This window comes from Daucus carota, chromosome 5 (assembly GCF_001625215.2).
Source record: "Daucus carota subsp. sativus chromosome 5, DH1 v3.0, whole genome shotgun sequence".
Classification (NCBI taxonomy): Eukaryota; Viridiplantae; Streptophyta; class Magnoliopsida; order Apiales; family Apiaceae; genus Daucus; species Daucus carota.
In genome coordinates this window covers 41,563,099-41,798,989 of record NC_030385.2, presented here as the reverse complement: position 1 = coordinate 41,798,989, position 235,891 = coordinate 41,563,099, and the positions used below count along the sequence as shown (strand labels likewise).

The following is a 235,891-nucleotide window of genomic DNA, read 5'->3' as shown; positions in this document are numbered from 1 at the left end:
ACACGATGTAGCGTTTTTGTTTTTTTAACAAAAACGCTACACCAGCAGCGTCTCTATTTGTCATTGAGGGCCATTTTTCGGGTATTTTGATATTTGGGGCATTTTCACCCCAAATTTGGTTATTTGGGGCCGAAACCCAGCGCAAGGCCGTATCACATGAATATACTAATCTTTGTCGATTTTTTTTTAAACCAAAATTAAAGCGAATTTCATTAATATTTAGAAATCAATTTAATCGGAACAAACTTCCAATTGATCATGCCAGGTTGAAAAACAAATAAACAAGCTAAATAATTGATCATTTTGTTTCCGAATTACTTAACTAATTGAATACAAATATTCTGAAAATTAAAAATGATAATAATGATTTTCCGAGCAATCTCGTCTACATCTGCCCTGAAAACAGTGAAAAAATTTGCTCATTTTTTTGTATTTTATATAATTAAAAAATATTGAACACCATCAGTGTGGCGCCCTCCAAACCCGGGTCAGAAGTTTGGGGTCCACATCTCAACATAAACCTGTAATTAATGATATAATATATATAGTGACCCTTCACTGTCCTTGGATCGCAACAGGTTAAAGTATAAAACAAGCCACAACACAACTTTAATTATTACAAACCCAATCCCAAAATAAAAACTTAAATCTTACAAGCTTACACGCCATTTGTGTCTCGTTATTCAAACTAGTACATATATGAAAAGCCAGGTGCTGCTGATAGCTCTCTTCATCTCCTAGCCTGGAATCCTGACCTTACTACTAGCCTGAGGGTCATCGTTACCAACTTTCTCTGCCTTCACTGGAAAGAACATAAAATACCGCAAGAGTGAGCTAACCAGCTCAGCAAGTATAACAATATCAATTTAAAATATTAATCATAAGCTGAAGGAAACCAGTGTCTCAAGGAATCAATCTCAATACCAAGATTTGTTTTTAGAACATTGATTAGAATTGGATATTAAATTTATTTTTAAAAATCAAAGGTTAGGCTGCTGATCAGTCAGACACTAACCCCGAGCAGGTCCCACCATGCTCGTTTATTGGATCCAAGGCACACATTGGCCTAAAGTGACCACTCATCTGGTCTGACCATTCATCTGGTCCAAGTTTAGAAAACTATCCAATTCTATCACAATCAAGATGATCAACAATATTATTCAATAAAATAAGAACATCAATATCATAAATGAATTTTGAAGCAGAAGCAACTACTATTCAAAGTGTCTCAAATGGATCTCAAAGGAGAAATGAGAATTATCTTCATGGTTTTAGCAAAGAATCAGATATTGCCTTATAGGATGGCAAAGCACGTCAAAGTTTCGTGTTTACATGAAGAAGGGTTCTAGGTTCACAAAAAGAATCCAAGTATAAATGAATGCTGTTAAGATCAAGAAACTGGAGTTTATGGAAAGAATCAATCAACTGTAAGTTATATGTCATAACAGATGTTATTTGGGGTCGTTCAACTGGTTACGGTCTGAAATAAAAGTGATTGATAACTGGTTGAGGTATCGAGGGTATATTTTTGAAATGAAATTAGGTTCTCATGGTAATCATTTAGAAGTTTTAAAGATGGAAGGTTTACAATTGAAATAAGTTTCGTAGCAGGTATCAAAGAATCGGTCAAAGGTTCAAGAATCAATAAGGTAAGTAATCCATAATATAGTTCAAGAAATCTGGTTAAAGGTTCAAGAATCAATAGGATAAATAATCCATAAAATAGTCCAAGAAATTTGGTTGAAGGTTCAAGAATCAATAGGATAAATAATCCATGCGATAATTCAATAGGTCACAGGACTTCATCAGAAAGTTCACTAAATAATCACAACAGATACAACATATAATTGAAGGAAAGTCTGAGGGAACTTGCCTTATATAGCTGATCTCAAGTTTCAACTACGCTTGCTCGCTATACTACTCTATCACCACTTGCTTTCCCTTCCTACGTCTCGCTTCTTCTGCTAATCACAACAATTCTTTATCAATATATGATCTCATACTATTCTTATCATCCTTTATTCGAAACGAGCTTCTATCTACCCTTCGTTTCACCCAAATCCGATTTACGGATCAAAAGATATGTCAAACACAATTTTATATCAATCACGTAAATACATCACATGTCAATCAGATAGCACATAGCTCATATCACATAAAATATTTAATAAAATATATTTTTCAAAAGAGGTTTGAAGTCAAACAGACTTTTCTGGTATTTATTAAGAATTTTTAAACATTTTTCGGAATTAAAACGGTCAAAGAATCATTTTATAAATAAATAATCCATTTCTGGATACTCGAAATCAAGTCCGAAATCATTTGAAATCAATTAACGAGCTTCAATCATATTTTAGAATAATATTTTAAAGCTCGAAACTATTTTTCGGAATTTTAAAATCATTTAAAAATATTTAAAATAATTAAATCCAATTAATAAATCAATTAAAATCAATTAATAATTAATTAAAACAATTAATCAATTAATAATTAAATTAATTGACTAACTATAATAATTAATTACTAATTAAAATTAATTAATAAATTAAATCAGATTTATTTTTGAATTAATAAATAATTAAAAACAATTTTTGAAATTAAAATAAATGATTTTCGAAATTAAATTTAAATCAAAAATCATTTTTTTTTTTTAAAACTTTTAAAAAAAATCCAGGGTTTGAATTGCAAGTTTTGGAAACTACAGGGTTTGATTTGCAACTTTGGAAACTTCAGGGGTCTAAATGTCAAAAATGAAACTTGGGTGGCTAAACTTCACCACCTCCAAAAGTCCAGGGGCCAAACTGCAATTTTGCAGCCGCCGCCCCTGGCTTCGCCGGAGGTGGCGATTCCGGCCACCAATAGCCTCCAAATGGTGCAGATATGGAGTATCAAGCCTCCCCAACTCATCCATACAATCGATTTCACCAGAAACGGCCGGAATCGACCGTAATCGATCGAAGAAACTCGCCGTCGCCGGCGAGTTTTCTTTGAATCGATTCGTTCGATTCACGAACCTCAGCTAAGATTTGAAGCTATGTACACGTTCCTGAGATCACAACCAACATGATGGTATCATCCAATTTCACTTCTACCTCCTAGATTAAATAACCCTAATTTCCAATTAAAAACATTCATCGCGCACATAAACCCTAATTCCTGATTTCGAAGATTAAACCTTGTTAGATATAATTGATGATTACTGATGTTCTTAAGGTTTGTTTTAGAACAGGAATCATCAGAGTTTAAACTGGAAGCTGATCAGAGTTTAGCAAAGTCTGACAGAGTTTAGCAAAGTCTGACAGAGTTTAATAAAGTCTGATCAGAGTTTACATAGTCAAGACTCGACAGAGTTTACACGTGGAAAGAGCTCAGAAGCGGATATACTTCAAGGAAGGATAGAAGCTGAGGAGTGATTTGCTGACTATGGAAACTAAACAGAAAACTGGAGCAATCTTTGATTGATAGATTTATTAGCTGATTTATAGGATATCAAATCAGAGATTGATTTTGTAACTGTGTCTATATAAACACAGATTAGGGTTACTCTATATGAGTTGAGTTATCGAGTATATTGTTAAGAACCCTAGCAGCTCTTAGTGATACAATATAAATCACTGAGAGAGTTTTTGTAACCATTCAAGCTTTGTGAATATAAGAGTTTACTGCTTTCAATCTCTTATATTGTCTTACTGTGTTACAGATTGTGATAGCTATATCAGATTATATAGTGAATTTATAGGACCTAACAAGTGGTATCAGAGCCAGCTCTGTTAAGAATACTACAGTGAGATCTTAAACACAATCATGTCTGAAAAATCACAAGCTTCATCCTTTAGAGTTCCAATCCTTAAGGCATCTGAATATCCAGTCTGGAAAGAGAGAATGATAATATTCTTAGACTCTGTTGATCCAGAATATCTTGACAGGATCTTTGATGGACCACATATGCCCACCAAGCTCTCTGTTGGGCTTGCTGATGAACCTCAGAAGATGGTCCCAAAAGAAAAGAAAGATTATACCCCTGAGGATATCCTGTCAATTAGTAAAGACTCAAAGGTGAAACACCTTTTGCACAGTGCTCTTGACAATGCAATGTCTAATAGGGTAATTGGGTGCAAAACTGCTAAACAAATCTGGGATGCTCTGGAAACCAGATGTCAAGGAACTCAGGCCATTAAGAAAAACAGAAAAACAATCCTTACACAGGAGTATGAGCACTTTGACTCAAAATCTGGTGAGTCTCTGACAGATCTGTATGACAGATTTGTCAAACTGCTGAATGACTTATCTCTGGTGGACAAGGAATATGATCTTGAAGACTCAAATCTCAAATTCCTTCTGGCTCTTCCAGAAAAATGGGATTTGAAAGTCACCACAATTAGAGACAATCTTGATCTTGGAGAAATGTCCCTTGATGATGTTTATGGAAGATTGAAGACCCATGAACTTGAAATGGAGCAAAGGAGCAAACGTCATGGAGGAAAATCAAAGTCTGTTGCTCTGAAAGTTCAAGAGGAAGCTGCTAAGAGCAAAGGAAAAGCTCATATCACAAAGTCTGACATTGAGTCATCAAACTCTGATGACTCAAACTCTGATGTTCCCTCAGACTCTGAAGAAAGTGATGATGAGATGATGCAGTTAGCAGCATTGATGGTGAAAAGCTTCAAGAAGTTGGCCTACAAAAAGTTCAACAAAGGCAAAAGTTTTTCAAGAAAAGACAGAAACTCTGACAGAGTTTATGACAAGAAGAACTTTAAGAAGAATGAGGGCAAAGAAGGAAAAGCTGGAAAAGCTGACAAGTATACCTGTTTCAACTGTGGTGAAAAGGGACACTTTGCATCTGAATGCAAGAAAGCCAAGAAGGAAAAAGAAAAAGCCTTTATCACCAAGAAAGGAAACTGGACAGATACATCTGATTCAGAAGAAGAAGTCAATTATGCTCTGATGGCAAACACTGACAACAACTCTGAATCTCCTGCTAAGGTACCTCATTCTACTCTTGCCTTTGATACTGAAGATATAACTGAGTTAAGATTGTTTCTTAAAACTTTGCATACCAGCTTTAGAGATCAGACTTTAGAAAATGAAAGATTAAAATCTGAAACTCTAAGTGTAAAGAAAAGAAATGATTATCTTGAAAAAGAATTAGTTCAAATGTTGGAAGTTCAGAAAGAAAGAGATGATGCTGTCATTATCAAAGATGAATTATTAAAGAGGTATGCATCTCTTCAATCAGAACTTGCTAAGGAAAGGGAAATTATTAAAACATGGACTAATTCAGGCAAAACTACTCAGGATATCTTAGGTAGTGGAAACTGGAAGAAAGGACTAGGTTACACTGATAACTCAGAAGCTGAGTCATCAAAAACAGAGTTCGTTAAAACTCAAAAACCTAAGGTTAAACCTGTTAAATTTGTTGTTGAATCCTCTAAGAATAAACAATGTAGACCAAAATCAGAGATTAACAACAATTTAAAATCTGAAAAGCCCAAACAGGTTAACATAGGACTGATGACTCAGAAACAGCTTAAACATAAGCTTAAAGAGGTAAAGTCTGATGACAAAAACAAGGAGCCTAGGAAAAATAGAAATGGCAAAATTGGCATAGACAAGAGTAACAACTACATGCCTGTTCCAAATGCACCTAGGAAGACATGCCATAACTGTGGTAATACTAATCATCTTGCTAATTTTTGCAGGAAGAACAAGGACATTAACTCTTTACCTACAAAGTCTGGAGTTAGAAAAAGTAGTATTAGATATAAACCACAAGATCCATGTTTTCATTGTGGTAGTTTATGGCATTCTATTTATACTTGCAAAGAATATCATAGTTTGTATTATGATTATTATCAATTGAAACCTTCTTTGAAGAAGTTTAATAAAAGCTCTGCAAGTACAAAATCTGTTTCTAGTACAAACTCTGTTGCAAAGTCTGTTAGCTCAAACTCTGATAATAATACCGCTGCAAAAGCTAACAAACTTAATAAGGCCAAGGGATCCAAGCAAGTCTGGGTCCTTAAAACTAACAATTAGTGGTCTTTGTGATTGCAGGGCAACAGGAAGAATATTCTAGTCTTGGACAGTGGATGTTCAGGACACATGACTGGAAATAAGGCCCTGCTGTCAGAGTTTGTGGAGAAGGCTGGCCCAAGTGTTTCTTATGGAGATGGCAACATAGGAAGGACTCTGGGATATGGCAACATCAATCTTGGAAATGTCATCATATCTAATGTAGCTCTTGTTCAAGGGCTAAAACACAATTTACTCTCTGTCAGTCAAATCTGTGACAGAGGATATCATGTTGATTTCTATGAAGAACACAGTGAGATTGTAAGCAAGTCAACAGGCAAAGTGGCAGTGATTGCTCACAGACATGGGAATATTTATGAAATCCACTTGCCTACAAACTCTGAAGGAAAAGCAATTTGCTTGTCTACAAGGATCTCTGCAGAAGAAAGTTGGAAGTGGCACAAGAAGCTTTCACATCTAAATTTCAATTCGATAAATGAGCTTATAAAGAAAAAGCTTGTGAGAGGACTTCCTGAATCACTACTGACATCTGATGGATTGTGTGACTCATGTCAAAAAGCCAAGCAGAGAAAGACATCTTTCAAGAGTAAGACTGAATTCTCAATAAACAAACCATATCATCTTCTACATGTTGATCTATTTGGACCAGTCAATGTACCATCAATTGCAAGGAAGAAATATGCTCTTGTCATTGTTGATGAGTATACTAGATACACTTGGGTATATTTTCTTCACTCTAAAGATGAAACAGCCTTGCATCTGATGGATCATGTGACACAACTGGATCATGGATCTGAAGACAAAGTGAAGATTATTAGAAGTGATAATGGAACAGAGTTTAGAAATTCAACAATGGAAGAGTTCTGCAAGGAAAGAGGTGTAGTGCAACAGTTCTCTGCACCTGGTACACCACAGCAAAATGGTGTAGTTGAAAGGAAAAACAGAACTCTTATAGAAGCTGCCAGAACTATGCTTGATGAGGCTAAATTGCCTACATATTTCTGGGCAGAAGCTGTTCAAACAGCTTGTTTCACTCAAAATGCAACCTTGATTAATAAGCATGGCAAAACCCCATATGAGATGGTGAAGAAAAAGAAGCCAAATCTGAAGTACTTTCACATATTTGGGTGCAAATGCTTTGTATTGAAGACTCATCCAGAACAGCTTACCAAGTTTGATTTAAAAGCTGATGAAGGCATTTTTGTAGGTTATCCTATCATAACAAAGGCCTTCAGAGTCTATAATCTAAGAACCAAGGTGATCATGGAATCCATACATGTGTCATTTGATGACAAAAGAATAATGGGTCTAACAGATATGGATGATCATGAAGAACTGCATTTTGAAAATGAAGAAATATTCTCTGATTCAACAAACTCTGATGAACAGTCAAACTCTGACTGTGAACAAAACACAGCAAACTCTGGTGAAAATTCACAAGCTCATGATGATGAAGCCCTTGCTGAGGGGGAGCATCAGAATGCTTCAGACTCTACTCAAGACTCATCAGAGAATGCTAACTCAACCTCATCAGAGAATACTGATTCAAACTCTGATAGCACAATTGTAGGGGGAGCTACAGAGAATAATCAGCAGAATCAGGAGAGCATGGATCAAGGGGGAGGATCCAATGATGAAAATGGTCAACTTCCACATGCAAGGAAGTGGACAAAATCTCACACACCTGATTTAATAATTGGAAATCCAGAAGCAGGTGTGCAAACAAGGACAGCTACAGCAAATGAATGTTTACATCATTGCTTTCTGTCACAAACAGAACCCAAAAAGGTGGAGGAAGCTCTTCAAGATCCTGATTGGATTCAAGCAATGCAAGAAGAGTTAAATGAATTTGAGAGAAATAAAGTCTGGACCCTAGTACCAAGACCTAAAGACAGATCAATAGTTGGTGCAAAATGGGTGTTCAGAAACAAAACTGACAGTGAGGGTGTCATTACAAGGAATAAAGCAAGGCTTGTGGCAAAAGGGTATTCACAACAGGAAGGTATTGATTATGATGAGACATTTGCTCCAGTTGCAAGATTGGAGGCAATTAGAATCTTTCTGGCCTATGCTGCACACAAGAAATTCAAGGTATTTCAGATGGATGTCAAAAGTGCTTTTCTAAATGGGAAACTGGATGAAGAGGTATATGTTGAACAACCTCCAGGTTTTGTGGATCCAAAACATCCAGACTATGTCTACAGGTTGGACAAAGCACTTTATGGACTAAAGCAGGCTCCAAGGGCATGGTATGAAACTCTAGCTCAATTTCTTCTTGAAAGTGGATTCACTAGAGGTACCATAGATAAAACTCTGTTTTATTTGAATCATGGCAATGATCTGCTTTTAGTTCAAATCTATGTTGATGACATTATTTTTGGCTCCACTAATGCTAAACTCTGTCAAAGATTTGCCAAGCTCATGCAGTCTAGGTACCAAATGAGCATGATGGGGGAACTCAGTTATTTTCTGGGTTTACAAGTTGAACAGACTGAAGATGGGATTTTTATAAATCAAGCCAAGTATACCAGAAATCTTTTAAAGAAATTTGGTATGCAAGACAGTTCTGCTGCAACTACTCCCATGGCAACAGCAACAAAACTAGACAAAGATACTGGTGCATCAGTAGATATCACAAACTACAGAGGAATGATTGGATCATTGCTTTATCTGACTGCAAGTAGACCAGACATTATGTATGCCACATGTCTATGTGCAAGATTTCAGGCAGATCCAAGAGAACCTCATCTGATTGCAGTAAAAAGGATATTCAGATATCTCAAGGGAACCACATCATTGGGACTATGGTACCCTAGAGAATCAGATTTTAGTCTTACTGGATACTCTGATGCAGATTTTGCAGGTTGCAAAATTGACAGGAAAAGCACAAGTGGGAGTTGTCAATTTCTGGGTGGAAGACTAGTTTCTTGGTACAGTAAGAAGCAGAAGTCCATCTCAACATCAACAGCAGAATCAGAGTATATTGCTGCAGGCAGCTGTTGTGCTCAAATTCTTTGGATGAAGAATCAGCTGTTGGACTATGGGTTATCCTTCTCTAAAATTCCTATTTATTGTGATAACCAAAGTGCTATTGCTATGACAGGAAATCCAGTTCAACATTCTCTGACAAAGCACATCAGTATAAGATATCATTTTATAAGGGAGCATGTGGAGGAAGGAACCATTGAACTTCACTTTGTTCCTACTGAACAGCAGCTAGCAGACATCTTCACCAAGCCATTAAGTGAAGCAACTTTTACTAGGCTGGTAAATGAGCTAGGAATGATATCAGGAACTGAGTAAACATATTGGTTAGATCTTTAAAATTTAAATTGTCAAATTTACCATATGTATTACTCACACATCTGCCATGATATACTCTGATTGATAAACTCTGATGATATTCTCTGATGATATACTCTGTTTGCTTTACTCTGATAACATTCTCTGACAATATTCTCTGATGCTTATAAAACTCTGAATCTTGATAAATGATCTCATTTTTATATTCTCTGAGACAAATCACCTATGAAGATACTATGAAGCATGTTCTGAATGAGTAATCATGAATCTCAGCTAAGTTCCTTTATCCTGATCTCAATTTTGTGCTACATTAGTTCACTATGCATGTTGGTATCATTGAGACTCTACTACTTCACATATCTTAATTATAAGTGAGACTGATTAATTTAAATTTTCTCTCATAAACTAGACAGTGATTATAAACTCTGATGTTTTTGTTACCTGAGACAAAACCCCCTGAAAAATAAGCATGGTACTCCTTTGAGATCTTAGATGCTAATATGACAGTGACTGGGAAGAACCAAACATTTGCTGGTATTAAGTAATTGCTAAGATTTTATAATCTATGGTGACCAGTCACAATCTCTGATTACTGGAGAAATACTAATGCAATAGTATATTTAAAGGTCGTGCCTCACTTACACTGAGAAGCGTCCTTTTGAAAAAAAAAAAAAAAAAAAAAAAAAAAAAAAGGGGGTTATATTATTTTATCTGAATCATCAGAGTATGTCTCAGTCTAAATTTTGAGAGTTTGCATAAATTATTTTTGTCTACCTTATAATTACGAAATTGTGAAATTTTATATTCTCTGATTTAACATGACCGCACACACATTTCACAAGCACATTATTGAGCTATGGATTTTAGAACAAACTCTGATTTATTGATGAATATTCTGACAATTATGTCTTTATTCTGAGGTTCACAAAAATTTATTTTCTTTGACTTAAATCTCAGAGTTTAAAATTCGAGAGATCTGATCTTGATTTTTATTTCAAATATTCAGAAAATGTGAAGAGAATATGTTTCAAACGGATGTATTATTAGTGGGTTTACATGCACAACATTTTAATAGGAGAACGTGTAATCAGCTAGATTCAAAAGAAGGGCACATAAGCCAAAGAGAGCCAAGATTCCAGAATCTGAAATTACTGATTTCACTATACAAGAAGAGCAAACACCATCAAGCCCCATTCCTGTTGATCCTTCTCAAGCTCTGATGGTGGAACCTCTTCAAGCTGTTCCTATCACTGATGCCACACCATTATCTCCTACAACATCTCCTAAAGCATCTCCTACAGTATCTGCAGTAGATGAAGAGATCAGGTGTGATGAACCAGTTACTGCTGAAGCTGGAGCAACTCAGTCTGATTGTCAAACTCCACTATCTGATCATGGTCAAATTCCTCAATCTCCAATGAAAATTCCTAAGGATGCCATTGTTCATGATACAGCTCCAGAGAACTACAAGTCTGATGCAGTTGAGGAAAGTGACAAAGTAGCTGTGGAAGCTTTACAAACTCTTGCTCAGACTGGTGAAAAGCCCATCAAGTCACAGTCTGAAGATAAAGGAAAATCTGCTCAGGATAATGTGGAGAAAGTTGCAGATCCTGTTCCTGCAGATGAAAAAGCAAACTCTGATACTGAGGATGATACCAGTTCAGATACTGACAAGGATGACAATGCTGAAATTCCTTTGACACAACAGAAATGGGAGTCTACTAGCCAGTTCAATGCAAGGCTACAAACTCTGAATACAGCCTCTGAGCCACTCCCAAGGGATCTTCAGGTTGATCCACCAAATGAAGTCTGGGATAAACTCTGGTTGAGTCACCAGCACTCCTTGGAAACACCTAAAGCTGAAGAGTTCTTAGCTATGGCAGAGAAGAAAATTACAAACTCTGATGTTATGTCAAGCCTCAAGGGCACAATTCTATATCTGAAGACATTTCATCCTGCTCATGCCCAGACATCTAAATCCATTGATAGTCTAAGAACTGAGGTGGCAAAGGTCAAGGAGACAAATGACCTGGAAAAGAAAAGGACCTTCAATCCTATGAAAGAAAGTGTACAGAAGCTGGTCACTACAAATGAATCTCTTAACCAAAGGATGACCTTGATTGAATCCAATCAAGAAAAGATGTCCAAACAGCTTGAAGCTATCCAAACTTCACTTTCTCTGATCACATCCATTCTGATTCCTGATGAGGATGATGTCAAAAAGGGGGAGAGAGTAGCTCAAGTCAAATGCAAGTCTACTACTCAATCTCTGAAAAGGAAGAAAAAGGATGATGATGATGATGCTGATGATTTTACAAAGCACAAGAGATTTCAAGCAGGGACTGGTGGAAGAGTTTCAAACTCTGACAGTCAGAAATCATCTAAGCAAAGCACAAAGTCTGGTCCAACTCACAACATCACATCTGGATCTAATCAAAGACCAGTGACTGGATCAGACAAACCCATGACTGATGAAGAGCTTGCTAGATTGATTTTTGAACAAGAAAATCCAGAAGCAAATTTGGATTTGGAGTTGATTGCTGCAGAAGAAGAAGAACTAAAGAAAGAACATGCTGAAGCAATAAAGTCAGGAAAAATCCAAAAGCCTGCAAAATCAACTGCCAGACCAAAAGAAAAAGGGATACTGATCAAAGAAGCTACTGTTGCTGATCAGAGTTTACCAATCAAGAAGGTATACTCTGAAGATGAATACACCTCCAAGGGTAAAAGCAAAGTAGATGAACATCTGGAGAGAGGCTGGGAAAAGAAGAAATCTACAACCTCTGACAAGGATCAAGTTGTGAAGGAAAAGAAAACAGAAGCTGCAATCTCTGACAGAGCTCATGTTGCAGAACCTCAAAAAGAAAGATTGACCTCTGACACAGCTCAAGTCAATAAAGAAGCAAAGAAAGACACAGTCTCTGACAAAGCTCAAGCTGTGTTCAAACCAACAACTATACCAATGGCTGGATTTGCAAAACCTACTCTGATGACTGAAATAAGTTTTGAAAAAGGCTCAATTAAACCATTTTCTCATCAAAAGGCAGGAAGAGATAAAGGAGGGCTGGGATCCAAATATGAAAAATTTGATCAGAGTATAGGATCAAGACCAGATGACCCCTCATCTCTCTGTGCTCCCAAGACTGGGGTATTGCAAGACAAAATGGACAAACTTGATTCAGTCCAGTTGGTAAAGAATGACAGAGGAGATAATATCCTTATCTACTTCATGTCTGATGGAACAGTGTTTAGAGTGCTTGAAGCAGATCTATATGCTAAACACTGGGAAGAATTGAGATATGTATCATACATATTTCAAGTAAAGAACAAGTCAGGACAACACATCTCCAACCTGCTGAAAGATCAAATCAGAAGAAAGATGGGGATTACAGGAAATAAAAATGCTGGACCTTTCATTCCTAAATATCTCAATCATAAAGGACAGCTGGTGGAGATGAAGAAAAATTCAGCAAAGATTGAAACGATAGGTGGAATCAGAACTCTTGCATTTAATGAAGAGTCTGATAAAGCTTACAATATTAGGCTGGATAGAGACTTGAAGAAGAACAAGATCTATGATCTCAGAGCTGCAATTTATCAAACTGGAGTTTCAGATCCAGAGTTGAGAGAGATCAAGAGACAAATGATTACAGTACTTGAAGATGCTGAAAAAGAACTCCTCAGAGAGTATCTAAAGACAGCAAATGGTGTCTATGCAGCTAAGGAATAAAGTATCTGTAAGTTTTAAAAGTTTTCTGTTATATAGTTAAACTCTGTTGCATTTGACTTAAATGTTTTGACATCATCAATTATCTGTTAACTTGCACATAATTTATTCATGCACAAGTTGGGGGAGATTGTTAGATATAATTGATGATTACTGATGTTCTTAAGGTTTGTTTTAGAACAGGAATCATCAGAGTTTAAACTGGAAGCTGATCAGAGTTTAGCAAAGTCTGACAGAGTTTAGCAAAGTCTGACAGAGTTTAATAAAGTCTGATCAGAGTTTACATAGTCAAGACTCGACAGAGTTTACACGTGGAAAGAGCTCAGAAGCGGATATACTTCAAGGAAGGATAGAAGCTGAGGAGTGATTTGCTGACTATGGAAACTAAACAGAAAACTGGAGCAATCTTTGATTGATAGATTTATTAGCTGATTTATAGGATATCAAATCAGAGATTGATTTTGTAACTGTGTCTATATAAACACAGATTAGGGTTACTCTATATGAGTTGAGTTATCGAGTATATTGTTAAGAACCCTAGCAGCTCTTAGTGATACAATATAAATCACTGAGAGAGTTTTTGTAACCATTCAAGCTTTGTGAATATAAGAGTTTACTGCTTTCAATCTCTTATATTGTCTTACTGTGTTACAGATTGTGATAGCTATATCAGATTATATAGTGAATTTATAGGACCTAACAAACCTCAAATTGAACACGTTATTGAACTCCAAGTCAAGCATATGATATACCAAAATGATCAGGAGAAGATTATCTACAACATACAATCATCAAAACATATAAACAACTTCAAAATCAAAAATCTCTAATTTAAATTAAATGACTTCGAATTTAAAACCTTAAATCTCTCCTCACCTGCGAATTTCTTGATGTTTTTGATGACCCAATCAGATTCTACTCCTCAAAACCTTCGATTTGAGTACTTGAACGCCAAAATCGGAGTCCGATAACACTTCCAAATCCTTGTTTGAATCTCAAGAACGCGATAAACTCTCTCGGGAATTTCTCGGTTTTAACTGGTTTTATGATTTTCGTAATGAAATAAAGTACGGTTAAGGATATTTATACTTATGAATAATTAGTACCCCTTTGGATCATATATGGCATGAAAATACAATGTTTAATAGCTTTATACTAATAAAACGGGTCCAATCGGTACCGGTTTTCGAGATAATCATCAAAACGGGGCTTTTTAATCCGTCATTAGTATGCGGGTCCCACCGTCATTATGACAAGATAAGGATAAGTATAAAATATCTAGTTTCACGTTTATCGATACAACCGGATAATTATCGAATACCGAAAGATTCCGCCGGACCGGCTCCGGAACAAACCGTACTCCGGATCGAAAAAGTCAAAACATGAAAAGTGTCCGGAATGGTCAAATTAAGCTAAAGGTGAATTTTGTTGAAATTTTCGGGAAGTAAAATCTCGGTACCGTTACAGGTTGACGGTTTTTCGGAAAATCAAAATAATTAGTGATTAATTAAAATATACATAATTAAATCCATAAATCAAATATAAAATCATCTGACAATACATAAATCGATATGAACATATCTAAATAAACTATATTTTGTACTGAACATATAAAAATTGATATTACTCAAATTTAATCAAAAATACTTAACTAAATTAATAGAACAGAAACCAATTAATTCACAGAAATTCATATAAAATTCATATAATATTCATTAATCATCCAGATAATTACACGGATAATCCCAGATGTTACATCCTTCCCCCCTTAAAAGGATTCTGTCCTCAGAATCGCTTAAGTAAACAAATGAGGGTACTTTTCACGCATATCACTTTCTAATTCCCAGGTTGACTCTTCAACCTTCGGGTTTCTCCACAGTACCCTTACTAAGTTAACTACCTTGTTTCTTAACACCTTCTCTCTCCTATCCAAGATTTCCATTGGCCTTTCTACATATGATAAATCTGCCTCGAGTTCTATCGGCTCATACTCTATCACATGTTTCGAATCTGGATTATACTTCTTAAGCATCGATACATGAAAGACGTTATGGATGTGCTCCATGTGCGGGGGTAACGCCAATTCGTACGCTACTTTGCCTACACGTCTCAAGATTTCAAATGGCCCTACGTATCGGGGACTTAGCTTGCCTTTCTTTCCGAATCTGGATAGTCCTTTCCATGGTGACACCTTCAGTAACACTGCTTCTCCGTCTTCAAATTCTACGTCCTTCCGGAATTGATCTGCATAATTTCGTTGACGACTCTGTGCTGCAATTAGTCGTTTCTGAATAATTTCAACGACTTCCTTTGTTTGTTGTACTAATTCCGGTCCCAATACCTTGCGTTCTCCGACTTCATCCCAATATACTGGTGATCGACATTTGCGTCCGTAAAGAGCTTCATAAGGAGGCATCCCAATACTTGCGTGATAACTATTATTGTATGCAAATTCCACCAAAGGTAGATGCTCGTCCCAATTGCCTTTGAAATCGATTGCACAAACACGTAGCATGTCCTCGATCGTCTGAATAGTTCTCTCACTTTGGCCGTCTGTTTGTGGATGATATGCCGTACTCATTTTTAATTTAGTGCCCAAACATTCTTGAAAACTTTTCCAAAATCTCGAATTGAATCGTGGATCTCTATCTGATACAATGGATACGGGGACTCCATGACGAACTACAATCTCTTTCAGGTACATATGGACTAATTTATCCAAAGAGAATCTCTCATTAATTGGAAGAAAATGAGCTGACTTGGTTAGTCTGTCCACTATAACCCAAATGGCATCATGGTTTGCTTTAGTCCTTGGTAATCCTACAATAAAATCCATAGCAATATGTTCCCACTTCCATTCTGGAATCTCTAAAGGTTGCAATAATCCACTTGGTCTTTGGTATTCTGCTTTCACTCTTTGACACGTATAGCATTTACTCACCCATTCTGCAATCTCTCTTTTCATGTCTGGCCACCAATAGTTCTTCTTTAAATCTCTATACATCTTAGTGCTGCCTGGATGAATTGAATATTTAGAATTGTGTGCTTCCTGCAATATGTCATTCTTTAACTCTGTCACCGGGGGAATCCATATCCTGGAAGAAAATCTAAAAATCCCTTGATCATCTTTCTGTGTACATAACTCTTCTCCTACTAACTTGTTTACATCCTGATCCATTACCTCTTCCTGGCACTTCTTAATCTTTTCTAATAGCTCTGGTTGAAAGGTCATGGTATACACCGCTATCTCTGTTGGTTCATGAATTCTTACCTCGATTTCCAACTTCTGAAACTCTTTATATAATTCCTCTGGCACAGTCAATACGTTTAACCTCTCCTTTCTACTTAAAGCATCTGCTACAACATTGGCTTTTCCTGGATGATACTTAATCGTACAATCATAATCCTTAATCAACTCTAGCCATCTCCTTTGTCTCATGTTAAGCTCCTTCTGGGTAAAGATATACTTCAAACTTTTATGATCTGTATAAATCTCACATTTTTCTCCGTACAGATAGTGTCTCCATATTTTCAATGCAAATACAATAGCTGCTAACTCCAAGTCATGAGTAGGGTATTTCTGTTCATGAGGTTTCAGTTGTCTAGACGCATACGCAATAACTTTATCATGTTGCATCAATACACATCCTAATCCCTTATAAGAGGCATCACTATAAATCACAAAATTCCCTTGATCATCTGGAAGGGACAATACTGGTGCTGACACTAATCTCTTCTTCAATTCCTGAAAACTTTCCTCACACTTCTCATTCCATATGAACTTTTCATTCTTTCTAGTTAACTTAGTCAATGGGGTTGCAATTCTCGAGAAATCCTGTACGAACCTTCTATAATAACCTGCTAACCCCAAGAAACTTCTGATCTCTGTGGGGGTCTTTGGTCTTTCCCAATTCATTATAGCTTCAATCTTCGCTGGATCTACCTTGATTCCTTCACGACTCACTATGTGTCCTAGAAATTGAACTTCTTGTAACCAAAATTCACATTTAGAAAACTTTGCATACAGCTTCTCCTTTCTTAATATCTCTAAGGCTGTTCTTAAATGTTCTGCATGCTCCTCAGCTGTCTTAGAATATATCAGAATATCATCTATAAAAACAATCACAACTTGTCCAAATACTTCTTAAAGACTCTATTCATTAAATCCATAAAAGCTGCTGGTGCATTCGTTAATCCAAAAGCCATTACTAAAAATTCATAATGACCGTACCTTGTTCTAAAAGCTGTTTTAGGTATATCTTCAGATTTGATTTTGAGCTGATGGTATCCCGACCTAAGGTCAATCTTAGAAAAATACTCTGCTCCTTTCAACTGGTCAAACAAGTCGTCAATACGAGGTAAAGGATATTTATTCTTGATGGTAAGCTTATTAAGCTCTCTGTAATCTATACATAACCTCATACTTCCATCTTTCTTCTTTACAAACAACACTGGTGCTCCCCATGGGGATACACTAGGTCTAATCACTCCTTTTTCCAATAACTCTTGTAATTGTTTTGCCAATTCTTTCATCTCTACTGGTGCCATCCTATACGGGGCTTTGGATATTGGCTCCGCTCCAGGTGCTAAGTCAATTGCAAATTCTATCTCTCTATCTGGGGGAAGTCCTGGTAACTCATCCGGAAACACGTCTGGAAATTCATTCACTACAGGGATATTTTCAAGTTTTACTGGTTCCTGACTTTTATCAATTACATAAGCAATATAGGCTTCGCATCCTTGTCGTAACATCCTCTTGGCTTGGATCATGGTTAAAAACTTCTTTACTTGCTTTTGTCCTCTAAACGTTATTACCCCATGGTCTGGTGCCATTAGTATTACTTTCTTATTTTTACAATCTATCTGCGCCCTATATTTAGACAACCAATCCATCCCTAAGATTACATCAAACTCCCCCAACTTGAAAGGTATCAAGTCGGCACAAAACTTATTTCCTAAAATCTCAATTTCACAATCAGGGCAAACTCGATTAACGGAGACACGATCCTGATTAGCTAGTTCTACATTCATAACCTCATTCAACAATTCAACCGGACAATTCAACTTATCAACAAAAGCTTGAGAAATAAATGATCTAGTAGCTCCGGAATCAATTAACACCTTGGCATTTATAGAGTTTACATTAAGCGTACCTGTCACCACATCGGCATCCTGAATAGCATCTTTCACTGACATATCAAAGACTCTTGCCCTAGGAGGTTCATTCACTTCTGGAACAGTTCCCATGATTCTAAGTGCATTGCTAACAGGGGCTGGTGTCTTGCAGTCCTTAGCCATATGTCCTGGCTTTCCACATTTAAAACATGTATATCCTATAGCTGGAGTCTTACTTGTTGAGCCTCTATTGGTCTGATCCTTTATTGCTGGCTGGTTCTGACATTCTCTAGAGTAGTGTCCTTTCTGGTTGCATTTAAAACATACCACATTCAGTTTGTTACATACTCCTCCATGTCTCTTGCCACACGTTTGACATTCTGGCATTGAAGACCTTTGCCGATTGGCCTGACTTCCCGTAAGAAAACGTCCTCCTTGTCCACCACTACCTATTTTCTTAAAATTAGGATTTCCTCCTACTTGAAACTTCCCTTTCTTCTGGAACCTCCCTTGATGAGATAATCCTCCTCTATTGTCTGGCTTTCTCTTCTTATCCTCTTTAGACTTCTGAAACAACTCATTCTCAGCCTCCGCAATCATTGCTTTCTCAACCACTGCCGCATACGTCTCTAATTGCAAAATAGCTAACTTGCTTCTAATCCAAGGCTTTAGACCTTGTTGGAACCTTTTTGCTTTCTGCCTATCTGTCTCTACATAAGTTGGCACAAACCTAGCCAATTCCGCAAACTTATTCTCATATTCCACCACAGACATATTTCCTTGTTTCAACTCTAAAAAGTTCAACTCCATTTGATCTTGAAGAAACCTAGGAAAATACTTTTCTAAAAACAATTCCTTAAACCTCTCCCAAGTCATCTCAACTGTACCTTCCATATTCTTCACTGATTCCCACCAATACGTTGCTTCATTCTTTAAGTAATGACTAGCAAACTTTGTTTTCTGGTCCTCACTTGCTGGAACTAATTCAAAACACTTTTCCATTTCTTTTAACCATGTTTGGGCTGCAACAGGATCTGCTGAGCCCTTAAACTCTGGAGGATTAACTGCCTGAAAAGTTTTAAAAGTTACCCTAGGATTCTCTTGATGTTGCTGTTGTCGGGTAAGATGAGCAGTTTGTTGAGCCAAAATTTGAATTAGTTGGGCCACAGCAGGATCTACTGGGCCTATGTTGACATTCTGGTTATCATGGTTATCATTGATGCTGTTGGTGCCTTCAGGATCACTGTTGGCACGAGTATGTCTTGTTGGAGGCATTCTGTAAAGAAGAAACAATTTACTTAGTCGTTTTAAATCAAATTCTCTTTTTATAAAAAGTTTTTAAGAAAACAAAATTATATATTTTTGAAAACATTTTTGAGATTGTTTACTAAATAAATTGCATGCTTCTTTACAGAATGTAAAGCAATAAAAGAAAGATTGTAATACTATCACAAGAGTTTATGATTGGTACTGAAAGTAAAGTAAAGTAAAACAAGTGCGATAAAGTAAAGGACAAGACTGTAAAGTAAAAGATGCTGATATATATAAGTCAGTGCTGGAGATACAAGCGTCAAGCGCTTTATCAAAAGTAAAGTACAACAACAGCAACAGCAAGGCTATCCTCTAGTCCGCTCGGCTAGTCTATATATACATGTCAAAATCTGCCGACAACCACAGCAACATACATATCATCTAGTCAGCTCCGCTAGTCTATATACATGACAAAATCTGCTGACCTGATTCAACTACTCACTACACACTGCATCATACACACTACTCACTACAACACTGACCATCTCCCACACATGATATACTCCAGACCTATGGAAAGTCTGGTCCTCCAATAACCTCTAGCTGCTCCAAGACCCAACGAGCCCAGTCTATAATATCCCCAGGGGTACCAAACTCCGAAGTAGCTCCATGTAGTCTCGCTGCTGCAATCCTCCGGAAGACAAAGATATTCTCTCTCAACTGTCGCTCTCCCCTGTTAGGATCTAGATTCTGCATCGCCTGTGTCAACTCTCCAATCTGGCCCAACAACTCATCTCTCTCCATCAAGAGTGCCTGATAGTAATGATAGGGTACTGAAAGAGGGGAACACGGATAAGAGGGTCCGACACCTGAAAATCCCGAAGACTCATGCTCTGGTGGAGATCCACGGATAGGAGGTCGTATAATGGGAGCAGGTGGGGGCATCTCAGGTGCAGGTGGGGGTATAGCCCTAGGCGGTACAGCTGCAATAGGGGTCTGTCCACTACGAGGGTATCCAGGTGGACGTGAAGGTCCAGCTACAGGTGGGGGTGTAAGTGCCCTGGGTGGGGATATAGGTACAACTCCTGGACGGGGTGGAAGTCCCTCAACCGTCGACTCTGAGTGATCAGAATGAACCGGGGTACTGGGGCCTGACATACCTGATAGTCTGAGAATCAACATAAACAAACACGTATGAGCATCTACATCCACTACCAACATCAACCCTAAATCTATTACGAATAATCCTCAACCCCTCAACGTTCTATCTACCTATCACTCATTTCTAATCCTAAACTTCTACCCAACCTAACAATCTAGGCTTGTTTCATTGACTTAAACCTGTCGCTCTGATACCAACCTGTGGCGCCCTCCAAACCCGGGTCAGAAGTTTGGGGTCCACATCTCAACATAAACCTGTAATTAATGATATAATATATATAGTGACCCTTCACTGTCCTTGGATCGCAACAGGTTAAAGTATAAAACAAGCCACAACACAACTTTAATTATTACAAACCCAATCCCAAAATAAAAACTTAAATCTTACAAGCTTACACGCCATTTGTGTCTCGTTATTCAAACTAGTACATATATGAAAAGCCAGGTGCTGCTGATAGCTCTCTTCATCTCCTAGCCTGGAATCCTGACCTTACTACTAGCCTGAGGGTCATCGTTACCAACTTTCTCTGCCTTCACTGGAAAGAACATAAAATACCGCAAGAGTGAGCTAACCAGCTCAGCAAGTATAACAATATCAATTTAAAATATTAATCATAAGCTGAAGGAAACCAGTGTCTCAAGGAATCAATCTCAATACCAAGATTTGTTTTTAGAACATTGATTAGAATTGGATATTAAATTTATTTTTAAAAATCAAAGGTTAGGCTGCTGATCAGTCAGACACTAACCCCGAGCAGGTCCCACCATGCTCGTTTATTGGATCCAAGGCACACATTGGCCTAAAGTGACCACTCATCTGGTCTGACCATTCATCTGGTCCAAGTTTAGAAAACTATCCAATTCTATCACAATCAAGATGATCAACAATATTATTCAATAAAATAAGAACATCAATATCATAAATGAATTTTGAAGCAGAAGCAACTACTATTCAAAGTGTCTCAAATGGATCTCAAAGGAGAAATGAGAATTATCTTCATGGTTTTAGCAAAGAATCAGATATTGCCTTATAGGATGGCAAAGCACGTCAAAGTTTCGTGTTTACATGAAGAAGGGTTCTAGGTTCACAAAAAGAATCCAAGTATAAATGAATGCTGTTAAGATCAAGAAACTGGAGTTTATGGAAAGAATCAATCAACTGTAAGTTATATGTCATAACAGATGTTATTTGGGGTCGTTCAACTGGTTACGGTCTGAAATAAAAGTGATTGATAACTGGTTGAGGTATCGAGGGTATATTTTTGAAATGAAATTAGGTTCTCATGGTAATCATTTAGAAGTTTTAAAGATGGAAGGTTTACAATTGAAATAAGTTTCGTAGCAGGTATCAAAGAATCGGTCAAAGGTTCAAGAATCAATAAGGTAAGTAATCCATAATATAGTTCAAGAAATCTGGTTAAAGGTTCAAGAATCAATAGGATAAATAATCCATAAAATAGTCCAAGAAATTTGGTTGAAGGTTCAAGAATCAATAGGATAAATAATCCATGCGATAATTCAATAGGTCACAGGACTTCATCAGAAAGTTCACTAAATAATCACAACAGATACAACATATAATTGAAGGAAAGTCTGAGGGAACTTGCCTTATATAGCTGATCTCAAGTTTCAACTACGCTTGCTCGCTATACTACTCTATCACCACTTGCTTTCCCTTCCTACGTCTCGCTTCTTCTGCTAATCACAACAATTCTTTATCAATATATGATCTCATACTATTCTTATCATCCTTTATTCGAAACGAGCTTCTATCTACCCTTCGTTTCACCCAAATCCGATTTACGGATCAAAAGATATGTCAAACACAATTTTATATCAATCACGTAAATACATCACATGTCAATCAGATAGCACATAGCTCATATCACATAAAATATTTAATAAAATATATTTTTCAAAAGAGGTTTGAAGTCAAACAGACTTTTCTGGTATTTATTAAGAATTTTTAAACATTTTTCGGAATTAAAACGGTCAAAGAATCATTTTATAAATAAATAATCCATTTCTGGATACTCGAAATCAAGTCCGAAATCATTTGAAATCAATTAACGAGCTTCAATCATATTTTAGAATAATATTTTAAAGCTCGAAACTATTTTTCGGAATTTTAAAATCATTTAAAAATATTTAAAATAATTAAATCCAATTAATAAATCAATTAAAATCAATTAATAATTAATTAAAACAATTAATCAATTAATAATTAAATTAATTGACTAACTATAATAATTAATTACTAATTAAAATTAATTAATAAATTAAATCAGATTTATTTTTGAATTAATAAATAATTAAAAACAATTTTTGAAATTAAAATAAATGATTTTCGAAATTAAATTTAAATCAAAAATCATTTTTTTTTTTTTTTAAAAACTTTTAAAAAAATCCAGGGTTTGAATTGCAAGTTTTGGAAACTACAGGGTTTGATTTGCAACTTTGGAAACTTCAGGGGTCTAAATGTCAAAAATGAAACTTGGGTGGCTAAACTTCACCACCTCCAAAAGTCCAGGGGCCAAACTGCAATTTTGCAGCCGCCGCCCCTGGCTTCGCCGGAGGTGGCGATTCCGGCCACCAATAGCCTCCAAATGGTGCAGATATGGAGTATCAAGCCTCCCCAACTCATCCATACAATCGATTTCACCAGAAACGGCCGGAATCGACCGTAATCGATCGAAGAAACTCGCCGTCGCCGGCGAGTTTTCTTTGAATCGATTCGTTCGATTCACGAACCTCAGCTAAGATTTGAAGCTATGTACACGTTCCTGAGATCACAACCAACATGATGGTATCATCCAATTTCACTTCTACCTCCTAGATTAAATAACCCTAATTTCCAATTAAAAACATTCATCGCGCACATAAACCCTAATTCCTGATTTCGAAGATTAAACCTCAAATTGAACACGTTATTGAACTCCAAGTCAAGCATATGATATACCAAAATGATCAGGAGAAGATTATCTACAACATACAATCATCAAAACATATAAACAACTTCAAAATCAAAAATCTCTAATTTAAATTAAATGACTTCGAATTTAAAACCTTAAATCTCTCCTCACCTGCGAATTTCTTGATGTTTTTGATGACCCAATCAGATTCTACTCCTCAAAACCTTCGATTTGAGTACTTGAACGCCAAAATCGGAGTCCGATAACACTTCCAAATCCTTGTTTGAATCTCAAGAACGCGATAAACTCTCTCGGGAATTTCTCGGTTTTAACTGGTTTTATGATTTTCGTAATGAAATAAAGTACGGTTAAGGATATTTATACTTATGAATAATTAGTACCCCTTTGGATCATATATGGCATGAAAATACAATGTTTAATAGCTTTATACTAATAAAACGGGTCCAATCGGTACCGGTTTTCGAGATAATCATCAAAACGGGGCTTTTTAATCCGTCATTAGTATGCGGGTCCCACCGTCATTATGACAAGATAAGGATAAGTATAAAATATCTAGTTTCACGTTTATCGATACAACCGGATAATTATCGAATACCGAAAGATTCCGCCGGACCGGCTCCGGAACAAACCGTACTCCGGATCGAAAAAGTCAAAACATGAAAAGTGTCCGGAATGGTCAAATTAAGCTAAAGGTGAATTTTGTTGAAATTTTCGGGAAGTAAAATCTCGGTACCGTTACAGGTTGACGGTTTTTCGGAAAATCAAAATAATTAGTGATTAATTAAAATATACATAATTAAATCCATAAATCAAATATAAAATCATCTGACAATACATAAATCGATATGAACATATCTAAATAAACTATATTTTGTACTGAACATATAAAAATTGATATTACTCAAATTTAATCAAAAATACTTAACTAAATTAATAGAACAGAAACCAATTAATTCACAGAAATTCATATAAAATTCATATAATATTCATTAATCATCCAGATAATTACACGGATAATCCCAGATGTTACAATCAGATAGTCCAAGCGGTGGGTGTGTTGTAATGACCCGGATTTTTTTAAAAATATTTTTATTAGTATTAAAAGTGATTTTTCTTTAAAGAAGGGAATAAGATTTAATATTTTATTCCAGTTTAAGGAGTTTTCAAAATTTTATACTAAACCCCGGGTTATTGTGTTATTGATAAATGATTATATTTTTAAAACTGATTTTCATATATTGTTTCGAAAATTCTAGATGATTATTATGTGAATATATGTGTGATGTGAGTAAGTGGTATTGGTGGAATTGTTGGTTAATTAATTATGGTTAATTATGAGTATTATATGGTTAATATATGAATTTTTGTGAATTTTATATTATCTGGTTTATTGCGTTAACTGCTCATATGTGTTAGTATTTGAGAGATTTCAATTTCTATATGCTCAGGAGAAAATATAGTTTATTTGGATATTTTCATATCGATTTATGGAATGTTAGATGATTTTATAATCGATTTACGGATTTAATTGCGTATATTTATATTTATTTATTAATTATTTGACTTCCGTAAAACCGTTCACTCGTAACGAGGTAGCAAATTTTCTTCCCGGAAGTTTCAACAAAACTGACCTTTAGCCTAATTTGAATATTCCGGACACTTTTCGTGTTTTGACTTTTTCGATCCGGAGTACGGTTTTTCCCGAAGTCGGTCCGGCGGAGTTTTTCGGGTATTTTAATTGTTGATAATTATCCAGTTTGTCTCGATATACGTGAAAGCTAGATATTTTGATTATTATATTCATTCTTATCTTGTAATAATTGCAATGGGACCCGCATACTAATGACTGATTAAAAAGCCCCGTTTTGATGATTATCTTGAAAACCAGTACCGATTGGACCCTGCTTTATTAATATAAAGCTACTAAATACGTATTTTCATGTCATAAACGATTCAAAGGGGTACCAATTATTCGTAAATATAAATAGTCCTTCCTACACTTTATTTTCAACCGAAAATCATTTTCACCAGTTTCTTTCCACGAATACCGAGAGAAACCGAGCGGTGTTCTTCGTGTTCTTCATAATCAAACGAAGATTTGAAGGTGTTATTGGAGTCAGAATCAAGCGTGCAAATAGTCAAATCGAAGATATTGAAGAGTAGAACCCAAATCAATCATCAAAAACAACATGAGATTCACAGGTAGGGAGTAATTGAAGTTTTAAAATTCGAATTATTATGATTTAAATAGTGGATTTTTGTAAACGTGTTTGTTTGATTGTTTGGATGATTCCATGTTGTAGAACGTGTTTTTCTCGTCGTTTTGGTATATTATATGTTGAATTTCGAGTTCGGAAACATATAGAAAAATCCGTTTGATTATTTGGTTGTGTTCTTGAGGTGTTCTTGAATATTTTCACCGGATTTTTTGATTGGATGATTCTGGGCAGTTTTTGATGTTATAAGTAGATAGATATTGCTGAGGGGAGCTTGTAGGTGTCTTCAAAACTAGCAAAGGAGGTCGGAATCAAACGCCGGAATCTGGAGAAGACTCGCCGGCGGCGAGATTTCTCCGAGATTTTCCGGACAAATTACGCATCCTTTGCTAATTCTGATGGTATAGATCGATTCCTGGCAAGGCATACTACTAATCTGCACATTTTGGTGTCTGGGGGTGGTCTGAATCACGGTCGCCGGCGAGCGAGTGGCGGCCGCCGGCCAAATTACAGTTAGGTACCTCAGCTTTTGAGAATGATGAAGCTGAGGTACTGTGGTTTCAAAGTTTGCGTTTCAGCCCCTGAAACTTCTGAAAGTTGCACTTTAAACCCTGGACAAAACTTTCAAAAGTTTACAAAATGAACCTTTTGATTTAATTTTCAAAAATTGTTTTATTTAATTATTTTGATTTTCAAAAATAGTTTTTACTTATTTCTTTATTTAAAAATAAATCTAATTTGATTTATTAATTAATTTTAATTAGTAATTAATTATTTTAATTGGTCAATTAATTTAAATATTAATTGATTAATTATTTTAATTAATTATTAATTGATTTTAATTGATTAATTAATTGGATTTAATTAATCCTTTTTGATTTAAAAATTCCGAAAAATAGTTTCGAGCTTTAAAATATTTTCCAAATTATTTTCAAGGCTCGATAATTGTTTATGAATGATTTCAAGTCCAATTTCAAGTATTTGGGACTTGATTATTTATTTGAAAAGTGATTCTTTTATCGATTTTAATTCCGAAAAATGTCTAAAAATTCCAGAAAATTCCCGAAAAATCATTTTTAACCCAAGACTTGATTTAAGATCAATTGGGATGAGAAACCTTATGTGTTGTGTGTTGTCTGCTATTGGTTGGATGTGTTATGTGCCGATAGGAGAGTGAGAAAACTGTTTTGAGCATAACTTTTGATCCGTAAGTCGGAATCAAATGAAACGAAAGAGAGACAGAAGCTTATAACGTCTATTTTAATATGATGTGATTATATGGCTGAGTCTATAGGGTGAATAATTGTTGATAAGTATGCATAATGTGATAAAATGTGATCTAAGTGCTACCAAGTGATGATTATGTGAAGTACGTGTTAGTTTTGATATTGTGAAGTGATAAATGATTGTACGATTGATATTGGATAAGAATATATGGATTATAGTGATTGGATGTGGTTGGTTGATTGTTGATTGAGATGGGATAACAGGTAGATAGTTTAATAAATAGACGAGACGATGTCGGATTTTCGATAGGATTCATATGATAATTGATTGGTGATATGTTATGTGGAATATGATTGACTATATGTTAGAGTTAAAGCATGCTTATGTGTTACGTGGTATCTGATAAGTTTAAAGGGATATATAAGTGGGTATTGATATACGTGAGATGTATATGCGATCGATTGTTTAGTGATTATAGTGTTATCTTATTCTCGTAAAGGATTTGGACGAGACGTGTATGCCCGAAGACGTTCAGAAAGTCACGTGGTGTTACAAAGCGAATAAGGGATGAATCGAGTAAGCGAAGCGAAGATGTACGGTAGATAGAGTATAGCCAGAGATGGTCTAGAGACTATGAGATGCATAGATTGTGAAAGTGGAAAGATGAGATTGAGATGTGAGACTGGAGTCAGATTTAAGGCAAGTATCCTGCACCCTGCTTTTGGATATATTGCAAATATTCTGATTCATTCTTTTGATGTGTTGCAAGTATCCTAAACCTTTCTCTTGGATATATTGCAAATATTCTGATCCATTCCTTTGGTATATGTTTCAAGTATTCATACCTTTCTTTTCAATGTTCGAAAGTGCGAGTATTCTGACCCATTCTTTCTAATCTTCAAGTTTCTAAAGAATTTCCGTTTTACAAATTAATTCGAAGTTCAGATTGTCATTGAAGCATGTGTTGCTCAGTGATAGTTAGAGCTTTGAATGAATTGGGATCTTCTTGATTATTCAACCCGCCATTGTCATGCTGGTTTAGCAGGCTAAATTCAGTTGCTTAGCCGATAATGGAGGATACTGAATAGTTGAGGATTTCCTGAACTGTGATTTATGAAATGAAGGATCATGATTTATGAATAGATTATTATCAAAGTTTGAATTGGAATTATTCTGTTGTTGATGATATTTATGATGATGTTCTGTTAATTTACATTGGCTTCTTGAATTGAATTAGAGAATTGGATTATTGTTTTTATATAAACCTGTGGACCAGATTCGTGGTCATGTTAGGCCAATGAGTGCCTTGGATCCAGTGATAGAGCATGGCGGGGCCTGCTCGGGGTTAGTGCGGAACTGATCAGCTGCCTAACCTTGGTTTTAATTAAAATGTGATAGTCCAATTCAATAATTCTTTTGGAAAGATTGAATTCCTCAGTATTCAATTGCTGCAAGGTATTGTGATTTTCTTATACAATACCTAAACTCGTGAACTCAGGTTGAATCCTTTTATATCTTGAACTCGTGAACTTTTGTTATATCATTTCAGAATTTTCATTGTTTATTACTACTTGCTGAGCGTTGTTGCTCACCCTTGCTATTCCTTTCTAACCATTTCAGAAAGGCTTAAAGATGAGTGGCTAGACTGTGATGGTGAATAAGGCTAATGCTAGGCGAGGAGACAGAGTTGAGGATCCAGTGATTGAGGAGTGTTCAGGAAAGTTGATGAGGTTGATGCAAGCTAGAGCTGTGCTATAAGGATTCAAGTGTAAGTCATAGCTGGAATAGTTGACAGTGATTCTTCTTATCGAAGATGATCTGATTTGGTAAGAGATGTTGTGTAATAATAGTGGTTGATTCTAATTTCAATACTGTAACCTGGAAGCGATCCTGCTGTTTTAAGGGGGTTAAAGTGTTCTTTTTTAAATCTTTTATTTAACGTCTTTCAAATCCTTTATTAAATGTTTTCAAGTTTTAAATTCTTTTGGATTTTCATTATCTCTTATTATAAAAAAAAAAAAATTACAGGATTTCAAAAGTGTTTAAAAATGGGTTTTATGTGGTGACGTCAGAATCCAGACCCCCGGATTCTCGGGCTGTCACAGTTGGTATCAGAGCAACAGGTTACAAGTTATTGGAATTTGAATATAGATTATAGTTTTAAGTTTTATATAGGTTAGACGTTGTGTGACCTCGTATCGAGGTATTGTGAGACTATTTGGACATAGTCTAGAGATGTGAGTGAAGCATAGAGTCTAGTTAGATGATCAAGTTAAGTGTGGATATTTAAAAAGATTAGGATTCTTAAGTTTAGACATATGATTTCTAGTATGTTGATTAATTGAGATGGTGAATTGTGGAAAAGGTCAAGATTAGACCTAGATTGAAGAGTTTGATAGTGAATGATTGAATTGAGAATGGTGAAAATGCAGAGTTCAGAGTATTCTGACTATACTGCATATTTGAAATTGGATTATTGTATTGATTTGAGGATGATATAAATGCATGGTTCATAGTATGTTGACCATGTCAGATATTTGGAAGATGTATATTGTTTTGAGTGAAGATATGAAGAGTAAGTGTAGAGTATGAGTTGTGTGGGATTAGAAGAAGAGATTTGTAGATAGAGGTTGATAGATGAGAAGTGAATGATAGAGAGTACGTGGAATTGAGTCCAGTTATTAGAGATGATGTCTACGAGTAAGTTAGAACGTTAGTCCTCGACGACAACGCTTCGAGCTAATCGGGATTTCAAATGGCATCAAGGTGGGCCCATAACCCACAGGTTGATGATCCAGACAATCAAAGATACGTTACGTGTTTGTGCTATGGATTTCAAAGGCAACTGGGATAAAGTTGAAGAATGTAAACTACTTGGGCCAGACTTATTATGAACTATAACGTCTACGATGACATCTTACGAGGCTATTACGAGTCAAATCGATTGATTATCAAGAACGTTGAAAAGAAGACATATATCGAACAATGATTTATTGAGGCGGAACGAAAATCTGAGAAGACCTTGGCAATACCTCTCTTCAACTAAGATTCTTTTGTATTGTTTTTCTCATCAGTGAGATATTATCATGATATCTTTTCTACAAAAGTTTTGATAAATGAGATCTTCAATTTCTCAAATTCTAAGATGACATTGATATTGATGATTGATGTGAGTTGGAAAACAAAGATGTGTGATAAAGGATTGTTGTGAAGAGACAGTGATGTTCCTTGATATTGTTTGACATTTCTTGACATTCCTTGATACCCTTTCATCTACCTTGATATCCCTTAGTGTTCTTTGATATTGTTGATATTCCTTGATATTCTCTGGTATTCCTTAACATTTCTTCAACTTGATTGGGATGAACAACCCTATTTATAGGGGACACAAGGTATACCTGTCTGTGTGATAGGAGTTGGATGGGACGCCATCACTTGTGTGTGTTGTGATTACAAGAAGGTTAACAACCTTTAGTAGTGTCTAATGTGGACACGCAACACCAAGTTCGTTGATCATATAGATCTCTCAATCACTCCTTTATTCAAATGTGATCTACCTTGAAAACATTTTGTTCTATTCAAAATTCCAAAAGATTGATTCTTGGGAAATGAATTTTGCAATTGTAAAAGTGTGATTCTCTGATATTTTTAAAGACAAAGGTATGCCAAGATCGATCAAAGGTGTATGATGATACGTTATGACGAAGCGTATAATGGAATCTTATAAATGATACGTTTTAGTTCTCATCGCGGATTCTGAGGACAGAATCCTTATAAGGGGGGTAGAATGTAATATCCCATATTATTAAATTTAGAATTGTTTATTATAAATCTATTTGTCTAAATATTATTGTTGGCTTTAGTTGAAAAGTGAATTGATTATGTGAATAGCTTTATATGATTACACCTGTTTTGTGGATTAATATGGATTTTACAAATATTGCATCCTCCTTCTTTCTCTGATTCCGAGGACGGAATCCCTATAAGGAGGGTAGATTGTAATGACCCGGATTTTTTTAAAAATATTTTTATTAGTATTAAAAGTGATTTTTCTTTAAAGAAGGGAATAAGATTTAATATTTTATTCCAGTTTAAGGAGTTTTCAAAATTTTATACTAAACCCCGGGTTATTGTGTTATTGATAAATGATTATATTTTTAAAACTGATTTTCATATATTGTTTCGAAAATTCTAGATGATTATTATGTGAATATATGTGTGATGTGAGTAAGTGGTATTGGTGGAATTGTTGGTTAATTAATTATGGTTAATTATGAGTATTATATGGTTAATATATGAATTTTTGTGAATTTTATATTATCTGGTTTATTGCGTTAACTGCTCATATGTGTTAGTATTTGAGAGATTTCAATTTCTATATGCTCAGGAGAAAATATAGTTTATTTGGATATTTTCATATCGATTTATGGAATGTTAGATGATTTTATAATCGATTTACGGATTTAATTGCGTATATTTATATTTATTTATTAATTATTTGACTTCCGTAAAACCGTCCACTCGTAACGAGGTAGCAAATTTTCTTCCCGGAAGTTTCAACAAAACTGACCTTTAGCCTAATTTGAATATTCCGGACACTTTTCGTGTTTTGACTTTTTCGATCCGGAGTACGGTTTTTCCCGAAGTCGGTCCGGCGGAGTTTTTCGGGTATTTTAATTGTTGATAATTATCCAGTTTGTCTCGATATACGTGAAAGCTAGATATTTTGATTATTATATTCATTCTTATCTTGTAATAATTGCAATGGGACCCGCATACTAATGACTGATTAAAAAGCCCCGTTTTGATGATTATCTTGAAAACCAGTACCGATTGGACCCTGCTTTATTAATATAAAGCTACTAAATACGTATTTTCATGTCATAAACGATTCAAAGGGGTACCAATTATTCGTAAATATAAATAGTCCTTCCTACACTTTATTTTCAACCGAAAATCATTTTCACCAGTTTCTTTCCACGAATACCGAGAGAAACCGAGCGGTGTTCTTCGTGTTCTTCATAATCAAACGAAGATTTGAAGGTGTTATTGGAGTCAGAATCAAGCGTGCAAATAGTCAAATCGAAGATATTGAAGAGTAGAACCCAAATCAATCATCAAAAACAACATGAGATTCACAGGTAGGGAGTAATTGAAGTTTTAAAATTCGAATTATTATGATTTAAATAGTGGATTTTTGTAAACGTGTTTGTTTGATTGTTTGGATGATTCCATGTTGTAGAACGTGTTTTTCTCGTCGTTTTGGTATATTATATGTTGAATTTCGAGTTCGGAAACATATAGAAAAATCCGTTTGATTATTTGGTTGTGTTCTTGAGGTGTTCTTGAATATTTTCACCGGATTTTTTGATTGGATGATTCTGGGCAGTTTTTGATGTTATAAGTAGATAGATATTGCTGAGGGGAGCTTGTAGGTGTCTTCAAAACTAGCAAAGGAGGTCGGAATCAAACGCCGGAATCTGGAGAAGACTCGCCGGCGGCGAGATTTCTCCGAGATTTTCCGGACAAATTACGCATCCTTTGCTAATTCTGATGGTATAGATCGATTCCTGGCAAGGCATACTACTAATCTGCACATTTTGGTGTCTGGGGGTGGTCTGAATCACGGTCGCCGGCGAGCGAGTGGCGGCCGCCGGCCAAATTACAGTTAGGTACCTCAGCTTTTGAGAATGATGAAGCTGAGGTACTGTGGTTTCAAAGTTTGCGTTTCAGCCCCTGAAACTTCTGAAAGTTGCACTTTAAACCCTGGACAAAACTTTCAAAAGTTTACAAAATGAACCTTTTGATTTAATTTTCAAAAATTGTTTTATTTAATTATTTTGATTTTCAAAAATAGTTTTTACTTATTTCTTTATTTAAAAATAAATCTAATTTGATTTATTAATTAATTTTAATTAGTAATTAATTATTTTAATTGGTCAATTAATTTAAATATTAATTGATTAATTATTTTAATTAATTATTAATTGATTTTAATTGATTAATTAATTGGATTTAATTAATCCTTTTTGATTTAAAAATTCCGAAAAATAGTTTCGAGCTTTAAAATATTTTCCAAATTATTTTCAAGGCTCGATAATTGTTTATGAATGATTTCAAGTCCAATTTCAAGTATTTGGGACTTGATTATTTATTTGAAAAGTGATTCTTTTATCGATTTTAATTCCGAAAAATGTCTAAAAATTCCAGAAAATTCCCGAAAAATCATTTTTAACCCAAGACTTGATTTAAGATCAATTGGGATGAGAAACCTTATGTGTTGTGTGTTGTCTGCTATTGGTTGGATGTGTTATGTGCCGATAGGAGAGTGAGAAAACTGTTTTGAGCATAACTTTTGATCCGTAAGTCGGAATCAAATGAAACGAAAGAGAGACAGAAGCTTATAACGTCTATTTTAATATGATGTGATTATATGGCTGAGTCTATAGGGTGAATAATTGTTGATAAGTATGCATAATGTGATAAAATGTGATCTAAGTGCTACCAAGTGATGATTATGTGAAGTACGTGTTAGTTTTGATATTGTGAAGTGATAAATGATTGTACGATTGATATTGGATAAGAATATATGGATTATAGTGATTGGATGTGGTTGGTTGATTGTTGATTGAGATGGGATAACAGGTAGATAGTTTAATAAATAGACGAGACGATGTCGGATTTTCGATAGGATTCATATGATAATTGATTGGTGATATGTTATGTGGAATATGATTGACTATATGTTAGAGTTAAAGCATGCTTATGTGTTACGTGGTATCTGATAAGTTTAAAGGGATATATAAGTGGGTATTGATATACGTGAGATGTATATGCGATCGATTGTTTAGTGATTATAGTGTTATCTTATTCTCGTAAAGGATTTGGACGAGACGTGTATGCCCGAAGACGTTCAGAAAGTCACGTGGTGTTACAAAGCGAATAAGGGATGAATCGAGTAAGCGAAGCGAAGATGTACGGTAGATAGAGTATAGCCAGAGATGGTCTAGAGACTATGAGATGCATAGATTGTGAAAGTGGAAAGATGAGATTGAGATGTGAGACTGGAGTCAGATTTAAGGCAAGTATCCTGCACCCTGCTTTTGGATATATTGCAAATATTCTGATTCATTCTTTTGATGTGTTGCAAGTATCCTAAACCTTTCTCTTGGATATATTGCAAATATTCTGATCCATTCCTTTGGTATATGTTTCAAGTATTCATACCTTTCTTTTCAATGTTCGAAAGTGCGAGTATTCTGACCCATTCTTTCTAATCTTCAAGTTTCTAAAGAATTTCCGTTTTACAAATTAATTCGAAGTTCAGATTGTCATTGAAGCATGTGTTGCTCAGTGATAGTTAGAGCTTTGAATGAATTGGGATCTTCTTGATTATTCAACCCGCCATTGTCATGCTGGTTTAGCAGGCTAAATTCAGTTGCTTAGCCGATAATGGAGGATACTGAATAGTTGAGGATTTCCTGAACTGTGATTTATGAAATGAAGGATCATGATTTATGAATAGATTATTATCAAAGTTTGAATTGGAATTATTCTGTTGTTGATGATATTTATGATGATGTTCTGTTAATTTACATTGGCTTCTTGAATTGAATTAGAGAATTGGATTATTGTTTTTATATAAACCTGTGGACCAGATTCGTGGTCATGTTAGGCCAATGAGTGCCTTGGATCCAGTGATAGAGCATGGCGGGGCCTGCTCGGGGTTAGTGCGGAACTGATCAGCTGCCTAACCTTGGTTTTAATTAAAATGTGATAGTCCAATTCAATAATTCTTTTGGAAAGATTGAATTCCTCAGTATTCAATTGCTGCAAGGTATTGTGATTTTCTTATACAATACCTAAACTCGTGAACTCAGGTTGAATCCTTTTATATCTTGAACTCGTGAACTTTTGTTATATCATTTCAGAATTTTCATTGTTTATTACTACTTGCTGAGCGTTGTTGCTCACCCTTGCTATTCCTTTCTAACCATTTCAGAAAGGCTTAAAGATGAGTGGCTAGACTGTGATGGTGAATAAGGCTAATGCTAGGCGAGGAGACAGAGTTGAGGATCCAGTGATTGAGGAGTGTTCAGGGAAGTTGATGAGGTTGATGCAAGCTAGAGCTGTGCTATAAGGATTCAAGTGTAAGTCATAGCTGGAATAGTTGACAGTGATTCTTCTTATCGAAGATGATCTGATTTGGTAAGAGATGTTGTGTAATAATAGTGGTTGATTCTAATTTCAATACTGTAACCTGGAAGCGATCCTGCTGTTTTAAGGGGGTTAAAGTGTTCTTTTTTAAATCTTTTATTTAACGTCTTTCAAATCCTTTATTAAATGTTTTCAAGTTTTAAATTCTTTTGGATTTTCATTATCTCTTATTATAAAAAAAAAATAAAATTACAGGATTTCAAAAGTGTTTAAAAATGGGTTTTATGTGGTGACGTCAGAATCCAGACCCCCGGATTCTTGGACCGTCACATGTGTTGTCCCGGAATAGCCGGATTTGACTTTGCCTCGCCTCCACAAGTATGAGAATGGATTCATGCTTACAAATTTGCTCATTTTTTTGTATTTTATATAATTAAAAAATATTGAACACCATCGGATAGTCCAAGCGGTGGGTGTGTTGTCCCGGAATAGTCGGATTTGACTTTGCCTCGCCTCCACAAGTATGAGAATGGATTCATGCTTACAAATTAGAGCATCTCCGGCAGACAAGCAGTTTAGTTAAATGAGGTCCAAAACTATAATTTTGAGAAATATACATAAATATTCATTTCAAACTTTAAGTGGAGCCTCTACTCATTCCTAAATATTATGATCCATTTTTCATTCATCAGAGATAGCAATCTCTGACTCATTCCTCGTTTAGTTCTTAATGATTAAATGATCAACTCTCACCTTTTGCACACTCTTTCTCATATTATTTTTGTTATCCTTTTGTTAAAAAAATTGAATTTAATATTATAATAATAATAAGTAACACATATAGGGATTTTTGTTGGAGTTGTCAATCAACATAAAATCCCTATTTTTTAGAAATTAAATTATTCATCATATATTTAGGAAATCTCCTAAGGACACTGCGGGAGATACTCTTATACACCTAAATCGTCAAATAAATGAAAAATATTAAAAATGATATATTAAATATGAAATATTTTTTCATCTATTCGTGCTTTTAATAGTTTCATAAGATTATTCGTGCTTTTAATAATTTATTTTTAAAAATTCTCATAGATGTTTTAGTTTTTAAAATTGTTCAAGTAAATATATTCATGCAATTTAACATATTTTTGAATATAAAAATCTGAAATTCACAGTTTAAAATTGTAATTTATGTTATAGACTAAACATTACTTCTAAAAAATAAAAATAAGTCCAATTTATGTTTTAGCACTAAAATAAATATCCATTACCGAATATCAATCTCTGAATCAATTCGGACCCATTAACGCAAGAAATGTTAATTTCAAAAACCAACAAGTAAACAACTTGTGTCACGTTCGTGACTGTAAATCTTTATAATGAACTCAAGAAATGTGCATTGATACTGAATATACTGAATGAATTACAAGCACAACGAGTTACTAAATGTGACAAGAATACAGAGATGAGAAGAATACAGAGAGAATTTAGGAAGAAGTAGTGTAACTAATCAGCCAAGACTGCCTACTATTCTAGACACAATCTGTTATATCCGTGTAAGGGAAAAGCTCCGATCCGCGGAAAATTATAGCGGATCGGTAAAAAAAAAAGCTTCAATCTGGACTTTTCAAATAAAAATCCGACGGCCCTGATAGTGTATGTTATATAAACGGTGCCTGACACATGGTTGTCAGGGATCAGGACCCATCTGTTATATAGAATCTGTTTTCCTCTCTTCTCAACCAACTAACAACTCCAACCAACTAACCACTACTAACCCGGTTCATGACAACTTGATCCTCGAGGCCCAAATCATGAAACGGGCCCATTACTAGAATAAGACGACAAACCAACCAGTCATTCAAAAGGAGAAACCGGAGGTCCGGCAGAACAGATCCGACCCGAACTCTCCTCTTTCAACTCTGAGTAATACCCGTATGCTCTACACTACTCTGTATATCTCACTTTTAACCATATATGTACGCATATAATTGTTATAATTGTTGTGTTTAATAGTCTCACTGTTTATATTATACTGTCCTGCAATGTGTAATTGGAGTTTTAAGCATTCAGTTGAGCATTTGCACAATGCATACCAAGTGTTTGATAAAATTCCCCTTAGAATTCCATGCCCATTTTAATTCTGTTGATGTTTTATTTTATTAACTACGGTAAATTGGTGGATATCTTGAGTAATGCATGTAATTTCCCAATCCCGAGGAAGTAGTTCCTCCTTCCGGTGCAGCCTAGAAAGTGACAATTAGTGTATTTATCCCGTGAGATACTGAGATGAATGTTTTGGTTAATGTGTCAAGTATCGTTAAAGTTTTAGATTAGTTGTGAAGAGTGACGACGACTGCACTGGAAATTATTTGCTTATCTTGTATGCGAAGTATTAAAAGGCTGCTTCTCTCATTATGCTCTAATTCTCAGTGAAGTTTTGCTTTTTTAGGTGTTATCTGACGATTTTAAAATCTTCCCATTTGTTTAGGTGGTGCTTTTGTAGTTTTGTTACTTTATGGCTTGTTTGAATAATTTTACAGATGCAAATTCAGCATTGTGCAGCTAGTGACGGTTCTAAACATTTTTTTTTTATGATTAGCTGGAAAAGAATTGACAATGAACAAGAAAGATGAGGTTTCTAAGAAAGACAAGATTCAAGTGGTCAAGCTGGACAAGGCTTTTAAATTGGTAATAATTTACTTATTTAACTTCCACATATTTGAAGCTGATCTCCATGTTTGTGGCCTCATATGACTACCTTAATTCATTTCCAGCGATGAATTTTAATCTCTGCAAATTCACGATTGGGCCTCGTATGACTACCTGAAGACAAATAATCTCTGCAAATTCACGATTGGGCCTCGTATTACTAGAATAAGAAGACAAACCAACCCATCCTTCAAAAGGAAAAACCAATCAAATTCACCATATGCCAAACAGTAAAGTTACTTATGAATACAAGATGTGAACAAATTATATAAATTTAAGTAATAATTGATAAAATTATACTCTATATTATTTTTGAGATTTCACAAAGACAGTTGTTTGTGGATATAGCTTTATAAGGAAGCTAAAGTAGTGTCATTTGTAGACTGTAAGGTAGTTTGTACAAGGAGCACACAGACGATCATTTTGGTAGTGTTCCATACTTCCTGATTTTATCTCTTTTTCATTTGATTTTGATGGATATGCGTCTTTACATGTTTCGTAACTATCCTTCCATTGACCTTATTATATTTTTGTATATAGCAAGAGAGTTTGCTGTACGTCATGAGATTCTATATCATTCCCTTCATGGCTTCATCCATGTATTATCGTATGAAGTGCACGGATCTGTTGTACCTACTAAACTAAATCAGCTCCATAAATTTTTGTACTCTCTTTTAATTGTGTTTTCTCAAGTTAATCATGTATATTTATATTTTTTTCCAGTGCATTTTACTAATTTAATTATTGCAGCTTGCCATTATTAATGAACCTATAAATTTTGTGATCCTAACGTTTTCTTCTTTGTGCAGGCCGAGAAATGGGTCAAAAATATGAGCAAATCTTCAGAGGACCAATCTACCAAAGGACCATTAAAGGCCCGACCTCCTAGGTTGGTCACTACTATACTAGCTCCATGTTAGAATCTATAAAAAGTCATGTAAGCTGGCTTACTATGAAAAACCCTACAACTTCAAATTTTTCCAAAAAGAAGAAAATTCACCTCTTGGAAGAAGCTAAAGAAGTGACCTGTCTTGAAGTTTTTATATTAAATATATTTATTAAAACTTAACTTCTATCCTTGTAGAGTTTGACTTGACCACTAAATCACAATGTTGAGTTAAGATTTTTTATGCCGCTTTTACCCAACCTAAGTTGACGTTCATGTATGCATGTAATTATTAAAAGCTAATAAACTAAAAACACTGTATTATTTAATGTTAAGAGATATCTTCAGGCTTGGGTTAGGTGCAGCAGTTCCGCGCCAAACCCCTGTTGCACCTTCAAGTGACCCAGTCGAAAGAAAGTTACGAGGAAACTTGGATGCTGCAAAAAGGAAAGCTGCCAAAGATGTTTTGGAATCTGTGCCATCTGCAAGAGATGAAAGTGTTGACGAAGATAGTGAAGAGGAGCTAGAGAGCAGGAGCAAAGCAATTTCCAAAAGACCAGCCACTAATTCCAACTCATCTTTACAGGCAAGAAAAAAGCAGAAGTAGATTGACTTTGTATATTTAAAGCTAAGGTTCCTACCTTTTCTATAATGTAAACGTCAATGTTCTGTCAAACAAATTTCAGCATCAATATATAGACAATTATGATGTTCCCTTAAGTTGATTCTCACATATAGAAGATTTAAGTTTTACATATAGATTATTACTCTGATGTATTAGTTACCAGAAACTTTACCTGAATCTTCAATATGATATTGCTGCTGGCCTGCTGCAGTGCAACTTCTCTGAGGACTCTTATCGGTTATAACACTGAATGAGTAGAGAGCATGTGTGGATATTGTACTCCTAAAACTTTGGTCCCTAGTTAGTTTACTCAAGTATTAGCTATCTTTTCATACAATGTTGCTTAATTGATGATCTGATATTTTTGATGATAATAATGTAAAATATATACAACTAAATATATAGAGTTTTAATGGCATTATACAAGTAAGGAGTATATTTTTATAATATTCATGGTTCCTATAATACAGAATTGATATTGAATGCTTTCTGCAAATCAGGAAATAACTTTGTTTAGTAGAACTCTGTTCATCATTAATTTCTATCAAATCTAAATGCATCTTCTTTTTGCATACCAAATATTCCTTTTCTTATTCTTCTCGATGGCGCAGCATGACATTCTATCCGACAACCTAGTGGCTCTTGCTAAATACAGTATATAATTCTTATTTTCTTACTCTCTTTGGTGTGCTATGTATTTAGTAAAGAAGGGTACTTCTTGTTTCTAAAACATACATTATCCATGTCATTCTCTTTTCTTTTGTTGAATGATTTTTGTACTTAAATCAATCTATGGAGACCTGGATGCATGGGTTTCATGTTTAGTAACTGGGAAAAAAATGTTGCAACAACCCCCCTTGTCATCCTTATTTTCTCGTCGAATATGAGGTTTTAGAGAATTTCAGGGAAACCTGATTACTTGATGAAACATCTTTTATACATGACTGATTTTTGGATGAACATATTTATAAAAGCAATCAAGTAAAGTTTGGATTAGTGCATACACTAGCAGTTTTGAGATTAAAAGTTTCAGATATTCCTGCAATAAAGGATTAATCAAAGATTAATGGGGGAATTTCAATAAATCGGGGATTATTATAACAATGGTGTTACCTATTAATAGCAACCTATGCGTACATTTTAAGGAGGAAAATATACATGAAAAGGAATATCATTCCATCAATCTCTCTATAACTGAATGTCTTCCTCTTTCTAGGATTTCTGTCTTAATAACTCATATCTATGTCGAAATCTCTCTTTTATTGTTCATTTCTCTCTGGATCTCTCTATAACCTGTTGCTTTTCTACTGTTTCTTTGCTTATCTTCTGTGTTTCTCTTCTAAAATAATCAAAAACATGCAAAAACACATTGCCAGGACTGGAGTTCCTGACAGCTGGTATGGAAGGTTATTGTAGACAAAAGAATATAATTATATTTTCACTTCTTAAAATTAACTTTCTAATTTATTGTGCATCAAATAAACTTAGATCATGTCTTCCGTCAACCTCTTACCTTACCTACTTCTGTGCTCCTCAACTAGCCATACTCGTCTTCTCATCACAGTGTCATGTTTATTATTTGGTGTTTTGGCGAATAACTTGAAAATTTTGCCGAAACATTGCAGGTACTACCTAACTCTTTGTTTTTAATCCCATCACAAAAACCTAAAACCACACACTTCATTTTGAGTGGGAGATTAGGGGTTTGATTTAGTTTTTGTTTACTTTTGAGTATTGACTCGATTATTAGGAGCTGGTTTGTATTGCTTTGAGTATGAAATTGCAAGTATAGTTCGAATCAAAAGCATGTCGGTGTACCTTAGTTTTTAGATTGCCAAAAGGCTGTTTGTTAATACACGAGTACTTGAGTTATATCTTTCAATCACAGTTGATGAATAATGTGTTCTAACCTTGAAGGTGTTGGATGTTAAATTAGTCGTTATAGTATTAGTTTTGTATTTGTTTAATACCCAGGAACGCAACTGCTAACCAGGTTGTGTTAAGAAGTGTGAATTTGAGTTATTTGTATATATTGATCATGTCATTGTGTTGAGTTTAATGAAAATATATAATTTGAATAACAATCTATTTTTTAGTCTTCCAACAGCTACACAATTCTCTCTATTCTTTCAGTAGTCCTCCACTATTGGTATAAAGGTTCGCCAAGAACTAATTAAAATCAAGCTAGACAACTTGAAGATTTTGGATTGAATGCAAACCGATCAAATGTAAGTAAATATGTATTCTTTTTATTGGATGATTTAGCCTAACCCCTTTTTGTTTGAGAAGAGTGTGAGGGGAGTCTTAACAAGGATATGACTAATGATTGGTTAATTAAGGTAACTCTCACATATCTTTTCAAGAACATTGCTTATAGAAGACACTGATGTGATATTAATTCAAGTGTAGAAGCAACACTGTATGACACCACCCGAACATAAAAAATACCAGCATTTTCCCTATTTACACCACTCATAATTATCTCAATTGGACCCTCCGTCCCTATGCCTCTATATTTTAGTTCCCTTTACATTGCTTCCATTCCAAGCCATATTTTCTTCTGCTAATCATATGAAAGAAAGGGAAGCTCAGTATTACTTGCACATGTTCATCCATTTCAATGGAGAAAACAGTAAAGACCTCCCTTCAACTATTCCTGAAGCTTTTCAACTCTATTGCGGGACTGGCTCCTTATGGTTGATTCGTGTATGGCAGAGTTACATGAAAGGAGCATCTCCTAATGATCAAACTTCTTTTCCATGGTACGAAAGCTCCTACTTAGATTTTTTCTGTTATGTTTCCTATAGTGCTCAGGTGATAATCTTTGTGCAGGTTTGTACATGCTTATATCAGCCTTGGAATCAGCTTCTGTGCCATTACATGCCTAGGCATTTTTGTTGCTCACACTGCTTACTCACATTTCCTCTCCTGTGTACCCTTTTCCATACCAAGTAATAGCAGCTTTCTAATGTTTTTTCAGTTATTGGAAGCTTTGTATATGATATTGACCTTAATACAAGATAGTATATATCTGTTATGTCTATTCTGCTCTTTGTAGAGACTCTCATGATGGCACACCTATTTCTCAGTCTTGAATGGGAGAAGGTATGTTGATTCTTCATTACTTATCTCGAATATATGCAAATTTTGTTCTTGTCAGTCATGAATCTGTGTCATATTCTATATCATGACTTACCAGGGACCCGACAGGGAGATTCGACGATTTCAAAGACTATGTGGAGTTGGATTTTAATGATCGATTTAATGCTTGTTTGGACCTGGGTCTAGATGAACCATTTAGTTTCATATTCTTGCTTGATTCTTTTCATGGAAAAGATCAATATATTTATGTACATTTTTTTTAAACAGATCCAGAGTTGAGGACTGAAGAAAAAGGAAAGTAGCTAAGACTTATGTTCAAGGAGCAGCAAAAAGGCAAACAAGTGAATTTAGGAGTTTCAAAGATTCCTGATACTGTATTGAATAAATTACGGAGGGTTCACTCAGAAATCTCTTTGTCCATCCAAGATTAGTTAGGTTGCTACATGTACCACTTTGTTTTGTCTTTTTTTTTCTCGTATATCTAAATTGGGTCCTGGTCCCACTTTCAGGGCTGTCGGATCTATATTTCAAGGGTCCAGATTAAAACTTCGTTTTTTTAAGTATCCGTTATAATTTTTCGCGGACTTTTCGGAAAGGAAAAGTCCCTGTCCGCGGAAAATTATAGTGGATACTTAAAAAAAAAAGGTTTTCAATCACAACTCTTGAAATACATATCTAAGGGTAATGAAGCTGTGTGTTAGATAAGACCTCCATGAAAATCAGTTGTCATGGACCAAAACCCATCTAAATTTAAGTTGGTCAGGAAGGGTAAAGGAAAGTATCTACAAATCATCCTTTTCAAGCAAGCTTATACAATTTAAATTGTGTTTTTGTCATTATGATCGGTTTAATAATTTTCTTTTGTTGTTTTATACAGACAGGCCCTGTTGTTTATATTGAATTGACTTGAATTTTAATTTATTATGTTTTTTTTCCTTCATTATGATCGGTTTAATAACTTTTTGTTTTTTATGCTGAATAGGGATGTGAAAGATGCTGACCTTTTATATGTGATAAAAGAAGAAGACATGATCAATATTTTTCAACTATTTACATCTTGTGTTAATATGTTCTAAATTTAGGCTTGTCCAATATTTTGATTTGAATGTTAGCTTGCAGTGTAATCGAACAAGTGACTTGGTTATATATAGAAGTATTTTATTAGATTTCCTCTATCTCTTTTTTTTTTCTCGATATTTTCAGATTTCATGTCAAAGCTAAAATGCGGTTTTGATACTAACCGGCGCTCTAGGTAAAAGGTTCTATATCTTTTTTAAAAAAGATTTTCAATAAAAAATATACTTGATTTTATGTGATTCTAAATAATATAGGGTTAAATATCACTTTGGTCACTGAACTCATTCTCATGTATCAATTCTTTCATCAATTCTGTACCATTCTAATAACAAGTAATGACACTCCCGTTAAATTGACTTGTTGACCTGACGGAAAAAATGACGATGCTGACTTGGCACTAAGCTGGCTCTGTACATGGCAATCCACGTGTTTACATACATATTCTGATAATAGGGTTGCTTGCATGTGCTCGGTCACAAAATCGCCGCAAAATCTAAAACAGGAGTAACTCCTGCAAAACAAGCACCATACATGTTCTGATGATAGGGTTGCTTGCAGGTGCTCGGTCACAAAATCGCCGCAAAATCTAAAACAGGAGTAACTCCTGCAAAACAAGCACCATACATGTTTTGATGATAGGGTTGCTTGCAGGTGTTCGGTCACAAAATCGCCGCAAAATCTGAAACAGGAGTAACTCCTGCAAAACAAGCATCATCACCGTATCCAGAACATCCATGTGAAGGCAATTTCTTTTTTTTTAATTATTATAATTAAATACGATCATGAAGATTTAACTGTTCTCAAATACAAATAGCTAAGTGATTATTTTAATTATTAGAAATAAGATAATATTAAATTGAATAAGTATGAATATTAAAATATAAGTTAATTATATTTTTAGACAATATTTATTTTTAAAATAAAAATGCTATACTATTAATAACTTTAAATATAAAATAATATTCTCACAAGTTATTTTAATAAATTTTAAAAATTATCACAAAATCAAAATTAAATTAAAATTTAATATATTAAAAGTTGCCCATACTTTTGCACGTGATATAAGTGAGAACAATTAAAATCGAAAATATATTATAAATCATATGTGCAAAACTAATTATTAAATATGACAAATTTATTTTGATATTTAATACAATATCATTATTTTACATTAATCTTATAGTATTATATTCACTTAGTATTGCAGTTGCAGAAGGATGCCTCTTCACCCATCAGCTGAGCAGCATAGGTTTTGTGCATCAAAGTTTCGTCTTGAACTTCTCCGGCAATGTGTTTATTACCATCTACAAGCTCTGCAACAAGGCCAGTACTGACTTGTGAGAGATTGCCAATTTGGTTGGCACGAATGGACTGTAAAAACAATCTTTAATTTCTGTTGGAGTCCATATCAGCAATACATGACACTGTGTTCAACTGTTAAGTGCCAAGTCATCATTTCCGTCAAGTCAACTTAACGGGAGTGTGATTACTTGTCACTAGAATGATATAGATGAGATCTCGTTCAAACTGATAAAAGAATTGATACATGAGGCTGATTTCAGTGACCAAAGTGATATGTAACCCTATATTTTTACACAAACCACACTTTTTGATTTTAAAGACCAACGAGTCAACAACTTGATCGTCGAGGCCCAAATCGTGAAACGGGCCCATTACTAGAATACGAATACAAGCCAGCCCCATCCTCCAGAAGTAGAAACCGGAGGATACTGTAACACAGATCCGACCCGAACTCTTCTATTTGGACTGAATCGGACTAGAAGCAGTAAACAGTAAACACACAGCGCAATTTGAATACACACAAGCTATACATACACAGTGCGTGTATCTATACATAATCAATCGAGAGATGTCAGGGCTTCCTCGATCTTCGAGCGCGCCGCTAAGGAATTCCGGCCTCCCTCCTCAAGAACTCCTCGACGATCTCTGCAGGTTCCACCTTTTTTTACTCCTTTTACTTCTTTTCGAGATTATTCACTTATCCAGATTAAAAATACACCGCCTGTTATGTTGGACTCGTAGAAGTTAGTTTCTATTTATCGAGATTGAAAATACACCGTCTCTGTTATGCCAGACTCGTAAAAGTTAGTTATAATATATCGAGATTAAAAATACACTCTGTTACGGTGGACTAGTGAAAGTGAGTTTTAATTTATCGAGATTACAAATACACTGTGTCTGTTATACTGGCATTTATCCATGATAGTTAGTTATAATTTATCGAGATTATTTATTTATCGAGGAGGTTATACTGTAACGATCTTATGTTCAGTTACTCGTAATATTAATGAATCCTGTTAGTTATTCGTGTGTTTATTACACTACTGGCTGAGTGTGTGTGTGTGTGTGTGTTGATGTTAGGGATAACTCACAGCAGTGTATTATAGCATTGTAGCCTGGTCGATGAGGACTTTAGCAGAGGTTAGGTTTGAGTGTTTGGATATCGGCAATTTACTGTAACTTGCCCTTATTGCATAAGAAATTGATGCAGGGAAAAAAACGAGGATTATACATATGTAGTTTCTACATATACAAGATAGTGCTCATCCTTTCCCAGTTTTAATATAGTTTGCAATGATGTAATGCTTTCAACAGGGGCTTTCTAGTTCATCATATATCTGTAGTATCGGATTGTTATGGAAATTGATTACGTGCATTATTCCTTTCCAGCCGGTTTGTTTTAAATGTCCCAAAAGAAGATCAACAATCGTTTGAGAGGATACTGTTTCTTGTGGAATATGCACACTGGTTTTATGAGGACAATTCAGTTGAAAGAAATCCTTCACTGAAGTCACTTTCGCTAAAGGAATTCACCTCCCTCAGTATCCTTTAAATCGTTTCCTTATAATCTGTTGCTATTTCATAGTCCTCCATCCTTTTTTAGTTGTCACTATGACTTTTTACACGTTATCTAAGTTGACTAAAAAATGTAATTCCTTCTATTATTTTCAATTTTTTTTCTGAATTGAAGTTTATAATTTATATTTTAATTCCAAAAAAGAAAATTTGAAAAATAACAAACAGAAACACCTTTTTATACACTTAAATTACATGCAAAACGTCAAAGTGATAACTAAAATGGGACGGAGGAAGTAAAAACTATTGGGTTTCGATATCTAATTCACTATTGACTATGTTCCTATTCCTTAATTGATCATAGTGTTTAACAGTTGTGATGTTTTGAAACCCTATGTCGCACACATAGATGACATATTCAAGGATTTCACTTCATACAAGGTTCGGGTTCCTGTAACAGGAGCCATTATTCTGGATGAAACTTATGAGCGGGTATGTTCTCTTTTAATAAATGGACTTCATATATTTCAGCCTTACTGTAATGAATTTTGTATTATCATGTATGGCTGTATTTGAATTACTCCTGGTTTCTTTAGCAATCAACACAGAGAAGCTCAACATGAAATGTGGAAGTTCTTCTAATTCAATTTTTCTGATCAGAAAACTTTTGGAATTTTAGTGTTACAATCTTCGGGTTGGTGATTGTGTGATGCAGTTTGAATAACCATTACATTGATGAAGATATAAGTGAAATAAAATTTAGAATAATAATTTGGTTTGTGTTCTGATGATAAGTTAAGAGTTATTGACTCGTGAATCTGTGATCTGCAGTGTTTACTAGTTAAAGGGTGGAAAGGAACAAGTTGGAGTTTTCCCCGTGGAAAAAAGAACAAAGATGAGGAAGACCATAAGTGTGCTGTTAGGGAGGTAAGTTCTCTGTCTTGATTGTTTTTGACGATTATCATGTTTTATGGATGTCTCCTTTGCCACGTGGCTTCCGTGAGACTTTTGAAATATTGATAAAAAGATATCCACAAAAATGACCGTCATGAACATAATACAATCTTAGTAGTACAAGAAAAATCCCTTTTGGTTTACTATGAAGACACTTTGTTGGTTACAGGTTTTGGAGGAAACAGGTTTTGATTTTTCGAAATTTCTTAACAAAGACGAGTACATTGAAATGATATTTGGTCAGCAGAGGGTGCGGCTCTACATAGTTACTGGCGTGAAAGATGATACAGCATTTGCTCCACTTACCAAAAAGGAAATCAGTGTATGTTTATACTAATGATTTATTCAGGATGGAAATATTTATACTGATTTCATCTTAATTTCTAGTAAACAATAAACACTTTCTGTCCCAGTTAGACTGTCCCCTCCTCTAAAGAAATACTCTACCAAGATGTATATTTACCAGTTTTTGTTTTGAATTGTGTGTTCTATTACAAGGAAAAACTTCCTAATGGCTGATTTCTTTATTAGCCGAAGTATATTCTTTTTAAATTCTTGTTTAACGAGAGATTTCTGTTTCTTATTTTCTCCCCCAAACTAACTAATTATTGTACTTGACACTGTCTTTGGTTAGTCACACCATCGATATTGGTAGAGTTCCATTTTGCTTGCTGTAAAAGAAGTTCACGATTGTCAAATCGATACAGAGAAAGTTAAAAAAAATGTCAGATTTTATTATTAAGACTTGAATATTGGAGTTCCACTTGATAACCAGCAAATATAACTTTTCCTAATATGTAAAATATAGGAGAATTTCTTAGGATTAAAAAGTTTTCAAGAGCCTGGTTTTGGTAGGCAATGCTGAAACTTGCCTGCATAGAACAATTTCCATGACACAGTTTGTTGCAAAAAAAGGTGTATATGTCACAGCGATCACTTATTAAAATTAAAATATAATTGTCTAGGTCAAACAAAAGACTTGGATCCAGATTTAAAATGAAATTCAGGAGTCATTATTTCTTTCAATTGTGGTCTCTGGAGGTCGTATTTGTATTCTCCTTCATAGAAGACGTATACTGTGGATGTCTTGGATGAAATATGTTGGGATTCTTCCCTTGAAGCCTATCAATACCTCTATCATGGTGTAGGTGGGGAAGATGACAGAGATCGATACAGTGATTAGTTGATAAGTTGATAGATCTATTGTGGAGATTGAATTGGCAAGAATTTAATGTTTAGGTGTTCGTATAGTTGTATCAATTAAATAAGTGGCTGATGTGGTGACTCAACGTTTTTGGTGGATATTATTCAATCCACCTTTTGGCAAGATACGTGTGGCTTATGTTTCTCTCTCGCTCTCATTCTTGCCCTCCCCTCCCGCCCCATCCAGCTCCCGCTCCTGCCCTTGTTCCCCCTCTAGATTCATAGTTTATTGAATAGCCGTAAATTTTTATGCTGGGATGTGATTTTTCTTTTCTCACATGCAGGAAATAGCATGGCATCGGCTTGATGATCTTCAACCAGCTAATAATGATGTAATATCCCGCGGGATCACTGGTCTCAAGCTTTACATGGTTTCACCATTCTTGGCGTGAGTATATATGCAACAATACATGTAATCTCCTCCACAGGTTTTGCTTCTTGATTAATGATGCAAGATTTATTACCTTGTAGATCTTTGAAGTCATGGATTTCAGCGCATCAACCCCCTGTAGCACCAAAGCTCAATGCACCCATGAAAGGTTTGGTTCTCATTTTTTCTTTCGGTGACATCTATGGTGATGAATTAATGGATTACATCTTCATTGTTCAAAACACTATATTTTCTGGGTTATTAGGTTAACACGGCCTCATGAATGAGGTTGGTTTTTTGAAAAAGTTTGTGTTTAGGTTTTGGTGGAAAATTACTGAATCAGGAAATTCTATGTAATTTGTGGGAGTGATTATATTATATATTTACGTTTGGCTATTTAACTGTTCTTTTCTAGGAAGCATGAGTGTGGGGGTGTAGTATGGGGATACGGAATTCAGAATATCTAAAATTATGGGGATTCGGTTTGGGGGGGCGGGGGGGTTCGGCATATATTAATATATTAAATTTATATGTATTACATATATATTATATATATGTATCAAGAGTGTTTCTAAATGAAATTTAAATAGTCAACTAAGTCAAGATTATCCTTTAGTGTCTTTATTACTTGATAACACAACTAATGCAATTTAACGGACTTAATTGATTAAGTTTTTAAGTATATACAGTATCTTCCCTCAATTGTGAGTTCTGAGTGAGAGAAGAATCCTTAAGAACCCTCTTGCACCCAAGAATCCCCAAGTATCGGGTGCGCAGTGCGGCAGGTAAGTGACTCTTTTTCTCCTATCCAGGAAAACTCTCGATTTTCATATTAATTCATTCTTGGATACTGAAAATATATAATTATTATATATTCTGCAGTCTCCGAGTAATGAATATTCTGCAGTCTGGATTTCGAGCATTTTGATCATAATTATTTAAATATTCTCTCCTTGACGAGCTCAATCCCACCAGTTTACTGACTTCTGTTTCATTACTTCCATTATAAGTGATTTCTCATTCCTTCCCCGTATACATTTTTCTTCAAGAAAGTTGCACTACTGCCTGTCAACAAAGAATGAATTGTTTGATCATCTCTTAACTTTTCCATTTGTACGAAAAGATGTTATAATAAATATAAAATACTGATGACAAATTATGTTTCTTACCTTGAATTTTGAGTTGGTAAATTTGATAGAAAAATCAAACCTAACCTGTGGGACAGAACGGATGGAGAGAGTATATGAACATTTTACACTGAATTTCTTTTTATGTCATTCTCACATTCATTTTGTTCTAGTCAACCAAATGCATCCTGGGAGTAGCTAAAACGATATGCATAGAACCATCAACCTTATCTCTGCCTTCAGCCCCAATGGAACTACACATATATTGTTAGAAATTTAGCTACTTCCATTTGGTTGTCTCTCCATATGCATGAAAAGAATGAACAAGGCACTGCAGTCTACAAGTGAACCGCTAATGCCAATCAGAGATATTTGGAATAGATTGGTACACTTATAACTAATATAAAGAAGATAGTTCAAAGGTTTTAGCTCAAGTAAATTATTTACTGCAGAGCTGCTTAGAAAGTGCATAGCACACCCTAAACATCTGTGCTATGCTACAAGTCGAGAGTGTGTTTTTTTTTGGCTAAATAAAAATGTTGTGATTGACGGGAGGTGAACCCACACAAATCTCATGAAATAATATATTTTGTGATAGAAGCTAGGATTATCTGTGATTTCCATTTTCAACTAATTCATATGCTGATCAACCAATAATTACTGCTTCTGAAGGAATTAGTGTCTGGAAGGCCAAGACAAGTTCTACAGGAAGCAGCGCAACAATTGCGGAATCTCTAGCTGTTAAGCCCAAGGCAAATACTCAATCTTCTGCTATGGGCCCTGGAAGGAGCTTCAGAAATTTCCGGTTTGATACTGGACTTATCTTTCAAGCGATGGAAACAGCCTTCTCATCCTGACTTGGCATATAAAACTGTAATTATGTATCGTGAAGTGTTCGATTTGCACATAATCTGGTTAGGTTTAGCTCTTGCACCAATTCTGATCAGTATATGTAATCTGTTGTAGTACATTGCAGTTTCACCCTCCTTTTATGGCTTCAACCTTTTGTAGTGACTTAAAAAAGCTTACTGTATTTAGATATGTTTAATATAATACTCCCTCCGTCCCGGTTTACTGTTTACACGTATTTCAATGTGTTCGATAGATGTACTTTTATATAATATTTTTTTCATAATTTTTATTTTGTATAAAAATTTAAAGTTTAAATTTTAATCAAAAAAGAAATCACGAAAGAATATTATTTACAAGTACTTCTTTTACCTATTTAAAAAGGCGTGCAAAAAGTAGTAAGGTCATATAAAATGAGAAGGTCATATTATATGAGACGGGCTGAGTATGCCTCAGTGTTACTTTGTAAGTCCTTTATTAGTGTTCTAATATTTCTTGATTTCTGTTATTTTAGGAATAAATTCCAGTTTTAAATTGTATTACTTCACATCAATTTTCATCAGTTTAAATCATATTAAAATTAGATGACAAAATGCAATTGAGTCATAATTCTTGTTGTTGTTACCGTTCTTCTACCAGTTAGCCACGTCCGTCACCCTTTTTTTTTATTTTATTCTTGATTCTTAGAACTGATTAATTTTAATCTTACAAGTACAAACTTTCATCTACAGGGAAATAAAATTACTACAAACTTAGAAGTTAAAATATACAAACTTACCAGTTCACTCTATCCCCCTAAATAAGCACCCAAAACAACACTTTTGGATAAAAATATGATCCAAGCAGATATACCTAATATTCACTTTACCTAGATGCTAATGACCAGAAGTTCAGGAAAAAGGATGGTGAAACGGCAAACCAACTCATGAAGGCCATAGCAGTGGCTGTTTCAAATCGGGTACAATGATTCTGAGCACAGCTGTCAATATCATTACCAATAAGGATGGTTATACCAGCAGATGCACATGCTGCCGCAAATGTAAGGGTGCATGTAATCTGCAAATGAGTAATGTTTAGGTTTAGGATCTGAAAATGTCCACGCATTCTAAGAAAAAGAACATGAGATAAACAGCATTCTTCATCCCAAATACTTGGACTCTGCCCAATCTGAATCTAATACGCAAGTATAAAAGCTGAAATGCCAGAATTGATCCTCGAAAATGGCAAAAAATAAAATAAACAGGAGACTTAAAAACTGGACTCGATGAACTGTAATTCTGGCTTAATGAACCTAATCCAAATTCATTTTGTACCAAAAAATGCATATATGCAAACAATCATGTCATGTCAAGCATTGAAAAAACAGTAAACAAATGGGTGGGATGGACGGAATACAATTCTAAATGAAACATCAATTAAATTAATATTCAAACGCTTGTTCCTTCATCCATAAAAAGCCATTTCAAGCCAATCTTTTATATATAAAGTCAATGCAATTTATGGTTCCTAGATATCTAAATAATCTTTTTCATGTAAGATTTATACTGTATTCAATTTTTTTACGGACAAATAACACCCCCCCCCCCCCCCCCCAAAAAAAAAAAAAAAAAAAACACACTCACACTTAAAAATCCAATAGTGTGGTGTTAATTGAATCAAAAAAATTGAATTTTAAATATTCATGGTAGGAATTTGTTAATTTAAACAACAACAATTGTAATAATCCTATTTATATACAGAACCAAATACAACATAAAAGCCCAAGTGTTGTCAGCCAGCCTATGAGTAATCCTCCATTTTAATTAATGATTATAATTATTAAATTATTGATTTGCTAAACTGTAATATTATATAGACCTGTCGAGTGTGCAAGGCAGAAGCTCTGTATTTGTAAAGCAAAAGAGTAAACTCCCAAGGTCTGGAGCTGTACAAAAATTTACTAGAATTTTTTTTGCACAGAATCAACAAGAACTTTTATTCGTACAGAGCAATACAGTGGTTAACATTTAACAAATAATTTACAATGAACGGCATGCAAATTTCCAAATAACCAACAATCTAGTTTAAACATAAATTCCATTCTTACCCCATCCCCCATAGTGAACAAGGCGATAACTCTGGAATTCCTCAAGCAGCGCTTTACCAACAAAGCATATATATCAACAACCCCAAGTGATAGACTCCACAAAGTCTGCAAGCTCACAGCAGCAACAAGGTATCTGGGATTGAAGCATTTTAAATATATATTGTGCAAAATAATTCACTTTGTCCAGAGTTGGCTAGATAACATATATTAAGAAAAGACCTAATTTAGATAACACACTATTAGCAGCCATAGTGATAATATATAAAAAAGCCTGATAAGAAGTTTCAGCAAATTCCAGTTAATATATACTTCCAAATAATTATCTAATATGGATAAAGGAAATAACTCCTTCAAAAATCTAGTAATACAAATGTATAATATGTCCAATACTTAGTAACTATAATTAAGCCTTACAATAAATTATAAATATTTCTAAATAACAACATAAAATGAATACGCGCTCGATTATATATCCCTTGTTCAGGGCATTTCCGATCAGTGTTACCTAAAATTTTGCAAGTTAATGAATTTTCGCATAATTGTCAATCAGAATTTAGATCTATTGTATGTAAATTTTATGCATTTGCATAACATTACTTGACTTCTATGAGTGCAAATTTGACATATATAATTCACTCCTAGACCTTGGGGGTCTTGCGCCTTTGTCCACCTAGAAAAAACTTCTTTAAACCAAACTTCTATCATGAAAGAAACTCATTGGCGTAAGAAAACACTATCTGATAGCACAGTTGACAAGAAGACCATTCTCATGCTTATGACTCTTCTTATGCAGTTCTCAAGCTCGACAACTTGTTTCTATAAATATCATTATGAAGTTAAGAATTATGATCAAATATAATTTAATGTGCTTAGCTTGGATGCTGAGTGCTTGCACCAGTGTTTAAGTCTAGATCCATGGTTAAGGTCTATAGATGAGTGTGCAAGCTCCGACAGCTAAATCCATACCAAATCCAACCAACGCCTTCTTGGAGGAACAATTTTGCAGGTCCTCCTGAAAAACTTGGAGACAAAGTACCAGCTGGATACTACAGGTCCAGAGCTCCCAAAATTATACTAATTTCCAAAATTTTCCAACTCACTGTTTCGTATGCTAAAGGTTCACTTGTCAGTTTAGGCACTCCAACAAACTTGGGGTTTCTATAGTTGTGAATCCATCAATTATTTTTCTTCCCCATATTCCCCTTCATTGATAAGCTTAATGTAAACAATACCACTACATCAAAACCCCTTTCTATTAATCTCTCAGCAAAACATAATTAAATAACACAGGCAGTTAAAACCCAAAAAATGAATACTTTAGAGGCCGATAATTTTTTTCATTTATTAACTTGAAGAATAGACCAGCATTTCGAGAGTATATAAAAGTAGAAATAGATGAAGTAAGAGTTTATACCGGAAGGCGGTAACGGAGGGGAAGTCAGAGGTAGTGGCCATGACAGCGAGAGAGACGACGGCGAAAGAGAATTGGAGAGAACGCAAAGCGAGACTAGTTGAAGTACCAGGCATGCCCTGTAGCTCTTTCATACGAATCCTAGTGGGAGGGTTATGTTGAAGATCATTTTCATCCAGAGGGATTGTTGATGGTGAGGGGGGCGCGTTAAAGTTTACTGGGTGCACTGATGGGTGGCTTCGACTCATCTCTTACTTGCCCCCGATTACTCCTCTTCTCTCTCTCTCTCTCCCTCTCTCCTCCTCTCTCCCTCTCTCTCCTTGCTCTCTCTGTCTCTCTCTCACTCCCTCTCGGCTCTCTCTGTATCTCTCTCCCACACTCCCTCACTCTCTGTAGTCTGTAATCTGTATGCGTGTACGGGAACTACTCTAATCTGGTTTCAATTTGATGAATTTGGGAAAGTTCGCAGACTAGTTTTATTTTATTGTTATTCTTTGATTCTTTTGCTAATTTCACACTACCATAAATTGTACAAAGTTTCTTTTTTTGACGTCTCATCAATTATATACATTCTAAAAATAATAATTTTTTATAATATAAAACATCATTAGACCAGCTACTTTTTTCCACTATCTTCATTCTATAATAATATAAGAGCAAGTCCAACAATGTCCTAAATTGATATCCTAAGTTAAAATATACGAGTAAGTCAGTTGGATGAAATATGTGCTCCAACGATGTTTTAGTGGTGTCTTGAACCACTGAGACATCCAACAAGTGCCTCATTTTTGAGGCACTTCTAAACATGTCCTAAACTAATTTTCTCATTAAAATATTAACTTCCCACCATTTCAATGCATCTCTCTCCTCTTACTTTTTCACTTCCCTCCAATTCTAATTCAAATAAATTATTAGTTTAATAATAAGGCACACATATAAGGCATGTTGTTGGAGTTCATGTATCAAAAAAATGTCTTAAATTGCTAGGACACTATTTTTTATTGTATTTATATGGCACTTGCTAGGACACTGTTGGACTTGCTCTAAACACTATTACACCCGCTATTTTTCTTCACTATCTCAAATTTATTATTAAATATAAATAGGTCCCACCATTATATCTACTTCTCATATAATTTTACTCATTTCTTACATAATTTCTTGGTCTCCATGTCCCAACTATTTGTATACAAAAGACTGGGACGGAGGGAGTATCTGTTTAATAAATAACTTTCAATAAATAAATACATGGATAATTCATCATAAAATCTAAAAGCTATCACCTTCCAAATTGTATGACCTTTTCGGAAAAAGATATATGTTTTCATTCATATACTATCGCGAAATCAGGAATGAGATGTGAATGGTGATGAGTAACTTATTAGAGTTTCTCCAACGTCGTTGGCTATAACCGTTGACTAAATAGGACTCGGAAGACATTATGTAAAATTTATTGAATCTGTGAGACATTTTGCTTCAATGTGCTGAACTTGTAAGACATTTTGCTTCAATAGTATTGGTTATATTAGTTGCCTATAATTTAAAATAGTATGTTATTAATATTTTAAATTGTTAAAATAGAATATATGAGTTCAATATGGTAATAAATGATATGCAATCTTCCTACAAATTTCCTACTGGACTTGTAGAGTTTCGACAAATTTAGCCATCCATAATAGGTTGGCTAAAATTATAAATAACAGCTGGATATGGTTGGACTTGAGTTTTTCAAACTCTTGGCTAAAATTTTTAATATGTGAACTCATTTTCTAACTATGAGGTTTCAATGGTTGGGATACTCTTAGTTACTCTAATATCTGTTTTTATAAATGATATTATTATTCATTTTCAATTTACAGATAACGTCACTATATATATATATATATATATATATATATATATATATATATATATATATATATATATATATATATGATATGTCAAAACAATTTCCGACATTCAAACATTAATTAAATTTTAAGTTTTATCTAAATTATTAAAGATATCATTTTGGTTGTTATAATATTACCACCACACCATTTTTTATTAGATATATAAATTTTTATTATTAAATAAATATTTTTATAATAAACAAAAATACAATAAATATGAATTTTTTAATATTTTCAATTCAATAATATAATATATATGTTTCAAATAAAATATTTAATACATCTCGAAATTCATCCCGGTTATTTATAAAATTTCCAAATTTAATAAATTATTTATACATTTATATATAATTGATTAATTTCTCCCACAATATATATAGGATAAAGGGCTTTTTATTATTAATAATCACGTTTTCAATCTTATTTCCAAAAATACTACCTTATCCAATCTTATTTTCAAAAATACTACATTCTCTAAAATATTTTCAATAATACTGTGGTTGCATATGCAACCATATATGTAACTACAAATCCTGATTTCAAGTTTCAGATTTCAAATGTCATTTTCGACCTCATCATTGGAATCGATATATATATATATATATATATATATATATATATATATATATATATATATATATATATATATATAAAACTAGTTATTGAAATCAGGAATTCAGTTGCATATATGGTTGCATATGGGTTGTATTCAGTTGATTCTATTGTAATCTAATGGCCCCGCAGGGGCACCCATACATCAGTTGCAACTTACAGTTTTCCGTTGCATATGAGGTTGCACGCAACCTCATATGCAACTAAATGCAACTGAAAACTGTAAGTTCCAACTGAAGTATGGGTGCCCCTGGCGGGGCCATTAGACTGCAATAGAATCAACTGAATGCAACCTCATATGCAACTAAATGCAACCTCATATGCAACTAAATGCAACTGAAAACTGTAAGTTCGAACTGAAGTATGGGTGCCCATGGCGGGGCCATTAGATTGCAATAGAATCAACTGAATGCAACCTCATAGGCAACTAAATGCAACCTCATATGCAGCTAAATGCAACTGAAAACTGTAAGTTGCAACGGATGTATGGTGTGCCCCTGGCGGGGCCATTAGATTGCAATAGAATCAACTGAATGCAACCATATGCAACTGAATACAACCATATGCAACCATATATGCAACTACAAATCCTGATTTCCAGTTTCAGTTTTCAAATGTCATTTTCGACCTCATCTTTGGAGTCAAAACCTCATCTTTGGACTCCAAAGATGAGGTCGAAAATGACATTTGAAAACTGAAACTGGAAATCAGGATTTGTAGTTGCATATATGGTTGCATATGCAACCACCGTATTTTTGGAAAATATTTTCAAAAAGGTAGTATTTTTGAAAATATTTTAGAGATTTGAAAATAAGATTGGATAAGGTAGTATTTTTGAAAATAAGATTGAAAAAACAATATACAAGATAATTCCCCTAGGATAAAATGTAAGAGCAAGTCCAAGAGTGCCCTAAAATCATGTCCTAAATCAAAATTTAAGGCATTTGAGGTAAAATGGTGCTCCAACAATGTTTTAGTGGTGCCTCAAAACACTAGGACATCTAACAAATGCCTTATTTTTGAGCCACAATCGTGCATGCCCTAAATCATTTCTATCAATAAAATATTAGATTACTCAAATTCCAACACACCTCTCTTCTCTTTCTTTTTTACTTCTCTCCAACAATAATTCAAATATACTATTATTTAAATTATAAGGAACAATAATAAGACATATTGTCGGAGTTGTTATATTAAAATGATATCCTAAATCATTAGGATATTATTTTTTATTATATATATAGGGCACTTGGACTTGCCAAGTATATATAACAAAATGTTACAGGAATGTAAGCCATATCCATACTTGAGTTGCTTGTATTTTCTTCTACCCACAAAATCTGTCTGCCCACTTGAATCATATAAAGACATACAATCATACACTATATTTATATCGAATTTTGGTTGCTTGAGGAGAGAAATGCGGACGGTGGCGCTGGGACTCTCACTCAACAGTCTTTCTGTCAATTTTAACAACACTCCCTCATCCACTCCTCCTTGCAGATTCCCCTCCCATCTCTCCAGATCAGGTCTCTCTCTCTCTCTCCCTCTCTCCCTCTCTCATACACACACCAGTCGGTTGAACACACACTTGAGTACTAATTATGTTTTATTGGGGTTTGAGTTATCTGATTATTAATTATTGTTTTTGTTATGATCAATTAACTGAATAATGGTTTTGTGATCATATCTGATCTGGGTATATGGAGTTATTGATTATTCGAGTGACCCTTTAGTTCTAAGTTTATCATTTGTTTGGCTGAGGGTTTATCTACACGATACAGGAACTTGAACTGATTTGCCATCTTCACTGACTTTCGAGTTATTAATCGGATTCGTTTTTAATACTTGCTGTTGATAAGAAATACTTTGCAGTTAATCTGTAGTTCAATTCACGCGTCAACTACACAGAGACAAGTGTGCAGGTTAAACATGTAAATGTTCTTCACACTTAGAAGTCGATGTTAAGTATAATTTTTTCCCATTTTTAATATGTACCTTTCGATTTGTTTTCTTATTTTTATTGGAAAATGTCTAATGGATGTTTTGCTTCCTGCCTAGGAGCTGATTAGTTGGCCAACTATGTCAAGTTTTAATATATATATTTTAAACAATGATATGTTTGTTCGTGTTCGGCCAGATTCAGTTTTTGTTAACAGTGAACAAATTATCTCTTTATCTGCTAGTAAAGTAACATTTGTTCTCAATATAGATCCTTTGTTTTCCAGGAGTGGATTGTTGGTCGGTAGAACCATAGTTTTTTATGGTAAGTTTGGGGCTGAACTGACAGTTTGGATACTGGTGTGCACACTAAAGTTTTACTTGTAAAAATGTACTATTTAGACTTGAAAAAGATTTGAGTTGTTCAACTAATCAAAGTTTAAGTTTCCAAAGGTCTGATTTTGATTGTTCGAATCCTATTTGTTCACACATGTAAACATCAGGTTCTTAATTGTTATTGAGCTTAGATCTAAACAACTTTTCTCTGATGTGTGTAGTTATATGAACTTAATTGCGAGATCATGAATTTTATGAGTGTACTGTACAACCATCTTATCGGATAGTTTTGTTTATAGGGATATGCAAAGCCAGTCAAGTGGCAGAGTTATTTCCAACTCTATCACCTGAGATTGTTGTACGAGAGGCCAGATTAGAGGATTGCTGGGAAGTGGCAGAGACCCACTGTAGCTCGTTCTTCCCAGAATACTCCTTCCCTTTAGATTTTGTCCTAAGGATTGATAGGTTGTTAGCTATGGTAATGGGATTCTCTGTACCTAATGGTTGTCAGAGAACCTGTTTAGTTGCTGTTACTGGCAGTTCTGATGAAGATGCCTTCTGCATCGGAAGTGAAGACCTCAAAATTGGTGGATTTGATGGGAAATTTAGTCTAAATAAAGGGTATGTTACTGGAATATTAACTGTGGATACGGTCGCTGATTTTCTTCCCAGAAAAGGACCGCTCCGAAATAGAAGGTAAGTATATGCTCTATCCACCCCGTGCATATATTAAATTTTGCAGCTTGTGCATATCAGGGCTCCCTCAAGACCGCAGTACAATAATAAAGCATTTATGTGAACCTGCCACTACTAGTTTATACTCCGTAAGATATATTTAATTCACATGGCAGAGAGTTGACTGAAAATGAAAATTTAACTTATTGGTGTATTGTTAGGACTGGTATGCGATTTATAATGCCTTTCATGTTTGCCGTTGAATCTGACTCCTCTTAATTTACTATTCATCATGCAAACTTCTGCAACCACCATCACGCACACCAAGCAATTACATAGGTCACTAGCATGCTTATGATGAATTCAGAGCTCTATCATTTCGTACATGTAAATCAATTGTCTCTTCAAGATTCAGAATCTTACATTTCCTGCAGTCAAACATTTTTTCATTTGCAGCTTAAGTAGGAATGATGATGCTCTACTTTCAATATACACTTCCAGTTCCTTCACTTCTGTTCTAACAATGTATACCTGCCTTAATAGTAGGAGGCGCTAAACTGGTATTTTATATATATTCGCTGCCTATTATTATTCTTTTTTGCTAAGTTAAAATATATATAAAGCAGTGTGTAGAAAATATGTGAACTCTTTTCATATCAGACACATAAAGTTTTTGTCTTTATAGCTTATAATTGATATGTTACTCTTTGTACCTATTGTATAGCGTATTAAACGATGCCTTGTTCAAGTCCCATAGTGAAGGGTGCATTGCCTGAAAGCACATCAATTAATTATGCAGACCTGCTAATAATTTCCATCTTCAATCTATATAACGAAATTGAGCTGCATTCACATTCTTCACAGAACTGGGATTGCATATGTATCAAATGTTGCAGTTCGAGATAGATATAGACGGAAGGGGATAGCTAAAAAGCTTATAATCAAAGCAGAAGCTCTAGCAAAAAGCTGGGGATGTCGTGCCGTTGCATTGCACTGTGACCTAAACAATCCAGGGGCAGTAGATTTGTACAAAGGTCAAGGTTTTAAAAGCATAAAAGTGCCAGAAGGAGCCAAGTGGCCGCAACCTAAAACCGCACCGGATGTCCAGTTCAACTTCATGATGAAGATTCTAAACACATAAACACTTAGTTAGTCATGATATAATTTGTTATCTGCCCTAAGGACATTACTATGAGAAGTAAGGAGGTAATCAATGGTGTTGCCCCCTGCTTGTATGTGCATATGGGTGTGTAAATATATTATAGTAAAATTTGGACATCTTTTCAACAGAATCTGTAACAAGTCTGTAATCCTGTAATCTGTATGTAGTTGCTCATTTTCCTTGCATTTATAATTATCATCATATCAGACAATCTTGTATTTCCTGTATATGAATTATTGAATTAACATATCGTTTCCATGATTACCATTTATCACTGCCAGTCTTAAAATAAGGGTCGTTGGCATAAAAAAATATTTATACTTTATTATAAATATAATTTATATACACTTTAAAATGCTTGTCGAAAGTTAAAAAAAAACCGTAAAGAGATGAGAGGGATGTACAGGGTAAATCTACTAAATCTCGTTTTAAGTCAATTCAACATAATTTTCACTATCTATTTTTATGAAAATATTTATTTTACGAAAATTAAAGTTTGACTATTTGAATTTTTTTAATATTATCGTTTTTTTCCATCAACAACATAAATATATTGGTCGAAATAAATCTGATCCGACATTAATATAAGTTGAAATGCGAATTCATTGTATGGTGTTTGTTGATTCAATTTATGTTGCTGTACAGCATGCAGAGTTTAAAATATGTAATTGCAGCTTTTGATTTGCTGTGCAGACATTTTGGTGGTCTGCAACGAGAGTGAAACTGATGAGGAAAGATAGTGTGTTTGTGTGACCGATCAGTTTCGCAAAAATATCTCTCATCGATCCTCTCTCAAAACTGGACTGAAAACAACTGCTCTTTCAGTCCCACCACAATTTTTATATTACTTTTTTACATGCATTTTCAGACTCTTATAAACCATAGCTCTATAATATTTTTTAAATTTTTTTTTTCTGAATATAAATTTGACGTTTAAACTTTTACTCAGAAAAAAAATAAAAAAACGTTACTGAACTATACTTTATAAAAATCTCAAAATACGTGCAAATAATGAACATAAACATCCTGAAAGGACGGAGAGAGTAAGAATGAATATGCACAATAAAATATCTGAAAACTCAGTTTATATTTAATACTTTTAATCAAAATTACAGCAGAGAACTTTTGCTTTTAGCTGTCAAGTGTTTACGGTGAGGAAAAACTTAAAACTAAAATCTCAGAACGAATAGGCATTTTGTTGATAAGAGACCTTTTGAGGGCGAAAAAACGTGTCACTTCATTGCTCTTTCAAATTTTACTTTTGAAGTTCTTAGTAATTTATCGAATGATCTCTGAAAGTCATATTCATTTGATATAAATGTTTGAAAAATGGGTGATCGAGGAGATTAACTGTGGCTCTTCTTTCTGATCAGTGTGTGTACATTTCACTACGAAATCAACAAAATTTGGTGACAAGTGGTAAATGATGGGTGCCTATGGTTAGGAGGGGGTAATAGTTGTCTCGCTTCTGCTTTCCCTTCATCTGCCTATTTATTAGTCAACTAAAACCTCATTTGTTTACAGCTGAAGGCTGAATGTTCTTTGTCTGATCGATTTTTTTGAATCAGATCATTTGGGCTTCTCTAGCAGTGGGCTGAGCGATTCTAAAACATGCTGATTCGCTCCTTCCTCAAGTGCTCGCTGTTTGATTCATATTCACATTATTACTCTGTTAACCCTAAATTATAACCAACTGTTTTACACTGCGTCTTTGGCCAATCTAACTTTTTATTTTATTAAACTTTTTAAGAACTGTTTTACAAGTTTTTAAATTTTAAATTTTATTAGATTTGTTTCTATGGCATGATAATTAATTGAACAACTAGAATTTATAATATATTTTTTTGTTACTCTCTCTGTCTCATTTAATTCACGTTTTTTTTCAACTGCTCTACATGCATCTCAATACTCTTATAAAATATACTTCCGTAACTTACTTAAAATATTTTTTGTTTAGAATAAAAATTTAATATCCAAACTTTAATTCAAAGACAGAAAATCTTAAATGTATACTATCCAGGCCCCAGGGGGGACGGATGGAGTAATAACTTTCATTCACATATTATGAAGAAAAAAAAAGTGTCAAATAGTCTCATTTAATCAGATAGATAAAACTGGAAAAATATTTCATTCAGACATTATGAAAAATTGTTATCAAATAATATTATTCATTCAGATTTCAGATTTTTTCAGATCGTTCAGATATATTAATCTTTCAGATATAAATCTTTCAGATTTGCCAAATGACCCCTAAAAGAGCTATATAAATCGATCAGCTATGATATTGTTCTGCTTGTTGAGTTCCACATGCTTAATTCGATTGCAACAACTCCTTAATGCCAAACACCATATTTTGTTTTATAGGCTAAAGGTACGGGTCCTCTTCTCTCCGGACACCGAACTCTACGAGTGATTCTTAAATTTATAGTTAGCCTAGTTTCCTTTTTGCAAAGGACTCCCGTGTCGAAATTAACACTAGATTTTGCTGTATAGGCTTAAGGTACGGGTACTCTTTTTTTTGGACAATAAATCTTAAATTTCTTGTTAGCCTAGTTTTTGCAAAGGACTCCCGTGTCGAAATTAGCTGCTCACGAACTGAGTTTTATGCTTGGAGATGTTTTGGTACTAATTGACTATGTATGAAAAGTATCGAAAGTTCTGTGAAGCTGTCTTTGAAAATGTATGTGCGTGTAAGAACCTATTTTAAAACATAACGAACAGTTTTCTCAGGCATTACTTTGCCCAAATTTTTTTATTGGGATGATGAAAGACACATAGCGGTCAAAATTCCCTTCAAGCACATCGTATTCCCAATCATTAGTATCAATATCGATCACCACTTTCACCATTTTGTGTGATGCTGGGGTCGGCCGACTCTTCGAAATATTATCTTTAATTTATATATTCTCGTATGATTCATATATTTGAATTGATCTTATTAAAATTTTATTTTTACAGCAAATATATATACAAGTATGGACAAAAACATATTAAGAATAAAAATAACTACTGTTACACTACTAGTATTTACATAATGTAGAATAGTAGATTTGAGGAAAAACATAACAGTACTAGTATTTACATAATGTTGTAAAACGGTAGGATAATATTATAAAACGGTAAAAAAAGTTGTGGAACGGTAAAAAATATTATGATCGGTAAAGAATTACATAGTTTGAATATTAAATTTTGATTTTCCGTGTTATCATTTTGATATTTAACATTCTAATCAAAGTAGACATCACTTACTTATTAGTGAACGATTTAGACGTTCAAAAAATATAAAACAACTAGTACTCATGGCAGTAGTACTCATGTAACATCAGATACATGCAAGCAACTAGTATTCTGGGTACATGCAAACACATGTACGTGCTAATGGCCGAGAAGAATGTTATATTTGGGTAGTTTCTTAAGTACTTAAAGAAGTGAAATTTGTGATGTCTTGTGAGAAATGAATTCAAGGCCAATGATAATTACACACATGCAGGCATGCATGAGCGTGCGTTGCAACTGATTAACTACGGTAAACTGAAAGAGAAAGATAAAATGTGTTTTATTATTATTTTTTTTGTTAAGTAGAGCTCTCGTTTCAATTTTTTTGGGGGCTTTTTTTTTTCAATTTTTGTTTGTGGCTCGTCGAAAAGGAAATGTTCATGATACATCAAGAATTTTTATGAATGCTTTTTTAAAATTTATAATATTACATGCTTTATTGATTCGTGAATATATATATATATATATATATAGGCGAGGGTTCTGGTACAAACTTACAAACTTTTTTTGTTCAACACATATATAACTTGAGTTCAACATTTTTTTAACATATTTTGTTGAACATCGATTAAAATAGTGGTGGAGAAGTACATAAACCAATTTTTAAATGTTAGAACTAAGGTAAACTTGTTATATAACTAATATTTATGTTTCTAGACCCTACCCAAACCCGAGAAGTATAGTTTAAACATCTTTTTATATATATTGAACACAATGATAATTAGTGTTCAACAACCGATGTTGAACCCCGGTTATAAATGTGTTGAAAACGCGATTTATTTATGCATTATTTTTAAAAATTGTGATGTTTTTTGAAGAATTTTCAACATGGATACTTTATATAACTAAGGATTAACACGATGGGAGAATAAAAAAAAGTTTGTAAGTTTGTAACTTAAAAAAGTTTTTATTTGATCCTATCCCTATATATATATATATATATATATATATATATATAGAGTTGCACTCCACACAGAACACTTTAAAAAAAGAACAACACAGAACACTATCATAACACTTTTTCTTTCATAAAAAATGATTTGTTATGATTATAATTACATAGTTAAGCACTAACTAAACTTAATATATGAAATCTAACATCCAAATTTATCCAAATTATTAATATGAAATATTATAGAATACAGAACAGAATCCAAAACAGAATCCAGAATAGAATCATGTATATATTCTTTACATGATTAATATCACATAGAATCATGTTAATTTTAATCCATAATTGTTGTTAAACATGCTAGATACTATTATTATTCATAATAAATGGTTAATTAGCTTAAAGTTAGAAATTTAATTGAAGTTTTAGATGAGATTCTATGTTCGATTCCAAAGTGTTCTTCTTTGTTCTTCTTTTAAGGGTGTCCTGTTTTGAGCAATGCCCTATATATATATATATATATATATATATATATATATATATATATATATATATATATATATATATATATATATATATATATATATATGGGGCTGTTAGAGCATCCGCAATGCGGGTGCCTCTTTTCTGACTTTAAAGACTCCACAAGTGTGCCACGTTGGTAAAGTGGTCCTCCAAATTATAACCGGATAACATGCTCCAATGCTCGGGACCGTTTACATAAAAAGTGGGTCCCAGATTATGTCTTATTTGTGTTTAATATAATGCACGCAAACAGTTTTCATAGTTTACAGAATGCCTTAAGTATATAAAAAATTATTTAAGGTACATGTTGGCAGGAAGTGGCCAAGGCCACCATAAAAGTCCTGACCTCTTTTTATCAACCTCCTCCAACGCAAGTTTACGCAATTTTACTGGACCAGGTCTGTTTTACGTGGATCGAGGCACCAAACGGTCCTGCATTGGGGGTGCTCTTAGCCTCTTATACAGCCACCATTGGATAGGGAGCCACCAAATCAGAGCCGTTGGATGATAAAATCTCCCCGCAATGAAACATTGCGGGTACTGAAGTACCCGCAATGAAACATTGCGGGTGCTTAAGTACCCGCAATGTTTCATTTAGACCTGGCAAATCGTTCGTGTCGTGTATAAACGTGTCGTGTACTTTCGTGTTTCGTGTATCTGGTGGGTATACACGAACACGACACAAATTCAATTCGTGTACACGATTGTAAACACGAACACGACACGATTTAGAAATAGGTAAAAACGACACGAACTGTAGTACACGAATTTTTTCATGTACACGAAAACGACACGATACGAAATAGTACACGAAAACACGAAAACACGAAATATACACGAAAAATACACGAAACTGGTGACGAATTAGTACACGAAATATCAATATTTTACAAATGTTGTCCAAATTCAGGCTTAAACATAAGCAAAGTTACATAAAATAAAGGATAATTGGGAAACTTTGAATTTGTCCGCGACCAACTCTTAATCCAGACTTCAGCCAAGAGCCTGCAAGAATGTAAATAAAAAATTATAAATAGACACATAATGTGAAGCTAAATTAAACAAACACACAACTCAGCAACCACCTGTACAATTAAGCTAGTATTCACAAATAAATTTGACCAAAATCCAGAACTAGAGCACTCCTGGAGTCCTGATAATTGATTGAGTAACCACCCAAATTGTTTTCATATTTTATTTGAATAATGAGAGCCTTAAAAGGACATGTACACTATTATTATTGTTCATCATGCTAAAAAATTGATATTATATAAGAGACCAAGAGTTGTTACATTCTTGAAAAGACGACGATAAAATTGGTAAAAGAAATTCGCTCCGAATCAAGTTTTTCTCATACAACTTTAATTCAAAACAATCCCCACAAAACTAAGATAAATTAAAGTCATCCAACAACAAAGAATTATATTAAATTTAGTATATAACGAATATTTTTCGTTTTATTGTATAGCATCAAAATTTTTAATACTCCAAAATACTTGTTCTGTTTTTTAATATATGACATTTGACTTTTTGGCACACACTTTTAAGTATTTTGACTAGATAGTTAAATGTATTATTTTTGATTTTTTTTTGAATAAAAATATACAATCAAAACTTTATTTCACAAAAAAAATCAATTAAAAATAATAATTTTTACTAGCCGGTCAACCCATCTAAAAATACGTGCCCAAGTCAAAAATTACATAAAAAAAATACGAGGAGTACCTCATTAATAAAAAAAATGTAGGCCTAATTTAATATATATTCGACACAAGTCACAACCCAATACAAATATCACAAAGACAAACACATCATGTAAGCCCAGCCCAGCTCTTGTAAACATAATTTCAAAAGACCGGTCAAAAACAAAAAAGCCCGGTCCACCCCTCCGGTCAGTGTTTTCTTGCATATATAAACCCACCCTGCTTTATGTCTACGCTAGCGAGAGAAACAAAACAAACATTCTATCTTGCTATCCACCCTTCTAGAGAGAGAGAGAGATTCTAGAGAGAGACAGAGTCAAGATGATTGAGGTGGTGTTGAACGATCGTCTTGGAAAGAAGGTGCGCGTAAAGTGCAACGATGACGACACAATTGGTGATTTGAAGAAGCTTGTTGCTGCTCAGACTGGGACTCGTGCCGAGAAGATTCGTATTCAGAAGTGGTACAATATTTACAAGGATCATATCACTCTTCGTGATTATGAGATTCATGATGGCATGGGTCTCGAGCTTTACTACAATTAGGCCTGCCCATCTTGTCGATTGGGTATGTTGATGATCTCTGCTTTGTTTTCTTTGTGTTTTAGGGTTTGGATTTGTGTCTTATGAGTTTGTTTGATTTGTGTTTAATGAATTGGGTTTTGGTTTAATTTGAGTTTGATGAATTGGGTTGTGGTTTAATTTGAGTTTGATGAATTCGGTTTTGTTATGGGAATTCAATTGGGCTTAATTTCATCTGAATTTGATGAACTGATATTTGTTTGAATTTTTATAATATGTTTACTGGTATTAATTGCCTTTAATAAATGGTTTATGTAGGTTTATCATACTATACTCGTGGGAGTTTGAGGGTTTGTTTAACTGAAGTCTTACTGTTGAAGACATGTGAGTGTGTTAATTAAGGGGCTTTTGAAGGCTCTGATGCCGTAACAAAAGTGAGACACTTGAATGTCCAACAAACATATGCTGACTAACTTGTTGAATAGTTATTAATAATTTAATATAGAAGTAGACCCCTCCTCCTTGTTTGTAATGGTGATATCTACGTGTACTAATTGTCAATTCCTGTTTAAATTAATATTAATCGACATTTAGTAGTTCTCTTTTCTTTTTCAGGGAGGGGGGTTGTTTATTTTTATGTTTTTGGAAGGGATGCCTTTGTGTTCTATCGTAAGGTTTGGAAACTCCATTAGCTCAAATAATACCCTTTCTTGTTCTAATGTAATTAGTTGATTACTGTGTCTGGATTAATAATAAGGGTAAGAAAAGTTATGGAAGAAGCAATTTATGGATAATGACAATGCTTTAGCTATATGCAATTCTGAAAGTAAAGATGTTGGATAGTGTTGTCAGCATGTGGTAGGCTAACCGGAGTTTTAGTTTGGCATGTTTCTGACTTCTGAGGTTGACCATTTGTCAGTTTTGATGTTTGTGGCTCTTGGTTCCAGCTCCACCTGGGGGTTTAGTGACATGGGGTTTAGTTTTGGGTGGTCTATGGGAGCATCAATTGGGTGGTTAGCATTTTTGGGACAGAGGGAGTTAAGCAGATGTCATGCACTTGAAATTAGGATAGCACTGTACTGCCGCGCCAACTGTTCAATTCACATGAAATTCAATTTAACAAATACTATTGAAGACATTACAGAAAACCAAGGAAGCGAAAATTAATTAGAGTTTCATGTTCATCAGAGATGCAACACATGTGGGATTTGGGAAGTACAGCACAATGAATATCACTAGTAAATATTGTTTGAGCTTTTCTGTTGAAAGAATTCTACTGTTGAAGTCTCGAAAGACGTGGAGTCAAATACTGAATCCCTTTTCCCCAAATTCTTAAAAACCTAATGCATTTGAAAATTGTAAATACCAAGGAAAACTAAAATTTGAAAAGACAGCCGGGTACTCTTTTTCATTTTTTTGTCAGTCAATAATAATCTTCGAGTTGAATAGTAGATCAAGTCAAATTCGAGTTTGATTAGCTAGGATAGGGATTTCGATCTCTAATCAAGGGAAGGCATAATGCCAATCCGAGAATCCTTTATCAGAAGCTGGCATAACAAGCCCTGCCAACCTGTTGACTGGAATCTCAATAGACTCTAGCCAGGAACCGGGTTTGGCTTCAGTTGAGTCAAGTTTTCGAGGTTCTTACACCCGTCCCTTGACTTGAGTAGCGTTGTTTACACCCGCTTTGGAATCAAGGACATGTAGTTCCTTAAGATATGGTGTAAAGCAATTTTGTTTGGTGTCGTAGCTTATTACTGTGGTGGTTTAACAAATAAACATCTTAATTACTCCTTTTAACCAGACTTTAGATAATTCCTTTGCATTACTGTGTTTTGGCATGACTTAAGTTTTTACTGAGTTGCGTTGTTGAAGAGACTGCAAGTAGCTGGGGTTGTATTATATATTTACAGATAATTAAGTGTTGGCTTTTTACTATGTTAATTTCTTCTGTATACTAAATCGTGTTGTCTGTGACATGATATTTCTCGTGTCTGACTTGCAAACTGAACTTCTGAAATGCTTTCTTTTAGGTTTGGAGGTCCAACGCTACATAATGGCAGTCTGTTGACAGGTAAAGGCAGGGTGGCTCTTCTTGGCTATTGATGTGTTACTTGATGATCTCTATGTTATATATGTATTGGTGCAGATAAAAACTTTATTTTACAAGGGCTTGTGATGTTAACGTGGTTATGTATCCTGCTTTAATAAGAATTTGTCTCTTTAAACATAAACTTGTGTTTACATCTGTCTATTTATCAGTAAGCCACTTAATATTTTGTATGTGACTCATCATTATGACATTATCTATGTCTTTATTTCTGCATCTGGTTTTCGGCCATGTTGGTGTGAGCTGTGAAGGGTCAGTTTAGTAATATTATAAATTATAACCAGACTTATGAAAGAAGACATTTACAAATTGTGTATGATCCAGGCATGTTATCTTCCTGGGTTCCAACTGCAGCTTAAAACAAGTTTTTTGGGCAAGTATCGATCAGGCTGAATGTGTCTGTTTCGTTTCTTGCTGTCCTATAAGGTCTTATATTTTTTTAAGGGAACTGTTTGGTTTCTTGCTGTCCTAGAAGGTCTTATAGTTTTTTTAATGGTGATCTTATTGTTAAAAGCTGTCCTTTGAGGTCTTCTGTAGTTTTTAATTGGGTGTTTTTATCCTTTATAGTTGACAAAGGAGTCTGTTAAACCGAATTTTTCATTGCTTTGTGTATGAAACAAAATTGGGGGATTTCTGCTGGACTGGATTGTTTTCTCATTCCGTTTGTATTCTTGTGAATTATTGAAGGAATTTTTGGAATTGTCCGACAGCAAAACAGAAACAAGTTTCCTTTCTTTTGGACAACCCTTGCTTTTTTATGTTGTCTGATAAATTCAAATTTTTATTTTTACATTATTAAAACTAAAATCAAAGTAATATCCCCACAAAAAAATAATTAAAGAATTCATTGGTGAACGGGATAATCTGACTATATTATTTATTGAACTTAAAGATTTATGCCATCTATATTCTAAAATATTATACTTGGCTGGTCATTCCCATTTAGAGACTAATTTTTTTAAAAAAGAGTTAAATTAGATTTTCTAAAATTTATTCATGTTTTATATATAATAAAATAAATACTTTTTTTTGAAAGATAAAATAAATACTTAATACTTTCAAAAAAAAATAAAATAAATACTTAATACTTAAACAATTGACCTTGCAAATGAGAATAAAAAGATTAAATAGTGAGTGCTTTTCATATCTTATCTGATAAATTCAAATTTTTATATCTGTACATTATTAAAACTAAAATGAAAATACTTTCCACAAAAAATCAAAATAAATTATTGGGGACCAGTAATCTGACAAAATTATGTATTGAACTTAAAGATTTATACTATTAAATTTTATATATTTGGCGGGTCATTTATCATTTAAAGACTAAAATAATTTAAAAAGAGTAAAATTAAAAGATTTAAGCTATCTCTGTTGTAAATTTATATATTTGGCTGGTCATTTACCATTTAAAGACTAAAATAATTTAAAAAGAGTAAAACTAGATTTCTAAAATGTATTCATGTTTTTATATAATATAAAATAAAATAATCAATCCTTAAACCATTAACCTTGCACAGCCCACGAGATGCATATATTCAAGATGTTAAAAGCCAAAACTGTACGTAAAAAATAAACTGAAAGCTGAACAAATAAATAAAAATACATAAGAGGAGTAGAATAAAATGATGCAACAGTAAGTGCCGATTAGTCTCATGGATATTTCAGCCTGTAGACTCGGGGATCTCATATTTCGAGGAGAAGTTTTATGTTTACTCCAAACAGAAACCTAACCAAGTCAGCATTACTATCCCTTCTTATCATTTGCTTTCCTTTCCTTACTTATTTTCACTGCATCCTTCTCTTTCTATTCCCTCATGGCATGCATGAAGCTGGGTTCTAAATCTGATGTCTTCTACAGAGATGGACAATCCTGGTCAGTGTTATTGCTTCTTGTCGAGTTCGAATTATTATGTTTATTTAAGTTATGCATGTACGAGGTAGATGTTATTTAGTTGATGTTTTCTTTTACATGTGTGTATCAAATGTGAAACTAAACCTTCAGGTTATGCTCGTCTGGTCTTCCAAGTGATATCGTCATTCAAGTAGAAGAAACTTCCTTTCATCTTCACAAGGTTTGTTTTTCACTCCTCACAAGTGGCTTTTTTCAGAAATACCCGAGTTGGTATCAATTATTTTCAGAAATACGGTGTAACGCAATTTCATTTATAATTTTGGCCGTATTTTTACAAATAATTATGAAATTACGGGTATTTTTGCAGATTTACCTTTTTTTATTTGTGTTTATTATTGTTCGACTTTATTGTCATCGAAAACTTAAGTTGTTAAATTATTGCAATTTACATGAAGGTTGTTAAAATTTTAGTAAATCTTTCATATTTTTTAATTATGTGATCATCTAAAAATTTTACTTTCTGGGCCTGTGTATGTGTTGTAGCTAGATCATTTTTATGTTTCACAAGCTTGAGACAGATTTTTTATGATTATGAATTTATTTGGGAACTTGTGATTAGTAGTACACAATGTGCTATGATATTTCTTGGCAAGTCTTGCAGTTTCCTCTGCTTTCAAGAAGCAGGGCGCTGGAAAATTTGATCGGAGATTCATCGGATGATGAGAGAAAGGGAGTAGATAACAATAGGTGTGTTTTGCAACTCCATGATTTACCCGGGAGAGCTAAAACATTTCTCCTGGTGGCCAAGTTCTGTTATGGTGTTAAAATGGATCTTACCGCGAAGAATGTAGTGAGTCTTAGGTGTGCAGCTGAGTATCTTGAGATGTATGAAGAGAATGGGGAAGGCAACCTTGTTACACAAACAGAAACCTTCCTTAATGCGGTGTTTGCCAACTGGATCGATACGATTAAGGCTCTTGAAACATGTGAAGAAGTTCTTCCCCACGCAGAAGAGCTGCGGGTTGTGTCAAGATGTATTGATTCACTGGCCTTGAGAGCTTGTTCAGATCAGCCTTTGTTCATTTGGCCTGTGTCAGGACGCAATGCTGCTCAGAGCCCAGCAAGCACTCTCGTGTGGAATGGAATACGCACAGCACCAAAGGCGCAGCATATGAGTGAAGATTGGTGGTATGAGGATGTGTCTTTCCTTCGGTTACCTCTGTACAAGAGGCTGATCTTGGCTGTTGGTTCAAGAGGTATGAAACCGGAGAGAATTGCAGGGTCCCTTATCTTCTATGCTAAGAAGTATCTCCCTCTGATGGGAAGGCAATCAAACTCTCAGAACGGAAATCGTGCTGGTCCACAGATAAATCTATCTGCATCAACTGAGGCAGATCAGAGAATTCTCCTGGAAGAGATAGTAGAGCTTCTGCCTGATCAGAAAGGAGTGATATCAACAAAACTGCTACTAAAGCTTCTTCGAACATCCTTGATCTTACATGCTAGTCAATCTTGTCGAGAAAATTTGGAAAAGAGGGTTGGCACTCAACTGGATCAGGCAGTCCTTGTAGACCTACTTATACCAAGTATGGGTTACTCAGTGGAGACTCTCTATGACATAGACTGTGTTCAGCGGATACTCGATCACTTCATGACAGTAGAAAAGGATGCTGCTGATACTCCCTCTAACGGTGTGGTGGATGAGGAGCAGTTTCTTGGAATTTCACAGTCACTTAGCCCTCTGACATTGGTGGCTAACTTAGTCGACAGCTACCTGGCTGAGGTTGCGCCTGATGTCAACTTGAAGTTGCCCAAATTTCAGTCGCTTGCTGCTGTACTACCTCCGTACTCGAGGCAATTAGATGATGGAATTTATCGTGCAATTGACATATACCTTAAGGTAAATTCCTGTAAACTATACCAGATATTCCTCCCCAAGTTTGTCAAACCAGATGCTAAGATTCAAGTTTTAGAAGATGCCTTGAATTCCCGAGTTTATATGTACTTTCATTTGAGACCTAATTCTCTACTCTTATATTAAATTTCAGGCGCATCCCTGGCTTACAGACTCTGAAAGGGAACAACTTTGCAGGCTGATGAATTGCGAGAAGCTGTCTCTGGAAGCAAGCACTCACGCAGCACAAAACGAGAGGCTACCCCTTCGAGTCATTGTCCAAGTTCTGTTCTTCGAACAGCTCCGTCTCCGTACATCTGTATCCAACTGGTTCTTTGTATCAGACAATGATTCGCAAGTTCCAAGCGGGAATCTAGCACTTCCAAGAACTGAAAACACTGTCCAACCAGCATCCGGGGAAAATCAGATTGTCCGTTTTGATGATATGAAAGAACGGGTTTTCGAGCTAGAAAAAGAGTGTATGGGCATGAAAGAAGAAATCGACAGGATTATGAAGACAAAGGGGAGTTGGAACAGCTTCTTCAAATTGTTTGGACTCAAACTAAAGATGAAATCCAGTGAGCCCAAAGCAGCTAAGAAGAAGTGCAGTGCTGAAGTTGTGCCCCCAGCAGCCACCACACCACTTCTGAATGGAAAACCAGATGAAGCCAAGGGTGAGTTGGTACATTGATACAAGTAATCTTCCAAATAATAATAGCATTAGTAGTAGTAGTAGTAATTGAAGTAGTAATAAGAAGAGAAACTACCCTTTCTCTCACTCAATCTCTTAGGCTTAATTAGCTAGTGCTATGGATTTCATTATGCTGTAGTAAGTAATCAGATTGTCTCATTTATGGTATTCTTGGACATTTACATAGTTCTTTTCTTGTGATATGAAAGTTCTGCTGTGAAAGTTATCTCATCAATTTAATTTGTGTATTCTGATTATTTCTCCATGACTAAAAAGAAATCAAATTAAAACCATGATTGAAAAGTTGGAACTATGGTGCAGTTGGCTCCTCCCATATGTAATACTATAGTGGAAGCTTTACAACCAGGGCCACCATGTAACACAAGTCAAATTTGAGCAATAAATATATTACCAGCTTTTATGATCAACTTTCTCCCACTACTGCAAAGGTTAATGTAATCAACTTTTATAAAGTCTAATTTCTAAGTATGATACTGCTTTCTAGTGACATAATTGCATAGAAATGAATGTCAAGTAAGGGATTATCCTACAGGATCCTCCATGCTCTTGAGCCAGCATAGCATGATTTTATGACTTACATTATGTGGTAGGGTAAGAAAATCAGAATGCATACAACTTGTGTATTAACATAGTCATCCCTACAGTTACAAGACTGTCGAATTCTTAGAATAGAAACCATTACCATATGTACATCAATCCGACGACACAGGATTTAGAAACAACAGAAAAACAAAAATGACGTAACGCCTAAATAATGTTCCTTTTTTGTTTACCCCGTCCCCTTTCTATGTATCCTCCATGCATTATTCGGGATTTATTCCATTAAGTAACAATAAAAGAAAAGGAACACTATTGACACCAAAACCGCTCCTCTTATACCCTCCAATTTATATCCAAACAATAGAAAAACAACCATTTAGGTATTTCAAACATTTAAGCCTGAATTAAAGGCATGATACTTCGGACATCACCTTGGCTTTGGTTGAAGAAGCCTATAAGCTAATGGACTCCCCAACAATGTGGCCTGAGAACGAGTAAGCATCTCAGTCATTGACTGTGTTTGATAGGCTTGAACAAGACTTGAACTGTCTATAGAATCACCTCTTGAAGTTGCTCGCTGCCAAGAGTGTGAGCTTAGTCCAGATAATATATATGCCCTTCCAGATGCCTCGTAAACATGTCTGCTTGCCATCCTCTCTTGCATCTCCTTGAGCTCCGCGTCCAGTGCAATACATAGGCGGTCATGAGCCTTGGCCGACACAGTTTGCGACAACGTATTACGACAACTTTCAAGGACTGAAATTGCACCTGCTAGGTCACCCTGTTCTGCTGCAGCACGAGCTTCAGACATTGCCTCAGCTGCTTGCAGCCTGTTCCTTTGCCTGTCAACTTCTACGGACACTATCTCTTGTCCAGCTATTTCAGGTCTCCTAATCTTAACTATCTCACTCTCCAGTGTCACTGTGTGCTTTGTTAGCGGATTGTTATAGACACATCTTACTTTCAGAATCGATGTTTCTTTGTTCACCAACTCTTTGGGAACATTCACTGAAACAAGAAAATCCCTTTCTTCATCTGCATACAAATCACCAACTTCGACATAAGCAGTCTTTAAATCAGGCGTCACATGATTCTGATAGCTACCTGATTTAATAGATCCCAGATGAATCCGAGAGTCAGCACTATCAATAGTCAGACGCAGTTCTTTAACAACTACACTGAGAAGCCCCCCTATGCATTGTGCAAAGGCATCCTGGATTGCACCTTCCTTTTCAATGAAAGAAAAGGTCCCTCCTGAGGTCTCGGAGATCGAGTGAATTAATGAAGCATCATGATCCGTGCCGAACCCAAAAGCATGAACTGGAATTCCAAAGCCAGGGTTCCCTTTTCCGTGAATGGATGTAGGAAGCAACAGCTCATAATTAGGCTCATTTTGGCTGCCATCAGAACCATTTATGGTATATGTGTCCTGTCCATCGGAAAGAAGTATTATACTGGAAACTGGATTTTTTTCCCTTCGATCTTCCATCACCTTTGCACCCTTTCTCAAGCCCTCGGCTATATTCGTTCCACCATTTGCAACTAAAGAGTTAACTGCTTGCAGTGCCTGCTGTCGTCCTGTCTCAGACATACAACAAAGAGGGAAAAGGCGGCGTGCTGTTGATGAGAAGGCTATGACTGCCAACCGATCATTTGGGCCAAGATTCTGTATAACAAACCCCATGCCCCGCTTTAGCAATGCAAGTTTAGTACCTGCCATGCTGCCACTGATGTCAAGAACTGTGACAAGGTCTACAGGAGCACGAGGAGTTTGGGAAACTGGGGACAGGTTAGACTGATCAATATTGTGACTGTGACCCGAAAATGAACCAGGAGCCTTTAAATGGACCAGGACTGTGAAGTTTTTAGAAGCACTGTACTGGGCGACTGCTGGAACTTCTGGGTATGTCTTGATATTTATTGTTGTGCAGGATTTAAAATCAGCACCAGTTTTAACTGTTGAAATTTCCTCAGTTATATCCATTTTGTGATCCAAGGACTCGTCATCATCAAAGACAGCAGGCTCAGGAGACTGCAATATTTGTGTAGCATGTCTATTAGAATTAGGACGGCGAGGCAGTTGACGGACAACTGTCATCATAGCATTGTTGTGCGACCAGACCGCAGAATTAATTCTAGACCTTCCAGAAGGAAGTTCCAGTGTAGGACCTTGACATGGAATTTCTTTCCACTTTGCTCTGCAAACTGGGCAGATTTGATTTCCATGTCTTACATTTGATGCAATACAATGGAAATGAAAGGAATGTGAACACTCTGCAGTGAAAATAGCATTGCCATCCCCACATTTCATAGCAGCCAAACATATGGAGCATGTTTTCTGGAAAATACGGAAAGAACATAATATGTCAGGAGAAGCCTATAAAGAAGATGTATAAAAGAGAGTGAATTTAACAGGATTTGGTATGCAAATATATTGCAGCAACAGAATCTGATCATCACATACAGCAGCGACACAAATTATAGCTTTTGACGCAAGTATCAATCACAGCCCAGCGTTGTTTTTAATTCCATGATAAACAACTCATAATAGTAGCAGTTCAAGTGTACTAGTAGAACTCATAATAATAAGTTAATTTGAACTTCTCATAAATTTGTATCAGTCAAATCATTTAATTAGGATATCCAATTAATTTAGTCATCAAAGCTAATTTAAAGAGATTTACTGAATTTGAACATGTAAGGTGACAGTTATGTCGTGGATAATAATCAATTGGTGTTAATTTGCTACTAGCTATTCCAAATAAATAAAAGGGTGTGTAAGAATTTTCAATATATATATGAATTTTCAATATATATACATTCAACGTTTTAAAATGGCCATACAATAAAATTACTCACACACACTTATACAGAGTAGGCACCAGACCAGACAAACGATCAGTCAGCACTCAACATCCCCATTCATGAACTACTTTTCTCCATATACCATAACTAAACAAAGATAAGGAAGAAAGTAACAAACTGTAGTCCTCCTTTAACTATTATGACAAACCGACAGGACTAAATATACATTAAGTATGAAAACTATCTCAAAGAGTTTATAAACTATATCATGCTATTATTATGGTTTCAAAAGAACACAAACAAAGCAGAACAAACGTAAATTAAAATAATTATTATAGTTCATATTTTTCATGTATCGGTAATTTGGTATGAATTTATCATATATAATAAGCAAAGTGAATCATTGGAGTTGGCCTATCCCTATTGCAAACACCTTTGCTATCGGTAATAAGAGTTTGCGAAAGTATGCTCTATGATTAGAAGAGAAAGGGGATGAGCATTCAAATTTTAGTAATTGATGGTTTTCAATTTATATAAACACGAGCAAATACACAAATGCCCCAAATATATCCACATGGTCTTGAAAAATAAGCAGTGGCAAAATAAAAGGCATCAAGCAATTGGAAGACTTTCTTAAAAAGTGTCAAGCAATTGGAAAAGGTTAATAATTTGTAATCACTCAAGCAAAAAATCGAAACCAGCATAATCATGGTCAATTATCTTTTCTTGAACAATACGTAACAGCATGTCTTGGCAACAAAATCACAAAACATTAGAGACCACAAGATCCATTTCTTTTTAGAAATTAAACAAGAGCACATACACAGAGACAATTCTTTTTTTTGAACAAAGGGCTTAAAAAAGGATTAAGCTTTTCACAGTGAGGCAAGTTTAATTTGGTAAACATAACCAATTCGGGTGCAAACCCTCCTCCTACCATCTCGAGATCACTTGACATAACCAATTTGGGTGCAGAATTACACCATTTTAGACTATAAAATCTGTATGAATGTGAAAAACACACACACACACACACGAAAAAGCAAAAAGGAATAAAAGGGCATAAAAAAAGACCAAACTTTTCAACAGTCATGCAAGTATGATTTGTAAACAAGACACACACACAGAGCAATAATAAGTATCATGGTAGTTAATGAAGTAGAAAAGAAAGAGTTTTGAGAAAACAGTGCAAGACCTTAGATGAAGTGCTGAAGCTTTTGGACAAGCGAGCAGAGCCAAAGCTCCAGTTGGTGGGAGAAAGCAGCGACTTTTCCGGGGAATCATGGGTAGCTCCAGGAGGAACATAAACACAGAGGTTGAAGCCAAGTGCTAGCTTCAGTTTCCTCCATTTGCTGCTCATTTCTACTAAATGGGAACTCCAGTGGGGGTTTAGGAAAGTTGAGTTGGAGGAGATTTGAGAGAGAGAGAGAGATTGTGAGTGAGTTGTTGGGGTTTTTGACTTGGAGTGTTGAGAATTAAAAGCAAGAGAAAATGAGTGAACACATTAATTGTGGAGTGCTGGGAGTGGGGTCCTTTTTGGATTTATTCATTCTAGTGTTGCGTTTACTTTTTGTTTATTTGGATTTTTCTTTCAAAATAGAACAAAAGTTTGTAAGATTTTACCAGCAAATAATTTAATTATTTTATTAGGATAATAATAATAATAAAATATTTTTTTATATAATAATAATAAATTTAAATAATCATTTGAGATTTTTCATTATGTCGTGTCAATTATGAGTTTGCAATAATAAATTTCGCTATCAATAAAAACAAATTGATCCAATTCTCTAAAAAAGCTTAAATTTCTTCAATAGTTTATATTATATATTCTTGTAGTTATAAAAATCAGCCTGGATATGATAGTCGCACAAGTGTTTAACCACACTTTAATTTCTTGTCGGATCATTTATAAATTTATAATGATAAACAAATATAATTAATAGCATTTCGGATCAGATCATCTCAAAATACCTAAATCTATTATATTCTCGTAGATATGATGCAGTTAGCTGTCAAGTCCAGAGTACAAGTTGTGCAAATCAGTTTATTTATATTCACAAATTGTTAAGGTACTCTGGAGATTACTTTTGAGGTATAATTAAACAAGGGGCATCATTTCAATATATTTTTAAAAAATATGAATATTGTTCTATTACAATGGACCATATATTTTGAAATGATTCTGAATGCCACCATTAGTTAACTAGTCAGGGGTTGAAATTGGGTCCAAAATACCAAAATATGCCCCAATAAAATTGAAGAATATTATTTTTTTTATAGGGCACTACAATATTGTTCCATTTTAGCCATACAAATCCATTTCTTACCCTATTTGTGAAAACAACAGTGGGAAAGTAGTGGGGTTGGCACCTTTGAGTTACTATATAAAAATTTAGAGGAAATGGAGGTACCTAATGATTCACTAAAATTTTCAACAAGTGAACTTGATTGAGAAGTTGAGTTTCTTCAGAGCTCATCAACTTAATTTGAATATATATGGTCTATGGAGAAGAATACTGTTTTGAAGGGGGTTGAGCGCAAATCCAGTAGTGATCCAAAGATCCAAATTTTGGGCAGATTATCCCAAATTCTCCTCCCCAAAAAGTGATCCAAATTTGGATCAGTGAATAGTACTGATCCAAATTTGGATCACCACTGTTCACTGATCCAAATTTGGATCACCTACTTTATTATAAAATAATGATTTTGTTATTTCTATATCTTTTGTTTATCGAGTTTAAAATGAATTTATGATTATTAATATTTAATTAATAATACTTTATAATTAATAATTAAGAAAATTAATGTTTTAGTAAAAAATTAGAATAATAGGAGAGAAAATTCCATTGAAATTAAAAAAAGAGTACATTACATGCATAAAATAAAAAGTATATAAAATGCATAAAAAAATTACAATACCGGGAAATGGCTAGAAAACAATACGATAAATATAAAATTTGATTTAGTCGAACCGATTATTTTTGTTTCCTCCGAGATAATCAATTTATTGTCCGTAACTATTCATATCATTTGGAAATCCTTGACCTTCTTCATTTCCTTGATTTTGAGATACTTTGATCGATTTTAAAAAAAATAATTAAATTAATCAATTAAATATAATATGAGTAGTTAATAATAATTAAAAATTAAATTTGAGATTAAATAATTTAATATAAAATTTATGCAATATAATATACAAAAAGTAATTTGGATCAGAATTTGGATCACGCTGTTGGAGTTGGTCAGAAATTTGGATCAGAATTTGGATCAGTTGGTGATTCAAATTTGGATTTTTGGATCACAACTGTTGGAGATGGCATGAGAGTGGAGTTGCCCCCTCCCTTCATATATTACAAATCACTCAAACAAGATGGAGATCCACTAAACTTTAAAAATTATATGTTAATGACGGAGCATTTCCAACATTTCAAAACAATAGTCGTTTTGAAATTTTATATGTATGTGGAAGTAAAGAAAACATACTTCTACAGATTATATTTAAAAAAATTCTGAATAATAATGTAAAATTAATATTTTTGTTAAAAAAAGAAAATTTAAAAAACAAAGGTCATGTTTGGAAGTTAGAGGTTTGAGGCAAAATTAGAGGTTTGACCACTAGAATCCGCTAATACAAGTGTTTGGTAGTTAGCGGATTGAAATAGAGGTTTGTACCAAAAAAGCTAATTTTGAAAAAGCTATTTTGAGGAGCTTTTTGAGTTGGAGGTTTTGGTGTGTGTCAGAAAAAGCTAATCAATCGGCTATTAACCAAACAGTTTTACGAGAAACAGTTAGTTCAATCCGCTAGTCAAAACATCTATTTCAATCCGCTAGTCAAAACATCTAATTCAATCCGCTAACAGCTAATCCCAAACAGGACCAAATATTTTTTTCACTATTACTTTCAAATGGAAGAAGTATTTTTCGATGTTTTCCTGTATAAAAACAAAGAACACAACACACACTTAGATGTGTGTAATTTGAGTGGCCAAATTGTTGAGTAGATTCCATGGAGTCTCCCCTTGCAATAGAATATGAAGAAAGAACCAAATATTGAGAGTCCACCCTCCACTCTGATCTCCTTGATATTCTGTCTTAAAAAAACAAAGAAAGATGAGATGAATGAATACATGCAATGAGTACAGATCCATTAACCAAGGAAAAAGAATCCTTTTGAATAAACAAGCCCCTTTATTGGCAGAAGATGCATGGGAGAGTATAGGATTCCCTAGCTTTAACACACCACCACCTAGAACAAATTTGCCAGACTTTTCAGAGGAAAGGTCAACTACAAAGCTGACCTTTTAACAAATGTTGGTACACATACGTGTGGATGTGTGACAAAAGTCTTTAACCATTGGAGGGTAACCTAGATGGTTGTGCCATGCATGCATAGGTTATTACAGGGATTCTGTCCTTCTTGGAAGTATCATGGTACTCTATAATTATATGTGGAATATGAGCAGTAATATATTTTAATGAGCTTGGGTTTACAAAACAAATACGAGCAGTGCCACAGATTTGTGAGAATCTAGATGCATATACAGAATAATATTGTTGTTTTACATTTCTATGATGTTTAGTTGTTTACTGTGTACAGTATTTTTGGAGAGGGAAAAAAGGGTCAAGTAAGAAACATAAAGTCAGCTTTGCACTTATGATATTCTTTTCAATATTGATTCACATGAATCAATCATCAATATATTTATATAAAGGAGAAGCGAGGAGCGTGTAGGTGGCGACTCTCACATCGCTCCATTCTATTTTTCTAATTTTTTGGAATTTTTGGATGAAAAATATCACAAATTAGAACTACCTTTTTTAGTTTCGGATATATTAGAAGTAAGTTTTAGAATCTGATTTTGTATCAGATTATTTATGGAATATAACAGCTTGACAGTTTTAATCTGATTTTGTTTCTATATAAACGAGAAGCGAGGGGCGTGTAGGTGGCGCCTCTCACATCGTTCCGTTCTATTTTTCTAATTTTCTAATTTTCTGGAATTTTCGGATGAAAAATATCAAAAATTAGAACTACTTTTTTCAGTTTCAGATATATTAGAAGCAAGTTTCGGAATCTGATTTTGTTTCAGATTATTTATGGAATATGACAGCTTGAAAGTTTTAATCTGATTTTGTTTCACATTATTTAATTATGGGAAAGAGTAGCACACAAGTCTCTCTGCACCTATAAATACCCATATAGGTTGTAGGGTTTTGGATCATCTAAACACAGCCTACTCTCTCTCTCTCAATACCATAACCCTACCTCTTTTTGGTGATAGTTCTCTTGCTCGATTTCTAACTCGGTGGTGCCGTTCTTCTGCAACGATAAGTGAATGTTGTTTATACGGTATTAAAAAAAATAAAGGTTGTTGCAAGCAAAGGTAGTTATAGATCGCTATGTGGAAGTCGACAAATCCAAACACGGGAGAAGAATATAGTCTTGACATGGTATTGATGGATGATATCAATAAATTAACTATTAGTGATATATATTTGTTGGTTATTCTTTTATAATATTTGTTTTGTTCATCAAACATGTTTGTTGTTAATTTTTATATAATTTACTTTGTACACATGAAAAAATTATTCATGCATTATCTGTTTGCTCCGTTCAAGCAACTTTTAAGTGAAGACTGCTTATACAGTATTAAAAAATAAAGGTTGTTACAAGGTAGTTATGGATCGCTTTCTCACAAATTTAAGTTAGATATTTTCGTGCACAATCAATCCAAAAAAATTGGAGGAAGGTGACAATGCAAGAACATGATTACTTTTCAAAATATAACACAAATAAAATTAAGATTCGTTGTGTTTTAAATTGTTAATTACGTGTAGAAATTTATTTTCATTTTTTCAACATGAATTATAGTCCAATTTTGCAATTTTATATATTAGTATTGGTATTACATCAAGATTTTTATAATATAAAATTTATTTTATCCTACAAAATTATTGCATTTTACAAATATTAATATTCAATCATTAATATAAATTTTATAGGCCGCCGCAACTCGCGGCTTTTCAACTAGTCAATATATATATATATATAAAGGAGGATGCGGGCGTCTCTAGAATTATTCGATTCAGTCTTCTTATTTTTCTTAAATTTCGGAGAGAAAATATAATTATAATTCAGAAAATTAGATTCGAGAGTTTTAAAGGTAATATGACTCTTTTCTTATTAAATTCTAAAAGTAATACTCTAGAATCTAGAAAAAGAGTTCTAAACGTAATACAATTCTTTTTTTTATTTAGGAATCATAAGGTAATACGATTCTTATTGTTAATTATATATTAATATAGAAATTATTAAAAAATTACAATTCTAAAAAAATCTAGAAACCCTCTATTTAATTTTTCTTAATTTTTTGTTTGTAAATTAATATACAAATTATTAAAGAAGTACCGTTCTTATTATAAGTAATCCACTAAATAGATCATCATACATGTTACAAAAACTCATGTACCTTAATGCTACCGCAATTTTAATAGAGGATGCAGGACGGTGACGTGGCGTCTCTAGAATTATTTGATTCGGTCTTATAATTTTTATAAATTTTGGATAAAAAATAGAATTATAATCTAAAAATCATGTTCAAGTATTGTATAGATAAAAGGATTGCAAAGATAGTACAATTCTTTTAACTATTTAGGAATCATAAAATGGTAGAATTATATTTATTCAAAATAACAATTATTGAACAAATATAATTAAAAAATATAATTCTTATTTTCAAAAATTATAAAATTTATAATCTTATTTTATTAATTTTTTCAAATTATATATCTAAAAAATAAAAACCAGCATCAAATTGTCTAAACATGTTCGTAGCAGTAAACTGACGTGGTTCCATCGTGACTAAGAAAATAGCATCTCTATCATCAAAACATCTTTGAGATCTTAGCAACCTCATTCAAATAGTATGCATGGACTTATGACCGGTCTCAACAATAATTCGATCCAGTTTTATAATTTTATTGAATTTCGAATAATAATATTTTTTCCTTATAATTTCTTAAATTTTGGATTGAAAATAAATTATAATTTAAAAAATCAAGTTCAAGGATTCTAAAAGATAATATAATTTTTTTTTTGGTATCTAAAGATAATACAATTTTTTTCTTATTTAGAAAAATCCTAAAAGGAATAGGATTATATTTATTTAAATTAACAATCATAGATAAAATACAATTTATATTTAATACGATAGTAATACGTACAATTTTTATTTACAATTTAGTCTTATAATTTTCTTAAATTTCGAGTAGAAATAAGGGATTGTAAAGACAGTAATCATTAAAAAACTAATAGCAAAAAATTAGAACCATAAAAAAATAATAAATTTTAACTAATAAATAGAAATCATAAAATAAAAATAATTAATAATATAAAATAGGATATATAAAATAGGAATCATATATTGATTTTATGATAATGTAAATGATTCTTGATTAGTATTGTATTTGACGGGCACGGGAGGCGTCCCAGACTAATTATTATCTAAATAATAATAATTTTTCTATTAGTATTATGTTTGATGTGAAAGTTGCTAAAATAATTTTTTATCTATGTTATAATATTTTTTTGTTATAACTGGACCACGGTTCAAAATAATTTTTATCTAATTATAATATTTTAATTTTTTCATAATTAGAATAATTTTTATATTTATTAAACTAACGATCATAGATAAAATACAATTTATATTTAAGATTTGTAAGGTAATACGTACAATTTTAGTTTCGATTTGATCTTATAATTTTGTTAAATTTCAAATAGAAAATAAAGGATTGTAATGATAATAATCATTAAAAAAAACTAATAGCAAAAAAATTAGAACCATAAAAGAATAATAATTTTTAATTAATAAATAGTGATCATAAAATAAAAATAATGAATAAAATAAAATAGGAATTATATATTGTTTTTATGATAATGTAAATGATTCTTGATTAGTATTGTGTTTGACGGGAACGGGAGGCGGCCCAAACTAATTTTTATCTAAATAATAATAATTTTTCTATTAGTATTTTGTTTGACGGAAAAGTGGCTGAAATAAATTTTTATCTATGTTATAATATTTTTTTTGTTAAAACTGGACCACGATTCAAAATAATTTTTATCCAATTATAATCTTTAATTTTATCATAATTAGAATAAATTTTATTAGTATTGTGTTTGACAGTAACGAGACTCAAACTAATATTCAAATTATAATGTTTTGTTATTAGTATTGTGTTTGACAAGAGAGCGGCTCAAACTAATTTTGATCTAAATTATAATATTTAATTTTATCGTAAAAATATTAGTTATGGATTAATATTGTCTTTGACGGGAGAGCGGTTCGAACTAATTTTGTTATTAGTATTGTGTTTGACTGAATGACCACTTTAATAAATTTTTATACTAATTATAATATTTTTTTTATTTGCGATATGTTTAACCGGAAGATGACTCGAAATAATTTTCATGTTATTATAATATTAATTCATATCAAAATTTATACGAGATTTATAACGCCGCCGCGAAGCGCGGCTTTATTCACTAGTTATTACTAACATGATTTAGCGGAAAAAACGCTTGATGAATAAAGCTTTAAATAACAAAAAAAAATGCTTGAAGAGAAAACCTCTAAATGGATCTGACATATTTTGATTTTTGGTAGATCCTTGTATCAGCAGTTTCGTCTTGCTCCTAGTTAAAAAAATGACTCTGTATTATTATTGGTTATTTTTAATAAATTAAAATTTAGATTAAATATTTTTGTTTAAAAAAATATCTTACTCTATGGTCAGTAAATAATATTAAATGTTACAATGGCATATGTAAAATTATCGAATATCTGATTTATTCAAAAAAATCTTTGATAACTTTTTAATAAATCTTGAATGGGCAACGGTCCGACTTATACGACGATGCCACCGGTTAGTTCACGGATTGCGAAATTTTAGAGTTCGGTTTCTCCGTCTAAGCTAATCCCTCAAGGCTCAAGCCCATAGGCCATAGTCACAAATCGTAGTTGCTAGTAGGCCGGTCTCGACTGCCAGTCCGCTTAAAATATGCAGCCCAAATAAAATACCAGCTTCAGCCCATATACTCATATTGGTCCAACAATTCGCTTTGGCTCCTGGGAATACGGTTCTTTTTATTAATTTTGAGATTCTGATGATAAAATAATAAAAACCCTTGGGCCATGTATGTTTGGAGTATATAACCCCGTGATAACTCCATTATTTTCTGTAAATTTAGGCGATTACAAATTTATGGGATTATATTTCAGTCACTTTCTGATTCATTTTCATGAATTGATTCATTATAATTTCATGAATATGAATAAAAAATGATTGAAATATAATCTCACAGATTTGGAAATAATGTGCTTAGAACTGGAATATATTAATGCATGCAGAAAGAAAAATATATATAGCATTAAAAAAACCAGAGGGAATCATAGTACTAGCTATTCTTCTCTTTTCACAAGTAAATCCTAAAAGCTGCTAAAACACCACCCATAACTCCCAACCCTCAACATTAGAATTTCGAGATCTCTGTACAAAGTCCGCTCATTCCATGGCAGCAGAGGTCTGCCCCTCGCCACCTTAAATCCAAGTTCTCACAACCCTCCTCACTACCAAACGATGGCGATCTTCATTCCTACCTTTGAGTCGATTTATTGTACACTGAACACTCGGTGACTGTTCAAAAAACCAACTTCATTTGGTATTTTCTTCAACAAAGCGCAACCACAAGTCCCCAACATCCTTATAACGCCTTATTTCTGCTCCTACACATTCTTTATCCCCCAAAGCTTACACATACATCACAGCTGACTGGATAGCCACCCTAAATAATTTACATTACAGTTCATGTCAAATCATGTTCTGATTTCTGCCTCTTCCCCAATTCAATCATATGGTAAATACTAATGATGTATGCTTGTACGAAATAAGCTTTGGACGCATGATAAATAACAAACAAAAAATAAATACATTAGGTGCTCATTCATGTTCTTAAATTGTCTTCCATCTTAATTCAACATGTACCATTCCATTCTTAGAATCTATGAGGTGGTATTTGCGGTTAATACGTCCATTATGCACTACATCTGCAAGGTCAATGTCTACGTGTCCCAGTGACTCCTGTGTAAGAATTATAGAGGTTATATAATCCAAGCATGATCATTAACACAGATTGTGGTAAAACGGCTAAAGCTAGGATGGAGAGAAAGAACTGCTTACCTTACGTCGGAAACCTATGCCTCTTCGCTTGCTCATAACTTTAATATGGATCTTGTCATTTACAGGCGGCTCTTCGAGCACAAATTGGAACTCTTCATTCCAGAGTGGGTCACGAGTTCTTTTAATCACCTGAAAAGCATCAAAAGTTTTAGAAGTTAATAAGCTATAGTTATTGTTCAACAGGTGTTGACTGAAAAGCCATTAGTAGCTAGAATGTCTACCATAATATTATAGAAAGAACAATAACCTTAAATAACCACAAGCACATATACAAATTGTTGACTCATTGTTTATTATAAAGTTCTGATTGCATAAAGGAACTTAATCTGATGCTAATACAAAATCAATGAAGCCAATAAAAACATTCGTTTATTTGTAGTATCATTTATCTTTGCTGTTTTTTTTGTGTCCATATATGTGTCAGTGTGTGTGTGTGTAAAATACTTGAACTATAAGATTTTGGAGTTTTTTTAATGTCAATATATAAATTTACTAAAAACAATTCCTGATAATGAAATGAGTTTACTTTCATGCTTACAGTACATAAAATTTTAATGAAAAACTTTATTCATGCTACTTTATCCACACAACTGAGAGTAGATGCATTAACAATTATATGAGTTCAATATCGAGAAACTACAGCTCACCTTTGATTTCTTCGTTTCTCCTTTAAAAATTACTAAGGCATAGGGGTTGTTGTGACGCTCCCCTTCCACATCTTCAGCTCCTTGAACAGTGACCATAAGCACCCCTGCTCCGCTAGAAGTCATACTATTACATGAAGCTTCGTTTTGGCTTTCGATCCTTAAAGATCCGTCAAGAGATCCACTAACAATGTTATTATCTTCACGGAAAGGAGCATATTTCAGCTCTACCACAATTTTACCTCTGGGCTTCTTCTTTTGCGGATCACTTACATTTGTGTTCTTAAGCAAATCAAGTATAAACTCCGTGGATTCTTGGGGTTTTAACAGTTTTAGAGGGACTACTTGTGACCCCAGCTTATCATGTGCCCCTACCTTAAAAAAATTGTAGATGAGTGAGGTACTCTTAATAATATTTATAAAAAAAACAAGTATATGTAGTGACACAGCTAGAAGTTTCGGTTCAGGGGAGCCAATATCTATACTCATTAAAAATTTAAATTTAAAGACTCTGAGAATTAATTATATAAGCACAACAAATTTCAAGCACAAATAATAGAAAACACAAAAACCCTTTAAATCCTGAATAATTAAATAATCCAAGATAAGACGACGCTGTAATACAAAAGAAGTAATGAAATTGAAAAAGAGTCAGTAAATAAGTAATATAAACATTGACAAATATTAGAGAAAACACAAGAAATAAAATACTACAAATTTGAATATATAATAACATGATAACAAGACAAGGTAAAATTAATATAACTTCAACATGCTGGGAAATGAGCATAAATAGGTTATAGGTACATATCTCTATTAATTGTACATAATTCTAATTCTTTTGGAACTTGTTTTATAATCAGTTGAATGAATTGATAATAAATGGTTTACAGTTCTAATGTTAATGCATGTACAGATTTGTCAGATGTGAGTAGAAGCACAGGGGTTGTTTATATAGAATCCAAAAACTAAGTATTATCAAAAATTCGAAGGAAGAAACAACTTTAAATCCAGTGGACGCCACCTCTCAGTCCTAAGTGGCTACTCTACGAGTACGTAATATGACCAAAATAGTTTTCCTTTATCTTAAAGAGAGATTATGTTTGAATGCCAAAATCAAAATTCAAAAAGCAAAAGCAAAAGCTAATTGAAAAACCTTGTCCCAATCGAAGACATTTATATTGAGAATTTGGGATTGTGGATCCTTCACAAGCAGCTTAAAATTCTCATTCCATTCTGGGTTCAAATTCCGTTTCTTGATAGTAGTTTTCTTTGATGGCAACCTCTCTCCACTCAGGCTGAGCTTAACATAAGGATCTGATGTTCCCAAAATGTCCATTTTCAGAAGTTTGATTGCTCGTACAACTTTCACGTGCAGTATTCCAACAGGTTTCTTGATCGCCACTCTGTTTAAACAAATAAGAATGCACAGTGACACATTATATCTTCCGATAATGATAGCTCATTACATTAAAAAAAACAGAGATTCATGAAGTTATACATTAAACCACAAACTTACGATGAAGCATCGAGGATGGGTATCTCATAAGTTCGCGGCCAGTGATATAAACTAGCAACCTGCTTTTTGATAATGTCCTGAAATAATTGTAAATGAAGTTGATCACTAGAAATTTATCAAACAGTTGATCAGATGTTTTCATTATACTGTAAAGAACATTAAAAGAAAGTGGTACCTGAACTGGCCGATATAAGCCAGGTATAGACATAATGTCGCAGCCCAATACATTCATGCCAAAATCTATGTGCGGCTGCACAGTCATATTAAGCAACTTAACTTTTCAGACACTTAAAAGACCAAAAAAAAATATTCAGCAGAGGCTTAATACAGATAATTTTTAACTTACTTTCTCCATTAAAGATACCACTATGCTAGCAAAACAAGGAAAGGTTGGCACAAGGCTTTTCAATGTTACACGCGGTGCAACAAAAACTTGCATATCCACCAACTGAGAGGAAACATGTATTATAAGTATTCAAAGACATCAATAATATGAAATATATACAGCTATCTTCTATAGGGCTGTGTATGTAACTATGTGAGAAATCTGGAGTTTTACCTGAACTGTGATACGCTGCGATAAAAGTTTAATCGCAACAGTTATGTTCTGATTCCCAGCCCATTTTATTGCTGGCTCCATGACTAGTTCCCTTTCAGTTGTCTCATAAATTTTTATTCCTGTTATGTCAAAAAGTTCCATATAAAGGCACAAGACAACAAGATTAGATAAAATGGCAAGCCTTACAAGCTGAGCAACGATTTGAACTACAGCCCTCCTAAGAATAAGGACCAAGAATAATGTTATTGCAGTTCTCAGTGAACTAATTTTGCATTTTGTCCTAAATAAACTTTTTGCAAAGAGTCCCATGAGCAAGCTAGGGCCTAGTTTACACACTTGTGTTTAGAAGTGTATGTTTTTACACCACGTTGGTGCTCAAGTTATATGTTGGTGCGTAAGTTAATGATATAAGTCCGTGTAGCATCTTGAGGCAACTATAGATTAAAGAGAGAAATAATTGTCTTATCCCCAGATTCAAAAAATGGTTAAAAACAAGTTTGAGAAGAATTACCATGAATTATAGGAGGGAGTGTCCCCAGGCTCAGAATTTCGAAATCAATAGCTTCGCATTGAAACTTCCCAATGTACTCAGCGAATATAGGTTCAGCTATAACTTTAATCATTCCACAGATAGCCTGCAATACAATACCACTTAATCCTACAGCAATTTTTAATACATGATGAAGTTTTATTTCTGGAAAAGGCAAGCCGAGTGGTTAAAGAGTCCCCTACCCCTTGTGGGGATCCGAATTCCTGACCATTTCATGGGGTCAGGGGGGAGGAAATAGACCTTTACCACAAGGTTGCCACCGAATACACAAAACGAAACAAATTTTCACTTCATTGGTGCTGTAAAATTACCTTGTCAAGGTAAGGCCACATATCAAACAAAAACTTATTCAACCAGTCCACCTGTACATAATGTAAGCATAAACCAGAAGTCAACAAAAATCAGAGAAAAATCAGACGAACAAGATATGTTTGAGAGAGGAAAACACTTACTCGGTCATAATCAGAATTTTTTACCCAGATAGGTAGCTCGGTAATTACTTCATCCAAAGCATCTGTATCGAGCTCGGATAGAGGCGTAACAACAGGATCCTGCAATGCATGTGAAAAAACGCTCCGAAGGTAAGCAAGCACATTCTAGCAACTGTATAACGAAATATGTGTTTAAACTTAAAGTCCCTTTGCATTAAGAAAACAGAAAATATAATCTCTACCTACAAAATAAATCATAAATGTCTTCACTTCCTGGTGCTTTACGAATCAAGCATCACAAACACAACAAAGTATTGGGTTACACTTGACAAAGAACAGTCCTATGACTATGATGATACGGATACCAAAAGTCTTTATCAGATAATCACAGAGTAACTGCTCAGGTTCCAAGCATTATCAAAGCTTAAAGCATATTTTCTTTGTAATTCTACATGTATATTACCAGAAATCCATATCACTTATTAGTCCATAAAAAAAATACTTTAAACAAATCAGACTGAGCACATGAACCTAGTCCAAATAGTAATAAGTTGAAATGTTATACTATTTCAATTGTTAGAAACAGGAGTTTTAAAATTGCTGGTCAGGAAATTTCTAACTTTGATGCCTATAATTAGAGCGGACCTGCATAATATATTAGCATAACATTTTTGTAAATCCACCTTTGCAACAGAGAAGAGGCGAGAAAGCTGAAAACACATTATAATCAATTTAATTGGATATTCTTCAAGCAGATTTTAACAATTACCTTCACATTTTTAGGGTCCAAATCAAAAGCAAAGACAAATGATCAATGACGATCTTGTAGGGTGATAAACTGCTAAAAGTCGATGTTTATTTACTATGGTTATTAGCCAATTTATAACCAAATTTGACAGGAAAATTACTGAAACATTGCGTGAACCAAAAATTCATATCTTCAATTTCTTAGCTCTTGTTTTACTTAGGTTGAATCTTCACTTTATTGCTGCTATAACTTCGAATCTATAGATATGCATAAAAGCAAAAAAAAAAACATGGCAAGAAAGCTACACAACTATATAGTTGTTAAAGATATCAACATTTTTATGTGGCCCAATATTACTAATATTGAAAGATAAACTCATAGTCAAGATATGACTACTAATTTTGGCTGACACCCCCCACTATCTATCAGTATGACCATACTATATTTAGTTCTAATTTTATATATATTGTTCTTTTTATTTGGATAAAGCTTTACAGCACAACTCATGTAGAACTAGCTAGCTAAACAAGAAAATTAGGATTTAGGACCAGTGGCGGACCTGCTTAGTAACGACAGTTTGGCAGAAATGGCCATTAAAATAGGTGTCTTATTTGTTTATTACAAATTATAAATACTTAAATGCATGTCGCAGCGATACCCCGACATCTTGATAGTTGATGCAATGTAAAGAGAAGAGAAAATTGTTTCCCGGAGGATAAAAGTGAAGGTATCAAACCCCGGGCAAGTACGAATAGCAACCACAAATTACAAGTGCAATCTGGCTTCCACCTGAACACTTTCTCTGGGTCCGCCACTGATTAGGACTAAGCATGATCTTGAAAAATCGCAATCAATGGGGATAAAATAAAATCAGGCAAGCAATCAAACAAAACCTAACAAATCTTCACCCGAATCATTACACAAAACCTTTAAGCAAAAAATGTGCCCTGCATCATCCTCAGGATCTCTCTTCCTGTATCTTTTTCAAAATTAAAAAAAAATTACAATGATCAATTAAAACCCCACTCTAAGAAAAACCATCTGACCAAAAGGGCACCAGTGAAATCAAGCTTAAGAGCAATAATTTTAACATGCAAAACAAGAATGTGCCCAAAATCACCAAAACAATATGTAAACAAATGTAATCAAGCCCAAAAAATGAAATGATCACACAAAATCAAAAAAAAACCCACCTGAAAAAAGATCAAAACAAGGAGTTCTCATAAACCCCATCAATAATCAAGCCCAAAAACAAGAATCACAGCATGCAAAACAAGAAAGTGAACTATTTCCTCACCTTGAGATGGTGATCATCTTTAGAAGCGGAGTAAATAAATAGATAAAATCCAATGAAAAGTCCAAGAGGGATCCCAATTCCAAAGCCAACAAGTCCCAAGAAAGTGCTCACAAACCCCATGATCAAATTCAAACCACTGTTAAAAAAAAATCACAGAACAAATGAAGAAAAAGAAAGAGAGGAAGAACAAAATAGCTTAACGAGCAAGAGAGACGTAGACGAGGAAAACATGTATGTAGACTGAAAGTATATGTAGGAGCGTGTATGTTTTGGAAAATGAAGTCACAGATGTTATGTAATGAGAAGACTACCTAGGTGAAACCGCCAAAAAGGTACACGCTTTTCTACACTTTCAAATTTATATTTCTTTTTTTCTAAAAAAAATACTCATAAAGGGATGTTGATGTATGCGTGTGTACGTGATTTTTGGGCAGGTGAACTACTTGAAGTAACAGGTAAAGTGCCAATAAAATTGTGTAAATTATTATTTTATGATTTTTCTAGTAAATATTGGAGTGATGCATTTTTTGTTGGTACTAGTTTAGAGTTTTTTTTTTTAATTTTATAGGTGCAGATAAAAGAGTATAAGTACTGTGAAAATGCAGATTATACAAGTAGTTTAGGATCTGCTTTTTCTTGAAGAGATGTTTTTTGAAAGCATATATGCATTAAAAGCTGTTTGTGATGCATTTAAAGCTGCTGGTAACAGTTGGGGAATCCAATTGCAACCCGTTAGATATCTCTAGAGCGTTGGTTATAATTGTTGGTTAAATAAGTCTGTAATACGTTATATAAAATTTGCTGAACCTGTAAGACATTTTGCTTCAATGGTATTGGCTATATTGGTTGGCTATAATTCAAAAGTAGTATGTTATTAATATTTTAGATTGTTAAAATAGAATATATCAGTTTAATATGGTAATAAATAATGTGCAATTTTCCTACAAATTTCTTACAGACCTGCAGAGGTTCGACAAATTTAGTCATCCATATGAGGTTGGCTAAAATTATAGACAAAACTCCGTATGGTTGGAGTATGAGTTTTCGAGCTGTTGGCTAAATTTTTTTTATTTATAGCATGCCAATACTCCTTTTAACTAAGGGTTATCAATGGTTGGAGATGCTCTTATACCAAAAATTAATCCATCCTCCGCCTCGGAAGGCATTTTTTAAAAAGAAAAAGAGATAATTCAATAAATAATAGCCATACGGAATCTACAAGAATGATCGAATCGAACAAATATAGAAAAAATTAACATGGCTGTCTTCATACCCAAGATGAGACAAATAAGCGATGTTAAAATTGACGATGGTATGTATAAATCCTTGCTCTGTGTTCACTATCTTTTCCAAAAACACCGTTTGAAACATTAATTTGATAATACTCCTTTTGGTCCATTATATAAGTCGTTTGACTTTTTACACGTGCTTTAACCACATATCAAATATTAATGTTTTTGTAAATTTCTTTTTCCAAATAAAAATATAACATAAATATTTCTATTTAGAAAAAGAAAAATTCAAAAATACCAATTTTAGATATGTGATCAAACCTTCTAAAAATACATGTAAAAAGTTAAACGCCCTGTATTAATGTACCAGATGGAGTATTTTCTCACATGTACTCCTAATAAATGCTCTTATTCAACCCTCATTAATTGTTATACAACTTTTAAGAAGGTTAAATTTGAAATATTGTCAATATATTTGTATTGAAAACTAAAAATAGACAAGTATTATGGGACAATTTTTTTTCCCAAAGAGACTTGCATTGTGAGAGAAGGGAGTATTAGAAAAAAAATGGGATAGTTGCTTTTAATATTACTTTCTTTAATATTTTTAAAAAATTAACATTTTGACCTGTTACACATATATTTAGGCGAGTTAGACTGGGTAATAATAATGTTATTTTTAATTGATATTTTTGTAAATTAAAATTTTGATTATATTCTTCTATTCAGGAAATAAAATTAAAAATAATATTTTAATCATCCGGTTAAAATATTTTAAAAGTATGTGTCAAAAAGCGAAAAATAAATAACTATTAGAAAGAATATAAAATTTTATTATATTTGAAATTTTTTAAAATGTAAATAACTACATGTATATTAAGAAAAAAAGCTTAAAAAGGTGTGGCCTGAGGAGGAAAACAGTTGTAGAATCGGAATCCATTTGTCATCCGGCAGAACAAAAGTGAATACTAAATTCACAACCTTTGAAATATGCTCCTGAGTCCTGCGTTTCTTTTTACCCATGTCTTTGAGCTCTTTATTTTTAATTAATTTATTAATTGTTTTTTATCAAAGAATTTATTAATTGTTATATAAGAAGTGTTTTTTTTTCTAATAAATAGAAAGTTGGATAATATCCGGATTTTCGATTTTGTAATATCTTTTGATCTAAAGTGGATTTATATTTAACTTGTAATTGTTAAATGTTGTTAACAATTAAAATGTTACAACATCGTTAAGTCTTATATTTTGAAAAATATGAAAACTCGAATGAACTTATAATTATTAGCAATTAGTGTTTATCCAGGTTCTATTATAAAATTTATATTTACTTTTACTTTAGGTTTTTTTGTTTTAAAATTGTTTAAGTGATATAAATTATACAAAATTAAAAGTGAATGCCTTTCACTTGTTTTATATAATTCGAAAGGGACACCTCAACTGCTTTAATGCTATTTCGACAGATACAATTTTAAATTGATGAATCTCCTAGTTGAACCGTTTATTTGTAGCATTCTATATTTAAACAAGAAAATGACAGATATTTTTCATATTTATCCAACAAAAATAAATTTTGTCGTATAAAAAAACTTATGCACGACAACAATCAACTGTGTGATATGTTTGACCATATAGGAAACTCCGGATTGATTAATTCACAAAACCCGAATCAATCGATATATTTATATAAAGGAGAAGCGAGGGGCGTGTAGGTGGCGTCTCTCACATCGCTCCGTTTTATTTTTCTAATTTTCTGGATTTTTTGGATGAAAAATATTAAAAATTAGAACTACTTTTTTTAGTTTCGGGTATATTAGAAGCAAGTTTCAGATTCTGATTTTGTTTCAATTTTGTTTCAGATTATCTATGAAATATAGTATCTTGAAAGTTTTAATCTGATTTTGTTTCAGATTATTTATGGAATATAGTATCTTGAAAGTTTTAATCTGATTTTGTTTCAGACTATTCAATTATGGGAAAGACAGATTATTTATGGAATATAGTAGCTTGAAAATTTTAATCTGATTTTGTTCAGATTATTTAATTATGGGAAAGAGTAGCAAGGTCTCTAGCTTGAAAATTTTAATCTGATTTTGTTCAGATTATTTAATTATGGGAAAGAGTAGCAAACAAGTCTTTCTCCACCTATAAATACCCGTATAGATCGTAGTATTTCGATTTTTAAAGGAGAAGCGAGGGGCGTGTAGGTGGTTCCTCTCACATCGCTCCGTTTTATTTTTTAATATTCTAAAATTTTTGGATGAAAAATATTAAAAATTAGAAATATCATTCTCTTACTCGATTTCTAACTCGGAGGTGTCGTTCTTCTGCAACGATAAGTGAAGGCTGTTACAGAAAAGGTTGTTGCAAGCAAATGTAGTTATAGACCGTTATATTGGAGTCGACAAATCCAAACACGGGAAAATAATATAGTGTTGACAGCGATGGTTGATGTCAATAAATTAACTATTAATGATGTATGTTTGTTGGTTATTTTTTTATAATATTTGTTTTGTTCATTGGACATGTTTGTTGTTGTTAATTTTTATATTATTTACTTTGTATACATGAAAAAATTATTCATGCATTATCTGTTTGCTCCGTTCAAGCAACTTCTAAGAGGATAGTTATATTTAAGTTAAATGTTTTCGTGCACAATCAATCTAAAAAAATTGGAGGAAGGTGACAATGTAAGAACATGATTACTTTTCCAAAAAAAATAAAATTTTAAGATTCGTCACGCTTTAAATTGTTATTTACGTGTATAAATTTATTGTCATTTTTTCACCATGAATTATAATCCAATTTTACAATTTTATATATTAGTATTTGTATTAAATCAAGATTTTTTATGATATAAATTTATTTTATCGTACAAATATTAACTTGAAACATTAATACACTTTTTATAGACAGTCATAAAATTATTTTATTCTATAAATATTAATATTGGATCATTAATATAATTTTTATAGGCCGCCGCAACGCGCGGATTCTCAACTAGTATTAATAAAACCATGATTAGGTCGTTTTCTAAATTTCTTTATTAATATATTAAGAAGATTACAGTATATTCCAGCACCATTTAAGTATGTTTTGTGCTCGTAACAAATTCTAGGCACGCACGATGATTCATTTCCCATACTTGATTAATTAATTTGTTCGATGGTGCATGCATACACGTGTAACATCTTAAAATCATTTTAAACATTGAAGACGGAGTGGAGGATGAAGTTCCGTTTTGATACCCGAATAATATCATGCGAATCTTTGTTCCGCGTTGAACCATATGATTTCCTCGTACGGAAAAATTGATCGGATCATAGTGACTTGGAAAATTATACTTAGAACATACTCAATCTAAAAGACCATTAATTATTGTAGTGTTAATATATATATATATTATAAATATAAAATAAATAATTCATATTATTATTATTTATACTTTTAGCCAATGTTAGTTAATTTGGGTTATATTTGATCATCTTTGTAGCAATATATCATATGCTCTATCTTTCGTTTTTCGAAATTTAATTGTCAATATCATTTTTCTTGTTTTCAACTTTTGTTTATTATTTTTCACCTTTTATTCTGAGTTGGTTATCTGCTGGAACAATAACGAGGCCGAAAGAACTCGTTAAGCGCTTTACGTGGGCTCCGGCCCAACACCATCCAAGCAGAAAATAAAACATAACGAAAGCGAGGATTGAACTTATTTATTGTGTGCTAAACGGGGTAAGCTTGTGAATGCCAGCACCGGGGCATGGAGCCCGTCCGTGCAGGCAAAAATTTATAATTTATGACTTAGAAATGTGATAGAAAATTAGTTTTAAAGTATTTATTTATATATTTTTATTTTGTAGATCTTATGAGTTATTAAATAATAAATTATTTTATTTTAGTGTCCAAATGAAATTGATTTTTATTGACAAAATCATAAAAAATAAAATAATGTAATTAGAAAAGTACATCATACATTCATACCAACTTTTCGCTTAAAGTCATTTTCTGATTTATTTTTAATTTCAAAATATTTATTACACAAATATATATTTTTTACACAAACATATATTTTTTATCTTAAGATAGAGGGACACACATTAATATATACATTTGAGTAATTTTGTTGACACTGTTGCATTATGTGTTATCGAAAAAGAAAAATTTTGCTTCTTTCCAAAAAAGTTTAATAAACGATTTCAATTATCATTTTATTTGTTAAAATTTACAATTTTAACCAATTATGTCATGGTCCACCCCCAAGACAAATCACTTCGAGATAATTTAATTGACCCGCGTCATGAATCTAATTAAACATAAAAATGACAAATATACAATATGTAACCTAATAATTGAAATATCTATCTAAAAGATTATATAGAACTTTTCATTACATGATTTTAACATAAAAAGGAGGTTAAAAAAAGTTGACATATCTGCATAATAAAATTTATTTATTCATTTTATTTAACATTGAATAAAACTAGATAATAATATATAAACAATTTTAAGAAATAAATTAAAATAACACTATTTAATTCTTGTTAATTTTTTATATTCATCATAATTCTCGATTGAAAATATACAAATTACTAATATAAATGATGGTGGATATGCTAACATTAGTGACACCGGTGAGATTAATAATATCAGTTGTAGCACAATTTCGTTAATATTTATTATGTCATAACAAATTCATGTGATCATTAATTTGAAGGATTACTGACATTTTTATCAATCTTTCCAATATTTTTTATATCACAACGAGTTCATGTGATCATTTAAAAGATGTTTAACACAATATTTTCAACATTTTTTATGTCACAACAAGTTGATGTGATCAATTAAAGATTTAGCACACGCCTTCAAATATCCTCCACATGCAACACGTATGTATGAACTACCTCATTTGACCAATTCACACTGATATCATTACATATAACAATAAACATGTAATCCTTTCACTCCTCAGCATTTTTCTACTTAAATTGGTTTTATTAGAATTTCTTAGTATTTTTTGTTCAACGGATAATATAATTATACAAACACGCTTGCACGCTATATATAATGATATGTACAAGATGTTATTAAAATTTTGGCCAAGTTTTGTGATTAATTTTTCAAGGAGAATAGGTAATAATGGTGGGTATTAGATAACATAATAATTTATATATTTGTATAATATTAATGATCACGTTATCTTTTTATATATTTAAAGGGAAAAAAATATGTGTGTGTGTGTGTGTGTGTGTGTGTGTGTGTGTGTGTGTGTGTGTGTGTGTGTGTGTGTGTGTGAAGGGATCTGATTTCGTGGATGAAAAACAATTCCTTATCAAACTGACTCAGGATCGATTACATATATATATAAAATTAACAAAAGAGAAAATAGAAACTTCATTTTTTTTTACGTAACAAAATTAATATCAATGTAACAATATTAATATTTAATGGGATAATCAATGATAACATGAAATTTATTAATTTTTTTGAAACTTTTTACGCTCAAGCATTCCAGCTTCCGCTATAACTTAGATTTGCCTCATCCAGCAAGAAAATGTATAAATACGAATAATCAGAAGAATGATGCATAAGCATTGTATAAAAGAAATTTATATTAATTTCAAAGCGATGCATAAAAAAGCTCGAAACATTATTTTATTAGTTAGATTTGCAGCTCCAACCAACTTTAGCGCAATCTGCCCAACAACGTTTAAGGCAAATTAAGTTGATCTCACCCAACGGAGGAGTGCACTCAGCGAAACATTCCGCGCAACAAGTATCATGCGGCCCGTCAGCTGCAACTTTTTCGTTTGTATATGTGCATGTTAGCATTACAAGTAGCAAAACACACATGATCTTCTTCTCTTCGGCCATTTGGTTGCTTTATGTTGTTTATGTTATCTGCGCTTTTGTTTGTAAGATAATTAGATTGAGGTAGGATTATTATATATAGATTTGAATTTATTAGTTCTTCTGTTTTATTTAAGAGATACGTTTTAGATTAAATGTTGGATATATTTAGATTTGAATTTAATAGTGTCATGTCCAATAATATACGTTTTACATTGAAGTATATTTAGACTTGAATTCTTCATCGCATTTAATAGCACATGTTTAATCATATCATTTAATAGTATATGTTTAATTTTCTCATTCAATAGTATACATTCAATATTTTTATTATAATGTTATATTTTTGTTCAAACAAAAAATTAAAATCTAGATTATAAAATTATTAAAATATATATAAAAACAAAACCATATAAAATCGGATGGGACAAAATGAGTATACATGTTCTTGGTGGATTTCATTGTGATTCTTTTTAGATATTAAACATTCATATACATTATTTCAAAGATCTGGTAAAATCTAGAGATATATAATTAACACTCGATATAAAATCTACCTCAAATCTGTAATTTTTAGCATTACTCCGGACGAAATCTTATTAATCATTTTATAATATTTCTTTTAAGAAAACCAGCATATTTGATTACTAAAAAAAAACAAATCGCGCATCATCGAATTCAACACTTGCTTGATGTGGAGGAGATATAGTGGGTGTTTGGAAAACTAAGCTTATAGCTTATTTGGAAAAGAAGTAGTTTCAATTTTTTTATGGACCGTTTGGCAAGTTAAAAGAAGTGCTTAAAATGAGGCTTAAAAGCCCGCCAAAAAAAAAAAGCTAGGAAACCTAGCTTTTTTTATTATAACAAAATAAGTTACGGGTATCCAAACACTTTTAATAACTTATAAGTTCAAACCAACTTTTCACTTATAATCCAATTCTTTATTTTAAGTAATAAGTCACTTTTTTTAAGAACGGCCTAATAAAATCCACGCAACAATTTAGGGTCTCGTTTGGTTGGATGTAACCCAACACCGTAACCTAAACTTCGTTGGAACTGATCTAGGTTACCGTGTTTGGTTGTACACCATTTTATTTAAGTCATGTAACTGAGAGTTCCTGCGTACTGCAACTTCCAGCAAAACACCGTAACCTAGTTACGTAGCTCAGACGTGATTTTTCTGAGTTACACAGTGGGTGTTTGATATTTTTTTTATTAACTTTCCTTATTTATAATATAATTTTTATATATATATAATATTTGATATAAATTATTTATTTATATATGTTAATCTTATTTTAACTTTCACTTAATAAATTATATATGTTACAATTATTTCCCAATACTAATTATTATTATAATTTTATATGTTATATAAATTCATTAATTTTATATCATACATATTATCAAATTTCAATTATACGGTTACATGCTTATATAAAGAAAACATACCAAACACAGGTTTCAGAGTTCCACGATAAACGGAGATTGTAACTTAGTTCCATGGAACTTCTACTTCCAGTGTAACTCAAAAATACTGTCAACCAAACCATGCCTAGCTCACAGCGAAAACGAGCCACGGCCCGTCTATTAACCTTCCACCACGATTAATAGGGGAGAGCGGATGTCGGATCAGTGTGGTTTCTTAGTAAAACCGAAACCAAAACCGCATACCCTCGGTTTTTAAAAGTCAAAACCGAAACCGCCGGTTCGATTACAGATCGGTTTCGGTTTTAAATATCTCAGTTCGGTTACAATTACTTCGTTTTTGGTTTATAAACCGCATACACAAAAATAAACACCGAAAGTCTTCATTCATTCAAAATACGAGAAATTAATATTACAATATTTGTACTTCCAAAATAAGAATTCAAGATAATAGAGTAATAAAATGCCACAATCTCAGCGAAAGTCTTCTCGACTTCGTCTCCAGCCACATAGAAAAGAACAAAAATGGGATCAGATATCAATTAGTACCATATGTAGTATTGCAGTAGACTGACTGTGCAAGAATGAGAGGGAATAAGAAGTAAATTGCTGGCAGTGTTAAAATCCTGAGATGCTTAGCAGAGAAAGTAGGCAAAGTGCTGAACAAAAAACATCTTGCAAAAAACAAAGTCAGAAAATTAGCAAGGAAAATAATGTATTACAATTTCTGAATTTTGTAGAACTTAACATGTATCTACAAAATAAAAAGGAGTACTGATAAATAATAAGGATATCAAAAGTGAAAACAAAATGACTAAAACTAAACATAATATGAAAGTACACAACGAAGTGGAGTATTACAGTAGATATCAAATTGAGTCTTACCACTTCATCTGTACGAGGATTTTGAGTTTGTTGCTGCAGCAAATCATCATCCATACTTTATCTTCTTATCGCCTATCAATGGATGCTGGCTTGCTGGGTCTTGCTATGGAGATTAGAAATTAAAGTCTGCTGCTGTGCTGCTCAGTGCTCACTTTCGATCGATTGTAAACGACTAAACGTATTGTATTGAATTAGGGATTAGTGTAAATGAACTGAGGACTTTGAAGGCTGAAGCAACGGAATGTATCAAAAGCTCAGTTTAAACATACCCATAAATCATCGGTGCTTGGCCCATCTAGATATTATAACTTTCAATATCATAAATATATGTAATTTATAATTTTTAAAATTAAAAATTTTATATAAATTATAAATAATATATATAAATATTATTTATTAAAAAATCGGATCGGTTCGGTTTTTTTTGAATCGGTTCCTAGCTATAACCGGAACCGCACAATCCGTTTCGGTTTTTAATTTTTCGTTTTCAGTTTTGATTTCGGTTCGATTTTTAGCGGTTTCGGTTTTATTCGGTTTTTTCTCACCCCTAACGATTAAGACCAAGACTATCCCAAGATACTCACTTCTTCGTATAACATCAAACAAATTATTCCAAAATTTTGTTATATTAAATTCCGGGTTTAAACAAAATTTCAACTTATTTTCAAATTAATGATTTATTATATCAATATACTTTATATATTTTAAAATTAAAATTGACTTTAAATTAGTTGGATTAAAATCGAGTGGAACTATACAAAGCATCAAATTATTTATTTTGTACCGTTATATTCATATGTGAATATCTAATTATATTTTTAATAAAATTATATATAATCTGATATTAATATCTTAAAATGATGTATGATTATATATATATATATATATATATATATATATATATATATATAAAATGAATATATGAATAATTTTTTTATGAATTCATTTTAGAATAGCTCTTCTAGTTATTTACATTTCAAATTTATACAAAAATGTAGAACTTATATAGAAATTAATTATATGAAACACTTTCTTAGAAGATACTCATTTTACACATTAAACCGACCCATTAATATACTTGTAATTTTATTTCCCCCCTTATTTTACCATTTATACTCAATTTTTTAATTTTATTTCTCCCGAATAAGTTATTTATTTAACCATGTGAACTACTATATGATTTATCCCGCAAAAACGTTTAGCCGACACTTATGAATTTTGGGAAAATAAAAAAAGAAAAGAGAGAGGTTGGTGAGTGAAGTGACAGCTCCACCCTGACTGGCCATCCTGCTCCTATATATACAAAACAGGCTAATACTCTACATTCTGTGCTCGTATCTTCAGATCTTAAACCACCCCCCGCATCTCAATCCATACAATACAAGCTCCAATTTCAACAGCAATGGAATTAGAAGGAGTTCTATTGGGAATGGGAAATCCACTTCTCGACATTTCTGCCGTCGTTGATCACGACTTCCTCACCAAGTCTCTCTCTCTCTCTCCCCCTCTCTCTCTTCATGATTCGATTTGATTTGGAAGTGGATCTATCAATTTGTTATTATGTGATTGTTTAATTTTCAATTGCATTATATATTCTATTGTCATCGCTGTTATTGAAATAATCGTTCTATAAATTTACATTAGATCTGCAATATCGTAATTAGTTTAATCCTGATCTGTACGTACTGTTTTCGTATATGCATTTCTATCTCTGTTTTAGTTGTTATTACAAAATAATCGCTAATAGTCTATACTGTAAGCTTATACTGTCGGTTTATAATTCAGTTGTTGCAGAATTTGGTGTTTCGATGGTGATGTAGCTTCAGTATGCTTGGCTGATCTTTGCTTGTTTTCTTTCGTGTCTCTCTGCGAAATTCTGTAGGTATGGAGTGACATTGAATAATGCAATTCTTGCGGAAGACAAACACCTGCCGATGTAAGACATCATCTTACTCTTTTCCTTCGTTATATGTTAATTAAAGATGATGCAATTTTGCTGCTATATGTCAAGCATATAATTAGCTCTACTTATCAGATCTATCATCTACGCTAAGTTCTCATCAGGACATTCTTTTAATGTTATGGCATTATATGCACCTCACTACTTTCACTGAAATAATGTTGGATAGATTCGCACCATAACTTTAAATAATGTGAATTTTCCACATCTTTCCTTTTCTGGTTTTGAATCTACGTTTTCATGTTTCACTTTGTCACATCTTTACGCACTGCATTATTCAGATAATAATGATGATTTTCGTTATCAGGTACAATGAATTGGCTGGCAAGGATAATGTGGAGTACATTGCTGGAGGTAATTTTAAACTTTTTGTATATTGATTGCAAGTAAATGGAGCTTTTAATATATATTTTTTTTGTTTGAGGCTGCTATTGTACTTCTCAGTTTTGACTATTTCTGTCCATCTGAATTATAAGTTAAAACTTTATTGCAGGTGCAACTCAAAATTCTATTAGAGTGGCACAGGTATTTTAAACTTTTTGTTAATATGTATTGCTAAGGCGGTGATAAAAAATCCAAAGTGCAATTACAATAGATCTAAATTGTGCATTTGATTATATTACAGTGGATGCTTCAAACTCCTGGTGCAACTAGTTTTATTGGATGCATCGGAAAAGACAAGTTTGGTGAGGAAATGAAGAAGAACTCAAAACTTGCTGGAGTTAATGTAAGTATCTTGTCAATATTGTTTAAAATATCACCATACGTGTATTCAAGCATGCATGCCTTTATTTCTCTAAACCTCTTAAAAACTCATCTGCTTTTCCTGAGGTCTGATGGTTCCCTATAATAGGTTCACTACTATGAGGATGAAGCTGCACCAACTGGTACTTGTGCTGTTTGTGTTGTTGGCGGGGAGAGGTTAGTCTATACTATTTCCTTCCCATTAATTACATTGTTGGTCAATGTCTCTTAGGAAATTCTGATTTGTGAGGAAAGGCGATCTGTGGTCCTTCTTTATACGAGTACTTTTTGTAATGCCAATACTTTACCCTCTTGTAGAATTAAATATATTGGTATGATTTTCATATATGAGTTGAACTGAATATCTATGAATGTAAACATATATGTGCTTAGGCGGGCTTAATCCCGCCCAGCGCTATGGTAATGTGGCACTCTACTTATTTGATTAATCCATGCAGAAACACCCCCGCCTAGGCAGAAACTGTCGTCATCCTCGTATCTTACTGAAGAATGTTTTTAATTCCTTGAACCTTAAAGAGTTGTGCTTTTGTGTTATTGGTCATGAATCTCTAATTATTGTGCCTCTAATAACAACTGAACTGGACTTTGCAGGTCATTAATTGCCAACTTGTCAGCTGCAAACTGCTACAAGTCAGATCACTTGAAAAAATCTGAAAATTGGAGCCTTGGTATCAGATCTCACTTTTCTACTTAAATTTCCCTGCATCATCTCTACTGTTTGTGGGTTTTTCCATTGTCTCCCTCTCAAACTTTATTCGTTATTTGCACAGTTGAGAAGGCCAAATATTATTACATCGCTGGATTTTTCCTCACTGTATCTCCAGAGTCGATTCAGCTTGTTGGCGAGCATGCTGCCGCAACAAACAAGGTAAAGCTAATATTTTTTGTTCTTTTTATGTGGTTCTATGTTGTGGTGTTCAGTATGGTACAACATTATGGTGGTGTATTGTAAGATTCCTAGATTAACCAGAATATCTCGTAATTCACATGCAGGTCTTCATGATGAACCTCTCTGCTCCTTTTATCTGTGAGTTCTTCAAAGATGTCCAGGAGAAAGCTCTATCGTAAGTTTACTGTCTTTCTTCAGTATCTGTTTGTCTAATCTAATTACTTCAATCTAATGTTCTTATGGATACAGGTATGTTGACTATGTATTTGGAAATGAGACTGAAGCAAGAGCATTCTCAAAGGTTCATGGCTGGGAGGTAAGAATCACTTGATTTTTGAGCTCAACTGAGCCAGTGAATGTACTTATAAAATTATGCTGCCATCAAACAAACAGACTATCTTACTGACTGAAATTTTTTTACGAGTAGACTGAAAACGTCGAAGAGATTGCTGTAAAGATTTCCCAATGGCCAAAGGCATCAGGAGCTCATAAAAGGATTACTGTTATAACTCAAGGTGCAGACCCTGTTGTAGTAGCTGAGGATGGGAAGGTTACACTATTTCCTGTTATTTTGTTACCAAAGGAGAAACTTGTGGATACCAACGGAGCTGGTAAGTGATGTTTATTGTTTTAAGTTTTACCTAGTGCATTTAAGAATGCAACTGACATTTTTGTGTTCAGTAATAAAAGTTTGTACTGTGCCAAGTCAAGCTCGGGCATCCATAACAAAAATAGCTCGAGTTAGTCTGCTTATTAAGGAAAGGCTGGCTAAATATTATAAGATCTGATGATTAATAAACTGAGATCAGGATGAAGTAAGAAGAAACTCACTCATACTAATAAGCCTTTTGCCAAGCTTTAAATATTGAAATAATAAGACGCTCAATCTGAAATTAGTGGTACTCTTCCATCTTCCCACTTACCATAGGCTCTTTACAATCTCCTGCAGTGTTGTTTTCTAATTTTTACATCGTCATTATTAAGTGAAATAATGTAATATGTGGAGTCGTGGTCCTATCTTGGTAATTTCTGAATCAACTTTGGTAACATAGTTATGCTGTTTGTGTGACCCATTTTAATACTTTAATCTTGATATTTCGGTAGCTTTTGTAGAAATTGGAAATTGCTTTTATCACGCTCAGGAAATGTTCTTCTTGATCTTATTTGAAATGTCCCTTTTGATCTTTTTTTTTGGCCAAGATTCCTCTTGATCTTATTTTAGCTGTTTTTGATAGAAGTCTAGATCAGCACTTTTTAGTAGCTTATGTTACCATTGCAACTGGTTATAAATGATGGTGCTTGTACTTCTGTGTAGGGGATGCATTTGTTGGAGGATTTTTGTCTCAGTTGGTTAAACAGAAGCCAATTGGAGAATGTGTGCGTGCTGGTTGCTATGCAGCTAATGTGATTATTCAGAGATCAGGTTGCACATACCCGGAGAAGCCAGATTTTAAATAAATTCTCCTCTCAAAGTTCGGTGTTTTCTGCAGCCTGAAGAATAGAGCTATTATTTTACGTCAGGCCTATGGTTTTGGCTTTTGACGATATCTTGTGTTATTATTTACTCCTGAACCCATATATATGGCAAGGGAGGGTCATTTTTGATTCACCGTTGTGTTGTTTTTATCATGTGGAAAATATACCTTCCTCGGATAGGTAGAAGCTAAAACATGGTGGAAAAATGTCATATTTTTTCAGGCTATATTTTCACTTGTACCCTTCGGGGTATTAGCTACTTAGCTATATTTTCACTTGTACCCTTCGGGGTATTAGCTACTTAACGAAGTTCTCTCGGAAGCACAAGAGGGGACTATATATCATTAAAGTTATTTCGTAGTTTAAACATCTATGCTTATTTTCCGAATACTAACATGTGCATGTAGATCTTTACTGTGCATGTAGATCCTTACTGTTCCTAAAGAACGCGTATAAAATACTCCGGTTGGGGGTTAAGTCGTCAAGTTATATCACCTAATCATCAGTATATCCCGGAGTCTTTAGCATTAACATTACCGTTTTATTTAGGTTTTTCAAATTGTTTGACACTATTATTATATTTTAAGTCTTTTATAAAGTGTATTTTAGAATTTATTTTTAAAATTTCTCGTCGAATGAAATTTTAGACATTAAATTTTTATTTAAGAGAAAAAAATAAAAATAATTTATGAAATTATATTTTGTAAGATTCTAAAAATGTTTATAATCGGACAAAGGTAATAATTAGTTAAAACGTTGTATTCTCCTGCGACAACTTTTGTGATTGTTTTCATCCCTCCGGAACTTCGTACTTCTTCAGCAAATCTTCAAAACATCTTCTCGGAATTTTTTATCTGTCGTTAATAATATTTTCAGTAAACGTCACATATGAGTTTTACTAATTATTCGGCAGTCTTCGAGGCAAGTAATGTTGTCATGGGAACTATAAAAAAATTCACAATCACAAGTAGTGTCAAACATGACAATTACAAACATTCTCAAAGGTTCATGGCTGGGATGGAGGTTAGAATGAATTGATGATTTACACTCAACAGAGCCAGGCAATGCACTTGTCAAGTTATGCTGCCATCATACAAACAGACTATCTTTTATAACGGAGCAAAATGCAATTTTATGCTGTTATGTCCTACCATGCTTTTATTTTCTGAAGTACTACTGTAATAAGTAGCTAAGAGACAAAGTTTGTTATGGCTGGTCTGTTGTGTTTGTCTTGGTCTGTTATGATTGTCTGTGCTATGCCTATATGTGCAAGATCAATCAATCAGTGCAGTAGGCTGAAAGTTATGAATCTATCACCATCATTTTGCTTCCCCCAAAACTCATTCCTCTTGGCAGCTCTTTTTCTTGCATTTCCTTACTTTTATAACTAAATCTATGGCAGTCTTCATCTTTTTGAAACAAAATAACTCCAGAAAAGATCACTTAATCAAAATTAAAGAATTACAAATACAAAATTGTACAGAACCGGTGGTTTTTAGGTTCCCATTTATGAATGAATCTCTAAGTCTTGCTCTTAGCATGTATACATTATACAATCCTTTCAGTACTCGGGTTTCTAAGTATCTATACACTCTCTAGAATGAGCCTAAATTCTCAAAGACCTTTTCTGCAACTTATTCAACGGAAAATGTGATCAACAGGATTATTAACCTTGGAGCCTTTGAGCTTGTAATGTTTCATACGACAAACGCAAAGCATGGAGATATACATCAGTACTTGCAAGATATGAACCAACACCGCTGCAAGACTACTAGTAGATAATAAAACCCATCTTATGCTCATATTACTCGTGCACAATCACCAGCATCGCATATTACAACTGCAGTGGCTGGGTTGGTTTGACTAGCCAACACTGGTTGCAGCTTAGAATACTCAGTCTTGACATATGACGCAGCCTCTGTCGTATAATCTGGATCTACAAACGCAAGGCAGCACCCTCTGAATCCTGCTCCACTGAACCTTGCACCGAACACCCCAGGAGCCTTTAAAAGGATCTCATACAGCTGTTTCATTGGTTCACAACCTAATAAAACAAATACACACACATTTTAAGTGCTGCTAGTGAACTCTTATCTCACATATAGCAATGACAAATATAGTCTTCCCATCAGAATGAACTTTCAACCTTAAATAAGAAACAGTCAGATAAAGACAAATAAAATTATGACTAGACGAAGATAGCCACAACTGTAAAAAAATTCGGAAGGAAAATACACTTAAATACAGATATAAAGTTATCTAATATTTTAGTAAAAACGTTGTAATATTTTTAGGTTGCCCAATTAGCATGAGATGATGAGAATCAGGAAAACTATAATAGCTTTGGAAAGACAACCATTTGATTTTTTCTCAAGTCATTAAATTCAGACCTCAGCGCCACTGAAGTACCCATTCGATCCCATCCTTCAATAGTTCAGAAAAAGTCAACTTGCAAAGGTGTATATATGAGAATTTACAAGACCACAGTGAAAGAAATTAGCAAGCTTAGCCTAAAAAATTACAACTACAGTTTGCTTACCTAAACTAAAGCTAACTGTAACCCAATTTCTGAAGCTGACACGTTGTCTTGAGAGTAAACATTCTTCCAGAAACAAAAGAAACTGAAACAGTAGACTTTTGTTTTCTGAAGTTTGTAAATATATAAAACTAAGAGCCAGACTCTACTTGTTTAATTTCGCATAGAAATAGTTCCACAGACTATTCGCTGTCATGATGATAATAATGCAGGACAACTGAGCATTTGTATAGCCTAATATTTTTGTTTCTATTTTGAAGTCGGTAAATTAAAATGCATGTGAAACAGTGATTTTGAGTCGTACCACTTTCATAGTTCTGGATAGAGCTTAAACCAGAGGCTGATATAAGCTGCCCAAAATCTTCAAGATGACCTGAAGCCCATGCTTCAAGTCCTAAAACATAAAACTCAATTTGTCAACTGGATAGGAAGCATAAATAACAAAAGAATCATAAATGATGCCATAAAAGGTAATGAGACCTTTCAAAACTCGCATATTCTCTGAGAAATAATGTTCTGCCCTCCTAGCTAGGTGCGCTTCTAACTTGGACTGCAGAAATATGAAATTGTGGAGCTAATAATATACTGAAAAGAATATGCATAGAGTATATATTGAATAAGTTCCAGGTCTAGCTGCTAACTTTGGTAAGTCACAATATGCCTGCAATTTAAATTTTATTTCCCTGATGACTAGAACTATATTAGCACACGAGGAGAGGATAGGCCATGTGAATTACAAAATAAATCTACACTACAAAAGTGTTAACAGATAAAACTCCAAAATGTATTTATGTATATATGTTGTAGATGTGAAATCTGTATTGACCATGTGGCTATTCTATCTGAAGCATATGAGATTTCAGCTAAAAACAGGTACCTATGCAGACACGGTCATCATATAGCCTTGAAGGTCCAGATTTCACCATGTTGCAGATCATTATTTAGGAAAACAGGAAAGATACAATATTGATGAAAACAACTATAACATAGAATTATTCAGCAAAAAAGAAAATCTATATATGCAAATCTTACCCTGCACAAAAAGGCTTACTTTGCTGTCCTGAAATCAAGATATATGACACCTTGACAGATTATGTTTTTTTGTAGAACTATGATACTTCAATAGAGACTATTATCTGTGATAAGCATCCTCAAACTGATAGGTAGATGTATGGATAATTTCCATCCGTGATAATTCAAGTATTTGTCTGATATAATGGCAAATATATATAGGAAGCTTTGCAAAAATTATTCTGACCAGTCATATCTTGATTTTTTTATTTATTCTTCTTCTTCTTCTTCTTCTTCTTCTTCTTCTTCTTCTTATTATTATTATTATTATTTGGGTGGGGGTGGGGGGGGGAGGGGGGGGGGGGGGGTAACAGTCAATAACTCAATGATAACCTAGTATGATGGACGATGTTAACCAACTTGGGAAAGTATGTGAACGATGATGTTTTCGGGGTGGTTCATATCAAAAAAGCATAACAAACGTAGGACCAAGTAACAGGTGACTTGGTACTTAGATACGAGATCTGTATTGAATATTAGTCAAGACTGGAGAATAAAACCAGTATGCACTGATAAAGAGACGTACCTTGTGCGCTGTATATACTTCTGGTTCAACTGTCCAAGAAACGGTAATTACTATGCAGCACAATAAACAATTTTTTTTAATATATAAGTTTAAGGAAATACAAAACTAACCATTGCACAAGAGAGGATCAAGTCCTTCTTTTCCAGAACTACTGTAAAGAAAACAGAAACGGAAAATCTTAAAAAGAAGCTACACTGAATATCTCACATATCTGCTTCGGGCATAATTTTTTCGTTCCTTTACAGAAGTAGGAAACAGGTTCCTACTTGGAACATCTTTTCGGAGAGGGAACATTACACTAAGCATATATTTTGAGCCTTTGACTTTAATAAGATAGACGTTAAAGATATCTGAATTTAATGTGATTCAGACGAAGAATCTTACACCAACAGAACTTTTGCAGCTTCTTGACATTCTGTAACTCGCCGATTGTATCCAGGATTAGTTGTCAAAGCTTGCTTCAGGCCAGAAGATGCTAGTAAAATCTTGTATGCTTTCTTTGTCTCTGTTTTGAGATTACTCTGAACCTTTGGTGGATTTATGAGCTTGTGTTCTTTGGTCTGCACATACCAAACTAGAAACATAAATTTTAAAGCACTGCCATATGGATCCATTAGCAGCACTAATTTGCAAACTGTATAATACAATGATGCAAGTATGCATCTGGAATATATAGTCAGCTCAAGTAAAATTGTACAACACACAATTTACTGGAAGGAAAAAACCGAGAAATGAAAGTTGCATTACAATTAACATAATCAGAATCTTGCATTCAAGCAAATTAGAAGCAGAGGTGATTTATGAAGTATTCAGATTTGAGACTTATTCTCATAAGTAAAATAGCTGTTTTTTTAGTTTTTTTTTTGCACTGCAGTAATTAAGTCCATAGTAGTGCTCTATTTGATATGCAAGTCTGAAAAGAATTGCATCCTTGCATATAACTGAACTCTTATTAAAAAGTTCAATTGTTGCATCCTAAGAGGAAGAAAGATGAGACTTTGTGCTAGAGGCGCCACAATAAGTGATGTAAATAGCCGTGGTAGACCCATGGACCAAAAAGACATAAAATCAGGGAATCTTGTAAGTAAAAGATATGATTCCAGGAAATGAAATTTTTAAGAACAATTAGAATTTGCATGTAAATGGGACTTCATATACATCACCTTACAGTTCATACAAGTTAGGCAGCCATATCTTGAAAGCAATATTGCTGATTGGTCCAATATTCCATTTTTCAGACCTAGATACTCATTCTCAATCAGCCTAAACAACAAAGACATATTTAGAAAAGTAGTTGAATATTAAACATATTATGGAATTCAAACAGCTAATAGATAATGACAAAATAGAAAACTAATTAAATAAAAGACCTGCCTGTATAACGAAACCTTCTGAATAATAATATAATAGTTCAAGAAACAGCATTTATTTTAATACACTAACAAATAAAATAGAAGGCCTTTTTTGGCTTGGGCGGAGGGGGCTTGGATACCACTGGCTGCTTGAAAGAATCCAGATCTAATGGCTTGCTTCGGAGCTTAGATTTCACTTTAAATATAGATGTGAACAAATGGCATTTTGGATAATCAAGAAAATTTGGATTTGGATTCAATCACATTCAGATTCAAGGTTAAATTTGAGTATTTGATATTACAACTCAATTGATGTCATTTGAAATGAATTCCATGTTCCCAAACACAATCTAAAGGTATTCCAAATTTCACAAGACCAAATTGATGAAAGCAATAATTACAAGACATTTCATCACTTAATAGGCTGTATAACGGGTAGTAATACCGTAATTGTCTTGGTATTCAAAAAAATCATACTTACATTAAAATAATCAAAAAAATAAATAAAAGATCGACACCAGTAAAATTTCATAGTATCTCCTGTCATCATTTTTTATAAATAAATTGAAAGAAACATCCAGTAAAGATGGGAATTCCAGTTTACGCACAGCGAGAACGTATAGAGTGATTGTACCTCGATAAATACACTAAATAAGTATATAATAGCAAATGAATAACCTACCGGTCATATTCAATATTTTCTTCAGGGAGAACAGTAAGATTGTTAGCAGTCTCCAGTGCCAACAGGTATGCAACTCCAACCTGTTAAACGTGAACCCGTGGTTATTTGTACTATAAAAAGTAAAGAAATGTTGAATCCAGGGGGTGATAAAGACACTTTTAAAAAATGATAGTTATCACTTCAAATATGAGAGCCATGCATTTTTATTGACCAGTTACTTACTCCAAGTAATGAGGTTTGTACTTCACTATCATAAATATAATCTCTAAAGTTAAAGTTAAGAGAACAAAAGGGCTGAATTGAATGAACTTATTGTATTATTATGTGGATCACGGGCGCCAATCTTTGTGGCATAACTTTGCCTTTGTGTCCATAATTAAACATTAGAACATTGGGAGTCGAATCCGAGTCTCCCGCTCTAATACTATGATAAGTGATTAGTTCTCCTAAAACATTAAGGTGTTGGGAGGAGGGCTTACCAAGATCATATTATATTCTAACAGATTCTGATATGCTCTCTTTTTCAGGATGGTCGCCACAGACTTCAAATACACTAATTACAGAACTACTAAATCTATGAACTTCCATCCCACACACTTCCTTTTCTGCCGTGTTCATATTTTGCTTAAAGAGAAGTCGAGTTCTATTTTATCTTCCTTCTTGTTTTTGTTCTCATAAAATAGAAAACAAGCATTTATAAGAATAAAGAGATACAAGATGATTTTGGTTGACCCAGGCACTGTTAACAGTATTTTGCTAAATGCAAAATGATGAAATAAGAAAAGAGAAAAGAAGTTCTGGTATTATGTTTTGCATGCCTCTCAAGAGGGGACCAGATGGTGGTTGGCAATCTGTTGCTAAATAATATTGAGAAGGGGTCAGAATTTTTTTATTCACCACAAAATGCACATGTGAAATTTTTGTGCGGTGGCCTAACATTTTAAAGATTATAATTTTTTTGTCCAAATTACAACAATTCTCATGCATGGCCCAAAATACAACAATTGTTAATAACCAACATACTTATTCTTCTAATGGACTCTCCAACGACAGCTTACACTTATTCCTTAGACCTGTAGCGGAACTTCCCCAAACAGAACACACTAAAACTACTCTCATCAAAATTCATAAACCTGCAAGGCTGGAACCAGCTCTGGAAAGCAGAAAAAAGATTTTTTTTGTGTGTGCAATCTTTAACAACCCTATTGATACTAAACAACCAAGTCTCGTAATATATGATCAGAATTTGAAGTGCATGTTAATCGATCAGGGATTATAAAAATCAAAGATCAATATACTAAACAACCCTATTGATACTAAACAACCAAGTCTCGTAATATATGATCAGAATTTGAAGTGCATGTTAATCGATCAGGGATTATAAAAATCAAAGATCAATATAAATATCACTGTGTGATCAGTGAATTGATTAATTTATCTTGAAATCAAATTCGTCGTATCCACTAAAACCCCTTTTAAAAATATTCTACCGCCCAGCTCACTGTTGTTTTGTCCTGTAATCCATGATACAGATTCTACCATTTTTTAACACCCAGTACTTACCAGGGGAGTGATAGACATAAATTTACTTACAATTTTATAAGAAAAATCTGCCAATTTGGGGGAATTAACTACAAGTATTTTGAAAAATACATGAACAAATTTAGAATAGTGGCAACATGATATACATCAATTAGATAGTTGGCAAACTTACAGCAGCAGAAGAGCTAAGGCCTGAACTGTCAAGTCCATCCGAACCACAAAGATATCCGGTTATTCCCTGCAACACAGTGCAAACGACATTAATGCACATAGTAGACATAAACACATAGCTAAAGTGTTACAGTCCACAAGAAAATTAGAGTTTTTCATCTGCCATGCACAGGCAGATGCCCCCACAACCTAATAACCGGTTAATATTATACAAATATGAATTGCCCAAATGACTTTTTCTTGTGAACTAATTGTTCCACAGCATCATCTAGCAACTGGGAAAACTACAGAGAATTTATTTCTGCAAATTTAAATCATTTTTATAAATCATGGTTTCACCACTGATGTGTTGAGTAAAAGAAACATTAAGACCCCCGATAAGTTTAGCCTGTGAGTAACTTATAAGGCCAAATATAAGCATGGCTAAAGAGTAAAGAGATCACTTGAAATCATTCACTCAGTCTTATTATGATCTATTTAAGTCATCAAGAACCATAGTACTCCCTCCGTTTCAACATAGTAGTCCACTTTTAAAAAATTATGCATATTAAGTAACTTTATTTTTGATAACAAAATTGCATTTGTATTCAGATTTATTGCATTGAATACAATGATTGAATAAGGAGTAATCGTTTATGGAGTAGAGTTAGAAATACAAACTAAAGACTAAATAATTGTGTGTGGCATAAACTTAGTCTTGGAAATACAAACTAAAGTGCAGTCTTTAAAAATTATATTTAAATTATAAGTGGACAACTAATTTGAAACAATTTTTTTTCAGAACTGGACTACTTTTTTGAAACGGAGGTAGTAATATCTAACCTGCCTTAGATGGTTTCCCTTGCGTTGTAGTGCGTACAACGCTCCTCTTGCATAAGTTCCCCAATTACACTCCTCCTTTTTGGCAGAATTGTTTGCATGATCTTTGTCCAAAGAATTCGGATTATCCTTTGGAAATTGAATGTCATCCACCCTGCAAAGTCTAACTCGTAAACACAATTGCCCTTGATGGAACTAAATGCACATATTCTAGTCAGCTCCATGACATTAAAGTAAGATTGTTATGGTGAACCAAGTTTGTTGTGGCGCCAGGAAATTCATGGCTAGTGGACCTTCACAAAGCCATATGGATGTGGTTCCCACCAGTAGCTGGTGTGGCACCCATGGAAAATGTTAATTATGACTTCATATGTATGAATATACGATAATTTAGGTAATGGTTAGAAATCAAATATCTTTAGTGGATATTATTACTCATGAAATCAAAAGGAAACTAGCAAGTCATCACTAACATGCTTCTAAATCTACTGATTCTTTAAATAACAATTCTACATTGTATACATTATATACATACTGATAACATAATATATCACTGCACTATAACTTTTCAACATCAATAACTGCACATCACTTTTAGTTTGATACATTTATTAATAAATTGTTATCAGGATAAAAGGTTTGATACTTGACTATTATGACAATTATCAAAATTTATATTAATATACAAAGTACAAACAAAAACCAGATGACATATAGTCCAGATATTATTAACTACATTTATCCAGCTGAGAATGCCTACGTTCTGATAAATATGAAATTATAACAATTAGAGGTTTATATAATTACAAATTATATGTAAAAAACGTCCGTCACACTGTTATGTGTTATAAGCTTGTATATGCTGACATACACAAGTGCTCGAAATAAAGATCCTGAATACCATTACACTGAGAATCAAGGATACGGGTGCAGGAGTTTGGGGACAGGCAGATTCGACTAATAGGATTATATAGTGATTCTGGTATGGGCATGTGAATATGCATACGTATATTCTTAATGTTAATTATGATAAAAATCCATTGAAAATCAATATTCCTTTTGTCATATAACATCAATACTTTGCTCTTGTTAAATTAGTTAGTGCATAATTTGAGTACAATTTGTATAAAGAAAAATCTAAGTTTGGAGCTCACTGGGTAACCCAGCACCCCTGCTTCCAAGCAGCTACGTAGATAAGGTACATGGAGGGATTTCCATAAGACAATTTTGAAAATATTTGGTCTAGAGAAGCTTGAATAGGGATTTATATCTGTCATTAAGGAACTATACTGAGTAAAATAAAACACCACTTTTGGCATCTTCATGTCAACTTTTGTAGCAAACGACATACTTCTTTAGTGGTTCAGGAACAAACTTTGCATCCCTGATTTTAAACTTAACGTACTATTAAATTTCCAAATTGGACAAATCAAGCTCTCAGATAATTCAAGAAAAAACAATGTTGTATCATGAGAAATAGTAAACTATAATAAAAGGATAGAAGCAATTACAAAATAATAATTTACCTGAACATAACTTCTCCTTTGAACTGTCCTGATCGGATAATTACCTGCAGCCAGATGTTTTATTGGCCAACACATAAGAATGAAATGTGAAGGAATATATGAAACAAACATTTTTCATTGATAAACTTTTGACTGGTTGTGAAACCATAATAATATTGAAAAGCCAGAACTTGGAATCCCTCAAACCTCTCATTTGACATGCACGAGATATCTATACCCTGTACACCTGGAGCTATACAGATACGGTTTTTAAAAAAATAAGGTATTCTACATATAAGCTGGGGCTTCGTCCACTATGGGCATGAGCTAGTTGAAGATACTAAGATACAGACAGAGTAGGGTCTCTGACAGTCAAAAGCTCCAATACAGGTTCTGAAACTATGCCAAATACCTCATGCGAGTTACATTGTTAAAACATTTAATAAGTGGACTTGGTTTCCAGAAATGATTTTGACATGAACAATTTCAGGTCTGCTTACGCATAAACACATTTGTAAGAAACAAAGATTATATGATATGCTCCATAGCTAGGGTTATCTGTTAAGTAGATTTCATCAAATTAAAGGTTTACGAGTAAGTTTATGAGTCATACTCAGTGTAAGGTTCCTCATGGGTAATTCTTTGTCTATGTACTGATCCCACACGATTTAATTCAAAATTTTATTCTCAGAGATATTTTTTGAAGTATACTTGTAGCATTTCAATATTTGGCTTAAATCTTAAAGTGCGGCAAAACAAATAATCAAGTGACCTGCTATTTTGTTTTCTCTGTGAGGATCTTAATGCATATAATGAGGTACCCATGATGCTGATAAATTTACTAGCCATATATGCATTCTATTTTTTGTGTGACTGTTTGGAGAAGTTGATTACCTGTGAATCATTGGAAGGAACAAACCCAAGTAGTATGCCCTTGTTAATTGTCATAGCTGTAACTGTTCCCCCCTGAGCTATCACAGGTCAAATAAAACCTTTTAGTTCCACACTTGAATTCAAAGCACTCTACTACTTTGTAAATTAAAATTGTAGGGTAATATTCCGTTTTCAAGACTGATTCAAGAAGTAGTAGATAGTCAAGTATCTTAGTGATGTGTAAGTTTGACGTTGTCTAGCATTAAAGCTAAATTCAGGTCTCTTTCAAATTCTTATATGCTCTGCCGGGGTCTTTACAGAGACGGCATCTCTAATCAAGTAAAGGTAAGGCTGTGTATGTCTTCCCATAATGTTGCTCCAAGCAGGATATACTAGGTACGTTCATTTCCTTTCATTTTTTATGTTGCAAATTTGTATTTCAGAATCATTCTTAAAAATAAAGAATATTACAGACCATGGTAAAAGTTTTGGGATTACACAGCATGTTGATTTAAATTAATTACTCAAAATGATCACCTAGATCCTAAATATAAATGAACATCAAAGATCGCCTAGATCCTATAAAAGAACATTATAAATTTGATTGTGGGTCTAACAAAAGCATCAATAAATCGACGTCTAATGATCTACGTTTGCCAATCTAGAACCAGAAAACATTACAAACTTGCCTGATGATCAATATGAGCTCCAAGTGGGCATATCCTGTAAGGAGACACAACTACTCTAACCTCTTCAACACCTCTCCCCGACATTTCTGCAACCTTCTTTCTAATTCCATCCAACTACCAATAAAAATTAGACCAATCATTATAAAAATTTACAAACACTTTCAGTGCAATCACATAGATAGACTAGTAACTGCACAAGAACTATAACTATTTCTCATATACAACAATCAAATCAGCATTACAATGTAGCCCATCAACCAATCAGCATTAAAAACTACACAATCTTGACAACAAACACTTGGTGTCTGTCTATCTATACAGATCCTAGTACAGATGAAGTGCAGATACAACATTAAAACATAGTGCAAAATGACCCAACTCAAAGCTAATCAAGAAAAGAAGATGAGCATTACCTCAGATTCAGAAGGCCATGATAAATCAGCCATCTTGTAAATCCAAGTGGGAGCTTGCTTCAACTGGGCCTTGTTAATTTATAGTGATTTATAATTGTGTGTATGTATGGGTGTGTTGTGTGTATGTCAGTAAATGCATGTAAGTATTATCAATCATTACAGTTGTGAATGCTGTCGTGTAGTTAGTTATAGTATCATTATCTTGGTTTGTTCATATTTATGTTCTGTAAAACCCCATCAATCATGGTGACTTTATCCGTGAAATTATTGAAAATTTAAGTTTCGAGTTAATAATTCCTGGTTGAAATCGATATTAATTTTTCTAGTTAAAAAACACATTATAATGAGTGAGTGTGTCATAAAATAGCCAAAAAAATTGCTGACAATATATGGAAACCGAAAACAGAAATAATAAAAATAAAGGAAAGACCCACAAAGTACCTAAAAGTTACTATCGATTACCATACAGCAATTAAGCTTTCTTGTCAATCGTCATTGACATTCGCCGTGACCGGGCCTTCTCTTCTTCTTACAGGTGCTGCCGACCATACTTTCAGAAGTATACGGTTGGATTTTAATTATTTTTTCCCATTCATGGAATTTGATATTATTTAATTAAAATTTATTAAAATTCCGGAATATCCTATCAGAATTTCAAATTTTAGATCATGTTTAAAAGTCTGATGATATTCAATTGAAATTGTTTAAAATTCAATAAAATCTAATAATATTCAAATACAAGATTATTCATTTCATGAAACAATATTCGAAGAAACATTTTTTAGACTTAAATATGCATCCTTGTTTCATGCAAATTCGTGAAAGAAATATGATAAAAGAATTTTATTGAGAATTTTTTGCGATGAAATTTTTCTAAGATTATTTCTCGACAAATATTTCACCTGAATTTCCTTTCACAACAAATTTTTGTCTATAAGACTTTTTGTTAGCAAACAGTCCCAAAATGAAGATATTAAATCTGATAAAATTATAATATATTAATATATGTTAACGTTAGAAACATATTTATTAATAAATAATTAAAATGCTTATCGGGGAAAAATAATGAAAATGATTATCATTTATACTGGTTTTAATATAAAAAATAAATTTTATAAAGCCACTTAATTAATATATTTTAATCAATGTTTAATTTATTAATATAAAATAAAAATACCAATATCAAAATATTAATAAAGTTAATATTTATTAATATTACAATTTTTTAATAAAAAGCAATAGTAAGCTAGGTATATATGTCTTGTACAGCAAAGGGGCCAGATGAAAGAAGATTGTAATGGCGGCGAGGCAATTGCAGCGTAGACTTGTGTCTCTCTTCCTCACCAAGCAACCTCACCTCCCTCTTCGTAACGGTAAAACACCCCTTTAATTTCTTTTATACATGTATGTATTTATGCACTTGTTTTTCCTTGTTTCTTCATGCTTATTTAAACTTTATAATCTTGAAGTTCTTTATGTCTGTATATGGGTTTTGTGATGAATTTATAAGATAATGACTTTCGTTACCGGTGAAGTTGTGCTGTAAAATATTGGGGAAGAAAATATTCATGTATTTTTTAGAAAGATGGGAACTTTTGAGTGGATGATAATGGTGGGAGTAATCTAGAGTTGTGATGGCGCAGTTGGGTAATTGGGTAATTATCGAGTTTTTTAGTAAACCCAGATGATGAAATTTGACAAGATTTAGGTGCACAAAGGAATTTACTGAATATTGAAAATGTAGAGTTATGTTTTAAGTTTAGGGTTTCTTTTGTATTACTGTTTAGGATGCAGGGTAAATTTTTTGTGACATTGAAAATACTTTTGAAGGAATTGAGGTGAGTTAGTGCTGGAGTGTGACTGTGTGAATACCGAATGCTTATGCTCGAGAGAATCCCAGGTTTCTACCGTATCTGCTCCTGCCCTGAAATTTTAGGACAAGTATCTATTAACATGAAAATGTTGGGTGGCTGACTTTTTTTAGAGTATATTATTGGTAATGATCTTCATCTATATCAGCGATACTGGTAGCCGGTAGATGAAGGCATCAGTCATAGTGAAATTTGGTCTAGGAATATTCTGTCAGATATAGATATGGTTTTAGGTTTAAGTTATTTGTTTTATGTATTCTATCACTATCAGGGTATTTTAAGCATCTTTTTATATGATACGAGAAGTTACTTACAGAAAATCAAGGGGAGCCAGTGGTAATTGCCTGGATGCGTTGCCTAGGCCAGTGGGGACCAGGGTATTTTAAGCATCTTGGTCGACCATGTACTGTGTTCCGGGTTTTTGTTCACTCTCATGCTCATTATCAGCTTCACCGGCTTAGGATGTGACATCTTTTGGTGTCCTTCTATCAACACCCATTCTGTACGAACCAGCTGACTCTTTCTGCTCTCACTTTCTGCATGCTTTCCTTTTTCCTGTCCTTCCTTCCAAGTCCTCTCTTTCTGAGACCTTTTTGACCTGCTTCAGTTTTGCTTCCTCTCGCATCACCCAATTGTTCTTTAATGTCCCTACTGTTCACTTTTATAATAACCTCCGGATAGGATACTATCATACACTACCCATACACTTTCAAGGAAGCCCACAAGGATCCTCAGAAAGATTTCCTTCTGATTGAGCAACTCAGATCAAGCAACCACCAGAAAAACATATACATAAGTTATGTCGGAAAATCATGACAAGGCTCGGTTTGGATATTGCAGTCTACAGCTTATGTGAGAACTTCATGACAGTTCTTTACTGCTTGTAACCCATTTTACTTGTATTAGAGAAATAAGGTCTTACAAAATCCATGCACACAGAAACTCACAAGAGAAAAAGAAGAAAAGCAACACCACTATAACCGACGAAGCAAATGACAAAAAAAATTAAAAAGATAAAAAACATAGAAATCGCACACCAAATTGAACGTTAAATTTTAGAAAGTAGAATTTATCTAAAGAGAAATAAATTATACATGTAAATTTTAGTTTATATGTATATTTAATTATATTTACTTAAAATATCAGTTCATTTTATATTTAAACGGACTGTTTTTATAAATTATGTCTATATTAAAATTGGATACAATGTAAAATAAATTAATTAGCTAAGGATAGAAGCTTTAGTGTATGTTGTCACTAAAAAAGAAAAAAAGGTTAGTGTTTGACTTTACGAAGTCATTGAAATTAGTAGTTGAATCTAGAGTTACCTCGTTAAAGGAGAACACCCGAAGTATCTATTTCTTTTGACATTATTCTTATATTAGTGTGTGTAGAATTTGGGTGACCAATTCAAGATAACAGTTAAAAAGTTGTTCATGCATACTATTCTTCTCAATCTTTTTGTCTTTTACAAATTTTTTAACCTTAGACAAAATAATTATAGTTTTTTTTCAAATTTATTTTCATTTTGACTGTACATATAATACACCTGCTTAAAAAAATGTGCCCTGCTACACCTGAGGGCCCTGTTCCGTCGAACAGCTCGCGCACCCTCAGGCCGGCTCTGTCAGCGAGTGACTGTTTTCGTACTGTACACTATTGCTTTGCCATTATTCGATTTTTTTTACTAACTCTCTCACATTTAGAATAAATAGTCAATTGTTTGTGCAATTTTTTTAGTAGCCTGCATATCTTATCACCATACATGGACTCCTCTCTAATATTTTAAATAACTGTCTTATTGTTTATGAATGTTGCAGAGCCCTCAAACCAAATACGTCCGATTGCTAGTTCATTTTTGGGGAGAAATGGATTCCTTAAACGAGGACTTCAAACTCTTGTAGAATCCAGCAAGCAAGTACTCGAAGATGCGGATAGAAACAGTACCTGTAATTTAAAGGCTGGATCTGATAGTGCCATCTCCAACCCAATCAATAATGAGAAGTCCTCGGTATCTTACAATGCCACATCCAACTTTAAGATATCCCCACGACATGATCTTGCTATGATGTTTACTTGCAAGGTCTGTGAAACCAGAAACATGAAGACAATGTGTCGTGAGTCATATGAGAAGGGCGTGGTGGTGGCTAGATGTGGTGGATGTGATAATCTACATCTCATTGCTGATCACCTAGGTTGGTTTGGTGAGCCAGGAAGCATAGAGGAGTTTCTAGCTGCACGTGGAGAAGAGGTGAAGAAAGGTTCAGTTGATACGTTGAATCTTACACTTGAAGACCTGGCCGGAAAGATTTCTTGAACATGAGATTAACTGTTGTATGTATGTTGATTAGCGATAAGAGTTGCTTTGGATTATCCAGGCTGTGTTGGTTCCATTTTTATTTTTTGATTATATAATTCATGTCTGCAATAGGGTCTGATCTAAGTCGTGTCTACTTGATAATATCAAAGTGGGGAGTTGGAAAAATGGAATGGTATAGAAACAAGAAGATTCAAGTTGTACCCCAGAGCTTGTGAATTGTCTCTAATGATACAACTGTGTATTTTCCAGATTTTTATATGCAGACTGAATTAAGTCGATGATGTTTTGTCTGACTGTCAAATATTCCGAGTACTTCAGGGAATCGTGTAGCGACTTGCAGTGCAGACCAATGTCCCGATAAGCATTTGATCTGCCAGTCAGATGAGCAGAAAATTGGACTTCAAGTTTTTGATTCCCGATAGGGTTTATCTTATATCTTATGTAAACGATCCTCTTTTTATATACGAGAAACCCCATATACATTTTATCTTCCGAAAATATTTACTTGCATTATATTGGCAACAAAAGTATTCTGCAATGAGAAAAAACAATAAGCAGCACTTGCCCACTGTCATTAAGAAGCAAGCCATTTTTAAATTTCTTTAACTTCAGTAAATAACTTAATCAATCATTCATGCCAAGAAAGTGGCTGGGTCAATGTTGTGCAAAATTTTCATTAATCAAAACATAGCAAGTGTCAACTTTCTAGTATGTCAGACCAAATAAAGCAGCAGCTATGAGATGATTATAGATACAACCCAAAACATAGAGAAATATTAGGAATGAAACGCCCATTCAAACTCTATGAAGCCTGTACAGGGGTCTCCTCTGCAGCAGCTTCAAACGTCTCACCAGGAACAAGTTCAGGGACTTCATCATCATCATCTTGTGTTGCAGCTGCACCAGCATCAGTACCTGCTCCAGGTGATTGCCTCTGAAACTGTTCAGCCAGCTTCCTCAAGTTATCCAAGTTATCTGGCCCTGGTAAATGAGCAATGCACATTAGAATTGCATTATTTATTATTGTAAAAGTTACACCAATACATGAAGTATATATAATGACTATAAACACTTACCCAACTGATTTATAATTCCTGGAAGAATGTCTTGCAATTCTGAAAACAACATAAATAAATACAGTTTTAATGAAATTGCAGACTGGTGAAACAAGACTGGGAAGAACATGACATAAAATTGTCACAAGAGAGATGGAAAATGATGATGACAATCAAACAACTACTAAAGAAATTTTCGAGCAGGCTCAAGTGTGCACTAGGGTCTGTAACAGAAACATGAGTTGCAGACATGTGCATAAAAAGACATTTAAAGAACTACACATAACAACCCACAGGTCTAACACATATTGGATGTCAGCCACCACATGGACGTTCCAAAAGAACTACCAACATCAATACACTTTGGTCGTAGATGTGCTTATCAAGGCATTTAAACTCAACTAACTTATTATTGTGATGCTACATGTGAAGCTATAAAGGTAGATAGGCATTGAGATATTAGGAAGGGGTTAATTATCTAGTTGGTCACTGAAGTGGGCTTGATGTATCAAATTGGTCACTAAACTCAAAACAGTATCAAGATGGTCACTGAATTGGCCAAAAATATCAAATAGGTACTTTGAAATATAAGTTCAAGCAGTAAAAATATTATTTATAAAGTTTTACACATTATTTTTGAATGTTACCAAAACCAAGTAAAAGGTTATGACTTCTAATATTTATGATAATATATTTAGATTTTATCAAGTTTATTTATTATTTATTTTTAATTAAAACAAAAAAATAACTATATAATAAAATATAAATAATAAATAAACTTGATAAAATATAAATATATTATTTTAATTACTAGAAGTCATAACTTTTTAGTTGGTCATGGTAACATTTAAAAATAATGTGTAGAACTTTATAAATAATATTTTTACTACTTGAACTCATATTTCAAGTTACTTGTTTGATATTTATGGTGACTTTAGTGACCATCTTGATATCGTTTTGAGTTCAGTGACTAACTTGATACATTAAGCGCATTTCAGTGACCAACTTGATAATTTACCCTATTAGGAAGGCATACTCTTCGTTTGTGGAGAACCACTAACAACCCAAGTGTTGGCAGCAATAGAGGCTTGAACTGCAGTAAGAAAATGAATATTATTAAACAATAAATTTAGGAAAGAATAATATAGTCCGGTTAAAATTCTATTATTATCAATACCTTTAGGACTAACAAACTGGATAACTACATCGTCCTTGAAGATATTGACTTCCTCAATAGCAGGAATAGCATTAACCCCAATTCTCTTAAGGGTGCTTTGGAGTCTTTTATCGTCTGTGGTGGTGGTTTTGTGGACTGCCTTCTTCTTTCTATGGTTAAGTGAGTAAGGAGTATAATAATTAGTTATTTATTGAAGGATATCTTTATAACATGTATCAAAAAGCATATCGCGCAAGATAGGTACCAAATAGCTGAAAGTATATCACACATGATATAAAACTCATTTGGAGGAAACACACGTACAAAACTTAGTTATGAATGGTCAAGTATGAGATTAAATTAAGTGAGGGCAACTTTACTTTGTCGTATTTGTTTAAGCATAGGAGAAATTCTTTTTTTTTTTTTTTTTTATACTTCTACTACTGAGTTGGAAAGATCAATGCTATAGTAAAAGCGAAGTATCCATGCACAAAATGTGGTTTCATAGAAGTAAAGTGCACAAAATATTTAACAAAAAAAATAGCAATATAAAATAAAATGCACACAATAACACTTTAAAAGAAAACAACTTATTGCAGATTGTAAACAAATACAAAGCTTATATAGGTTTTGGCCCGGTAATAACGTGTTCCATATAGTCCTAAATCGCAATCTCAGTCTCAATTCCTAACTCTAAGCTATGTGCATCTGTAGAATGTATATAAATATAACTTCTTTTTCTTAATATAATTTTGTTCCAACATACTATACAGATATATTAAAATTAGAATAACTTTAGCTTATTGAAATATTTGAACCCCCAGCAACAATATCCTGCCTCCGCCACCTGAGTGCATGCCAAAGATAAACTTGTAATTGAACTTAATCCTCATTTAGTTGGGATGCTCAATTTGTCTTAGATTGCAAAGAGACAAACCTTCTAACGCTGCCTTTGCCACCAGTGCGTACTGCACCGGCCATTTTCATTAGCTTTTCCCTATTCATCTGCCATAAAGAAACACAGCAATGGGTTTATATGCCTTTAAAAAGAAAAGGCCTAACAAAATTAATTTTCCCCGCTAATAGAAAGATTCGCACAAATTTACAAACATACTATTAGCACACTTATACATAACATTACATATGGAAAATAGGCAGACATGTTTATTGTCATGCAAAGACTATCACACACAAAAAAGCCACAAAAAGTTTCATATGATTGAGTAGTAGAACTTAAATAATATTTGAGTTACGGTTGTCAAACTGAAATGTTGCAAGGATCAGTAGCTTATTAGATCATGAAATTAAGTGGTAGCATCTAAAACGGCACCAAGTAACTTTTGTCGACCAAGAACATTAACCAAATGCTACCTGTCTGTAAGAGGTTACATCAACAGAATTCTGAGAAACCGTCTATGTTGTATCAAAGAGATTTAAAGAACAAGTAGGAGAACTTAAATAAGATGCAAGTATGGAAATAATGAAACGAAGAATGCAAGAACACTGTAGAGAGGTTTGACATGAAATAAAGCACCAAAGAGGAAAAAATACCATGCAAGAGAGATAAGACCTCTGTATTCTGAAGTATATCATAATTGCTAAAAGGATCATATCCCTCCGCCCCCCTCAATTGTTTACATAGGGGGGCAGGGCCTCGGCACACATTTTAATGCTCTCATAAAATATAGTTTGTTAAATTATTTTGAGCTTTTTTTTTCTTATGAATAAAAGTTTAATGTTTAAATTTTTATACAAAAATATATATATATATATATATATATATATATATATATATAAATAAGTTACGAAACTATGTTTTATATGCACCTTAGAATGCGTGCAAAAAAAAACTGTAAAGAAATAAGAGGGACAGAGGAGTACTAGTTTAAAACAAAAGCAAGAAAAAAATAGAGTGAGGGAAAAATAATCGGGGTGAGGTGGGAGTAGCTTTAACACACGCCAAAAGAATAGAATGCAAGGGAAGTGTTTGCATCACCTATAAGTACACAGATTCTGCGAGCGGAGACTTTAATTCTAAGTACTTTTATAGAAGTGAAAGGGAACCACATGTCAAAACTCCAAAGAGTGACAGGACAGCCAAATAAATACTCGGTGAGAAGTTTTAGCAAGTAAAGGAACTAAGAGCAGAACTAGTGATCAAAAGAAGACAAACAAGGACGCCCATTCATGTTACTGGCCTTACTCGATCCATGGATGTACTTCAGATTAACTGGAAAAGCCGAAAAGGCTTAGTAGTAGTATTCCAGCTCAAAATATCATTACATTGCTACCAATTAGCTCTAGCTACATGAAGATGAAGGTGCGATTATACAATATCTTCAAAGCAAACCACGCTAAAAATGCAACTAGATTACAAGTTAACATAACCCTTAAGTTAAGCCAAATATTCCACAGCCATATAGCTTAATACAACACAAAGACCATAAATTTACGCATTTAATAGGTACCGCTTCCGGTTCTCACTTTCAAAATCAAGCATCCGATAACTGATATGACAAAAAAACATCAACTTACAAAACAGTTAAAGCCTTGCAATCATAATTTACCGTTTAACTTCAAATACAGTAAACTAAACACCACAAAAGCACACAACTTCATACACTAAAAACAACAAAAATCCATTATAAACACAACACAAATAAAATTCACTTTAACTAACTAAAACAAGAACCCAACACCTCAAAATCAGATCTGGTCCAGACCCAAAGTACAAACACCTGTTAAAAATAAAAACAAGATACATACACACATATACATAAAGCAAAAACATAAAGATTGAAACTTTCTAGCTAAGCAAGCTAATTTGAGAAAAAGCAAGAAAGCTAATCACCTAAAAACAAGTAAAATAAAAATTTATATATGAATACAGTAAAACAGATACCTTGGTGATATGGGTGGGAGAAACGAGAAAGAATCACAGCATAAACTGGGTTTTGGATAACAAATTGAGACCTTAATGCCAGGACTTTAATTATACATACAGCTGCTGCTTTAGATATGTCTCTGTCTTTCTTTCTCGTATGACAAACGGCGTTGTAAAATGTATTAAAAGTGGAAATCGAAATTAATAGTTGAACATAGTACAGTAATTAATAATTGGATATCAGTTCTGTTAATGTATTAGATTTGTTATGATAATATTTAATTATTAATCTGTTATCATATTATGAAATTCAAAAAAATTCATAAACATATTGATATCATCGATTAATATCATTGGATTGTAATATGTTTTAAGGGGTTGTCTAACCTGTGCCCTCATGCACTTCTGTGATGCTTGACAGCTGATATGAATCAGTGATACTTATTATTTCTTAATTTTTTTAGTTTTATTAATTTTCTCTTTTTTTCACTTCTCAGCACTTTCATATTTATTTTTATAATTTTTATTTTCTTAACCAAAACAATTAATTACATATTTCATAACGAGATCCCCCTGCATGCACAGTAATTTTATAACTTAAATTAGAATTTAAAATATAAATGATTAGAATTATATCATTTATATTTTTAATATTATTAAAATAATAAAAAAATCATATATTTATTATTAAATATCAAATTGGCTGATTTTAGTTAGAAGACTAATTTTAATTAGAGAATTAGTGTGCATGCATGGGGGCTCGTTATTATTTGTGGGATGAAATCATAATTTATATTTTTTATACACATCCATGTTATATTTTTAGTTTGTAAAAGATACAAAGATGAAAAATTAGAAAATGATAAAAGATGTTTTGGTTAAGAAAATAAAAATTAGAAAAATAAATATGAAAGGGTTGAGAAGTGATGAAAAAGAGAAGAATTAATAAAACTAAAAAAAATGAGTTGTCAACATCAACCATCACGCACATAGAGAGAATTAAATACACATTAACCTGTGCCCAACCCGATGTTTTAAACAATTCCAAGTGATAAATAATAAAATTTGAAACATATAATCGATCATTTATACAGGTTTAAGACCAATAATAGTGTATAATAATAAGCCTAACATTTTATAGTTTGTAATACTAAAATTTGATTTTACCAGCTCACATATTTTTGATCATTTTAAAATTACTCTATACTTTAAAAAAACAAAAATATATAACGTGCAAAAGTTTTAAGACTAAAAATTATTAAAATAACAAAAATGTGACTTTTCAAATTTTGTATTTAAAAAATAATTTTTCATAAAAAATTTATCCCATCACATTGACATTTGACCGTAAGAAAATGGTTACAATTGGGCCGTGAACAAAACAACCAGACAAAAAGCCCAAAAACACAGAGGCCCTCATCTTATAAAGATAGATAAACCCTAATCCCTCGTCCCCCTTTCATCTTGTGCCTCCAGCCGAACATCCTCGTATCTCCCTCTGCAACCATGGCTGTCGGGTAAATCTCAATCTTACATCCATCCCTCGTACTCACAAACGTTGTATGCCTCAATGTCTTAACTGTTGTTGTCTTTTGCAGCAAGAACAAGAGGATCTCGAAGGGAAAGAAGGGAGGCAAGAAGAAGGCGTGAGTGCTTCACTTGTTTCATTAATATTTGTATGTATAGTGTATGTATATGTTGTTTCTGACTGTTTAATCTAAATCTTGATGATTCAGAACTGACCCATTCGCTAAGAAGGATTGGTATGATATTAAGGCTCCTAATGTGTTTCAAAACAAGAATGTTGGCAAAACCCTTGTTAGCAGAACTCAGGGTACCAAGGTATAAATTTTGTATGTTTTTTTCGCAATTTTTTGAGTTATGTGTGGTGTTGTATATGTTTATTTAGAAGGGTTGATTCATGAATTTGATGTCTACTCTGTTATCTTGCATTGATTATGTAATAAGGGAGAGATTTTTGTGGGGTTATCGAGCTTTTTTTTTTATGGATTAAATTTGCGTTTGCAGACTGTATTTCAGTTGTGGTGTTGTAAGTTGATTGTGGTAGTATGTTAGATAGTTTGTAGATTTGTGTGTATATGTACCTGGGTCTAGGAATTCACATTGGAAGGAGTCTGTAATATATTTGATTAATTTGTACTGGCTTCATGAACTAGAATACATGAACCAGAATACTCAGTATCAGTCGAGATTATATTTTTTGATTTTATCATTTTTTAATTTTTCACCTATATGATAATTTACTCTCAAGATGACGTGTTTAAACTATTTTATCCCAATAAATGGTTGAAGTGTGTTTATCTTTATCAATCTCAAATTTAATGTTGGTAATTCAGAATTCGAAAGGCCTAACACATGATTAGTGTTTGATGAAATGTAGAAGATTAATGCTCTTACGTAGGCTGATAATATGGGCTTAAAACTTGAGTGTGTATATTAGAAAGGCGAGAATTAGAATCTGGTAACTGCCTTACTAGGCTTAGAAGAACTGGACAATAAATCCTTCTACTCTATTATTTGAAGGAATATATCTAGGTGATGCTTGTGAAATTGTTTCATTTGGCAGCTTTTTCTTTTTTGTTCCCAGCAGTTATATAGGTATCTGTAAATTGTTGATGTAATGTTATAATTCACATATCTGCATTTTCAATGATAGATTTCTTCTTTATGGTTCTTATATCATTAATGATGTTGCATGTGCTTGGTTATATATAGATTGCTTCTGAAGGACTCAAACACCGAGTGTTCGAGGTTTGCCTTGCTGACCTTCAGGGAGATGAGGACCAGGCTTATAGGAAGATTCGCCTGAGAGCAGAGGATGTGCAAGGGAAGAATGTGCTTACAAACTTCTATGTGAGCATGAATATAATTTTGCAGTTCCAGTAATTCTTGGTAGTAATTTGAAAGGAAACTGACATGACATAAACTTTTCAGGGAATGGACTTCACAACTGACAAGTTGAGGTCTCTGGTACGCAAGTGGCAGACACTGATTGAAGCTCATGTAGATGTGAAGACAACTGATAGTTATACTCTGCGAATGTTTTGCATTGGATTTACCAAGAAACGTGCAAATCAGCAGAAGAGAACCTGCTATGCCCAATCTAGCCAGATCCGGCAGGTTTGTCCTGAATCTCAATTACTGTGTTCATACAAATAGGTTTGCACGTGTGCCAGTTAAGGATGTAGTAATGACAGAATTTTGATACTTGTTTTTCAGATTCGCCGTAAGATGGTTGAAATTATGAGGAATCAGGCTAGCTCTTGTGATCTTAAGGAGCTGGTGGCTAAGTTTATCCCTGAATCTATTGGCCGAGAGATTGAGAAAGCAACTTCGAGCATCTTCCCTCTCCAAAATGTCTTTATCCGCAAAGTCAAGATCCTGAAAGCACCTAAATTTGATATTGGCAAATTGATGGAGGTATGTGCTCCATGATAGTCTGTAAAATTCTAATTACTAATTTGCTAAGATATTGGTGACTTGGTCTTGGTGTAATGATTCTGTGATGTTTTCTGTATAGGTTCATGGTGACTACTCTGAGGATGTTGGTGTGAAGCTCGAGAGACCAATTGAGGAAACAATGGTAGAAGGAGAAACCGAAGTCGTTGGAGCATAAATAATCATGTTTAATCTGTGTACTGTGCTTATAGTGTTATCTCTGGTTTGGAATCTCATTGAAATCTAAACTAGACAAGTTTTTGTTATGTATTTAGAATGACAGTATGAATTGGATTCTAATTTTGGGATACAGCAGCCATGCAATTTGAAAGATATTGCGACCTTTGTATTCTCATTGATCTGATTTTTGCCTTCATGGTAAGTCTTTGCTAGCTTCCCCGTCTTGGCTGTTCTAGATTCTAATAAGCCTTTGCAGCTGTGATCTAGTTTATTGTCTTAGTCTTGCAACACCGCAGTGGTTAGGTTGTTAGTGATCTGTACTACTTATGCCTATTCTTGATCTTATCAACTCTTTTCTTCAGTGACTCGATTAAAGATTAGCTGCAGAACATGCAGATAAAAGTTCCAAACATGATACAAAACACCATGTTTTGGAGTTTTGTGCTCATCTTACAGGGCACTAGACCTCCCCAGGACGACCGCATCATTTGCAACATCTTTGACGTTTATCACTGTGAATTAGGTCCATTTCCAGTTGATCTGTGTCTGCTGCATGTTCTTCTGCAACTCTTACAAAAATCAGCAGGTAGCCCCATTCTTCTTTGAGCCACTTGCGGTATGTTTCACTTCGATTCCAACGTTAACTTCTTGAACTAGAAAATTACCAAGCTTTTCGATAGCAAAGGACCATTCAGCCATGTTTTCTCTTTCATGGTAAAATGAAGTAATAATATTTCAGTACAATGCTAATCTGAATAACTAACTAGAATAAAAGTGTCTTGCAGTTGCAGAAAAGAAAGTTGATTAAAAACTTAAAAGCAATTACGCTTTGAGAGTCTTGGCACTTGGCAGTTGGCATAATCATTTTGACAGACTAAATGAAGAATAAAAAGTAACAGGCATCTCTTTCGCTTCATTGACATAGGATGTCGAGGGATCAATTCTTTGTTAAAAAAGAATGGGTGTTTTTTTTTTGCCAAGGAAAGAAGAATGGATGTTTAATTATAAAAAAAGTATTTATAAAATAAAAAATTGATTACAATGATTAAATTTAAGAATCTATTTAACAAAAAGAAGTATAAAAAAAATATGATAAGTGCTTAGTTTAAATAACTTATGAATTATTAAAAAAATAAAATTAATTTTGGTAGGTTAATTATTTCATTGTTGAAATTGATTTTTATTTAAAAATCATAAAAATATAATAAGTCGAAACATCCTGCAACTTCTCCCAATCTAAATTCAAAAATGGATACGCGAACAAACATACTCTTACCCATCCGCCGACAAGCTTTGCCGACGTGAGGTGTAAATTACTGCCGGCAAACATACTCTTAGCAATTTGCCAACAATCTTCCCCGGCGTGACGTGGGAGTTACTGCTGACGTTTGCAGTACTACAGAAATCCTAAACCAGACACATGAGTCCTAGATGAGAATAGGAAACCACCACTGAGATTTTTATTTTTTCATATGCTGGTTGCCTATACTAAACGGTTCTTGATCCAATCTAACCTGTCATATGAAAGTGAGATCCTACAATTATAGTTCTTGGGGTAAACAGCCGGAATGTTCGTTGCTGATCGGACCATCATTACAGCTGCGGATGTTATATGATTGTTTTTCCCGTGTTCGATAGCCCTGTATACAATGGCTGTAGATATGGTTTCTGAATACGATACAGGTTTCATTTCATTGCCGCTATAACAACACAGTCCACAGTGCAGAGCTAGTGGACATTCAGCTGCAGATATCTAAATGACAGTCTTACACGTCCCAACTTATTCTATAAAAAATCTTTATATGTACATACAATGGTTTCGTTTTTGCTGAAATTAACTTTTGCAAAGAGAAATGTCAAAAAAAATTATTGGGTCATTTATGAAGACTAAATTGACCCATTGTCTTCGCAAAACAAATTTACAATGTATACTCACATTCAATCATATCACGAACCTCGTTAACGACCAAGTAAGCTTTGTGTCCTCCGATAACCTCACCCTGTTTTTGGCTATCCTTCCAAAGCTATTACAATGTACATTCAAAGAAAATTTATGGAGTGAGCAAGTGACACGACTGAAAGATATATAATACAAAATTATGGGATTATGATTACCTGCACGGTTGGCATTTTCTGCAAAGTTTGAAGGTCCCGACAATTTAAATACATGGAAAGATGTAAAGCAAGTGTCAAATAATAGAATAACTGCAAACTTAAAGAGTGAGGATAGGTAAGGTAATGACACTAAATTTAGATGTAGTCTCAGAACAGCAGGAAGCAAACTAGATAACGTGATTTATCATTTTAAGAGAACAAATTAAGTGGTGGTATCCATGGTTACTAGGCTAAATGAGTCTAAAACAGCACGCCATATACATTCTTAGCTTGCACCAAGAGCATTATTAGTTAAGTCAGTTGGAATCACCTCACGACGAAGACCGCAATTTTCACAACTACCCAATTTCCTTTAAGTATGTTTTTAGATGCTGGAAGATAAAAACATGATAATGAGCTCTATGTAAAGAACACATAAACCTCATCTAACTGAACAACTGTTAAAAATATAACCAACACATAAGTGGAACTAGCATCACGTAAATCATGTGGCTTTAGTGACATCTTTACTAGCGGGACTGTAAGCCAAGGAAGAGACTAGGAGTCTAGTATTTGAGTTTATTTCCTGTTATTTCACCCTTTTTTGGTGGTTGCTGAACAGTGCAAATCTGATATATTAAAACATCACAAATACTGCAAGATTAATTAGAAACTTACGGTGACCCCTGCACGAACCACAAGTTTGTGTGGGACATTGTTGACATCAACGCAGTAGAATCTTACTCTGTTCCAATACATGTAATGAAGGTTTTAAAGTTAGTCTGTCACTTATAAATGAAACTTAAACACAGTCCTGTGCGCACGAAGTACAAAAGTAATAATCATGTCATGTTTATGCATGCTAGATTTATCTAGACTCTCCCATCACCTGCTCCTGGAAATTAGAAGAACTTAAGACAAGAATCGACAAAATATTAACTGGTAGAAACAGACTCACGTCCTCTCCAATACTTATGGACGCTATAATTAATTTACTCAAGTCGTACAACTTAAGCATAGTTAAGCTCAAGCATTTCAAATTGAAATATTACAACAGAAATAGTACATGACAGGGTTACTAAATTGAGTCACTGATAGAAAGCTTATTACTGTACTGTAGAAAAACTAAGACGATCAATAATACATAAATAAAAGGAGAAAATTAATCTAACCTTGGGAAGTACTCAGCAGCCAATTTTTCCAATTTCGGTTTCAAATAGATGCATTTTCTGCACCAGCTTGCCATCCTACACATCAAGAATAATTGCATAAAATCTGTGAATTTCATGTGTTATATACATATGAATGAAATCCACAGCTAGCCAAAACACTGTTGCAGCTAACAGATCTGACTCCCCCATTCCCCGGGTCTTGGTCTATAGTGGATAAGCTGTATCTACTTCCATAAAATGGGGGCAATCCACTGACGGATCTTGATACAGAGTGGGCAGTCTACTTGTTTTGGGAGCCTATATATGTTAGCTTGAACACTTATTAGGTTGTTCACTATAGAAGGGAATGAAGGTTCTAGCTGCTAACTGTCACCCTAAACGAATGTCTTTTAGTGATGATTCTTCTAATCCGTAACATCTGTTGAAGTTTATATCCAAAAATGAATAATTAGCCTGGTGAAATTTGAACGGAGCATCACAAATTGTGTTTAAAAAATACTCTCAGATTATGGTAAAATCCACTGAACATTAATAAATGAGCACCCAGATTAAACCCAATACTTAGTTCATACCGAACTGAAACATGAATTAGGTAGATCAGATAACGCACTATCCCACCTTTCTACTTGAGAAAAATGTCAACTATGCTACTTTGTCAACCTCACATGTAATTCACGTTCAGATTTTCACATAGAGAAGTGAAACGGGTTTAGCTCTATATGTGATACACTGACCAGTGAACATATTCGTTGCTGTTATTGAGTGAATTCTTGTACAGTCAAATATAAACATAAAGCAATTTTTGAGTTTCACCCATAGTAAATTTCTAGATATATCTTCACATCACAATGCAATACAAAGAGTGACTGGAACAAATTTCTTAACACAGAACTTTCAAGTCCGTACTGGAGAATTCAAAATTATATTTGATATCTTTAAATTTTAAAACCAAATATGACAAAAAACATAGCAAAAAAAAAAAATCAAGTGACAAACACAATCACAGCCAACTTCCAAACATATGTTACTGGGAATTGTTAAAATGGCCATCAAACACAGTTAAGTGAAACCTATATTTGGTCAACCCGTCTTACACCGATCATTAGGAACGAGCAATGTCAGAAGACAGAAGGCTTTACTTTTGCTGGAAAGTGGAACATAAATGTAAGACAGGTTCTCAAATCTTAACAGCTCATCCCACACATCAAATAAACCCTATGTCAATATAATTCCGCAAAGACATATAGTGGGTAAGATTCTATCAAAAACCAATATCAGATAGAGAGCCAGAGAACAAAGTTCGTTTCCGCAAAAGAGTTTGTATTTTTGTCCGACAAAAGACACTATTTTAAGAAAACATACAACTTCAAAGCAGTTCTAGTAAAACATAGTATTGCACAAGCAAGAAAAGGTGCATAAGCATAACATATGGTTGTTCTCCATTTCTGGTTAAACATTCTCCTACACATAAACATCACTCATTCATTTTTTATAATTATCTACCTAAATGATCAGAAAATCAAATCAATTAAACAATGTCATCCCTTAACAAAAAAACCCACATTCATCCACAAAAGCTAGCATCTATAAATTCAAGAAACAACAAAAAACCCAAAATTCATATGGTGAAAAGCAATACATACCATAAAACAATCACAGATTCATCTAACTGTTGTGCATCAGCAATCACACGATCAAACTGGGTTTCACTAGAAATCAGCTCTAGCTTCACTGGAGATGATTCCAACCCATTTTGCACAGACCCTTGTGTATAATTATTAGTCAACGCCCTCAAATTCCCACCTTTAATTACACAAAATCTGTTTGAATATTCAAAACCCAGTTGCAAGATTGATGAACTTGATGGGAAATTGAGCTGAGATTGAAAAAGGAGCAATCTTGAAGAGTCTAATGGGTGTTTTGTAAGTGGGGATATTTGTATAATCCCAGACATGTCTTCTGTTGTTTGTACGATGTTGTCTATATATACAGGAATTAAGCTATTAAGGAAGAGACCTGTGTGTGTGTCTCTCTCTCTCTATATAGGCAGTAAAGCAGGAGAATCACATTGGGGCCGTTTGGACAAGCTTAAAAGAAGTGAGTTCTTGCTTAAACTAGAGAAGTGGAGCAGAAGTGAGAAGTAAATAAGTGAATAAAATGTTTGGAAAAGAAACAGAAGGTGTGAGAGAGAAGTTAGGATTCTCAGCTTCTTAAAAGGGCTTCTGATTCTTTACACAAACGGTTCAAGAAAAGCAGAAGCCAGAAACAGCTTCTGCTTCTGGTATACAAACAGGCCCATTGTTTAATTTGTTTGAATCATGTTCTTGTGTACAAACTTTCACCAGAATTAATAAGAATATTTCTCTGTTTTTAACAAAAATAATTTGATATAATTGTTTATATTCATATTATCATATATTAAATTAGGGTCGCGAGAGAACCACTCCTTAAAATAGAACCATAGAACCACTAGAGTTCTGCTGCAGAACCCTAAATTTTAAATAGATTTTTAGGATCTAAATTTAAATACATGTTTTTTCATCGTTGTGTGTGTTCAAAAATAATTTAAATATATAATTCATAGATATTGACATTTTTTTTGTGAAGTTCTGTTGCAGAACCCCAACTAATACTTAAGTTCTGCTGCAGAACCCTTACCTAATAAGGTAAGGGTTCTATGGTTCTTTCTCTAATGGTTCTCTCTGGAACATGACCCTATTAAATTAAAGTAGTTTTATATTTGATATAATCACTACTGCAATACCCATGCCTCAAGTTCCGATCCTCACCTTCTGCATGCCTCCGCTGTTTAATGTTATAGTTTGACGGGAAGAACGGAGTGAAATAAATACAAATTAAATTAAATAGTGAAATGTGCAGAAATGTTATGACGAGATTTCAGAAGATGGCGAGTACTGGAAAAAAGGAATCATCCTCACCCAAGTTAAATGATTTGAGTTTGAATTGAGATCGATTTCGATATTAATAATTATTTATATGAGATTGTGGCTAAAGACTCTCCTTCGCATATATACTAGCTCTATCAAATCGAATGATTTGAGCTTAAATTTAGATCGATTTTAAAATTATTAATTATTCCCATGGGATTGGGGTCGAAGACTCTCGTTAATATGCCATTTCTACGATTTCTTCGATGCTGGCTTGGCTGAAAATGTTCTTTAACAAGGATTCAGCCAGGAACCTGAGGAGATGATATATGTTGCTTTGTGTAACACAGAACGGCTAATGTAAAAGCATTAAAATATTGTAAAAGTAATTAATATTTCAAAACAATGCAAACACTGATTCAATTTCCCCCCATCAAGATGTTCCTTGGAAGACAAAAAATAGAGTCCGAACGTAGAAGTAAATGAATGTAAATTCCATCATAGGCAAAAAAGTTCAGATCATTGACGAATTCTTTTCCGGTAGGAAACTATAACCTGTCTTCTAACAGAAGAGAGTTCCAACCTAGCTAGAGTAATTCTTCTATAATATTTGCTATGGCTGAGTAGCTTCCGAAAGCTGCTGAGATGGTCCCAACCGTGGTTATCAGGACACAGAGCATCCACTGAAATGGATAGTTAAGATATTAGAAAAAGCAAAATTGAATAGATGATATATAAACAAATCTAACGTTGAAAAAGGGAAAAGAAATAACTGAATAGAAATATAATCTAGCCAGTATATATCTTGTTGCCTACATTAATCCAAAATTTGATGATCAATACCTGAAAGGTTGTAACTTTCCCCCCCCGCAATGCGCAGGAAGCAAATGCAAGGAAGTATGAAGGTCTGCAAGAGTTTTTGATTAACATAACCACAGTCATTAATTCAAATTGTAAATACAGTATATGAAATGCTTACCACTAGCATGGTTACTGATGACCCAATCAATGACAGAAGCAGACCTGCAACGTTAGAAAGTAGACCGAATACTTTGTAAAACTACACGTACACATGGAATATTAAGCTGTTCATTATCTGAATTTATTACATAAATTACAGAATTCATTCATTGAACTTCTTGGTGGAGCTTTGACAGCATATACAAAAACATTTGCACCAAAATGAAGAGCAAACAAAATTTCAATTTACTTACCGAAAAATGGGATGGTTAGGCCTACGAGTAAAGTTGAGACTACCAATGATGTTCTGATGAAGATCGAGTACATGTGATAGTTAGGATAGCTTGACGGTATCAATTCTTCCAGACTCATTGCCACCGGGGACATGGTTAGCGCATATGTGCTTCTTATTAAGGATAACATAATTTTTTTATTCTAATAACACTGACACTTAAGTGTCAAAAGAACTAACAGACCGAAAAAAATAAAGAGATCAGTACCATTACCAGAAAAGGATATTTGGTAAATGGATTAACCACCTGCAAAAGAATAAGTACACAATAAGATATGAATCATGTTAGTAAATGCTGGACTAGTTAACAGAACTATTAACATTATCAATCAAAAGCTGAAGGCAATAGGGTTTTTCGAATAGATTCAATTAAGCTGGAAATATCGACTCAATAATAGAAATGACACATTAGATTTCTGTTACCGTAGTCCAAATAGAAATCTTAGAGGCAGCCAAATTAATGGGCATGTTGAGAGTAAACTGCGATTCTGTTAATTCTCCAAACATCAAATATCCTACCACAGCAACTCCAGCGTACAACACCATAGAAAAACCAAAGCTGCATTTGGTAATGATTTCAAGTTAAATGTATTTCAAAACAGATCAGCATTCACACTCTTACTTCTCAGAAGTGTGACGATTTCATTTATCAGTATATCAAACTGAGAACCTAGTACTGCAAGTCTACATCTAGATGCCTAAGTTTCAGAGGAAGCGATTCTTGTTAAGAAAAAAGTATAATTACAAAATAGAAATGGGTTTGATCAAGAAATATGTATGTAGCGCTGAGTTAACTGGCTGAGTAAAATCTCCAATTCCTAGATCGACAAAGAGCAATGACAAAATAATTAGATACTACCTAGTTAGGAGAACAAGAGGGAACTGGTTACGTTTCTCCATTGATGTGTATAAATTTGGAAAAACAGCATGTCCCCCAAAGCAGAAACCATAGAGACCAAGAGCAACAGGAAGAGTAGATAGGTTCAGACTTGTCCCTTTGGCCTTGAAACCAACATCATCAACCACTCCAATCCAAATCAAGCACAAAGCCAGCAATATTGATGCAACAACTCCCCCAACTGAATATATATAAGTAAACAGATATTAGAACCAATCAGGTACCCCGTGACATGCTATTATAAGTAATTGTGACACTGAAAATTACTAGATACTGAAAAAAAATGATAAAGCATACCACACAGTTTATAAGACATATAGGCTTACGCCATTAAAATAAGACATTTATGCTTAAAGTTCATATGGCAATATCTCTAAATAATTGATGACGCCAAATATTAAAAAAATAGAAAAAAGAAAAAAAGAGTGCCAGGTGTCATGCATATATCAGGTATTTTATGTCATATAACTACCACTAAAACAAAAGCTAGTTTCTTTACAGAAGAAACAGATTCCTACATTAAATTCCATTATATTTAAATTTTACCTCCTTTTCAGATACATTTTACACAGTTGAATAAGCATATTAATAACATATAACAGGTAATTTGGTATAATCATCAGATAATGACAATCTTTAGCTTTAATCATTTAGTGGTCCCTTGTTATTAGGATCCTCAAAACCTTGAATTAGAAAGAATGAATGAAAAAACAGGAAAAGAAATCTGCTTATTGTGGTCCATTATTCCAAGGTCATATTGGAACATGTGTTCATTCAACCTAAATAAAGGAACTCCTTACTAGCCAGGTTTACATAGTAGTATTCCAAGACAAATTAATACTGACTTTCCTATAAGCCAAAAAAATTTACACACCAACAGCTGTTACAGACTTACAGTATGCTAAAAGACCAATGAAAATCACACAAATTTAGTAACCATATCCAAATACCATATACATCACTAGAGGGCCAAATCAAGATTTTTCTTTGTATAGACTTAATAACTCTCACCGGATATGTAGCTTAGAACACTGAGGTCACGGAGCCAAACTGTGGGAAGGACAGCAAGGGTGGTTAAAAAGGCAAACAGATGATGTGAATATAATTCAAAACCTGCCAAACTTAAGTGTGCATGTGGAAACAGAGATGACAGATTATCGCTCATCGAAATTATATATCCAACAGCCGAAGCCTGCAAGGAGAAATGGAGCTTATCTCAGTACTCTGCAAATAATAACATTCAGACGGCAGGGTGAATTTCACCCCTGAATGAAGTTATAAACCATAACAACCACTATGATCTTAATTAGGACCAAAAATCTTAAGCTCACTTGAAAATTCCTAATGAATAAAGTAAGCACAAGAAAAAAAGTTCTTTTTCAGAAGAAAGATTTAGAGTTTGCGGTACTACAAAGATATGCACAGGAAGTGTGCAAAGAATCTTAAAACAGATAAGTAGAATAGAATACAAATAGATCATAGTCTATAACATATCATATAATATACATATGCACAGCATTACATTCCAGAACAATTAAATGGATGGTGTTCAATAAACAATACTCCCTCCGTCCCTTTTTAGTTGTCCAGTTTTGACTTTCAATGGTCAAATTGACCAAAGTTTGATTGAACTTTATATATATTATATAACTGAAAATATATTGAAAAATTATATCATTATAAAGTACAAACAATCTATTTTAAAATACAATTTTCAGTTTTTTAAAATAATAAAAAATATTGTCCTTAATCTTTGGTCAAAAAATGGTCAATTTGAGTCTTTGACCACTGAAAGTCAAAACTGGACAACTACGAAGGGACGGAGGGAGTACATTCTACAGGGAAACATCGATAGGAATTGTTAAAATAATTTTCTCTTACTTCATGTATTTCAGATAAATTATCGTGGGAAATGACATTGACACAAGTAAAAATTAACTTGGTCATAAGAATTAGTAACTTCACCTCTGACCTCACCAACTAAATATTTCTTTGACACTAGATTATATCAGGAATCATGCAAAAGCAAAAAATCAAATTGCTAAGTCTGTATGCAGAATTTTACTTGTCCTTATAGGTTCACATGCAAAAATAATCTTTGTGTACTAGTCGTATCCATGATGTCACCAATGTACAAAAATACTATAAGCTTTCACCGTTGGATGGCTATGCCCCCCCCTCCCCCCCAAATATATAGGCCCGCCAAAATATTAGTCCTGGATCAAGTGAATTCAAAGACGAGAGCTCGACAAACCTGCTCAGTAGAGTTCCAACGCTTTGACAAGAATATTCCAACATAAATTACTTTAACTTGTAAAAACAGCATTACAAATATGAAGGGCTATCATATAGACAAGTAAGAAGTGAGAACAAACATGAAAGGCCACAACCTTTAGATACTTTCTAGAGCTAAAAAAGACAAATAAGTGAGGGGGAAAAAAGCTTTTATTAGCTAAGCCAGATGTACTTACGTATAATTCCACATATAAGATTATCTGCAACAAAGGAAATCACAGAGAACAGTCAGAGATACTCATTAATGTATCAGTTTATTCCAATATCTAGAGATTACGAATTTTCTATCTAACATATGTAGAAAGCATTCATCCTTTCTCATGTTTTCCAGTTGATAAGATACAAACTTGACCACTCACTTCCGTTTATTAGAGATTCTAAAATTTTCAGTGTTAAAATGTTCATCTTCAAGTAATATGAGGTAGAGAAAATCAGTATCTTTCGAAGGCAAAGTTGTGCACCTCATCATAGTTTCACACATAATATACATTGCTTTCCTATCTTATTCTAAATTTAACTTAATTTTCTTTTATATTTTGATCTTCTGCCTAGAAGAATCACATCCTAGAAATAGGCATGTCCATTTAATTTCAGTTTATATTTGTGGTTAAAACTATATTCTATATCCTCTAGATATAGACTATTTAAAAGGTTAAGGACACTTTGACAAGTATTTACAATCAGATGTTACTTAAGAAAGAAAAATGTCATTTGACGAACCCTAATAACAAGTTGTTCAGTAATGTTCTAATACTATTGAGCATAATCAACTGGTCTCTATACAAAGTAAGTGAAGTACATGGATGGCAGTGGGACAAAGTAGAATCTGCAATGTTTGAAAGCATTAATTCTAACATATATTGCAGATACAGCCTCCAAAAGGAAAATCTCACTGGGACTTTAGGTAAATAATTATACGATTTTTTAAAGCAAAACGTATAAAAAAAAGTATTATAAAATCGGGCATTGAAATATATTAACAGTAAGAAATGTGAACTTATTGTTTCCAAGGACCTACAGAGATGACAGCACGTCCCACAGTGCCAAAGGCTGCCTGCCCTATGTCTGGGTATGTCTCGAGACCTGGCTGACTATCCAAGCATTTACGCAAGAGAAGCCCCGTGTAGAAAGATAGGATTCCGAATATCAACAATACAGGAAGCCCAGCCCAACCTCCTTGTTGGACTGCATAGGGTGTAGAAAGTATAGCGACTCCACACAAAATATTAATACCTACATAACACAAAATTATTTGGCGCCCAAGAATTTGTAAGACGAGTTTCTGAAACAAGAATGCAAGCATGACAAATTATATGTGCAATATCAAGATTTACTTAAAGACTCATTCCTCTAAAGCAAGGGTGATTAAGTCTTTAAGCAATAAGCAGTCTTTTGGTTTAAGAAAGTTCCGATAATAGTTCAAAGAGAAAGGACGTAAGAAAATATAATCAGTTGAAACAAAATGCAGACTGTGGAGTATCAGAGGATTACACATCAGTATGAAAAATTAGTCAAACTGTACAGAACAAGGCCTATATTGGATTAACAAACCTACCGTTCAGCACAGATTGGCTAAACGAACTCTTTCCTGAAGCTGGAAGTTGATGTACATCCTTGGATATCTGATCAGTAGTCACTTTCCTTAGAGATGTTCTTGACGGAACAGGAGGAAGGAGGGAATGAGAACCGCTTCTTTGCTGAGGTCCATTATCTTTTGGGATCAAAGGATTACCATAACTCGGCAATATTTCGGAAGTATGAATCCCTGTAAGTGATGAGGAAAGAAGCGAGCTGCCATATTGTGATAACGCAGAAGTTCCAAGAAAGTTGAGGGTTGGTGATTGCAGACTACCATATAAATCAATTGATTGCCTGAAATAATTATTGGTACATGTTACTTGTAAGAGCTATATACTGGATGAACATAAGCTTAGAGCGACGTAATATAGCAAAAGTTCATTGGTAATTGTTCATCAAAGGATAAAGCAAAAGGATATATATATATTTTTAATTCAACGTATATTGTGCTAAGATAAAAAGACAAATAAGTTGCTGTTTAACTAATAAGTAACACCTTATCTTCGCAAAATAACCAGAAACATACATAAACCAGAGTTCGTCGTACTAGTTGTGAATGTTCAAATCATTGGGTTTATTATTTGTATGATCCCCTCTACGAAATGGCATCTTGCATTATTCGTTAGGACACCTTTTGCTTCAAGATAAGATCTTGGGAGGTTTAAAAAATTTAAATGAAATAAATCAAAACAAATTCATCACCTGAAACTTTGAGGCCATGCATTACATAAAGAATTAGGTTTGCTCTGTTGCTCATCATCATATGAATAGCTTGAAGAATCCGAATCAGCCTCATCATCCTCATCTTTAATGTGTTTAACTTCTTCATCCTCCTCACTATCGATACAAAAACTCTGGTCCCAAACAGAGTTCTTCATTTTCTTAAAATTTAACCTGAAAAAAATGAAATATATGGCATTATTCCAAAATGGATTGTTTTCCTTAGTCTACTAGTCTTACCAAAATTGACCGAGAACAAATAGATGAACTTTCCTAGTTACTATACAATAGAAAATTTTAATCAAATCACAAAATTAACGAGTTCAGAGTATGAACGACTTCAATATTACAAAATTACAAATACTATATTATGACATTTGAATTTGTAAAATTAGCTATCTTACTTGATAATAGAGTGACCGGTCTCTTTAAATCACTTGAATATTTCTTGGAAAACAACCTGCGAAAATACACGATAACATGAATTCAGTTAGCATGAACATACAATAAGATATACAATGAATGACTAACTGCAATAAAGGAAAATCTTGAACACAGAGCTATAACAAATCTTTTGCATTGTTTGAAGAAGTAATCCTCACACACACACACACACACACACACACACACACACACACACACAGAGTGAAAAAGAACTTAAGTAACAGGAAAAAACAGTGACAGTCTACCAAGCTGCAGATATTTAATGGAAATAAAGAATTTGGGGTGGTACACTGTCAACTCTATATATTGTAGTATAGTTTAACTAAAAGAATACCACAAATAGGCTGACATAGATAAAACACACACACAGACACATATGTATTAGTACATATCTAGAGAAAGAGAGAGGTGCAGAGCTTTAGTAAGTTTTAGATTTGTTTGGAACCTTTCTGAGAAGGGCTTCTGTAAAGATAAAGCTTTTTGACAGAGCTTCACTCAGCTGGGCAGTGTTTTTATTTATACAAAATATATAGCCAGTGCAAAGTACTAGTAAAGAATTAAGTAGAAAACTATTTACTTGGGATTAAATCATTTCCATACCTTTATTCCTTTAATAAGAAGAATTTTAAGAAAAGGGTACTATATAGCTCACTTTATATGATTTTGATTTCCTAATTTCCTGTTATGTCTCTTTTCTTTTTCCTGATTGAATTGTCTAATTCAAACTCCAAACTAAATACTCAAATATAATAAGAAAAAAATTGGACCTGAAAATATCCTTATTATTGATTTTTGGAATAAGAATCCAAGATATTGATGGAATACAAGATGCATATCTGTTAATAAAAGATATAAATATACTTTAAATACATATCTTTCAAATGTGTGACATTAACTTTTTCTTCTTTTTATAAATGTGTGACATTAACTTTTCTAAAGAATGTGTGACATATTCTACATAAGTATCTATAGTCCACATTCAGGACAAAAATTCTGAAAATTGGTATTTTGATTATTTTTTACTGAAATGGGGTATATCTTCACCCCGGAAAAATGACCAAGATACCAATGAGAAAAGGGTCCGAAATACCAACAACAAGATGCGAATGTGCTCATCATTTTCTAGAAACACATCTACAATGAAGATGTGTGCTTTATAAAAAATTTTCTTTTAAAATTGAAACACACATTATCAGCCTATGGGACTTCATCCCAAGGTGCGATATGCATATCTCAGACGCGTTGATGAGGATGTAAATACCAAATTTCCTTTATACTGAATTTGAGGTATTTTTGAACTTCAACCAATTAAAGACTAGAAGTTCAAGACAATTAGTAGTTGCAATAGATCAAAAAATTAAAGGAAACCAAAATGTTATTTGAAAGTAAATAAAGAAGATTATATAAGCCTAATAAGTACGGTGTTAGTTTTTTTTTTTTTTGCACATTGGAAGTATTTTCTACAATTTTTTCTACTTTGTCCAATGCTTGGAGAGAATAAGATAACTTAAAAAATGTTTTAATAATAAATTTTTCACACAAACTGTTTGAAACAGTTTTCTGCTAGAACGCTGATCGGCAATGACCTGCAAAAGAAAAGAATGCGAGATGTGTGCCCCGATTCACCTCTGTGAGAATAAGTTAACTGGTCATTAGATGAGTAATCAGAAAATGCAAGTGCTCTCTTGAGTGTTTAGAATGTGAATGAATGAAGGCAAACCTATACCAGGTACTATATTCGAATTACTTTCGTCCCCATCAATCATGGCCGAAAGGGACAGACATGAGGAGGTGGTTCCACAAAACCACGAGTGAGGAAGTTGGAACACGTCTCATGCACGACTCTATAGACCAAGTCTCAGCAGATTCAAAGCATGGACTTTTGCCCGAATGGGCTTCGGCCCAGTGACCTAGGCACTTGGGTTGGTCAAGACGGGCCTCTAACATGTTCCTGGGCTTCGGTCGGGCTTACTTGATCGGAGTCCAACTCGGGTCCATCTTCGGGATAATCCGTAAGGCGGCTGGTCTCGTCCTTGTCCCAAAGAATTCAAATGACTCGGGATTCCACGAGAGCAAAACGTTTCTTTTCTAGTGGAGCCCACCTGTCCCACACTGAGATTTGTGCCCCATCTCAGCCGTGAATCGTAAGGGATGTTTCAATCTCAACCATCCATTTTGTCACACCTATACAAATTTTCATTCTCATTTTGCTTTTACGCTTCCATAACAACCCAGTCTCTTCTAAAAAATCTCTCTCTTTACATTCCGGCAACCAAGCGGCGGCAAATCTCAGTCAGGTGGCAACAATCTTTCCTTGTCAACCTCCTTCATCAACAACTAATAAGTGTTTCCTCCGCAACTTCTTCATCTTTATTTACTTGCCTTGTGTTGTACTTTTGAACTCCATGTTTACTGAAGTTGCTCTAAGCCTCTAACAGCATCCATGTTTGTACACATAAATCCACAAACCTCAGAATGCATTTATGTAAGCTTAATATCTGTCAATAGTACACACCAACCCTATTTATATCTATATTCCGAAAAAACCCTTTAGCACAATCTAGAAACATAGTCCCAAATTAATATGATAAAAAGGGCTTCTGTTTACATATAACAAACATCAAGGACACGGAGCATTTACGAATTCTGAGAGTTTTTGCATATAAATGTGAATACTATTAGGACCAAACTTAATAAAACCATATAGACTTTTTCCTACATATCTATATCATTCATAATTATGTCGAAACATCTACTTCAATGATCAAAGAATCAATCAAAAAACCGTGTCACCCCTTTAATTGACTGTCATACAGACAATCAACATCTTAACTACAAGTAAATATGATTCATCCACAAAAGCTAGCAACATTAAATTCAGAAAACAACAATAACCAAAATTTAGCAACTTTAAATTTTAAACAACAGTAAGAATAATTAAAACTTAAAATTTATATTGTGATAAGCAATGCATACCATAAAATCACCACAGATTTATCAAACTGTTGTGCCTCAGCAATCACATGATCAAACTGGGTTTCACTAGAAATCAGCTCTAGCTCCGCTGATGATGATTCCAACCCATTTTGCACAAACCCTTGGGTATAATTTTTAGTCAAAGACTTCATATCTCCACCTCTAATTACACAAAATTTGTTCAAATACGAGGAACCCAAGTTCAAGATTGATGGGTTTAATGTTAAACTGAGTTGAGAATGAAGGATCAATCTTGAGGAGCCTAGCGGGGTTATTTGTGTAATCCTCGACATGTTCTTGTTCTTGTTCTTGTGGCGTTTCTGTACTGTTACAATATGATTCTCGCAAGCCCTCTTCCTAACGGCTTACAGATTTCAGAGATTTTAGGAGAATTAGTCACTTAATATGATATCCGAGCTCGCGGTAGACTCGAGTTCAACTCCCTGTGATCCCAATATTCTCAGAACTCTCGACCCATAAATACACTTTCGATAGACTTTCGAGTGAGATGGAATATTAGAATATGATCCTAGTAAGCACTCCTCCTAAAATCTTGAGATTTTAGGAGAATTGATCGCTTAACATGTGCGTAATCTTGAGAATGACCATGTTTGAATCATATTCTTCTGCACTCAGGTGCGTTTAAAATGTTTTACAAAACGAGATTATTATCATTCCATACCAGTGTTGTAAAAAGTGGGTATCAGATTTAATCGGTAAAGTCATGTAACAAGGATTAATCGAAGATTAATTGAATTGATCAGAGATTAATCGGATTGATCGGTGATTAATCGGAGATTTACAGTTCAGCGAGCTACGGAACAAGAATTAATCGGTAATTAATCGTGATTAATCAGCGATTAATCGTGATTAATCAGCGCCTTTTATAAACCCTGTTAATTTTTAAAAATTATGAATTTCACTCCTATCTAATTATCAAATTTTCGGTTTATTAATTTTTTTGATAAATCTCGAATCAATGAAATAATCAATTATTTTTTATCTGTGATTCATGATCAATAATTAATTATTAATTTATTTAAAATTATTTTTCTTCTTTGCCGTAATATTGTTCTCAAAATTTATTAAAATAATGTATATTTTCTAATTTTTTCGGAACTTTAACTTTATATCCCTATCAAATATCCTGAAATATATATTTCTTAATATAAATTTTTTGAAAATAATTTGAATCAATATCTATAATTTTCGACTTGAATATGGTCCTCAGTTTAACAATAACACAAATATGATAAAATCTCGATATAGAAATTTTAATAATTTTTTTTACAAATAATCTAAATTAATCTCCTTTATTTTTTTCTCTGAATCCTGTAATAAAATTCTTAGTTGGCCCTGCATGTGATTATTTGTTGGAAGCAATAACACAAGTAAAATCTCCATAAACTAATCCCTGGTACATAAGTTTGACAACCTCGATGATGATGCTTAACAGTTGCGGGTAAAAAAAATGATATATCAAAAAAATGCAAACAGTGCATCAAGCAGTTCCTTGGTAGAACACAAAGAATACAGTCTCAAGACTCTCAACAAAGATGTAAATAAAGGAGAAATCAATCATAGGTAAAAATGTTCATATCATGAGGTGAAAAAATGGGTAATGATATATAGCTTTTTTTCCTATAACAGAACAGAGTTCCAAAATATTTATATCAATTCTTCTATGATCTTTGACATGGCTGAGTAGCTTCCGAAAGCTGCTGAAATGGTGCCAACCGTAATTATCACTCCACAAAGAATCCCCTGAAGATGGAAAAGGCGAAATTGATAAGTGATATATAAACAAATCTATTAAAAGAATGGAAAACGAGAAACAATAACTTCAAAGAGGAATAATTGCCATCCATGTAAATCTTGTTGCCTACATTGATCCTAAATACAATGATCAGTACCTGAAAGCGCGTAACTTTTCCCTTTGCGATGCTCAGGAAGCAGATGCAAGGAAGTATCAAGGTCTGTAAGAGTTTTAAATTTATACAACCAAACGCAATTAGTTCAATCACAAATGCATGAGGGCGGGCTGTGTATAGAATATTGTTGTTACTAGGATAGAACACTTACCACTAGCATTGTTAGTAGTGATCCAATCAATGACATAACCAGACCTGCAACATAAGAAAGTAAACCAATTAGTTGGTAAAACTACACAGTCCAGACACAAATAGAAAATTTAAGTGTATATTATATGATATTATCTAAGAAATTAGAAATTACATCAAGTAAGATTCTTTCAGTAAACTTCTTGTCTGACAAAACGTATGCACCAAAATAAAAAAGAGCACACAAAATTCCTGATTGCTTACCGAAAAATGGGATGCTTAGGCCTACGAGTAAAGTTGAGACTACCAGTGATGTTCTGATCAACACTGAGTACATGAAGTGAGACTTGTGATGGTTTGATGGTATCAATTCTTCCAGACTCATTGCCACTGGGGAGATGGTTAGCGCATATTTGGTAAATGGATTCACCACCTGCAAAAGAAAAAGTACACAATAAGATAGGATTCATACTCACGATATTTAGAATTTTTGTATATGCTAGACTAGTTAACAGGAACATTAACATTATGGTAAGTAATAAAAAATTATAGGTGGAGTAGCAAATATCGGTGAAGGCTTAATACATACAATATTGAGACTATGTACTTATCCAAGTAAAGATGAAGATGTACAAAGATAAACTCCCTTTATACAAAATTCCATCCAACATGAACTGATATTTTATATGTTGACATTTTAGAAACTTACATATGCATGTAAAATCATGACTTGTACACGCAAAGTTGTACTATAAGAATTGAAAATTTATTAACTCTTAGCATAAATGATACGTGTCAGATCTCTCTTACCGTAGTCCAAAGAGCAATCTTAGACGCAACCAAATCATGGGGCATATTAAGAGTAAACTGTGACTCTGTTGATTCTCCGAACATCTTATATCCGACCACAGCAACCCCAGCATATAACACCGTACAAATACCAAAGCTGCACTTAGAAATGATTTCAAGTTATTTGAATTTCAGAACAGAAAACATTCACGCTCATAGCTCTCTTCTATGTGATATTTTCATTTGAGTATTTAATGAACTGAGAACCTAGTACTTTATAAAGATGCCTAAGTTTTAAAGGAAGAGCTTCTCACATTCTGTTGTTTCTGTAGAAAAAAGTATTTATACAAAATAGAAACATGCTTAACCATATATATGTATAGTAGAAGTGACGTAGTTGGCTGATTAAATGCTCTATCCCTAGATCTACAGAAAAAATGGTGACTAAATAATTATATATTACCTAGTTAAAAGAACAAGAGGGAACTGGCTACGTTTCTCCATTGATGTGTATATATTTGGAAAAACAGCATGCCCTGAATAGCAGTAACCATAGAGACCAAGGGCTACGGGAAGAGTAGAGAGATTCAGACTTGTTCCTTTCGCTTCAAACCCAACATCATCAACCACTCCAACCCAAACCAGGCAGAAAGCCACCATTATTGACGCAATAACTCCACCAGCTGGATATAAGTAAACAAATAAAAAGAATTACTTAGGAAACTGGTGACATATACTATATTATATATATGATAAAATCTCTAAATTATTGATGACAACAAGTATCAAAATTGAGTCCCACATCCACATGTTATGCATATCCAGGTGTTTGTATGTTCATAATAACTGAAACAAGTACTAGTTGCTTTGGAGAAGCAACAAATTCCTATCATTCATCCTTTTTGTTTAATTTTTACCTAATTTTGAAATATATTTACACAGTTGAATGGGCAGATAAATAATATAAAACAAAATAATTTGATAAAATCATCCAAGAATGACACTCTTTGGGTTTAATCATTTAATGTCCCTAGTGACTAATCATTCTTAAAACCTTGAATTATAAAGAATGAAATCAAAAAACAGGATATGAAATCTTTGTACTGCAGTCCATCGTTTCAGGGTCGCCTTGGAGCATGTATTCACACTTCTCATATAAAGACACTCCATGTTAGCACTACATGGTAGTTTTTCAAGACAAAGTAGTATCGACTTCTGTATTAGCAAAAATTATCACACTAACAGCTGTTACAGTACACTACAAGACCAATGAAAAATCACATCAATTTGGTATTTACCATCAATAATTTGAACAAGATGCATACAAAATACATCACTAGGGTCCAAATGAAGAAATTCATTGTGTGGATTTTTCTTTGCAAGGACTTGATATTACTCACCAGATATGTAGCTTAGAACACTGAGGTCCCGGAGCCAAACCGTGGGAAGGACAGCAAGGGTGGTAATTAATGCAAACAGATGGTGTGAATTTAATTCAAAACCTGCCAAACTCAAGTGTGCATATGGAAACAGAGATGACAGATTATCGCTCTCTAAAATTATATATTCAATACAACAAGCCTGCAAGGAGAAAAATGGGGCTCATCTCAGTACTCTTCTAATGCTTTGACAAGAAAATTTCAACAAAATTTACTACTAAATAGAGATCTCAATGTATAACTTGTGAAAATAGAATTACAAATATGAAAGGTTCCGATATAAGACAACTAAAAAGTCAAAAAATATATGAAAGGCCTCAGATTTTATATAGTTTGTAAAGGAGCAAAAGATAGAAAAGTCGGGAGGGAAAAAAGGTTTTATGAGCTAAGCCAGATGTACTTACGTATAATTCCACATATAAGATTATCTGCACAAAAAGAAATCACAGGGAAGTTAGAAACGTCACAAATATATCACTTCATTGTAAATTTTAGAAATTTTGAACTTACCCTCTAACATAAATAGGAAAACATTCAACTGCTTCTCATGTTTTCGAGTTAATGACAATACGTCAAGAATCAAAAAGTCAAGCATTACAATATTTTAACAATAAGCAATGTGAAACATTCATTTTCAGAAACTTACAGAGATGACAATACGTCCTGTTGTGCCAAAGGCTGCCTGCCCAATGTCTGGGTATGTCTCGAGACCTGGCTGACTATCCAAGCATTTACGCAAGAGAATCCCCGTGTAGAAAGATAAGATTCCAAATATGAATAATAAAGAAAGCCCAGCCCAACCTCCTTGTTGGGCTGCATAGGGCGTAGAAAGTAAACCAACTCCACACAGTACATTAATACCTACATGACACAAAATGACCTTTAATTATTTAAACAATGATTGGCACACAAAAATCTAAGATATGAGTTGCTAAACCAAAAATGCTAGCACAAAGATGTATATAATTGCGATCGCCAACACTTGCCTGGAAAATATTAAAAGGGAACTCAAATGAATGGAACTTGGGGGAAATATAGTAACTACATGTGCAATATCAAGATTTTACTAAAAGGCGCATTTCTTTAAAGCAAGGATGAAAAATTCTTTACAAATAAGCAGTCATTTGGTTTTAGAAAGTTCCACCAACAAGAATACAAGAGCTTCAAGAGGACAGGACCTAAGCAAATATAATCAGCTAAAATGTAGAGCATCAAAGGATATCTGTTTTAAAAAAAAAAAAGTCCAACTCTGCATAAAATTCAATCTGTTTTGGACCTAGAAAAGGGCTATACTGAATTGACAAACCTACCATTTAGAACAGCTTGGCCAAATGAACTCTGTCCTGAACCTGGAAGTTGATGTAAATCCTTGGATTTCTGATCAGGAATCACTTTCTTCAAAGAAGATGTCCGTGACGGAACAGGAGGAAGGAGGGAATGAGAACTGCGTCTTTGCTGAGGTTCATCTTTTGGTATTAAAGGTTTTTCATAACTCGGCAATATTTCAGGAGTGTGTCTCCTTGTAAGCGATGAGGAAAGAAACGAGCTGCCAAATCGTGATAATGCAGGAGTTCCAAGAAAGTTGAGGCTCGGTGATTGCACACTACTATATAAATCAATTGATTGCCTGAAATAATTTTTCGAAGATGTTACTTAAAGGAGCTATCTACTCGATGAAGCATAGCTCGGAAATACATATTATAGCAGAAGTTCATTAGTAATTATAAATCCAAGCATGTAGCAAAAAATTATATATGAGTTTAACTGATAAAAAGACAAATAAATCACCCGTAAAATACTATTTAACACCTTAACTTCACCAATGTGCCAGAAACATTCATAAACTGGGTTCACTGTACTAGTTGAAAATGCTGAAAAGCAAAATCATTATGTTCAAATTTTGTACGATTCATCTACCATATGACATCTCGCAAAATTCAGTAGCCCGCTTTTTGCTTCGAGATAAGATCTTGAAATGTTAAAAAAAGAATTAATCGAATTCATCACCTGTAACTTTGAGGCCATGCATTACTCAAAGAATTGGGTTTACTCTGTTGCTGATCATCATTTGAATAGCCTGAAGAATCCGAATCAGCCCCATCATCCTCATCTTTATTGTCCTTAATTTCTTCCTCTTCCTCCTCACTATCGATATAAAAACTGTGATCCGATACAGAATTCTTCATTTTTTTCAGAATTTAACCTGAAATATCACATAAATAGAATTATCCTAAAATGGATTCTTTTCCTCAGCCTACTAGTCTTACCAAATCCAAAAACCCATACATGATCTTTACTAACTATTATACAAGAGACAATTCTCAGAACTTGAGGAGTATAGTTTATGAACAACTTAGAAAATACATCTTATTATCATACCAATCTTTTTAAACCACTTGCAAATTCCTTGGAAAAGAACCTGCAATAATACAGAATAATATTAACTCAATAACCATAAAGCATAATACAATATACACAATAAAAGGTCCAAGATTCATTTTGCTAGCAAAAACGGAAAATCTTGAACACCAAGCTTTGGAAAAATCTTTAACATTTTAAGAAAAAAGTAATGCCTCCAACACACTCTCTCTCTCTTTCTCTCTCTTCCCGCTCCTCCCTCCCTCCCTCCCTCCCTCTCTCTCTCTCTCTCTCTCTCTCTCTCCTCCCTCCCTCCTCTCTCTCTCTTCCTCCCTCTCCCGCTCTCGCTCTCTCTCTCTCTCTCTCTCTCAATGCTAAAAAAATAGTCTTAAAAAACAAGAAAAAAACGGACAGTCAATCAAGGAGAGATGTTTAATGGAAATCAAGAATTGGGTAAGGTACAGTGTCAACTCTATAAACAACTACATTATAATTTGACTAAAAACATCAACCCAAACACACTCACTTAGATAAAACACAACACAGGCACATGTATATGCAAAGACAGAGAACAAGACATACAGAGAAAAAGGTGCAGAGCTTTCTTGGGTTATTAGATTCGCTTGTTTGGAAGCTTTTAGAGAAGGGGTGTTCTAAAGATGAAAGCCTTTTGGACAGAGCTTCACTTCTGCCTGTCTCTACTCGGCTTATGTCTCTTTATATACTATTTTGTTATGTCTTCAGATTTGGTCATTATGGACTATGGAGTATTGGAAGCTTTTCGAGAAGGGTTGTCCTGCAAATTTTATTTTTTAAATCAAATCTTTTATAATAAATATTAAACATCTACTTTTTTTTCTTAAAAAAAATAGATGTTTAGTGTATATTATGAAAGATATTAGACATCTATTTAATATTTATATTCAAAAAAAATATAAAATTATACATTTCTGGAAAAATATAAACCTTGTAGCCAAACGAGCTCGTAATAAGACTCTTAATACTAATAATGACTTAAATTTCAATTTCATTACATAGGTTGATAACTCTTTTATATAAAATTTATTAGGAAAAACTTGAAGTGGAAATTAATTTAGTTGATACTACACTATTTTGTTTTCCTTATATGCGGGATTTCTAAAAGAAAGAGTATATAGCTTATATTTTCTATATGATTTCTGCTTTGCTCTTTTCCTCTCGCGTCATTTAGTTTTTCCTTGTTAGGTTGTTTAATATAATTTAAAATCAACAATTATCACATAATTATTAGCGTAGTAAATTATAGGATAACAATACCTAGTTCAAAACATTGACTGTATATTATTTATAAATAAATTTTGAATTTATTTTATGTATCATATCTTTTTAACTTGACACATGCTCAACAAATCTGAAATTACGTATGAATTGGAGTATGATCAAATAAATTTGACTTTAAAATGCTCGCAAGGTCGAATTACAATTCATGGAAAAACAGATATCAATTTATCTTAAAAACAAAAATGAGAGATTGCTAACTTCGAAGATGGAATTTTTTTTCCTCGTGTGTCCCTCACCGTTTATTAATCGCCAAAACTAAATTCGAGAAGTGCATACTTGTAAGTTGTAACTGAATTCGAATATCACATCCGCCCGAAAAGATTTGCCATATTGTCATATATTTTTTTCGTTTTATCCATACATCTTCCTGTTTGTTCGTATTTTTTTCCATGTTGAGTAAAAAATGTTAGGTGTTGTTTGGGGTTGTTGTGTTGACAGCAATAGCAGTTTTTTGCTGAAAAATTGTTTGGTAAATTTAAAACCAGCTTTTCTGAACACCGGCTTTTAGGTGAAAAGCTGCTTTTAGAAAAAACAGGTCCTCCCATACTCTTGGAAAAAGCTGTTCAGCTTTTGCAGGAAACTGTTACAAATTTCACTATCAAATCTCATCGGACAAATTATTTTGTTAATATTATAACTCAAAATAAGCAAATATCAAAAAGTTGACGAACAGTTATCTGATTTATACAACAGCACATTATTTACCAGCACTTTTTCTAATCGCACAACAATTTTTAACAACACTTTCAAACAGACACAATCAAGTTACATTGAATCTGGACGCCAACGCCCGCCGAATTTTAAATTTTATAGTATACGGAATTTGTCACAGCCAAATAAATGTGTTGCAGTTTCGTATAAAACAAAATTAATTTGATATTTTTCTATGAGTACTGCCAGGTTGTAATTTGTCATCTTTTTTTATTCTTCTCTCACCAAAAAACCGAGAGTTTCAGTTAATTATTTTTGTCAGTTATTCATAAATTATCAAAATAAAACAGTTATATAAGTTGCTTCAATCATTTAACAAAAGTAAAAATATACTAACAATCAGAATATCCCTTAAATTCATTGTACAGCAATAAAAGAAAAAAGAAAAGCCGAGTCTCGACACAAACGTGATAAATAGTTAAATAAAACAATAATGAGAGAGATCGGATCTACAACTCCATCCGATTCACAACTCACAAGACTAATAATAAGCAAGCTGACATTTATCTATAAACAAATGAAAATATCTAAAGAAATAGATGATCATGTCGATTCTCCACATCACACGCATATGCATAAATTGATGAATGGACTATAATAACTGGAGCCCATCACATCCAGATCCGAAACGATAGTACATGACAAAGATCGTATTGAATGCTACACCATAGAGTAATCTCTTTACCCATATTCTGTCTCTCGACTCTGGATGATATACGTACTTAAACTGCAACACCAGACTCAATTATCGATCACCAAAAATACAAAATCGCTGCATAAAAATTGTAAAATACAATGTATGTATTTTAAGCATTTTAATCACATTAATACGTGTATCATTATTAGGATGTACAATAATTCAGAAACCCATTTCTCGATTCTAAAAGTTATTTTATTGACATCGTAAAATATATTTTTTATTTAACCAACTATTTTTACCTAACATTATCGAAAATACTTTTTTCATATTAAATACAAAAATTATTACTTTAAATTCATGGATCCTAATCATCCTACAAAATTTTATAAGAGAACGTATTGTTTATATCTATTGATATTGATATGATAATAATAAATCTAAGGCAGCGGATACTAGTAATTATTTTCTTCGCTAAATGGCTAGTTGACTCCGAACCAAAAGTAGGAAACGAGAGAAAAAAGCAAGAAAAGCATGAGGGCTGTCTGGGCTTATCCTAATGAAATCGACTATTATTGTTGATTGTGACTTGCAGAGAGTATAAATGTTTTTGTGTGATTAAGAATTTTAAGAAAGGAAACCAGAAAGGACCCGCATTTTTTTTTGACAAATATGGCTTATAGCCTTACAATGAGTATCTGTTCTACGAAACTCTCGGGGTGAGCCAGGGTCGAACCCAAGACCTGGGACGACAGAGGATAAGCTCTTAACCACTGAGCTATCCAACCGTGCTCAGGACCCGCATTTTAAAAAAAAAGGAATGGCAAATTGGGTCATTAAACCGAATTAGACACGTCGCAGCAAGAAGGGACCTATACTGTTTTTCAATATTCTCGACACAGATGATTATATCAACCAACAGTATTTATATTTGTGACAATTCAAGTGAAAATATAGTAGTGACTTACCCATTTTACATCAGAATAACTTTGAACAATCGATTCGACAAGTTTAACACGGTGACCTCCGCCTCTTCTATCTCTTCAAAGTTCAAATCATAATTCTGATATGAAATAATTTTTTATTAAATCACATATCGATCAAAGTAGTGTCTAATGGAGTCTTGTCACGAAAGTGTTGCCGGCTCCAACTTGCATTATAATTACCACAGGCAAACTGAATGATGAGGTGGTACAAGACAAAACTGACAAGATATGAAAATTATATGAAAAAACCATGTGCTTATCTCCAACCAAAATACTCTGGCGTAGTTATTCTTTCTTTTACCAACAGTAGGTATATGAAATGCTTTTCTTTCTGCTAGCATGTTTAGGACGCATACAATTTGCTATGAAAGAACTAAATAATATTTACCAGAAGAGGAAACTAGTTACCTGAAAGTTGCAAATCACTGACCTAATTCATTTTCTTAGTCTAACTCATGTTATTCACGACTTGGAAAAACATTCTGATTACATTTCTTTGTTCACTTGTTTCAGTAACATCTGCTAAATCTTGAGTTGTTCTTCGTCTAGCCTGTTATCACCAGAGTTCACACAGGTTTCACTTGAGCTGACCTTATGGATTACAATTAGGCACGAAACGAATCAAGGCTAGTGCAAGTCTGCAACCTATGCAGAAGGATAAGACTAATAAAAGGAATAACTTTTTTTACATAATGTCGTAAAAATCAATATTTTCTCTATTACATGCGGAGCAATCAGACAAATATCAAAAGTTATATATATGGCACAACACACACATACTTAAGTCAAAGTATCAAACCCAGTCAAACATGCATACTTGATAATTGAAATTATAGGCCAGTTCCTGGTTCGCCCCGGTTAAGAAGTTATTAAGTAAACCTCTAGTATTAGAAATCATGAAGGGGTAGACGGGCGAGGCAATCTCTTGGCAATTTCCTGTAAAATAAGAAGAAAATGGTAGACTAATTTCGACTTTGACACGAGATGATTAATAAAAGTAAAGTAGGAAGGAAACACGAGTTCAACTAAAATAACACTGTGTCAATTATATCCACTAGTTAACATAATTTCCAAGCATATTCATATAGCATGCATTTCTATCAGTCCATGATCATTAGGCATACACAAAATAAAAAGTCACTCGGTCCCTCACCGTCTCCAACCACAGTTCACTAGTCCAGATTCAAAGCATTAAACACAATCCAAATACTTATATATTACAAATGTACCTCAAACAGCTGGTTGATATTATCAGCTGTCTTTGCTGAGGTCTCAATAAAGAACATCCCATTTTTCTCTGCATAGTCGATGCCCTCCTTTAGAAATAAAACAGCAACATGTCAGGAAATAAGGCATGCATTGTTAGGGGTATACAATGTCATGTTCAGTGTATCAGATCAAAAAATATTTCACTCACTTGAACTTGTATTTCTCGCTTTTCATGGAGATCAGCTTTGTTGCCAACTAAAGCCATGACTATATCTGGACTCCCGTGTTTTTGAAGTTCCTATAAGGCAACTCAATAAGTAAATTAAAGAGGACAGCAAGAACAAAGACAATAGCATTACTAGCAAAAGTATAATATTCAATCAAGGCAATTTTAACAACAGGAGATGTAGATTAAAACGATTATAGATACAAGAAGCTTTCATGATAAATGAAGGACGCATGAGCACAAAACAATAATACCTTAACCCAATATTGTGCTTTATTAAATGAATCAGGGTTGGTTATATCATACACCACAACTGCTATTGCAGCACCTCGGTAATAGAGAGGCGCTAATGCTGCATACCTGAAAAGATACCACAAAGAATATGTGATCTATCCTGGAAGATATAAAAGGGAAACAAGTACCGAAGGAAATTTCGGCGGCCTTGGGAAAATTTTTGAGCTAATTAAACTGTGCAATCAGCCTATAACGATAATTTGGTCAAAACAATACCTCTCTTGGCCAGCAGTATCCCATATCTCAAACTTAACTGTTGTAGAATCTTGCAGGGCTATTGTTTGTGACAAGAATGAAGCCCCAACAGTTACCTGAAATTGTAAACCTTAAATACGAAAGCAAAATAAATTAACAATTATATCTACTTACTCGCACATGCAGCTTAACAAACACTTGACGCCAGTAAAAGCAATAAGAATTAATTAACTGTAAAGAGCAGAGGTTTGTCTACTCACAGACAACTCACCTTGGACGATGGATCAAACTGACCGCGAACAAAGCGAAGTACAATGCAGCTTTTCCCAACACCAGAATCCCCTAACAGCACCAGCTACAGTCATTATTTAAGCCAACCAATTAGGTGAAGGATCATGAAGGGGAAGGCACTGGGACCTACTAATCATGTTGAGAACATAGCCAGCTCTACTATTTTTTGACTGTAATTTGCAGAAAAATATACGACCTTTTACAATATATAGGTCAAAGATGATATTATTTTAACATTTACTCTTATTTAACTTCTTCCTCATGAATCCACACCTTTTGTTAAATACGACCCACACGGATGGAAGCAATCATCTTGCCTATATTTGTAAATCTAGTTAAAACAATGTAATGCCCAGTTAAAATCTTTTCGACCCCTCAAAGGCCCAGAAATTAGGCTTGTGTTCTTCAGCAATACAAAATCTCTAAAATAGAAAAGGAAAAAAAAATAAAGAGATGCAAACTTCAAAAAAAGTTCCTCCATAATCACGCACACCTGTTCAACAAAACCTAAGCAAAGGCCAAAAGACTTTACAGCATATAAATCAGTACCAAATAAAAAACATCTTGATACAAAATATAAAATAATTCATCTCAGTTAATATACATGCACAGAAGCATATTAAAATCAGAACTGCTCCCACATTCCCTCGTGCTCAGAGTAAACAATTTTAACGATTCTTAAATGTAATAGAAGGCCTTTTTTTACACAACACAGAGAAGGATTTAAGCCCATGAACATAGGGTAGATTATTGCTTGTGAACGTGTTAAACAAAGGTTGAAAATTTTGAGAAAATAGTAATAATGGGTGTATTTCTAGGAGGGCATTTTGATAGCACCTATCACTTTTGCCTGTTGCCTTCGCTAACATTTTGGACTCAAACTTGACAGCACAACGGTGAAGCGTCCGGTCTCAACTTAATGTATCAGACATAAATCGCGTACCCCGACCCATGTCATGTGACTCATGCCCGACACGGGCATGATGGCAAAACTGAAGAGTCCGGATAACAAAAATGTGTAAGCAATAATACTACTGGCAGCATTGAAGTATAATTCCCTTTTCCACAAATTTATAAAAATACAGTAATGATCAAACTTGTTTCTTGTACTCCTATACTATTCATTATACCTGGAGCCATCTTACACACGTAAGAAAGAAGACCAACAATCTGGAGCAGCCTATAAACGATAAACTGCATTGTGCATACTAGTCTGAGACATGAGCCTATAATTCTTGCGACTATAGCATCATCTGCCACTAAGATAATAAATGATGTTCCGACTTGTAAGTGACTTGCATAGTTGCACAAGAACTCACTCTTGAGCTACTTCATAGTTTGATTATTGGCTTTCCACTATATATTTGTCATTCAGCCTTAAATAAATAATAAAATTAATTGGCAATTTGCGAAGTACAATAGAAAATTTAACAGTATAGACACTCGAGTCCACTAACACTTAGCAGGGTTTAAACAACATTATATTTCTTTAGTAGAGTGTATAACAAATGAACATTAAGTACAGTATTATATCAAATCAGTTGCTCTACCTATTAATTTGACTTGACTTTTTACTTAATATAAGTTGGCATACCGACTTGTCACTCAAAAATGCTAATGAATAAAAGATGCAACACGTTTTTGGTAAAATCGAGAATGACTTTCAACATTTTAGTATTCCACCACAACATATAATGATATAACTAGTGTTGAAAATTCCAGGTATCCCACGATATAAAATAGATTAATTCCAGTGGCTGAACTACGGTATTATAATTCTTATATATATATACTGTATGTTATAATTCTATTTTAATGGATTAATGTAACCGACCAAAAAGATAGATCTGGGCAAGAAATGCAGACCAGGACGGTTTTTTTTTTTTTTTTTTCTTCTTTTTGGCACCAGGACACCATGCCATGCCATGACTAATTAAATATCCAAGGAATTTTAATGCATTTGATTTTAAATTGGTTTCAGCCAAATAAGCATAACTGAAGTTGGGCCTCCGTAGCAATAATATAGCATTAAAATGTGATCCTAGAAGTACAATAACTGATGTCCAACAACATGCAATATACTTCATGTAAGAAGGTATCCTCCAATTCTCCATGTTTTGTTTTGGTAAGATTTATATCATATTCATACGCAATCACTTCATTAATTGCTATGATGCCTGGCACGAGCATCCATGTCCAAGATCCATTGTTCATATCACAAATCATGTCAGAGATATGCACCAGATGAATAATAATTTGATTTTTTTCCTATCATGGTTCTTTTGCTCAGATATTAGATCAGAAATCTGGAAATGAATTCAGGTAAAGGAGAACTGTAACCTGTATCTGTCAGTTATCAAAACTTAATTGGTTGATGCATGTAAGATGAAATATTAAATTGCTTGCCATGCCATTCATATTGTGGTTGTAACAATACTGAAAATCAGGACGTATCTGACAATTGGAACACAAAACTTTGACCAAACACTGTAGCTCGGGTTTCTCAGTAAAGTTCAAATATCTGAATCCATTTCCAGAACTTAAACTTAAGTTGATCAGAACAAATAGAAAGGGTCTAGATATGTATAAAAATCAAACTCCTTTGAACACTCGGAACTTAAAAGTTAAGACTAGAGCTTTTATAAGTGTTCCTTTCCACACTCATAGCCTACGAATCTAAACATAAAAAATTTACACTACAGAACTCTCCACTCTCACAGTCTCACCTCCCACATCCGCCAATAAAAATTCCTTATAATAAACATTATGAGGTAATTGTGAAATAAATAGACGCCATTCAACTTATAATTAAAAGGACAAACTCTAAGAGAGTAAGAGGGAAACAAAAAAATCTAGTTCAAATTCTATTGCATTCCTCCACCACTAAATTCCTTCCAAGTAAACACAATCTTACATCAACTCAACTTTTTCCGCCCAGCCGACCAAACTAAGCTTACTTTTCTTCGTATTTATGCTACTTCTCGGTACAAACACGCATAAAATGGGTAAAATTATACCTTAACTTTGAGATTTTTGGGGTCAGGAGCACCGCTACTATCTGAATTATTAAGTAAACCCTGTCCCTGAGTCCTCTCTGCAATAATCAATAAACATCACCAAAAGACATTTATCAACTAAAATTATATAATTAAACATTAATTTCACTTAAATCAAAACAATACCAAACAATTAAACGCAAATTATCGGCAAAATGAAAAAGGAAAGAGTAAAACCCTAATTAGAGTAATGAATGACCTGGAAGAGACGATGCGCAGCCCATGGGGACGCGAATCAGCTGGGGCGCTGTGTGTATAGGTTGGACAAGAAAGGGAATGAAATTGAGCGGAGAGAAAAAGGCGATCGCGGTCGTTGATTATATAAAAGGTTCGCTCGAGCTGGTGGCTGTACAGAATATAGGAAGCTGCTTATCTCAAAACAAATACATGGATTTTTTTTAATCTGAGGTAAGTTGGATTTTTGATAATCCTTCCGTCCCACAATCTCTTTTAAAATAATTTTTTATCTTATAATATTTGTCCACTTTTAGTTCCCAATGCAAATGTATTCACATTATTTCAAAATTAACCTTCTTCAAAATAGTATAACAATTAATAAAAGTTGAATAAGAGTCCGTAATTTTTTTTAAAAAGACATGTATTATGAGATGAAGCGAGTGATTTTTTCCCTGAGAATCCAGCATGTTGTCGAGTATTTTTTAGAGTATCATTCGCAGGCAAGGACTGATATCAATACAAATTTCAAGTCTTTTATCTCTTATGATTCAGAAGTGTGGAGAAGAATTTGGTGGGTTCTTTTATCAACTAATTAATATAATAAGTATATAAATGTAATAAATAAATATTAGAGAAAACAACCCAAGAATTAGAGTTCTTCAATGGCTATCATGAATGTCTAATTTGTGTCTCTTGCTTGCTAAAAACAATCCTTATAATATTTATAAAATCCTCACCCAAGGTAGATTATAATGCATACAATTATCCCCGAAAAGCCACTCCCATGGTCAATCAAAGTACAATTGTAAGCTATTAAGAACCAAGGATTTTAAGTCTCACAATTCTCATATCAATCTCCCGATCTAATACTCAAATTGTGTCCATCATATCATGTACAAGAATTATAACTCCTCTCCCGATTTGTTATAACTCCTAGAAATTCAATTACAGGTTTGCGACTCGTATAACTGTGTTAAGCGCTCAATGACAGATTAACAAATCAAGAGAAAACACAATCCAACTAAACAAACATAACAAGCCAAAGAATACTACCTAACTCTTGGATTAAGAGATTAGTTACTCATGATAAGATGAAACAAATATATATTTATACCACAAACCACGAGTGTAAGAATGTAAGTACGAAGAATACAATTTGACGAAAGTGCTTGACGTCGGCATGAATCCCTTCACTCCTTCCTCCAATCCCTCTCACAAGTGTTTCTCTCCCTTTTCTCTCTAAAAAGGCTAGGTCTATATTATTCTATATGATACAAGTTAGTTGTCTCTAATCTCTATCAAAACCCTAATATATATAAGAGTTTTCTTAATTTGCAAGAAAATAAAATAATAAAATAATATCTTAAAGGGGGTTGGATTCTGATGCTGAAATTCGTAGGCTTCTGTTCAGACCTGATTCTGAACTCATCCAGTTGCCTTTTGACATCTGTATCACCTTAAACTTGTAGAAAATTCCAATATCTTGGCGTGGGCTGTTGAATCGCCCAATTCTGATGTCCGGAACTCAAGTTATGGCCCAAACAAAGATTTGCCGCGCAGGTAGCCCATAAAGTCCGAATTTCTATCTGATTAAGCCCAAACAAACTTGATTTAATCCAACTTTAGAAATATATATTATCCTGCCACTAAACACTTAAAATCAATTAGCAAACTACCGATTATTTACAAAATACTAAAATTATGGGAATAAAATTATATAAAAACATATATAGATATATGCTCTATCAAACACTCTTGTTTATAAATACTCCTATAATTTTAATGATGATTTTTCTTTTTGGGATCCCCAACTCCTGATATGACCATTAGAAAATAAATACTCCCTCCATTCCAAAATAATAGTCGCTTTGACTTTTTGCATGTATTTTGAGGTGCATAAAAAACATATTTCTATATATTATTTTTCAAATTTTTTTTTGAATAAAAATAGGGATGTTAAACTTTTATTCAAAAAAAGAAAAATTCAAAAATAATGTATAGAAGCATGTTTTTTTTACACCTTAAACTACGTGCACAAAGTCAAAACGACTATTATTTTGGAATGGAGGGAGTAACATATATACAAAATACAATTAGCTACTTTCTTTTCTAAATTGAAAAAACATTAAACTTAAAATAGAAATCAAAGATATTTTAAACAATCCAAATTAGAACAGCTATTATAAATCACATCTGTAAAAAAAACATCGATCTCACAATATAATAACAACATAATTAACCCTTATCATATAAAAATTATTATTTGATCAATATTTACAAATCATTATTACATAAACTAAAAATATTGGAGAAACGGCATCCTAACTATCTAACTTATATATATTTAGTCGATTGTTTTCAGTTGACCAATAAATTATATTTGAATAATAAAAAATTAAGTTTGTTCTTAAAGAATCATATTCAAGAATATGAGTAATTAATGGTAGATCTCGTTTGACTTAAGGATAAAAAAAATCAAATTTTAAAATATTTGTTTAGATAAATTTTAATTTATTAATAATTTATGAAATAATATTAAAAATATAATAATAAAAATAAAAATGATTTATGGATAATTTATGACTTATATGTAACTTTTATAAAATAATGATTGAATCACTCAAAAATATTTCATTTCTCCATGTTTTAAGTCATTTATTTTGATAAATTCAGATTTCAAGTCATTTATTGGCTTATTTCTGATTTTCAAGTCCATTTTTCACTTATATAAACACACATTTTCGTTAAAGTCAAAAACAACTTTAAGCCTAACTTAAAGGCAGAAACAACAGTCTCATAGACGAACACTTTCATCGTCAATTTGAATACTGATTCTTCAATTTTCAGACAACAATCAGAATTATAGAACAGTTTTGCATGAACAACAGAATATCAAATGTTGCAGGTTGCCAATTGATCATGTTATTTATATCTTCATCTGTTTTTCTCAGATGGAGGAACTGACAGTAGATGAAATGATACAGCGCTAACAGTTAAAATGTAAATGATCTTTAATTCTTATTAAAAGAAAACGACCAAGAATAAATACCGACAACTGAGCATGGATAATTAGATACAATCAAATAATTTTACACTGAAGTTTCATATGCAGGTATGCAAGAAGCATTTCCCAGATAAATATATATATAAATACATTTTAAAATCGATTTGATTTTTTCACCACATACCCCCCAACACCAATAAACCATCATGGCTTGCTTTCATCTTTGCTAGAAGAGCACAAACTAGAACCAAATGTATGATCATTTATGTATCGACTCGGTGCAGAGCTACGTCGAAAGCCTTTAGGCATACAATTCTCATAGCCACGGCCTTGCGTTCCTTCTTTACCAGTGTAACGTTTATCCCCAGGATTAAATGTCACGTAAGCATCTCGAGATTTTTTGCCCACAGGCCTAGTGGCAGCACAAACCACGCCCGAAACACGATTAAGTCCGTGGGGGACAAGCACCGGAGGAGAAAGGACGAGGAGGAGAAGCAACAATGCAGTGAAGAACAGAGCGGTAGAATGCATTTTGAGTAAAAAAACAATGGAGTTGTGATGTGAAATGAAGGGAAATGTAGGTGGTTTATAATGTGTGTAAAAAGAGTACTATAATAAGGCCTTAAATAGGCTCGTGAGGACGAAGATTTTATGTGTTTTGATCTTGCATTGCCAGCTCATAATCTTGCTAGCTAGCAATGGGAAACAAGCATGAGAATTGCAGTGACTAGGTGTAATCTATCTTTTGAAATTGTAGGTGAGAGGTTGCTCGTGCACTTCATTACTAGTATCCTCCTAACTTAATATTTTTCTTTACGACAAGTCAAATTCTTCTTATTCACTAGCTAGTTCGTGCATGTCTACTTTTTTTTTTCCCTTTAATTTTTCATGAAAGAAAATTTATTATAATTTTAAAATATTTATAAAATAATATTACATATAACAAAATATAAACTTAAAGTAATAGGGTGATGAGAAACCTATTTGTCGTAATAACTTTTTTTTTAGTTTTGTTTTTATATTTAATACAAATAAGTATCATCAAGTGATATCAATTTAAATCTTTACTCTTATAATAATAATAATAATAATAATAATAATAATAATAATAATAATAATAATAATAATGAACGACTTCCTATATATTCAAGAGTCATTTCAAATCATAAATATTATCTTTTTAAAAATTTGTCAAACCAGCTTCATGTGTACTTACACATATACGGAGTGGAGTAAAGTAATTTATTAATGATAGTTGTTACATGTAGGGTTTTTGATATATTGAAATTATTTGTGGGAAATCGAGAAAAAGGGCTATTTCTCTTAGCAATAGTGTAAAAAAATAAATTACCAGGCTGTTTGCACTGATATCTTTGAAGCCAAATTATATGAAAGCAAAAAGTTATTTTTAACTAATAATTTACAATTTATTAGATATAAAAACTAATAATGTGATAATAAAAATATTATGAATTATTTTTTAATTAATCATATATATAATTAAAATTTAAAAATCAGAAAAGAAATTAGAATTTTAAATTTCACAAATTATATCCACTTTGACTTTTGATCGAAGTCAGATTGACAATAATTTGTCTGAAATTTATATGTATCATGTAAATAATTTAAATTATATTTATTCAAATTTTTGTAGTCTATTTTGTAGTTTTTAATTCTTTTTTTTCCCCAATATTTAACGAATATTATGATAAGTGACATAAATGAAAGTTTTTTGAATTTGATGATCCGATTGCAAGTTTGTGGTCAGTTAAGTGATCAAAATGCAGTTGACTATATATGCCACAATGGATTTATTTAAGCCAAGTCATGAAATTGAGTCTCTGCCGTCAAATTTTTAACAGAATGTAACGACCAGTGATCTAAATGAAAATTTTAAAAATATAATGATGTGAATGAAAGTTTTTTGAGTTGGATGACCTAATTACAAATTTCCGATTAGTGAGTAATCAAAACGTAATTTAACCCCGATTCCACCGGCATACCAGTACAGTACCCTAGAGTTTGAACATACTTACATACCAATCAAACAACCAGATACGAAAGTCAAAAGAACAGCCTTATCCAAATTATTACAGCATTATTGTAACTTTCCAGCCAGGTAATGAGTCTAGTCAAACCCTCGGGCATATGGCGAAAAGTGATTGGAACACTTGGCCATTGTAGCTTACCTATTAGCCACCCCTGTTTAAGTTTTAACTGTCTCGAGTCATATTGATCATGATTTCTAAATCTGCAAATCTCAACAACCAATTTGTAAATCTAAAGGTATACTCCTCCGTCTCCAGAAGGTTTCCCATTTGATATGTCGGAATTGTACGATACAAATTACTAATTTACCTCTAATTTGAAAGACTAAATATAGTTATAAGTAATCTTGTTGAATTCGTAATTGTGAGTACTTTAATCCGGTGAAATTTTTATACTGTATTTAATACTGATACGAAATTAAAGATATTAATGATAAAAAGTGTGTGTTGACAAACATAACAAAGATTAACAGGAAAAGTATTAAGTGACGGATGGAGTATTGTATACAAGTTTGATTAATCTCTTTGCGTGTTTATATTTGCTCCCCGCCGGACAAATTATTTATTTATGTTCGTTATTTACACGTATTTTTTTAATTTATTTTTTAAATAAAAATTAAAACATCATATTTTATTCAGAGAAAAATTTAAAAAAATATTATGAAATTCTACATTATATGGGTTTCAAAATGTTTGTCCAAAAGTAACATGACAAATACATCTTATTATAATTATAATATATACACTATTTTATTATGAACATGTACATTATAAAATATAAAATTAATGATAAAAATAACAAATTTTAAAAGAACCTCAACGTGATATAAATTAATTTTATATTAGATCTAAAAGAGAGATAAAACTGAACAACCAAGGGCATAATTCAGGAAACAAAAAACTTCTCATTAATTATGACAAACCTCTATAAAGTCATCCTAAAATGTATTGTCATTTATTCTCCATTCACTCGTCCTAACCTACTCTGATATAAACAAAGATATGCCTCGAATAGCCTATACAAATAAATATGAAAAGATTATACAAAAATAAAAATAAATATGAAATTTAAAGTACTGGGGTCCAAAATCCCAACACAATTAAAAATTGAATAAACAATAATTAATTTGTACATAAATCAAGCCACCCACAAAGCAGCAGTCTCGTAATACTCCTGTGTAAATGATGTTGCTACATTTACAGCGCCAGTTACGATCATTTAGTCATCTTCTGACAGTCTAGCTAACACATTTTGCAAATCAAATGATAGACAATAACTTTTACTCATTTTTATTCAGTTTAAAGAGAGTACTGCGATCTGCGTTATGCGATATGAAATGTAAATTAAGAGCGATCAGTCATTTCTTCATTATTTACACAAATGACGTGTTTTTGGCCAATCCTGATATTTACCCGATTTCAATTGAAGTCTATCAACTCTAATTTATAGGTATTAAAATTGATTTTCAAGACCAAATTTTTATGTATGATACTACAAATTTATCAAATTACATATGAACAATTCTAAAATTTCAGAGCCTAAACACAAGTTTCATTCACTTATAATTTCTTATGCTGAACACAATTAAAATATTCTTCAAAAAAAAAAACATAATTAAAATATGATTTTACTTTATGAAATCATCTGCAAAAGCCCGTGTACACATTAAGTTTTATGTAAGTTAAATCACTCCACGTATGTCGATTGAAATACTTTTTAGATTAAAAAATTTAAATATTTCATTCGTTAAGCAATCTGAAAATAAAATGACAATTCGTTTATCTTATTTTTTGTTTCCCAATCAGGTTATAATTGACAGTTCGGGGGTTTGTACCCGCTGAATTTCTGTATTTGAATGAATTCTTCGCTTTTCATAAATAAAAAAAATAAAAAATAAATGGTAGTTAAAAAACAAAATTTAAAAGATCTTTATATACTTTCTGTAAATTTGAGAATTTATTCAGTATCCTTTCTATGATCTTAGATCGCTCGTTTAAATCAATCGGGTCATTTGGTTCATGTATATCCTGGCTGAAATAGTTGGAGGCCCAAACTAAAGTTTTAGCAAGCTAAATATCAGAAGGCCTTGTGGGCCGAATATATGGAAATGTGTCAGACTTTTTCATTGCACAGGGAATCAACTGAATGTTCTTCCATACATGACCGTTGCTTGAGATTACACTATTTATAAAAAAAAATTAATTGAGTATCAAATATTCAAATACGATAAATATAAAAAATTGGTATGTATGAGCAGTGTACAGCTCATAGCCAAACATATCTTTTGAATTTATTGAAATCAAAATCAGAAATAAATATTAAATTTTTAAGTAAGGAAACAAATCAATTAAATTGAATTTGTGCTTTACATATAAAGTTACCAAAACGTGTCGACAGTAATTGTTTGAACGCTTCACCTGTGATTCTGTGAACCCGAAAGTGTAGGAGAGCACAAAACGTCACTTCTCTCTCTAGAAAAAACAATTTTGTCTGAATAAATTATATATACACAGAGCACAATATAAAAATAAAATAACAGTCTCTCCTCTCTGCCCATTCCCTCCATTACCATCTCTCTCTACATCATCCTCCTGGCGAGATTAATGCGTCTCCGTCACGCCACCGTCGCGGCGGCGGTCTCCGTGGCGGCCGGTGGCTCGTACCTCGCTCTCCGTAGCCCTAGCTTCTCGGTCAATGACCGCGGCGGCGCCACCGCCTTCGAGGAGCTTCGCAGGAAGATCAGCGATCCTTCCGCTGTTGTGCCGCCGCGAGCGGCGCAGGTGTCGTCGCTCGCCGGAGCTACCGCGACGAAACCGCTGGATGTGCTTGTGATCGGCGGTGGAGCGACTGGAAGCGGCGTCGCTCTTGATGCTGTTTCGAGAGGCCTTCGTGTTGGACTTGTGGAGCGCGAGGATTTCGCGTCCGGTACGTCGTCGAGATCGACGAAGCTCATTCACGGAGGTAATTTGTGTATATATACGTAAATTTTATGTTAGATCCTATATATTTGGTGAAATATGTACAAGTATATGTAAACACAATGTGATGTTGTAATTGAATATATATGATTGAATATATTATATTTCTTTGTATCTAGTTGTGCTCTGGATCTGTATATTGAATTGCTGACGTGTTATAATGATGATGATTTTGTTATGTAGTGGGATGATGATTGGTGTAGTTTGTTAGAATAGTGGCAGAGTGTGAATCAGAAATGAATTGATAATCACAAGCTGTTAACTATTATTGATGAAATGCGAAACACTGATTCCAATTCTATACTTCAAACGGAGAATGTATAGTGAACATAGCTGTTTACTAGAACTTACAGTTGGGGAGGAACATGTCAAGAGTGATATATAAACAAATTAATCTTTTGGTATTTCTATTTATTTGAATTTTTTTGGGAAAATTAAGTTGCAACTTGCAAATATAATATTAAACTAGTACGGTAGAGATGTATAGACCTACTTGACTTGTGAATCACCAGTTTGGTGGCAATGGTTTAAGATTGGGGAACTAACTATCATGTGCTTAATGTAGAATCAACTTTTGGTCTACAAATTTTACTTCAGTGGCGCAATGTTCCTTTCTAAATGGAGCTGCCTAGTTGAAAAGGATCTCTTCATGCTACAGGCAACAGAGAGTTGTCTCTACAATATCACATTATCACTGGCCTTTTCTTTCTATCGATAATAAGTAAACAAAGATGATCTCGTCACTTTCTTCAAATTAAATACAGGGAAACAAATATATAAGATAGGTTGCGAAAGAAAATAATATTTTTTTAGTATATTAGCTATTCTTCAAAGCTTAATATTTGTTGTCTGATTTTGGCATCTAAAGAGGTTCTCTTCTAAACAGTTGCACATAAATAAAATATCTAAACTGTATGATGTAATTGAAATACTCTCAGTCCAGGATATAGTGGCAAGTATAAATTTTAAAGTGCAAGAATGTACTATTACGGTTGTATATATTAGGTTACCTTTGTTGGTGAGTAGGGTATAGCGTCTGTTTGGTCATAGGTGTCTTTGTCCCTATCGGATGTAGTACCTTTATTTGCTTGCATATACACTTACTCTATCTGATTGAAGGCTCATAAATTGGATACTTGTCTGAATGTTGGACTAACAGTCAAGCTAGAAGTGCCCAACATGTATACATCATGTACCGTTTTTAAATATTTTTTTTACCATTATACTTTATTGTTGTGAAGAGATTACAATGATAATATTTATTATTATCGTATATGTTAGAGATTCTTTCTTCATGTCTTTTCTAGTCATAACTACAGCTTTAGTATATTCTCTATGTTTTCTCATAGAAATATATATTGTTTATCTGAAGTTGTACTCACTATGTCTATATTTTTAGGTGTTCGCTATTTGGAAAAAGCTGTTTTTAATCTAGACTATGGGCAATTGAAGCTGGTTTTCCATGCTCTTAATGAGCGTAAACAACTAATCGCAAATGCTCCTCACCTTTGTCATGCTTTGCCGTGTATGACACCATGTTTTAGTAAGTTTGAGGTTGTTTATTATTGGGCGGGGTTAAAGTTTTATGATCTAGTAGCAGGCAAGCAATTGCTACATCTGTCAAGGTATTATTCTGCAAAAGAATCTTCAGAACTGTTTCCGACTCTCGCAAAGAAGGGTAAAGATAGAACACTGAAGGGAACAATTGTATATTATGATGGACAAATGAATGATTCACGGGTTAATGTTGCAATAGCATGTAGTGCTGCATTAGCTGGTGCAGCTGTATTAAACCATGCAGAAGTAGTATCCTTTCTTAAGGAGGATGTTAGCGGCCGAATCATTGGTGCTCGTATCCGTAACAATTTATCAGGTAATTTAGCACACTGTATTATCACATTTATCACATCTAATTTGTATCTTAACACTTTGTGAATGTTTTATCAGCAAGAGAGCCACTTCTCTGGTTAAAGTAATATGCTCTTAAGATAATTATACTATTGGAATAACAAAAACACACACATATATAGACCATAAAAGAATTCCCTAACATTGAATTGTAAAATAATTAATTATGATAGGTTATGACATCTATAGATATTTAGAATAAATGTAAATGACTTATTTTGCATACTCATATCAATACAAGTGATATTGGGTTTCATAAATTTTCTTGCTGTCCTAAGTGAGACATAAAAATGGTGCTAGAATATTCTTTTATAGTATTAGATGTCGCATCGAAGTTTTTGTACAAGATTTTTGAATAAAATGTAGGATGTCATACTGTACCAGTAGTCTCTACTGTATAGATAACCAATGATTTTTATGTTTTCACATGTAACTGCACAATAATGGTTTTCTTTTAGTTAGTTTAAAGAATAGCTTGATTATGTTATTATGTTTTTTGCTTTACCAGAACTGGGCTTGCATCATCCTCGTACTTCATGAACCTGTTGCACTGGTTGTATTCCTCTTATGTGGAAATCCTTTGGGAACTAACAGACTAAATATTATGATGTTGCTCATACCTCTACTATTTAAGATCTAGGTATAAAATCTGTTGGTTGCCATCACAAATAAATTCTGAAATCTGTCCAATATATGATAATATAGTATACATCTCTAAAAGTTGGTTCTCTATACAGTCACAAATAAATTCCAAATTTTGTTTCATATTTGTGAATAATATATATATCTTTAAGTTTCTAACTGTCGGTGAAGATTACAACTGTTTATATATACGTTCTCTAATTCGGAGACTAAGTTAAATCTTTGATTAAAGGGAACATTTATTGTTGTATCAATATATTTTTAAGTATTCATAATAATCTACACACCTAATTCTAACAAAATAAAATACCCATTTTATTATAGTGAATATATCCTTAATAATATATACTAGCCTGTCTATAATGAATGCCCTGCAACTTTTAGCTGGCTCAATCCGTTGCATGTCTAGGTCTTGTTAGGACTTCAGATATTTCTGTTCTCTGTGGATTTTTGGTATTTTAAATTTTTTGCGTACGTGTACAGGTGATGAGTTTGATACGTATGCGAAAGTCATTGTGAATGCAGCCGGGCCATTTTGCGATGGTGTAAGGAATTTGGCTGACAAAGATGCGAAACCCATAATTTGTCCTAGCAGTGGGGTGCATATAGTTCTTCCTGACTACTATTCCCCTGAAGGGATGGGTTTAATTGTTCCAAAAACTAAAGATGGACGTGTCGTCTTCATGCTCCCTTGGTTGGGTAGAACAGTTGCAGGTACCACAGATTCTCAGACCCCCATCACTATGCTACCAGAACCCCATGAGGATGAGATTCAGTTTATACTGGACGCCATCTCCGATTACCTCAATGTTAAGGTTTGTGCTTGGCTAGTATGTTATAGTATGTTGCAACTCTTCCAGAACACCAAATTATTCTGCATATAATTTTTGCATTTTTCAACTCCGATATATTATAATCGTGAATTAATTTTTGGTAGTTGGATTTTCGAGGCTATTATTATTTGTCGAAACCAAATTTACAAGGCGTTCCTCAAACTTGGTGGTCTAATGTATAAAGATACTGTTGCAGCAGCTTATACTAGCTTGTACAATATTGATGCACAAATCATGTATGAATAGTTAACTTTTTCTTTTGTTTTGTTCAAAACGTGCTAATATGCCGCATTTACATATATATGATATTATATAGCCTCATAATTTATAAGGCAGCATTTGTTTGACTTGCATCAACTCAGTTTTCTCTCTGCTTCCTTTTTGCCTATTCTCTGTGTGTGTTCGACTTTTAACTGTTTGCATCAATTAATAAAACACCGAAAATCTTTTGGATTCTTTTAATATAAAAAAACTAATCCTCTATTTGTTAAACAAAAAGTATCCGAATAGTTATTTTCCTTAAATTCTTTGTTATTGTCAGTTGAATGGGAAACTTGACAAATTTTAGCTCCAGTATAGAGCCTACTATGTGCCTTCTAATTGATTAAGGGAAACCTGTCAAGTATTGTTGCTCCATTATAGGGCCTACTATGTGCCTTGTAATTTTGCAAACTTTGAGGCAATCCTGTTTACTTTACACGTTTAAGAACTGTTCTTACTTAATAAGTGGGTGAATGCTTTTATATTTAAACGTGGCTTGAGTTTCTTCGTATATTTTTTGCTAATTACTTCATTCATGTTTGAAACTTGTCATATCTTGGATTTTTTTTTAGGTTTATTATTGGATGAATCCTATTTATAATTTAGAAGTATAAGTTAAGTAGTTCTTGATGTTTCTTGTATAGAAGTAGCAGTGTACTACTCTATTAGCCGATTGTGATGACTTAGAAAAAGTTGCACTGTCAGATCTGTGTGACCTGGTTATTTCTTGTACATGTTCAAGTGTTATACTTGTTTAACGTGCAACAAATTTTGTTGGTTTCAGTTGACCTTGTCCAAGTCTCCCAAGTGTTCTGATAAACATGTTATGTAGTATTCATTTGGAGTCTAAAATTGGTGTAATAACTTAGGTACGGCGTACAGACGTTCTTTCTGCATGGAGTGGTATTCGCCCTTTGGCACTGGATCCTACAGCAAAAAATACAGAAAGTATTTCTCGGGATCATGTAGTCTGTGAAGAATTTCCTGGTTTGGTCACCATTACTGGTGGAAAGTGGACAACATATAGAGGGTAATTTCTTTTTCTTTCATTTTTTTATCTTCAAATTTTGTTTTGTTATAAATAACTGTAAACAAATAATATACCTTGATGGTTTTTTTTGAACAAACCAGCTAAAATACTGCCGCTCAATCTCTCTTAAGTATTATTATTATAATGTTAGCTTCTGTTATTATTGTCCTGCTACATTTCAGTATGGCCCAAGATGCAGTTGATGCTGCTATAAAAGCAGGAAAACTGAAACCAGCCAATGATAGTTTGACTCATGATCTGCGCCTTGTTGGTGGAGAAGGATGGGAAAATTCATCTTTCACTGAGCTTGCTCAACAATATCTACGCAATAAAATGTCTCATGGAAAAGTTGTTCCTGGAGAGATGGATAGCGTCGCAGCAAGGCATTTATCTCATGCATATGGCACTTTGGCTCATCGAGTGGCTAAAATAGCCCAGGTATTCCATTGTCCATTTTTCATATTTGTATGCTAGGATTCTCCCTCTTCGCATTGACAGTGAGTAAAACACTGTTGGGTCCTACCATTTTGTTAGAATGATTTAGAAGTGAAGTAAAAGTTGAGCCAGCTAGTGGTAGCAAAATTGATGATATTTAATAAATTTATTAAACATTTAGTTATTACTATATTTTAAATAATGATTAATAGTTGTCTGAAAATTCATTACAAGTACAAAAATGTAATATAAAATGTGTTTTTTTAATTATATTCTATATTTTCTAATATAATGAAGTCTTTACGGATTTTTAACATAGAAAATTTTGCTCAACAGGCTGTAGCTTTTATAGAAAATAATAATAAATTAAATATATTAACAAAATATTTATTTATATACACGTATTATGGTATTAAATAATATTTTTTTTTAATGAGAATTGATTTATAGCTTATGTTTAGTCTTTTTAATTCTTTCAAGTTCATTAAACATCAGTATTAAATTACAAAATATATGGTTCTTGTATTTGTGATAATAAGCAGATCTAACTTCTATTCATTTAGTGCATATTAATAATGGGATCTTAAAGAAGAAAAAAGACATTCGAGAGTTTAATACAACATTGGGTAAAAATATAATTGTTCAACATTTATAGAATATCATAAACTATGGATTACACACACGGGTCATGTTCAAGAAAGAACCATTAGAGAGAGAACTCATAAAACCCTTACCTTAATTCTAATATTAGTAGGGTTCAGCAGCAGAACTTCACATGCAAAAAATGTCAATATCAAAATATTATATTTTAAAATTATTTTTGAACGCACACAACGATGAAAAAACATGAAAAAAACACATATTTAGATTTAGATCCTAAAAATTTATTTAAAATTTAGGGTTCTGCAGCAGAACCTTAGTGGTTCTATGGTTCAAGGACTGGTTCTCTCTTGAGCGCGACCACACACACACACACATACACATACACATATATTTGTTTTAGTTCTGAATTTGTGTTGTGCCATCTATGTTAATTGGCATTAAATATGATATAAAGACAATGGAATTAGTATTTATTCTTCGAGGAGATGTAAATCAGGTATTGGAACCAACAACTTATACTTATTATATTAGAGTGTTGTTAATTAATGGAAGATGAATGAAAACCTGCCATACTGTAGGGACTTTTCGATTTGGAAACTGTAATTATTGTGTAGGACAAAGGAAGTAAGAGTCTATGTTTGCTATAAACAGGAATGGGGAATTGGATCTGAAGCATATCCACCTTTTGCTGGTCTATATAAATTGTGTATGTCGTAGGAACAGTTGTAAACTTACGTGAAATTCAAACTCACACAGTTATTGGGAAGGCTAACATTTGGTGCCCGGCCAACTGAAGAAACAACTACAAAAGTTTAGCAATTTATCTTAGATTCTTCTTCATATAATGTATGTCTTGAACCTGATGTCATGTTACTCTAGCCATATATGCGTGGTACTAATTTAGCAAGTCATGTAGTGTATTTTAATGCGTTTTTTCGTGGAAATGTAGAATGAAAATTTAGGGAAGCGGCTTGCACATGGATATCCTTATTTAGAAGCCGAGGTTGCCTATTGTGCTCGGGAAGAGTACTGTGAATCTGCAGTAGATTTCCTTGCTCGGAGATGTCGTCTTGCATTCCTTGACACTGATGCGGCATTTAAGGCACTGCCACGCGTCATACAGATACTGGCTACTGAACACAAATGGGACAAGTCAAGGCAGAGTAAAGAGGTTGAGAAAGCCAATGAATTCTTGCAAACCTTCAAGGCACTGAAAAATGCACAGTTCCATGATGGAAAACACAACTAGTAAGTACTACACTCTTCTTTGTAAAATGGAAGTCAGGATCAATTCTTTCAAATAAAAACTTGTTACACATACCAAATTAAATCTTGCATGTTCCTTGGGACCTTTTTGTAGGATTCTGAGGTGGTCATCCTTAATCATAAAGACGCTGGAATATAGTGGAATAGACGAATGCAGCTTTTCCCAACTAAATATTTTTAAAGTATATACCAGTCCTTTCAAGCTGAACACGACAGGCACTTTTCAGCTCTAGAAATTTACGTTCGAGAGCTTCATTCTTAGATTGTTTGAATAGAACTTTTTCCAAATAATCCCGCAATTTGACCTAGATCTCTGATTTTTGTGCTTTAGGTGAAGAAAATAGCAAATAAAACTTGTATTTTATGGTAGCAAACACTGGACATACTATCATTAAAAAAAAAATTAGTGTGCAAATAATATAAGACCTGGCTTGGTCTGGTTTCTGCTGCACATAAAGAGTTATGTTCCATCTAACTCTCGTGGTGGCTTGTGTACTGAATCTTGAACGAGTCCAAAGATCACTGCTTGGTTTGTTAAGAAGTTGTAGTATCTGACGTTCAGGAGTTTGGAAATGGGTTGGACTTTGGCTAGTGTTAAATTCTTCTGGAAGTTTAAGTTTTCTTTCATCTTTTATAGTTTCTATTATTTCAACTTCTGTTTTCAATATCTTATTATTTATTTCTTTCAAAAAATATTTCAACTTAAAACTTTTCTGATATATCTAGTCTTATTATCTGGCATTATTCTCCATTCACCCAAATAATTAGTTTATTGAATAATATTGGATTGTTTGGCTAATAATTTTGACTTAAATTATAAATAAATTCAAAGTTAAAAAATATTGAACTTATTTTGTTATATAGGTATACTATTAAAGGTGAAATATTAAATTTTTTGTATTGGTAATGGGTCATTTTTAAAATATTTTATTTCTCCTTTTTATAACATAAACTTTTAAACTTTTAATTAAATAATAGAATGTTCAAGTTAATATGGGATTGAGTTATATTTGGTTTTCCATTGAAAGAGTAAAAGCAAACAAAGCATATGGACGAGTATCGTTTAAAAGAAACATAATTGCAATCTAACAGTATTTTGGCTTTTTGTCAGCGGGTTGGGCCAGACATAGCCAGAAACGTTTTCTTAACCCTTGTGCAGGATCAAGCGGGTGTTTGGACATGCCTTTTAAGCCCCGCTTTTATTTAAGTTAAAAATATTTATTTGTATAGTTTGTATAAAAAGTCGGAAACATTTATAAAAAGTTAAAAATATTTATTTGTATAGTTTGTATAAAAAGTCGGAAACATTTATAAAAAGTTAAAAATATTTATTTGTATAGTTTGTATAAAAAGTCGGAAACATTTATAAAAAGTTAGGATTATTAACTTTTATTTCATGACTTCTCATTTTTTTCCCAAATATTTTAATCACTTATAAGTCTTAACTAACTTCTAAATTTTATTTCATTTTTTTACTTTTAGCAAGGAACACTTATTCTAAGCGCACTCAAACAACCTAAGACATCTGAAAAATTTAAGACTTGTGTCCACTTTATTTTGTTCTCTGTTGTGATTTTATAATAGGAGGTGACCAAGAGTTAGCATTTTATTAAATCACAGTCAGATACAATAGTAAGATTTCAAAAATTAAAACCTTTTGAAAAAGAGAAGAAAAATGGGAAAAGTAATTTGTACTCCGTAGTCCATACATAGATGATTGTATGAATGCATGATACATGATGGATGAATGGAGAGATGCATTTGTACAATTGTTCTCAACTCTCACCCACGTGCTACCCCACTTAACTGCTTGCCCCCCTCACTTTAAGTTATGCAATTTCAAGTGCGGGTGCTGCCAGATGAATATTATTCTATCTGTGCTTCCATGTGGACTACTATGATTTTATGTATAATTAAAAAATTATTTTAATAGATTTTAATATCAAATACATACGCATAATTTAAATCTACTCTTTTTAGAATAATTTAAAATTCTAAACAAACTATATAACCTAATATTTTTTTTAAAATCCGAACTTTTACAAAAAACGAATAAAAAATTATATAACGGGATGAAGTATTAATAACAACGATGGGCGAAGAAAGGGAGAGTTGTGGATCCAGAGCTTCTTCAACTCTTCTTGAATGCATACTTCCTCCCCACACTTCCATCGATTGCATCTCTATTACATGAACATATCATAGTACTAATTTACATATAATAATTCATATGCATGACTTCCCATGCATGAAACTTAATTAACTAGTCGTCGCAATACTTGTACTTAAGTCTAGTTAACTTGTAGTGGACTAAAAGCTCACACCTCTCTCTCTCTCTCTCTCTCTCTCTCTCTCTCTCTCTCTCTCTCTCTCTCTCACTATATAAAAATCTCTCCCATCCCAAGCCTCTTCTGTATAGCAGCACATCATTGTCTCAAGAAAACCACAGAAAAGATGGAGAAATATGAAGTAGTGAAGGATATTGGATCTGGCAACTTTGGTGTGGCCAGGCTGATGAGACACAAGGAAACCAAAGAGCTGGTGGCCATGAAATATATTGAGCGTGGTCACAAGGTAATCATCTTATCTCTCAATCATTTCTTCGTTTAGCTGACTGATTCAGATCAGAAAATATAATTTTCGTGTTTTTTTCCGATGTCAGATTGATGAAAATGTGGCCCGAGAGATCATAAATCATCGATCACTTCGACACCCGAATATCATCCGTTTCAAGGAGGTAATTATGTATTTATTTTTATTAATGTGCTTAATAAGCAATTAATTTTATGATGGTTGTGGTAGTTTTGTGAAATGAAATGATGTATGTAGGTGCTTTTGACTCCAACCCATCTGGCAATTGTGATGGAGTATGCTTCTGGTGGTGAGTTGTTTGACAGAATCTGCACTGCTGGTAGATTCAGTGAACACGAGGTACTTTAATTTTTTATTAGCAGCTAATTTCCAATTTTTTTTATTATTAGATTTGGTGATGATAAACTTACTTGGGTGTTCAGGCTAGGTACTTCTTTCAGCAACTAATTTCCGGGGTCTCTTTCTGTCATGCAATGGTATACATTTAGTTCATCGCAATTGTTCATACTCATGGACGCGTTTTCTGCTGTGAATTTAAGATTCTACGTGTTTGTGCAGCAAATATGTCACAGAGATCTGAAGCTGGAGAACACACTGCTGGATGGCAGTCCTGCGCCTCGCCTTAAGATATGTGATTTTGGTTACTCCAAGGTCGGTTAATTACTTGTGCTCGTCTTTATTTCCGTCTTACGTGTCCTGAGTATTGTAAAAAACGAGAATCGGACTTAATTCAGTGAAGACACAGAATAAGGATTAATCTGAGATTAATTGGATGATTAATTGAATAATTGGAGATTTAATCAGTTCATCCAGTTACAAAACATGGATTAATCCGACTTTTAGAACAATGGTAATCATTTATTACCGAAAAAGTGATTGTTTGTTTAATTATTTCATCTATGCATTTTTTTGCAGTCATCTTTGCTGCATTCAAGGCCAAAGTCAACTGTGGGAACTCCGGCATATATTGCACCTGAGGTTCTCTCCCGTCATGAATACGACGGCAAGGTAATTCTTTATTCCCTCCTGTTCCCCGATATGAGTCTTTTTTCGTTTATGCACAAGTACTAAGAAACCTTATCTTTATTTTAGTTCAATTTTGTAATTATCGCTAATGAAATTCCATAATTGCTTATTAAACTATTGCAATCCATCGCGACAACTCAACAAGTCCAAACCGCTACACAGGTCGGTTAGGAAAAGATGTCGACCAATTTGACCATAAAATGAACCGAAAATAGCTGAAATTAGTAAAAAATGGAGTTTGATACAGGAAATCAGAGTACCTGATTAAGTTTAGTAGGTGATACATCATCAACTAACTAAACCAATAGTAGTTAACATTAAAATAAGATTAGTGCATAAACACTTGTTAAACATCTTTACTTAACTCTGGACAGAGTGGAACAAGATAAGTTGGGCACCGTCCAAAGCTGATATTTTATAGTGAAATGCTGATGCAAGTTGCAATTATTTATATAAAGAAAAATAAAAAAGGGAATTGTATCTTGTATGTATTAGCAAGAGGTAGTGATGTTTGTGACATTGATCCATTATCTAAGGTCCATTCATGTGCTCTTGTTGTGTCACTGCTTTTTGCTTCCTTGTGTGCCACTGATTTTTAGGCGTAATTTTTGATTTTTCTTTTAATTTTTTGGTTTACAGTCACGTCTTGAATAATGCAGTGCCATGTTGGTTTTGATAATGATTTGTAACTTGACTTGTAGTTTACCAGTTGTTTATGCAACTTGTGTTAGAGTTTATGACACCGACTTTACTGATAAGAAATTCCTGACTTTGGATTCAAGTATCCGGAGTTGGGATCTTGAATGTTCAAATCTTGGTATCCGTTGTCTCGATGAAATTTATTTACGACTGAAGGTCTGTGGAGTCGTTCATTCAAGAATAAATATTTATCAGAGAGGATTTTTGATTAAAATTTGTCGTATATGACCTGAATTTCGCAGACCATAAAAAGATGAAACTCTGTTTCTTTGATTTTGTATCGTAAGATAAGCTATCGAAATGGTTAATTGCATCGGGGCTGGATGTTTTAATTGAAGTTGTATCGTTATTGAATATGATGAAACTCTGTTTCTTTGATTTTGTAAGTTGGCTGATGTATGGTCCTGTGGAGTGACTCTTTATGTTATGTTGGTGGGAGCATACCCTTTTGAAGATCCTGATGATCCGAAAAATTTCAGAAAAACAATTCAGGTAAATTCAACCCCTTTCGTGTAATTCCTGATCTCTGTTAGCGTTGTTGCTGAAATTGTAATGTCGTCGTTTTGCAGCGGATAATGGCCACTCAGTACAAAATACCCGACTACGTTCACATTTCTCAGGATTGCAGGCACCTTCTTTCTCGCATATTTGTTGCAAGTTCTTCCAGGGTATGTATGTGTTTGATACTGTAATATGATCACGTATGTACGTAGACCTTACCCCTAATCCGCCCTTTACGATTTTCTCAGAGGATTACAATCAAAGAAATCAAGAGTCATCCATGGTTTCTCAAGAATCTGCCAAAGGAGTTAACAGACACGGCTCAAGCCAGCTACTACAGAAGAGACGTTGCCCCGAGCAGCATCTCCCTCCAAACCATCGACGACATAATGAAAATTGTAGGAGAAGCGAGGAATCCCCCTCCAGCTTCGAGGTCTATAGGGGGGCTTGTCTGGGGCGAAGAAGATGAAGAGAACAAGGAGGACGAAGAGGATTTGGAAGAGGAGGAAGACGAGGAGGAGGATGAGTATGACAAGAGTGTTAGACAAGTTCATGCCAGTGGAGAATTTTCACAACACCTAAAGCAAGATTTAGAGTAATGTTCTTCATATTGATTTGAAAGTGTAATGTACCTGTAAAAGAGATGTTATTCTGATTCATTGTACAATGCTTGCTTTGTTTTGTTTGTGTATCATTTGAACATCTTTTAAGACAGCTTGTAACCTATCATATGTTGTGTAATAATTATTCTGAATTATAAAGGAGATTATGCTGTTGCTTACAGGATCAGTGGTCCTCAAAGGGGTTTTTTGGGCAAAAAGCTGCTAATTTTTTTATATATAAAATTATTAATCGACTTTCATAAAATTTTCTGTCCACATATGGCATACGCATCCTATAGGCACTTGTTCTCGATGCACTCATTCGCTCGCTGATGTAATCTGATACGATATTCTGAATATTTGCCGTAACGGTAAAATATTAACCATGTTTGAACTTTTGTAGACATAAATACGAAGATTGCCTTAATATTTATTTTGTAGGGAAAATTAACTAACACATTCCTGAATTATTTCGTTTTTATTAATTAGATTTTGATCAAAAGATTATTCCAGATTTTTTTAACTTTTAAAATTATTTGGATTAGGTCTTGTTAAAAAGATTTTGACATCCGTTAGAATATGACAAATTTTTAAATTATACAATTCATTTCCAAGTCATTTTTATTTTTTATTTTTTCACTTGGTCCAAGTAATGCATAACATGTAAAAAAAGCCGTTACCTAGCTAGATTCTAACATCTTTTAATTACCCAAAATACATAATCTTTTCTTTGATAACATAGACAATAAATCACGAGTGGTTCATAAACGTATTGTTCAATTTTTCCTTTATTTTGTGTGATTAGGCCATAGCCATAGTGCCATACTACATTCAGGGGCATGGACGCAACTGAGCGAGATGGTAGTTGACCCTGATTAACTTTGGACTACAAATATAGGATTATACTGCCTTACTTCCCAATATGTACTACAACATTTTATATTTGTGTCAACGGCATACCTGTCATAATTAGAGAAGAGTTTATTAATGTACTAATACATCTTCATGAAAGATCAGGTTCTACCATTGAATATATAATTCAGTAAGTATCAGCAGATTAACTGCAACACATATTTCAACTTCCATCTTTACACGAAAGGACTACGAATTTTTTGCTTCAGCAGCATACAGGGCTTTGATTTCTTCAACATCGTCGTAGCTACCAAGAAATATAGGAGACCTCTCATGAATATGCTTCGGTACCAAGTCCAGCGACTGTACAAAGCATAACACAGGCAATCATGAATCTGAACTCGAGCTCTCACAATGACATTTTTTTGATTTATTACTATGGAGAGAAAGCGGAAATTATACTAAAGAAAATATGACAAAAAAAACTATTGAAAGAAACTTGTGTATATTGAAGGGCTCCTCAGGTACATACCCTTTCCTTGCCGGTAAATGACTGACCTCCAGCTTGCTCCATCAAGAAAGACATGGGGAAGACTTCATAGAGGACCCTGTTTCACGAAAAGTAACATAAGTTTGATGACAATTGAGAACCTTAATATTTCTTTATGTTATTAGCGTTAAAAATGTTCAAGTATATCAGTCTGCAAAGGAGGCATACCTTAGTTTACCAGTGGGGCTTTTCTTATCGGCAGGGTACAAAAATATACCACCATAGAGTAAAGTGCGATGAACATCTGCTACCATGCTGTAAATGGTGAAATGTGAGTATGTACCGGATAAAATCAGTTGGTAGATATTTGACACAACATTATTCAAGGAAACATATTCCACTATGTTATCTCTGGTACCTTCCGATGTATCTTAGAGATTTTGCCGGTGAACCATCTGTAGGGAACTTGCACTTCTCCACATACCTATATTTGAAAAAGTTGTCAACACCTGAATTGAAGTAAACTAGTTAGTAAGAAATTTTATCGGACGTACTTTGCTGTTGGTCCATCCCAATTCTTTGCATTTCCTTCATTCACTGAATATATCTTTCCTTTTTTTGGGATCTGTGTGCACAGGAATTATATGAATCAGTGATACGCGATGCATTAGAAAAACAGAGACCTTTTGCAAGTAATGAAATGTGCTTTGATACGTAAAGGTAAGCCAATTTGTAAAATAAATTGAATATTATGTAGAACATAAAGCTCAGCAGTTTATCATAAAGGATTTCACATTGCAACACTTAGGAAAGTATCAAAGATCGCAGAGCAGCAACAAATAAAATCTTAAAGAAACAGGACAAAGTTACGTCTTTCAGTGAACTTACCCTAATGTCTGGATGGGTGAGGATGAACTCCCCCAAAGATGGATCAAGGGTAAAGCCATTCACTCCAGATCCAGTGCTCATCACAAACTGAGGAACAGAAAATAAATGAACAGTCAATAAGAAAGTATTAATATACCAAGGAAATTTGGTAACTGAAGAACCAAATGCACAAGCACACATGAGACTGGTTCATCCATTTCAAAAAAGATGCTCAATTGTTTTTGTCATAATAGGTGGGTCTTCCAATTTGGAACAGAGGACGTATGTCAAATTATATATCAGAACATGATGGGACAAACTTTTAAGTTATTGTCCAGTAATTTATTCAATATCCAATAAATTTAGTAAGGGGCTGATCTAAAATGTTACAATCAACTGAAGAGACTTAAAATCAGACTTTTATACCAAATGGACAACAATACACAACCCATTATCCATTCGTACCGTGCATGAGCTCCCATACATGCAGTAACCAGCAGCCACCATATTCTTCCCAGGTTGCAATGCACCTTCTAAAGTAGGTTCTTCTCCATCATTCATCATATAGATCCCAAATATCTAGATGGGATAAAAGACATTTAACTGATCACTCCAATGTTTAATAAATTCAAAAAATAAAACTACAAAAAAAAAAGAAAAAAAAAGGACAGCAAGCGAATCTTACAGTTCCAATTGAAACACCACAGTCAATGTTTGAGGATCCATCCAACGGATCAAAAACAACACAATACCTGGAAGACAGAATATGATTCAGTCTAAGCACATAGATAGCAATAGCAACTTACGTATATGCAACATAGAGAAACAGAGTTAAAGACAAAAAATTTCCAGAAATAAAGAGTATCACAAAACACCTTCCCCTCTTGGTTGTCTCTACAAAAGTCGCCTCTTCATCTTCTTCAGAGACAAGGATGCACTGAAAGGAGATTACCACACTTTAGAAAAAAGTAAAACCTTTACAATAATGTAAGTTGAAGATTAAACACTCAGATGGGACTCACTGTCCGGCCACTGCTGACCAAGGCCTTGACAAAAACTTCATTCGAGAGCACATCCAGTTTCTTTTGTTCCTCGCCCTTCAGAAATTTAAAAGATAAAAAATTGTTCAGCAATCCAAAAATACGTTAACCGGGAAACAAGGCAGCAGTTATAATCACTTGCCTGAACATTGGTCTCACCAGCAAGTCCAATGAGCTTGGCTAACCCGGCCTGAAATCAAAACATTTCAATTCAGAGATAATATCCGTAAAAACCGAAAATCAATACTCTTCATTTTCTTCAATTTCCCCCTGTCCAAGTCAAGTCCAGAGTCATAATAATTCCGTATGGTTCCTACTTTTTTTCCTATTCTCTTGGAGGTTAAAAGCCCATTCACCCGCACCCAAATTTTCAAAAACTCATATAAGAATTTAGCACACTCAAGCATAAATACATAAAAACAAAGACAGAAAATGTAGAAAATGTTACAAATTCCGATATCTACTAATCTTAAACTAAAACAAAGTGACCGATTCTCCTAAAACGTGCAACCAACTCAACTGAATCATTTACTCAATTACTTTCCCTTTCACTCCCCCACTAACTTCGGAGATGACAAAAGACTTTCCCCAACAATTTTTTATAATGAAAAAAAAACTAAATTAAAAAAGTAAGCGAAAGAATAACAATACTCTTTACCTTGTTAACAGCAGCACAAACAAACTTACAGCCGAGAACAATGTTACTGATGAGAATCGAAAAATCACCGCGAGATTCCGGGTACTTAGAAGCCTCGTTCAACACGAACCTCGTTATGGTCATCAAGTCCGTGCGGAATGCATCTGCTGAGTGATCCATCTCTTTTTCCTCAAATTGATATTCAAGATTTTATATATATATAAAGTAACAGTTTGTGTGAAAATCCAATCACACAAATCGAGGAGGAGAAAGGGGATAGAATAAGAACAAAAAGAGAAAGAATCGATTTCAGCATATTTATAGCACGAGTCGAATAAATACGAAGATACATACAGAATTGTGTTTGTGTATGTATAGGTGGTGGCGTAGGAGGAGAGGGGAGGATAAGATGGATTGTGAGGTCAATGGTTGGGCTGCCACGTGGCACGCCAGTGGATCGGCGTCATATATCATCAGTTTTACGGTACCTATACTTACAATTTTTTTTGTATGTAATGTCCATGCTAACTTACAGCTACAGCTACAGCAGCAGCTGCCGAGTCGTCACTGGTCAGCTGTCTTTTAATAATTATAATTAATGTATTTTTGAATTTTTGGGAAATTAGAATTGTATTTTTGGAAGGGAATTTGTAGTTTAATGTAACCACCACACACGATGAGCCAAACAGAAGAGATCCTTATCTCTCTGCAGCTGCCCAATTGGCTCTCGTCTCTCTCCAATCAATCTCTACGACCATCACACAAATTCATGCTCTTTTTTATTTCTTATTCAGGCCTTGCCATCAATCAATATATATATATATATATAAAGGAGGATGCGGGCGGCTCTAGAATTGTTCGATTCAGCCTTCTGATTTTTCTTGAATTTCGGATATAAAATATAGTTATATTAAAAAAAATCAGGTTCAAGAATTCTAAAAGTAATATAACTCCTTTCTTATTGAATTCTAAAGATGATACGATTCTTTTCTTATTTAGGAATCCTAAAAGGACTTTATGATTTTTCTTGAATTTTGGATATAAAATATAATTATATTCAAAAAATCAGGTTCAAAAGTTCTAAAGGTAATATAACTCCTTTATTATTGAATTCTAAAGATGATACTATTCTTTTCTTATTTAGGAATCTTAAAAGAAATAAGATTATATTTATTCAATCTAAGGATCATAGATATAATATCATTTATATTTAAAATTCGTAAGGTAGTGATATTTGCATTAAATTTCATACACAATCATGGTTGGTTACTGATTTACTTAATGCAGTTTATGGTTACGATCCGTTTGGCATGAGCAAGAAATCAGAAGAATTTGCCTAAGTAGGTTTCCATCTGAATATAGAATATGAGTCATGTTCCAGAGACAACCATTAGAGAGAGAACCATAGAACCCTTACCTTATTATGAAGGGTTCTGCAGCAGAAGTTCACATGCAAAAAAATGTCAAATCTATGTATTGATTTTAAAATTATTTTTGAACACACACAATGATGAAAAAACATGAAAAAAACATGTGTTTAGATTTAGATCCTAAAAATCTATTTAAAATTTATGGTTGTGCAGCAGAACCTTAGTGGTTCTATGGTTCTATTTTAAGGAGTGGTTCTCTTTTGAGCGCGATCCTATAGAATATATATGCAGTGCAAGACTAATACAAAGAACTTAAGAACATCACACGCTGTTATTATTTTTCGATTTTTAATTATTTTTGACAATCCATAATTATTATCGATATAGAGGTGATACATGCAAGGATGCAGGGCGGTGAAGTCTCTAAAATTGTTCGATTCAGTTTTATAATTTACTTAAATTTTGATTAGAAAATAAAATTACATTAAGATCTTCGCAACCTCATTCAAATAGTATGCATGAACTTACAACAATCTGTTCGATTCAGTTTTATAATTTTCTTGAATTTCGAATAAAAAATAAAATTATAATTCAGAAAATCAAGTTTAAGAATTTTAAAGATAATACAATTCTTTTTTTATTGGATTCTAAAAATGATAAAATTCTTTCATATAATTTTCTTAAATTTCGGATTGAAAATATAATTTTAATTTAAAAAATCAAGGTCAAGGATTCCAAAAGTTAATACAATTCTTTTCTTTTTGGATTCAAAAGGTAATACAATTCTTTTCTTATTGAGGAATCCTAAAATGAATAGGATTATATTTATTTAAACTATCTTAAATTTTGGATAGAAAATAAAATTACATTGAGATCTTCGCAACCTCATTCAAATAGTATGCATGAACTTACAACGATCCGTTCGATTCAGTAATATAATTTTCTTGAATTTCGAATAGAAAATAAAATTATAATTTAAAAAATCAAGTTCAAGAATTTTAAAGATAATACAATTCTTTTTTTATTGGATTCTAAAAATAATAAAATTCTTTCATATAATTTTCTTAAATTTCGGATAAAAAATATATTTTTAATTTAAAAAATCAAGTTCCAGGATTCCATAAGCTAATATAATTCTTTTCTTTTTGGATTCAAAAGGTAATACAATTATTTTCTTATATAGAAATCCTAAAAATAATAAGATTATATTTATTTAAATTAACAATCATAGATAAAATATGATTTATATTTAAGATTTGTAAGGTAATATGTACAATTTTTATTTTCGGTTTGGTCTTATAATTTTCTTAAATTTTGAATGAAAATAAAAGATTGTAAAGATAATACTCATTAAATAAACTAATAGCAAACAAATTAGAATCATAAAAGAATAATAATTTTAACTAATAAATAGGAATCATAAAATTCAAATAATTAACAAATAAAATAGGAATCATATATTGATTTTATGATAATATAAATGATTCTTGATTAGTATTGTGTTTGACGGGCACGGGAGGCGGCCCAAACTAATTTTTATCTAAATAATAATAAATTTTTTATTAGTATTATGTTTGACAGGAAAGTGGCTAAAATAATTTTTTATCTATGTTATAATATATTCTTTTGTTAAAACGGGACCACAGTTCAAAATACTTTTTATCTAATTATAATCTTTAATTTTATCTGAATAATTTTTATTAGTATTGTGTTTGACAGTAAGGCGACCCAAACTAATATATAAATTATAATATTTTGTTATTAGTATAATTTTTATACCAATTATAATATATTTTATTTGTGATATGTTTAACGGGAAAGTGACTCAAAATAAATTTTATGCTATTATAATATTGATTTATATCAAAATTTATCACGCGGCCGCGAAGCGCGGCTTTTTTCACTAGTTTTATATAAATACTAATATCCCTCCGCTGTTACTGGACTGGGCTCCCCACTTCGATGCTACTGGACCTCTCTGGGGGCCCATTTATTTATATATTTGTACTTTTGTATCAGAAATTTTATGTATGATTTTCAGATTTTTCGGTTTCTCGATTGACGATACTTTATTCCGAATAGGCTCCATTCATCTCATCTCTTGAATTTCTAAATTACACTTCCGGGGTGTATTCGATTGGAATTTTAATGGATTGTTTATAGTTTATGGATTTTAATGAATTGTATGTGATTTTGATTTTGTGCGGATTCTTGATAAAATGTCGCAGAGTTGATAAGATTTAAGCACAATGCTTCGAAATCCCATTGATTTTGGTGAGATTTCAAAAAACTTAAAATACACTGAAGAATGCCACGAAATCCACCATTTTATGAAATGAAAAAAAAATCCATCAGCATTTGAATAACATCAGATTTTAATGGATTTTAAACAATCTCAATTGAATTCCATCGGATTTTAAAGCATAATTTAAAATCCTAATTGAATATCATCAGATTTCGTAGCATAATTTTAAATCTCAATTGAATACTATTTCATGAATGTAAAAAAAACTTTAAAATCGTATAAAATGATTTGATTCTGAAACGTGCTCACTCACAGTTTCAGCTTTCAAGGGCGGTTTAGTCGTTTAGAAATGTAATGTATGGATGGCCGTTTCAATTTTTATAGACATTGGTCACATTGCAAATTGCATAATAAACTCTAAAGTTTGAGAAGTAGAAAACCCAAAAGTAGACGCGTATACGCTAACATGGGCATATCCGAGCAACATGCTCCTCTAATAAAGTCATCTGGTTAGCTGCGGAAAATATTGTCAGATCAATGTAAGGAAACATATAACAGATTCTTCAGCGAAAGAAAAACACTTAATTACCAAAAAAACTATACAATTATGATGTTTTTTTTCAATTTAACCATAATAGTATATTTATTGCAGGATAATGCAAGTAACTTAAAAAAATTATATTCTAGAAAACTCACTCTCAGTAATCAATAACCACGGTTAAGTTAAAATTGAGATATCACATATATTGTCAAGTTATTAATTATTAAATTAATTGGTATACGAATTTTATTAATTTTTTACTGTCCAATTAAAATGTCAAAATCTTAATTCATATTTTACACAAATATAAAGCGAATCATAATTTATGTACGAAAGTAGAGGACAATGTTAGCATGCTTTTTTGGAAACGCAATCAGCCTATTAAATACCTGCGTATCGATAATATTTCATGTGATTTAAATAATTGTATCGAATTTATAAATTTATTCAAACTCTTGATCGCTCTATGAATCGGTGTTACTAATTTTGTCGACATATTACTGCAACATGGATATTATAAATGTGTTTTGTTCGGGTACAACCTACGCAAGCACATATAATATATATGGTATTTTGAGATTTTTACATGATTTTTAATAAATATTATATATTTTTTATGCATTTTGTTAGTAATTGTTTGGACAATAAAACTTTATTGAACTAGTATTTATGTAAAAAAAACAAACAATTCAAATGCTATGATTTTCGATAATAAATATAATTCTTCAACAATATTAATACACACATAAAATAATTGTAAATTCTTACCATTCAAAAAAATGTAAACTAAACTAAATGAATTATTTAGCCGACAATAATTTAAAATTATATTATGACGAACCCTAATAATTCAAATAAAAACTGCTTGTTTGGTCTGTATATAATGAATTATGTAAATATTTAAACTAAAATTATAAAAAAAAAATGATATTTTAGCAATGTTGCATAAGACATCCATTTAACCATGGTTAAAATTGAGTTCTCTCAAATATGTTTTCTATTAGTTAGTTGAATTTTTCTGCAACAAAATTAGTGTTATTGTTAAAATGAAAAAATCATAAAAGTTTAATATTTTTTTCGGTAATTAAGTCAAAGAAAAAAATACAAGTTTTTGGGCTTTGCAAAATTCGTCACTCAAGTGACTTGTCCTCAATTTTTTCCTTTAATCTTTTATAACAGGATATAAAAACTTTATCACAGCCACCCCTCATACTTGAGAGACTGATTCTTATTCTTGCAACTGGCCTTCCTTTACAGGAGGCATCCATACCCTTATAATTGACTACTGAACTACATACACGACTCACAGGTTGAACCTTGAATAGGAGACGAGAAAACCAGAGAGAAAAGAACAACCTTTCTTCATAGTTCGTGATCACAATCATAGAAGACGTTCTTGTATGGGCTACACTCATTTGATAATTAAGGTGCCAACTCATGACAGAGATTCAGTTGCCATTCAAGGAAATAGCAGAGTTAAATCTTTGCATAGGACAGGTTAAGATGCAAGAGTTGCTGATAGTCTGATACAGGATAAAAGAACACAGATAGTTTACATTATTAACACCGGAACATTTGTACAAATAAATGTAGAAAAATATACAACAGTATTTCTACACAAAATTTAAACAAACAGACCATCTTCCATATAAAGGAAGACAAACACAAAAATTGACACAGTAAATGAATATATTCTAAACACCTATGAATATAACACAAAATTTTAACAGAAGTGTGGCTGAACACATTGATAAGTAGGGTAGCAAGCTCCACTGAGGATGGGGATTCAACAGCTCTTCCTAGTGTCCACCATATATTAAAAGAATATATAACACTGCACGTGCCTTCTATCATCCTAAATTTGATACCTCTAAAATTCACCACCGAATCAGATGTTCATCCACATTTGTGTTTTTCTGTATATAACTCCAACAGAGAAGGCAAGAGTTCCAAAGCCCGCTAGCTGGAAGCTTGTAATAAGCTAACGGGACAAAATCTCATTAACCCTGGCCTGGGCATCAGCAGGAATGTCCCGACCAGGAACAGATACCTTCAGAAGATTAGAGTACTCAACCGCTTTGAATAAGTCTACGTGCTCCATAATAAAGGCAAGCAAGGCCTGAAGTAGATGAGAGTAAAAATATCTTCCTCAATATTATGGTTAACATGTTTCACCTATCATGCTTAAATTATTGAAAAATCAAAATGCTTAACCTCAAATGGCATATTTAGCAGTTCGAAGTAAGTCCTGACACGATCTAATCTCAACTGCACAGCTTCACTATTAGTTGACGGGATAGCAGATAGCGCCTGTTCCAGTAATTATAAAACGAAAAGATTATGTCAGTTGCAACATTAAAATACACACTAATCTGGAAAAATTTGTCTGATATTCTAATCACTTTGAAAAGATTCTTAATATGTTTATATAATCCTTGTAATACAGATCAAACTAGATTAGCTCCTGGATGGATGCCCAGTTTTGTTATATTTATTTTACTTAAGTTTGACAAAATTAATTTTAAATATATATTTATATATATGTATATGTATATGTATCCTATTCCACTAGAAACCTCCTCAAAACAAAAACTAGAAACTCAAATAATAAAGTTCTACATCACATCGGAATATAGCACGTATGATATGCAAATTGATCGTTGGGAGATGAAAGAAAATACAGTAAAATCAGATTTTACAAAAAAGCTTACCTGACTGACGAGAAAAATCAAATTAGAAATGAAGGGTATTAAATCATACTTTATTTAATTAGAAAACTGTTTTTTTATTATAAAAAGAATTAATATTTTTTAAATATTAAATTGAATTATTATATATGTGTTTTTGGTAAAAATCAAAAGTTATATTATGCAAGTACGAAAATGCCCCCTGAACTAACACCCCATATTTAACTTTTAACGGAAATTTTTTAACGGAAGGGTTACAAACTGCAACACATTATGAACTTTGGGGTGTCAACTGTCACGTTTAAAAGGATGGGTACTCAAACTGCAATAATCTCTTTCAAGAAATACATCGACTTACTGACAAATTCAATTTTCTTTTTTTCAAAATTCCACAAGTATTAACAAAATTAAATTATTTTTTTTCATTTTGTACATGGGCGCATAAATTTACCTGCAAGTACCAAGGAAAATTTTTGTGGGATAGAAAAAGAAAAAATTGTGTTAAGAGTAAGCACAATATTTATCTTATAATTTTCCTTAAGAGCAACTTGACAATAAATATAATAAAAAACATTCAACTGCGTCAGATATACTAAAAATTATATACAAGTAGTAATATGAATGGATAACCTGTTCCAGAGCAATTGAGTTTCTACATATCTGCTGAACGCCAAATAGGTTGATGCTTTTTATCTCAGCTAAACCCTGATAAGAAATAAATACTTCAATAGCCAAGAAATATATCTTCATATACATGCGCGTGCCTTGAAACTAGGATCAACAATGGTCAAGTCCCAAAGTGTAAAGCAGCACTATCCAAATCAGAGAAATGAACACATGCTAACATTTAAGACGTAAATACTTCAATAGCCAAGAAATATATTTTCGTATATAGCTGAGCATGCCTTAAAACTAGGATCAACAATGGTCAAGTCCCAAAGTGTAAAGCAGCACTACCCGAATCAGAGAAATGAGCACATGCTAACCTTTATTGCTGCATTTGCTGCAACACTACATATGCCGCCAAGGATATAGCTCCGTTTAGGTCCTGCAAGAAATGGGGCCATTTCCTCATCTCTGCGGGTGATCTGCCGACACAGAAATAGAATAATATTTTAAACTTTAAACATGAGAAACAAGAGAACATATAATTAACAAATAAGCTTCTAAAAGTGGAAGTGAAACCACAATAAGAAAACGCAGACTCCGCAAATTCAAGCCAGCATTATAAGCAGGCAACAAAAATATTACCACAAGAATCCGACCCCAAAGCAAATTATATATAAACTAAGAATCACATTAGTTTAAAATTGTACTTAATATTTTCCTGAATATGCTTTATTCAGTTGGCACATTACTGCATGAATAGAAATTGGCTAAATGAGTTCCGGCTTTTAGCTGAATATATATATACAGAGTCTTACTCTAGTATAAACTACTGAACACAAATTAAAATACAAACCAATGTTTTTAAAAGTATGGGGAGGTTTGTGGGCCCCGGGGTGGACCTTGGCAAGGCCTAGGTGGGGCCTAGTTTCTCTTAATTTGTATTTAAGGTTTATATACGACATCACCGACCCCCTAGATGACATCACCTACCCGGGACCCACCCCCAACCCAACTCAATCCACTTCGGGCCCACTAAAGCCTCGCTAAGGCTCCAGAAGAGCCCCAAAGGGACTCCAGACAAGCTTAAGAGCCAATACTTGACCCCACCTCCTTCCCACTAGGCCCCACCTATGCCTTGTCAAGACCCAGCTCGAGGTCCGCCCTCGGGGCCCCCAAACCTCCCCCTATATATATATATATATATATATATATATATATATATATATCTCATCAAGACTGGTACTATATATGCAATTTGCAATTAACTGGTGACTACAGCAGAGAGATTTTAAGAGTTGCGAAGTCCTTGAAAGTTACATTAGTCTATGTATTAACCCTTTTTTTTTTTGCTAAATGTCTATGTATTAACTTAACTTGCTTGATTTAAGTTTCAATTACTTTTTTTCAATTATTATAGTTGAAGCTGCGAAACCCTAGTTACAGAAGTGATAATTCTATATACTGTATAACTTGCTTGATTTAATTTTCTATTACTTTTTTCATTATTTTAAAGTCAACTTTATACGGGACAGCCCTCTTTTATGTTTATGCGCTGCTTTACCCTGAAAGGAAACAATTAGTTAATATGTACCTAGGCAAAAGCTTAACAAGGTAGACCGTGACTAGACTAAAATCCAAGATGCAAACAATTAGCGCTATCAAACAAGAAGATTGTTGAAAACTTGTCGAGGTTGACTTTCATGCACACACACCACATTTCTGCATATATAGTAATCCAGTGCCTATTGCAATTTTTCATGAAAATCTAAATATACTACCTGTGAAACTAAAGCTATAACAAAATCATCAGGTTCCTCTGCATCTTCATCTTCTGAGTACTCCCTACTTGACATAATCTGGAAGTTGAAACGTGGAAGAATCTTTTAGTAAAATGAAAACATTTGCACCAAGTGAAACATGTTAAACGTTGAAGTTCTCTGTAAAACCTGCATATGGAAAATTGTCTCCAGTTGCATCTCCACACGCAAAACCTTGAGGCAATCAATAGCAAGTTTTCTGTATTCATCCGCGAATGAAACCAGATCCTTAGGCGGCGTGCTTCTTGTTCGAGTATGATGAGATTGTGTCGTACCATTTTCTTCTCTATTATTATATGTTCTAGAAGATGCCTTCCCAAGCCTATCCGTTCAATAAATGTGTCATATACAAGTAAAAAATTGGAATTTAGCAGTCAAATACTAGAAGACAATAAGCCAGACCAAATACAATATAACCAAGCACAAGTGACTTTTTTATATTAAGAATGTCCATTACAATCATAAGCAAATCATATATGGGCACGCTACTTTTTGATTTCAAATGATCAATAATTCACTTTTGAGTTTGAAGACATAACTAGAGATGGTTTCATTTTATACATCTTTAAATATGACCTTCCCATTAAAGTGAGACTTTAAGATAGGAACATGCCTTTCAATTGAGTCTGCAACATACTCCAACGAATCACTTAAAGAAGCCAATAATATAAGTTTGTTGTCATCACGGATCAGATTCTCCTGCAAATAAAGACGCGTTAAGAATTATATCTGATTATGGAACCTTTAGCAAGCTACTGTTTACAGTACTAGTACCTGCTTGATTGGTCTCAGATTCAATAATAAGTCACTCATTTCTGTTTCAAACTCGGAAATCTCGGCTGCCGAAGCATCTGTATCCACCTGTGTCTGACCACAAGAATTAGGCAAACATGAGCTAGCTGGATCACGTCGCATTAGATTCTCAATATCATGTCTCCCGATGAGCATGTAACTCTGCTTCTCAAGAACTGCCTGATCCATCATTTCAAAGTGAAAGTCAAGATAAAGGAGAAATAAGAGGCAACAGCATAAGATTTACAAAAAATGTTATCTACTTTTAAACAGTGTCAATCAAGAACAACTACAATAAAGACAAAGATTGACTAACAAATAAGTTTACAAAACAAAAGGTATACATCAGGTATAGGGCCACCCAGAACTGTTATAGGAATGGTCCAAATTTCTTCTTTTGGCAATGAGGTAAGATTTATGATTAAATATAGATACATTCTTCACTATAACATTTTTAAGTGGATTCTAACTACCCAAGATTTAAATAGGGTCAATGTATAAACTCTGTGTGCTCTATTTAATACAGTTCCTCTGTTCTTAACGATGCTTTCGTTATTCATTTCTGGAATCAGTTAAGAGTAGACTGCTAAATTATAAAGTTTCTGGATGATCTTTTCTCAGTATTACCTGTATATTTCCATCACTACACTAAAAAAAAAAAGCAATAAAAATTTGAAATAGTTTTATGCGAACACAGAGGTGGGACAGTGTTACTCGTATATTTACCATCAGCACTTTAAAATAGTCATAAATTCAGAATAGTTTATGTGACAACCAGAGGTGGGACCAGGGTGCCAAATGTGATGGGGAAGGGGGGTTAAATTGAAGTTTATGGGATTGAACAGAAGTTAAATCTCATAAGAGGTACCAAAACAGCGACAATATTAATTCCCGAGCATTAAAAAATTTTCTTATTTACAATTAAGAAGTCCTAAATATAATACTTTACTTTCCTGATTAAATTTAGACTCTAAAAGATAGTATCAATGACAATAAAAACTAAACCAATTTTTGTATATTCTGATTAATTGAACTATAATACAAGAAGCAAACTATCTACTGAAATAAAAACAAAATGAGAAACAATGAAATAACAGCCAAGACATTTTATATTTGATCAAATATAAGTAAGCATTAAATAAAATGATATAAAGAGGGAAGTATCCATGCCTCCATATATGAAGTCCGGCATCTCTCATATGATCGTTCAAGGAATGCTTGGACGTTATTGATCAGGTCACCAGCAAATTTAGGCATTGCTTGAGCCCACCCAAATACCTGAACAGACAATTGCAAGTTGGCTTAGCATACCAATCACAGTCATGATTAAAATTTATTTAGATACTTTAGAATGTATAAAATATTTGAATAAAGTAATAAACTGTTATTATCAGGTTGGGCAAAGATTTCATATACCTCCTTTGCCAAGAATTCTATAGCCAAAAGCCCTTGCAGAACTGGCCGTCCTTTTTCAATTGATGGAGTATAAGTTGCAGCTGTATGTGCTCGTGGGCGAAATGCAGCTGGACCTATAATAGTAGTTCTAGAATTTAGTCTTTCAGAACAAAAGGATATATAATATCATTACAAATCTATGAAGCTAATTTAGTACATACATTTAATACTTCTGACTTGTAAAAGCCATGATTAATATTTATTCTTCTGTAGGATACATTAAAATGTAAAATGTGATAATGATTTGTATATCCAACTCAATACCAGATTCTCATTCCCAATATCTGAACAGACATACTACATCAATTTCAGGAAACAGACCTTAAAGAAAAAGGTTCATAAATGATGCCCAAAATTGGACAAATTTAGGAGCCGTTGTTTATCAACATGTATGGGTCAAAGTAAGATTCCGATAAAACATCATAATGACTTCCGGGAGAGGAGAAGCTCATCTGAGCCTCACATTAGAACTTAAATCTCAGGAAGTAAAAGAAATTAAATTTTAATAGGGCTAACAGATAATATAGCAGTTCATAGAAACTTGCTTGATATGGCTTGTTGTACGCTTTTCCTGTAATCCACAAACAATGTCGGTAGAAAATGTTCCTTCACGAAGTTCTCTAGAAAAGCTAGCAGTCCATCATTTCTGAGAGTGAACACACAAATTAAATAATGAAAACAGAAGGAAAGTAGTACTTAATATTACAATGCGAATAATATAATCAACTACAATATGTTAACGAGGAAGATAAAGCAGCAGTGCCTGTCAGTACTTTGTCAATGGATCTTAATGCTTACAGGTTACAGAAATATAGGTTCTTAAAATGATTTAGCTGTTCTCAGATGAAATGTCATGGACAAATCCCAAATGCAGAACCACCGACATATTTTAAGATTGCTGTGGTGCAAGTGAACAACTCTACGCTTAGCAATTAATAGTCCACTGACCACTATACACAGGGTTTCAGAATCATAGCAAAATGCCGAAAAGGCGAAAACCAAAAACAACATAGCATTTCTGCATTCATATATTTTCCACTTTAGAATACGATCACCTGTACATGCTTACCGAAAATATATCTTGTAGATTAAGTAAACTTTATTATACAGGGTCCAGTCCCATTTATGTTTAGTTTTCTTGATCAAGTCTATACTTTGAAACACTGATATGCTAGGTTACTTTATAGTGCTAAACTGCTAATAATTTGTAAAGCTAGCGGCTTACCATTACTTATACAAGCACTTCGCCGCCACATTCGCTACCTAAATTACATAATCACTGTAGTTTCCTTCTATAATCTAAGAAAACAAAGAATCCTTAAATCTTTCAAATTTTAGAGTTGAGATCTATCAAAATTTAGCCAACTCTGGTAAATCTATTCCACATCCAAAACTAATGAGATTTCATTCCAATTGGCATTTTAAGGAATTGCTTCTTGTATTGCTGGCAAAAATATGGACCATGTTGCTTCAAGCATAGTAATCATTTCATTGTCACAAGAATATACACTACGATTATTTAAACTATAGTGAAGAATCAATTCATTCTCATAGTGCTTATGGTATATAATTACTTGGAAAGAAGATATACTGTTTTAACGAGTGAAGAAAACGTAAAAACATGTCCTGAATAGTTATTGACAGGAGAAGGCATGACAACAAAATAATTAAACAAAATAAACACATGAAGGCACACCAAGCTCACCCGAGTTGTGAATACTTCTGTGGCAGAATGGAGGAAATTTTATCTGAAAACTGCGGGATAAAAAAAGGTAAGCCAACAAAACTATGAAATACCAGAACAAAAGAAATACAGAGACGAAACGTTCAAACCTGAAGAACTGGTCGGTACACGGATGCAGCTAGATATATTCCTTGCTCAGGTAAGACAGCGGCAGACCCGTAACCTTCTTGTACATTTGGACCTTTTTTCCAATTTTGGCGAATGAGATCCCCTATGGAAAAACACACACACCAAATCAATATATGATGGGGAGAATGATCCGATAGGAAGGTATATTTGCATGTCCCAAAAACATATTATACAATCCTTAACCATCAAACTTATTATTTATCTACATAAGCTATCACGAGAGTCAAAATCTCTTAGAACATTAGTCTAGTCCAGAAGCACACGGCCAAAATTATGTATGCAAATTCTACAACTCACTTTAATCTCCTAGAACGCTGAAATAAAATCATCGTGGATTCCTTTATACAGATAAGTGGTGGAGGCAGTTACTAAATATAGTACTTAACTCAATGTTCAGTCGGTATGCTGATTTTTATTATATTGCTAAGCTAATTTGTGACTCAAAAATCAATAAAACCCAAATACAGGTATAACTTCTTGCTTATGGGATTGCATCCTACAATTACTCCTACATAACTGAGTCAGTGTGGTATATCTGATAATCAAGAGATGCCTATGACGACTTCGATACATAATGCCTGCTGGATAGCTTGTGAAATTTGATTTCATATAATTTATCATTATCGATCCTTACTCTTTAGTTTATTATTTGTTTTTTAGATGGCACATTGTTAAATAGAGCTGAAGTGAAGTTTTAAACCACTGATGCAACTCTAAAAATACTAAATATACCATGACATTTGTTATTATGAAAGCGGTGGCAGTCCTGTCAGCCTATGAGGTAGATGGCCAATATCGCGTCTTTGATTTTTGAGCAGAGCAGCTGAACATTTTTAAAGACCCTTGGGCAGTAGAAATGATCAATAATGCTAATAATTTTTTTTACCAAGCTCTGCTATAATGTTATGCAGGTGTCGACTGCAGGATCTGAATCATAGAATTAACTTGCAGGTACACAATGCAAGCGGTCTTTGAGTGTGATAAGTAAATGGTCTACTAGATTAAGTATCCTTGAAGAAGTGCCCATTTATGACTTGATTATGACTTGCCACTGTACCTTGATTAGGAACAGAAACATCCGTGAAGCGAAAAGCAAATGTGAGACCATCTTCTGACCCAACTCTGTAGAAATAATACACATACACACACACATCAGAATCATTGTAGAATTCTAATGCAAAAGAAATACTTTGTAAAGCTATAACCAAAAAATATTATGCGCAAACAAAAAGAGGAGACAAACCCTGGAGTGGCACAGTAAAAATTGTTGGTAAAATTTTATTTATCAGGCTACCACATAATCAATCAAGCAGGTGAAGTGTTGTTAAAAAGTAACATGCATCAAGATTAATATATTCTGGTAACACATCCTTTAAACACGTATCAATCATAGAAAAATGCATGCACGTTATATTTTCCCTGGAAAACCAAAGGTTATGGGTGCATTTCAATTATGTTTTTAACATGAAGACAAATGCATTATGCAGCATAAAAGTTAAATCCAAAAGAATAAGAAGTTAAGAGTTGTAATTATCTTTTACAAAAGAGTAAACCCAAAATTATAACTGATATTGGTAATATCACAAAAGTAATATTAATCAGAAAAGATGAATCAGTGGCTTCATTACATAACAAACAGGGTAGAAGGGTAGGTGTATATATGTTCTGTCAAGTTGTTACTCCAAATCTTCAAAGTAGTCCTCATGCCCGTGTTGAACAGACATGACATGAGCTTCAGTATATGATCTGAGTCGAGACCTTCACACTGAAAGCATACCCCCAAGCAACAATTTAGGTCAAAATGATATCAAAGGCCTCATAACTTGTTTATACAAAGATTAGGTTCAAGGGTGATTAGTTTCTACATCATCTTAACAATTTGACATAAAACACTTCCTCCCAAAAATGCAAAAACGAATTATGTGAATAAAAAATTTCACTTGCATTAAGCCGAGTCTGCATGTAGTCTCCAATTTCGCATTGATGTGTACCCGTTTTGACACTTGTGAGTCCAGGTAGCATAATTTATATAGCAACTTGATGCGCAACAATGGGTCAAAATTCCCAAAGAATGTATTTGGGAGCAATATAGGAGGCTTTGGAAGCCCAATAATTAAAATATTCTGGGACTAGTTTATGATTTAGTATTATTATAGCTGTTTATAATATCTTCAGGAAAAGATTATGATATATTATCCTTTTAGTATATGAATTTAAACAGGAAAGTAGGATAGATTTATTATATATACGATATCATATTGTAATAGAAGCAGATTTTTATGATTGATTAAATATATTGAATTGTTTTATAAATATCTCTTGCGAGAGAATTCTCCCATAAATCCTCATTATCCCAAGATCAGCCCCCAGCACTTATCAAAACTACCTTAATTATAACAATGAGGCATTGTCTTTATATAATGAAGTTCAAAACGCTAAAGTCAGAGCTTGCTACAGTAATAACTTGGTGGCTACTCCTGCTACACTGCCAATGACATCACCAAGCTGTCATTATGATGACCTATTGACCCAATTCAATGATGTCATTTCAAGCTCATGCTGGCGGATGGTACCTTCAAACCCAAATCTTATATAAAACACAATAGTATTACATAACATCCCTGAGAATAGTATACAGATAACTGCCGCTCAGATATCTCTGAGACAGTTTGGTCTGTATCCGGTGTAGGCGATGCCATCAGGAAGAAAATAATTTTCAGCAGGTAACCGTATCTATACTATACTATAATAAACCAACATGGGTATAATTTGTAGTCGTACAAATTTTTGGTTTGGTCATGTTCTTTTTGGTTTAGTACTTTTTTTATACAACTAAAAGTCTACAACATATGTAGGTCTATTACTCTTCTTATATTAAATAATTTCAAATACTAAAAACACTCATCATGTATAACAAGACAAAAACTTTATCATTATCATCTTAATTATAATTAGTTAAAAAAAATGAAACTACTATTAATAACATATCTTAATACTAAAAACACTTATAAATAGATGTTCCAATTATACTAACTAAAATACTATGATAATTTTAAATTTTAACTTATAAATAATAAATTATGAATTATATAGTCGCCCGTGCTTGGCACGGGTTAAAGGCTAGTAATGTTAAAAAGAAATCCCTAGAAATTACGGACGCAATATCGGGTCATGGTTTGGGTCCAGTAGACTGACTTAAGTCACTTTTTAGGACCAACCTGAACCCGACACCAAAAGTATATGGTTTAAATAACTCGACCCGGACACAACTTACTATAATTGTGCCTTACCCGACGCCTTCATGAGATTATCACCACCATCGTCGAAATCCAATTTTTACACCAAAAAATCATGTGCATAGATACCCAAAAGATTGTGAAAAAAAGTCTAATTAGAACACTCGATTACCTAGACTCTCCACGTATGTCCTCATACCCGTGTTGAGCGTACATGATATGGGTCTGGTTATGGATCCAATTCGGATTATTCACTTAAATCTAAGCAATTTCCCGAGTAACAATCTAATTATTCAAATGATATGCAAAGCCTCACAAGTCAAAACCACCTCTTTATACAGAGATTACTGTTCATATAAGATTTGTTTCTATGTCATCTTTAAAATACTGCAAAATGTTTAAAATATATGATTACCTATTTATGTGTATGCGCTTTATTGGTGGAAAACACCACATATTTTAAAATTGCAAAATGATTTAGGGCTTCTTTGGCTCTACTTCTCTATCCCAAAAAATGACTTATTTTCGGAAAAGACGTAGATCTAATACACGTACTTTTTTCTCGATATAAGTATGTAAGTGGTGTTTAGCATTATTTATCTTAAATTAACAAGTACTTACTTCTATAAAAAAGTACATTTCTACGTACTTTATTTCAGAAATAAACTTATTTCTGGAAAATATAATAAGTCAAACGGGACCTTAATCATGTATTGTTTGAAAAAATGAGGCAAGCAGTGATTTCATTAATGATTTACAGATAAACCATTTGTAAAGGATTTAACTTAGTTTATGTGCACACCAATCTTCGACTCCTTTCTAGAAAGAATGAACATTACCTGAAAGGGGAGACAAAATTGTGGGATGGTGGTGGTGATCACTTTGGTCCACTTGATGGTGCAAAAGAGCTTGAGAAAACGAGCCTTACTCTTAATGAACCCGAGATGGTAGTGATGCTTTATGAAGATGATAATATCTAGTGCCTTCCATTATGTCTTTTATTTGTTTGAGACTTAACTATTATGAACTTATGTATTTGATGTCTTTTATTTGCTAAAACTTGATGTACTTGACTATTTGATTTAATCTGAATGCTAGTTTTTGCTTTTACTAAATAAATATATTTATAAAATATATTTTAAATATTTTTATATTTGCCGTATCCCCATTTTTTCGAATTTGCCGAATTCCCAAACCCCACAAACCGCGAACCCGCACTTGCTTCCTAGGTGCTGAGTCACTGAGGCGGCCGCATCCGACACACATTTGGCAGCTTCCTAAACATGTCTGTGCTTCATAGATTATTGGCTAGCTCAGGTCAAATCAATTCTCTCAGAGTCAGCTTTGTCAGTTAAAACTGACCCCAACCCTGAATCTCTGACCCTAGTTTGTATTACTCTTGTTGAATTTTTTATGAGATCTTGCCACTCCTAGAAACTCTACCCCATCCTTGCCACTTCTCAATCTGACTGATATTAGGTGGCATTGGAACCAGTTGTCCATCTCACACACCCTCTTGCCACCTCACTCTAATTTTCAGTCTCCCCATCACACTTGAATCTTCATTCTATTTTCTAAAAAAATTTCAGTATCCTCACTCGAATTTCCATACCACGTAACTCTATTCATCAAGTGCGCATAAAAAATTTATCATAATAAGCAATATTGGTCATTTCACTGACAATTTATATCATCTCATGATCATTAAAAAATAAAAGTGTTACTGTGAACATCAACACCATCATAAACAAAGATTAATGGTATTTGTGCATTTATAACTAAATTTCATGATAAACAAACTATTAAAAAATATACAACCAAACAGATTGGGTGGATGGATTAAATATATGGAAAATAGGAAATAACAGAATTTCTTGCCTTTTGTCTTTTGACTTTGATTTTGAAGAAGTTTTTTTTGCAAGTCTAGCTGTTTGAGCAGAAGTATCAGCAGATGCAGCGTCAGGAGTTGCTCGAAGAATCTCACATATGAGTTGTTGGCATTCACTCTATAATTTAAAAAAGAAGAGGTAAGGTTCTTCAATTCCGTCCAAAACTATAATTAGTTATTTGTAAATATTTGTCTAACATTTATTATGAAGATAACATATTTCTACCAATATAAATACCTGCAGAACAGTTAAGGAGAACCCGATGCTGTATCCTCCAGTATCACGTGCTTCTGAATCTGGGTTCCAAGTTATGTCTACTGGCATCGACTTTGGTGTGTTTAACCCAATCTGTGAGGATTTCGACTCGAGAAGATTTCCGACTATAACATGGTTTTCTGACAATTTAACAACCAATAATTAAAAGGGATCTAAAGGTAAAGAGGGTAAAGAATTTAAATCAGCTTAAACCTAGCATACATCTTACCAAATATCCTCACAACAGTATCAAAAATAGAATCAAGAAGTTCCTTGGCTGTAGCTTGCGCTGTTCCCATGGGGGCCATTACAGGAGAAACAGGGCTGACTGCCAGGAGTGTTCCAGGCATTGATGTTCCATTCTGACGTTTCTGTTTTGACAACTGATAGCTCTGCAATTGACCTTTTGCTGTAGAAGAATCCCGTGCAGCCTGGTTCATGCCAGGCCTTGAAGAAATTACACGTTCAGCATATGCTTTGATCTTGGTACTTATTATCTCATGTAATGTAGGTCTCAATCTTTGGCTGTTACCAACATATACAAAACAAATGTGTTTATCAAACTTAACTTGAAAAATCCAACTAATCTTTATTGTTAGCAATCAAGAGATCAAACTTCTGATCATGTAACATATATACTAGAATCAACACATATACTAGTAGTTACTAATCAGAACAAATGCTTTCATAAAAGCACAAGGAAAAGAACCAGAAATTATATTTCCCCTCTCCACTCGGCAAAAACATTCTTACAAATATAGATATATACATTTATTTGATAGAAGTGTTGAGGTGTGATTGTATGACATCACCCTCAGTTATTAATTATTCACATTCCTAGCAATCAATCCTTTCCTTGATATATTATAACTCAACAGATCATCAGCTACTATCCCTTATAACAGTTTCCATTGAGAACCCACTTCCCCGTATAATTCCAAGTATCCCAACTGAGTACTCAAATTAGCATAAAATTGAAGACACAAGACATTACAACTTACAAGCCAACTAAATTCAAATCAACAATGGCACATCCTTTAAACTTACACTTCAGTCTCTGTTCCATATTAAATCCAAACAGCAAACACGAGGAAGACACAAATAAACATGAGTTATGAGGTAATAGTTACATCCACTCTGTTAGACTGCAAGCATATTAAATAAACAAAGAAACAAAATACAGTCTGTTTCAATCTTGATTTCACTAATAATTATATCCTAATTGTTCAAGTCCATAATCACTCTCAAACTCAAGCTTCACTAGTGTGTGCTGATAGGTATATTTAACGGTGAGGTTCTTTATGTTAGGCCTAACACTTGTGTGCACGACATGAAAATTCAGTACTTGGGTTTGAAAAATCTACCACGAAACACCAAATGTAGACAGACAGATAAGAGACGTGTTTGGGCTTTCACTTTATCTAAACAGCACAAAAGTACACAAAATGATTAAATTTTTTTATTGGAAGAATCTATATAATAATTGTTCGTTCATAAAAATCATAAGAAATTGGAAAAAAATAGATATTCGAACTTTTAAAGTAAAATCACACCATTAGAAGTACTGTAAAACCTACAAAAGTGATATGATATTATTAAAAAAAATGATAACAATACAATATATGTAGACATGGCTTGTGTTTTAAAAATGTGAGTCTGGTCTGTAATGAAGGATGGTAATTAAAAAACTGTATACAGAAGTCCCTAAAATACGGTCATATAGAAAGAAGGAATTGGATGAAGGCTTTGGAATCATTCTGAAAAAAAGCTTTCCAGTATATCCAAATTACTTTTGAATAACTTGACTAATAGCATACCATATTATAGCACCAGCAGCTGCAACTTTACCCAGCATGCAGAGGCATTCGACCATAGTTTGTAAATACTTTACATGGACAGGAGCATCACTCTTTCTCAATAATTCCTACAAAACATAAAATCCAGAACTTAGCTTATTTGGGAAGCAAATCATTGTATAGTAGTTGTAATTGTTGAGTATACATGGCAGTCATACAACAAATTCATCAGGAGTAGAAGCAGAAAGCCATATTGGAATTTGACGCGATATAGTCTTTGCGTCCTTTGAATTATCACCACCATTGACCCTTCCAGAGGCAGTGTACCCATTGGATGCAGTTTCGCCATGTCCATCAAAACCGCCATCCTCTTCATGACCATCATATGATGAACTGAAAGAAAAACAATGATGTTTCATCTTGCTTGCATGTAAAGAACAAACGAACATAGATATCTACATAAAATGGAAGGAAGAATAGCATACACCAAGAGTAAGATATAGTAGGAATTCAAACAGTCATACCCAAATGAGAATACCGTGTTAAAAAGATGTGGAAGATCATTTGAAATATGCTAAATGTATTAAAAAAGAAGTTAAGGATGAGGCAAAAAGTGATTGAACAGTGTACAATTCTTAATTTTTAGATAAACAGTATACGAGTTTAAAGGGCCCATACTAATTACAGTATGCAAATTATGATGTCTCTTAATTCTTGAATTGCATGAAACTAACAATTTTGTCCTCATGTTATAAAACACTTGGTGGGATACTGAGATCACTAAAGAGGACATATATAACTGAGTAACTAACTATATATACATAAGAAGTTCAAGCTTTCAGTAGTTTCAACTCTTCTAGTGGACAATTCCCAAGCTCTCAACTTGTGGGTCGAATAAAGATTTTATATATAATATCCTAAATTTCTGACTCTTGTCTGCTAATATTCCCTTCCAGGGATGTTAGAGTCTCACGTGAGTAGTATTATGCTTCCCTGATGCCAGGTAAAATAGTGACAGATCTATTAATATAAAACAATTTCTTCCATGCATGAATTTAATAGCTTCCTTCGACCAGATTGGAATAAAAATCTGGCAAGTAAGCTCTCCTCTGATTCTTTATATATAAGGCTGCAAGGGGATCTTTATAAAACTGTGCAGTCGATGTGCAGTCATCGAGCAAACAATGGTCTATAAGCCATGCATACATCAGGCAAGAGAATATCAGCTATATTTTTTAGAATGAGACCTGTAAAGTGGTTCACAAATTACAGCAATAAAGGGCTTAACAGACAATTTGTATAATACATGTCAAAACATGCATGCATAGCTTACCCTCCATCCACAGAACTAGGAACGTAAGGTCCATCTACAAGGCCATATGCACCAAGCTGATTGTCACCTTTATGTGACCTAGTTCTTCGAGAAAGAGGCTGTAAATTATTTATAGAGAATGAGGCTGCCGTGGTAGTAGGAACTGCATCATCAGTGTCATGTAGACTTGCAGCAGCTGAGCTGTAGTAAAGGGGGAAAGTAAATTCAGCACCACCATCAACATATCATACAGACGAGAAAGCATAAATTAATTTATAGAAGAATAAAACCATTATACAAACACTACACGTGTTGGTTTTTTTCCTTTACATAGAAGTCCCTAAAAGAAAAGCTGTAGGTAAAGTTCTAAAAAAAAAAAAGCAATGAATAAAGCAAGTTTAGCAAGAGTTTCCTCATTGTATACTTGCATGTGTTAGGTCTAGCCTGACACAGGAAATAAGTTGGATGACCAGGGAGGTAATGCTTCTTTACATCCAAACAAAAAGCAGTACAGAAAGACAGCAAACTGGAAGAGCTACAACAAAGTCTAGTTATCAACATTTATAGAAAAGAAGGTACCTTAGTTCACCCTTATTGTAAAGATGTGCATGCATATCCTCCAACACTTTATAAAAAATGATTCCCCGCATCTTTGTCAGTTCCGACCGAACATCTTGCAGAGCACCTACCTGGGTGCAAACACATTATAACGTAATTACAATACTAAAACACCAAAACAAATTAACAAACCAATCTTAAATAACATGAAACATTACTCAATTTTCAAAGCTTTTAGAGTTGTACAACCTACAAGCATACCTCAGCTCGATTTAAGTTACACATATCAAAGTACGCGAAGAAAAGGAACAATGGTGATTGGATTACAATTTACAAATATCATTGAATATCACTTTTGAAAAGAAATCAACATTGAATTTTTAAAAAAAAACTTCAACGATTTTTTATTATAACAATATTGTTAAATAATTCATATTTGAAACTCTAATAGCATTTTAATATGTAATCAACACACAAAAGAATCACATATACTCCCTCTGTCCCCCCAGGTGGTTTACCTTGGGGGACGAGAGTTTGGCATGCATTCTAATGTTCCTTAAAAACATAATTATGTAACTTATTTTTTTATTTTTTTTCTTTTGAATAAAAATTTGGTGTTTGAATTTTTATACAAATAAAAAAATTCAAAAATAAATTACAGAATTATGTTTGATAAGAGCCTTAGAATGCGTGTCGAGCAGTGAAAAAAACTATAAAGAAATGAGAGGGACGAAGGGAGTAGCAATTTTTCATACATTAATACAAGTAGAAAGTCTCAAAAGTTAAAAATTATAATAGAATTATATGATGAGAGAAAATGCAATACAAAGAACCATGTAATGGTAAAAGTAGAATTCTTCATGATGTATTCTGTTCAATATAAAAGCCCATACTATTTAAAACCCAGTAAGCCCAAGTAGCGACTTATCTCATGGATTACTTGTGGCTTTTATCTCTATCAAAAACTTCCACAAGATTAAAAAAGGAGGCGAACAAGTTGAAAAAAATGCAAAAAAATGTTTATATGCAGAAGTAGAATTTGTGTTGACGTCAAAATTTAAAAAACAGATTACATATTCTAATAAATATTAAAGCCATAGTATTTGAGAACCTTTAGGTCAAGAGAACAGACTTCGCTTCGCACTTTAATAGTACTAGCTTATATTAGGCACAGGACTCTTTTAATATTTATTTTATTTATTATATTTATTTTGCATTATATATTTGTGATCAACTGATCATTATATTATTTACTATATTAGGTAGTTACTTGCATGGTTATTGAGTCGACGACTAGTCGTCGACTAGTCGGAAAGTCGCTGAAAAATATAAGTCGAGCAGCGACTTGAAAGAAAAGTCGTCCACGGTTTTTACCCGACCCGACCCGGTCCATTTAGATTTCACCCGACCCGATTAGGGTTTTTTTAGGTACACTTACAATGGAATAGCTTCATCTGGAACTCATCTAACGGCGGCAGACCCTCTTCTCTGGTAAACTTCCTCCTTCTTCATCTTCCTGTCTTCTCTTCTCCTTTCTCTCTCTCATCTCTCATCTCTCTTATCTCTCGCTTCTCTTCTCCTTCCTTTCTTTTTTTCTTTTAATTTTCACCGACCTATGTGTCCACTCGTAGGTATACACACGATCGTGTGTGTATGTACCGCACGTGGCTGGGCAGTTGGATACCAAATCTGTTTGTCGACTAGTCGATTCCAAGGTATCCGGGCGCCGAGGCTCGACTTGGCGACTTAATAAGCATGGACTTACTTGTGTATCTTTTTATATATAAATATATTATAGTATCGTTATTTAGTCTGTTTAAGTAGTTGTATTTTAATATTAATTAATTAAAGAAGGTAATGTTTGTACTTACTCCTTATATATTGAGTTACAATTAAATGTACTTTAATACTTACTCCCTTCGTCCCACTGATTAGTATACATATGGGGAGTGGCACGGAGGTTAAGGAAAAGTGTAATTTAGTGAAGAAAAGTGAGGAAGTGGGTGAAGTGGTGGGACCCATTAATATTTAATGTATAAAGTGGGAGTAGTGGAAGAAAGTAGTGGGTGTAGTTAAGTTTTTATATTATAAAAATTTACTATTTTTGGTATGTATACAATTGAATGGGACGTCCCAAATAGGAAACTATATACAAATGAATGGGATGGAGGGAGTATTTGTTTTTGTTGTGGGAACCACTGGTGTGACGACCATGGGATACCACACCATACCAAGGTACCACACCAAATGTCCATACCACATTAACCCCTTACAAATATATATTTTAAGCTAATATCATATAGAATATAATAGTGCCGATAGATAATATCAGGTAATATGTAGTACAAGTAGATTCTTATATATGCTTTTGATACTGATACTAAATTACAACTATAAAAGGTATATGAAGCTAAGGCTCCAAATCTAGGAACTTGATACTTAAATCTAGTTCCCCAAATTAGGCTTTTTAATTAAGAAATTTGAGGACCACCAATTGAACAGCTTAGCTTCTAAAGATATATATCTCCTAGGCAATAGACAAAAGATAAAATATATACAAACCATCTGCAGGCCTTCCCTCTCCAGCATCAGCGTTGATTGAACATGTAACTGCACTGCAGCATAAAACTGTTTTTCTTGAACAAGCTTCTCTATACGATTAGGAACCTGCATTATAATTGAAACAAGAAAGAGAGAAACATTCATCATACAACACAGAATTAATGTTACCATCTTAGATCTCTCAAAAATGAAAACATGTTAGCAACTATCTGAATAACATTATTGCAACAAATGAACTAGATAAGAGATAACAGTGCATGTCTTTATTGTGATCGTAGAAAAAGAAAATTTCAGAATTCAACTCCTAAAAAAAGACAATAAACCGGCAGCAGACTGCAGTAGTCGAACATATTTTTAAAAGGATTGTCGAGGATTATACAGATAGTGCAGTCAGCAGTGGCCGACAAACTTTTCTGTATCCCCCGTGACATATTTTTCCCAGCCATATTTCAGAAAGACGGACAAATTTATAGCTATAGAGCAATCTAATGTCACAGAATAGTCCATATCCTTTTCCCGAAAAAATAAAATGTTCTAGTTATGTACCTTCCAATAGGGGCTATAATATACATAGTGATTTAATCCACAAACATATACACCTAAGCTTGAGCAAACAATATATCTGTGAGAAGGTAGGAGCCTGTTTGTCGTTGCCTTCACAGAGCAAAAAATCAGCCCTCACAACCTTTTTACCTAAAAGCAGTGTTTGCCAACACCACAGCTGCTTTTCTTAAAAGCTTGGGAAGATGGAAAAGGTGCTTCAAGAAAGCTACAATCTGTTTGCCTATGCCGAGAGCACCTTTCAAGTAAATAAATAGTGGTATCCTAAAACATATAACTCGTCAGAAAAGTTGAGATTAAATTTATCAAAATTAAAATAATAATAACCTCCATCTTAGTTTCAAGAAAAACCTATTTATCACATTTTTTGTCTGGAAACTAGTAACTTTGATCCCATTTACATACTTGTAATATTTTGTAAACATCACTAATCACTTCTTCCCACAATACTTTCCCCCACACGGGCTAGGGACATCAAAGAAAAAGGTGTCAAACCTTATACATCCATTAGATTGAAGGGTTTTTCCTAGGGGTTATAGAGTTATACAGCATATCCCGCCTATCCCTTGACACTAGTGGTTGTGCAGATAGTCTAGTGCACTGATTAAATTGTGGAGTAGGATCGAACCCTGGGGATGACTTACTAAAGAAACAGTCCAAATTGGCTTGCAATCACTACTGAAATAAAAAGATATTTTATTAAAAAACTATATAAAAAAAACTCAAAGCCCTGGAAATAAATATATTTGGCACAAGGACAAAAAAACTGCTGTGTATGCGTAATCCCCCAACTGCAAGAATTAAGGAAAACTAGAGATATTAAGCGGGCAAGTATGCTTTGGGACGAACCATTAGGAACTTTAATGTGACATTGATATCCTTTTGGCCATAAATTTATATTTGACGGAAAATAATTTAGAGGATGGGATCAATCAAGACATGGTAAAAGAAAACTGGGGAATAACTGGCATGTAACATGAGATGACTGATTTAACGCACACAGAGGACCCTATAAGTGAGTGTCGAACAATATACGACTGCTAAATATAAGTATGTCGTCCAATTAACAGCTTACTAAGCTCTGTATTGTGGAAAACACAATTTATCAAGCAGATATGAGGACAGGTTCTGTGCACTGAGAATAGCCAACCTTGATCCTGCGCTAAACATAACTAGCATTCTAGGTTAGAGATAAGTGACAGTCTCAAGTAAAACTTTTCATTCCAAATCTTGTACCAAAATCTGATATTCAAGATATCATTGGTTAATGAAAGAACTTTTAACAGTTTAAATGGCGTTTTGGTCATTCAACTGGCCTATAACTTTCACTTGGGTCATCGTACTCAAAAAGCTGTCAGTCAGGTCACTTAACTAGTAAAAGTATTCAATATAATCATTAAACACGTTAGAAATTTCACAACCGTTAAATCCCGTTGACTATAGACGGTCCTCTGTTAATTCTTCACACATATGCTTCCACATCAACTAATTAACCCACCCAATAATAAAATCATCCACCCAACTGATTTAGGACCCAAGCCAAGTAATCCCCGACCGTAACTCAACCCCTTTCCCTAATTCATTTCATTTCACCCCATCTGATACGCACTGATCTAAACCCTAATTGCAAAAATGGTACGCACGCAATCGGGTATTGAGGTTCGTTTCGTCAATTAGACGATGTTGAAGTTGAAATCATTATCGGGGTGGAGATTACCATATCTATAATCGACACCGGAACAATTTCTATGGCTTCGATACGATTTGAATGAATTGTTAACATAAGGTTTGAGGTTGAGGAGCTTTTGGATGTGGACATGAAAGAAGAATGAACCCTAATTTTGAGATTATAAATTAAAGAAGATGCAGGGGGGAAAAGAAGGGTTTGCATGTTCAAATGATGGGTGGGTGCAATGGTCATATGACCCGCAAGTGCCACGTTTTCAAGCCACATCACCTTCTGATTCAGCTTTCCGTCCAAATTTTAACGATACTAACGGGTAGTGACTTGATTGAAAACTTTTATCAATATAATCAGTTGACTGACAGCTTTTTGAGTACGACGACCCAAGTGAAAGTTATGGATCAGTTGAGTGACCAAAACGCCATTAACCCAACTTTTAACTGAATGACTTGTAACCTAATCATTTACAGGACCAAGTGCTGATATCTGATCACAGAATTGTCAATAGTCTGCTTCTGTTAACAGTTTATACTTGTGCTATAGGTGATTCTGCAACCTGTGAATATTTTAGCACAAAAGGAACAAAATAATATATTTTGTTAAAAAGGGTCGATATGGCGAGGCCTATTTGGAGAGAGCAATAGTATACAGCCCGCGTTAATAGAACTTAGAAGCCATATTCAATTACAGGAAGTTTATAAAACTTACATGCCCTTGTAAGTGATATTAATATATTACACACTGGGCACCAAGGCACAAGGTCCCCTCAGAGCCTAGCACTAGGTGCAAGGGAAAGACACGTCCGAACAAGGTGACTTGCATAACATACAGGAAAAATTAACATGCATCTTAATATATATTTAAGAAAATACTTAAATCATATTTTAAACTCATACAAGTAATATGCTTGTGCATTGTAATACAATTTTAGTATGCTATAATGGTACATAACATAACACTCCTGAATCAAGCTGTACATCACGTTTTGGAAGGATTACACAGATGTACTGTGCTCTTAAATGTCAAAAAATATTAAATACTATACAAAGATTATCTCGGAGTTGTACTACACTTTCAGTCTTGAATTTTGAGAAATATTACACAAACATACTAACATTAAGTATGAATGTCTCTTATACATGAATCTTTTTAATTCATCAGTTGTGTTGATTTCTTTCTTTCCCATTAGATTCAGTAGAAAACATCTATCATTTGCCAAAAAAAATCAAATTAATAAATCTGCAAAAAAAATACAAGCTTACAGTTGTTCGTGGCTCTGTATAATAATACCTTTTATAACCTTGTAGAATAATGTTGCAATATAAAGCTGATTAATATACCAATTCTATTAGCTAGTCCAAGAATTGGGTCAAAAATCAGAACAATAAGGTGTATTAATGTAAAGGAACTAAACAATTTATCATTTTACCAACCTTAGATATGTCCTCAATTTGATCTAGCAACGAGATAATGTGCCGTAATGTAACAGAGCGATATGACAACTGGTTCAACTGCTTGTTACGCGAACCGATAAATTTCTTAGCATCAGCCAAATCAACTTTTAGGACACCAATTTTTTGAGTGGATTCACTAAATAACCGCAAAATCTGAAAGGAAAAATGGGGAAACATTTTATTTTTTCAAATATTTATTGCAACACAAAAGAGAAGAATAACAATATTGCATTCAACAGGTGGATAAACCATGGAGAAATAATTAAACAGATCCAATGGTGCATTGTACATCTTTATGAAGTGTCAAGACCTAGGCCTTCTAGCATGAAACATCTAAAGTTCAGTAAGTAAGTGACCAGTAACTTGTCTCATGAGAGGATATATGCAGTACTGGCATTTTATGTTCAGTAAAAAGATGTGTACGGGAAGTTCCAAAGGCTGCCTAAGAACAAGTCCAACAATGTCCTTAAATGATGTCCTAACCCAAAATTGGAGGCATTTGGAAGAAATGAGTGCTCCAACAATGTCCTAGTGGTGCCTTCAAACACTAAGACATCCAACATGTGCCTTACTTTTTAAGGCACCACTATGCATGTCCTAAACTATTCTTATCAATAAAATTAGTTTCCCTCCATTTCAACACATGTCTCTCCTCTCATCTTTTCCTTTCCCTCCAATACTAATCAAAATATATTATTATTTAAACAATAAGGCATAAGTATAAGGCATATTGTTGGAGTTCATACCAAAATATTGTTATGAATCATTAAGACACTTTTTTTAATATATTTATAAGGCACTTGTTCAGGCATTTTTGGACTTGCTCTAAGGCCCTAACTTATTAATTGTTTCGAAATTCAAGGAAAAATGTCCCTCCTAACAAGCTTACCGAATATAGATGAGACTGGATTCCAGAGGGAGTGTTTTTACAATAACCTAAGTGATATCCATTTTGTTGCTCCTAGTTTTATCTAAGCTCATTTGAGATTTCTATGTGTAGTACTTAGACCCGGATCAAATTAACATCAGGACCAGAATATATTTAGAACTACTCATACATCTAATACTTGTTATAAAAGCATAAAACTGGACACTCGATCCTTCTTCTTTCTGCAAGGTTGTTTCAGTGAATTCATTACTTCAGTTTATTGGTTGTGCTTCAGATCTTTATCCTAAGTAACAAAATCCTTTTAAACATTTTACATTTTTGTACACGCATTCGATATGTGACGAGTTACAACATTAAAATTTTCTACTCTATATTTAGAAATTGAATTATTTTTTAAATACTTTATATTCAAATTTATTTATAAGTAGTAAATTTTATAAATTTAAAAACTCATTATATAAATGCAAAATTGTTTTATCACATCTATAATCTATAATCTATAATATATAATAATAAGCCAACATGGGTATAATTTGTAGTACAAAAATTTAAAAACTCATTATATAAATGCAAAATTGTTTTATCACATCTATAATCTATAATCTATAATATCTATAATATATTATAATAAGCCAACATGGGTATAATTTGTAGTACAAAAATTTGGTTATGTTTTTTAGTTTGGTCATGTTTTTTTGTCATCCCTAAATTACCCTTACTTAAAAAAATTCAAATACTAAAAAACTCTCCTTTTATAACTACAAGTCTACAACACATGGAGGTCTCTTACTCTTACATCACTAAAAAGTTTCAAGCAGTTTTAAGGACTAAAAATACCTATGATGTACTATAAGACAAAAACTTCATCATTATCCTTTTAAATATAATTTATAATTAGTTAAAGAATAATTAAAAAAAAAGTAAAACTACTATTAATAACATATATTGATATTAAAAATACTTATAAATAGATGTATAACTCATAAAGATAAATCGGGAAGTCAAATAGAGATTTATATAAATACAAGCGTGAATCTTCTCAACTCCAATGTATCTGCTCCAAAAACAAATAAAGTGCTACGGCTACTTGCGTGACTGAATCAAGAAAAAAAAACGTCCATGGATATGGATCAAAACATATACTAAAATATGTAGTATTTGGTGATATTATGTGCAAAATACAGTTTCAATGTCTTATCATGGTTCTCATCTATTAATATCATTCATTATTCATTACACCTCTATAAACTAAAGATGATTGTTCGTTCTCCTCTAACTATACTATGTGTTATCTAACAAATTTCCTCATAATTGAAGGAAAACAAGTCAATAATGTTATGTTCTTAATATCAACCAATTAGTTATCATAAGTAACTATTACCTTCAAGTGAAATGTTAAACTACATAATATACAGTGTATTAACCCAGTACACCCTAAAAATATTATCTGCAACTCTGCATGCTACTGGGATGAAGTAAATAGCCTTCTATATCAGGTAAAATCTTTAAGATGGATAAAACCGAAAGCAAGTATTGACTTCCGTCGTCGGTGTAAGAGTATACCTGCGAATAATTCTGAATAGCTTTATTAAAGCCACTGTGATAGTTATGCACAACAGCATCAACAACTTTCTCTATTATATCACTCTGCTCCTTCAACTTCCCGACTTCACCTTCACGGTCTTTCGACGTCAAAATATGAACCACATGTGGCAACGAATCAAAACATGATGTAGCCCAGCTTTCATCGATCCTAGCAAGCTCTTCTCTCAAATGCTACGGACCACGACAAACCACAAATACCAAGATCAAAATCAAAACACAATCACGCAAAAACACACCAAGTTATTCCAAAAACGCAAAAACTTCAACAAAATAAAATAATTAATTCCACTACCAATTAAGTTTTAATGATCATACAAAGAATGACTAACCAAATTACCCGATCCTAAACAGAACATTCAATCAGGATTGAACAAAACATCACCCAAAGTGCAACAAATATACGAAGAATATTTAACTAATTTAAAAGAAAACATCACCTAAATTCCAACAATAGTTACGCTGTAATTAACAATAAAGAAACATAACTAATTCAAAATTAATATGAAGAGTATTGCACTAAATTTGCAGAAAACATCATCTCAGTTCTGGTACTAAATAATAATCGAACTACATAACTATCATAAGTGAATACCTAAATAACCAACAATATGCACAATATTCAAAAAAAAAAATTGAAGCAAACAAACATCACTTCAATCACATTGCTAATCAACCCATGAGAGTCTATACCTAACATAAATGTTCTTTTAAATATGTTAAAAACACATAACTAGCGAAGAACAAACTTAAATTATCCGACAAAATCACCTAATTCGGAAAAACATGAATTCCATTCAAGTACTAATTAACATCGAAAAAACTTAAACTAAGTAGTGTACGCACCGCGTGATCTTTCGGAACGGGCAAGTCGTCAAAAATCCCCATCTGGAGCTGCAATTACAAGGCGTTAGAGTGAAGAAACGATACAGAAGCAAACACACATTCAGAAACAAAATTAGGATGAATTAGTGGATTGTTTACCGAAAATTGCGGGTCAAATTATTCGGATCTGTGAAATTAGAGCGGAGAATGATGGAACTAAGCTGCGTCGCACTCGGAATTGTGATTGAAGATTATGAAAAGAGATCTATGTGTGTACGAGAGAGAGAGAGAGAGAGAGAGAGAGAGAGAGAGATTTGTACAGAGACAGGGGGAGATTAGTATATGGCGAGGTAATGATGTGCAAAGGAGAGAGGATGGTAGTGGTGGAATTGTAAATATGCGTGTCCAGATGATTTGATTAGTATTATTAGTACACTACACACATGGGACCTACTCATTACCTGTTTTTTTGATTTTTACCTTTTCTGTTGTCCTTTCTGTTCTTCGAATTTATATCAGGTTTATCTTGTTTATTTTAAGACAACCGCCTGAGAAAATAAATTAAAAATGATCTATATGTTTTTCTTGACAAAAAAGTATTTTGAATGAAAAAATTGATAATAAATTCTTGACAAAATTTAATTAGATCCAAAATAATATTTGTGAAACCCAACTCAATATTTATATGAAAATATAATAATCGAATAAAAAAATTGATAATTTTTCAGTTACCTATCTTGTACTCGATAAGTTCCCTCCGTACCGTTCCTCGGCAGTACCTCGAGTATGTCTCATTTTTGTTAAGTTTTTAGATTTTTCAACATATATAGAATAAAAATTATTAAATAAAACGGAAAAGATTCATATTGCATGAAAGTATAAGCTAGTATATGATAAAACAAGAAACGATAAACATAAACATTTAAGCGTACATGTATTGGGGTTATATTCTACTTAGAAACATTAGTCTAAAAACTTTTAGAATTCTTAATATTATTTTTTTTTTATTAATTAGGGTCTGCAGTATAAGCGCACATGCAAAAAAATGTCGTGTGTGTGTATATATATATGTTATGTTTTGAAATCTTTTTTAACACATAAAGCGATGCAAAAACATATATTTAAAATTTAAAATCTAAAAATCTATTTTAAAATTTAGGATTCTGCAGCAGAATTATAGCGATTCTAAAATTATATTTTATTTTATTTTTGTCAAGTTCAAAGGTTCTATTTTAAAAATTGGCTACCTTTTGAGCGCGCCCGTACATGACTACATGTATAAGAGCAACATACATCGGATACTAAAATAGGGCTTTTTTCGTAACTGCCTTACTTTTTGAAATTTCTAAGAAAAATATTGTTGCCAACTTTTAATTTTTTTAGAAATGTCATTTTTTTTTTGAAACAAAGGTGTTAATCTAATAATAAAAAACCATACGGCATCTACACCAATGATCGAGTCGAACAAACAGTAATTTCCAATCGCCTGTTCTCATAAAAAGATAGTTAAACGATATTTTGAAGAAAATGTATATACAAATACAAGTACTCGCTTCGTGCATCCTCATTCTTTGTTGAATTACTGATATCCTCTTCATCATGCCCTGACAGAGCTATCGTTTGAGCTATCGACCAAAACGGCGATTCCATACAAATTTTCATCACCAAATCAAGACCCCGCTTACAATTAAGAAGTGAAAAACAAAACTCTCACCAGGGAGATAAAACAGAACCACAAAAATAAGAGAAATCAGACTGAAACTCACCCGCTTGGAAGAGAGACAGCAAAATCTCCGATGGTTTTAGATCTAAATTTCCCGAGAAGATGTATTATTCAAAAACTAGGAAGAAAAACAAAGCAATCAAGTGATTCAGGGTTTTCCACCAGTGAAAACCGATGGAAGCCCCAGACGACTACGACAAAAGAGAGGCCAGAGAGAATTAGGGTTAGGAGAGAGGCTAGAGATGACGTGCAACTTCTGCAAACTCGTTTGCAACACCATTTTGCAACAGTTAAAAATAATTGCAAATGAATTTCATTTACAACTTTCAATTTTTGCAAATGAAAAATTTATTTACAACTTTCAATTTTTGCAACCTCGTTTTGGCAACACCATTTTGCAATAGTTGTAAATGAGAAATTTCATTTGCAACTTATGCAACATCAGTTTGCAGCTGTTGCAAACGAGGTTGTCAAAATTACATGTCGTATTTTTGTAAACAATTCGTAAAAAATTGATATTTTTATAAATTTTCCAATAAAATATTATAGTTAAATAATATTAAAATGATTATAATCATTTATAACCCCCTAATACACGCTGCTAAAGAGAACAGCAGAAACTGAAGTTTGATGGTTGGAACTTGGAACCACGTCAACATATGAATTTATTAACAGTGACAAATCTGCATGACAAAAATGACATAAAGATAAGTATAGATACATTATAACACACAAGATTTGCTAAAGCTCAGGAAACAAATCATATATCAGCAACAAATATGTTCATAAAGCTTCCTCTTTCGGGAAAAATAAAGAATCTGAGTATTTCTATTTCTAGTTTCATATAATGAGAAAACAAGTACAAAAACAACATTGTTTAAGGACCAATAATTTGCTGCTTGTAACAGTCTCTTAAAGCTTCTCTGCATTGGTCTCTCCCAACTGATCATCCTGATCACTAGTCTGCTGTAACCATTGTTCTAGTTTAGCTTCTCTTTCAGCCTTAAACTCATCAAAGCTTTTTGATAAGGACAATAAATTAGTTGACAAGCCATCACCAGTTTCAGACATTTCTTGTGATCCACTAGAAATCTTACTTGATAGCATTGGTTCCTCGAGCATTGCTGAAGCGGTGCTGGGAACAGCGTATTGCAATGTCGTATCATGAGCAGGTAGCAGATTTTCACCCTTCCCATTGACTGATCCCTCAGAATCAGATTGAACCCATTTCAAGCTGGCAGCTCTTTCTTTTGCAGACTTGAAAACCGTACTAAAATAACTACTACTACTACTTTCAGCTTCTTGTTCCAATGGAACTTCATTACGACCCCAAGCAGCTGGACCCCAGGAGCTAGTTCTTCCTATTTGAAAAAGTGATCTTGGGTTGTTAATCAAGCCCCTTTTGGGCTGCTTTGTTGACATAATAGTTAGAGAATTTTTAATGTCTCTAATCATCTCATCGACGATGGGGGATCCACATTCTTTCATTGAACTTAACATGATCATAGATTCCCCGGAATCTTCCGTATGCAAAGTCATCTCACGAGACTTGTCCTCCACACTATTTCTAAGACTAACAAGATTAGGCACCGAATTTTGTGTATGCTGCTGGACATAGAAAAGGCCCACAGAGGGTTCATTAGCCAAGTACTTTAGCATCTCTGCCACACATTCAGTTATCTCCACAAAGCCGTCGACTGTGGAGATATCATCCATGTTGGGGACAAATAATTCATCACTGGTTTTGCCAAAAAAATGTGTAAACGAGTCAGCAGGTTATATAAAGGGGGTGAATCACTTTAGTTTCTTTAGGAACAGCAGAACAGAGACATAGTAAGAAAAATTACCAACTTGACAAGTAAAGAGATTTTATAAATTCTCACAGATCCTTTAGCTCTATTATTTATATGGCCTGTTCTTTTTCAAATGGTCAACACTGGTACGTCTAGACTTTTAGACACAAATTCTCCAACTGGAAATTTACTGCCTCGAAAATCAATATTAGTGTGTTTAAAAGGACCATGCACTAAATGAGCACATTTCACAAGGTCTTAATATACATTATTGCTTACCAGAACTTGAGTCATCAAAGTTCTGAAGAGGTCAATATTTAATTACATAAACAGTGTTCGAGCAGATTGAGTTACTAGAGACAATTAAATAGCATACCACTGCTTCTAATTAAAACAGTCATCCATTTACTTATTTGGTATTGTGGTACATGCACCAGTTTACGAGTGAGACTTGGAAGTATTAGTTGACAAATCATGACTAAGAGCGGCTCAATTGCTATTACAGAAATACAAACTAGTATTGATACCCTTGGTACTGATACTACTAACACGGGCCGCATGACAAAATTAAAGTATTTATCAAAAGTAATTCTTAGTAAAATAGCTCAGTTAGATACCCAGATCTAGTGTCAAACATAATCTTACTTGAACATAGATCATAACTTCCGTGGTAAGGTTATATAGAAGTAGAGATGCCCTATGGCAGACAAACAATACCTGCATAACATAGGACATACAATAATTACTTGATATATAGAGTAGCGAAACAAATAATCAAGCTTAAAGCCTTCTGCAAACAAGCTTCAAAAACAGAAAGAGCTTCCCAGCTCCAATTTTTTCAGGAAGAAATTTGTCACAATTAATAAAGATTAGGCTACACAAAAAGCGATGAAGATAATAAATTTGTGTATCAAGGCCTAAAATACAACAAAGTCCTGGAGCTAGATCTCCCGAGAAATTATAGCAAGACCAAAATCCAAGGACATCAAGCAAGCTTCCTAACTAATTCCACCTCGTCATATAAAGCAAAGGATATCTAGCAAGCTGCCTCACCTCCAACACATTTAACAAGTTGTCAAACAAAACACATTGCTAAACTGCCTATTTATTCTAAGCTCTTTTAAAGACCCTCCACCATTCATGAAAGATAACGCTAACATATTACACTTAAATGGGTTGAATGAATGGAATGGAATAATATATATGCTATAGTTTGGGTAAACAATTTTTTATGCCTTCCTCCATTCCATTCCTAGTAATTTAAACTAGGGGTCAAACCCACCAACAATTTTAAGAAGCAATGCTTTATTCTCCTTCTGCTTTTTCTTCTTAAAACATCATTGTAGAAAATTCGAGCTACGTCATATTGTTCACTCCCTCTTGCGTGCTTTATCCCCTTAACTATCATTCACAATAGTTGATTTCATTCCTTTCCTGACCCATTACAATCCTCCAAGTAAACAGAGCATTAATGAATTCGAAATATTATGCAATAATCAGTACAATTGTTCAAAAAAAGAAGCTAAAGGGGAGGAAGAAATATACTGTATATAAATAAATAAATTGTTGGACATTAGAAGGTAATTCATCCTATTAAGCACACTATTGAAATTAGGGTATACAGGCTAGTCAATATGATACCACCTATTACGGCCCACAACATATGAGTATAACAAAGACCTAAAGGCCAGAGGCACATCCTGCCAAAAAGTATAGCGACATAATTAGAAGAAAATATAACAATATATTTCTATCAATCCCCGCATTCAGCTGATTTAACCATATCAACATTCATAGATACTTCTTTACATGCAAAGATCCTAAAAATAAAACATAATGGGAAGAGGGAAGGGGTAGGATGGAATAAAGGTATGGGGATAGGGAGGGGGGGTAAGATGAACATAAAACCCGAATTAGCTTGTGAATAACAAAATGAATGCTAAGTATGAAAAAATCTCTACCCTGTATATTCAGACCACCAATTCCCTCCGCTCTTGAGCAGCGTTCACTCTTAAAATTCATACAACAAGATAGACATAATCCCTCAAATCCTATAAATATATATAAACCAAGTCTCCAATTTCTGAAAATTCATTCAACTCCTTACAAATTTCGAAATTCAGATAATTCTGCATATTATCCATAAAGAAACTATACTTCTCACTGCCTTCCATCTCAATTCCCTTTCTTACCATTTCAAATTTACATATATAGCCACCAACCAAGTCTACGCGAATTTTCAAACAATACACAGTCCGAATTTTCTTAAATTCGTAAACACCCTGGTTCAAACCTACTACAACAAAGATCCAGACTTGAAAAAAGAAGAAAAAGACAGAATCTTAAGCTAAAACGACTGGTCAATTCACAACTGCATAGAGAAAAACATAACAAGCCCACAAAATATCCAACTGGGAAAGCTATAATTTCACAGTAAACAAATCTTGTTCATTTCTTGAATTGATTGGGCTACTTTAATGCAAAGAAAACTACATAGCATGTGTATATATGTGGGTTTTGTGTGTGTGTATGTGATGATTATGGTACAGAGGGTGAAAAACAGTTGGGATTGGTTACTTACAGAAAACCCTTGAAGAGCAAAGAGGTCTTGAAGATTCTGATGATTTTGGGCGCAAAAATATGGACCTACAGGCTAGAGTTCTCAGATTTGTTGTTTACTCCGGTATGATTCGTATGAATAATCTTTCTTTTTAAAGTTTTGTTAACAAGAAGTTTAAGGAATAACATGCTTATTTTATAAATATTTTTTTCCGTCTAAAATATTCAAGGGTCGATGAGGCTTTATTTGACTGATGATTTATGAAATCTATACTATATTATTAAAGCCGAAAAATTAAAAATTTGATCGGTCGATCGGTGCTTGGGCCGAGTTATGGGCCTATTTAAAAATAATATTAGATAACGTGCCAATTACCCTTTCTAACTAAAACACATTATCTTTTTCACATTCCTAACTAAAAACGAAGTCGGTCGGTACTTGGGCCGAGTTATGGGCCTATTTAAAAATAATATTAGACAACATGTCAATTACCCTTTCTAACTAAAACATATTATCTTTTTCACATTCCTAACTAAAAACGAATTTTTCCAAACATAACTCATGGAACATACGTATAAAAAAGACAATATTATTATATATCTATACTATTATATACTTATATATAATAAGCGTAAGGGAGATAATTTGGTCGCATGGTCCTGTGGTCCAAAAGCTTATCTTGGATCGTATATTGAACAAATAAGCACCGTTAGATTAGAACAAAATTAAATTCTGTTCTATAAGGAAACTGACATCTACTTACATGTATAATTCTTTTTCTGAATCTAAAACAAATTCTGTGTTTCATGTGTTTTTGGTTTTTTTAATCTAAAATAAATATTTCCTACAAAATTTAATTGTAGAATCGTATAAATCGCACCGTCACAAAATTATTTTTATCCATCGGATCGTATATTGAACAAATAAATACCGTTAGATTAGAACAAAAATAACATCTGTTGCATAAAACAACTGATATCTACTTGCGTGTTTATAATTCCTTTCCTGAATTTAAAACAAATTCTGTATTTCATGTGTTTATGATTTTTTTAATCCAAAATAAATATTTTCTACCAATTTTATTTGTAGAATCATATAAATCGCATCGTCACAAAATTATTTTTATCTAATATATTTTTAAATTAATAAGCCCGATTTATGTGAGGAACGAATACAAAAAATTTTTCTTAATCCAAAACAAATTCTACCATGTTATTGCATGTTTATGATTCATCTTCTTAATTCAAAACAAATTGTGTTTATCAATTTTAATCTCGAATCATAAAAATTTTTAGAAAAATATTTAAATCACATTATATAATCTAATAGGAGTTGGCGTCACATATTTTATTTAAAATAATTTAAAATTTGATAGAAAGAATTTAATACTTTTGCATGATACATATAATTTTAATTTATTATTATAAAATAATTTTTTCACACCATTTAAAATATATTTAAAAAAATTATAAATAATTAAAAAGCTCCCGTGCCTTGCACGGGCTATAAGCTAGTATTATTAAAAGTAAAACATTAGTCGATATAGTCGAAATACGGCCTATCGATCTAACAAATTATTCTTTTTAACTAATATAAATTATCATCTTCATATTTTCAAACTAAAATAACTCGATCTTCTAAAATAACATATAGCAACATAGTACTTACCTTCCTAACTAAAACCCATTATCCTTTTTAGATTTTCTACCTTAAAAAGACAGATCTTCTACGATTAACACAGGCGACACATACATAAAATTATAATATTATGATATATAATTATTAATAAATAATCGGTGACATTTTTCAATTAAAATACATTAACATTATTTTTAAATACTCTAATGGTCTTACTTTAAAAGTAATATTATAAATCTATACTATACTTATTTTATTATATCACTAAAGCTGAAATAAAAAAATTCAGTTGGTCGGTCGGTCGAGTTTGGCGAGTCGGTTGTTATTCGACCCTGAACCTCTTTAATTTATAACATATTATAATATATTTTTTATTTTCTATATGATATTATTAATCATTAGTAACAAAATATTGATTGGTTGATATATATTTGGGTTTATAGGTCTTCTTAAATTATAACATATAAAATAATATATTTTAACATCCTCATTAAAACATATATGTTCGACGTAATTTCTAATTAGCTATTTGACAGACTTTACTACTAAAAATTTATTCAGTTGTTAAATAAAAAATTTATTTAATCATATAATTCTATCGTAATTTTATTTTCAAAATAAAATTATTAAATTTAAATATATACAATAAAATAATAAATATTATAATCGCCCGTGCGTTGCACGGGTTATAAGCTAGTATTTATAAAAATCAGTGTTCTAAAAATCGCAGATTCAACGAGTACTCATTCCGAATACCCGTTTTTAACCCCTGTTCGATCCGAGTTCTGAGTAATCGGGTTCAAAACTGATTTATTAAGAAATCGATCAAAACTTGGTTTGACTCCGAGTACTCGAGTTCAAATCTGAGAGTATGACTTATCATTTTTTTATTGTTTATTTGAAAATTATTTCAAAAAAGATTAAACGTAAATTTATATATGTTTTGGTGTTTTTTTTTTGCAAAGTATGACATTAATTAGAAAGTATATGTGTTTTATCATTAAAACTTGTAAATGACTATTATGTCAAAAGTTATCAAACAAGTAACTTTTATTAGAACTTCATTATTTCAAGTGTGTTATTACAATATTAATATTATTAAATAATTTTATTATTAATCAGTATATAACCATATATGAGAGAAAAAATTAATTAAAAAGAATACCCGATTAGTTATCCGATAACTTATTCCGAGTACTCTCCCGAGTTCCGAGTACTCATTTTTCCGGAACCAAGCCGAATTGGACCGAGTTCCGATTTTTACAACCTTGATAAAAATACCAATTTTTTATAAATTATTTACTAAAATAATCATTTAATAAAAACAATAAATACAATTTCATGATTTATGAAGTAATGACTCCGTTCTTTTTATTTTTTTAAAAATCAAATAATAAAAACAATATTTACAATTTCATAATTTATTTTCCAAATTTTTAATTCAACCATCTCACAAATATTACTGTTGTATCCCGAATTTTAACAAGATAACCCAATCTGACAGACAAATTACAGGAGGAGAGATCAAAAAGGAGAATCCTGGAATGTGATATGGTAATGATGGCTTCTTCGCTCACCACTCAAAACTTCATCTGCTCCCAATTCTCTCTAACCCCTCACACTTCAAACATCCCCAAATCTTTCGTACCATCATCTCCATCTATTCACAAGACACCCCATGTTTTCAAACTCAACTTTCTGCCAAGAGCTTCCTCTCAAGGTTCATTCACCTTTCTTCTTCATTCTTGATTTTAGCAAATGGGGTTTTCACCATTTACATGATCACATTACACTTCTTAGCATTGACTATTTTCTCCACATCAGTGTTTGTTATTAATGTTTTGTTTATTTTGTAAGTTGTCAAGACAGATAGTATCTCTCTTGCTCTGGTAGACTTGAAATCACATTATTATAAGAACTCAAGAAACCAAAATTATTTAGATGTTATGGGTTATGGCAGTAGTTTACTAACTTATATTTGGTTCCCAAAATTATTTGTAAATATTAGTTGGAAGTGTTTTTAATTAGATTTTAATCAAGAAATTGTAGCTAACAAAGGATAATACCCCGGAAAGAACTATTCTTATATTTGAAGTATATGATCTTAATGCAACTATGAACGGAATGCAATTTTATGGTTAAGTGAATAGTTTGGTGAGGGTAAAACTTCGACATTACATATTTGTGTAAAATTTGATGAAATTATGGGGGTGGTCCACTGGTCCGGAATAATTTTTGGTGTTAGTACTGTTAACCTGTTAGTAGTAAACGACTTGTTGGAGTAAACCGAAGAAATAAAATATAAAAAAGAACGAGAATGAAAAGAGAGGTTGATTTTGAATATAAAGAACCCTTGGCAGTTCTTGTTCTGTTCTTGGCAGTTTTTGTTTCCACACTAGAAGGGTAACAAACAGCAAGACACTAAGTCTATCAATGGTTTTCCTTCTGTTTCAGCATATGTTTTCTAAATTCTTTACTTATTCCTTGCATGACTCATTCATCAATAAAATAGGACACCCATGAAAGACATTATAACTTTCATACTGAGTTATAATAGGATCATGCACTTTAGCAACTGTAACATGGGTTGAGAAGCGAGGTGTTTGCATTTTATATACTTTCTTAATGCACATATATGATTAAATAGGTTCTATTAGTGATCCACATTTAAGCAGCAACACCCAGATTCAATTAAGACTGGTACAGCAGCGCCCCCCCCCCCCCCCCCCCCCCCCCAAAAAAAAAAAAAAGAAAAAAGAAAAAAAAGAAGCCCCCACAAGTTCTTCAGTTTATTTATTAATGTCTAGCTTAGCTATGTTTTTTGGAGACCTATGCTTTATTGGTGGCATGTAGTGAGGTTTATAGACTTAAGAAATGTCATATAATTCCCCTCTGTGTTTTATTATAGAAGAACAAGATTTTTACCTTATAATATTTTGTAGTAATTATCCTATTACATCTAGGTTCCTTTGAAATTATTAACAAGTGACATTCATTTTGTGTTTATTTTCTATTATAGAGCTCCCGGGTGAGGATGAGTTAACAGAAGATTCAAAGTTTGTTCCTTTAAATGCAGAAGATCCAATATTTGGTCCCCCTGTAAGTTCTGGTTAGTCTTTTTTCTGGCCATTACTGATGTTTCCCGTCAACCTAATTAGATAATTAATTCAGAACTGTTTCCTCTTTAAAAACACTAGGAATGTATCTAAATCCCACATTATCGTTTTGGTTCATTTTCAGGCATTATTATTATCGGGATTTAAAAGGGAAGAATTTGCAAAGGTAACTTATAGTCTCAAGCACTGTATGACTTCACACTGTTCTTGGAAATAAATTAGAGAAAATGTTATTTTCTTATAAGACCCTTCTTTTGCATCATCTCTGTAAAGGAAATATATTAAATATATTGACTAAGTTTCAGTTTTCTAATTTGTCCATTATGAATTATCTCCAAATACAATAAATGTACTTCAGTGACTAAGAAAAGGCAGTAACCCACCGTTTGAACTAGACTTTTATTTGCACATGTTATAGGTACAGATGCTACTGAAAGAGTTGGAAGGTGAATTTTTAAAGGTATAAGCTTTCGAGTCCTCCCTCACAGTTGTAATTACTCGAAATTGTCTCTTTTCTGTTACTTTGCGTTCCCACCTGATTTCATATTTTCAGGATTTATAGAAATATTCTGGATGGATAGAATTTCACCTTTCTATCTGATATCCGAGAAATATCTCGAATACTATACTGTTTTCATAACTTCACCACTGGAATGTAAGTTTATATGATACATAAGCTGAGAAACTTGGATCTCTAAACAAGTCCACATCAACAATATAAAAGAAAATTAAAACATTAATTTGATGATATTTGCCACTAGTACTATCTATATATCGAGCCCAATCTATATGTAATAGTTCCATGATTTCCTGGACCTTCTTAATATTTGATATTCTTCACCCCACAAATTAATAATTTGTGACAATGCCTGTAATGAAACTTAAAGGAGTAAATGTACTGAGGACTATAGTTCTTATGCGAAAATGTAGTGCAACTATATTGCAGATTATTGTTTGCACTGAAGACATGATTAGCGGCTCACTTTGGGATGCTATCAATACTAAACAATCCAATCCAGAAGCTGTGAAGGTAACCTTTTGTGTCCTCTAGTACTTGCCTAATGCTTTAATTAAATTCAAAGTATTTGCTTAGTATAGAAATTACTTTATGCCAGAAAAAGAGTCTTCATTTGCCAACCTAGCTAAACTAATGGCTCACACGTATTCCAAACTTAAACTTCATCATCACATAATGTATTAGTAACAGACAATATATTTCTTTTAGGGATACCTACGGACAAATCATATCATAGAGGACCGATATTTACGACGATAGAGTAGTACAGTTTGCCACTGAAAAGGAAATTAATTGCTCAACCGGATAAGAAAATTATGGTAACTTCAGATTCATCTAGTCTCTATATATGGACCAGTAGCTGGGTAATGTTTACCATAGGTTCTGTAGTACGACCTACCAAATCTCGATTTACCTGTTCTGATATGCTATATGTTCCGATTTCCGATTAACTCATATACGGACAGCATGATTCGTGGACAAAATGATTTGGATGTCAAAGTCATTTTCGCTTCTTTCGTGGTCTGTCGAGCATGGGGTCCCTGAGATCGCTTCAGAGAACAGAACTCGTTCAAACATCAGTCACTTAAACCATATTATGATGATGGTTAGCTATGTGATAGAGGGGTTTCCTTTATGGTTCATTAATATTCTCTCCACTTTTGAGAGTGTTTTTTCCAAACTTTGACCTCTTTTTTCATTGATTGCGAACACATTGCTTAAATTAAATTTGTAACAGACAAAAATCTCAAACATTACATTCTTTGTAGGACATGGTTGATTGAAAATCTGATGGAAATTGCAGCCTTATCAGAAAATATGCAATAATAGGTAAATTTAGGGGACCGGGCTTCACTATGGGAAGAGTATGTTGCAAGGCAGAATGTCCCTTCAATTTCCTACTTTAGGTGATGATTAAAGGAAATTAAAACATCAAGACAATAGATATGTTTGAATCTGGTTTAGATGACCACTCGTTTAAATTACTACTTGGTGAGTTTTACTTCCTTCCTCAGTCAGCCTGAATAGCAGGGCATTAAGTCATCTGGAGAGATATTTTGTTAAAAGGACATTAATTACATAAAGTTGGATGGAAGTAATACGTAAAGGTGAGCTGTTGCTTATGAAGTAAGTGTCAATCTTCTGTCTAGATTCAGAACAAATTCTATTACATAATCAATATAGATTTTTAAAAATGGTTATGGGAAATAGAAGTTCCTCTTGATCTAATATAGTAGATTTTAAAATTTATTTTGCAGAGTTGATCCAATATAGTGCAAATTAAAATTTATTTTGCAGGTTGCAGAATCGCTGCCTCGAATTTGCTTTTTATCTGGCCTAACAGGGGAGGAGATGTTGATGTTCATTGACGCGTTTCCAGAATTTGGTATAAGTAGTTCAATACATAGACTGATTTGATCACCATTTCAGATGAAGATATTGACAAATGTTTTATTTTATGAGTATCCAAATTTAAGTGCTGATTTTATTGTCTTGAATTATGTTTCTTTCGTTGCCTTGTGTCAGTAAAAGCTGATAATCTGCTACTGTTTGCTTTGTTTAAAACAATGTTGAAGATTATAATAGTTATTTTGCATGTAAAATACGCAGGCATAGAACCTCCTGTATTTGCAGCTCTTGTTCCCAATAGCGCTGATAAACCTTTGAAAGATGTGATGGAAGAGATCATGGACGATCATGAAATGATGGTATATTCATATAACTTTACTTGAGTAGGCAGGATCATATCCTCATCTTATATTGTACTACTATATTCTTTCTGATATATTTTTCAATTTTTTGTAGTCTGCAAGACAATTGGACTGAAATGGTGATTTACACGGAAAACAATTCCAGAAATGGAAGTTTTAAATGGTTCGCTTATTGTATGTATAAGTTTTAGCGGCATGTATAACTCCACCTGTCTTGAGTAATATGACTATATGAGCATTAAAAACATGCCTCCACCCCCACCCCCCTTTTTTTGCCCTTAAAAATTGAAAATACAATTGCTCCCTGGGAATTTGTTCCTTTACAAAACATTGCACGGACAAACTTATTCACCGGATTCTTGATCTAGTGTGAAATTTTAATACATAAAATGCGCCATCTATCACGGTACTTCTGTGACTATTCCAAAATTTGCACTACTCATGTACACCATGCAGTAAGAGATTTTATCTATATTTCTTTACTAGTGTAATATATAAGGTTTTTTTTGGGTCGATAATCGACCTATTCAGTCGATTTCTGGGAGTGGAACATCGAAGGAGGGTGAAGG

The 235,891-nt window shown here is 33.3% G+C and overlaps 24 protein-coding genes and 2 long non-coding RNA genes across 42 annotated transcripts; 13 read left to right on the top strand and 13 right to left on the bottom strand.

Moving 5' to 3' along the window:
• The first annotated feature begins 25,507 nt into the window (after positions 1–25,507).
• On the top strand, positions 25,508–35,300 carry LOC108222219 (uncharacterized). Of its 2 annotated transcripts, XR_010292490.1 has the most exons (5): positions 25,508–25,725; positions 27,466–27,665; positions 28,587–32,107; positions 33,848–34,047; positions 34,969–35,300. It is a non-coding gene; the product is annotated as an uncharacterized LOC108222219 (long non-coding RNA). The 2 variants fall into 2 exon arrangements; XR_010292489.1 differs by lacking the exon at positions 25,508–25,725 and having other exon boundaries at positions 26,708–27,665.
• Positions 35,301–36,891: 1,591 nt separating this feature from the next.
• On the top strand, positions 36,892–39,441 carry LOC135146764 (uncharacterized protein PB1E7.01c-like). Of its 4 annotated transcripts, none has more exons than XM_064094620.1 (4): positions 36,892–37,049; positions 37,726–37,814; positions 38,645–38,724; positions 39,070–39,441. In XM_064094620.1, exons 2-4 carry the CDS (start codon positions 37,743–37,745, stop codon positions 39,326–39,328), a joined length of 411 nt encoding a protein of 136 aa, XP_063950690.1. In that variant the 5' UTR covers positions 36,892–37,049; positions 37,726–37,742; the 3' UTR covers positions 39,329–39,441. The 4 variants fall into 4 exon arrangements, with proteins under 4 accessions (XP_063950690.1, XP_063950692.1, XP_063950693.1 ...); XM_064094622.1 differs by having other exon boundaries at positions 36,898–37,049; positions 37,667–37,814; XM_064094623.1 differs by having other exon boundaries at positions 36,898–37,077.
• Positions 39,442–39,592: 151 nt separating this feature from the next.
• LOC108220271 (tetraspanin-19) lies at positions 39,593–43,610 on the top strand. Of its 2 annotated transcripts, none has more exons than XM_017393998.2 (4): positions 39,593–42,108; positions 42,179–42,297; positions 42,405–42,451; positions 42,716–43,610. In XM_017393998.2, the coding sequence occupies exons 1-4, from the start codon at positions 41,918–41,920 to the stop codon at positions 42,725–42,727; spliced, it is 369 nt and encodes a 122-aa protein (XP_017249487.2). In that variant the 5' UTR covers positions 39,593–41,917; the 3' UTR covers positions 42,728–43,610. The 2 variants fall into 2 exon arrangements, with proteins under 2 accessions (XP_017249487.2, XP_017249483.2); XM_017393994.2 differs by having other exon boundaries at positions 42,546–43,605.
• A 1,583-nt stretch (positions 43,611–45,193) lies between these two features.
• On the top strand, positions 45,194–51,077 carry LOC108219670 (mRNA-decapping enzyme subunit 2). Its single transcript, XM_017393160.2, has 8 exons — positions 45,194–45,478; positions 46,217–46,368; positions 46,707–46,834; positions 47,174–47,269; positions 47,466–47,618; positions 48,784–48,887; positions 48,971–49,038; positions 50,669–51,077. The coding sequence occupies exons 1-8, from the start codon at positions 45,396–45,398 to the stop codon at positions 50,851–50,853; spliced, it is 969 nt and encodes a 322-aa protein (XP_017248649.1). The 5' UTR covers positions 45,194–45,395; the 3' UTR covers positions 50,854–51,077.
• Positions 51,078–51,564: 487 nt separating this feature from the next.
• LOC108220599 (CASP-like protein 5A2) lies at positions 51,565–54,828 on the bottom strand. Its single transcript, XM_017394406.2, has 3 exons — positions 54,346–54,828; positions 52,932–53,064; positions 51,565–51,901 (listed from the first exon to the last, which is right to left on the bottom strand). Exons 1-3 carry the CDS (start codon positions 54,588–54,590, stop codon positions 51,710–51,712), a joined length of 570 nt encoding a protein of 189 aa, XP_017249895.1. The 5' UTR covers positions 54,591–54,828; the 3' UTR covers positions 51,565–51,709.
• A 3,319-nt stretch (positions 54,829–58,147) lies between these two features.
• LOC108219839 (GCN5-related N-acetyltransferase 4, chloroplastic) lies at positions 58,148–61,231 on the top strand. Its single transcript, XM_017393383.2, has 3 exons — positions 58,148–58,375; positions 59,423–59,819; positions 60,663–61,231. The coding sequence occupies exons 1-3, from the start codon at positions 58,267–58,269 to the stop codon at positions 60,937–60,939; spliced, it is 783 nt and encodes a 260-aa protein (XP_017248872.1). The 5' UTR covers positions 58,148–58,266; the 3' UTR covers positions 60,940–61,231.
• Positions 61,232–67,574: 6,343 nt separating this feature from the next.
• On the top strand, positions 67,575–70,201 carry LOC108220106 (ubiquitin-like protein 5). 3 transcript variants are annotated; one of them, XR_010292576.1, is made up of 3 exons: positions 67,575–67,921; positions 68,491–68,549; positions 69,909–70,201. XR_010292576.1 is itself a non-coding variant. In XM_017393781.2 (2 exons), exon 1 carries the CDS (start codon positions 67,678–67,680, stop codon positions 67,897–67,899), a length of 222 nt encoding a protein of 73 aa, XP_017249270.1. In that variant the 5' UTR covers positions 67,575–67,677; the 3' UTR covers positions 67,900–67,921; positions 68,194–68,327. The 3 variants fall into 3 exon arrangements, 2 of the variants coding, with proteins under 2 accessions (XP_017249270.1, XP_017249268.1); XM_017393781.2 differs by lacking the exons at positions 68,491–68,549; positions 69,909–70,201 and adding an exon at positions 68,194–68,327; XM_017393779.2 differs by lacking the exon at positions 68,491–68,549 and having other exon boundaries at positions 67,576–67,921.
• Positions 70,202–71,049: 848 nt separating this feature from the next.
• LOC108221003 (BTB/POZ domain-containing protein At5g03250) lies at positions 71,050–74,660 on the top strand. Of its 2 annotated transcripts, XM_017394906.2 has the most exons (5): positions 71,050–71,722; positions 71,847–71,861; positions 71,991–72,060; positions 72,502–73,740; positions 73,889–74,660. In XM_017394906.2, exons 1-5 carry the CDS (start codon positions 71,694–71,696, stop codon positions 74,423–74,425), a joined length of 1,890 nt encoding a protein of 629 aa, XP_017250395.1. In that variant the 5' UTR covers positions 71,050–71,693; the 3' UTR covers positions 74,426–74,660. The 2 variants fall into 2 exon arrangements, with proteins under 2 accessions (XP_017250395.1, XP_017250394.1); XM_017394905.2 differs by having other exon boundaries at positions 71,052–71,861.
• Positions 74,661–75,033: 373 nt separating this feature from the next.
• LOC108223866 (E3 ubiquitin-protein ligase WAV3) lies at positions 75,034–79,270 on the bottom strand. Its single transcript, XM_017398317.2, has 2 exons — positions 78,987–79,270; positions 75,034–77,324 (listed from the first exon to the last, which is right to left on the bottom strand). The coding sequence occupies exons 1-2, from the start codon at positions 79,149–79,151 to the stop codon at positions 75,414–75,416; spliced, it is 2,076 nt and encodes a 691-aa protein (XP_017253806.1). The 5' UTR covers positions 79,152–79,270; the 3' UTR covers positions 75,034–75,413.
• Positions 79,271–87,734: 8,464 nt separating this feature from the next.
• LOC108220119 (synaptotagmin-3) lies at positions 87,735–94,049 on the bottom strand. 2 transcript variants are annotated; one of them, XM_017393795.2, is made up of 12 exons: positions 93,785–94,049; positions 91,761–91,859; positions 91,620–91,670; positions 91,270–91,393; positions 90,759–90,877; positions 90,546–90,647; positions 90,375–90,449; positions 90,200–90,276; positions 89,837–90,086; positions 88,684–89,055; positions 88,037–88,165; positions 87,735–87,937 (listed from the first exon to the last, which is right to left on the bottom strand). In XM_017393795.2, the coding sequence occupies exons 1-12, from the start codon at positions 93,902–93,904 to the stop codon at positions 87,809–87,811; spliced, it is 1,647 nt and encodes a 548-aa protein (XP_017249284.1). In that variant the 5' UTR covers positions 93,905–94,049; the 3' UTR covers positions 87,735–87,808. The 2 variants fall into 2 exon arrangements, with proteins under 2 accessions (XP_017249284.1, XP_017249285.1); XM_017393796.2 differs by lacking the exon at positions 93,785–94,049 and adding an exon at positions 91,982–92,122.
• Positions 94,050–102,663: 8,614 nt separating this feature from the next.
• LOC135153037 (uncharacterized) lies at positions 102,664–103,446 on the bottom strand. The gene is made up of 2 exons (XR_010292535.1): positions 103,180–103,446; positions 102,664–102,968 (listed from the first exon to the last, which is right to left on the bottom strand). It is a non-coding gene; the product is annotated as an uncharacterized LOC135153037 (long non-coding RNA).
• Positions 103,447–104,399: 953 nt separating this feature from the next.
• On the top strand, positions 104,400–108,532 carry LOC108224089 (adenosine kinase 2). Its single transcript, XM_017398640.2, has 12 exons — positions 104,400–104,664; positions 105,062–105,115; positions 105,447–105,493; positions 105,633–105,664; positions 105,765–105,866; positions 105,993–106,060; positions 106,496–106,572; positions 106,675–106,772; positions 106,898–106,968; positions 107,043–107,109; positions 107,221–107,404; positions 108,109–108,532. The coding sequence occupies exons 1-12, from the start codon at positions 104,582–104,584 to the stop codon at positions 108,249–108,251; spliced, it is 1,026 nt and encodes a 341-aa protein (XP_017254129.1). The 5' UTR covers positions 104,400–104,581; the 3' UTR covers positions 108,252–108,532.
• A 1,161-nt stretch (positions 108,533–109,693) lies between these two features.
• LOC108223695 (galacturonokinase) lies at positions 109,694–120,632 on the bottom strand. Its single transcript, XM_017398075.2, has 14 exons — positions 120,449–120,632; positions 120,036–120,149; positions 119,368–119,439; positions 118,495–118,538; positions 116,972–117,122; positions 116,151–116,216; positions 114,437–114,516; positions 113,566–113,665; positions 112,787–112,962; positions 112,513–112,553; positions 112,403–112,431; positions 111,286–111,355; positions 111,110–111,199; positions 109,694–110,313 (listed from the first exon to the last, which is right to left on the bottom strand). The coding sequence occupies exons 1-14, from the start codon at positions 120,479–120,481 to the stop codon at positions 110,069–110,071; spliced, it is 1,311 nt and encodes a 436-aa protein (XP_017253564.1). The 5' UTR covers positions 120,482–120,632; the 3' UTR covers positions 109,694–110,068.
• Positions 120,633–121,690: 1,058 nt separating this feature from the next.
• LOC108223809 (uncharacterized) lies at positions 121,691–124,917 on the top strand. Its single transcript, XM_017398234.2, has 2 exons — positions 121,691–121,821; positions 124,140–124,917. The coding sequence occupies exons 1-2, from the start codon at positions 121,746–121,748 to the stop codon at positions 124,634–124,636; spliced, it is 573 nt and encodes a 190-aa protein (XP_017253723.1). The 5' UTR covers positions 121,691–121,745; the 3' UTR covers positions 124,637–124,917.
• Positions 124,918–125,246: 329 nt separating this feature from the next.
• LOC108223810 (nascent polypeptide-associated complex subunit beta) lies at positions 125,247–129,919 on the bottom strand. The gene is made up of 6 exons (XM_017398235.2): positions 129,753–129,919; positions 127,788–127,855; positions 126,872–127,020; positions 126,731–126,787; positions 125,716–125,754; positions 125,247–125,620 (listed from the first exon to the last, which is right to left on the bottom strand). Exons 2-6 carry the CDS (start codon positions 127,853–127,855, stop codon positions 125,442–125,444), a joined length of 492 nt encoding a protein of 163 aa, XP_017253724.1. The 5' UTR covers positions 129,753–129,919; the 3' UTR covers positions 125,247–125,441.
• A 1,192-nt stretch (positions 129,920–131,111) lies between these two features.
• LOC108219787 (small ribosomal subunit protein eS1) lies at positions 131,112–133,548 on the top strand. The gene is made up of 7 exons (XM_017393301.2): positions 131,112–131,251; positions 131,333–131,380; positions 131,471–131,576; positions 132,471–132,608; positions 132,690–132,875; positions 132,975–133,175; positions 133,276–133,548. The coding sequence occupies exons 1-7, from the start codon at positions 131,241–131,243 to the stop codon at positions 133,369–133,371; spliced, it is 786 nt and encodes a 261-aa protein (XP_017248790.1). The 5' UTR covers positions 131,112–131,240; the 3' UTR covers positions 133,372–133,548.
• Positions 133,549–135,123: 1,575 nt separating this feature from the next.
• Positions 135,124–138,738, bottom strand: LOC108220709 (thioredoxin-like 3-2, chloroplastic). Of its 2 annotated transcripts, XM_017394556.2 has the most exons (5): positions 138,283–138,722; positions 136,640–136,714; positions 136,146–136,212; positions 135,489–135,506; positions 135,124–135,397 (listed from the first exon to the last, which is right to left on the bottom strand). In XM_017394556.2, the coding sequence occupies exons 1-5, from the start codon at positions 138,591–138,593 to the stop codon at positions 135,293–135,295; spliced, it is 576 nt and encodes a 191-aa protein (XP_017250045.1). In that variant the 5' UTR covers positions 138,594–138,722; the 3' UTR covers positions 135,124–135,292. The 2 variants fall into 2 exon arrangements, with proteins under 2 accessions (XP_017250045.1, XP_063949567.1); XM_064093497.1 differs by lacking the exon at positions 136,146–136,212 and having other exon boundaries at positions 138,283–138,738.
• Positions 138,739–139,883: 1,145 nt separating this feature from the next.
• Positions 139,884–150,177, bottom strand: LOC108223722 (amino acid transporter AVT1C). 3 transcript variants are annotated; one of them, XM_064093753.1, is made up of 15 exons: positions 149,691–150,177; positions 148,441–149,145; positions 146,675–146,730; positions 146,253–146,444; positions 145,528–145,844; positions 144,991–145,205; positions 144,149–144,172; positions 142,689–142,869; positions 141,639–141,858; positions 141,203–141,338; positions 141,007–141,026; positions 140,742–140,887; positions 140,507–140,550; positions 140,371–140,434; positions 139,884–140,210 (listed from the first exon to the last, which is right to left on the bottom strand). In XM_064093753.1, the coding sequence occupies exons 4-15, from the start codon at positions 146,426–146,428 to the stop codon at positions 140,047–140,049; spliced, it is 1,707 nt and encodes a 568-aa protein (XP_063949823.1). In that variant the 5' UTR covers positions 146,429–146,444; positions 146,675–146,730; positions 148,441–149,145; positions 149,691–150,177; the 3' UTR covers positions 139,884–140,046. The 3 variants fall into 3 exon arrangements, with proteins under 3 accessions (XP_063949823.1, XP_017253597.1, XP_063949824.1); XM_017398108.2 differs by lacking the exon at positions 148,441–149,145 and having other exon boundaries at positions 149,691–150,176; XM_064093754.1 differs by lacking the exon at positions 149,691–150,177 and having other exon boundaries at positions 148,441–149,150.
• Positions 150,178–151,235: 1,058 nt separating this feature from the next.
• Positions 151,236–157,056, bottom strand: LOC108224085 (amino acid transporter AVT1C). Its single transcript, XM_017398636.2, has 13 exons — positions 156,919–157,056; positions 156,358–156,397; positions 155,986–156,181; positions 155,289–155,605; positions 154,625–154,839; positions 154,383–154,406; positions 153,940–154,120; positions 153,003–153,222; positions 152,561–152,696; positions 152,015–152,183; positions 151,773–151,816; positions 151,604–151,666; positions 151,236–151,454 (listed from the first exon to the last, which is right to left on the bottom strand). The coding sequence occupies exons 3-13, from the start codon at positions 156,162–156,164 to the stop codon at positions 151,359–151,361; spliced, it is 1,644 nt and encodes a 547-aa protein (XP_017254125.1). The 5' UTR covers positions 156,165–156,181; positions 156,358–156,397; positions 156,919–157,056; the 3' UTR covers positions 151,236–151,358.
• Positions 157,057–160,654: 3,598 nt separating this feature from the next.
• On the bottom strand, positions 160,655–165,676 carry LOC108223365 (ras-related protein RABF1). Its single transcript, XM_017397571.2, has 8 exons — positions 165,461–165,676; positions 165,223–165,299; positions 162,186–162,269; positions 161,936–162,030; positions 161,680–161,785; positions 161,408–161,497; positions 161,220–161,306; positions 160,655–160,926 (listed from the first exon to the last, which is right to left on the bottom strand). Exons 1-8 carry the CDS (start codon positions 165,483–165,485, stop codon positions 160,885–160,887), a joined length of 606 nt encoding a protein of 201 aa, XP_017253060.1. The 5' UTR covers positions 165,486–165,676; the 3' UTR covers positions 160,655–160,884.
• Positions 165,677–172,981: 7,305 nt separating this feature from the next.
• On the top strand, positions 172,982–180,904 carry LOC108224093 (glycerol-3-phosphate dehydrogenase SDP6, mitochondrial). 2 transcript variants are annotated; one of them, XM_017398643.2, is made up of 7 exons: positions 172,982–173,452; positions 174,869–175,342; positions 176,503–176,834; positions 177,983–178,143; positions 178,326–178,581; positions 180,131–180,429; positions 180,542–180,904. In XM_017398643.2, coding segments are annotated over exons 1-7 (1,881 nt in total). In that variant the 5' UTR covers positions 172,982–173,094; the 3' UTR covers positions 180,543–180,904. The 2 variants fall into 2 exon arrangements, with proteins under 2 accessions (XP_017254132.1, XP_017254133.1); XM_017398644.2 differs by lacking the exon at positions 180,542–180,904 and having other exon boundaries at positions 173,005–173,452; positions 180,131–180,430.
• A 1,637-nt stretch (positions 180,905–182,541) lies between these two features.
• Positions 182,542–186,048, top strand: LOC108223827 (serine/threonine-protein kinase SRK2G-like). Its single transcript, XM_017398258.2, has 9 exons — positions 182,542–183,021; positions 183,110–183,184; positions 183,277–183,378; positions 183,462–183,515; positions 183,598–183,690; positions 183,955–184,047; positions 185,152–185,256; positions 185,334–185,432; positions 185,514–186,048. Exons 1-9 carry the CDS (start codon positions 182,902–182,904, stop codon positions 185,862–185,864), a joined length of 1,092 nt encoding a protein of 363 aa, XP_017253747.1. The 5' UTR covers positions 182,542–182,901; the 3' UTR covers positions 185,865–186,048.
• A 733-nt stretch (positions 186,049–186,781) lies between these two features.
• LOC108224063 (fructose-1,6-bisphosphatase, cytosolic) lies at positions 186,782–190,129 on the bottom strand. Its single transcript, XM_017398611.2, has 12 exons — positions 189,775–190,129; positions 189,259–189,306; positions 189,099–189,173; positions 188,952–189,013; positions 188,762–188,828; positions 188,542–188,655; positions 188,098–188,184; positions 187,764–187,834; positions 187,628–187,693; positions 187,438–187,524; positions 187,252–187,327; positions 186,782–187,082 (listed from the first exon to the last, which is right to left on the bottom strand). Exons 1-12 carry the CDS (start codon positions 189,931–189,933, stop codon positions 186,969–186,971), a joined length of 1,026 nt encoding a protein of 341 aa, XP_017254100.1. The 5' UTR covers positions 189,934–190,129; the 3' UTR covers positions 186,782–186,968.
• A 5,314-nt stretch (positions 190,130–195,443) lies between these two features.
• Positions 195,444–222,168, bottom strand: LOC108223060 (exocyst complex component SEC8). 2 transcript variants are annotated; one of them, XM_017397112.2, is made up of 26 exons: positions 221,925–222,168; positions 221,787–221,834; positions 220,902–221,114; positions 218,429–218,602; positions 214,751–214,855; positions 212,210–212,319; positions 211,652–211,831; positions 210,537–210,711; positions 210,340–210,446; positions 208,752–209,047; positions 208,505–208,662; positions 208,257–208,384; positions 204,200–204,264; positions 203,103–203,224; positions 202,975–203,024; positions 201,815–201,915; positions 201,231–201,343; positions 200,985–201,092; positions 199,797–199,994; positions 199,636–199,721; positions 199,152–199,344; positions 198,984–199,061; positions 197,583–197,684; positions 197,227–197,301; positions 196,124–196,219; positions 195,444–196,028 (listed from the first exon to the last, which is right to left on the bottom strand). In XM_017397112.2, exons 2-26 carry the CDS (start codon positions 221,826–221,828, stop codon positions 195,891–195,893), a joined length of 3,213 nt encoding a protein of 1,070 aa, XP_017252601.1. In that variant the 5' UTR covers positions 221,829–221,834; positions 221,925–222,168; the 3' UTR covers positions 195,444–195,890. The 2 variants fall into 2 exon arrangements, with proteins under 2 accessions (XP_017252601.1, XP_063948933.1); XM_064092863.1 differs by lacking the exons at positions 218,429–218,602; positions 220,902–221,114; positions 221,787–221,834; positions 221,925–222,168 and having other exon boundaries at positions 212,210–212,315.
• Positions 222,169–224,225: 2,057 nt separating this feature from the next.
• LOC108220222 (uncharacterized) lies at positions 224,226–228,017 on the bottom strand. 3 transcript variants are annotated; one of them, XM_017393928.2, is made up of 3 exons: positions 227,863–228,017; positions 225,927–225,998; positions 224,226–225,226 (listed from the first exon to the last, which is right to left on the bottom strand). In XM_017393928.2, exons 2-3 carry the CDS (start codon positions 225,932–225,934, stop codon positions 224,401–224,403), a joined length of 834 nt encoding a protein of 277 aa, XP_017249417.1. In that variant the 5' UTR covers positions 225,935–225,998; positions 227,863–228,017; the 3' UTR covers positions 224,226–224,400. The 3 variants fall into 3 exon arrangements, with proteins under 3 accessions (XP_017249417.1, XP_063950613.1, XP_017249418.1); XM_064094543.1 differs by lacking the exon at positions 227,863–228,017 and adding an exon at positions 227,243–227,850; XM_017393929.2 differs by lacking the exon at positions 225,927–225,998.
• Positions 228,018–230,970: 2,953 nt separating this feature from the next.
• LOC108220139 (uncharacterized) lies at positions 230,971–235,650 on the top strand. The gene is made up of 8 exons (XM_017393819.2): positions 230,971–231,199; positions 232,499–232,578; positions 232,720–232,761; positions 233,014–233,055; positions 233,542–233,625; positions 234,910–234,997; positions 235,222–235,319; positions 235,417–235,650. Exons 1-8 carry the CDS (start codon positions 231,031–231,033, stop codon positions 235,435–235,437), a joined length of 624 nt encoding a protein of 207 aa, XP_017249308.1. The 5' UTR covers positions 230,971–231,030; the 3' UTR covers positions 235,438–235,650.
• Positions 235,651–235,891: the final 241 nt, after the last annotated feature.

Coding starts and splice junctions, on each gene's coding strand:
- LOC135146764 (XM_064094620.1), top strand. CDS start 37,743: ATGAACAAGAAAGATGAGGTTTCTAAGAAAGACAAGATTCAAGTGGTC. Junction 37,815..38,644: donor TGGACAAGGCTTTTAAATTG/GTAATAATTTAC, acceptor TTCTTTGTGCAG/GCCGAGAAATGGGTCAAAAA. Junction 38,725..39,069: donor TTAAAGGCCCGACCTCCTAG/GTTGGTCACTAC, acceptor AGATATCTTCAG/GCTTGGGTTAGGTGCAGCAG.
- LOC108220271 (XM_017393994.2), top strand. CDS start 41,918: ATGAAAGAAAGGGAAGCTCAGTATTACTTGCACATGTTCATCCATTTC. Junction 42,298..42,404: donor TGTACCCTTTTCCATACCAA/GTAATAGCAGCT, acceptor TGCTCTTTGTAG/AGACTCTCATGATGGCACAC. Junction 42,452..42,545: donor TCAGTCTTGAATGGGAGAAG/GTATGTTGATTC, acceptor ATGACTTACCAG/GGACCCGACAGGGAGATTCG.
- LOC108219670 (XM_017393160.2), top strand. CDS start 45,396: ATGTCAGGGCTTCCTCGATCTTCGAGCGCGCCGCTAAGGAATTCCGGC. Junction 46,369..46,706: donor AAAGGAATTCACCTCCCTCA/GTATCCTTTAAA, acceptor AATTGATCATAG/TGTTTAACAGTTGTGATGTT. Junction 47,270..47,465: donor ATAAGTGTGCTGTTAGGGAG/GTAAGTTCTCTG, acceptor TGTTGGTTACAG/GTTTTGGAGGAAACAGGTTT.
- LOC108220599 (XM_017394406.2), bottom strand. CDS start 54,590: ATGAGTCGAAGCCACCCATCAGTGCACCCAGTAAACTTTAACGCGCCC. Junction 53,065..54,345: donor CCCTCCGTTACCGCCTTCCG/GTATAAACTCTT, acceptor CTTCAATCCCAG/ATACCTTGTTGCTGCTGTGA. Junction 51,902..52,931: donor TGTTCACTATGGGGGATGGG/GTAAGAATGGAA, acceptor ACTCATTTGCAG/ATTACATGCACCCTTACATT.
- LOC108219839 (XM_017393383.2), top strand. CDS start 58,267: ATGCGGACGGTGGCGCTGGGACTCTCACTCAACAGTCTTTCTGTCAAT. Junction 58,376..59,422: donor CTCCCATCTCTCCAGATCAG/GTCTCTCTCTCT, acceptor TTTTGTTTATAG/GGATATGCAAAGCCAGTCAA. Junction 59,820..60,662: donor GGACCGCTCCGAAATAGAAG/GTAAGTATATGC, acceptor CATTCTTCACAG/AACTGGGATTGCATATGTAT.
- LOC108220106 (XM_017393779.2), top strand. CDS start 67,678: ATGATTGAGGTGGTGTTGAACGATCGTCTTGGAAAGAAGGTGCGCGTA.
- LOC108221003 (XM_017394905.2), top strand. CDS start 71,803: ATGGCATGCATGAAGCTGGGTTCTAAATCTGATGTCTTCTACAGAGAT. Junction 71,862..71,990: donor TACAGAGATGGACAATCCTG/GTCAGTGTTATT, acceptor CTAAACCTTCAG/GTTATGCTCGTCTGGTCTTC. Junction 73,741..73,888: donor CAATTGACATATACCTTAAG/GTAAATTCCTGT, acceptor ATTAAATTTCAG/GCGCATCCCTGGCTTACAGA.
- LOC108223866 (XM_017398317.2), bottom strand. CDS start 79,151: ATGAGCAGCAAATGGAGGAAACTGAAGCTAGCACTTGGCTTCAACCTC. Junction 77,325..78,986: donor GCTTCAGCACTTCATCTAAG/GTCTTGCACTGT, acceptor CGTATTTTCCAG/AAAACATGCTCCATATGTTT.
- LOC108220119 (XM_017393795.2), bottom strand. CDS start 93,904: ATGGGGTTTGTGAGCACTTTCTTGGGACTTGTTGGCTTTGGAATTGGG. Junction 91,671..91,760: donor AAAATTCTGATTATGACCGA/GTAAGTGTTTTC, acceptor CATTATGTACAG/GTGGACTGGTTGAATAAGTT. Junction 90,648..90,758: donor CGCAGCGTATCACAGTTCAG/GTAAAACTCCAG, acceptor GTTTCCTCTCAG/TTGGTGGATATGCAAGTTTT.
- LOC108224089 (XM_017398640.2), top strand. CDS start 104,582: ATGGAATTAGAAGGAGTTCTATTGGGAATGGGAAATCCACTTCTCGAC. Junction 106,573..106,674: donor ATCTGAAAATTGGAGCCTTG/GTATCAGATCTC, acceptor TTATTTGCACAG/TTGAGAAGGCCAAATATTAT. Junction 107,110..107,220: donor CAAAGGTTCATGGCTGGGAG/GTAAGAATCACT, acceptor TTTTACGAGTAG/ACTGAAAACGTCGAAGAGAT.
- LOC108223695 (XM_017398075.2), bottom strand. CDS start 120,481: ATGGCTGATTTATCATGGCCTTCTGAATCTGAG. Junction 119,440..120,035: donor GAGCTCATATTGATCATCAG/GCAAGTTTGTAA, acceptor GTGATAGCTCAG/GGGGGAACAGTTACAGCTAT. Junction 112,963..113,565: donor TAACTTGTATGAACTGTAAG/GTGATGTATATG, acceptor TGGTATGTGCAG/ACCAAAGAACACAAGCTCAT.
- LOC108223809 (XM_017398234.2), top strand. CDS start 121,746: ATGGCGGCGAGGCAATTGCAGCGTAGACTTGTGTCTCTCTTCCTCACC. Junction 121,822..124,139: donor TCACCTCCCTCTTCGTAACG/GTAAAACACCCC, acceptor TGAATGTTGCAG/AGCCCTCAAACCAAATACGT.
- LOC108223810 (XM_017398235.2), bottom strand. CDS start 127,855: ATGAATAGGGAAAAGCTAATGAAAATGGCCGGTGCAGTACGCACTGGT. Junction 127,021..127,787: donor GGCAAAGGCAGCGTTAGAAG/GTTTGTCTCTTT, acceptor ACTTAACCATAG/AAAGAAGAAGGCAGTCCACA. Junction 125,755..126,730: donor TGGTTCTCCACAAACGAAGA/GTATGCCTTCCT, acceptor TGTTGTTTTCAG/AATTGCAAGACATTCTTCCA.
- LOC108219787 (XM_017393301.2), top strand. Junction 131,381..131,470: donor AAGGGAGGCAAGAAGAAGGC/GTGAGTGCTTCA, acceptor TTGATGATTCAG/AACTGACCCATTCGCTAAGA. Junction 132,876..132,974: donor AATCTAGCCAGATCCGGCAG/GTTTGTCCTGAA, acceptor CTTGTTTTTCAG/ATTCGCCGTAAGATGGTTGA.
- LOC108220709 (XM_017394556.2), bottom strand. CDS start 138,593: ATGTCTGGGATTATACAAATATCCCCACTTACAAAACACCCATTAGAC. Junction 136,715..138,282: donor GAATCTGTGATTGTTTTATG/GTATGTATTGCT, acceptor CTTGATGTGTAG/GATGGCAAGCTGGTGCAGAA. Junction 136,213..136,639: donor GCTGCTGAGTACTTCCCAAG/GTTAGATTAATT, acceptor GTATTGGAACAG/AGTAAGATTCTACTGCGTTG.
- LOC108223722 (XM_064093753.1), bottom strand. CDS start 146,428: ATGAAGAACTCTGTTTGGGACCAGAGTTTTTGTATCGATAGTGAGGAG. Junction 145,845..146,252: donor GCATGGCCTCAAAGTTTCAG/GTGATGAATTTG, acceptor TAATTATTTCAG/GCAATCAATTGATTTATATG. Junction 141,027..141,202: donor AGATTTCTATTTGGACTACG/GTAACAGAAATC, acceptor ATTCTTTTGCAG/GTGGTTAATCCATTTACCAA.
- LOC108224085 (XM_017398636.2), bottom strand. CDS start 156,164: ATGAAGAATTCTGTATCGGATCACAGTTTTTATATCGATAGTGAGGAG. Junction 154,407..154,624: donor CAGGACGTATTGTCATCTCT/GTAAGTTTCTGA, acceptor CTTTTTGTGCAG/ATAATCTTATATGTGGAATT. Junction 151,455..151,603: donor GAAAAGTTACGCGCTTTCAG/GTACTGATCATT, acceptor TTCCATCTTCAG/GGGATTCTTTGTGGAGTGAT.
- LOC108223365 (XM_017397571.2), bottom strand. CDS start 165,485: ATGGGCTGCGCATCGTCTCTTCCAG. Junction 162,031..162,185: donor AGTTTGATCCATCGTCCAAG/GTGAGTTGTCTG, acceptor TTACAATTTCAG/GTAACTGTTGGGGCTTCATT. Junction 160,927..161,219: donor ATATCAACCAGCTGTTTGAG/GTACATTTGTAA, acceptor CTTATTTTACAG/GAAATTGCCAAGAGATTGCC.
- LOC108224093 (XM_017398643.2), top strand. CDS start 173,095: ATGCGTCTCCGTCACGCCACCGTCGCGGCGGCGGTCTCCGTGGCGGCC. Junction 175,343..176,502: donor TATCCGTAACAATTTATCAG/GTAATTTAGCAC, acceptor GTACGTGTACAG/GTGATGAGTTTGATACGTAT. Junction 176,835..177,982: donor CCGATTACCTCAATGTTAAG/GTTTGTGCTTGG, acceptor GTAATAACTTAG/GTACGGCGTACAGACGTTCT.
- LOC108223827 (XM_017398258.2), top strand. CDS start 182,902: ATGGAGAAATATGAAGTAGTGAAGGATATTGGATCTGGCAACTTTGGT. Junction 183,022..183,109: donor ATATTGAGCGTGGTCACAAG/GTAATCATCTTA, acceptor TTCCGATGTCAG/ATTGATGAAAATGTGGCCCG. Junction 185,257..185,333: donor ATTTCAGAAAAACAATTCAG/GTAAATTCAACC, acceptor GTCGTTTTGCAG/CGGATAATGGCCACTCAGTA.
- LOC108224063 (XM_017398611.2), bottom strand. CDS start 189,933: ATGGATCACTCAGCAGATGCATTCCGCACGGACTTGATGACCATAACG. Junction 188,656..188,761: donor GTGGTGTTTCAATTGGAACT/GTAAGATTCGCT, acceptor TATCCCATCTAG/ATATTTGGGATCTATATGAT. Junction 187,694..187,763: donor TGGGATGGACCAACAGCAAA/GTACGTCCGATA, acceptor TTTCAAATATAG/GTATGTGGAGAAGTGCAAGT.
- LOC108223060 (XM_017397112.2), bottom strand. CDS start 221,828: ATGGGGATTTTTGACGACTTGCCCGTTCCGAAAGATCACGCG. Junction 201,093..201,230: donor TAGAATTCTTGGCAAAGGAG/GTATATGAAATC, acceptor TTGTCTGTTCAG/GTATTTGGGTGGGCTCAAGC. Junction 196,029..196,123: donor TGCTAAATATGCCATTTGAG/GTTAAGCATTTT, acceptor CATCTACTTCAG/GCCTTGCTTGCCTTTATTAT.
- LOC108220139 (XM_017393819.2), top strand. CDS start 231,031: ATGGTAATGATGGCTTCTTCGCTCACCACTCAAAACTTCATCTGCTCC. Junction 233,056..233,541: donor TGGAAGGTGAATTTTTAAAG/GTATAAGCTTTC, acceptor ACTATATTGCAG/ATTATTGTTTGCACTGAAGA. Junction 233,626..234,909: donor CCAATCCAGAAGCTGTGAAG/GTAACCTTTTGT, acceptor TTTATTTTGCAG/GTTGCAGAATCGCTGCCTCG.